General features: G+C 40.6%; 3 protein-coding genes across 6 annotated transcripts; 2 read left to right on the top strand and 1 right to left on the bottom strand.

Moving 5' to 3' along the window:
• The first annotated feature begins 30692 nt into the window (after positions 1 to 30692).
• On the top strand, positions 30693 to 39783 carry LOC126282809 (phosphatidylinositol-glycan biosynthesis class X protein-like). Its single transcript, XM_049982223.1, has 4 exons — positions 30693 to 30951; positions 32805 to 32943; positions 33643 to 33975; positions 39324 to 39783. The coding sequence occupies exons 1-4, from the start codon at positions 30830 to 30832 to the stop codon at positions 39474 to 39476; spliced, it is 747 nt and encodes a 248-aa protein (XP_049838180.1). The 5' UTR covers positions 30693 to 30829; the 3' UTR covers positions 39477 to 39783.
• A 20514-nt stretch (positions 39784 to 60297) lies between these two features.
• On the bottom strand, positions 60298 to 223189 carry LOC126282715 (sorting nexin-29). Of its 4 annotated transcripts, none has more exons than XM_049982216.1 (15): positions 222954 to 223189; positions 183225 to 183474; positions 182837 to 182901; positions 169186 to 169431; positions 160884 to 161018; positions 155311 to 155492; positions 155030 to 155145; positions 132890 to 133040; positions 124102 to 124234; positions 117087 to 117279; positions 105850 to 106027; positions 87442 to 87717; positions 84327 to 84467; positions 74263 to 74402; positions 60298 to 61781 (listed from the first exon to the last, which is right to left on the bottom strand). In XM_049982216.1, exons 2-15 carry the CDS (start codon positions 183455 to 183457, stop codon positions 61640 to 61642), a joined length of 2331 nt encoding a protein of 776 aa, XP_049838173.1. In that variant the 5' UTR covers positions 183458 to 183474; positions 222954 to 223189; the 3' UTR covers positions 60298 to 61639. The 4 variants fall into 4 exon arrangements, with proteins under 4 accessions (XP_049838173.1, XP_049838175.1, XP_049838176.1 ...); XM_049982218.1 differs by having other exon boundaries at positions 223100 to 223180; XM_049982219.1 differs by having other exon boundaries at positions 183225 to 183467; positions 222954 to 223174.
• A 365-nt stretch (positions 223190 to 223554) lies between these two features.
• On the top strand, positions 223555 to 224673 carry LOC126282782 (exosome complex component RRP40-like). Its single transcript, XM_049982222.1, has one exon. The coding sequence runs from the start codon at positions 223822 to 223824 to the stop codon at positions 224530 to 224532; it is 711 nt and encodes a 236-aa protein (XP_049838179.1). The 5' UTR covers positions 223555 to 223821; the 3' UTR covers positions 224533 to 224673.
• The last annotated feature ends 19498 nt before the right edge of the window (positions 224674 to 244171 follow it).

Raw genomic sequence — 244171 nt, 5'->3', positions numbered from 1 at the left:
TCGAGCTGTGCCACAAATATTTCTTCTCCCCAATTCTATTCAGTACCTATTCATTAGATATGCGATCCATCCATCTAATCTTCAGCATTCTTCTGTAGCACCACATTTCGAGAGCTTCTATTCTGTTCTTGTCTAAACTATTTATCGTCCATGTTTCACTTCCATACATGGCTATACTCCATACAAATACTTTCAGAAACGACTCCTCGACAGTTAAGTTTATACTCGATGTTACCAAATTTCTCTTCTTCAGAAACGCTTTCCTTGCCATTGCCAGTCTACATTTTATATCCTCTCTACATCGACCATCATCAGTTATTTTGCTCCCCAAATGGCAAGACTCATCTACCACTTTAAGTGTCTCATTTCCTAATCTAATTCCTTCACCATCACCCGACTTAATTTGGCTACAATCCATTATCCTCGTCTTGCTTTTGTTGATGTTCATCTTATATCCATCTTTCAAGAAACTGTCCATTCCGTTCAACTGTTCTTCCAAGTCCTTTTCTGTCTCTGACAGAATTACAATGTTATTTTTTCTCCATGGATTTTAATTCCTAATCCAAATTTTTCTTTCGTTCCCTTTACTGCTTGCTCTATATGCACTTTGAATAACATCGGGGTGAGCTACAACCCTGTCTCACTCCCTGCCCAATCAGTGTTCCCTTTCATGCCCCCCAACTCTTATAACTGCCATCTGGTTTCTATACAAATTGTAAACAGCATTTCTCCCCCTGTATTTTACCCCTGCCACCTTCAGAATTTGAAAGAGAGTTTTCCAGTTAACATTGTCAGAAGCTTTCTCTAAGTCGACAAATGCTAGACGTAGGTTTGCCTTTCCTTAATTTATCTTCTAAGATAAGTCGTAGTGTCAGTATTGTCTCACGTGTTCCAACATTTCTACGAAAACCAAACTGATCTTCCCTGAGGTCGGTTTCTACCAATTTTTCCATTAGTCTGTGAAGAACGCGAGTAGTATTTTGCAGCTGTGACTTATTAAACTGATAGTTCGGTAATTTTCACATCTGTCAACACCTGCTTTAATTGGGATTGGAATTATCATATTCTTCTTGAAGTCTGGGGGTATTTCGCCTGTCTCGTACATCTTGCTCGCCAGATTGTAGAGTTTTGTCAGGACTGGCTTTCCCAAGGCCATCAGTAGTTCTAATGGAATGTTGTCTGCTCCCGGGGCCTTGTCTCGACTCAGGTCTTTCATTGCTCTGTCAAACTCTTCACGCAGTATCGTATCTCCCATTTCATCTTCATCTACATCTTCTTCCATTTCCATAATATTGTCCTCAAGCACATCACCCTTGAATATACCCTCTATATACTCCTTCCACCTTTCTATTTTCCCCTCTTTGCTTAGAACTGGGTTTCCATCTGAGTTCTTGATATTCGTACAAGTGGTTCTTTTTTCTCCAAAGGTCTCTTTAATTTTCCTGTAGGCTGTATCTATCTTACCCCTAGCGATATATGCTTCTACATCCTTACATTTCGCCTCTAGCCATCCGTGCTTAGCCATTTTGCACTTCCTGTCTATCTCATTTTTGAGACATTTATATTCCTTTTTGCCCGTTTCATTTACTGCGTTTTTATATTTTTTCCTTTCATCTATTAAATTCAATATTTCTTCTGTTACCCAAGGAATTCTACTCGCCCTCTTCTTTTTACCTACTTGATCCTCCGCTGCCTCCACTATTTCAGGAAGAAATTGCATGTGGTGTCCCACAGGGATCCATCTTAGGGCCAATGCTTTTTGTTGTGTACATTAATGATCTCTCATCAGTTACACTGCCAGAAGCAGAGTTCTAATGATTTCTCATCAGTTACACTGCCAGAAGCAGAGTTCGTTTTGTTTGCAGATGACACAATTATTGCAATAAATAGTATGTCGAGTGTAGTTCTAGAAATATCTGCTAATGATATTTTCATGGAAATTAATAAATGGTTTGAAACCAACTCACTGACATTAAACTTCGAAAGGCTCACTATATACAATTCAGAACCTGTAAAATGTTTCCACCCAGCATATGCATAAATTACGAAGAAGAGCAGGTAGAAGACATTGACAGTCTTAAATTCCTGGGATTACAACTTGATAAATTCCGTTGGGAGGAGCACACCACAGAAGTGCAGAGATGCCTTAACAAATCTGCATTTGCAATTCGAGTGTTAGCAGACGTAGGCGACATAAAAGTGAAAAACCTTGCATACTTTGCTTACTTTCATTCGATAATGTCATATGATATAATAGTTTGGGGTAACTCTTAAAGTCAAACAAAAGTTTTCACAGTCCAAAAGCGTGTAATACGTATTATATGTGGAGTAAACTCACAGACGTCTTGTAGAAACCTCTCAAAGAACTGGGTATACTAACTACTGCCTCTCAGTATATTTACTCCTTAATGAAATTGGTCCAAAATAATATATATCTTTTTCCAACAAACAGCTCATACATACAATACCAGGAACAAAAATGATCTGCACAAGGACTTAAAAGCACTTACTTTAGTTCAAAAAGGGCCTCACTACTCAGGAACACTCATCGTCAATAATTTGCCAGCAAACATAAATAATTTAGTTACAAATAAAGATCATATTAAAAGAAGCCTGAAAGACTTACTTCTGGCCAACTCCATCTACTCCATTAACGAATTTTTTATAGAAACAAATGATATATTGTATATATTCATACTATTAGTATTGTTATTTCAGCTTAAAAAAAAGTGACCCGTTCCACATTCACGAGGATCTCCTCAACACGGATCTATGGAACGAAAAACTAATCTAATCTAATCTCAGAAAGCTACCCACACTTCTTCTACTGTATTTTTATGCCCTGTTCTTGCCAATCGTTCCCTAATTCTCTCCCTGAAAGTCTCTACAGCCTCTGGTTCTTCCAGTTTATCCAGGTTCCATCTCCTTACATTCCCACCTTTTTGCAGTTTCTACAGTTCATAACCAATAGATTGTGGTCAGAGTCCACATCTGCTCATGGAAATGTCTTACAATTTAAAACCTGTTTGCTAAATGTCTGTCGTACCATTATATAATCTATCTGAAACCTTATAGTGTCTCCAGGCCTCTTCCATGTATACAGCCTTTTTTCATGATTCTTGAACTAAGTGTTAGCTATGATTAAGTTATGCTCTGTGCAGAATTCTACCAGGCAACGTCCTCTTTCATTCCTTACCCCCATTCCATATTCACCTACAACGCTTCCTTCTCTTCCTTTTACTACTATCGACTTCCAGTCACCAATGACTATTAAATTTTCATCCCCCTTCACTATCTGAATAATATCATTTATGTCATACGTTTCATCAATCTTTTCGTCATCTGTCAGAGTCCACATCTGTCCCTGGAAATGTCTTAAATTTAAAACCTGGTACTTAAATCTCTATCTTACCATTATATAATCTATCTGATACCTTCTAGTATCTCCAGACTTCTTCCATGTATACAATCTTCTTTCGTGATTCTTGAACCAACTGTTAGCTATGCTTAAGTTACGCTCTGGGCAAAAGTCTACCAGGCAGCTTCCTCTTTCATTTCTTACCCCCAATCCATATTCACTACTATGTTTCCTTCTCTCACTGTTCCTACTATCAAATTCCAGTCTCCCATGACTATTAAATTTTCATCTCCTTTCACTATCTGAATAATTTCTTTTATCTCATCATACATTTCATCAATAACTTCGTCATCTGTAGAGTTAGTTGGCATTTAAACTTGTACCAATGTAGTAGGCGTGGTCTTCATGTCTATCTTGGCCACAACAATGCGTTCACTATGCTGGTTGTAGTAGCTTACCTGCGCTCCTATTTTTTTATTCATTATTAAACCTACTCCTGCATTACCCCTATTTGATTTTGTATTTATAACCCTGTATTCACCTGACCAGAAGTAGTGTTCCTCCTGCCACCGAAGTTCACTAATTCCCACTGTATATAACTGTAGCCTATCCATTTACCTTTTTAAATTTTCTAACTTGCCTGCCCGATTAAGGGATCTCACATTCCACACTCCGATCCATAGAGCGCCAGTTTTCTTTCTCCTTATAACAACGTCCTCCTGAGTAGACCCCACCCTGAAATCCGAACGGGGGACTAGAGTAAAGCTCCATGCCCTTGGGAAACATTATGGCTGTAGTTTCCGCTTGCTTTCAGCTGTTTGCAGTACCATCACAGAAAGGCCGTTTTGGTCAATGTTACAAGGCCAGATAAGTCTAACATCCAGACTATTGTCCCTGCAACTACTGAATAGGCTTCTGCCCCTCTTCAGGAACCACACATTTGTCTGGCCTCTCAACAAATACCCTTCCGTTGTGGTTGCACCTACGGTACGGGTATCTATATCGCTGAGGCACGCAAGCAAGCTTCCCCACCAACGGCAAGGTCCATGGTTCATGCGAGGAGGGGGAGGTGGGGGGCGGTGGGCTTACCTTCACCTCATGGAACATGTGACACTCATAAATGAACAGTGTTTCTTTAATGTCTTCTTAATTTAACCTGTCTTGAAAATGGAAACTTGTTTTAGTTTCTAGTAGTTTCTATTTCAAAGTGTATTTTATTTGTAACTGATTTGTGATAATACTTCTGCTTAATGTGATTGCACCTGCTGATTATTGGTGTATAGTAGGATAATAATGTACTGGACAGGTGCTTAAATACAATACTGAAAAGATTTTCTAGACTACAACACCTTTAAATATCAGTAGAATATTTTTTTCTAGGTACATGACCATTTTCTACTTTGGAACATGTTTCACAGTTGTAAAACCTGAATTTCCTGTAGTAATTTTTGTAATTAAAGAGAAAGAGTGCAGCACATAAAAATTGAATACCAGTGAATGCTATTACTTGCAAATGGAATAAAAAATGTGTCACATTTCTGTTAATCAGCTGGCTAGATGCTTAAGTCTGAAAAGGGCTTAGAGCTAGAATATTCACCCCCACGCCAATGCACCTCCTACAGTTGAAAGTAGTCAACAACGTTGTGAGCAATTTCAGGTTAGGTGCAGGTTGTTTATGTAAGGGTAAATCGACAGATTACACCTGTTTGTGCATGTTCAAGATGCAGATAGCATTCAAAAGTGTTTTGTACATAGTCTACGAAAGTCTATGACATCATGCCAATATAGAGTTTGCCATTTCTCTTGTGTCTGTCTGAAGTTTATGCGGTGATGTTTGTTCCACCCCACTCAGGGTTCAGCTACCACAAGCCCTTCATGTTGGTGATAGATAACAATGTGTACAGCTGGACGAATTCATTCTGGGTGTAGGGATGGAAGACGACAATTTCCACTCACGTTCAGTTTTTAGTGATGATGCTCTGTTCCACTGAAGTGGAAAGGTGTCGCCACAAATTACGAATATGTGGAACAAAGCAGCCACATGCCACAAACCAACACGAGAGAGACTCTCCAAAGGTTCATGTGTTCTGCATCGTATCCCAATCAAAGACTTACGTTCCATCACGTTTTGTGGATAAGACGACATCTACAAAAACACAGGAAATTTTATTCTTCAACATCTTGGATTACCACTAGCACCAGCATATAAGAGAGTTTCTGAACAATGATCTGCCTCAGCGATACATCGAACACTAAGGCCACAGGGACCTCCCACTGCATCATTGGCCTCCAAGGTCCTTTGAATTCATGGAACATAATTTTTCGTGGAGTTTTGTGAAAGGCCCCACCTGCGAGACTCCCTATTCAAAAACTCTGGATCAACTGCACCACCATGTAGCAACAGCAGTGAATGCAGAAACTCCAGAAGTGTTCCCAAAAGTGTGGAACTGGTCTGACTGTCCTCTGGAAGTTTGTCGTGTGACTAGAAAAGAGCTCATTGAACTTTGTGAAAGGTAACTGAGGAGTAACAGAATAAAGAATCCCCAAGTTCTATTTGTTTACATATAAAAAATTAACCCTTGCAAAATCTGATGGTTTGTTTGAAAATAAAAACTTTGTAGCCATATGCGTAAGTTAAAATTTACCCCAAGTTTCTGTCTTGATTCAAATGATAACTACAGTCTTGTGAGATGGGATTAATGTTTTTATAATACCCTGTAAAACTATCTAATGAAACGATCAGTCTGTCAGGTTCAACTTAGGTTACGTATATCAGTCTAGATTCGTTAACATCACGAACATTGCATTAATAAATACAGCTGATGATCTGGAATATGCCACATACATTTATCAGGCTACAATATAGCCATTACTAGTCACCAGTAAAGCACCTGATACTGTCATCTTTGATACGTTGCTTACAAAGTTACGACAGCTAACATTTCCAGATAGTGCCATGAAATAATTTTGTATCTACTTGACAAAAAACAGCAGTGTCACGTCTGTAAGTAAGTAAGTAAGTAAGTAATGTGTTCTATTGATCAATAGCACAGAAAAACTGTTATGATGTGGAACGTGTCAAATGCACAAGAAATACGCAAAGGAAACAAGTTTTTTTACATTGTAGTGTTATACCTAAATATTTCCATTATCTATCCCATTCCCTTAAATGGCACAAATTCAAGAATTCATCTATGGTATAGAAGGAGTTGTCAAGGAATGAGCTGTTTGAGACGCAGCACAATGGCCAGTTTTGGGTCCGCTGTTGCCTTCTGTCTCACATGGTGGCAGTATAGAGTATCTGCAATGAAAAACACACAAATCCTTTAACTTTCAGTTGGATGGAAATAAGAATATTTGCATAAAACATGAATGACATCAGTTTGCCTTGGTTATATATCCATTAGACACCAACAGATGGTAGTGTATGTTAATACTGCAAGTTCATAAATTCCGTATAGATTGGTTGTCAGTTTCATTGAACAAGTTAAGGCAAAGCTTAAACAAGATTTCAGGTCTGAATGAAGCATATAGGTGTCAATGTTATTGTAGTGTTCGTAGGCTTTAATTTAAAAAAAAAGTCAGAGAAACGGTGTACAGTTAAATATCTCTAGAAATACTTGTAAAGCTTAACACTTAAATATTTTCGAAGTTTCTATGTTCTACAATGGACAGTCGTTGATATAGTACCCTATGAGTTATCATAACAAGCAGTTTTTATTCACTATGTGAACGAGAACATTGCATAAGATGAAGTGTACAAGAACGTGCCTAATAGTTTGTTCACTTCTCTTTCCTTGTCTTTTGAATTATACTGTCAATACCTTTCAAGAATTGAAATTGCTCTGCGTCAGAATTCAGTTTTTTCCTTAAAAGAAAAAGCAGATTCCTCTCTAACTACGTAACATTTTCGAATTTTTGTTTTCTTTGGTATCTTTTACACTGTAAATAGTCGATCACATTTCTACATCAGTACTGTAGATATATTTTTTGCGCTGCATACCCAAGGAGCCCACTTTTCTTCATTAGAGCTTAAATTCTATATTCCAGACTTTGTTGGCCAATTTTCATCTAAAGGAAACATCTGTCTCATGAGTTAGTGTTACAGGTAACGATTTGAAGCTTTTATACTTAGGTCTAACATTTTATGGTGATTTGGATGGCGACTACAGGTACCAGATTAATTTCGGATACGATATTTAATCATGTTCAAGTGCATTAGTTGCTGCTGGTAAGAACATTTAGCTCAATGAAAGGGCTGAAATTGTGAAACGGAAAAATTTTGTAACATCCTTATTTACTAAACAAAATAACCAACGTGTTCCGCAGCGATTCTTAAAGCAAAGTAATGTAGAATTAGAATACCTTTGCAACTCTCCTCATTAATACTTCTCCCCAAAATAAACATCATATCAGGGTTCTTTCTGGTTCAAAATATCGACGATTGATTCCAATGAGTAAACGGTCTGTTTATTAGGCGACATGCCATATAGCTTCAGGAAGCCGCTACAAATATTAATCTTAGATGCTGTTTACATAGTTTTTGATACGGCATGACTAAACTAGGAACTCCAAATAGTATTTCTATATTACCGTAATTGATACAGAATCACCTGTTATGTTGGAATACTGTCTTTAGTTAAAACCAGATGCAACGTTTGTGGCTCCAGGAAATATAATTTCTAATAAAACCAGATGTAACTTGTCATGCTGTATTAAGTTGAAATTGATCCACTTTCTCTTTCAATCAGTCTGTCAGACTGATTGATCATATACACACAGTACAGATTCTTTTACGTCTATGAAATTTCAGGTTTAAAAAAAATGTTTTAGTAGTCAACACTGGTAGTAATTTTCAGTACCTTGATTCCAGCTTAAAATACGAAGAATGACAAGTGAAACGAGAATGCTCACCTTGCAGACGAACTGTTTATCTTGTTGTATTAATTCGTGCCTGTTTTTCAACCCTGAACTGTGACCTTACGTTTAGACAACTTTATCCGCTTCAGCAGATCCAGCTCGAATCCCGCAGTCGTCAGGACTAGCTGACGTCTAATATATCAGTGATCTCACGCAGTTTGTGACTTAGACCTTTGAGGCTTGAGTAGCTCAGCCACACATTCGGCTGAGACTGCGTCTCTCGAATGCACAACGCAGAAGGAATAATGCTACCATCTTAGCTGAGAGTATTAATACCCCTTCAGTTGTGTGTGTTATGACAAGCGAGTGTCAGATCCAGGACTTTGGTTTGGAAAGAATTTGACCAAGCTGAGACTAGGCTTTTATCAAGATAAACACTAAAAAAGCATACGAAATTGTATTTTGCACTGAAAGAATACTATCTGTTCCTTCATTTTAAGAATACTGAATGCTTCCTCTTTGACAGCCATGCTCCTGATATTACTCGTCGTTATGTGCCGTGGTTGACAACTCCACATTAATTATTTTATTGAGTAGGCTGATAATCTGTTTAATGTATGGATCAATTTAACCCTCTATAAAACTATCATAGAAATTAATTAAGAACACAACAAATGACGCTAGAATGGCTAGTGACCAAGGTAAAATACGCACAGTATGGGAGCCAGAAACATTTCTTTTTACACTTGTCATAGACTGCATTTCCTCTGATGCTAACTTTAATTACTTAATTTAATGGCAAGAATGGTAATTATTGGGTGAAATTATTTTCTCTAGATTAGCTGAGGGGCAGCAGGAATGGAAAAAGTTTTACTTCAGATTTATATTAAACCCCATCAAGAAAACACTAAATTAACAATTTGTCTCAACATTTGAGTGCACAGAAGGTGGCAGTGCAAGCAACAATATTTACATTTACATTTGGTTGCTTTCTTTCTTCACAAATGGTTTACTGGTGTGGGAGGAGGTGGAATATGAACATTACATTCATGAATACAACAAGCATGCCACTTCACATTCACACACAGGCAGTAAATGCAATATAGGTTGTGTACCACATACAGTACTGAGCAATTTAAGCATAGTTTCGAACTCAGCTTTGTTTTTTCAAGTGGAGGGATATCACCGTTTTCACTGAATGTCGTGTATGTAACACCATTTACACTGTGCAATATCTCCTGTAATAGCTGATACTTGGGTTGAAACAGTGTTTTTCAGAATACACAAACATGCTCAAATCGGACTCCATCTACATGCGTTAGCAGCGGCATGAAGACATTAGTCTTCCCACAATTGGATGAACCTACAACAATTGCTTGTATATTATCAGGAAGGAGAATTCCATTATTCTTCAGGTCTTTTTTTGCATCTTCACAGGACGAGTCACGGAAAACAAAGTCCTTGTGCTGGGGATGTTTCACCCACCCTGCCATGATACTAACTACACCAGATACTGATATGTAGTTGACATATATAAAAAGAAACACTTGAAGGGACAGTAATAGTATGTGTAACCACTATAGCTCCATCACTTAACTGAGTGAGCTCTATTGGCTACACAGAGAAAACAGCTATATGCATATATTTCACCCATGAAGAGTAGCTTGATCATTCATGATGTCAATAACTGATATAGCATTTAAAACGAAAATATTATTAATTCTAATATTTTGACTATAATGTGAGAGGTATAAAATAAAACACAACACGGGTTGAGATTATATACACATACATTAGTTATTTATTTAAATATCATACATAGGATGTAGTATTTTGGAAAAATCATTACACTCTTCTTCTTCGCACCTGTACAGACTTCCCAAACAAAGCTTTTTGGTATGCAATAAATTCTGCACTTATCTGACTCAGGCAAATGGATGCCTCACAGCACTCAGGTTTTTCACACGCATTTTTAATCTGTTTCTCTTTGCGTTCAGCATTCATCTGCAAACAATGGTGCTGCTTTCAAATCATCAACATGTACACAATGCACACGTAGGGAATTTGCATCATTGTATGCAGAGTCTATGCTTGACAGCCAACGGTTCAGTGTGTCATATGCAAGATGTAGGGCAGTATCCAGATCGTATAACTTCATAATTGAGGCATGCCTTAGATAAACACAGTTGTCACCCAATTTCACACATAATGCACAGTCATCATACACTGTTGTAATAGAAAGTGTCACACCAGTAAGGGAAATATCTGGGTGAGGACAAGGTGGATAATCTCCGTAGTCATCTGTTGATTGATGTAGCACTCTGCATGACATATTTCATCCCAGTCGAACCCAGAAATTGGCGCTTTAACACCCTTAGATACATTTTAAATTTCAATTCTCGCATGCAAGCCCCAGACATGATGTGCTTCTATACCAACGTTTACACGTTTCGAACATGGGGAGTTAAATTGTATGAGGAAGTGAAAAGCATGGATACACTTGATACCTTCTTATCCACAGCATCTGCACTCTGTGGTTGCACTATCACGGGGGTGTTCTGCTGGGATGGGTCATATGTTGGTGAGCAGTACTGCCCTCCACCTTGATGTTGTTTAGGACCAACAGCAGTGTTCAATGTGTTGGGGGTAGATCGCATGTCCTTATCACATAAATCGATGAGAGGGACAGACAACAGCATCTCCTAGTCCTGCTCCAGCAAGTGGGCTATGTGCACTAGAAGATCCCATGTGGTCGCTACTAGTTCAGATGTGCTAGAGTTTGTTGCTGCAATAGGTCTAGTGGCAGCTGCAGACCTCGATAAGATGGCAGCTGTGGTTGCTACAGTTCTGGACATTGGAGAGATTGGCACGTTGGCGCTCGACCCTGCTGGTTTGAATGCATCGAGGGTTACTGCTGAACAAGGACGAGGAAGCATTACACATGGAGTAATATGTGGAAACAATGAATAATAATAATAATAATGCTAACCACAGAGACAGATGTGATATGGGATACTTACTCTTTGGTTTCCTCCTGTTCTGCAGGGCCATGTTGGAGTGTGACTGCTGTCGATGCTTCATGGTTCTCCTTCTTCTGCTGCTACTGGTGCTGCTTCTGCTGACTGACTGACTGAGGTTCCAGAGCTGCTGAGCCTCCCCTATAGCCCCTCCAATGGCGTTACCAGAAACTGCCATCCAACTGGCTGGAATCTAACACTGGACTGGATTAAGGGCTCCTATTGGTTCCCGTCATTTCCCCCGACCCCAGACCGCCATCTTGGATTATGTCATGGAATAGACAACAGTGCCCTCTGGTAGCAGTACTGTGTACTAGGTCAAGACCTCATGGTGAACACACTGTTTCCCGTCAAAATCCACCATCCTGGATAACAGTACGGACATCTTCAGCTGACATTATGAACGCCATCTTGGATAAACGTAATGGAAGGTATGACAGCGCACTCTTGTGGTGGTAATGTGTACTAGGTCAGTTGGACTCTGGAGCTCATGGCAAAATACACTGGATGGCAGTAGTGCCTCAAATTGCTTAAATAAAGTCTGGTGCATGATTTCGGGAGTTGACGATTAGCAAGCAAATTTGCACAGTCTTTTAGATGGCTTATTGTCTGCAGAGCATTATACACGGGTTATTTGGGTAATCTACGAGTTGTTTGCAGGTCTGTATTCTGTGTACTGAAATTATTTCGATAATTTAAGAATTGTTTGTTATTTCGGTAATTTACGAGCAGTTTATAGGTCTGTAGGCTGTGTGGTGTGACAGCAGGCATGTCAGAGCGTGTGTTTTGTATCAGTGTAATAAATATACTATCCCTCAAATCCATCCCTAAATAAAGTGTTCCAAAATAAATAAAGTACACCCCTTCCTCTCTCCAGATGCCCAGTGTAGACTGAGTCATTTTCCCGCCAATCCCTAGGAAGAAGCGGCGATCGGATAACTTAGGTTAGTGGAGGTAGCCCTAGTGACCCATTTTCTCACCATTTTCTGATGTTAGTAGAGGTGTGTTGCATTGTCCTAATGGAATTTGAACTTTCCACCATTTTCTTGCAGAGGGGGTTAGGACAGTGGAGGTAGCCCAGTTGACCTATCTTCCCGTCAAAATTCAAACTTCCCACCAAAATCCGCCATCTGGGATGACAACATCAGATGATGTCACAGCCGCCATCTTGGATGATGTACCGCCGCCATCTTCGGTAACGGTACTTGAGGTGATGAATGCTTTGCCCCCCCCCCTACCACTGGCGTAGCAGCAACCCTTAAAACATAGAGGGTGACAATTATTAAAGTATATGAAATGAAGTCATCATAACTCCTGAACATTTCGCCTTAGGATGTGCCACTGCATGGTTGGCTGTGGGGCATGATGGGAATTAGTAAGGTTTGGTTTAGTGATGAAACCCACTTTCATTTGGATGGGTTTGTCAATAAGCAAAATAAGTGCATTTGGGGGACTGAGAATCCGCATTTCGTGATCGAGAAGTCTCTTCACCCTCAATGAATGACTGTGTGGTGTGAAATGACCAGTCACCGAATAATCAGTACGACATTCCTTGATGACACTGTGAGTACCAAACGGTATGTGAGGGTTCTGGAAGATGATTTCATCCCATTAACCAAAGTGGTCATGATTTCGACAAGATGTGGTTGAGGCAAGAAGGACTTCGACCCCATCGAAGCAGGAGGGTGTCTAATGTTCTGGAGGAACACTTTGGGGACCGCATTCTGACTGTGGGGTACCCAGAGGCTACTGGCATATGCCTCGATTGGCCACCATATTCTCCGGATCTGAACACATCCAATTCCTTTTTGTGGGGCTATGTTAAAGATAAGGTTTACAGCAATAACTCCAAAACCATTGCTGGGATGAAAACAGCCACTTAGGAGGTTATCAATATTATGAATGTTCTGACAATTCAGCAGGTTATACAGAATTTTGCTATTTGTCTGCGCCACATCATCGCCAATGATCGCAGGCATACAAAACATGTCATATTCTAAATAGAATATCTGTGTTGTCATTTCCATGTTGAATAAAGTGTGTGCATGCCATAGTTTGTAACTAATTTGCGTTTTTTCATTTAGTTCAATAATTGTCACCTTATGTCTCTGCATCGACCTCGGATTTGAAAGGCTTAGAAAATACAGGATGGTTCATAGACGAGACAGAGGGTAGTACAGTGGAAGAATATAGGGGATTTACTGCATGCATACCTATAAAAATGCTTATGGGACACTTTGTGGACATGTGTCGAATTGTTATTAGTGCTAAACAGGAACTTATTCTGGTATGGAGTATGATAAAAATGCATTCAAGGAGCCCACGAGGAAAATGAGATCATCACCAATAATATAATATGGAAAATGCCCATATGACTGGTGTATGAGGAGTGTCTGAAGCTTTTGAAAGTTCTGGATGCTGGTGATATCTATCTTTAACTTTCTGATCATGAGAGCTTTTTGAAAAGCCAGTGCTACCGATGGCAACCACACAACTGTGGGCTGTTAAAACCTTTGTTCAATTGGAGGCACTCAGATTCATTATATTTGCGTTTCAGGCCGATAGAAGAGGGAGTATGGCGTATGATTCCACTGAATTTGACAAATGCAAGTTAACTAATGTCATAATCTACTAAAATTCAAAATTCTATCCATATGACAATTTACTGCTACAGTGGGAAGAGAATATATATAGTCTAACATGTGACATATATGCAAGGTTCTGAACTTCTTACTATGAAGGTGCTGCAGGGGAAGTATGTCTACTCAGCCCATGGAAATTCAACGAGCTAGCACCAATCATTGTAACAGACTGCTCAAAACAGAATGAGAAAATTAAATTGGGACCAGTAGATGTACGAAATGAATTTGAATCTTCAACAAATTTCCCAGAATGCACTCCTACATATGGTCTAGTTACACATGCCCACATGATTAACTATCGTGCAGTGAGCTGTATAAATGAACAGGTGTTGTCTCATAACCAGTGCAGCTCACAATGGCATATCAAAGTGTGAACATCATTGTAGATGTTCAAGGTTTCTATGATAATGAATGCAGACAGTTCATACTCAAAAATGTTGCATTCATAGAATTCACAGAAGATGTTGGTGCAGTAGAGACACTCTCAGTAGGCATTGTATCACTGAAGCCTTTCAATGATGTGATGTGTACTAAAACACATAGGAGTGCAATGTGGTTAAAGATGTTTCTCCCATGGAATTCATTGGAAAATCTCTGGTGTACCCTATAAAAATATGGTTGAATCTCTTCAATTATTTGACTAAATGGAGACCATCATCTACACCAAAGGCAAGGAGAAGATCACATGGACGTGTGGAATCTACATGTATTCAGCTATTCAACATCTAGAATTCTATGAGTATCCTGCCCTCCATCGGCAAAAGATGTATGGATATGAACAAAATAATGTAGGATTCATCTTTACCCAGACACTGTATCTGTGGTTTTCTTCAAGTGCAGGTGATATAATGTTAGAGATGTTTGGTATATGTCTATGGAAGCAAACATGCTCATGTGCCACCTGTCATAGCTGAAGACTACTTGCAATGCCTCTACAGCAGTGTTCACGGTTCTACAGCCATAGCATATGGTGCAGCAAACGAGTATTCAGTGGTTAGGGCATGAGGTGGGCACTGTGCTGCATCTCATGCCAATAGAACAGTTAATCGTCATAACTGCACCATTTTGGGGGCAGAGAATCCACATGAAGCTATTCAGTATCAACGTGACTCTCCCAGAGCTAACGTCTGGTACGGTTTGATGGAAGATCGTGTGATTGGCCCTCCCATTTTTGTAGAAAAAACAATAAACGGGACAGTTTGCTGTGACATGTTGACAGAGTACGTATTTACCCAAATGGACGATATTGAGGCGAAAATGGGGCTTGTGTTTCTCCAATAAGATGGCGCCCCACATCTTTACAGTACCGATGTGTGTGTGACTCTTGACACTCGTTTTCCAGGAAGGTGGATAGGCAGGGCTGGCACAATACCTTGGCCGCCATGAAGCCCAGACTTAATAAGCCCACTGGACTTTTTTCTTTTGGGCCACATAAAAAAATGTTCTGTACAGTGAAAAGATCAGAGACATCAATCATTTACAGGAAAGAATGGTCATGGCAGTTGGGACAGCTACACCTGAAATGTTGGTGAATATGTGGCGGGAAGTGGAATATCGTCTCGACGTGTGCAGGGTAACAAATTAATCCCACGTAGAAGTCTACTAACAGTAAACAAAACTTGAAGGAATGCTCTTTCATGATATGTACTTACTGATGTAATTTTTCATTAATTTCCCCATTAAATTTATACTTAAAACTAGAAAGTTCTTTTTCAAACACCATGTACCATACAAAACTTGTACTGCAAATGTTGACCAGCCCCAGTGCGAGCGACCATTGTGTTTGCTGCGCTTGTTGTATTTCTTCTCTCCAATCTGCTGCCATGGGGGAAGTTTCCCTCTTCTTTTCATGAGCCATTTTATCCTCCAACGGCTATACTACGCGTGCTTTACTCACTAGGAAAACCGTTTGTTGCTTTCCATTACACAGTATTTGCATCACATATTAATCACGCCTTAAGGCTCTGTATGGTCTGGCACCCCTGGTCTAGATGTAGCGTCTCTGACTGGTCTGCTGGTTTGAACCTCATCATTGCTTAAATATTTAACCAAATTCATCAGAAATGCCAGCCAAAGACTTCTAGCAAGAGACTTCACTCTCGTTCTGCCAACGATCTTGTCCAAGAGGGCAGAGGAGCGATAGACATTGAGGGCGATCTCTTGCCCTTCGGGTGGGAAACTGCCTCTAAAGCGCTAAAAGATGGAGGAATCAGCAATGATCAATGGAGTGAGGATGAAAACGGTAAGGCAAACGACTGAATTAAATACACATAATGTGTATCTACATGATATGTCCATGTAATTGAAAGTAAAGTTTGTGTAATTGAAGACATATCATAATCATATCTCCATTCGTGCAGCACCAAGACACTCCTGTTTATCGCAAATGGACTCTAAAGATCACACTTAAGAATAATCGCACCTTATGTGGGAGATGGCCCTTCCATCCGTATTTGCTGCAACAGCGAGTGGCTGTATGTAGCCACAGTGTTATGCAGGGCGTGTGCATTCACTGAGCACAAAACAAACCTTTCTCTCTCTGCAGTAGCCACCTGAGACCTGCGTGGCACCTGTTGACTGTCCCACCAGCCCACTGAGAGCCATAAAAAGCTAATGGGGACTCACACTGACTATCTGCAGAGGTGCGCAGTGTATTGTTTGCTTTTAACACCCCAACTTCCTGTTGTGGGCTGCATAAACCACAGGAGATGCGTGCTGGTGGCAATTTGCTTTGTATCCATTGGTGATCTCCAGAACTGGTGGGGAACACCATTGTTCCTCCTGTCAAATCGTTAAGCGTTCTGTGTGTGTGATCCTAAAGATGTGAACAATAGCAAAATACCTGCCTGTAGACCTGCCCATCCCAAACTTGTCTAAGATTATAGACCTAGGTTTTCTCCAGGTCTGACTTTGTCAGGCACTCCTAATTGTAGACTATGTCTGGCCAATGACTTCTCTGGGCTCCAGACACACAAACACGGATCTGTTCAACAAAATCTTCAGAAGTTCTCGGTCTACCTGGTGATTTTGCTTTTAAAACACTACCAGTTTCCTTGACAGACTGTAGCCAATGACAGACAGATTTTGCTGTAGGTGGTTCACCACCGTACTGACATCTAAAATTACATGGCACTGTTATAACTCACTCAGTTTTCACAAACCAGATAACACACTGCGCTTATTGTCGCAGAGTACACATTGTAACTGAATTGCTCTGCACTGCAGTGCACACATGCCTCGACTGAACTGAGGGAACAGAGGAGAAAAACAGCACTGGTGCCGTCTCAAGGTCAAGCAGACCTGCCAATTGCAGGGGACCCAAACTTGGAGTGTTTATGAATCGAACGCCACAAACTAGAATAGTGTACGTAACTTTGTACAGATTCTAGGACACATTAAAACGAGGGAGTTCTTTTTCAAACACACTGTATAGTATCTTATTGATCCAAGAAATCACTGTATTGTATAATTTGTACTAGTCAAGTACACATTTTTACAAATAATTTTTACAATTTATTTGTTAGAATTTTAATTTCTTAGGTGAAAGTCGGTACTGGGAGATGAAGAAGCTTGCACACGATAGAGTAGCATGGAGAGCAGCATCAAACCAGTCTTAGGACTGAAGACCACAACAACAAACAGATGAAAGTCAGTGCAGTATTACAAGAAGGTAACAGGTTACTTGTTAGGTGAGATGTAACTTCTTTTTACGATATAATCAAATGCCATGGAACATGTTGAGGCCAAAACAGGAAGAAATACAGATCAGTACAGTACATACTTTAAGGAAACATACCCAATACGTAATTATCAGGCACAAGAGATCTTTTATTAAGAAATTAGTTAATGCTTACAACCTTTTCAGAAAATCATTTGCTGTGTAAAAGTTTTCCTCCAAAAGCTCTTGGCATTTCTGTTCTTTTAGTTTCATCTGGTAAATTATTATGCATCCATATTCCAACATGTATGACTCTTTTCTGGTAACCAGTTGTTCTGGATTGAATCATATGTAGGTCAGACAGCTATCTCGTTTCATAGTTACGAATATGTTCATTTAATGTTAGTTCTTTTTACAGATGACATTAGTATTGCAATCAATCCAAACATACATAAAGAATCAGAAGAAATCTTAAACAAAGTTCTTAAAAGTATCACTGACTGGTTTTTTGCAAAAAGACCCTCCCTGAGTTTTATAAAGTCACAACATATTCAGATCTGCATGTCTATGGTTACAACACCATTGATAAGCGTAACACATAGTGGGAAAATAATAAATAGTGTGGGAACGTCAAAATTCTTAGGTGTACATATTGATGAGAGTTTAAATTGAAAAAAGCGCATTTTTTAACTCCTAAAACAGTTTACTTCAGCCATATTTGCACTTAGAATAATTGCAAATCTTGGGGAAAGACAAATGATTAAGTTGAGATATTTTGCATATTCTATTCAGTAATGTCACGTGGAGGAATGCTCTTAGGTAATTCTTCTTTAAAAAAGAATGTCTTCATTGTGACAAAGCTTGCTATAATAACATGTGGTGCTCATCCATCATCATCTTGTAGACATCTCTTTAAGGAGTGGGATATCCTTACTGCTGCTTCACTACATATTTATTGCCTTGTGAAGGTTGTTTTAAATAAGTCACTACAGTTCAAAAGGAACAATGATGTACATAATTACAATATGAGCAAGGAAAATGAGATTAAGTAACCCAAGTATAGATTGTCTTTAGCACACAAAAAGTGCATAATGTTGAAAAAAATGTTCACTTACCTAGTGATATAAAATGTCTGACATATAGTAACTTAAAATTTAAAAAAAATCTGAGATGTATTTGCCAAGACAAATCTTTCTATTGCACAGAAGAATTTCTTTTACTATAACATGTAAAAGGCAATGGGTGTGTTGGAATTACTAACTCACATCCACATATATTTTTTCTTTTCATAAAAAAATTCAAAAACTGCTCTAGGTCAGATTTCCATAAATGCAGACAAATTACACCACTCAATCGAAGTCATCAGCACAGGTTACAGTGACCATGAAGCCCAAATACTAATGGCGAGTTTAAATTACATAGGACAATATCACACAATAAAAAAATGCAAAGGCAATTTAATGATGATAGTATAAGGCTTTTTACTATCTGTTATGGGCTGAAAATTGGCAGAGGTCTATAAAGAAAATAATGTAAACTACATATTTAATTCCTTCCATGAAACATTTCTCCACCACTTCAGTACTGCATTTCCACTGACATCCAGGAAAATAGGAAACAAACACACAAACTCATGGGTAACAAAAGGGATAAGGATTTCCAGCCAAGAAAAGCATGACTTAAAAAATCACATGAAACACCATGAAGTCGATGATTAGTTTAGGTCGTATTGTAAGACCTATTTTGCAATCTACAGAAAATTAATCCAACAAGCAAAAAAATTATACAATGATAAATTTATAAAAGAATCTAACAATAAAATGAAATGCTTGTGGACAGTTGTAAAAAATGAAACATACAGTAAGCAGCATGTTATAAACAAAATAATAACACTAAACCTAAATGATGAAGTCACATCAGATCCGCAAAAAATAGTAAATGGATTTAATGACTATTTTAACAAAATTGCAGAAAACCTGATAAAGAAAAACTGCTACAGACCAAATACTCAACTCCAAACACTAAAACGAAACCATACCAGTACAGGCATCAATGTTTCTTCACAAAGTCTCCAATACTGAAGTACTTACAGATATAAAAGGACTAAAGAATAAGTACTCCAGTGGCAGTGACAACATTCCTGATTTAATTGTAAAGAAATGTGGAGAATCCATTGTAGAACCCCTAACCCACATAATAAATGCATCCTTTACAAATGGAGTTTTTCCTGACCTACTTAAGACTTCTAAAATTGCAGATAATAAACAATTTTTTCAGCCTTCAGTTGCAAGGTAATTTTTACTCGTTTACCTAGGTTTCGATTCCAGTAATGGAATCTTCTTCAGAACCTATAAATTAATTTATAGGTTTAATTTACAGGTAAACAAGTAAAAATTACCTTGCAACAGAAGGTTGAAAAAATTGTTTATTTTCTGTACATTTCACGGTTGCTGTACGTGCTGCATTATGTTAAAGATTTGTAAACTTCTAAAATTACCCCACTTCACAAAAAGGGCCCTAAGAGTGATGCAGCCAATCACAGGCCCATAGCACAATTCAGCTCATTCTCAAAACTATTTGAAAAATAATTTAGAGCAGATTGGAAGACTTTACTAATAAACTATCCTTATTAACAAAACACCAGCATTTGTGAGTATCTCAACAAAAACTTTAAAGCACTGGATAATATGGAAATAACTACTGGTATATTTTTAGATTTATCCAAAGCCTTTGATGTAATTGACCATATCACACTCCTTAAGAAGTTAGCAGATAAAGGTATAAGAGGAATTGTAAACAAATGGTTAGAATCTTACCTGTCAAACAGATTTCAAAAAGTTGAAATTAATTTTGAAAAAAAGAATAGTACCACCCATCAATCTACTGTCCACTCCTCTGACACAATGTGTATTAGACATGGTGTGCCACAAGGCTCAATCCTGGGACTCATACTGTTCCTGCTATACATTGATGACATAAGCACAAAGCTTGCTACAGGACATACCACACTATTTGCCAATGACAAGAGCATACTAATAACAGGTACTGATTCAGAGGACCAGAACCAAAAAATTAAACTGCATATGTCGTCACTCAGCAAATGGTTCAAAGAGAACAAACTGATTATAAATATAGAGAAAACAATGTACATCAACTTCAGACTCTCATCCCAAAAACAAGAAATGCCCAATGTGATTCTAAATAACCAAGAGCTTATGTGTGTGGGCTCTGTCAAGTTTCTTGGCATATGGCTCGAAGAAAATCTTAAGTGGAAGACTCACACAAATTATATCTCAAAAAGGCTATCAACTGTGTGTTACATTTTAACGATTCTCAAAAAAATCTGTCACAAAATCTGTTGTCATACATATATATTATGCTTACTTCGACTATACATTACAGTATGGACTCATAACTTGGGGAACTGACCTGGAGGTAGATATATTTTCAAAATGCAAAAAAAGGCAAAATGCATAATATGTAACCTAAGACACAATGAATCCTGCAGACAACATTTCAAAACAAATGGCATTATGACTCTGCCCTCTGCTTACATTTATAATATCGTCTCATTTGTGAAGTCATACCTGTTAAACAATGACTGTACATTAAAATTCAATGGAGATATTCATAATTATGCAACAAGGCAGCAATCTGACCTACATATGATTGAGTTCAGAACAACCTGATACCAAAAAACTGTTTTAAATGTTGGGTATAATAATTTACCAAATGAAATCAAAGCAATAAAGAACCCAAGAGCCTTCACACATCAGTTTAGAAAAAATATATCTTGGACCATTGCTTTTATGCAGTTGATCACTTTTTGGAAGGGGTTAAAATTGTAAACAATTTTATGATGTTCAATTAGGTCTGAAAATTATATTCTGTGCATGTCTATGAAATATACTGGATTATTTTACTATTACATTTGTATTGGCTGTTTGTATTTTACTATACAACATTTCTATTTACTGTTTTCTTGAATATAGCTAACTTCCTCATTACAAAATAATGTAAAATCAATTTATTAAAAATTACTTGCAAAAATGTTCTCTTGACCTGTCCAATATCATATGTACAACCGTACAATTCTATGATTTGTATTAACTGTTTTGTTTAAGATAGATAATTTCCTTGCTACAAAATAATGTAAAAATCAATTTGTAAAAATGACTCGCAAATAGCTCTCTTGTCCTGTAGAATATCATATGTACAGCTGTACAATACTATGATTGCCTGGATCAATAAAAATACAATACAATACAAACGAAAAAGGAAAGAAAACAAGAAGCTGAGAAATATTCAGAATGTTACCATATGTACATGTAAATTTGCAATTTGAATGTAAAATTATATGTTCCACATCATTATGATCTATTGTGCAGAATGATCCATGGAACATGTAACAAACTAATTAACATTTTCTATAATAAGTAGGTCTTAACAAATGACATACTATAAATGTAAACACTAAGCAGTTTTGTAGTGCCAAGTCTCTTGAAATGTTATCTGCATGACTCGTTGTATTTCGAACTATATATTATTCATATTGCATTGGCTGGCATTTTGAAGATATCTCTAGTGCAGGATGTATTCCCCAAAATATGATTCCAAAATGTAATATGGACTCAAAGTACTTGTGTAAGAAGTAATTTGGTGACAGATTTGCTTAGTATCCTTGGAAAATAACACAGTTGGTAGCTTATTTAAGACATAATTGACATGAGTGATACATGTAAGATCTTCTTCAAGCCATATACCGAGAAACTCAGCAGAGCTCATACTGGATAGCATTTGGTTGTTTTGTATGCTGGGTGTTTCTCGCTTGTGGGATGAGAGGTTGAAACTAATGTGAATTGTTTTTTAAACATTTATAATGATATTGTTCTCACTGAACTATTCACTCAGTAATGGCATGAGTGTTTTAATCTTTTGGTTATGGCCAGCATTATCTGTACCTGTTACCGAAATACTTGTGCATTAGCAAATAATGTAGTATGCCCTTACACTCCCAAAGGTGTGCTCTTTTCACAGGATACGGAGGGGCGGCTGTGAGAGGGATCGCCACTGGCAGTGTACTTTTGTGTTCCTGGGAAGAGAGTCAGTTGGCACTCCATTTACTCTTTTGTGTTATAGATTTCTCTTTGTACTTTTGTCGTTTGACAGTTTTGGTAAGTTCATAAGTTGCATGTTGATAAAATTCATTGTAGCACCCAAAAGTGTCTTTTAGTTTGCTCACTAAGATGGTCAACATGTAGGATAGCTACAAATTATTACAAATACAAACAAAAATAAAACAATGAAATTCCAAGATTGCAATAAAGAAGTCGTGTCAGGAACTCACACAGAGTGGATATATCTCTTCTACAGGGACGCAGTCCGATAAAACCAACTTTTATGACTTGTCATGTCAGATGATTTTTAAGTTTTGACTTGTGCTAAGGCGCAATTAATTCTATTTGATAATGCTAGCTTGATCGAAATTGAAACATTGAGATTTACAAATGAATACCCTTACAGTCCAAACATTTTACATGACTGCGAGTCCCAGCTATGAGTAGTTAATCTTAGTTTTTGACTGAGATTTTTGGTTTATATTACTTCACAAAGTTTTCAGGCACATTACTAGGCTACAAGATCTACCGTAAAGTATAAATAAAATATTCTCATCCAAATAGCGTATTTCCAAATAGAAATACTGATTTTCGCGCCATTTTTCTCGTATTCAGTGTTCATTGGCAGGCTACTAGGAGCGCTGCAGTTGTTCTCTGTGTTTTGTGCTGGCCGGAGTGAGCGTGCAGTTCTAGGCGCTACAGTCTGGAGCCGAGCGACGGCTACAGTCGCAGGTTCGAATCCTGCCTCGGGCATGGATATGTGTGATCTCCTTGGATTGGTTAGGTTTAATTAGTTCTAAGTTCTAGGCGACTGATGACCTCAGAATTTAAGTTGCATAGTGCTCAGAGCCATTTCAACCATTTGTGTTTTGTAGCGCAGTTCTGGCGCTACTTAAGCTGGGTTCACACACACAACAAAAGTGACGCCACAGCTGGTGACATATTGTAGTTGCAATGTAGTTGTGTGTGCGAACTCCCGGTTTTTAGTGGCGCAACTGAAGAGATGCAACATTTGTCATGCCATAAAAAGTTAAACTTGGTTGTATTTTGTTGCACAACTTTCCTTCCACCACTGCTCCCTGGTGGTTTATTTCGAAACACGATTATTCCGTCACAGTTATTGTGGACTAATTGATGCTGTAATCCATTCAACTTTAGTGTGTTTCCATCTTATTACTGAAAAATTGAAAACAGTGGTCGGTAGGTACACTTTCTCAACTTCTGCAACTACAAGGACAGCAATCTACGTTCGATCTTCTGCAGCAGCTTGTCTGTCTGTCTGTCTGTCTCTCTCTCTCTCTCTCTCTCTCTCTCTCTCTCTCTCTGTGCGTGTGTGTGTGTGTGTGTGTGTGTGTGTGTGTGTGTGTGTGTGTGTGAGAGAGAGAGAGAGAGAGAGAGAGAGAGAGAGAGAGAGAGAGAGAGAGATGAGAGAGATGAGAGAGAGAGAGCGCAACGTCGCAAATCAGTGAGATATCCCACAATCTCAGAAGATTTATGAATAAATAAATTAATAAAGTTAATATACCTAACCAAAAAAGTGAGTCATTTTGCGAGACCAAGCATTGTATAAATTGTGGACTGTGTGCTCCCTAGTGTGATGTGGCAGCTGTTAGACTAAAAGTTAGGTATCGAAATGCCCACATCAATGAATACAATAACATTCAAAAATTTTGGAAGAGTGACATGTCTGCAGACGATATCGACATGGTAGTCATTGGTTATTGCCACTGCACAGAACATTCACATCTCTGAGTGTTATTTCTTTTCTAAACATGTTTGTGTCCTCTGATTTATCCCTGTGCAAAATCTCCAGATCCAACATTTGGGTTTTGGGTTCCTTGGATTTAACTCGCGAACAGCTCTAATGACATAATCTGCACTCATACTCGCCCATGTGATATTTCAGTTGACACCAAATTGAAAGCTGTGCAACTACTGTTTGTCCACGACAAGTTGACGATTGTCGAGGTGGCTGTAGGGAACGACCATGTCCACGCATTATGGCTGCCGTGGGGAGAGGAGTGGTGGTGGTTTGGGGGGGGGGGGGAGGCAGCATCGGCTGCTTGCTGCAGTACTGGCACCACTACTTATGTTCTGTGCTTAACACAAAATCGGAGGCGGCACTCGCGGAAACTTTGCCTGCTAAAGTGGCAAATCTGTCGGATCGTAAATCACCTAATTTGCTTGACATATTCATGCTCAACGGTTTGCTCATTCATCGAAAAACATGAAGAATGAAAGTACATAAATGTACAACTCCCGAAAGCCAAAAACTGATCTTTGGAATCTGTTTGAGTATTACATTTATTAGACACATAACAGCAGTAATGTTGTGTAATTAATTGTGCCTGGAAGAACTGTCAAAATGATGTTCATTAAAGATCGCTGTCATTTGTGTCTGATTCGACATCATCGTTATCACCGCTTGAGAGTGTGATAATGATGAGAACTTCACCAATGGAAATTTCTCGTGTCCAATATTATTGCTCCAGCTGCTGCACATTCTTGAAGTATGGTCCGGTGACATAACTGAAAGGAAAGCAATATTAAGAAAATTCTGCAATTTTTCCTTTCACATGTTACCAGTAACACCGGTCTCCCTGACATTGTGTTTTCTTTTGGGCTTTGCCAATTCCATAGGATTTAGATCGCAGTTGTACTACTTTGTGGCCTGTGCTGTCAACCATTTTATCCACCACACACACTTCTACGGTTGGTTTGTTTTCCTATATTATAGTTACAGTTCAGCCTTCCTCGATTGGCTCACAGTCTTGTCAGGAAATTTGCAATCAGAGCACACTCCGGTAAAGAGTGAAAATTGGTTCTAGTTTCTTGCATCTTGGCGACTTTGTCTTTTCGTGGAAGTTCTTCTCAATTTACAGAAGTTGTGTGCTCAGTATTGCTATGAAATATCATTGTCAGAAAGGAGAATGGCACAAAGACAGATGGACCGAAAAAAATGTACCGTTGGAACCCCTAAACACACACATAATTGCTACCACCAATCAAGAAACTACGAAATGAGTTAACCAACGAAATAAGTTTCACCTAAAGGGGAAGCAGAATGGCGGTATAGACATCTTTAAACTGTAGCTGATTTTTTAACGTTACTGTAAACATAAATGCATTACATTTGTGATAAAAGTAGTAAATACTGCTTGCAAAAATCGAATAGTACTTAAAAGGCAGTCTCTTGGTGAGAATGTTTCCTGTTATCGAATGCTTGATTATGCAATAGACAAGAGATGTTCGGAATTTGCATACAACATCCTCAAAGTTTTTAATCTAAGTGAAAGGCTTTAATTTTAGTTAACCGAGTAGTGTTTCTTGGTAACATCAATATGTACCCTCTAACTTTTTTGCGTTTCATGAGGATTTATATTCATTAACAATAATGCAACAACAGTGGCGACTGCTTTTTTTAACTTTACTGAGTTTCGATTCCCCCCAAAGAGGATGGGCAGGCAGCAGCTTAGTATGCCACTCTTCAGCCTAAAGGATTTGTTTTAAACAGATGAAGATAATAAATAATAAAATCAGGCGATAAAATCGGTGACTTAAATGGTAAAATGGCGGAAAATGGTGGAACTTAAAACATAAAACAAAGTGTTGATGATGCTAACAAAATACACAGGAAGCAGAAAGGTAAACTAATAGACAGACAATTAAAAAACACAGCGACAGTCTGGTGTCTGTTCGCTAGAGATATAAAATTTACACCCAGCGACAGCATGATTTCTGTTCGAAACACTTTGGAAAGATGCACAACACTGAACATTCACTTGAACACTGCACTAAAGAGTTGGCACAAATATGACATACCACAGCCGAGGGCAGACAGGGGGAACCTGGACAGATGATGGGAAAGAAAAGGGGGAAGGAGAGGAAAAACAAAGTGGGGGAGGGGGAAGGAGCCAATGGAGGACAAGGACCCATAAGAGGGGGAGCTGGGCAGACGTGACAGGGAATGGGGAATGGCAAAGGAGGGTACTGCAAAAGAACTCGGGGGTGGGGGGGGGGGGAGAAGAGAGAGGTTAGGCAAGGAAAAACAGGATGGAATGGGGGAAGAGGGAGCCTGGAGAAAGGACAGAGGAAAAGAGGGGGAGATGAGTATCAGAGTTGATAGGAGGGATAAATGGCGGGAAAGAGGGCATCATACAGGAGGGGGAGTTGACAAAAGCCACCTTGGGAAAGGAGATGAAGGGTGAAGAGATGGAGGGTAGGGGGAACACAACAATGAAGGTGCGGCAGAGGATGGGGGTTGGGGAGGACAGGAGAAACCAGGGAATGAGGGGGATGAAGGTAGCAGGAGGTGTAGAGTATGCAGATATGTTTGAGGAATAGGAGCACATGGGGGAAAGGAATCTAGTCGTAGAGGATCCGTGTGGGCCACGGGAGGTATATACGGAAGTCATGGCGGAGTGCATGGCGGTCAAGGATCTGTAGGGACTTATAAAATTTGGGTGGGGGGAGGCAGATATCCAGGTGGGACTAGCATAACAGAGGATGGAATGGATTAAGGATTTGTAGGTGTGGAGGATGGTAGAAAGGTTCAACCCCCATGTCCAGCCAGAGAGGAGTCGGAGGCGGTTGTGGGCTTTGGATTGGATGGAGCGGAGATGAGGGATCCAGGTGAGGTGACAGTCAATGGTGAGGCCAAGGTAAGTGAGAATGGGGGAGAGGTGGACAGGACGGGCGCAGATGGTAAGGGGGACCAAGTGGTATGACCTGTGATGAGTGCCTGGGTCTTGGAAGGATTGATTTTCAGGAGCCACTGGTTACACCATGAAGCAAAAAGCTCAATGTGATTCTGGAGAAGACGTTGGCACCGTTGGAGGTTATGAGCGAGGGCAAGGAATTCGGTGTCATCGGCATACTGCAGGAGGTGTACTGGAGGGAGGGTTGGAACATATCTCCCATGTACAAGAGGTAGAGGAGAGGGGAGAGGTCAGAGCCCTGGGGCACACCTGCAGATGGGTAGAAGGTGTGGGAATCGGCGTTATGGATGGTAACATAGAAGGGGCAGTGGGAGAGGAAGGAGACAATCAGATGGATGTAATTGACAGGAAGGGCACAGGTTTGGAGTTCAAACAGGAGACCGGGATTCCAGACATGGTCATAGGGCTTTTCGAGGTCGAGGGAGACAAAAATGGCGGAGTGACGAGAGTTGAGCTGGAGGGAGAGGAGATGAGTGAGGCATAGGAGTGGGTCATCCACAGAGAAGGAAGGTCGAAAGCCACATTGGGTGTTGGGGAGGAGGTGGTTTCGGGGGAGTTGGTGATGGATGCACTGGGTAAGGATGGATTCCAAGAGCTTGCTGAACACTGAGGTGAGACGTATAGGATGATAGGAAGAGGCATCAGATGCAGGCTTGTTGGATTTGAACATCAGAATACGGGAGGTTTTCCACAGGTCGGTGTAGAAGCCCGTGGCAAGGATGATGTAGAGTGTGGCAAAGACTGGGAGCAAGGAGGGAGGGCAGTGTTTGAGGTGCGGCAGGTAATCCAGTCATGGCCGGGAGCAGTGTTGCGTTTAGTGCAGAGTGTGAGGCTGATGTCCTGTGTGGTGATGGGAGTGTCAAGTGTGGTGGTGTGTGGCCCAAGTGCTGGAAGCTAGGAACAAGGGGAGGAGCATACAGTTGATGACGTCAGGGCAGTGGGAGTAATCAAATTAGGGATCGTCTGAGATGGAAAAAACATCGGATAGGTAAGAGGCAAAGTGGTTGGTGTTACTGAGATTGTCAGGAAAGGGATGGTCATCAAGGTGGAGGGGGGTACTAGGGAGTGGGGCGGTTTCCAGTAAGGCGGTGGAAATCAGACCAATACTTGGAAGAGTTTATTGAGAGCGTGGAGTTGAGTTGTGTACATGTCTGGTGCCATGTACGGTGTTTCTTTTTCAGTAAGCAGGATGCAGATGTGTCGTTGTAATTGCTGGTGGCAGGTAAGTGTGTCCCGGTCACGAGTGCAGAGAAAAGAGCAGTAGAGGTGGTGGGATTCTCGAAGGAGAAGGACGGCCTGTGGGGGCAGGGCTGAGTGGTAAGGGTGGATGGTTTTGGTGGGGATATGGGTGGCGACGGCGTCAGACAAGGTCTGGTGCAGGAAGGCGGCAGTGTGGAAGATGTCATCAGGAGATTGGAGGTGAAGATCGTGGCCTTCGACTTGGGTGTGAATGGAGTCCCGGTAGGCACCCAGTTGGAACGGGAGTAATCATAGACAAGTTTAGAAGGGATGTCAGGGCGAGGAGCGGGGCGGGGATGGCGACCATTAGAGATAGTGAGGAGTACGGGAGCATGGTCGCTGCCAATAGATTAGATTAGATTAGATTAGATTAGATTAGATTAGATTAATACTTGTTCCATAGATCATGAATATGACACTTTGTAATGATGTGGAACGTGTCAGGTTAATGAAAGATGTCCGTACGAGATGTTACATTACACAAAATATTGCATGACACTAATGCTTAAGTTAGTTTTTTTCCCTCCCTTAATTTATATCTAAAAATTCAGCCAATGAGTAGAAGGAGTTGTCATCTAGAAATTCTCAAGGACATCTGCAGTGATGCGCTCAAGAAGGTTGGGAGAGGCAAGGATCAGCAGCGAGCAGCGGATGGTAGCTCTGGCGGACAGGCAGATGGACAGACAGGCAGACACACTGAAAGACAGACAGCAACAGCAACAGCAACAATCTTCGAAGACTGAGATTCCACCCTGAGGGTAGCCCAGGCTCTGCAATCTGTCGTTTTCGGAGGAGGAGATCTGGTTTGTAAGGAAAAGTATACTTCTGTAACAAGTACTTGCAGCGAGTTCCTGGAAAAACGTTGCTCCAGTAACTCTAAGAAGTAAACACGAGTAAGTTTTTGTTCTGTTGTAAACATATCACCAAGTTCTACAGAAGATACTTGGTAGTGGACGCAAGCATTTTGTAGTACTTAGCCTCCAGCGGTAGCTTGACGTTGGCAGCGCTCGGATACAAATGAATATCCTTCAAGCAGTGCCGATTTCCTCCACTTCCGGCAGCACTAGCGAAATCGTAGCCAAATAGTCCAAATAATTTGTGGCGTCCTGTGTGAACGGTGCCACCACAGAAAGCTACGAGCTGTGGCGCCAAATTAGTTGCGTGTGTGAACCCCATCAAAGTGTTTGACTCATTTTGCTGTCGGCAGAGGCTTGTACTAGGCAGGACAGGTACTAGAACTGTTGGTATTTTTAAAAATATCGGAATCCGATATATCAATATTTTTAAAAAATATCATTATCGGCCATCGATATATCGAAAAAATTATCGAAATGTCGGCTGCAGATTGCAAATATCCTGCCAGTTATAGAGCTGTATATTTAAGTATTGATTTATTATTAGATATTCTATACATCAACAAGCTGACAGTCTACTCATCCCCCTTAGAGTAAGAACCTGCTGTGGTAACTGCATGTAAGTGCCTCACTAAAAAGTGTCCGGTGAGTCCGTCATTCTGCTTCGTCACATATCAGATTTGACCAGAACACTTCATGTCAGCTTCCCTGTTTTTTCATTTCAGCAAACGCTAGCGACCTATCAGTTGTAGTGGCGAAATTGCATGGTAAAGTAAAAGGTTACAGTTTCTGTTTGTAGCGCCGACTACGTCAGCATTTCCTCTCACGTGTCTCCATCCGATGTTAAGACCAGTCTTGTCATTTAAATTTTTGTTCATCATTTTCAGCAAAAATGCAACTGGTACGCAATTTCTTCACATCGTTAATCTTCTTATTCCATTCACGTCCAGGTGCAACTGGACTTCTATTTGTGCCACCTACACTTGTTTCACGGTGTCAAAAAGAAACACTGGACGTGATAGAAGCTCCAAAAGTAGAATTACTCTTTCACACAGTGAAAATAAAATTATGTTCTATTACTACACAAAAGAACAGTTTCAAATATTTACTGAAAATTGTGATAACAATATAACATAAAATAAAGATATCGGGACTCGATTTTGTCTTTTCGATATCGATATATCGGGGTGTACCCGTAGCCTATATATATCGATATTTCCGGCGAAAACATCGATATTTTATCAACAGCCCTAGCTTACTTATATTTTGGTATTGTATTGTTGACCACACTGATTGTTGTCAAAAGCAAGATTGTAAACAGTGTAATCAAGCGCGATGTGATATAATTCAAAAGTTGAGTGAACAAATGGAAAGTTTCCGATTCGTTGCAGTCATTTTGTTGTTGCAGTTTAAATGCTTATACTGCGTAGAGGACTGTGACGTACATGCGACCATCACAAGACGAATTGAAAACGACGGCTTTCATCGGTTGGTGGAATAATGATTTCCACTAATATATGATTGACAGTTGTATGCATAAGCATCATGTGTCGTATTCTCATGTTCCTAAAGTAAAAAATTGTGTGTATTATGATTGATATTATTTCTAATAGTAGTGTTCGTATTATTCGTAATTAGCGGTAAACGAGTGTGCGCTTTACGGGACGTTTTTGAATAGTTGTCAGGTAGGAAGCCAATGAATCTGTTTTTTCTTCCGTCGAGGGTTACGAAACAGAACCATGACGGTCTTGCAAACGTTTCGGTTGTGCATCCATAAACGAAAGTGTAGTGTAGTCACCTGACTGGATATTTGGCATATCATAGAGTATGAAAATTTATTATTATTATCATCATCTTTAATCCATCTAACGAACACCATTCAGTGGTATAGGAATTGCCAAGTTACTACCATACCAATTAATACCTCAAAATAACTTCTCACATGATATGTGAAGTGATACATGACTAAAGGACAAGTGGTCAGCCATGGCCTTGTTGGAGGAACCAGCTTGGCATTGGCCTTATTGGTTTAGGAAAACCCAAATCAGGATGGCTGGACAGAGCAACTCCACCCTCCCAAATATTCAGCCAGTGTCTTAACAGCAGCAGTACCTCATTCATTTTGGACCATATTGTACCATGTTCCTCGATTTAAACACAATTTATTTCAGATAACTGGTAATATAAAATACTGTTCTGTTCTTTATCGCCAAACACCCTACAGATACCCATTGTAAACTAATGGACCTGACTCCTACTGTATAAAAATATGGCACCTTAAAAAATGTCTATTAGGTGTTATACCAAACAATTTTAGAAAAAATTAACATTTGCAGAAGCACAAAAATCATTGAGGCTGAAACCCTCGCTCTCTTATGCTTTTTATATCTTTGTTTTAATTTTTATAGAGAAGGGGAGTCCTTACTGATAAAAGAAAATAATTGGAAAGTTAGTGTTAGAGATATGTGTGCGCATGTCTTCCAAATTTAACAACCTTTAAAACCATGTGGAAACTTCACTTTTTATTTTCTATAATTATTGTGATCAAGCTGCATTTTGATCTATCATAAAGTTATGACCAACCATAAATGTTTTCATTTCTCAACTTTGTAACCTGGTAGGGATTATTTTAGTAGTGGTATTTGAACTTCTTTTGTTTTTACAAGAAAGAATAACTGAGCATGAAGTATTTTTTAGTTGTTCTCAGTACTGAGTTAGAAGGACAGAGTGGAATTGGGTAACTTTTGCAACCCCAGGAACGTAATAATGATATAAACTATTTTAATGTTGGAAAGTACTGCTTTGCACATTGCTCTTGTTAGAGAAGTAGATCAGAGGGATAAACCTGTGCTTTCTTTATGCACTGCAGCTGCAATACATACTTTGTGATTTGTATTGAATGGCTATGAGGTAAAATTGATACATGGAGGAAACAGCCTTGTTGGGTTAGGAACTGCTGTATCACTCATCCTAGTGCAAACTTGCTGGTCACAGCAGTGTTATATGAAATACAAGTCATCAGTACGTATTGCAGTTGTAATGCTATGCAGTGTGGTTTGGTCACTGAAGTTGGCAGTGATTGGAGAAGAAACACTAGGGACACTTAACCTCCTAACTTTTGATTTCTGAGCTAAGGAGAAGATATATCAAGAAAAACTGTCGCTATATTTGTCAGTAAATGAAGTACAGTAATCTAACCAAAAGTATCAGGTTGTCAAAATAGGAGGTAGTACTGGTAATGACGGGTAAAAGTATTTTATTATGTATTATAAAATGTTGCCTTATTTTCCGGTACCATGAATTACAAATGTGTATTCGTTGTCTTGTTTTTGTTACGTTAGAGACTTGCATTCACTTGTGGAGATAGTTGTGGATCACGCCGACATTTGGATCAATTGCTCAGTGATACTGGAGGAGAAGATCCCACCAGCATTGTATGTGAATCCAGACCAACTACAGGAATTACAGCGGTTCAGACAGGTATGTTATACACTCTGCAGTTACCTACAAAAGTTGCTGTGCGATACTGCTAGCACTTGTCTGATGGGAATGCATCTTCAGCTGGTTCCAAATACGTCACCCCCTCCCCATAATTCCGAACATGTAACAGTTTGTAGAAGATAGAAAGAAAAAGAAATAAAAGTCATAGTATCATTGCTTCACAGTATAATCTTCATGAAAACAAAAATAATTTTGTTAACAATTCATACTAGTGTGTGGGCCATGCATAGTCTCTGATCATAGGCTGTTTTTTAATTACTACTTGAACTAGTCAGTAACAGTGGCATCCCCTCATGATATTAAATTTGCTGGCTTCATCAAGTCACAACCTAACCAAACCTCAACTAATATGCCAATCAATCTCTTATGATAACCTTCATTCCTTGGACTAGTTTTTTTATTATGTTGCCATATTCACTGACTTCTGCAGTTAAAACCAAGTAGCACCTTCCAGTTTAACTCAGACCTGAGGCTACACTACAGATCAGTCAATAAACAGAAGCTTCATATCCAAAAAATAGTAAATAAATATGAAAGCTGGTGTGGTGGCAATTTAAGGCAACCTTTCTTGACTTAATGTATTAACGAGTAATATCTGATGTTTTAGTTTTGGCTCTCAAAATGTTAAAAAATAGAGAAGAGACATTTGGCTTATATTGTCATTTTTTGTGTGTGCAGTTGTCATCTTGTGCAGCAGTAATGGGAGCGGTGAACATCGAGTTGCCAGAAGCCATAGCAACAGAACACACCGTCATTGCTTATAGTCCATTGCAATGTACTCAGAACCTCCTTTCAGCAAAGCTTTCATTACCTGTGCATGCACGGTACCGAGCACCAATTCCAGGTGGTGGCCATGTTGAGGGACACTTGAATTCTCCACGCCTGTTTCTCCACTGCTTAGAGGATACCTGCCTAAGAGCAAATGCGCAGGAAACTGCCAACTTCTCTTGTCAACCTTGTGTGGAGTTTACTGGCAAAAACTGTTCATGGTTTTCTCTACCTTACGAGACAGTAAGTATATAGACATGTGATTTTATTTTAGTACAAGCTCATTAACCATCTTGTTTGTCAAAGCTATAAGATGTGAAAGAAGGTGATGTGGGAAGTTTCTTATTTATGCTTTTTTTTTTTTTTTTGATCGAAGGACAAAACACAGTTTTCTAGCTGTAGAACAGGGCCATAAGAATAATAATTAGAAATAGTAGTTAGGCTCATTGTACAGGACTGTTTAAGAAAGCGGGTATCCTTACTGAACCAAGTGAGAACATCTGTCGATTGGTGTACACATCAGCTAAAACCTAAATGAGTACTTAACTAATACTTCTATCCAGAATCGTGGAACACAAGTCAATTAGCAAGAGAACAAGTAAAAAGTTCAAAACTATATTTTCTATAAGAGATTAAAATTGTGTAATTGTCCAAGGAAGTGAAAAAGTTTAATATTGGGTTGGTGCACAAGTTCATAGCATTTTTACGTATATTTAATAAACCAAACAGATACACATAACAGAGACTTAAGCCATCAGTAATATATTTCCTTTCCTATTTGCAACAGTCTGCCAATGTTGGGATAACTTTTTGACTCCACAAGTGTAGAATCCTGAAAGGAAGTTCCTTGAGGATCATTTGGTAGAGAGCAGAAAAGATGAAAATCCGAAGGTGCAAGATCAAGTGAATAGGGTGAGTGTGGAATGACTTTTCAGCTATCTCCTGGAAGTTTTTTGTCAGCCTGGCAGAATGCAGGTGGGCATTATTGTAGAGTGGCACCACTTCATGCAGTCTTCCTGGTTATTGTTTTTGTATGTGTCTGCAAGATGTCTCAGTTGTTGACAATAAATGTCAGCAGTGATGATTACACGTTGGGGAAGCAATTTGTAGTACACCAGACCATCAATGTTCCACCAGGCACATAACAAACATTCCTTAATTTAACTTATATTAGCATAAAGAAAATTTTTTGTCACCAGCAGTGATATAGGATAGGAATGGTCAGTGTTGTTCAGTGGGCCAGTTGATGATGAGCAAGCAGGGGTGCACATATGGTCACTTGCTGATTTTTGTGGTATTGGCTTAGAGCTTGTGGTATGCATAGACCTGATTTTTGAACCTTCCACATTGCGTGCAAATGTCACACGATGGAATGATCACAGTTCATCACATTTGCCCCTGACGTGGATCATTGCAGATTAATGCGTTAAACAATTTACATCAAACTCCAAAGGTCATCCCAAACATGAGAAGTCGCTAATGTCAAAACAATCATCCTTAAAATAAGAAAACCATTTTCTTTCATGCACTGTCCAATGGTATTATCCCCATACGAGGCTCAAAAGTTTCTGGATGCCTTCACTGCTGTCACACCTCTACTGAACACAAAGAGAAGAATATGTTGGAAATGTTCCTATTTCTCCACTTTGTATTCCATTTTCTAGCATCCACAGCTCCACGTACTATCTCCACATGATAGAATGACAGTATGTAAACCCATATAGCAGCAGTGAACTACATAAAATATAATTGATAAATAAACCCATAGCAACCGGAATACCAACATGTGAAACAAGAACACTACAAATTTATTCACCAACCTCATAAAATATACTTGTTTAAAAAGGCAGATAAAACATTCTTCATTAGTAATGCAAGCAACACAATGAAAGGTTGCTTAGAGGACTCAGCTTACTGGTTCATAAGGACAGGGTTAACTGCAGTATCCTGTCTCATTATAATGCGAAATCTTGAAGATGTGCCTGGGGCATAGTCGATTGTTTTTGGGAATGGAGATAGTGTTCTGAACAGAATGGAGAAAGTGTAAGGCAATAGCAGCATGTTCATGGTCCAAGAGTCACCTGCAGGCATTCTTAGCGTGTGTGGCAATGAAAAGTATTTATTATTATTATTACAAGTTGTCTGGAGCATTTGTGTGTAAATCAAAGAACATTGTGCAATAGGGAGTAACCGAATAAGGTAGTGCAGTTGTTGGGACACTGACTTCATGTTCGGGAGGACCAAGTTTGCTCTGTCTGGCCATGCTGATGTAGATTTTGCATGGTTTTTGTAAATTATTTCAGGCAAATTGGTTCTTTTATCAAGACCACAGTCAACCACATGCCCTATCTTCATAAAATCATGTTATATATTTTGTGTCTTTGTATATTTTGAGCTTTTTATTTTCATTGTATTACCATGACAAATCCTGTATCATTGTGAAATGATCTGTGGATGAATAAACAAAATAGAAGTGTACAGTTGTACCACTAATGCCCACGAAGTTAATACTGTGTAATACCTCTTTTGTTTGCCACGTGTAATGAGTGCAAGGCCGATGTAATAGAATGTCAAAGAGTGGGTTCTTGCCTTTTCAGGTACACATTCTAAAGGAAGTGGCTGATTTGGTTTGTGTAGGCCTATACTATATACAGTGATACAGTTTATATCGCAGTGGTAAAATTTTTACAGCAAAATATCAATGCGTATTCTTGTCAACCATTCCTGAAAGATGATGTGAAACCTGGAACATTTGCATATCAAGACAACACTGAACACTCTTGCCCTTGGAGCTGCCTCATTACAGTTTTGAGATACACCAGCAGTTGACCATGGAGGGCCACGGATAGTTTGTTTGATCAGATGTGTTTGTTGGTATGCGAAAGACAACCCGAGTCTTACTCATTTTTTACTACAGGAAATCGTGCACAAAGGGTTATGTTTCAGTGCTGATGTAAGTAGGCCTATGTGCAAAGGATAGTTGCTACCCACCATATAGTGGAGATTCTGAGTCAGAGATAGGCACAACTAAAAGACTGTCACAAAATGAGTTTTCGGCCACAAGACCTTTGTCAAAAATAGACAAAACACACACACAGACACACACACACACACACACACACACACACACACACACACACACACACACACACACACACACACAAAATTGCAGTCTCTGGCGCTGAAGCCAGACTACGAGCAGCAGCACATGATGGAGCAGTAAAATGTTGCTAGAGAGTGTGTGCAAGAAAGAGGTGGAGAGAGGGTAGGGCAGCTAGGTGCAGTCGGGAAGTAAGATTGGGCGTGGGAGAAGGGGGGGAGGGGGGGTAGTGGAAAAGGAGAGAATTGAAAAGACTGGGTGCATTGGTGGGAAAGAGGGCTGTGTAGTGCTGGAATGTGAACAGGGAAGGGGCTAGGACAGCGACATTGCGGGGAAAGTATGCACCTGCACATTTCATAAAAGCTGGTGTTGGGTGGAAGGATCCATATGGCACAGGCTGTGAAGCAGTCATTGAAATGAAGAACATCATTTTTGGTGGCTGTTTAGCAACAAGGCAGTCCAGTTGTATCTTGGCCACAGTTTTTCAGTGTCTATTCATGTGGACAGACAGCTTTTTGGTTGTCATGTCCACGTAGAATGCAGCACAGTGGTTGCAGCTGAGCTTGCAGGTCACTGGTGTCACAGGTAGCTCTGCCTTTGACCAAAGTTTTCTTTAGAGTCCCCTATACAGAAAGACACATGGAACTTATTAATGAACCCGTTATGATGGTCTGTGAATCGTTTTTAATTTTGCTCTTACGTATACCTACTGATTTGATTCCAACCAGACTGTGAACTACTGTTGCTCTTGTGCCACTATTTATTCCTGAGTTCAATTCCCAGTGCCCACTATGCCCATGTTCAGAGCCCACTTTAGTATTCTGTGAAATGCACATTCTCTTAGGCTTTCCCTGCTATGGTGGATGTGATGCTGAGCAAGCTCTTACTCAACTGTACATCAAACCCCAAGCCTTGTTTAAAATGAATCTTTTGCCTTTGTTTAGTAGGTTTTCTGATGTTTTTATTGCAATATGCTCTATAAATATGCTATCATGGAAACTTGGTAATTTTACTGCAATAATGGTCTCATCGTATTTCATTTCATGATTATATTTTGATGCAGTAATTGGCAACAGATGATTTGCTTGGTTGCTTTAGTCACGTGTATTGCTGACTTGCTGACCTACCTCACATTTCTCTGCTGTTCTGATTTTGTGTGTGTGTGTGTGTGTGTGTGTGTGTGTGTGTGTGTGTGTGTGTGTGTGTGTGTGTGTCGGTCTCATGAAAGGAGGGGGGAAATTAAGTAGCTTCAGTAAAGGACATTCCGTCGTGTTAATGTGTCTGCTGCCTACTCAACATCTCATGTATACAGGGAGTGGTTACCTTTACCCCTGTTTGGAAGGCAATGGTTCAGTTTTGAAATGATGAATATGAATAATAAATCTTGCTAATATAGCCTAAGTCTACACTAGGGTAGAAGATGATAGCATTAATGTTTCTGTCTATTTGACCCAGAAAATGGCTTTTTTTTCCTCTGAAAATAAAATTTGCCTGCTCTTAGGGCTACTGTTTTGAGATACCTGTAATATTAGAAAACAAGTAGAAAATAATCTTATTATTGCATCATTGGCTACTCAAAACCAGCTGCTATTTCACCATCTTAATTTCTGTGATCTTCAGCAGTGGACAATACCAACAAACACATTGAGCACTGTATCTTTGAACAACTTCTTGTTATATTGTACCAGAGATTTTACTCTGCTCCAGTGATCTTGCCATCATTAGGACATTAAGTTATAATCCTCCTTTGTTCCACAAAACATTCAAAATATTTGGTAGCATCACTGACTTGTGACCACACAACATCTGCCCATAATTCATACATTGGCTAGAGTGAAGTCCAAGGTATGCATGCCATCTCCACAATGTTTTTTTATTTTATTTATTTATTTATTTTTGGGTTTGCTCAACAGGATTAAGGCCAATGACTTAAGTAGCAAATAACTCATTTACATCCATACTGTGCAAAACATTGTGAAGCGCATGGCAGAGGATACTTGTAATTGTACCATGAGTTAGGGTTTCTTCTAATTTCATTCATGTATGGAGCATAGGAAGAATGACAACTTAATTGACTTTTGTAAACAGTAATCAGTCTAATTTGTTTACGTAGTCCCTATACTGCGAGATTCCTCACTTAATACGTGTTCTTGAAACTTTGTGAAGTAAGCTTTCACAGAGTATTGGCTTCTGTCATCAAGCATCTGCCAGTTCAGCATTTCTGAGAACTGTCCCGGAGTCAAGCAAACCTATCATCATTCGTGTAGCCCTTCTTTGCAAATGTTCACAACCCCTTTTTATTAAAAGTTTAGGATGTTAATGTTTTGGGACACCAACGCTTAGTAAGTATCATACAATGTATATGACAGTGTGTTACATGTTATATATGATAGTTAAATTACCATACCGTACTTTCCAAATAACTTTCCATATGTTCTTCATTCTTGGCTAAGCAAAACATAGTCTCATTTTTATTTATTTTTTGTTACAGAATTCAGTAACAATGAATATACGCGTACCAGTTGGAAACTCTGATCTGCGAGCCATTGTGGTAATTGTTACGTTAACTGTTACTTGGACAGCCACTGCGTATGTCCTGTCAACGATCTTCCTCAAGCACAGGAAAGGAAAAAGCATTTCATAGGTAAAAGCATGTGAGCTCATCTTTAAAATGTGGCATCTAGAGTACCACTGAATTTGTTGGATATTAAAAGACAGGCTTTAAGAACTGTGTGATTTAACTATTGTATACATTCCCAATTGCATTTTATGATTAAATAGAAGTGTTTGAAAATTTGAATTAATGAAAGTGTGAGTGTGAGCAAGTGTTCATGAGACAGGCAAGCCAAACTTGCTAGAACATTTGGAATGTCTTGTATTTAACCAAAGAATGATTGTAAACTATTTATACATAAATAGGAAAAATAGACAAAACTGTTTTTGTTGTAAAATTCAGTTTAATCCTGTTTCCTAGTCCTTCATCATTTTCCCAGGGTATTCGGTGCAACAAGCATTCTTATGAAACATTTCTTATCATCTCTGCATGGCCGAAGTTTTATTTAAATTTAATGAGATTGTATCAGGTATTGTAATGTAGATTTGTAAAACAAATAGATACTGTTTGTAATGCTGAATTGGTCTTCTGGTGCCATAAAATGGAAGATACTCGTGTGATTCAGACTGAAGCCGACTTTTGAGAAGACCTCGATTCAAATAGTGAATATAGAGTAGACTGCTGTCAGCCAGCAGTCACAGGAGTAGTCAACAAATGATGAACTATAACCACAACTAAACATGATTGAATCTGAAAATTATTGCTGTGAGCTTCAGTGACCTTACTGCAGAAGAGGCCAAAAGCACTGGAGTTCATTGGTTTTCCTCTTGACGTATAAACACCAAGTAAAGCTGTGCACAGGACTTTTGTTCAGAGGAGTCGGATTCTAGCTCTTGTGCACATCCTCTTGGATGCCAGGCATGTACTAGTAAGAACATACGTGAAAGTTTCCATACACAATTCTAATAAAAGCTAATAGTGTTAATGTATTTTTTGTTATCTTCCGTCAGGTGAATAACATGTATAAGTTGTGCCCATGCATTATCTTGTATTCCGCAAATAAGTGCAGATTGAACTGGTGTTACAAAGATGACAGACTCACAGCTATAGGAAGCTGGGGTTCATGTATCCAGAAAATGGGAGAGTGCAAAGTATTAACAGAAGTAAGACTTTTATGTTGATTACACAGGAAAATCACCTGGAACCAGGGTTAAGAAAAATCTGCGGGATGGAGCAGTATAAAATTGAGATTGTCTTCCTTGATTTGTTTTGTTTGATTCTGAACACTTCTTTTCTTTGCCAACCACATAACAAAAGCTACAACAATACAGCATAGTTGCACGAGAGCAAATCATCATCTTCAGTGAACTTGCAATTCTCTTTACCCAGTATTAAACAATGAGAGCATTGCTCTGTATTTTGTTTACATAGGGCCGTGGATGGTTTTCTGTCCCTTCGGAAGTCCTGTTTTATTTCATTCATCTTGCCTGCAAATATCATCAAGGAGAAAAACATTCAGGGAGATGAAACAGTTAACATATGCACTAATTAAGGGGAAGTAGGTGTTACCAGTTAAATCTTTCCTCTGTCTTAGTAACAGACTATCACAAGGGGCTAAAAAGAATTGTCTTATTTCATCATTTTCAATACTATTTTTCACAGTTCTATGACATTTTTGCCAGTTTCATTGTTATTTTCTAACACCATTTGTTTGATTTAGTCTTTATGCTTGTCTTATTTCATTACTTTTTTGGTGTTACATCCAGTAGTTCTCCTTTCTTATTATGATTTGATATAAATCTACAACTGTAACCTGTGAACCACTGTGAAGTATGTGGCAGAGTGTGCATCCCATTGTACCTATTTGGTGACGGTCTCACATGCTTGAGCAATATTACAGAATGGGTTGCATGAGTGATTTGTAAGCAGCCTCTATTGTAGACTGATTGCATTTCTGTAGCATTCTACCGACAAACTGAAGTCTGTTACCTGCTTTACCCATGACTGAGCCTACATGATCATTCCATTTCATGTCCCTACAAAATGTTACACCTAGGCATTTATATAAGTTTACTGATACAAGTGATGACTCATTAATATTATACGCTTAATTTGCTTTGCTTTCTTCATTTTTTGAAGGGCACAGTACTGCACTTCTGAACATTTAAAGGAAGTTGAAAATCTTTTGCACCTGAAATCTTATCAAGGTCTGCCTGATTATTTGTGTAGCTTTGGTCAAGCTGTGGAGATAAATGCATTATCTGCGAAAATTCTGAGATTACTATTAATATCACCTGAAAGATCTTTAATGTACAACACATGTCCCTAGGCTACACCCAAAAATACTTCTACATCTGTTGATGGCTATCCATCCAAGATAACATGCTGCATCCTCCCTACCAAGAAATCTTCAATTAAGTCATAAATTTCACCTGATACCCTGTTGGTTATGACCTGTAGATTAAAACTGAAGAAACTGCAAAAAGGTGGGAATTTAACGAGATGGGACCTGGATAAACTGAAAGAACCAGAGGTTGTACAGAGTTTCAGGGAGAGCATAAGGGAACAATTGACAGGAATGGGGGAAAGAAATACAATAGAAGAAGAATGGATAGCTTTGAGGGATGAAGTAGTGAAGGCAGCAGAGGATCAAGTAGGTAAAAAGAAGAGGGGTAGTAGTAATCCTTGGGTAACAGAAGAAATATTAAATTTAATTGATGAAAGGAGAAAATATAAAAATGCAGTAAATGAAGCAGGCAAAAAGGAATACAAACGTCTCAGAAATGAGATCGACAGGAAGTGCAAAATGGCTAAGCAGGGATGGCTAGAGGACAAATGTAAGGATGTAGAGGCTTATCTCACTAGGAGTAAGAGAGATACTGCCTCCAGGAAAATTAAAGAGACCTTTGGAGAAAAGAGAACCACTTGTATGAATATCAAGAGCTCAGATGTAAACCCAGTTCTAGGCAAAGAAGGGAAACCAGAAAGATGGAAGGAGTATACAGAGGGTCTATACAAGGGCGATGTACTTGAGGACAATATTATGGAAATGGAAGAGGATGTAGATGGAGATGAAATGGGAGATACGATACTGCGTGAAGAGTTTGACAGAGCACTGAAAGACCTGAGTCGAAACAAGGCCCCCAGAGTAGACAACATTCCATTGGAACTACTGACGGCCTTGGGAAGCCAGTCCTGACAAAACTCTACCATCTGGTGAGCGAGATGTATGAAACAGGTGAAATACCCTCAGACTTCAAGAAGAATATAATAATTCCAATCCCAAAGAAAGCAGGTGTTAACAGATGTGAAAATTACTGAACTATCAGTCTATAAGTCACAGCTGCAAAATACTAACGTGAATTCTGTACAGACGAATGGAAAAACTGGTAGAAGCTGACCTCAAGGAAGATCGGTTTGGATTCCATAGAAATACTGGAACACGTGATGCAATACTGACCCTATGACTTGTAGAGAGATTAAGGAAAGGCAAACCTACTTTTCTAGCATTTGTAGACTTAGAGAAAGCTTTTGACAATGTTGACTGGAATACTCTCTTTCAAATTCTGAAGGTGGCAGGGTAAAATACAGGGAGCGAAAGGCTATTTAAAATTTTTACAGAAACGAGATGGAGGTTATAAGAGTCGTGGGACATGGAAGGGAAGCAGTGATTGGGAAGGGAGTGCGACAAGGCTGTAGCCTCTCCCCGATGTTATTCAATCTCTATATTGAGCAAGCAGTAAAAGAAACAAAAGAAAAATTTGGAGTAGGTATTAAAATCCAGGGAGAAGAAATAAAAACCTTGAGGTTCGCTGATGACATTGTAATTCTGTCAGACACAGCAAAGGACTTGGAAGAGCAGTTGAACGGAATGGACAGTGTCTTGAAAGGAGGATATAAGATGAATATCAACAAAAGCAAAACGAGGATAATGGAATGTAGTCGAATAAAGTCGGGTGATGCTGAGGGAATTAGATTAGGAAATGAGACAATTAAAGTAGTAAAGGAGTTTTGCTATTTGAGAGCAAAATAACTGATGATGGTCGAAGTAGGGAGAATATAAAATGTAGACTGGCAATGGCAAGGAAAGCGTTTCTGAAGAAGAGAAATTTGTTAACATCGAGTATAGATTTAAGTGTCAGGAAGTCATTTCTGAAAGTATTTGTATGGAGTGTAGCCATCTATGGAAGTGAAACATGGACAATAAATAGTTTAGACAAGAAGAGAATAGAAGCTTTCGAAATGTGGTGCTACAGAAGAATGCTGAAGATTAGATGGGTAGATCACATAACTAATGAGGAGGTATTGAATAGGATTGGGGAGAATAGAAGTTTGTGGCACAACTTGACTAGAAGAAGGGATAGGTTGGTAGGACATGTTCTGAGGCATCAAGGGATCACCAATTGAGTACTGGAGGGCAGCGCGGAGGGTAAAAATCGTAGAGGGAGACAAAGAGATGAATACACTAAGCAGATTCAGAAGGATGCAGTATGTACTGGGAGATGAAGTGGCTTGCACAGGAAAGAGTAGCATAGAGAGCTGCATCAAACCAATCTAAGGACTGAAGACCACAACAACAACAACCACCCTGTGTAGTCTTACTTTTGATAATAAGCATCAAATACTTTTTGGAAACTGAGAACTACAGTATCTTCCTGACTAACTTGATCCATGGTTTTCAGGATGCCCTGTGAGAGTGTTATGAGTTGAGTTTCACATGATCTGTTTTCGAAATCTGTATTGATTGGCATGGAAGAGGTCATTTTGTCAGAAGTACTTAAGTATGTTTGAGCTCAGAATGTCTTCTAAGATTCTACAACAGATGGATGTCAAGGATATTGGATGGTAGTTTTGGGGGTCAATTCTGTCAGTTCCCCAATATTTTTAAGGAGAATGTAATTATAGTATTAGAAATAATTGTTTAATCATTGATTCAGTTATCTCTGAAAATTGATCATGGAAGACTAATTTTCTCTGCAACCAACTACTGTTACCTAGCTGGCATGAAACACAAGTGACAAGAAGCAATAATAAGGAATGAAATAACATCTAACAACAATAAAAAAAGTGGTGACGTTAAGCTCCATTAAATTACGTCCTAACAACAATATATACAGGATGATTCTAAAGTCACTATACATTTTGTACGTAAACAAATTTTCTTAACCAATATATAATAGCACTGCAATTTATGTGACAATAGGACATAATTTCAGTACATTTCTATGTGACCACCTTGCATGTCTAGGCACACCCCCCAGTGCTCCACTGTAGACCGAAAAACCTGCCCAAGCATACCTGGTGTAATCTCAGCAGCTGCAGCTCAGATCCGCTGTGTTGTGTGTTCAGTGCTGTGGATCTTCATCTGGTATACCTTAGACTTGATAAACCCCCATAAAAAAAGTCTAATGGTGTCAAATCAGGAGAGCGGGGTGCCCACATCTGTGGAGAGGCACAACCAACCCATCTGCCAGGAAATGCTTGATTCAGATAGTCCCAAACAACGAGGGCAAAATGGGGTGGTGCACCACCCTGTTGAAAAACAACAGTATCCATAATCCCATCAGGTATCAACTGGGGTTCGAAAAACTGTTCCAACATATCTAGGTATGTGGTTCCAGTAATGGTTTGTTCTGTAAAGCAGAAGGGCCTGTACACTGTTGACCTCGTTATTCCTAATCACACATTCACTTTGGTTTTGTCCTGTTGCCACTCTTGCAGCACAATTTTCCACAGCTTGTAGCTGGTCATGACACATAGCTTTTCTGACTGCATAGTCCTCCGCTTCAAGCTTATGTATGATCTGGATATAGTATGCACTTTTGTGCAGCTTGTAACGAAGAACTCTCCATACAGTGGTTTGAGGAATACCAAGCTCCCTACTAAGTCTCCTGGTAGATGCGGAAGGGCTACGTGTGATCGCATCCTGCGCACTTTGCACGGTGTCTGTCGTTATGGCCAGCCTCCCTGGACCTTTTTCATCTGCAACACTACCAGTATGCTGGAATTTATTGACTAGGGTCTTCATAGCAAGCCTGGTAGGGCCTGTTTTCCAGAATCGATGGGCGAAGTCTGTCCGCACCCCTGTTCATACATAATTCCATGAAGACAAGCAGAAACAACAGTGAGATTCGTTCTTCTTTGGTTAGCATTCTGTTATAATACCTGCAAGAAAAGAATATTCCATTACTATAGTACTGAAATGTACAGTGACTTACTATATCACTGAAATGTATAGTGACTTTAGAATCATCCTATATAACGAAACATATGTAATTATTGTGACAAAGTAAATATAGAGTGAGCAGAAAGGCAAGTACTGGTATCAATGCCCACATTATGTCAAAAATGAGTTCGGATGCCACTATCAAAACTACGGTTTGACACTGAGGGTTTGTCCGATTCGCATATGTCGAGTGTAAATTTATCTTAATCTGTCATACTGATCAAACAACTGCAAGCAGAATGCAGTAAAATTCCATCATTGGTCAAATGGGTGTATTTTGTAAATGAAATCTTTTGGCCCAGAACTGACAATGCCAAACTATTTTCCATTTGCACACTCAGTGTGGTTAGGTTTAATGTTTCTTATGGTGCATGCTCTGTACAGTCTACAATAAATTATGAGAGACAATGATTGTTATATTACTTGAAGCATAAAGCCAATATTAGGCAACATAACCACAATGAATTTATTTACAAAATATACAAAAAAATTACTTTTTTACATTGTATTTTAATTAAATTTTGATGCCCCTGCCATATACAATTCATGCTTAACCTGAAGCTTGGTGTACTTACACAAATGAATTTTTTCCAGTCTTTCCTCTTTATCTTGACAGACAATAAAACCCATACATATAGAAACTGCAACAAAGATACCATAAAATTACCAAGAGAACTTTCATTTTTATGTAACTATCACTTGGGATGTAACAGAAAGTTTGTTCTGAATGGAAACATTCACAGTGAGAACAGAAAACATAATGAAACTTTAAAGTGTGAAGTTGTGTGAGTCATAAGTAAGTAACTATCTGTTGTGTGTATATTCTGAATTGCTAGAGTTGATGACATGAGTGTTTGTTATGATTTTAGCAACGGTGTCTACTTACCTATTATTGGGCCAGAGACAGTGAAGAAAAGATTAATACAAAAAATCATGGATCAGTGTCATCTGAAAAGAGCAATTTATTCCCCAGTAGAAAAAATAATGCAGAATTTAGGAAAAGATGTACACAGAGTGGGGTGAGGTAATTAGACTGCCTCCACTGTCCAATTTTCATTATTTTTTCTTGATGACACATTAAGTCCCAGGGTTGTTTCCTGGTAATAATACTTTTTTGTGGTGAAAAAGTCCTAGTATGGTAGTCAGTACGTCTGGCCTAATAAACCCAACTGCAGAACTGTTTTATTGAAGATGTGTTGATATCATGTGTCTATAAGCTATATAGGGTGATTCTGTGATGGTGTTACAATATTGTATGGGTAATGGAGAAGGGTAAATTTATCAATTTGAGGTAAGGAAGTCTGGCCCGGAAATGAGCAAGTCGAAGATTATAAGGGAAAATCCTTCTGATACCTCCAACGTAGACTTGTTCTACTGTGAACTCTTTGTTTCCCATATTTTGAGAGATGTTATTAAGGATCAAAAAAAAAAAAAAAAAAAAGAAAGGGGCACACCTCAAGAGCTAAGAGCATTTGTTCATCTTTGATGCTGTGAAACAAAATCCTTCTACTGAACAAGTTTTCATAGCTCGTAAGATACGCATTTTGGAGTCCATGTTTACCAGGCAACTTTTTCTTTTTTTTTTGTCTATACTACTTCCTCTTAAAACATGGAAAGCAAAGAGCTTTCAACTCAGCTGTTTCTGGACCAGGGTCCCTTGATATTTTTATCTTCTCCATCAGCCCTGAAATTTTATAAAGTCGCCTCGAAATCACCATCGACATGTATATATACACTATGTGTCACACATCATAACATACAGAATGTACATTTGCTAATGGTTATTTCCAGTGAAAAGAGGAGCTGATGGAAATGTTTACAGTTATTTTCTTCAAAATGAGCCTGGACTCAAACTAGACCACATGTTTTTAAATGACATCATATTTACCATCAACTGCACTATGTATTACAATTTATGTAATTGCATTTTCGGCAGTAGGTCTTTTCAAGTGTTTACAGATGCTGAAAACACAACAGTTGTTAACATTAATAAAACAAGTAACTACTTTTGTGTTTTTAACACATGCAACCACTTGAAAATAACCTAAACTCAAAGCTTTAATTGTGGAAATTGTAATAAACAATACAGTGGACAGTGAATATGAAGTCATTTAAAGAGCACACACACACTTAAACATCAAAGAACCCTCAAGTGCACAGAGAGATTGTGCCGTAGAACATTGCTAGTAGTGCAAAGTGTACTGCTGTGGTTTACTTTGACACAATATTTGGCCTTCTTTAAACACAAGCACAGGCATTTTTAACACCCACTACACAATCACTGCATGTATTATTTTTTTAATGTCCTAACAGTTTTCAAACTTTGCAAATGACAGTAGCATATGTTAAATTCTGCCGCATGGAGTTACCACGCAGTCTGAGGTGCCATGTCACAGATTGCATGGCCCCTCCCGCTGGCATGGATGTGTTGTTCTTAGCATAACTTACTTTAAGTTCGTTTAAGTAGTGTGTAAATATAGGGACCAATGACCTCAACAGTTTGGTCCCCTAAGAATTCACACATTTGAACATATTGTTACATTCTGCTCTTGTGGACTAATTGTCACCATTTTGAATATGGAAAGTGCACTGCTGACTAAACACTGTTACAATTACCTTATGAGCTGGACCATGCTGACCCCTTGTTCACCCATAAGCAAATGGTGCCCTTATTCTTGAAGCTCAAGAATTTTTCCAACTAGTGAGCCTTAGAAACAATTTGGAAGATCTAAGAGCGTGAATGTACCTTGTAAAGACAAAAGAGGTAGAAAAGTCAAAATCATAATTTAAGGCTGTTTCGGTACCTCACAATCCTCCTTGTAGGAGACAGTAATCAAGAAAATGTATTTAACTAAGTGCATACAACTTCCGGAGGCAAAAAAGTTGTATACAAGTAAAACATTTTTTGCAACAGCACTCACGAAGAAGTGGAGTGGAAAATGAAGCATATTCAGACACTATCATGGGATTTAAACACAAACAAATGCTCCTGCAAATGGATCTTTAAAAACAGAGTTGCAAATGAGGCAGCTCCACCAATCAGAATCATTCTATCAGCAGAGGTTGAACATTTGAAGTAGAAAAACTGTGAAAAAGAAAACACAAAAAAATCTCATACAACCTAAGTCAGTGCCTTAAAATGAAAAAAGATAACTGCATAAAAGCGAATACAAAATCTTACAATTTTAAATGTGGCTGTGAGATAGCAACCATACAATAATACGTGGTGTATAATATAGCCAACCAGTTTCAACTAGATTTTACTTTAACCTTGTTTCGACACCAATTGTAGGTGTCATCATCAGAAAATTTAAACAATAACCCACAAAGATTGTAAATCAATTAACAATGATAAAAACCAAGAATAGATGGTTACTATATCAAACAGATTCATGAGGAGACTGTACCCACATGTAGTAACAGATTTAAGAGCAAAATGCTCTCGTCATATAAAACCATATTTGAACGATATAAAATTACAGACTTTGGAACTGATATGAAGTTGTTAACTGTAACTAAGTGATGTAGTACACTGTACACCACTAAGGGCTGTAAGAGGAAAGAGTCATTGGAGGTGGCATCAGACTAAGAGGCTACCAGACCGAAGTTGCCACAATTTGGGCACAAAACAAGTCCTGCCATCTATTAGAAACCGAAATAATCAGCTGCTTAAACAATGAAAGTATTTCAAACAGCCTGTAAGTATTCATCTCACTAACCAATAGTCAGTGTTATGCAAACTGAAATTTTTACAGGACAGCGCAATAGCAATTATTCTGTACATTTTGTATGAAATGATTATAATGTAATAAATAAAAAGGAGGCAGGGAAATGGTTTATTAGTGTCTACTCTGAGGAAAAATATGAATGCTATCTGCCAACAAGGCCTTTGTCAAAATATACAAATGACACACACACACACACACACACACACACACACACACACACACACACAAATGCAACTCACAGTCTCTGGCAGCTGAAGCCACACTAGGAGCAGAAGCACAGCAGTGCAGGATGTGGGAGGCAACTGGTTGGGGGTTAGGTGGAAACTGGGCCGGGTGAGGGAGGGATAGCAAGCTAGGAGTGGCAGATGCTGAAGTGCTGCTGGGCAGTGTGCAGGGATGAGATGGAGAGAGGAGATAGGGCAGCTAGTTGCAGTCATGACATTAGCGGGAGAGGGGCCGGAGGGTAGCGGAAAAGGAGAGTGGGTGCGTTGGTGGAATGGAGGGCTGCGTAGCACTGGAACAGGAACAGAGAAGGTGCTATATGGGTGAGGACAATGACTAATAAAGGATGAGGCCAGGAGAATTACAGGAATGTGCAATTCAGAGAAGTTGGTGTTGGTGGGAAGGATCCATATGGCACAGGCTGTGAAGCAATCATTGAAATGAAGAATGTCAGCAACAGGGTGGTCAAGTTGTTTTTTGGCTGCAGTTTGTCAGTGGCCTTTCATGTGGACAGACAGCTTGTTGGTTGTCATGCCTACATAGAATGCAGCACAGTGGTTGCAGCCTAGCTTGTAGATCACATGACTGGCTTTCACATGTAGACCTGCCTTTGCTGGGATAGGTGATGTTTGTGACCGGACTGGAGTAGATGGTGGTGAGACGATGTATTGGACAGGTCTTGCATCTAGGTCTACTACAGGGATATGAGCCAAGAGGTAAGGGGTTGGGAGCAGGGGTTGTGTAGGGATGGACAAGTATATTGTGTAGGTTTAGTGGATTGCGGAATATCACTGTGGGAGAGCTGCGAAGGGTGATGGACAGGACATTTCTCATTTCAGGGCATAATGAGAGGTGGTCAAAAGTGCAGCGGAGAATGTAATTCAGTTGCTCCAGTCCTGGAAGGAACTGAGTTGTGAGGGACTGCTCGTCTGTGGCAGGATGGTAAGATTTAGGGAGGTGGTGGGTGACAGGAAAGATAAGGCACGGGAGATTTGTTTTTGTACAAGGTCGGTACAATATTTATGGTCTGTAAAGACCTCACGGACACCTTCAGTGTATTTAGAGAGGGATTACTTGTCACTGTAGATGCGACAACCATGCGCTGGCTACGGTACATGGAAGGGATTTCTTGGTATGGAATGGGTGGCAGCTCTGAAAGTGGAAGTTTGCTAGTGGTTAGTAAGTTTCATGTGGACAAATGTACGGATGTAGTCATCTTTGAGGTGGAGGTCAACATCTATGAAGGTGGCTTGTTGGTTTGAGTAGCACCGAATGGGGGAGAAGCTGTTAAAGTTTCGGAGGAATGTGGATAGGTTGTCCTCACCGTCGATTCAGATCCCAAAGGTGCCATCAATGAATCTGAACCAGGTGAAGGGTTTAGGATTCTGAGTGTTTAGGAAGGATTCCTCTAGATGGCCCATGAACAGGTTGGCATAGGATGGTGCCATGCAGGTGCCCATAGCCATACCCCAGTTTTGTTTGTATGTATCACCTTCAAAGGAGAAGTAATCACGGGTGAGGATATAGTTAGTCATGGCAACTAGGAAGGTGCTTGTTGGTTTGGAATCTGTCAGATGTCAGGAAAGGTAGTGCTCAGTAGCAGTAAGGCCATGGACATTAGGGATGTTACTGTAAAGGGAGGTGGTATCAATAGTGACGAACAGGGCACTGTGGAGAGTCAGTGGAGGAAATGGTTGGTATCTTTCATGTAGGATGGTAGGTTCAGGGTAATAGGCTGAAAGTGTTGGTCTATGAGAGCAGAGATTCTCTCAGTGGGGGCACAGTAACCGGGCACAATGGGGCATCCTGGGTGGTTGGGTTTATGGACTAGGAGGCATGGAGAAGGTAGGAGTACAGGGAGTCGTAGGGGTGAGGAGAGAGATGGAGAGGTTCTGGCATGGGCCTAAGGATTTGAGGATAGACTGGAGATCCTGCTGGATTACTGGAATGGGTTCACTGTGGCAAGGTTTGTAGGTGGATGTATCTGACAGCTGGCGGAGTCCTGCCAGGTAATCTTGGTGGTTAAAAACAACAGTGGTGGAGCCTTTGTCCACAAACGTGGTTATACGAGGGTGAGTCGAATGAAAACCTTCAATTTGTAAAAACAAATCGAAATTTTGCGCCGTTATCCAGTAAGTTCATAAGCATGCTACAAACAGCATGCAGAATGGCCTGTAGGTGGCAGAATAGTGCAGATGCACACATACCGTCGCAGTATCAGTATAAGGATGGCCGCCCCACTTGCGGCTTGCACCAGGCAAGGACAGCGTTCTGTTATTCAGTTTTTGCATAGTGAAGGTGTGAAACCTATTGAAATTCATCAACGAATGAAGGTTCAGTATGGTGATGCATGTTTGTCACAGCAGTAACTGTACGAATGGAGTAGGAGGTTCGGAAATGGTGTGACTCAGTGGAAGATGCTCCTCGTCCAGGTCAGGCACAACAAGTTGTGATTCCACAGAACAGTGCAGCAGTTGAAGCCATGGTGAAGAAAAACTGCCAAGTGACACTGAATGACATTGCCGCATGTTTACAGATTAGTCATGGGTCAGCACACCACATTGTGCATGCTGTGCTCCAGTTTCACAAAGTTCCTGCAAGATGGGCGCCACAGCAGCTGACCCCTGAAATGAGAGAAAACATGTTGATGCAGGTGAATAACTTGTTCGGCACTTTGAACGAGAAGGTGATGGCTTCCTTGCAAGAATCGTTACTGGGGACGAAACCTGGGTTCACTTCCACCAACCGGAAATGAGGAGAGCGAGCAAGGAATGGCGCCATTCCTCATCACCAAAACCAAAGAAGTTTCTAACAGAACCATCAGCAAGGAAGGTTATGCTGACACTCTTTTGGGATGAAAAGGCGTCATTTTGGAGCATTACATGCCTAGAGGGACCACTGTCACCAGTGCATCATACACAGATCTCCTAAAAAATCATCTGCGACCTGCAATCAAATCAAAGCGATGTGGATTGCTGTCAGCAAGTGTCCTTTTGCAACATGACAATGCAAGGCCCCACACTGCCTGTACAACAGTTGCAACAATCACAGACCTGCATTTTGAGTGTCTTCCTCATCCACCATACTCACCAGACCTTGCCCCAAGTGATTTCCTTATGATTGGACCACTCAAAGATGCAATGGAAGGAAAGAAGTTTCATTCTGATGATGAGGTACGCCACGCGGTGCATGAGTGGTTGCGCAGACCACCAAAAGAATTTTTTTCTAAAGGAATTCATGCACTTTGTAAGCACTGGAGGACTTGCATTGAGTGTGGGGGAGATGATATTGAAAAGTGATACAGCTTTGTACCACTTCTGCACAATAAATAATATTTAAAAAAATATTTAAGGTTTTCATTTGACTCACCCTCATAAGTTTGGGATCAGTTTTTAGTTGATGGACTGCTGTTCTTTCAGCACGTGTAAGGTTAGTTTGCATGTTGAGGGATTTGGGAAATGATGGGGAGGCATGGTTTGAGGTTAAGAAATTGTGAAAGGATAACAAGGGGTGATTTGGGGACAATGGGGGTGGATCATGGTTGAATGGAGGGGTGAACCGATTCTGGCAGGATTCAACATTTGTCTTTAGGTGAGTCTGATTGACAGGGTTGGTGACGAAAAAGTTTTTCACTGTAGGGACTGGGAGAAGGAGAGAAGGTCTTTAACAAGTCCTGCATTATTAAATTTGGAAGTGGGGTAAATGGTGAGTCCTCTGGAAAGGACTGATATTTCTGTAGGGCTTAGGCTGTGGAGGAGAGGTTCGTGAATGTGTTTCAAGTCTGTTAAGTTAGGTTCTGGATTCTGTGTTTTGGTGGGAGTGCAGTTTGGAGGGTGGGATAAATGTAGTAGGTCTGTGAGACAGGAATTGTTGGTTGTATGGGGATGTGGGGGAATACCACTTGGAATGCTCCTTTCCACCACCTCTGCAACAACCTTCAAACCTCTCTGACGGATACATCAGTACCCCTGTCCATACCAAATCTAATAAGCACCAGCAATACCTCCATTTTGACAGCTGCCAGCCATTCTGTACCAAGAAATCCCATCTATATAACCCAGCCACTCGTGCTGGTCACATCAGCAGTGGTGAGCAGTCCCTCTCTAAATATGCCGAGGGTCTCACTGAGGCCTTTGCAGACCATAATTACCCTAACAACCTTGCACAAAAACAAATCTCCCATGCCTTATCTTTCCTGTCACCCACCACCTCCCAAAATCTCACCGTCAGGCTACAGAGGAGCATTCCCCTCATGATTCAGTACCACCCAGGACTGGAGCAACTGAATTACATTCTCTGCCGTGGTTTCAACTACTTCTCGTCATGCCCTGAAATGAGAAATGTCCTACCCACCATTCTTCCCAGCCATCCCACAGTGGTATTCCACCGTCCACCAAACCTGCACATATTGTCCGTCCCTGCACAACCCCTGCTCCCAACTCCCTACCTCTTGGCTCGTATCCCTGTAATAGACCTAGATGTAAGACCTGTCCCATACATCATCTACCAATCATCTTCTCCAGTCAGGTCGCAAACACCACCTATCTCAACAAAGGCATGGCCACCTATGAAACCAGTCTTCCAATCTACAAGCTAAGCTGCAACCACTGTGCTGCACTATATGTGGACATGACAATTAACAATCTGTCTGTCCGCATGAATTGCCACCGACAAACTGCAGCCAAGAAACAACTGAACCGCCCTGTCGCTGAGCACGTTGTCTAACACGGGATTCTTCATTTCAACGGCTGGTTCACAGCCTGTTCCATATGGATGCTTCCCACCATCACCAACTTTTCTGAATTGCACAGATGGCAATTCTCCCTGCAATATATCCTTCGTTCCTGTAATCCTCCTGTCCTCAAACTTCGTTAGTCGTTGTCCTCACCCATCTAATGCCATTCCCTGTTCCCATTCCAGCACTACACAGCCATCAACATAGTGGAGAGATAGGCAAGTTGCTCTAAATGTTCAGAAATGTAGAATTTTGCTCTTCACAAAACAAAAAAACGTAGTGCAAGCCCCTTCACTTCATCTCCTAGTAACTACTGCAATCTACATCCTTCTGAATTTGCTTACTGTGTTCACCTCTTGGTGTTCCACTATGATTTTTACCCCCGCACCCTCCCCCTCCCCTCCCCTCTCCCCCATGCTTCCCTCCAGTATTAAATTGGTGACCCTATGATGCTTCAGAATGTGCCCTGTTGTTGTTGTTGTTGTTGTTGTTGTTGTTGTTGTTGTTGTCCTCAGTCCTGAGACTGGTTTGATGCAGCTCTCCATGCTACTCTATCCTGTGCAAGCTTCTTCATCTCCCAGGACCTACTGCAACCTACATCCTTCTGAATCTGCTTAGTATATTCATCTCTCGATCTCCCTCTACAAATTTTACTCTACACGCTGCCCACCAATAGTAAATTGGTGATCCCTTGATGCCTCAGAACATGTCCTACCAACCGATCCCTTCTTCTAGTCTAGTTGTGCCACAAATTCCTCTTCTCCCCCATTCTGTTCAATACCTCCTCATTAGTTATGTGATCTACCCATCTAATCTTTGGCTTTCTTCTGTAGCATCACATTTCAAAAGCTTCTATTCTTTTCTTTTCTAAACTGATTATTGTCAATGTTCACTTCCGTCCATGGCTACGTTCCATACAAATACTTTCAGAAAGGACATCCTGACACTTAAATCTATACTCGATGTTAACAAATTTATCTTCTTCAGAAACGCTTTCCTTGCCATTGCCAGTCTACATTTTATATTCTCCCTGCTTCGACCATCATCAGTTATTTTGCTCTCAAATAGCAAAACTCCTTTACTACTTTAGGTGTCTCATTTCCTAATCTAATTACCTCAGCATCACCCGACTTAATTTGACTACATTCAGTTATCCTCGTTTTGCTTTTGTTGCTGTTCATCTTATATCCTCCTTTCAAGACACTGTCCATTCCGTTCAACTGCTCTTCCAAGTCCTTTGCTGTCTCTGACAGAATTACAATGTCATCAGCGAACCTCAAGGTTTTTATTTCTTCTCCCTGGATTTTAATACCTACTCCAAATTTTTCTTTTGTTTCTTTTACTGCTTGCTCAATATAGAGATTGAATAACATCGGGGAGAGGCTACAGCCTTGTCGCACTCCCTTACCAATCACTGCTTCCCTTCCATGTCCCACTACTCTTATAACCTCCATCTCGTTTCTGTAAAAATTTTAAATAGCCTTTCGCTCCCTGTATTTTACCCTGCCACCTTCAGAATTTGAAAGAGAGTATTCCAGTCAACATTGTCAAAAGCTTTCTCTAAGTCTACAAATGCTAGAAACGTAGGTTTGCCTTTCCTTAATCTCTCTACAAGTCATAGAGTCAGTATTGCATCACGTGTTCCAGTATTTCTATGGAATCCAAATCGATCTTCCTTGAGGTTTGCTTCTACCAGTTTTTCCATTTGTCTGTACAGAATTCACGTTAGTATTTTGCAGCTGTGACTTATAGACTGGTAGTTCAGTAATTTTCACATCTGTTAACACCTGCTTTCTTTAGGATTGGAATTATTATATTCTTCTTGAAGTCTGAGGGTATTTCACCTGTTTCATACATCTCGCTCACCAGATGGTAGAGTTTTGTCAGGACTGGCTCTCCCAAGGCCATCAGTAGTTCCAATGGAATGTTGTCTACTCTGGGGGCCTTGTTTCGACTCAGGTCTTTCAGTGCTCTGTCAAACTCTTCACGCAGTATCGTATCTCCCATTTCATCTTCATCTACATCCTCTTCCATTTCCATAATACTGTCCTCAAGTGCATCACCCTTGTATAGACCCTCTGTATACTCCTTCCATCTTTCTGGTTTCCCTTCTTTGCTTAGAACTGGGTTTACATCTGAGCTCTTGATATTCATACAAGTGGTTCTCTTTTCTCCAAAGGTCTCTTTTATTTTCCTGGAGACAGTATCTATCTTACTCCTAGTGAGGTAAGCCTCTACATCCTTACATTTGTCCTCTAGCCATCCCTGCTTAGCCATTTTGCACTTCCTGTCGATCTCATTTCTGAGACGTTTGTATTCCTTTTTGCCTGCTTCATTTACTGCATTTTTATATTTTCTCCTTTCATCAATTAAATTTAATATTTCTTCTGTTACCCAAGGATTACTACTAGCCTCCTCCTTTTTACCTACTTGATCCTCCGCTGCCTTCACTACTTCATCCCTCAAAGCTACCCATTCTTCTTATACTGTATTTCTTTCCCCCATTCCTGTCAATTGTTCCCTTATGCTCTTCCTGAAACTCTGTACAACCTCTGGTTTAGTCAGTTTATCCAGGTCCCATCTCCTTAAATTCCCACCTTTTTGCAGTTTCTTCAATTTTAATCTACAGTTCATAACCAATAGATTGTGGTCAGAGTCCACATCTGCCCCTGGAAATGTCATACAATTTAAAACCTGGTTCTTAAATCTCTCTCTTACCATTATATAACCTATCTGATACCTTCTAGTATATCCAGATTTCTTCCATGTATACAATTTTCTTTCATGATTCTTTAACCAACTGTTAGCTATGCTTAAGTTATGCTCTGAGCAAAATTCTACCAGGCAGTTTCCTCTTTCATTTCTTACCCCCAGTCCATATTCACCTACTACATTTCCTTCTCTCCCTTTTCCTACTTCCGAATTCCAGTCACCCATGACTATCTGAATAATTTCTTTTATCTCATCATACATTTCATCAATTTCTTCATCATCTGCAGAGCTAGTTGGCATATAAACTTGTACTACTGTAGTAGGCGTGGGCTTCGTGTCTATCTTGGCCACAATAATGCGTTCACTATGCTATTTGTAGTAACTTACTTGCACTCCTATTTTTTTATTCATTATTAAACCTACTCCTGCTCTACCCCTGTTTGATTGTGTATTTATAACCCTGTATTCACCTGACCAAAAGGCTTGTTCCTCCTGCCACTGAACTCCACTAATTCCCACTATATCTAACTTTAAGCTATCCTTTTCTCTTTCTAAATTTTCTAACCTACCTGCCCAATTAAGGGATCTAACATTACATGCTCGAATCCGTAGAACACCAGTTCTCCTGATAACGACGTCCTCCTCTCCTTTATCTCTAGAGTGACAATTGCTAATTAATTGATACCTAGAATAGACCTCACAGTATCATACTGAAATATAAAATAAAACTGAATGCCAGTACTACCTTATTTACCCGTGCATAAGGCGGCTCAAAATGTTGACTTGGGTTTAGAATCAAATAATGGTTTCTAAAGGACAAGATTTTTGTCTCTGAATGTGACTTTTACTTAAAAAAGTAGCATAAATGTTTGTGTATGGTATCCATACATGTATGAGACCTTTTATTGCAGACCTATTCAAATACAACAAACATTTCTAAGTTATTAGAATTTAATGCTATTTCCTCTTGTATTTCAAAAACTTGTCACTTTGTAAACAGAGCATTAGATTGTTGTGGTGGCTAGTTGATAGTCTCGCACATCCTCTTCACTGGTGCCGGGAGTCAAGGTCGACACTGTATCGAGTGCTTCGGCCTGTAGGGAAATCTCAAGCCTATTTGAATGCAAGTATTCTCCTACCCTTCGGGATTATTTAAAATAAATTTTTATGAAACCTCAACCGCCAAAGCTTCATCTATAAATGTTAGACGTGCCATTTATTAATCTATTAAATAATGTAAAAACATTTATCTCAGCCGCAGTAGTTTAATCTGCGAATATGAGATGACTCCATATTTTTCAAATGACAGATTCGCGAAAAACCTTGTCTTGTAAGTGACTTGGCCACTTCTCACGTGATACAGAAAAGCATTTTATTATTGTTGTTGTTGGTGACCATAGCTGTATATTTCTTTTCAGAAAGGAGAAATAGTAATGTGTGCTCCTCTTCTTGTGTAAAATTTATATTCTGAGGTGGCAGGTGAAATGTCTTACATTGATGTTGTCTAATAAATATTTTATTTTCATTGAATCCATGAGTTCCTTGTGAAACATTGTAAATTAACTAAACAAACACGGTTCTTTGGCCTTGTTTCACAATATTATTATAAATGTTACTGCACAACCTAGGTTTCATGTTTTAAGCCCACTATGTACTTGTACTTGAAAATGGGCTTATAACCAGAAACCTAGGTTGTGCAGTAAAACAGAAAAAAGTGAGTGTATGGGACACCATTTGCAGCCATGGAATCATTTGGGCCAATCTTTTCCAACAGCACAGTTAACAATGCCCACTACATGGATTTGTTTCAGAACAATTTTCTTCTGCAACTTTAGGCAATACTGTTACCAACTGACCCACAATGGTTCATTCAAAATGGAGCTCATCCTCAGAAAGCAAACATTCTGGATTTCCTGCATGAACATTTTGGGCACTGTGTCATGACCCATTGATATCCATAATGTTTTCAGAGTGGTTCAATGTGGTTGCCACAGAGCCAAGATCTTAATCTCTGATTATTTCTTATGGGGACATGTAAAGGCAGGCACAAAAACCATTAAATCTAATCCAACTGTGAGTGGTTATCAACAGTTTTTCAGTAAGTCACAGTAGACTTGGGTCTAGGCTGGTTGGAAACAACATAGTTTGTCTCTAAGAGATGGTACGTCAACAATGTGGACATATTGAACAAGTACTGCATGCTCACTGAGCATCAACATTCTGATGAATAATGTAAAAACAAAAAATGAGATGTTCTGTTTATTAAAAGTTATATAAACTATTTTCAATGTGACATTTTGAGCGACACCCTGTATATTCCATGTGAAATAATATGCAATAATCTGTTATTTTTTATAATCGAAAAGTATGTATTTTTTTAACTTTGCCAGTGCCAATCGAAAGCCCAGATCAAAAAGCATGGGAAACGTTTTTTATTTTGTTGCATCTAGTCTCGTGTCACAAATCCGCTTGCAGAGCCTTCTCATGCAGATGATTCTACACTGTGTAAGGCCACATTGTGCTCCCATCACTGACGTTAAAGGGTCAAATCTTATTTTGCATTCATATGAATGAGGCATGTTCTTCTGGCAACTGTAAGTAGACAAAACTTTCACCTTCCATTAATAAAGATTTACTAAAGCAATATGTGCTTTTAGTTGAAGCCTTGTCCTGGCATATTAATTTGCATGTTACTTAAATTAAGCAAGGAGTTGGAAAGCACACAAATGTTTGTAAATCAAAATTTTCTGTACTATCACATCCAAAAATTGGTAGTACATTTTCTGTGAAATAGCCAGCATAAATTGCTAGATTAATGAAACTACCAATGCCAGCTATCAGTGATTGGCAGCAGCACCACCATAAGTTTGTGCATTGCTCCTTGTTTATCGTTAAGCACAATCTAGTCTTGCACTTAATTTCTCCATTTTTCCTTGAAAGAAATAAGTTCAAATATAGGTAACTAGTAGTTGTGGCTGTTGTGAGATTGTGATGAAGGAGTAGGATGCCATTTCCTAACAGCTGGAAGCTGCATTGGCCACTGTCAACCAGATTCATGTGGTTGCTGAGAACTGTGCCAGTGATGGGGTGGCAGGGTGGCCTCCTTTTCAAAAAATACCGTGGTTTTTGCTTAAGTGGTCTGCAAAGGACCTTGGTCGATATGTGGCTTAATCCTCCAGTTGCACTGTTGGCATGCACTAACAAAGTTAAATTTGCCCTGGATACAGCAAATGGAAGTGCTTAAAGGAATGAAACTTCACAAGCTGTCATTTTTATGATACACCACCATAATTTCCAGTTTGTTTTTAATTTGAGAAAATCTTTTTCTGTCTTTTCTCCTGATCTTGTTTATTACATGTCATTTGGAGCATTGAAATACTGACAAAAAACACTGATAGCCAGGTAAATTTTATAGTTACAGCAAGAATTAATAATTATAAAAATAATACTGTAACAACTGTAATGCACTTCCACAAATTTGGTATAATATATTGTCCTATATTTGTCTTAAGTTCTATCAGAATATGACAGTGATCCATTCCTCAATAAAGGAACATATAGAGTGTTTATGAAAAAAGTTATTTTTTCATCAAGGAAAATATTTTCCAATCATAATTCAGATCTAATTAAACAACTTAACAATATATACACACAAAAGTGCACAGTATTAGGTATAGCTAATCAATAAGCTACATATTTAGAGAAATATAAATAAATGTGCTTCATGATTAGTTATAACTGCTCTGCTTATTACTCCTTAAGCCCTTCCAAAGAAGAACTGATAAAATTTTAAATAAAATACATCAACAAAGGAAAAAAGAAATCTATAGTGTTTACTATCACAGGTTGCTTAAAGCCATTCTAGACATTTCACTGCCTCTCAATTACACCACCAGACAACATTAGACATTTTTATCATTCAAGGAACACAGTACAATTGTTGCCTGCTAGTACAAACATAATTAAGAGTTTACCCATGAAATTGCCACAAAATAATCAAGAACAAAGATTCCTGTTTTACTACACATTTTTGTGTGGTGAAGGAGAAAGACTAGGTAATAAAACTTTATATTAACAGTGATACTCATGGAATGTGTTACTGTTTCTTATCAGAAACACGAAGTAAAATCAACATACTACTTCAATTATTCCTTAGACTAAAGGAATATGCCACTATGTTGTACATCTATAATTTGCACTTTTAAGATCATAAATATTTATGAACTGCACAGGTCTTTAAACATTCATGGCATAGTATATGCTGCTCTGGGCTACATTTTTAAAAATATAAAAAGATAAACCCATTATGAACCAAGCAGATATTGATACAAAACACTATTTCCATTGCATGTAAAAAAAATATTTTATATTGAATCATATCAAATAACGAACACACATCAGCTGCCTCATGAATAGTGTTGCCTGGTATAATTTTGTTATACAATATTTACACACACACAAATCACTTAAGATAAAGGATTCTTTTTCCCTGAGGAATATGCAATATGAAAACCATAACATTTCTTGGAAATAAGTCACAGCTGTACAGTGTCTGTTAATACCTGAGTGAACAATTTTTGGCACCAAACATTGCACCTCACAAATATACTTTGGCTCACGAAGTCCACAGTTAAAGACCAGTGTACTGGGGAGTGTTCTCAGCTGCACGATTTTCTGCACTTCGCCCCAAGCGTGAAAACAAGCTGCGAGAGCACGAACTTGTGCCCTTCTTGTGAGAGTTGCTTCTGTCGTCTGGAGCCGCAAATGAATCTCTGAAAAATTACACTGATTGTGAAGACTATTTACCAGTTGTAAGACTCAAGATAGGGACAATTGAAAATGTATTTGTAATCCATGTACATTATAATCAACTGATATAATTTAATAAAAATAAATAAATAAATAAAAATAATAATAGTAGTAATAATAATAATAATAATAATAATAATAATAATTCATAAAAATACTTGAGCTTCCTGACTCAACTGCATAGTCAGATTACAAATTAAAAGATTTGGGAGTTCAACCCCTAGACAATTCTCAAATGTCTTTCAGTCACTTATCACTTCTTCCAACTCGGACAATGACATGTTAATACAAAAATGCTGAGCTGCACAGTGGTTTGGAGTGCATGTGTAATTGTCGGTTCTGCTTTATGCTGCTATGTAAGTGAGCTGAAAGGTCTGAAGACTGCAAAGACACACTATCCTAATATGTTCATGCCTCGTAAAGCACTGTGGTGTTCAAACCAACCACTGGGTTGACATTTCATTTCATAATTTGTTCAGCTGAACTGCTGTTATTAGGTTGCAACCGCCCCAGTGTAAAACCTGTCCTATGCACCCTCCCACCACCACCTACTCCAGTCCTGTAACCCATTCACATGAATGGACACAGGCAGACAGTGTTTGTTGGTAATGAGGATCACCCTGTGGCTAAACATGCCTTGGTGCACGGCCAGCACATCTTGGCACAGTGTTACACCATCCGAGTTATCTGGATACTTCCCACCAACACCAACCTATCCGAACTCTGGAGATGGGAACTTGCCCTTCAATATATCCTCTCTTCTCGTTATCCACCAGGCCTCCATCTCCGCTAATTTCAAGTTGCCGCCACGCATACCTCACCTGTCATTCAACATCATCTTTGCCTCCACACTTCCACCTCGACTTACATCTCTGCCCATACTCTTTGCCTTTAAATATGTCTGCTTGTGTGTGTGTGTGTGTGTGTGTGTGTGTGGGCGCGTGCGCGCCCCGAGTATATACCTATCCTTTTTTCCCCCTAAGGTAAGTCTTTCCGCTCCTGGGATTGGAATGACTCCTTACCCTCTCCGTTAAAACACACATCCTTTCATCTTTCCTGACAAAGCAGCCGCCGGTTGCGAAAGCTCGAAATTCTGTGTGTGTGTTTGTGCGTTTTATTTATTGTGCCTATCTACCGGCGCTTTCCTGCTTGGTAAGTCTTGGAATCTTTGTTTTTAATATATTTTTTCCCATGTTGAAGTTTCTTTCTATTTTATTTACATCTTATCTGAAGATTCATATCTTCCTGTGTATTTCTGGTAATGAGGTATGATCACAAGCTGTGACATGGTCGTAAATTGAGTAGTGACTCAAAAATAGAATAAATTTCCTTTACTTCATGTCTATGGTCACAAATAAAAAATCCTTGGACTATAGATATCGGTCAGCAACAATCTGCAGCTCTGCAGCAAAATACTGGAAAAACACAAATACAACTAGCAGATTGTCTACAGCTTAAAACAATAAAACAGACCATGATGAAATGTGTTACTGACACATATGTGCATTTGTGCACATTAAATATGATGAGGCATATCTGTTTTATAAAAACACGTCCTAACGTACTGGAGCCATAGCGGCATCGTCAAATGCTAAACACAAAATCAGCGACAGCATTGTCAAAAATATATAAATAATAGTATGCGCAAATGTCATCTTATCAGTAGCACTACTGTTCAAAACAAACTGCCGTACAGTAGCTACAAAATGTGCGTGTTGCATGTTCACCAGATGTTGCTACTGTAGATATACACACATTATTCAGTGATAATTGTATGACGTAAAATAAAAAAGGAGATACAATCAGTAAAATCTGTAGTGGGCTTATAAGTTGTAAAATGCATTAAAGGAATGAAATAAAACAAGACATAAGTGGTGATATTTTAGATAATGACTTAACTAATAAACAGCTTTCCGAGTACACAGAATAATATAAAAATCACAAAACAAATAGCTAAAGAAGTCTAATAAATGTAAACAGACTGCCGCACATAATCAGTGCCCTCTGTTGGTGCCAACGCAAGAACGTTGCATAAGCGAGAAGGGGTTAGCGGAACTTGACCACCCGAGGACCCCTTGTACCCTGTGGAACATCGTTCTAAGAAAAGCACGATTCTAGTTAATGAGAGGAGGAACAAGAAAACTCTATAGTTATGCACACAATGTAAGAAAATGAAGTAAATATGTAAAGCATTCTAAACTAGGTGACAATATCAGCAAGATATATAAAAGAGAGGTATTCAATGATTAAAACACTGTCCAACAAAGCAAAGTAGGCATTGGCACAATATCACTCTGGAAATTAAGCATTTATGTTGGCTCTTGTTTTTCCACTTTATAAATTTCAAGCTCTTCTAACAAGTTAGGCGCACGGTCTCTTTCTACCCTGTAGAGAATACGCATACTATTCTCTGTGTTCTCCATAGAATGGCCACTTTTGGATACATGCTGTCCCAAAGCTGTTTTGTTCCATAACTGTGAATGTTCTTTAATCCTACATTGAAAGCGGCATGTTTGATTGATATAATATTTGTCACAGTTACTACAATCAATCCAGACCCATCGAATTTGTTACATGTCCTTTCCAGTTTGTGCTTTACTTGCAGTTTTAGAGTGTTGTTTACCTTAAAGTCGCATCTTACATCCGATGTGTGTGCCTGCTGTTTGTTATACATTTATTTAGCCTACTGTAAGGACGCATTATGTCATTTACAGAAACGCCGTTAGCTACTACAGTCTGCTTTAAAATGCTGAGTGCATCACATTATTTGCTTTTGGCCAAATGTAGATGAAGGAGGTGGTGAATCATGGAGGTGAAGAAGGCCTTTTTGTATGGGGGAGGGTGACATGCACTGGCCCTGAAGATACTATTTGTACTAGTCAGTTTTCTTAAAATCAAAAACTTATGTTTGTTGTCAACTTTTTTAATGTTAAGGTCAAAGTAGTTAATGGAGCTCTCTTTTTCAACTCCAGCAGTAAAAGTTGTTTTTGACTGCATTGCCACTTATTGCTTGGGCAAATGCGTTGACCTAACTGGTGTTACCTTCCATCAGTAATAAACATATCGTTTATAATAAATTGTTATGTTGAATAATATCAATAGTTTCTTTTACTGGGACATTACTGTAGGGGTTTTTATATATCTGAGGATGCTGATGTTGCATTATTTGGTACAAGTGTAACCTTGATTGCATTTGCTAGCCTAGAACTATTTATGACCCCAATTTAATTATTGACATTTTTTCTGTTGTCCATCTTTCCTTTAGTTTCTCTAAATTCCTGGAGGTATGCACTGTCTATGCAACTAAATGAAGGCAGTTTATTGCCATATGCATTTCGCTTCTTTTATCAAATGTGTGAACTGATTTAAGTTTATTGATGTGTCCAAAATGACTCTTTTAAAGTGGTGAATCATGAGAACCATATTTTAAAGGGTCTCAATACCAAGTCAAAGAAGGAATCAAATCCAAGTCTCCTGCTTACTAGGCAGGCGTGTCACCAACTGAGCCACCTTGGCACAGCAGTTCACACACACCTCCCTCCTTGATCCAAATTTTCACTGCCACCCCACTCTACTTTAAATTCCCACTTACACACATACAGAATTGCGAGGTCCTTCATGTTCTGGAACAGAACCGCAGCATTGAATGTAAAATAGGGGATCCAACCTGAAACCCAAATGCAGATACTTATACAAATGACTTATACAGAGACTTATCTGGTCTCATACAGGTATGATTTTGTGTATACAGACAGTATGAGAAGATTAAAGTCTCAAAGTGAGTCATTTCATTTGTAAATATATAACTTATAATAGGAGATGAAGGCCATCTATTTGCTATAACTCAGAGCGCAGCACTTGCGTGCAAGATAGCACCTTTGTTTCAAGTTTACTACATTAAATTTAGCTGGTGCAAGTATGAATAGCAGTATGCTATAGTGATAGTTTATTGTTAATACATTGTACAGTTAAGACATGTAAATTACAGAAACTTAATTATGGCTTGATTCATTCCATATCCCTGAAGGTTCTCTTCAGCAGAAAACCAACCTTAGGATTGAGAACAGATTTTTTTAAAAATGACATCAAGGTTCCCCTTCTGCACTATTATCTGGTATCTGCAAACACTCCTGCTTCAATATCATGGACAGGAAGTTACATTTCCTACACTTTTACATAGTTTTCACACAATACAAGAATTTATGCATATGGCCATATGCAGCTAGTTAGTTAGATGTTGCATAGATCATTTTAGCTATTCTTTTATCAGAATGACCTGGAATGAGTCAGTTCAAAGGATAAGTATACGTTATTAGTGTTGACTATAATAACTATTTTTAGTCCTACTCATGCAACCACACTTCAAAACTAGTTTGGTTGGTTTTTTTATATATAATTAAAAAAAACAGGATACCAATTTTTAAATAGAAATTCATCCACAGAAGAGTTGACCAAGAGAAATAATTTTAAGTTAGATTTAAAATTTGCTTTGCTGTCAGACTTGTCTACTATTGGGTAAATGATCAAAAATTTTGCTGCTGCAAATTAAATTTCTGAGTCACTGTCAGCTTTAATCATGGGTAATGAAGGTTATGTCTTCCTCTAGTGTTGTTTATGAACATCACTGATCTTCACAAATTGTGACAATTTATTTATGACGAATTTCATTAGTGAATGTATATACTGTGATGGTACAGTTAAAATGTCTAACTCCTTGAAAAGGTACCTACATGATGACCACAGGTGAACACTACATATTATTTGGCTTGTTTTTGGCCAATCAATACTTCCTTTCTAGGCGATGTATTGCCCCAGAAAATTATTCCACAAGACATTATTGTGTGAAAATATGTCAGAAGGTATATTTAGTTTGTTTCTGAAACTAGAAATTATATGAACAGCAAAAGTTGCTGAACTTAACTGACTGAGCTCAGTAATATGCTGCATCCAGTTCAAGTTTTCATCAGTAGCTACACCCAAAAATTTTGGAGCATTCTACCCTATTTACTGACTCCTGTTCATGTGATACATCACTTTTTAGTAAGAACATTTGTTGTGCAGAATTTAATATAACATGTTTTCTTAAAATTTTGGTGAAGTCCAGTTTTAAAGACCCACATAATGAATTTTGAAAAAATTGCTAATAGTCTCTTCTGTTGCTTTCTCTCTAATAGGATTTATTGCAACACTAGTGATGTCTTAAATGTAATACTATTCTTGTGTACATTAGGCCTACTTTTTCAAATATTTTGGAAAAAGATGCCACTAAGGAAATTGGACACCTATTTAAGTCATTCTTGTCATCTATCTTACAAAGAGATTTAACAGTTCCATATTGGTCCATGCACCCAGTGCACAGTATCAGTATGTTCCAAAACATAACTTGACCTTAGCAACAAACAATACTGAGCATATAAGGAGTATCACATCGGATACAGACACTAGTGACCACAAAGTAGAAGTTGTAAGACTAAATACCATGACATCCAAATCCACCACAACTAAATGAAAAATATATCTTTTAAAAAACAGAATTCAACTGACTTCTTTTTTAAGACTGCCTCCAGCCTTCCGATCTGGCCATTTAAGCAGTGACCAGATGTGGTTTGAAGTCATAACAACAACAGCAATTGAGAGATACATAACAAATAACTTAATAAGAGATGAAACTGATCCCCCATGGCACACAAATAAGGTCAGAACACTGTTGCAGAATCAACAAAAAATTCATGCCAAATTTAAGAGAAAGCTAAGTCTCCAAAATTGGAATGTTTTACTGAAGCTCAAAATTTAGTGGACTTCAATGAAAGCAACAAAACTCTGTCTCTAAATCTGGCAGAAAATCCACATAGATTCTAGTTGTTTGTAAAGTACACCAGTGGCAAGATGCAGTCAATATCTTCACTGCCTGATAGCATTGGTAATGTTACTGATAATAGTGCCACTAAAGCAGAATTACTAAATGCAGTTTTCTGAAATTTCTCCACCAAAGGCAAGAAAGTAAATATTCCAGAATTCAAATCACCAACTGCCAACAGAAGAAACTAAGATGTAGAAATCCTTGGTGTAGTGAGCAACTTAAATCACTTACCAAAGACAAGGCCTCCAGTCCAGATTGTATACCAGTTACGTTCCTTGCAGAGAATGCCAATACAGTAGTTTCACTTTCAGCAATCATACGCAACTGCTTGCTCTAAGAAAAGTCCATACCCAAAGACTGGAAAGTTGACAAGTCACACCAATACTCAAGAAGAAAAAAAAAAGGAGTAATTCATTATTACAGATTCATATCACTACTGTCAATTTGCAATAGACTTTTGGAGTATATACTGTGTTGTAAAATTATGAATTTCCTCAAAGAGAACATTTATTGACAAATAGCCAACATAACTTCAAAGAATATTTTTCGTGTGAAACACAGCTAGCTCTTTATTCTCATGAAGTAATGAGGGCTATTGACACTGAATCTCAAACCGCTTCCATATTTTTAGAGTTCCAGGAGCCTTTTAACACCATTGCTGGCAAGAAACTTCTAATTGAATTGCATGCCTGTGGCATATTGTCACAGTTGTGTGACTGGATTTATTATTTCCTTTCAGACAGATCACAGTTTGCAGTAATTGATGGAAAGCCACCCAATAAAATAGAAGTAATATTTGGTGTTCCCTAAGGAAGTGTTATAGGTGCTCTGCTATTCAAGACCTACATATACAATTTTGAAGATAATCTGGGCAGCCCTCTTAAATTTTTTGCAAATGATGGTTTGGGGGTGGGTGGAGGGGGGGGGGGGAGAGAGAGAGAGAGAGAGAGAGAGAGAGAGAGAGAGAGAGAGAGAGAGAGAGAGAGAGAGAGTGATTGATTCTGAGTATGAAGGCTCGACTATGGAGAGAGACTGGGAAAAATGATTTAGAATGCTATATGTTAAAAAGAGAGCAATTCTGTTCGCATGCCAAGTTTTTAGCGAAGACAGAATCAGGATTGAGGTGTTAGTTTGTCTTGGTATACTGTACACGGACTGACTGTCCTGTTTGCAGTTTTACAATATCCCCTGTAGGGATGTGCACACTTCTGGGCATTTTAATAACATTTCTTAAAAGATTAAAGTTTTTTGTAGTATGCAAGTAATGTTGAATCTTTATTTTGGCCTTTATATAAATTTCCCTCACATGCTTCTAAGTTGAGATCTGCACAAAAGCGGTGTTCCACTATATTTGACTGTGTCCAACTTTTACAAATGATGCCGTTCCTTCTTTTTCCTTTTTAACTCTCCATAAAAATGATGCTACCCTATAATCCCTGTTGTTTAACTTCTCCATCCCCGTGCTTACACAGTGTTCAGAAAGCTGTCACAAAACATCAATAGCTTAAGAATTTTCCACGTTTTCCAGAAATACAAGAAACTCTTCTATCTCATTTTTAAGCCTCCTAATGTGCTGATCAAACAAATTAATTTTACTTTTCTGGAAAAAATCACATATATTACAGTACTGTTCTATAACAACTACTTTCAAAATTGTCTGCCTATAGACTGAGCTAATCAGTCCCCTCCCCCTCTTATTCAGTTGCAAGCCATGATTTGTGTATCAGTACAGATATGAGACTGTTTCTACAGCTGCAAGACTACTCTTCAATTCACGCTTAAATATCTCACAGAGGGTTGCATCAAACCACTTTCACTCCATTTTTCTAATATTCTACTCTAACAGCAAATGAGAAAAACATTTAAATCTTTCAGCATGATCTCAGATTTCTCTTATTTTATTAAAATGGTCATTTCTGCCTATGTAGGTTGGCATCAACAAAATATTTCCACATTTGTAGGAGAAAGTCTGACATCGACATTTCTTGAAAAGGTGTCACTGTAAACAAGTCTATTTTAATGAATGCCACCTAAACTCGCATATCACTATTCATGACACAATGTCCCCTACTTCATGATAATACAAAATGAGCTGCTTTTCTTTGAACTTTTTCAATGGTCTTCATCAGTCCTATCTGGTAAAGATCCCATACCACAGAGCAACAGTCTAGCAGAGGATGTAATGTAAGCAGTCTCATAAGTAAACCTGTTGAATCTTCTAAGTGATTTATGAACAAAGTGCAGCTTTTAATTCGCCTTCCCCACCCAGTATTTGTGAGTGTGTTCCAATTTAAGTTCTTTGTAATTGTTATTCCTAGGTACTTCGTCAAATTGACAGCCTTTAGATTTTTGTGATTTATCAGGTAACTGGAATTTAACAGATTCCTTTTCTTACTCATGTGGATGACTTCACACTTTTCATTACAGAATATACATAAAGTCCGGGGACACTTTCAGTTATTTATTGCACAAGAACTGAACACTGAACAGATATCAACGTATGACATTTTGAACAAAAACCCTGAAAGTTTTGATCTTCTGATAACTTTAGTACATGGGAAATGACAGTATTATCTTCAAAAAATCTAAGAGGGCTACTCAGGTTATCTCCTAAATCATTTATATAGAGTAGAAACAAGGCCCTATAGCACTCCATTGGGGAATACCAGACATCACTTCTGTTTTGCTCAGTGATTTTCCATCAGTTGCTACAAACTCTGACCTTTTTCAAAGGAAATCATGAATACAGTTGCACAACTGAGATGATACTCCGTAGGCATGCAATTCGATTAGAAGTGATTTGTGAGGAATGACATCAAGAGCCTTCTAGAAATCTGAAAGAAGCAATTTGAGGTGTCCTGCAAATAGCACTCATTACTTCATAAGAATAAAAAGCTAGTTGTGTTTCATAAGAAAAGTATTTTTGGAACCTGTGCTGACAGTGCCAAGAGATTTTTTTTCTTTGAGGTAACTCTTAAGGTTCGACACAGTATATGTTCCGCAATCCTACTGGAAATTGAAATCGATGATATGGGTCTGTAATTTGGTGGATTACTCCTATTTCCTTTTTGAGTATTGATGTGACCTATGCAACTTTTCAGACTTTAGGTACGGATTAGAGATGGGTCGTTCGCAAACAAACGGGTCCAAAGGAACGGTTCATGAAGATGAACGGAACGGGCAATGAACGCATTCTAAGGAATGCGTCTTTCATAGTTCACTTCAGTCACGGTTTTCTTGGGAACGGGAAATGGTCAGTCTTGTTCCTGCAATGGCAGGTCGGCCAGTCTCGTTCCAACCTCAGCCTCATTCCCATCTGTCTGTCTCGCTCGGCTGTACTCACAGTTCCACTTCCGACTGCTCATAGTTAGTTCAGTATAGACTTGTTTGTTTTGTTAGCTATGCGCGCCCATTGTAGATCCATTCTATACCTTTTTTGAACTCTGAACTTCTGATTCTTTTTGTTATGCTATCCAGCATCCATGACAGGTAATCAAAATGTATTTTATAATTATGTAAACTACATAAAAATACATGGTATGTAATACATACACATCTTTTCACGTAAAATAATGGCACATCAGCTTACTTCACTATTTCAATAAACAGTAGAAGAAATACTTGTAAAAAGGCAAGATTTCTTTTTTATTACACACGCAAAGCAAGTCAGCACGGCACACACGAGTGGCCATTTTCCATCTTTTTTTTGATCCAAGGTAAAAAAAGCATGTTCATTGTTATGGAAGGCAGACCAACTTGCAACCGAATGAAGTCCGCGTTCCATAATTGAGTGTCTGGTGTTAAATTTTGTAAAGAGAATATGACAAATTCTACATTATTATTTCAGTGATGCACGAAAAATTGGCCCCGATTACTAGACTGTTCATTGCACTGACTAATTGTCATCTACTGTTTCAAAGTAGTTGTTTACATTAGCTTTTTTGTTATTTCTTCATTACCTAATTATTACATGTTTACCTATTCTGTTCGTAGCGCTCAACAAATTCTGTGTAACTGGTGAGCAGTCTGTACTCAGGGCCAGTTTTTTGTGCACCACCTTATATTATTTCACTGCAATCAGCCACATAATGTCAGCCACATTACACTATAGTTGGCTAAACAAGAGGTTTTGCAGAGTCACGAAAATCACAAGTGTGTGAGGATTCTGTTACGAATAAAAACTCTGTACTCCTGGGCGGAGGCTAGTGACCCCTCTTAGCGCCTTGCATCTTCAGTCACCTATGATATAAATTTTCAATTTTTCATAAGAACCGTATATGAAGCACAAATGAACGGTGAACGAGTAAAAATGAAAGGTTCCCAGAAAGGAGCGATCACCAGTGAACTAGTTCCCAAGGAAGAACGAGTTTGCCCATGTCTAGTACATATCTTTCATCGAGTGAGCGCTTCTAAATGATGGTTAAGTACGGAGCTATTATATCTGCATACTCAAAGCAATTTAATTGGTATACTATCTGGACCAGCAGACTAGTCTTTATTGAGTGATTTAAGCCGGTTTGCTACACCAAGTGTATCTACTTTTAACTTACTCATGTTGGCAGCAGTTCTGGAATCAATTTTTTTTTAAATATATACATTGTCTTCTTTGGTGAAGGAATTTTTGAAAACCATATTTAATAACTGCACTTTAACAGCTCTGTCATTGGTAAAATGAGCATTGCTATCATGCTGTCAAAAGCAAATCACTCAGTTCTTTGTGTACATGGCAGACAGCTGTGTTAACACAGGGCTCATCATGGTGCTGTAAAACCTCTACAAACCCCATGAGTGTGTGTGATGTTTCTGCACCTGTCTCTTCCATGTGACATTTAATATTGTACTCCTAAGTTGCTGGCCAGGCTGTTACTCGGTCCTCCTACTTTAACAGGGTGTATATGCCCCGGGACAACTGGGAAATCAAGGGAAAATGTAGGAATTTCTTCATCTGGGAAAAATATGAGAAAATTTGAGTGTTTTTTCATATTTTGGAAGGTTCTTAGTTACATTTTTATAATTCTGACTGGGAAGAACTGATACTCTAACAACAAAACAAAAAAGAGAACAACACCAAAATAAGACTTTAGTTCAAAAGAAAATGTGCCATTCAGAACAACAAAACACAGTATATTATTTTAGAGGTCTGTCTTGCTCATACTATTTTTTCACTTCGCTATTGCTGGTATTGGCTACTGACATCTTCAAATCATAAAATATTCTGTTGTTGTATCAACGTCAAAATATTTTATGATCTGAAGATGGCAGTAGCCAAAACCAGTAATTGTGAAGTGTTTTAAAAAAAAATATTAGTATGATCAAGATGGACCTGTAAAATCATGTACCAAAATATGAGTGTCAAAGGCCTTCAGACGAAGACAATGCAATACTTCATAACAAACTGCTTCTTATGAGCTTGGCATGACAACTGTTCACATTCCTAACACATCACTGGAAAATACTGCAAATTGTGGTTTGAGAAACATTACTTTCAAAGTAAATTTTCTTTTTCAAGGTGAATCATGTTACATGTGAGAATGTGACATGAATTTCTTAAATTATCGATTCATTCTAAACCAGAATGTGACATGAATTTTTTAAATTATCGATTCATTCTAAACCTAACACTTTGAGGATCAGCCATTTAGAAATACTTCAGGCCCAGAAGGACAGTCATTTATGCCATTATTCAAAATTTTACCAGCCAACTGTGTTGGATATATCTTAAAGAATAACCCACTTCGAGAAAGACGCTGTACTGTACTTATATAATTTAAACCATTAACTTTTCCTATTTATGTGTTTGCACCTACTTAACAGTGATGCTGCTATGGGTGACATCATCATCATCATCATTATCATCATCATCATGTGTCCTATGCTTTGAATATCCGGTGTCATTGGCTGGTGAGATCACATGACGTGATGTATGTCCGGCTGACAAAAACACATTGCGGTTTCGATTTCAGTCCTTTGGAAACTACTGTGTTTTATTTGGTGGAATGCATATTTATACTTTTGTAATTTGAAATTGTGCAATGCACATGTTACCGTGCATCACTGACCTTTCCAAAACATGCCATTTCATGTTGGGTAGTTCTACGCTGGTGCATAAAAGCTTTCCCATTTACAAGGAGGAAATGTATTTTTTACGAGGAACTCCAGGAACCTCTCTTCCTTTGCTGCGTATACAGCCTTTATAAGAACTTAATCCTCTTCCTCAAAATCTCTGCACAAAGTCCATACATTCTGTCACCTAGGTAAGCTAGGCACTAGGTTTGCAATACTTGTGACCTGGTATTCTACACTTATCTTTTCCTGTACTATTTGGCCTACACTGCTATATAGCAGCAGAGCTCTTTTCTTTGTACTTGACTTTCTACCTTAAAGTCGTCGTAGTAAATCTGCTGCACTTTACTTTGCAGTAGAATCCTTTTTCTGTCTACTGATTGTGTGTATCAAAACACAAACACACACACACACACACACACACACACACACACACACACACACACACACTCTAAATGAACCACATCTAAAAGATTATCATCTTTTTTTACAGTAACAAACAGGTAACTGAAATGTCTTACCCAAAGAAGGGGACAAGGGACACAAGAAGATCCTTGTCTGGAGATGTAGCCATTTCATTGTTGGTCTGCACAAGGTGATTAACCACACAACGCAGATAGTGCTGCAAACGTCTTCGTCTCTCTTCAACAAATCTGGAATCCTGCAGCAAAGCAGTGATGCAACATTCTGAATGTGAATGATCAATGACTCATAGTCTAACAAATATGTCTACTGTTTCCTTCCTGCAACTGAATTTCTTTTGTCAGTTCACAAACTTATATACTTTGAAAGTTGTAGCAGGTCTAAAAATGAATTTGTTCACAAAACCATGCCCTTTAGACATTGCTCTCACATTACCAATTATTAGAAACTGGAAAAATTTTCATTTTCCGATAAGTGTGTAATAGATGCAAATTCTGCTCAAAATAACAAAATGCAATTACTTAATAGATACTATTTCACAGCTAATTATCCAGATGAACTGTTTTATCATAGATAGTTTGCAACAGCTTTGTTTTCTGCATATAAATATCGAAAATGTAACCAATTATCAATTATTGGTGTTTTACTTCATCTGCAAAGCCAAATTTGGAAAGATAATTTGTGTAAGAACCTGTTTGCAAAATAAAAAGTATACAAAAGCAACGACATACACTATGTGACCAAAAGTATCCAGACACCCCCAAAAACCTACTTTTTTTCATATTAGGTTCATTTTGCTGCCACCTACTGCTAGGTTCTTCATATCAGCAACCTCAGTAGTCATTGGACATTGTGGGAGAGCAGAATGAGGCACTCTGCAGAACTCACGGACTTCGAGCATGGTCACACGATTGGGTGTCACTTGTGTCATATGTCTGTGCACGAGATTACCACACTCCTCAACATCTCTAGTTCCGCTGTTTCTGATGCGACAGTCAAGTGGAAACGTGAAGGGACATGTGCAGCACAAAAGCATACAGGTTGACCTCGTCTGTTGACTCACAGAGACCACCCACAGTTGAAAATGGTCATAATGTGTAATAGGCAGACATCTATCCAGACTATCACACAGGAATTCCAAACTGAATCAGGATCCACTGCAATTACTATGACAGTTAGGTGGGATGAGAAAACTTGAGTTTCATGGCCAAGCTGCTGCTCACACATCACGCCGGTAAATGCCAAAAAACGCCTCGCTAGATGTAAGGACGTAAAAACTGGACGACTTAACAGTGGAAGAACAGTGTGGAGTGACAAATCACTACACAATGTGGTCATGTTTTTCATGGAGGGGGCTTACATCCCTTGTTGTTTTGTGTTGCACTACAACAGCACAAGCCTACATTGATGTTACAAGCATGTTCTTGCTTCCCACTGTTGAAGAGCAATTCGGGGATGGCGACTGCACCTTTTAACACGATTGAGCACCTATTCATAATACATGGCCTGTGGCAAAGAGGTTACGCAACAATAACATCCCTGTAATGGGATCCACAGAGCCCTGACCTGAATCCTACAGAACACCTTTGGAATGCCAACTTTGTGCAAGACCTCACTGACACATCGATACTTCTCAGTTGGGTTGGTTGGTTGGTTGGTTTTGGGGTTTGATGGGGGCTAAACATCGGGCTCATCAGTCCCCTGTTCCAGACAGACATACTTGCAAAAGGCCTACACAGTACAAGCGTAACCTTTGCACCCAGAGGGAGGAAACACCAAGGGGTACAGAGCTAAAATGAACACCGCAATAACACAAAATAGAGGACACTTAAAAGGAGCAGAGCAAATAGTTGACTAGAGTAAAACAGACTACAGTGGTTGATAGATCAGGTAAAAGGTCAACCACTCAACTACAAACGAAGAACCTCCAGCTGGAAAGCGTAGATAGAGGTACCAACACAACTTGTTACCGTAGAAGACATTATTTTGGTATCCACATCACAATTCAAAGACACTGGAGTGGGTTTAGCCTGAGAACTCATGTGAGAGCACCCACACTAGAGTGAGTGATAAAACGCAGCTGCATGGATAAAACGCAAAACTGAGTCAGCTATAGAGGCATCGTCACCTAGAATTAAAGGAAGTGCAGTTGGTAAATTAAAGGACTGCCGCAAGGGGGCTAAAAGGGGACAGTCCATCAGAAGATGGACCACTGTCAGCCCTGCATGACAGTATCACTTGGGCAGGTTCTCATGGCGAAGGAGATAGCTGTGGGTCAACTGCATATGTCCAACTCAGAGACAGATGAGAACAACTGAGTCGCTATGCATGCTCCTCAAGGATGAGTTCCATACTGCTGTGGACGACTTTACCATGCAGAGCTAATTTGGCATGTTCAAGACAGACCACTCAGAGCTCCAGACATTGCAGACCTTGCAATGTAGGGCTGACCGGAGGTCTCTTTCCATGAGACAAAGCTCCAGGGGTGGCGAAATGGTGGCCTGCTTGGCCAACCAATCGACACGTTCGTTTCCTGGAATGCCAATGTGGCTTGGGGTCCACACAAACATCTCTGAACAACCACACTCGGCGAGAGCAAAACCAGCACCTTGAATACCGCGCACCAAAGGGTCCCGAGAAAAACACTGGTCGTGTGCTTGCAATCCACTCAGGGAGTCACTGCATATGACAAATGACTCCCCAGGGCAGGAGGAAAGGTGAGCGAGTGAACGATAAAGAGCAACCAGCTCCACAGTGAAAACACTGCTTCCACAAGGCAGGGAATGCTGCTCAACATAGTCGCCATGGATGAAAGCAAACCTAGTGCGTTCATCGACCTCCGAACCATCGGTGTAGACTGCATCTGCATCGCAAAATGAGGCAAGAAGTGCCAGGAATTGTTGACGAAGACTGGCAAGTGGAACGGAGGACTTGGGAGTCACAGGACAAATCCAAGCAAAGCCGCAAGCGAGGGAGGGACAAAGGAGGGGTAGAAGAAGAGGGCCGGAAGGATGGAGGAACGGGAAAAGACTCGAGTGACGAGAGAAGGGAATGAACGTGGACCGAGATTGGGAGACCCGACCCAGGCCGCCGTCATGGGGAGGGGAGTGCAGAAGATGGAAAAAGGAGTCTACAGTTTGGGTGGTCGAGCGAGGCATGGTCGCGGGCGATGTACGACGCAATCAACTGTTGTCAGCAGAATTGCAGGTGAGGGATTCCAGCTTCTACAAGAAGGCTAGTCACCGGACTAGTGCGGAAGGCACCTGTCGCCACAATGGAGAATTGGGTCGAGGATCTGCAACGTTGAAGGTGCTGCTGAGTTGTATACCATGCTCCCGTAGACGAGACGGGACTGGACTAAGGCCTTATAGAGCTTTAGGAGGGTTGTTCGTGCAGCCCCCCACATGGTGTGGCTGAGGCAGCGAAGGATGTTGAGGTGTCGCCAGCACCGTTGTTTAAACTCATGAAGATGACGTGTCCAAGTGAGCTGAGCAATCAAACAGCATGCCAGGAAAGTGATGTGTCTCCTCAATACGGAGGAGTTCATTGGCAAGGTAGAGCTCTGGATGCAGGTGGGCCGTTCGACAATGACAGAAATGCATCACTTGAGTCTTAGAGGCTGAGAACTGAAAACCATGGTTAGGTGCCCAAAAATGTGCCTTACGGATAGCTACCTGCAGCTGCCGTTCAGCGATACCGACACTTGGAGAACTGTAATACAGACAAAAATCATCGGCATATAGAGAGGAACAGACTGATGAGTCCACCGCAGCCGCAAGACCATTAATCGCCACCAAAAAGAGGGGAACACTGAGAACCGAGTCCTGCGGGACACCGTTCTCCTGAATATGAGCAGAGCTAAAATACATGACAACTCTAACCCAAAAGGAGCGATTGAAGAGAAAATTCTGTAGAAAAATTGGAAGTGGGCCCCGTAAGCCCCATTCGTGCAGCGTAGCAAGGGTATGATGGCACCAGGTGGTATCATACGCCTTCCGAAGATGAAAGAAAACAGCAACTAGATGTTCTCAGCGAGTAAAAGCTGTACAAATAGCCGACTCTAGCGAGACTAAATTGTCGATTGCTGTGCGGCCCTGACGGAAGCCCTCCTGTTGCTGGGCCAGGAGGCCCCGAGCTTCAAGGATCCATATTAGTCACCGACTCACCATCCGTTCCAGGAGTTTGCACATAACGTTGGTAAGGCTGATAGGGTGATAGCTATCAACCACCAGCGGATCTGCACCAGGCTTTAGCACTGGGATGGTAACGCTATCCTGCCAACGAGTTAGGAAAATTCCCTCCGTCCAGATGCGGTTAAACAGGGCGAGTAATTCACTCTGACAGTGCGCCGAGAGATGGCGAAGTAACTGGAGAGGTATTGGGGCAAGCTGTAAGGGCACTTTGGAACTCCCATTCACCAAACTGAGAGTTGTATCGTTCCCAATGGTGCATGCGAAACGTCAACTGTGTACGCTCAGCCTGCTCTTTAATCTGCACCGTAGCCTGCTGCCACGGAATTATGAGCGAAGTACTCTGCCAGATGTTCGGCAATGGCGACGGTCAGGACAATGTGTACCCCAAAGAGAAAGGCAAGGGACAGAAGCATGAGGGCGAAAGCCGAAAATGTGCCGAACCCGTGACCACACCTGAGACGGGGAGGTGCGAGAACCTATGGTGGCAACATATCGTTCCCAGCAGGCCTCTTTGCTCTGCCAGATTAACCACCGAGCCTGGGCCTGCAGCCATTTAAAGGCAACCAGGATCTCTAGTGAGTGCTCGCTGGCAGTTCCGGATAGCTTCTGCAATCTCTGGTGTCCACCAAGGGACAGACTTACTCCTTTGGGTACTTTAAGAGCAGGGGACAGTTGCCTCGGCAGCAGAAACAATGGCCATAGTGACCTTGTCCACTGCCAAATCAATGTCACCAGGAAGCGGAGCAATGGCCGTAGTAGCTGAGGTATAGGCTGCCCAATCAGCTCCACAGAGAGACCATCATGGCATCTGGTCAGGGGGTTGGGATTGAAGAAGATAAACCAGGATAGGAAAGTGATCGCTACCACAGAGGTCGTCGTGGACCTTCCAACTGAGGTATGGAAGAAGACCTGGGCTACTAAGAGAGAGTCACTGGCTGAGTATGTGCTATGAGTCAAGCTAAAATATGTGGGAGCACCAGTGTTAAGGAGGCAAACAACCTGCTGTCCCAAGAGAGCCTCAACGTTCCTACCATGGCCCGAGACCTGGACCCCACCCCATAAAGGGTGGTGGGCATTGAAGTCCCCCAAAAGAAGGAACGGCAGGGAAAGCTGGGCGAACAAGGCAGCTAGGTCAGCAAGAAGGACAACCTCATCTGGGGGAAGGTAGAGGGAACAGATGGTAAGCTCCATTCCTGCCCGGATTCTAACAGCCACAGCCTCGAGAGCCGTGTGAAGTGGCACTAGGAACATTGGCAAGAACATAAAAACAGCCACCCTGTTGTGTTCTACGCGGTTCTTATAGTAATCCTGGTAGCCACAGAGGGAGGGGGTCCGCTGAACAGGAAACCAGGTTTCCTGTAGGGCCACACAAGTGGCACGGAAGCGGCACAAAAGCTGTTTCAACTCAGCAAGGTGGTGGAAAAAACCACAGCAATTCCATTGAAGGATAATGACATCAGACTGAGCACATGAAAGAACTCGGGGTGGGGGGATAGGTCACGCCTTAGAAGCGCTCGCCGCCACCGATTGCAAAGTAGCCTGATCAACTTCCATAGGAGCCACAGGTTGAGCAACATTTAGGTCCTGAGTGGACGCTAGATGCTCCACATCATCTTCAGGTGCAATGGTGAACTCCTTTTCTGGCTCTATGTCCTTCTCCTTTTGCTTTTTCTTCTTTTCGGTAGGGTACTGTTTGTCCCTTGGTTTATCAGGCTGGGTGGGCTTTTCCGACCCAGTCTCATGGACTGAGGAAAACCTGGAAGCCATATGGCCCTCAGGCGGTGGCTTTTTCAGCCACTGGCTGACATCTGCAGGGGCAGTAACCGTGGAAGGGAGGGCACCAAGCGATCCCTTCCACGCGAGGGGAACTGGAGGAGGCAGGCACTTCTCCGGCGCAGAGGTGGGGACTGAAGTCCCCAAAGAAGAAGGGGTTGTTACTCCCAATGTTGAAAACAGGGGAGCAACGAAAGAGGGTGTTCCCCAACTACAGGGGGGGCGGGAATAGACTGTCGGGCTGGAGGGCCCACAAAGAGCGGATGAGCTTGGGGGCTCATCGCCAGGGATGGCGACATCAAAGCTGCTGCAGCGTATGGCGATGAAATGCGCACAGGGTGAAGTCGATCATACTTGCGTTTAGCCTCTGTGTAAGTGAGCCTGTCCAAGGTCGTATACTCCATAACCTTCCATTCTTTTTGATAAACCGTGCAGTCTGACGAGCAAGGTGGAGGAGGATCTTAGTGTTTAACGTCCCATCGACAAAGAGGTCATTAGAGATGGAGCGCAAGCTCGGGTGAGGGAAGGATGGGAATGGAAATCGGCCGTACCCAAACAAAGGAACCATCCCGGCATTTGCCTGAAGCGATTTAGGGAAATCACAGAAAACCTAAATCAGGATGGCCGGAGACGGGATTGAACAGTCGTCCTCCCAAATGCGAGTCCAGTGTGCTAACCACTGCGCCACCTCACTTGGTGACGAGCAAGGTGATTGTTTCTGTCTGCAGCTGACACTAACAGGGGGTGGCGAACATGGGACATTGGGGTGGGAGGTACATCCACAATCCCGACAGGTAGGGTTGGCATCACATCTTGATGACATAGGCCCAAACCTCCAGCACTTAAAGCAGCGCATGGTAGGAGGGATGTAAGGCTTAACATCACATCAATATATCACCACCTTTATCTTCTCGGGCAGGGTGTCACCCTCGAAAGCTAAGGTGAAGGTGCCGGTGGCGACCCTACTATCTTTAGGTCCCCTGAAGACATGTCGTACAAAGTGGACACCGCGGTATTTCAGATTTGCACGGAGCTCGTCGTCAGACTACAACAACAGGTCACGATGAAAAATAAGTCCCTGTACCATATTGAGGCTCTTATGAGGCGTAATGGAGACTGCAACATCACTGAGCTGGTCACAAGCAAGCAATGCCCGTGACTATGCCGGGAATGCTGTCTCTATGAGGACTGCTCCAGACCTCATTTTAGATATGGCCTCAACTTCTCCAAACTTGTCCTCCAAATTTTCCACAAAAAACTGAGGCTTTGTGGTCAGAAATGAGTGCCCATCTGTGCAGCTGCAAACCAGAAATCGGGGAGAATACGTGTCACCAGGTAATTTAGACTGCCGTTCCTCCCCTGGTGTGGGCAGGGAAGGGAACGATTGGGGGTCATACTTTAAAGCATTGAACTTTCCTTTCTTAGGGACTCGTGCTTGCGCACTATTCGTATTTCTTTTCATGGTGGTCCCACGAGCAGCTACGGAAAGCAATGTCTACCCAGACAGAGCTTGCCTGGGTATGCCTAATACAACCAGGGGGCAGCAGGTTCCCCAGAGGTCACCCACTAGCAACTGTTCTACCTCAACAGCCATGTGTCTCCTCGGCGCACAGCACACCTTGAGATTGAGGTTTTTATATATATATATATATATATATATATATATATATATATATATATATATATATATATATATATATATATATAAAGGTTTATACCATCCTCGCGACCCAGGCACTTAAGCCAAGATCCCCAGGTTCTGTACCGTACAACGTTCCACTGTCACACCTTACAGTGGTCGCTGAAGCAAGCTCAGAGCTTACGGTATTAAGGACTGGTGGCCCTTCCCAGTCCCCAGCTCAGGGGCCCCAGAGTCGCCAAGCCCGCACCCAGCAACTAAATGCTAAGCCCCCTGAGGGTCCTCTCCTCAGTGCAGGAATGTGCTGCCATTCCCTCAAAAAACCTTCCAGCACCTGATTGAACATATGCCTGTGAGAGTGGACATTGTTTTCAAGGCTAAGGGTGAGCGAACACCATATTGAATTACAGCATTACTGATAGAGAGCACCACAAACATTTATGTCACTTTCAGCCAGGTGTCCAGATACTTTTGATCCATAGTGTATCAATGTGCCCAACAATCTGGTGCCATGCCAATTGTGGCCAGTTGAATGGTCTATTTAAGATATATGTAGTACTCAGCCATGGTACATAGCATTTTATGACAAAGACACATGTGCAAGCTCAAAATAAAGTATAAGGCAGACACTTTTAATGTAGCAAATTAGGTGGCATATGTTTTGAACTGAGGTTGCATCTTACACAGCTTAGGGGTCTGGTCTGAACTATTTCGTTAACAATACTCTGCCATTCTCAACAAGCAATTGCAGCAGCCACCCCTGGATGCTTTGTGTTGTGCATTGGCTGCTGTTTTGATTTATTTTCTTATTTTGAAATAAGTGAAGTGACCAATCCTGGTTCATCACAAATTTCGATTGTGACCCTTAAAACACCAGATGAGATCTGTGATCCCCATGACGATGTGTCAGTTCTGCTGTAGACTGTTGCCATGTGAAATGGAAACTGTAGGAAAGGGGGGAAGTGGGGGGGGGGGGGGGTGGGGGGGAGTTTGTTTCTCAGAACAGCTTCTCTCCCCTCTGGCAGTCAAAATTCTAGTTAGTTTATGATCGCGGCCATCTGCCACTATATCTTACAGTGTCCACACTCTGTGCTATAGAGACTGGAAAACAAAATCTGCAACGTTTTTCGCCTGCACCGAAATTCATCCCCTAACATTTAGACAGTTACTTTATGTTCAGTTCTAATTCTATGCTAAGTGCCTTGTCAGTTCTACCTGTAGGCCTAGCTTTGTCAAACATAGACCACATGACTGAATTCCCATGAAAGGCTGAAATTTATCGTTTGCAGAATTTGTAATCATTGAACTTGGGAGACAGAAGACATATGTGCAGAAACATCTTAAACCAAAGACGCATTCAGTTCACTGGTGGGAAAACACTGGCTGCTTTTCAACAGAATAATCATCTTTGAAAGCTTCAGTACAGCCAAACAGAGAAAACATAGGTCATTTCAGAAGAAAACTGTGCTGAAGTACCGAGCGAGGTGGCGCAGTGGTTAGACACTGGACTCGCATTCGGGAGGACGACGGATCAATCCCGCGCCCGGCGATCCTGATTTAGGTTTTCCATGATTTCCCTAAATCACTCCAGGCAAATGCCGGGATGGTTCCTCTGAAAAGGTACGGCCGACTACCTTCCCCATCCTTCCCTAATCCGATTAGACCGCTGACCTCTCTGTCTGGTCTCCTTCCCCAAAAAACAACAACAATGTGCTGAAGTTTCTGCAAAAAGCAAACATTCCAGTGAAAAAGTTCCCAGTTAGCACTTCTTTTTAACAGTCAATTTCAAAGAACTGAGGCTTGCTTTGTCTTCAATCATGTAGCATTACAACCTTTTAAATTTGTATGTCTACTCATTTATAATTACGAACAAAAAAAAATTGCAAACTTTTGACAGAAACAGACAAGAATTTTGCCAAAAACAGGTGGAAATTTTGCCAGAAGTAGATGCTACAATTTTCAGTTCCTTAAAGTGACCTATGTTAAACGTAATGCATTTTTTACAAACACATGAGCACTAAATAATTTTGGTTGCTTAAAACTTAATCTAACAATTAACATTCAACCCTGAATGTATATGAATTCACAGATTTATCAAAGTATTAACAGTCTTACGGCACAAATACATTTCTGTGTGTTCCTCTTTCTTTGACACCCACAGAAGAGGGAAGTTACATGACAGACAAAACACATTTATAAATCCATAAGTCACTAAACAAACCTTATTTCTTTATGGAACTCTCAGTTACTGCTACCGCAAGAATGCCATTATAAGAAGACAGAATTATCATGATCTGAACTGTAAATTTTTAACTGCATGTAACACAGTTAAGGTAGCAATTGCAAGTCACTTTGAAACAGCCATATTCATAATATGGAAAAGCAAATAACTAGCCAATGAATTGTTACTTTTACTCTTAAATTATTTCCAGAATCTTATCCCCGCACCCCCCTCCCCCATGCCACCCCGTCCTCTCTTCATAAAGAAAGATATACCAATATGGAGATATCAACCTCAACAAGGTAAATGAGGTACTGGAAGGGAGAAAAAACTTACTTTGTTTCCAAGAGTCTTCTTGGGAGGAAAATCAAAAGTAGTGAAGACAGCATCTTGTTTCTTCAACTGCTTATGGAGACTGTAAAATTGGGCATATCGCCTGTAAATATTCCACTCATCGTCTCTGATACGAACAAATACCTGTAATAACGTACACAGTTTGAAATAGTTTTACATTGCACTACAATAAACAGCTTCTAGTAATAAGAGACTAGAAATGTAATGCAGTTTATAGCACAGGAAAGCACTTTCATGATAACACAAAACATGAAATAAAACGGCAGTGTGACAATTTTTATTGTAGACCATAGATCTATTCACAGATAATGTGGTATCTCCTATAGGCACTCTACTACTATTTTTCTAACTTCATTTTATTACATATATTATGATAGAGTTTACCACTAAGTAATTTCCAAAATGTGACAGAACAAAATCTTAAACAGTTGTTACAAGAGTGAAGTTGGTTAGTCAGATCTGACTACAAAGTGCTTTGTGAGGACTTCAAAGCACTACAAATAAATTTCAGGTAACGGAATCCTTTAAAGCATTGAGCACACCACTTCAAATATGTAGTCTTGCCTGGTATATGACGATACAAAGAAGAAAGTACTTTGAGATAACTGCTACCATTCAGAGGTTTTGAGAATAAACGTATGGGTCAAACCCACTTCCCTGCAACATCTGTAACTGGAGACAGTCTTGCGTCAACAATAACATCCAATACCAACTGCTCTATTAAGTGATGTAGAATCTCCAATTACAAATACAACACTAACATTTGTACATGCCTGTTGAAGTTCAAGTTCATAGATTTTTTTAATTGTTATCCAAACTGTTACCTTGACAGGCAATACGTATAAGATTAAATGCCTCTACCTCCTGGGTATAATGCTGAATGTAAGTGCCATCTACCATATACTGAACCACTGTCCCAGAGTATGAGGTCCATCAAATTGCAACACAAATAGCAACTCATTATAAATTTGACTCTTCCTGCCTACATCTGTAAGGAAAACAGCGAACTACAGCACAGGAGTTGGGGACTTACCCAGTGAATGTAACTCCGAATGAGAAGACAACTGCATGAAATGTGTGTGAACATTTGTGTACTACAACTGCTAGAACAACTATTTTGATTCATGTTTAATAAGAGTGTGTGTGTGTGTGTGTGTGTGTGTGTGTGTGTGTGTGTGTGTGTGTAAAAATGTATTTATATGGAAAGAAATAATCATAGTCATATGGCAAATTTTATTTCAAGAAATATTAGGCAAATGGATTAATAAGTCATAGCTTTAAAATACCAACACAAATTACTTACAGAAGAATGGAAAAGCAGGCAGTGGCCGACTTTAGTGAAGATCAGTTTAGATTCTGGACAAATGAAGAAACTCGTGCGGCAATACTGATCCTACAGCTACAAAATAGTTTGGAGAATGCATTGTAGGTTTAGAGAACATTTTTGACAATGTCGACTGTAAAACACTTTTTGGAATTCTGAAAGCAGCAGGGATAAAATACATAAAGCAAATGATTATTTACAACTTGTACAGAAGCCAGACTGCAAGGACTTGAAAAGGTAATTTGTTGTTCAATCAGTACAATGAGCAAGCAGTAGAAGAAACTGAAGATAAATTTGGGAGAGAGATCAAAGCTCAAAGAAGATAAATGAAAACTAATGTTTATGGGAGACATTTGAATTCTGTCAGAGATAGCAAAAGGACTTTAAAGAACAATTTAACAGTACAGATAGTGTCTTGAAAATATTTTACAAGATAAATATCAATAAAAATAAAACAATGATTATGAAGTATAGGCGACTTAGTATTTGGGCAGCAAAATAACTTGCTATGGCTGAAGTAGAGACGATGTAAAATGAACTCTTGGGGAAGTTTTTGAAAAAAGAGAAACAGAGTAACACTTAATATGAATGTGGGTGTAAGGAACAGTTTTTTTGAAAGTATTTAACTTGAGTGTAGCCTTGTATGGAGGTGAAATGTAAACAATAAGTAGTACATACAAAAATAGAATTGAAGCTTTTGGAATGTGGTGCAACAGAAGAATGTTGAATATTAGATTGGATAAGAAATCAAAACTTACTGAGTTAAACTGGGAGGAAAATAAATGTATGGCACAGCTTTACCAAAAGAAGAGATCGTCAATTGATATGGCAGATTCAGAAGCAAGTGAGTGAGAGTAATGGCGTAGAGGGAGACCAAGGCAGGTTCAAATCAATGTTAATTGCAGTAGTTACACAGAGAGGTTAAACAATGGAAAATCCAGGATGGAATGTAGCCCATAAGGCCTTCATCAAAAATAGATCACACACACACACACACACACACACACACACACACACACACACACACACACACACATATACACACACACACCTGCAGTCTTAGGCAAATCTAACCACACCATCTGTCATCTGATGACATAGTCCTTATGGGCAAAGCTTTATTTGTAACAGTCTTTTTGTGTTGTGCCTATCTGTGACTCAGCATCTCCACTATGCGGTGAGTAGCAACTTTCCTTTTCATAATAATGTTATACAGATATTATTGCACAAAATAGACTAGCACACAGCGCTGCATCGAACCACGAACCATTATTTGGGCTGACAACAACATTTTAAAGGCTTCTGCATCGATCAGCCAGTAGATACTTTGGCACAAAGTATTTGTGATAAATAAGAATATCAACAGAAGTCAATGAATGGCAGACAGGCACAATGGAAAGACTGTTATAAATTTGAACTTTCTGGCAAAAGGCCTCCTTCTAAAGTAGAAAAAACACATACATTCACACAAGCACAACAATTGTTATTTCTAAACATATTCAACAATATGAAAAAAAGGTCCTTCCTTATCTACACAAATGGTTTATAGAGTAATCTGCAAATTCACTTGTTAGACAGACACATCGCTATAACCAATTACAAACAAAAGCTTTCAGACTACACTTCTTTTAAAACAAAAAAATTACAACCATCTTTGTAACACAAAGTGTGTTATTTTTATTGATGACAGTTTTACGTATCAAATGCCAATTCCTAATCTGTTGAAATTTACGCACTATTCAAAATTGAGGTTGTATGAAGTATGCCACTGACCTGATAAACATGGTGGACATCTGAAGAACCTCCAGTGAGGAATGCGGAAGGAATCCATATATTTACAAGTGCACGTGCTGCAGCACCCAATGAGCTAACATCATAGTCTGAGGTGACAGATGCTGCATCTTCATCCGATGTATGTGCATCATCTGGCAGCGGTCCTCGCAAATCCACTAACTCCTCTCTCAGACGTCGCAATGCTGCCTCCTTTGACTGCAGCTGACGATGCAGGCGATCGTTGAATTCCATCAGCTCACCATGCATCTCTGCAACCTGCAAATGTTTAGTAAAATGCATGTTTATCCAGTTTCTCTAACCAGTAAGTTTTTTTTTTGTATTATCACAATCGAGAATGTAAGCAATTTTCATTAAAACTAGAGTCGTAGGGTTCTAGCGCCTGCATATGTGACTTGTTGAAAATACACGTTTTCTGTTCTTAGGTTAGTAGTTAAGAAGTTATGTTAATTTCTTTAAGAACTTTCAAAGTGAAATGGGACATTCTGCTCACCTGAACTACAATGTTGTTTCACTACACCTACTCCCCCCCTCCCCCCCCCCCCCCCCCTCTCTCTCTCTCTCTCTCTCTCTCTCTCTCTCTCTCTCTCTCTCTCTCTCTCTCTCTCTCTCTGTGTGTGTGTGTGTGTGTGTGTGTGTGTGTGTGTGTGTACCCACCATGGTGTTTTTTTTCCTCCTCCCCCCCCCAAAATCACTGATTATCTCTGGCACAACAAGAGCCCAAAAGTACACCTTCAACAGCGTTGGGAAGGCAGGAAGAACCAGGCAGCAAGTCATAGCAGATATGGGGGCATTAGGGGAGTGGGTGAGCCAGCCATTAGCTCCCTTTATGTCAAGACTTGGGGTAACTGATCAAGACAGAGCTACGACATCGAGCTCATCACATCGTCATCCTGTTCGCAACCACGGATTGGTCTGGCTTTGATATTCCATGCTGTGTGGTACTGGGAGCTGGCATCCACACTGTGTATTTCCAGGATTATCAAATATCTGCCACATCGTGTGTTCATATTCGGTATTCCTTATACTATGACACATCCACCTCTACTGCCTGCACTAGGCAGCTTGCTAAAATATTTGTTCAATTGTAATTATTTAGGGCAAGGAGCTGTTTCAGATTGTTCATACTTCTGATCAGTCAAATTTGGCTGTATATATAATTGTACCTGTCTTTTCAGTGTTTTTGTGTGCTACCATCACACTTTAGCAAAAGATCTGGCTGAGAGCCTGAGAAATTTTGGTCTCTCTATGCAAGTCTAAGGTCTCCATTCAATCTCTTGCTGATCAGTCTGGTGTCGCATTTAAAGATAGCAAAACGAAAACCGAGTTTTAAATTTCACATCAACGAACTTTTTCACACAGGAGAATCATACAAATATATCATCATTTGACCATGTGACAGATTACCATATGGATGATATACAGGGTGGTCCAAAAGTCCCGAAACATGCTTATAAAATCCAAATGGAGAAGCAAACAAGGGAACACAGACCCTACACATGAGGCAGGGGAAGGGGGAAACTTTATAGGCTATGCCACCAACATGGCAGCCATCTTGAAAGCTACCATCTTGGATTCAACTCCAGAATTTCAAATTGGAATGTGGTCATGTGACACATCAAACAGATAGAGAATTTCACCAAAAAAAAACAATGCCGTTGTTATTTTAAACATAGCTTTATTCATTCTTGGGTTATAGGCAATTACTTGCGGCAGCAGTGGGACGCTCGGCAGCATGAGTATTACATACTGAGAAGTCATAAAATGGAGTCTGAACGGTGCAAAGTGACTATCCCATGCCTTATACGTTACATATGTTTAACTGTTAGGTATCGTTTACTCCCTACCCGCATGAACCATGGACCTTGCCGTTGGTCGGGAGGCTTGCGTGCCTCAGCAATATAGATGGCCATACTGTAGGTGCAACCGCAACAGACGGGTATCTGTTGAGAGGCCAGACAAATGTGTGGTTCCTGAAGAGGGGCAGCAGCCTTTTCAGTAGTTGCATGGGCAAGTCTGGATGACTGACTGATCTGGCCTCGGAACACTAACCAAAACGGGCTTGCTGTGCTGATACTGTGAACGGCTGAAAGCAAGGTGAAACTACATCCGTAATGTTTCCCGAGTGCATGCAGCTTTACTGTATAGTTAAATGATGATGGTGTCCTCTTGCGTAAAATATTCTGGAGGTAAAATAATCCCCCATTCGGATCTCCGGGCGAGGACCACTCAAGAGGACGTCCTTATCAGGAGAGAGAAAACTGGCGCTCTACGGATCGTAGCGTGGAATGTCAGATCCCTTAATTGGGCAGGTAGGTTAGAAAATTTAAAAAGGGAAATGGATAGGTTGAAGTTAGATATAGTGGGAATTACTGAAGTTCGGTGGCAGGAGGAACAAGACTTTTGGTCAGGTGAATACAGGGTTATAAATACAAAATCAAATAGGGGTAATGCAGAAGTAGGTTTAATAATGAATAAAAAAAATAGGAGTGCAGGTAAGCTACCACCAACAGCATAGTGAATGCATTATTGTGGCCAAGAAAGTCACGAGGCCCATGCCTACTACAGTAGTACAAGTTTATATGCCAACTACCTCTGCAGATGAAGAAATTGATGAAATGTATGATGAGATAAAAGAAATTATTCAGGTAGCGAAGGGAGACGAAAATTTAATAGTCATGGGAGACTGGAATTCGAGAGTAGGAAAAGGGAGAGAACGAAACAGTGGGTGAATATGGATTGGAAGAGCGAAATGAAAGAGGAAGCCGTCTGGTAGAATTTTGCACAGAGCACCATTTAATCATAGCTAACACTTGGTTCAAGAATCATGAAAGAAGTTTGTATACATGGAAGAATCCTGGAGATACTAGAAGGTATCAGATAGATTACATAATGGTAAGACAGATTTAGGAATCAGGTTTTAAATTGTATGACATTTCCATGGGCAGATGTGGACTGATCACAATCTATTGGTTATGAACTGTAGATTAAAACTGAAGAAACTGCAAAAAGGTGGGAATTTCAGGAGATGGGATCTCGATAAACTGACTAAACCAGAGGTTGTACAGAGTTTCAGGGAGAGCGTAAGGGAACAATTGACTGGGATGGGGGAAGGAAATACAGTACAAGAAGAATGGATAGGTCTGAGGGATGAAGTAGTGAAGGCAGCAGAGGACCAAGTAGGTAAAAAGACGAGGGCTGGTAGAAACCCTTGGGTAACAGAAGAAATATTGAATTTAATTGATGGAAGGAGAAAATATAAAAATGCAGTAAATGAAGCAGGCAAAAAGGAATACAAACGTCTCAAAAATGATATCGACAGGAAGTGCAAAATGGCTAAGCAGGGATGGCTAGAGGACAAATGTAAGGATGTAGAGGCTTTTCTCACTAGGGGTAAGTTAGATACTGCCTACAGCAAAATTAGAGAGACCTTTGGAGAAAAGACAGCCACTTGTATGATTATCAGGAGCTCAGACGGAAACCCAAATCTAAGCAAAGAAGGGAAAGCAGAAAGATGGAAGGTGTATATAGAGAGTCTATACAAGGGCGATGTACTTGAGGACAATATTATGGAAATGGAAGAGGGTGTAGATGAAGATGAAATGGGATATACGATACTGCCTGTAGGGTTTGACAGAGCACTGAAAGACCTGAGTCGAAACAAGGCCCCGGGAGTAGACAACATTCCATTGGAACTACTGACGGCCTTGGGAGAGCCAGTCCTGACAAAATTCTACCATCTGGTGAGCAAGATGTATGAGACAGGTGAAATACCATCAGACTTCAAGAAGAATATAATAATTCCAATCCCAAAGAAAGCAGGTGTTGACAGATATGAAAATTATCTAACTATCAGTTTATTAAGTCACTGCTGCAAAATACTAATGCGAATTCTTTACAGGCAAATGGAAAAACGTAGAAGCCAACCTCGGCAAAGATCAGTTTGGATTCTGCAGAAATGTTGGAACACTTGAGGCAATACTGACCCTACGACTCATCTTCGAAAATAGATTAAGAAAGGCAAACCTACATTTCTAACATTTGTGAACTTAGAGAAAGCTTTTGACAATGTTGACTGGAATACTCTCTTTCAAATTCTAAAGGTGGCAGGGGTAAAATACTGGGAGTGAAAGGCTATTTACAATTTGTACAAGAACCAGATGGCAGTTATTAGAGTCGAGGGACGCAAAAGGGAAGCAGTGGTTGGGAAGGGAGTGAGACAGGCTTGTAGCCTCTCCCCGATGTTATTCAATCTGTATATTGAGCAAGCAGTAAAGGAAACAAAAGAAAAATTCAGAGTAGGTATTAAAGTCCATGGAGAAGAAATAAAAACGTTGAGGTTCGGCGATGACATTGTAATTCTGTCAGAGACAGCAAAGGACTTTTAAGAGCCGGTGAACGGAATGGACAGTGTCTTGAAAGAAGGCTATAAGAATAACAACAAAAGCAAATCGAGGATAACTGAATGTAGTCAAATTAAGTCGGGTGATGCTGAGGAAATTAAATTAGGAAATGAGACACCTAAAGTAGTAAAGGAGTTTTGCTATTTGGAGAGCAAAATAACTGATGATGGTCGAAGTAGAGAGGATATAAAATGTAAGACTGGCAATGGCAAGGAAAGCGTTTCCGAAGAAGAGGAATTTGTTAACATTGAGTACAGATTACAGTATCAGGAAGTCATTTCTGAAAGTATTTGTATGGAGTGTAGCCATCTATGGAAGTGAAACATGGCCAATAAACAGCTTGAAAACGAAGAGAATCGAAGCTTTCGAAATGTGGTGCTACAGAAGAATACTGAAGATAAGGTGGATAGATCACTTAACTAATGACGAGGTATTGAATAGAACTGGGGAACAGAGGAGTTTGTGGCACAACTTGACAAGAAGTGAATGACTCTTGCCGTCTGGGTTCAGAGGTCATCCTCAGTTCGTACAGGCGGTTGGCGGAGTTGGTGAAGGTGGAAAGCCTCGCTCGCGGGGTGGAATCAGAGCTAACTATTTGTAGTATCGTTCCGAGAACCGATCGTGGTCCTCTGGTTTGGAGCCGAGTGGAAGGCTTAAACCAGAGGCTCAGACGATTCTGCGGAGAGCTGGGGTGCAAATTTCTCGACCTCCGCTATCGGGTGGAGAAATGTAGGGTCCCCCTGAATAGGTCAGGCGTGCACTACACGCCGGAAGCGGCTACGAGGGTAGCGGAGTACGTGTGGAGTGCACATGGGGTTTTTTTAGGTTAGAGTATTCCCTCCCTAGGCCCGACAAGACGCCTCCTGAGACGCGGCAAGGCAGGAGTAGGCAAAATGCAACAAGGAATAACAATATTAATGTGCTAATAGTAAACTGCAGAAGTGTCTATAGAAAGGTCCCAGAACTGCTGTCATTAATAAACGGTCACAACGCCCATATAGTACTAGGAACAGAAAGTTGGCTGAAACCAGACGTAAACAGTAATGAAATCCTAAACTCTGATTGGAATGTATACCGCAGAGATAGGCTGGACAGTGAAGGGGGAGGCGTGTTTATAGCGATAAGAAGTGCAATAGTATCGAAGGAAATTGACGGAGATTCGAATTGTGAAATGATTTGGGTGAAGGTCAGGTTAAAGCAGGCTCGGACATGGTAATTGGATGTCTCTATAGGCCCCCGGGCTCAGCAGCTGTTGTGGCTCAGCACCTGAAGAATAATTTGGAAAATATTTCGAGTAGATTTCCCCACCATGTTATAGTTCTGGGTGGAGATTTTAATTTGCCGGATATAGACTGGGAGACTCAAACGTTCATAACGGGTGGCAGGGACAAAGAATCCAGTGAAATATTTTTAAGTGCTTTATCTGAAAACTACCTTGAGCAGTTAAACAGAAAACCGACTCGTGGCGATAATATATTAGACCTTCTGGTGACAAACAGACCCGAACTATTTGAATCAGTTAATGCAGAACAGGGAATCAGCGATCATAAAGCGGTTACTGCGTCGATGATTTCAGCCTTAAATAGAAATATTAAAAAAGGTAGGAAGATTTTTCTGTTTAGCAAAAGTGACAAAAAGCAGATTACAGAGTACCTGACGGCTCAACACAAAAGTTTTGTCTCAAGTGCAGATAGTGTTGAGGATCAGTGGACAAAGTTCAAAACCATGGTACAATATGCGTTAGATGAGTATGTGCCAAGCAAGATCGTAAGAGATGGAAAAGAGCCACCGTGGTACAACAACCGAGTTAGAAAACTGCTGCGGAAGCAAAGGGAACTTCACAGGAAACATAAACATAGCCAAAGCCTTGCAGACAAACAAAAATTACGCGAAGCGAAATGTAGTGTGAGGAGGGCTATGCGAGAGGCTTTCAATGAATTCGAAAGTAACGTTCTATGTACTGACTTGGCAGAAAATCCTAAGAAATTTTGGTCCTATGTCAAAGCGGTAGGTGGATCAAAACAAAATGTCCAGACACTCTGTGACCAAAATGGTACTGAAACAGAGGATGACAGACTAAAGGCCGAATTACTAAATGTCTTCTTCCAAAGCTGTTTCACAGAGGAAGACTGCACTGTGCTTCCTTCTCTAGATTGTCGCACAGTTGACAAAATGGTAGATATCGAAGTAGACGACAGAGGGATAGAGAAACAATTAAAATCGCTCAAAAGAGGAAAGGCCGCTGGTCCTGATGGGATACCAGTTCGATTTTACACAGAGTACGCGAAGGAACTTGCCCCCCTTCTTGCAGCGGTGTACCGTAGGTCTCTAGAAGAGCGAAGCGTTCCAAAGGATTGGAAAAGGGCACAGGTCATCCCCGTTCTCAAGAAGGGACGTCGAACAGATGTGCAGAACTATAGACCTATATCTCTAACGTCGATCAGTTGTAGAATTTTGGAACACGTATTATGTTCGAGTATAATGTCTTTTCTGGAGACTAGAAATCTACTCTGTAGGAATCAGCATGGGTTTCGAAAAAGACGATCGTGTGAAACCCAGCTCGCGCTATTCGTCCACGAGACTCAGAGGGCCTTAGACACGGGTTCACAGGTAGATGCCGTGTTTCTTGACTTCCGCAAGGCGTTTGACACAGTTCCCCATAGTCGTTTAATGAACAAAGTAAGAGCATACGGACTATCAGATCAATTGTGTGATTGGATTGAGGAGTTCCTAGATATCAGAACGCAGCACGTCATTCTCAATGGAGAGAAGTCTTCCGAAGTAAGAGTGATTTCAGGTGTGCCGCAGGGGAGTGTCATAGGACCGTTGCTATTCACAATATACATAAATGACCTGGTGGATGACATCGGAAGTTCACTGAGGCTTTTTGCAGATGATGCTGTGGTGTATCGAGAGGTTGCAACAATGGAAAATTGTACTGAAATGCAGGAGGATCTGCAGCGAATTGACGCATGGTGCACGGAATGGCAATTGAATCTCAATGTAGCGAAGTGTAATGTGATGCGAATACATAGAAAGATAGGTCCCTTATCATTTAGCTACAAAATAGCAGGTCAGCAACTGGAAGCAGTTAATTCCATAAATTATCTGGGAGTACGCATTAGGAGTGATTTAAAATGGAATGATCATATAAAGTTGATCGTCGGTAAAGCAGATGCCAGACTGAGATTCATTGGAAGAATCCTAAGGAAATGCAATCCGACAACAAAGGAAGTAGGTTACAGTACGCTTGTTCGCCCAATGCTTGAATACTGCTCAGCAGTGTGGGATCCGCACCAGGTAGGGTTGATACAAGAGATAGAGAAGATCCAACGGAGAGCAGCGCGCTTCGTTACAGGATCATTTAGTAATTGCGAAAGCGTTACGGAGATGATAGATAAACTCCAGTGGAAGACTCTGCAGGAGAGACGCTCAGTAGCTCGGTACGGGCTTTTGTTGAAGTTTCGAGAACATACCTTCACCGAAGAGTCAAGCAGTATATTGCTCCCTCCTACGTATATCTCGCGAAGAGACCATGAGGATAAAATCAGAGAGATTAGAGCCCACACAGAAGCATACCGACAGTCCTTCTTTCCACGTACAATACGAGACTGGAATAGAAGGGAGAACCGATAGAGGTACTCAGGGTACCCTCCGCCACACACCGTCAGGTGGCTTGCGGAGTACGGATGTAGATGTAGATGTAGATGTAGAAGAAGAAGTGATCAATTGGTAGGACATGGTCCGAGGCATCAAGGGATCACAAATTTAGCATTGGAGGGCAGTGTGGAGGGTAAAAATTGTAGAGGGAGACCAAGAGATGAATATACTACGCAGATTCAGAAGGATGTAGGTTGCAGTAAGTACTGGGAGACGAAGAAGCTTGCACAGGATAGAGTAGCATGGAGAGCTGCATCAAACCAGTCTCAGGACTGAAGACAACAACAACAACGTTTTAATCATTGCTTCCTGATTTACATGTTACAACATGTCCTGAACACATGAAGAACATATTGAAATCCTCTTGATATCAGGAGAAAGAAGCACACGGGTCATTGCCGAGGATTTCAGTCGTCGCCCAAACAAACAGCCAATTACTCACAGTGCAGTTGCCAAGCATTTGGTCAAATTCCGAGCAACAGGTTCTGTTGCAGATAAACCTAAGGCTGGAAGACCAAAATCCGCCACCGATGAAGCAACAACAGTGAGCACGTTGGCATCATTTATCAAGAGTCCGCAATGGAGTACTCGTTGCCTGTCACAAGAATGTGGGGTTAGTCATACCTCCATAATCCGAATTTTATCACAGAGCGAATGTCACCCGTACAAAATTCAGCTGCTCCAACACCTGAACGAGCATGACCCAGACCATCGGGAACAGTTCACAGAATGGGTGATGCAGCAGCTGCAGGAAAACCCACGTTTTCCCTATCAGGTGCTGTTCAGTGATGAAGCCAATTTCTTTATCAATGGTGAAGTGAACAAGCAGAATCACAAGATACTGGTCCGACACAAATTCGCATTGGACTCATGCTTCAAAAATGATCAACTCACAAAAAGTGATGGTCTGATGTGGTGTGTGGGGTACCAAAGTCGTTGGACCTTTTTTTTTAATGATGGTACGTTAACAGCCAACGGTTATCTGAGGTTATTGGATGAAACTGTGTTTCCCTCATTGTTAACAGAGGACGGGACATTTCCGGAATTCTTCCAGCATGATGGAGCCCCACCACATTATGGGCACAATGTACGAGCATACCTGGATGTGCAGTTCCCTCAAAAGTGGACTGGTCGTAGGGGTGCTGTGGAGTGGCCACCAAGTTCACCAGATTTGACTCCTTTGGATTTTTATCCTTGGGGGTCATGTGAAAGCACTGGTTTATTCTAGGAAAATATGGGATTTGCACCAGCGCATTGTTGATGCGTCTGGTCAAATTCAGCCAGCTATGTTGGTCGAAGTTCATCAGGACTGGGTTCAGAGGATAGCATTAGCAATCCAACATAATGGACAACATATCGAGCCATTCCTATGACTGTTGATGGTCTCTCGGGACTGTGTAACATCAGCCTAATGTCTCTTCGACACATAACACACATGCTGCCGAGTGTCCCACCGCTGCCACATGTAACTGGCTATAACCCAAAAGTGAATAAAGTTATGTTTAAAATAACAATGGCATTGTTTTCTGGTGAAATTATCTATCTGTTTGATATGTCACATGACCACATTCCCATTTGAAATTTTGGAGTTGAATCGAAGATGGCAGCTTTCAAGATGGCCGCCATGTTGGTGGAATAGCCTATAAAGTTTCCCCCTTCCCCTTCCTCGTGGGTAGGGACTCTGTTTCCTTGTATGTTACTCCATTTGAATTTTATGAGGGTGTTTCCGGACTTTTGGACCAGCCTGTATAATAAGCATATCTGGCATGGAGAAACAACTGAAAGACTTGAAACAAATAAATCACCAGGTTCGGCTGGAATCACAGTTCCATTTTACAAAGAGTACTCAGTGGCACTGACCCCTTACCTTGCATTTATCGTGAATCTCTTGACTGGCACAAATTCCCAAGCGACTGGAAAAATGGGCAGGTGACTCTAGCATATAAGAAGGGTAAAAGAACGACCCACAAAATTACAGACCAATATTTCTAACTTCTGTTTGCTGCAAAATTCGTGAACATATTTTCAGACTGAATATAATAAAATACCCTGAGACTGAGAAGCTTATGTCAACAAATCAGCATAGATTTAGACTGAGAAGCCTATGTCAACAAATCAGCATAGATTTAGACTGAGAAGCTTATGTCAACAAATCAGCATAGATTTAGAAACCATGACTTGTGCAAAACTTTGTTCACCCTTTTCTCACAGGATATACTGCAAACAATAGATGGTGGGCAACAGTCGATTCCATATTTTTAGTTTTTCGGAAAGAATTTGACACAATACCCAATGCAGGTTGTTAACAACAGTACGAGTATATGGAATACGTCACAGATATGCGAGTGGCTCAAAGATTTCTTAAGACAGGGTGGGCAGCAATCTTCGGTTGTTTGTTGACAATGCTGTGGGTATACTAAGGTGTCTAAGTTGACTGATTATAGGAAGATACAAGAATGATTTAGACAAAATTTCCAGTAGGTTCGATGAATGACAGATAGCCCTAAATGTGGAAAAATTACAGTTAAAGTGGATGAGTAGGAAGACCAAACATGTAATGTTCAGATGCAGTATTACTAGTATCTTGCTTGAAACAGTCAAGTCATTTAAATATCTAGGCATAACATTGTAAGGAGATATGAGGTGGAACGAATGTGTTAGAACTGTGATAGGGAAGAGAAACGGTCATCTTCCGTTTACTGGGAGAATTTTAGGAAAGAATGGTTCACATGTAAAGGACACTGCATAAAGGGCAATGATGCAACCTATTCTTGAGTACTGCTCGAGTGTTTGGGACTCACACCTGGTCGTATTGAAGGAATTTGTTACTAGGAGGTACGAACAACACGTAAGTGTTATAAAGCTGCTTTGAGAACTCTAATGTGAATCCCTGGAGGCATTGAGAAAATTCAGAGAACCGAGCACTGAAGCCGACTTGTGAACAATTCTTTTGCTGCCAACATAACCTGCACATAAGGACCACGAAGATAAAATACACGACATTAGGGCTCATATGGAGGTATATAGACAGTCATTTTTCCATTGCTCTATTTGAGAGTCAAACAGGAAAGGAAATGACTAGTAGTGGTACAGGATACCCTTTATACCTACATCTACATGGTTACTCTGCAATTCACACTTAAGTGCCTGGCAGAGGGTTCATCAAACCATATTCGTTCTACTTCTCTACCATTCCACTCTCGAATGGCACATGGGAAAAGGAACACCTAAATCTTTCCATTCAAGCTCTGCATCCTCTTATTTTATTATGGTGATCATTTCTCCCTGCATAGGTGGGTGTCAACAAAATATTTACGCATTCAGAAGTTGAAGTTGTTGACTGCCACCCCAACTTGCATATCATATCAGTGAAACTCTCACCCCTATTACAAGATAACACAAAATGAGCTACCCTCCTTTGCACTTTATCGATGTCTTCCGTCAATCCTATCTGGTAAGGATCCCGTACTGTGCAGCAATATCCCAGCAGAGGATAGACAAGTTTAATGTAAGCTGTCTCTTTAGTGGGTCTGTCGCATCTTATAAATGTTCTGCCAACAAAGCGCAGTCTGTTTCGCCTTCCCAACAATATTATCTATGTGGTCTTTCCAATTTAAGTTGCTCGTAGTCTTAATTCCAAGGTATTTAGTCGAATTGACAGACCTTAGATTTGTGTGATTTATTGTATACCCAAAATTTATCAGATTTCTTTTAGTACCCATGTGGATGACCTTGCACTTTTCTTTGTTTAGTGCTAATTGCCACTTTTCTCACCATACAGTAATTCTCTATAGATCATTTTGTAAATGGAATTGATGATCCGATGATTTTACTAGACAGTAAATCTGCTAACAATCTAAGGGTGCTGCTCAGATTATCACCTAGATCATTTATATAAATCAGGAACAGCAGAGGGTCTATGACACTACCTTGCAGAATACCAGATATCACTTCAGTTCTACTCGATGATTTACCATCTATCACTACGAACTGTGACCTCTCTGAGAGGAAAACATTAATCCAGTCACACAACTGAGATGATACTCCATATGCACACAATTTGATTAACAGATGCTCATGAGGAACGGTATAAAAAGCCACAGCACTCATTTCTTCATGGGAATCAAGAGCTAGCTGTGTTGCACAAGAACGATATTTTCTGAATCTGTGTTGGTTATGTATCAAGAAGTCATTTTTTTCAAGGTGATTCATAATGTTCGAGTACAGTATACGCTCCAAAATCCTACTGCAAATTGAGGTCTGTGATAAGGGTCTGTAATTCAATGGATTACTCCTATTTCCCTTCTTGAATACTGGTGTGACCTGTGCTACTTTCCAGTCTTTAGGAACAGACCTTTCGTCAAGTGAGCGGTTGCATATGAGTGCTAAGAAAGGAGCTATAGTGTCTGCATACTCAGAGGAACCTGACTGGTATACCATCTAGGCCAGAAGACTTGCCTTTCTTAAGAGATTTGAGTTGCTTCACAACACCTAAGATATCTACTTTTATGTCACTCATGCTAACAGCTGTTCTGATTTCGAATTCAGGAATATTTACTTCATCTTCTTAAGTGAAGGAATTACAGGAAACTGTATTTAGTAACTCCGCTTTAGTGGCACCATCATCAGTGTTCTGACATGTTTTGTGTACCATGGTGGATCAATCCTGTCTCTCATTAACTTATGCGGTATGAATCTATTGCTGTCCATACTGTATCTTTAAATTTCAGCCATATCTGGTCTACACTTAGATAATTAGCTTGGAAGGAATGGGGACTCACTCTTAGCATGGCATCAGGTGAATTTTTATCTGCTGTTTTAAATAGATATATTCTGCATTTATTTTTAGTGGTTTTGATTGATATGGTTTTGAATCTCGCTACAATGACCTTGTGTTCACTACTACTTGTATCCGTCATGATGCTCTCTATTAGATCAGGATTATTTGTGGCTAAGAGGTCAAGTGTGTTTTCACAACCATTTACAATTTGTGTGGGCTCATTAACTCTCAGAGAAAGCATTTAGTGGAATTTCGGAAGATGTTTTCTGTCTGCCACCAGCTTTGGACATGTATTTTCGCCAACAAATCGAGGGCAGACTGAAGTCTCCACCAATTATATCTGTTTGAGTGAGGTACTTATTTGTAATGAGATTCAAGTTTTCTTTGAAGCATTCAGCTATTATATCATCTGAGCCGGGGGTCAGTAGCAGGAGCATCCAATTATTATTTTGGTACGGCTGTTGTGTATAACCTCTACCCATAGTAATTTGCAGGAACTATCTATTTCAGTTTCACTACAAGATAAACTACTACTAATAGACACAAACACACCACCACCTACTTTATTTAATCTATCATTTCTAAACACGGTTTGTGCCCTGAGTAAAAATTTCGGCAGAATTTATCTCTGGCTTTAGCCAGCTTTCTGTTCCTATAACAATTTCAGCTTCAGTGATTTCTATCAGTGCTTGAAGCTCTGGTACTTTTCCAACACAGCTAAAACAATTTACAACTACAATACCGGCTATTGCTTGGTCGACTCTCGTCATTTCTTTGCCTTGTCTAACCTAAAAAACTGCCCAGTCCATGCCACACAGCCCCTGCTACCCGTGTAGCTGCCTCCTGTGTGTAGTGGACACCTGACCTATGTAGTGGAACCCAAAGCCCCACCACCCTATGGCGCAAGTCGAGTACGATGCTGCAGATGGTAAACTCTGCCTTCATCTCCATATGGTGGCTAGCGGAATATCTATGTAGATGCAGACATTTTTCATTTAATCTTTTATTATATATTTGTTTGCTTTAACAGAAATTTTTCTGTATTTGATGTATGTATTAAAATTGTGTTTTAGATACACATGTCTAAATACCACGAAAGAAGACACTGCTTGTAAGATCTAGAAGTACCACCTCACAGGGGTAAGCATGTCATTTTCCTTACGGAACTGTTTGCTTTGCGTAAAGTTCCATGCTGTGTGGTTTGCCTAAATTGCTAAATTGCTGTCAGATCTCATTCCGATCATTTATCAGGCTTTCCTGCATCAAATTTTATTCTGATAAATGCTTTGAGAGACAGTACCTTTGCAACTACTATGGTTTTTGATAGTATGAAAATTTAGTCAAGGGGAAATTTTGAAATTTTGTCTACATTCCATCCTGGAGATAGCAGTGTTTGAATTTGAAATTTTGTGGTGGATTAAGATCCCTTATGCTGATTGTTTCTCAAGATGGTGGCCAATAATAGTTGTCCAACTTGTTTGTTTTGCCTATGTTTCCCTTAAGTTGTGTTTGTTAACAACCCTACATAGTACTCTTAGCCACGTGGCAGGGTTTTCAGCAGTTTGCGGCCACATTATCAGCTGCCTTTGAGGTATGTCCATGATCTGCTTATCCTTAGTTCACATTCCTTGCTAAAAGATTTTAAGTTAAGTAGTGACTATAAAACATTCCAGAGGTAAAATAGTCCCCCATTCGGACCTCCACGCGGGGACTACTCAAGAGGACGTCGTTATCAGGAGAAAGAAAAGTGGTGTTCTACGGATTGGAGCATGGAACGTCCGATCCCTTAATCGGGCAGGTAGGATAGAAAATTTATAAAGGGAAATTGATAGGTTTAAGTTAGATATAGTGGGAATTAGTGAAGTTCGGTGGCAGGAGGAACAAGACTTTTGGTCAAGTGAATACAGGGTTATAAATACAAAATCAAATAGGGGTAATGCAGAAGAAGGTTTAATTATGAATTAAAAACTAGGAGTGCGGGTAAGCTACTACAAACAGCATAGTGAACGCATTATTGTGGCCAAGATAGACACTAAGCCCATGCCTACTACAGTAGTACAAATTTATATGCCAACTAGCTCTGCAGGTGATGATGATGATGATGATGATGATGATGATGATGATGATGATGATGAGTGATTAAATGTATGATGAGCTAAAACAAATTGTTCAGATAGTGAAGGGAGACGAAAATTTAATAGTCATGAGTGACTGGAATTCGATAGTAGGAAAAGGAAGAGAAGGAAACGTAGTAGGTGAATATGGATTGGGGGTAAGAAATGAAAGAGGAAGCCGCCTGGTAGAATTTTGCACAGAGCATAACTTAATCATAGCTAACACTTGGTTCAATAATCATAAAAGAAGGTAGTATACATGGAAGAATCCTGGAGATACTAAAAGGTATCAGATAGATTATATAATGATAAGCCAGAGATTTAGGAACCCAGTTTTAAATTGTATGACATTTCCAGGGGCAGATGTGGACTCTGACCACAATCTATTGGTTATGAACTGTAGATTAAAATTGAAGAAACTGCAAAAAGGTGGGAATTTAGGGAGATGGGACCTGGATAAACTGAAAGAAACAGAGGTTGTACAGAGTTTCAGGGAGAGCATAAGGGAACAATTGACAGGAATGGGGGAAAGAAACACAGTGGAAGAAGAATGGGTAGCTTTGAGGGATGAAGTAGTGAAGGCAGCGGAGGATCAAGTAGGTAAAAAGAAGAGGGCTAGTAGAAATCCTTGGGTAACAGAAGAAATATTGAATTTAATTGATGAAAGGAGACAATATAAAAATGCACTAAATGAAGCAGGCAAAAAGGAATACAAACGTCTCAAGAATGAGATTGACAGGAAGTGCAAAATGGCTAAGCAGGGATGGCTGGAGGACAAATGTAAGGACGTAGAGGCTTTTCTCACTAGGGGTAAGTTAGATACTGCCTACAGCAAAATTAAAGAGACCTTAAGGGGTATATAGAGGGTCTATACAAGGGCGATGTTCTTGAGGACAATATTATGGAAATGGAAGATGATGAAGATGAAATGGGAGATATGATACTGTGTGTTGAGTTTGACAGAGCACTGAAAGATCGAAGTCGAAACAAGGACCTGGGAGTAGACAACATTCCATTGGAACTACTCATGGCCTTGGGAGAGCCAGTCCTGACAAAACTCTACCATCTGGTGAGAAATGTTTGAGATAGGCGAAATACCCTCAGACCTCAAGAAGAATATAATAATTCCAATCCCAAAGAAAGTAGGTGTTGACAGATGTGAAAATTATGGAATTATCAGTTTAATAAATCGCACCTGCAAAATACTAATGCAAATTCTTTACAGACGAATGGAAAAACTGGTGGAAGCTGACCTCGGGGAACATCAGTTTGGATTCCGTAGAAATATTGGAACACGTGAGGCAATACTGACCCTACAACTTATAGAGAGATAAAGAAAAGGCAAACCTACGTTTCTAGCATTTGTAAACTTAGAGAAAGCTTTTGACAATGTTGACTGGAATACTCTCTTTCAAATTCTAAAGGTGGCAGGGTAAAATACTGGGAATGAAAGGCTATTTACAATTTGTACAGAAACCGGATGGCAGTTACAAGAGTCGAGGGACATGAAAGGGAAGCAGTGGTTGGGAAGGCAGTGAGACAGGGTTGTAGCCTGTCCCCGATGTTAGACAATCTGTATATTCAGCAAGCAGTAAAGGAAACAAAAGAAAAATTCGGATTAGGAATTACAATCCATGTCATCGGACATTGTAATTCTGTCAGAGACAGCAAAGGACTTTGAAGAGCAGGTGAACGGAATGGACAGTGTCTTGAAAGGAGCATGTAAGATGAACATCAACAAAAGCAAAATGAGGATAATGGAATGTAGTCGAATTAAGTCGGGAGAGGCTGAGGGAATTAGATTAGGAAATGACACACTTAAAGTAGTAAAGGAGTTTTGCTATTTGGGGAGCAAAATAACTGACGATGGTCGAAGTAGAGAGGATATAAAATGTAGACTGGCAATGGCAAGGAAAGCATTTCTGAAGAAGAGATATTTGTTAACATCGAGTATAGATTTAAGTGTCAGGAAGTCATTTCTGAAAGTATTTGTATGGAGTGTAGCCATGTATGGAAGTGAAACGTGGACGATAAATAGTTTGGACAAGAAGGAAACAGAAGCTTTTGAAATGTAGTGCTACAGAAGAACGTTGAATATTAGATGTGTAGATCACATAACTCATGAGAAGGTATTGAATAGAATTAGGGAGAAGAGGAGTTTGTGGCACAACTTGACAAGAGGAAGGAATCGGTTGGGAGGACATGTTCTGAGGCATCAAGGGATCACCAATTTAGTATTGGAGGGCTGCGTGGAGGGTAAAAATCTTAGAGGGAGACCAAGAGATGAATACACTAAGCAGATTCAGAAGGATGCAGTATGTACTGGGAGATGAAGCAGCTTGCACAGGAAAGAGTAGCATAGAGAGCTGCATCAAACCAATCTAAGGACTGAATGTACAAAACAAGCATATTCCGAAGGAAATTTAGAACCGTTGTGGTCTTGTGTGACTTACGGGTAGCTAAGTTTTTCTTAAATAAAGCACTGCCTCCATCACCATTACCAAGTTGTGCTAATGTTTCCAAATCATTTAATCATAATTAATATTTGAGCCCAACTTAAGATCAATTTGTCTCTTGGGTGGATAACCTTAATCCATTTGTGTTGTTTTGGTACTTTATAAAATTTTCAGTAGACTGTATGCTGATTTATAGCAGAGTATTTGCACCCCTGTACGTTAAGGGCCCTTTTTTTTCTTAATCAAAAGAAGAAGAAGAAGAAGAAGAAGAAGGAAAAATGTCAGTTTCCCGAAAATCCTTTGAAGGCTTCATCACCGTTTCTTAAATTATCTTATGTTTTGTATTTTGCCGTTACACTTTGAGCACTGTCTGTTTTATAAGGAAAGAGATTTAAAAAAATATTTTTTCAGTTTAATATTTATTCTGGAACTGAGTTTTGTGGCTTGTTAAAGCATATTACTGGTGTAAGCAACTAATTAACTTTACTGTGTCACCCATCATTATTTATGGTTATTTTATCAATTTATTCATGCTGTGGTGTGGTGCTTTAATAAATCTAAGCAATCAAATAACGTATGACACTGCTATTCTGGGGTTGCCCTTCTGTGCTTTTCTTGTTCTATGCCATGTTGTGCTTAGAGATTTCACAGTCAGTGGTTTTCCTCAAGTTTGGAATTCACATAATTCATTACCAGAGAATTCTACTCTTAAATATATGTCTTTAAAGCTGTCAAATTTTAACAAACCGAGTTACACCTGACAAAACATAATATGCAAGACATAAGTGTGACTTTTTTGTGAAAGAGATTACCATCACTGCTGATCTTGATTGGCACCTTTTCTTGTTCACCAAGTTATCGCTGTAACATTTATTTTAACCTACTGCCACTAGATTTGTCACCTTCTAAATTTGCTGCAAATTCTAATTACATTTTATTGCGAGATATACAGTATAACACTTGCAATAATAATGCACCTGTATAAGTTTCTTCTCATACTCCTGAGCTTCGTGATGGTAGTCAGCTGGGTCAACAGGTCGAGACTGCTGCCCTTCAAGACTCGCAAGTGCTTCATATGCTTGCATGCCATCCCGTTTCAGCATTTGCACTGCACCAACGTATTTGCGGAGCTGGTGTTTTAGGAGTTCATTCTCCCTGGGGAAAAAAAAAAAAAATAGGAATTGCTCTCTCTGTACAAAAAATTTGAATACATAACATATTGTGTTGGAACAGAATTTTTATGCTGTGAAATTAAAATGTAAAAAACATTACTGCAATCGCTATTTTGTCGAAAACTTGTCATTTTGCAACTGTGGCTTTATTCAAATTGTAAAGTCAATCCTTTCATAGAAGAAAACAGAACCAAGTCCTATTGAGACTGCTATTTATTTACACAAATAGTGCCACAACCAGTTTCAAACCACGCAAGTTCATCTTCAGACAACTGTTCATGTCAAGATGCACATTTGGTGAAGTTTATATAAGGTTTTAGCTCCTTATTCCCCTTGTGGTGAAAGGTTCATCGCATTCTTCAATAGTAAAGTATTAGTTCACCATGAGGATGTTCTTCCAGGTCAAACAGTGAACCAGACTCTTCACCTTGAAGTCTTGAAACATCTGCGACAAGTAATTCGATGTTGGTGCCCTGATTTGTGACATTTTCAGGACTTGTTCTTACTTAATAATTCAAGACCCCATAGTGCGCTCTATCTGTTACTGAGTATCTGGCTGGACACTGTGCTATTGCCATCCAACACCTGTTATATTCGCCCCACCTCCTGCCTTGCGATTTTTTTCTTGTTTCTATGAGTGAAAAGGAGACAAAGTAAGCTTCAGCAATCATTGCAGATGTCCAACAGGTTGTTACAAATGAGCTTACAAGCATCACAGTTGAAAATCTCCCTGCTTGCTTCCAAGATCTCCAGAAATGTTGGCAACTGTGTATAGATAGCCAAGAGGACTATTTCAAAAGGAGCTAGAATCATTAAGTGGTCTATTTTTTAAAAAAAAAAACCTGTCTTAGAACTTTTCTGACAGAGGGAGTATTTACAGATACCACCTATTTTCTAAAGTGAGCTTTAAGTATTGGTTCACTCTTTGTCATGCAAACATTTTCAAGACACTTCCGGAGAAACAGAATCACATTGAATAATTAATATTCGTAAGGGGGATATCAACAACTCATTGGCAGAGGGCGTGATTCATAACTGCCTTTGGCCTTTGTTCTGCCAACTCAACATTGACATTCATGAAAGGCTCAATCATGCTGTTTCTGTTCCAGCATATCGACAAGTGCAGGCATGAAGATGAAGACCACAAGAGCAACGCAGGTGGTGACAAGACATCAGCCAATAGCCCGCTGACAAAGACTGCACCACAACAGGAGCACCCTCTAGCTGAAGAGAATGTAAGAGCGCTCCTGCCAGCCTAGGCTGGACAGTACCAGACTGGGACTCTCAGACCAGCCCAGTACTAGACCCAGCCTAATGGAGAGCACTAAAATAGCAGTGACCTGTGAGCCATATCATGTGCTTACAAGGACCTTGTGTACAACAAAGGAATTATTATTTGCATGTCACCCACTGGTTGCAACACCATTGTAGATTCAAAGTTAAGCATCATCAATCTTATTTGTAGTAAAAACTATTAATGTGATTTGCTTGAATTGTTGTTCTATAGCATTCCATGAGATGCATACTAAAAGGTATTTGCTTATTGGACTGAATGCTGAAAGGCCCTGTCAGTCACATTATATTTACAATTTTTGAAAACAAAGATTTCATTTAAGGAGACAGTGACTGCCCTATGTCTGCTTGTGAGCTTAAAATACATGTGGATCATACCTGAAAGTACCATGTTCATGCGTTGTCACACTGCACATAAAACAAAAAATTGTGGAGTTATACACATGAAACTAAGTGTATGTTTCTTTCTCTGCTCTGTGTCAGATGCATGCATCCACTATAAGACAATATTTACTTTTGAAAACCATAACATACAATAGGACTAACAGTAATACAGTAGAACCCCTCTAATCCGTCACCTTCGGGACCAGGACCATGGTAGGAAAAAAAAAAAAAAATAAAGAGGGTGGGATTATCCGAACAATCTAATATTTATTGCAAAAAATATAAAGAGACATTTAGTACAAAAAATTAAACGATTTAGAAACTAAGAGACGTCTACAGTAATATACAAAGATTTTTTTTACACAGTGCTAAACAATATATTAACTAAAAAATGTCTACACACACTATAATATATATTGGTAAAAAAAAAAAAAAAAAAAAAAAAAAAAAAAAAAAAAAAAAAAAAAAAAAAGGGTTACAGTATTGTACTGTACGGTACTTAATAACCTATAAATGATATATACTGTAAACTAAAAAATGTTTATAGCACTGTATATAAAAAGGAAATTTTTTACAAAGAAACACTACTGTAAGTATAAACTAAGAAATGATTATACTGTATGCATTGTTTTTACAGTAAAAACGAAAACAAATTACTTGGAAAAAAGTCAGTGATAAATTTTTGTTTAGCAGAAGTTACTCTAGATTTAGCTGCAGTGTCCCTCCATTTTTTTATCGACACAACGTTCATTGGATTCTGCTCGATTTATTGAAGGGTGATGTCAAAAGCGTTTTTTGCATCGTTATGTGAAATCCGGGTGAATCTACAGTAATAAGTACTGTAGATAACACAGAATAAAGCAAACTACAACGTTTTCTAATCCCAACAAAAGGATAAAACTGCACAATAACGTACAGTATAACAATATGCACAGTGATAGACACTGCAACAATGGAACAATGTGCGTCCAGTCAGTGACAAGTCGGCACAGGCTCGCAAGCCTGAGTATGATCGAACTAACCGGAGTGGCGGACCATCCAAGGTCGGATTAGAGGGGTTCTTACTGTATTTCAATTGGTTATTTGTAAAATTTAAAATTTGAGTAAAAGTTGTTAAATCAATAAAACCATATTTAACAACAGAGTAAGGTTTTTACTATGAGAGAGAGAGAGAGAGAGAGAGAGAGAGAGAGAGAGAGAGAGAGAGAGAGAGAGGAGCAATCCTTATAGTGCACACTTTCAACAGCTGTTGTCATTGCACTCCTGGCTTCTAGATGTTTACAACGGAATGGATGACAAGGGTTGCATTCTACTGTAGCTTGCTGGTGCTCTTTTTCCAACTGAGAGGTGTTTTTACATTTTCTTGGCAGATGCTAGCAAGTGCTGGGATATCCTGGACAGTAAGCGGAGCACTCAGTCGCAGGGCAGCCTCAGCATCAGCTGAAGCATATATATAAGATGCAATGACTCCCAAAACTGCACTATAAATATTAAAATATGCATCTGTTGCAAACTCATTCTGCCCATTGAGGAATTTGTCTGGTTTCTTCTGTTTTGTAATGTAAATCTTCAGTGCTTCTAAAACATCTAACCATTTTTTTTTCCAACTCTATGTAAAATTTGTAGTTGCTCATCAATGTGTCACCTTTATCATTTCCCATACCAACTCCATCAACTTGTGTGTAACATTTACTGTTAAACAGAAAATTGTCATTCGGCATAACAAACTTTAATATTTCTATCAGTTCTACAACTGCTGCTTGGCCTGGGTATTTACTAAATAGCAGATTTATTTTTATAATATCTAAGGCTTTGTCAATAGGAACATTTGTATAAGATTTGTCAATATACGATGATGTGAAAGAATCACAATATGGTATCTCAGTATCTTATTTCCTGGACTAAGGCCACACAGATTTTAATATCACAGTATTGTTGATGAACAAATTTCACTTTCAATATTTTGTTGGGCTCCCTATTAATTTTATAAGTAAGGCAGTCTTTGGTATTAACAACTGGCGTGAATAATCTCTCTTTTTGCACAGTGTAATTTCCCTCAGGGCAGATGTACAGGCATTCATAATCTTCACATAACTTATCTGAAAACAGGAAAATCAAATTATCTATCTTCTGCTTTAACTTTTTCTGGAATCTCTTGGTCACGGCGTCCTTTTTTCTTCTATAATGTTATTCTTCTTAATGAATTTTTAATCATTATTGTGAACTAACACAACTATGTTCCCCTTGCCTGCCCTAATAACAAGAACTTAAAGATTATATTTAGTTTTGGAATAACTTTATCCTCAGTGACTTCTTTTTGTGAAAGATTTAGCGGCCTTTCTAGGAACTTTTTGCTTTTGGCCACTACTGTGAACTGTTCACATCTACTCAAATTTACCACCTAACCTGCCATTTTAACCTCAGCTACCATATTTTAACTGTAAATCTGTCTTGCATTTTCCTTATATTATACTGTAAATCTTCAGTAAACATAGGCTTCAGTGGCCGTTGTCACAGTCATTGAAATTCTTAACATTTGGGTGACTATTGCAAGCTGCCTCCCTCAGGTGTATTGCTAACTAACTATTAGTAATACACCCTGAGAAAGGCGTCTTGCGACAGTCGCCGATACGTCGGAATTTTATAGCTGACAATGCGATGTCAAACCCAGAAGAATTTGATTGGCTTGTAAACCTTTGTTTAAAAATGCGTCCTATGCCACTGTAACATTGTTGCAGATAAATTTTCAAAATTTTTAAAATCTTTGTTGACTTCATGCTCTTTACTTTTTGCTGCCTGTTCCTGTCAGAATTTAATTTTTTAAATGTATTTTGATGTCCCCTTTTAACTAAAACTAGTCCCAGATGGATGTGATCCTAAATCATCATCCACACTGTCAGAAAACTGTGCTGGTAAAAAATTATACAACTTTGGGATAGGTGCCCCCTCATTTTTTCCACTTGTGTACAATCCACACGTATTTTAATAGCACTTTACTTAGGTCACAAGCAAAGCTTGAAAAAATATTGTTACTTGCTTAAAGGTTTTAATATATACTTATATTCTTTGTAGAATTTGAAGATGGTCACTGTGGCCAAAACCAGCTATGACTATCACATAAAACATGATTATGCCACAAAATATTTAAAAAAAGCTTTATTATCTGTTTGGTTATCAGTGGAATGGGCTGCTAGCCCTATATCGGGGCCGTAATGTTTTAACAAGTGCCACTGAAGGCAGGGAGGTATATCAGAAACTTCATTCAAAGGTTGCAGATGAAGATGAAAAAAAAAATAGTGATGTGGTTATGTTGTTTGCACGATTAAAGAAGAACTGTCTAGAAACATGAATTCAGTAATGGCGAATAAGAAGTAGAGATGGACCAAAAAAGAGGATGGAGTTTTTCTGGGTGGTGGCAGGTGGTGATGACTGAAGTGAGGGGGGAGCAGTAGAGAGAACGGGCCAGGATGTATGGATGGGTGGAGGAGTGTAGTGCCTAGTAAGAAATCAGATCTAATGTTTATAGGGAAAAATGCACCTTTAAGAGTCGAATAATATGACTACTACTCTCATTTGTGTGTTAGTATTGACTAAAGACGAGGGATAGTAGATATCCTTGGCTAACAGAACAGCTATTGAATTTAATTGATGAAAGGAGAAAATATAAAAATGCAGTAAGTGAAGCAGGCAAAAAGGAATACAAATGTCTCAAAAATGAGATTGACAGGAAGTGCAAAATGGCTAAGCAGGGATGGCTAGAGGACAAATGTAAGAATGTAGAGGCATATATCACTAGGAGTAACATAGATACTGCCTACAGGACAATTAAAGATACCTTTGGAGAAAATAGAACCACTTCCATGAATATCAAGCGCTCAGATGGAGAACTAGTTCTAAGCACAGAGGGGAAAGCAGAAATGTGGAAGGGGTATATAAAGGGTCTATACAAGTGTGATATACTTGAGGGTTAATATTATGGAAATGGAAGAGGATGCAGATGAAGATGAAATGGAAGATATGATACTGCGTGGGGGGGGAGGGGGGGGGGGGGTTGTTAGGGCGCACAACTACAACAGTATAAGCAAATGTCCTTAGACAGGTTTGTCAAGAGGATAAAACGAAGAACACGAGCAGCTGCCCCTGGGTCATCCACTAAAATGGCATCCAGAGTACATGGCAGGCCAAGATCAACACGCAGTGTATTAAAATGCGGACAGGATGTTAAAATGTGGCATAGCATCAGCAATTGCCCACATGGGCAGAACGGTGCTGGCGCAACCGTCAGCAGATGGTGATGGTTGAACCGGCAGTGTCCAATTCTTAACCGGGCCAAAACGACCTCCTCACGCCAAGAAGGGCGTGAAGAGGTCGTCCAAGCCATGGGGAGAGGTTTCACGGTGTGAAGCTTGTTGTCCGTAAGCCCAATCGGCATGCCACAACGATAAAATGGGCTGAGAAATGACTGTGCTAAAATCAGATGAAGGCACACAACAAGAAGCTGTGCGAGGCTGGAGGACTGCAGCCTTGGCCACGGCATCTGCAGTTTTGTTCCGAGGGATACCAACATGGCCAGGGACCCACATTAACGTAACCAGAGAACTGTCATCCGCCAGCTGCTGAAGAGAGCATTGGATCTGGTGCACGAACGGGTGAACCGGATACGGATCACTGAGGCTCTGGATGGCGCTCACGGAATCAGCAGATGCCATAAGCAGAATGCCGGTGGCGGTGAATGTAAAGAACAGCCTGGTAGAAGACAAACAGCTCAGCTGTGAAGACCGAACAATGGCCATGGACCTGGTATTTGAAACTGTGTGCCCCAACAATAAAAGAACACCTGACACCGTCATTGGTCTTAGAGCCATCTGTATAAATGAAGATCATATTAATGAACTTCGAACAAAGTTCAACAAACCGGGATCGGTATATCGAAGCTGGGGTAACCTCCTTTGGGAGCAAGCTGAGGTCAAAGCGAACGCAAACCTGAGCCTTGAGCCAAGGTAGCATTTGGCTCTCTCCCACTCCAAAGGTTGCAGGGAGTGAAAACTCAAGGTGCTGAAGGAGGCAAGGAAAGCGAACTCCAGGAGGTAGCAGCGCAGATACATACAACCCGTACTGACGGGTGAGACACGTTGTCAAAAAAGGAATGATAAGATGGGTGGTTGGGCATTGACAATAGCCGGCAGGCATACCCACAAAGCAGTATATCGCGCTGGTAGGTTAGTGACAATTCACCGGCTTCAGCATGAAGTCTCTCGACGGGACTAGTATAGAACGCTTCGATCGCAAGACGTAACCCCCAATGTTGTATAGAGTTGAGGCGGCGTAAGACGGACGGCCGTGCAGAGGAGTATACAAAGCTCCCATAATCCAGCTTTGAGCGGATGATCCACCGATATAGGTGAAGTAGGAAGATTCGATCCGCACGCAATGGGGTACCGTTGAGAACACGGAGGACAGTTAGAGAACGGGTACAACGGGCAGCCAAATATGACACATGTGGAGACCAGCTAAATTTCCTGTCAAATGTAAGACCTAAAAATTTAGTTGTCTCCACAAATGGGAGAGCAACAGGACTGAGATGTAAGGACGGTGGGAGAAACTCTTTGTAGCGCCAGAAGTTAATACAGACCGTCTTCCCGGCAGAAAAACTGAAGCCATTGGCGACAGTCCAGGAGTAAATAAGGTCAAGATAACGCTGAAGACAGCGCTCCAGGAAACATGTACGGTGCGCGCTGCAATAGATGGTAAAATCGTCCATGAAAAGGGAGGCAATCCATTGTTGGATTGATCGCTATGGCGAAGAGAGCGACGCTCAAAACTGATCCCTGTGGCAACCCATTCTCCTGGCGAAAGGTGCCAGACAGGACAGAACCCACACGTAGCCTGAACTGTCGACCCATTAAAAAGGCACAAAGAGGAACACTATCAAAGGCCAAGAAAAGTGTCCAGGTCGGTACAAGGTCATTGTTGACCTTTTTCATGACCTTTGGCAGCCATCACGCCCTGCTCAGCGAGGAAAGACTTAATCTCGTCGTCAGTCAATCCGTCGAGGGATCTAGTATATACCAAACCACGAGACGAATTCAAAGTGTGGTGAGCCTCCTCCCGAACAGGGAACATGTACAGGAGTGTGGCCCGACGCAGTTTTTGTGCCTGAAAGGCACTCTCAGTTTGTAACAACAAGGTACCGTTACGCATCCTGGTACAAGACTTGACAGATCCGGCTATGGCATCTACGCCCTTTTGGATAACGAAAGGATTGACAGAGGAAAAATCCTTTCCGTCCTCAGATCTAGAAACTTTCGAGGAACTTTGGGGCAGGCAGTAGTACTTTTGTCAGTGGTGGCTGGTCAAGTTTCTGTTTTTGGGCAGAAGTCGAGAGAGAATAAGAAGAGAAAGCCATTGCGGAAGAATCCCCCACGATTGCCAGCGTCTCCGATGGTGCGCTCCTCCCTTGTGGGGACCCTCTCAGAGGGCGCTCCCGCCTTATGTGAATGTTTACACCTCAGGTCACACCTCCCGAGAAACGGATGGAGGGACAAATTGGCATGGTCGGAAGGTGTCAGCTCAGGCAATCACCCCTCCCTGAGCATGGCCTTTACCAGGGGGTACGTGCATGCCTTACGTGTCTAACGAGGGGGGATTACAGAGTACCCCGTCACCGGCTAAGCGTGCAAACACGTGGATCGGTACTCAGGCACGCACAGGGAGGAAAGAAGAAGAGAAAAAAAAAAGTGAGAGAGGGAGAGGAATGACAGACTGTCTCAAACGCCGAGGCAGAGACCAGAGGGTGGAGCAGGAGGACAGGGGGCCGCAAGGGGGGGGGGGGGGGGGGAGGAGGCAAGGAGGAGGAGGAGGAGGAGGAGAAGGAGCAAAGTAAAAAGGAAGGAAGACTGTGAGAGGGAGAAGGACAAAGAAAGGAACCAAACAAAGGAAGGAAGAAACCAGAATAAGCGAAAAACCGAAATGACCACAAATGTAAGTCATGGAACCGTCCATTTCCGGATGCAGAAGCAAACTGCCTCCTTGAGGGGGAGGGACTCCGTTTAGTCGCTTCTTAGGACAGGCAGGAATACCTCGGGCCTATTCTAACCCCCGGACCCACAGGGGTGGTGATAAGTTTGACTGATTACTGAAAGACCAGAGTCAAAACAAGGCCCCGGGAGTAAACAACATTCCATTAGAATTACTGCTAGCTTGGGAGAGCCAGCTCTGACAAAACTCTACTATATGGTGAACAACATGTATGAAACAGGTTAAATACCCTCAGTCTCCAAGAGGAGTATAATAATTCCAATCTCAAAGAAATCAAGAGTTGACAGATGAGACAATTACCGAACTATCAGTTTCATAAGTCATGGCTGCAAAATACTAACACAAATTCTTTACAGCTGAATGGAAAAACTAGTAGAAGCTGACCTCGGGGAAGATCAGTTTGGATTCCATAGAAATGTTGGAACACATGAGGCAATACTGACCCTACAACTTACCTTAGAAGATAGATAAGGAAAGGGAAATCTCCATTTCTAGCATTTATAGACTTTGAGAAAGCATTTTACAATGTTGACTGGAATACTCTCTTTCAAATTCTGTATGTGGCAGGGGTAAAATACAGGGAGCGAAAGGCTATTTACAATTCGGACAGAAACCAGACTGCAGTTGTAAGAGTCAAGGGACACGAAAGGGAAGGTTGGGAAGGGATTGGGACTGAGTTGTTAACTATCCCCGGTGTTCTACAATCTGTATATTGAGCAAGCAGTAAAGGAAACAAAAGAAAAATTTGGAATAGGAATTAAAAGCCATGGAGAAGAAATAAAAATTGAGGTTTCTCAACAAGATTGTAATTCTGTCACGCAGCAAAGGAACTGGAAAGGCAGCTGAACAGAATGGACAGTGTCTTGCAAGGAGGATATAAGATGAACATCAACAAATGCAAAACAAGGGTAATGAAATTAATCAAATTAAATCAGATGATGCTGCAGGAATTAGATTGGGAAACAAGTTTTGCTATTTGAGAAGAAATAACTGATGGTCGAAGTAGATAGGATATAAAATGTAGACTGGCAATGGCAATGAAAGCATCTCTGAAGAAGAGAAATTCGTTAACATTGAGTATAGACTTAAGTGTCAGGAACTTTTTTTTTCTGAAAGTATTGGTATGGAGCATAGCCATGTATGGACAATACATAGCTTAGACAAGATAGAAACTTTCGAAATGTGGTGCTACAGAAGAATGCTGAAGATTAGATGGGTTGATCACGTAACTAATGAGGTGGTACTTAACAGAATTAGGGAGAAGAGGAATTTGAGGAACAACTTCACTAGAAGAAGGAACTGGTTGGTAGGACATGTTCTGAGGCGTCAAGGAATCACCAATTTAGTAATGGAGGGCAGTGTGGAAGGTAAAAATTGTAGAGGGAGACAAAGCGATGAATCAACTAAGCACATTCAGAAGGATGTAGGTTGCAGTAATTACTTGGAGATGAAGAATCCTGCACAAGATAGGGTACATGGGGAGTTGCATAAAATCAGTCTCTATACTGAAGACCACAACAACAACATTAACTAATTGCATGTGTTCTGTATAAGACCTGATGCAATTGCTGCATTATGATCAACAAGCTAGAGATATATCATATCAAACAGCCTAAAAATTATAATGAAACCTGGAATTTAATCTGCATCTCTGCTATTCTGACTCTAAACTGCATATGCTCTACTAACTAGACACCACTGTTACATTCAATTGAATTAAAGAATTTGTCATACATGTGACTACAATTTTACCAAATTGGTGTTTTTGGTGTCCATTATCTACCAAAAATATTCCTCTTCTTTCTAGTATGTTTGGCAATAATACAGGTTTAACTACTGACATAAGCCATTGTTTTCAGGACAAACATATACCAAAATTTTTTATTAGAGATTGTCTTTCTATCTGTATAAAAGGAATGAACTATGAAATACTATTAGATAACTATGATAATGTTCATTTTCAGTGACTCAATTTCATAACCACCAGTTCCTTTATATTTGGATAGTTCATCAATAATGACTGACTTATGAGGACTTTCTGTAGAGCACAGCTTTATTGACAATGTAAGGCTAACATGAAAGCTGTGTGGGTACAACGAAGGGGAGGAAATAAGGGGAATTTTGTAGGAAAGACATTTTACCAGCAATTATTACTGTTATCTTTTCTTTCTGTGAACTATTACAAGTCAAATTTTCTTCCTTTCAACAGTTATCTTCTTTAAATGTTATGACTTCTGTGATTAAATCATAAATATTATCTGTATTTTCTCCAGGCTAGAGTATAATTTGCACAAATTAATTTGATGTATCACTCACAGATTACACACCTAGCAAGAGCTTGTATGCGAGCCTCCAGTCTCTCCGTCTTTTCAGTGTGCTGCCTTTGTTTCTCCGACATTTCAGCTTGCAGATGTGTATTTGTTTCTTGCATCTGCTCCACCAGCTTCTTCAGTGATCTCGACTCTGCCTGCAACTCTTCTTTCAAGGCTAGCACAGTGAACAGTGCTTCACGAACTTCACCTGTCACATACAAAATACAGTACAATAAAAAACGACTCAAATCAAGCTTTAAAAAATGAAGAGGGACTTCTATCCACCAGGCAACTGTACACATCCCAAAAAAGACAATTTCAGAACTAAGTACAAAAGGAACTGAGGTCTCAAGTCAAGATATATCCAATATGAAATAACATCAGCATATTAATAATTTACATATTAATACTTTGATGGCTTTTAGATGCATTTTTTTTTTATTTAGCCAGAGGACACACACACACACACACACACACACACACACACACACACACACACACACACCTGGTACAACGTTGCTGTACCAGTGTGTGAGTGCACTGTTCTGGGACTGCAGTTGTGGATATTGACTAGGGCAAGAGGTTGTGTAGGGTGCAGTGGGTAAGGAGAGAAAGGAGGTGGGGAGTTGAAGGGAGGGTTGAGGAAGAATGGCAGATAATTTGAGGGAGGCAGGCAGGTGCACGAGACATGAATGTGCCAGGAACTCTAGCACTGGTGAGCTGTGGATGGTACATCTGCAATGATGAGAATTCCCTTGCCCAGTATGTTGCAGTTCTCAGTAAGGCCATCACCAACTACCATTATATCTCCCCCCCCCCCTCCCCCCCCCCCACCAATTAGGCATTAGCCAACTGGTGCTATTATCCCTCCAAAAGTTAGTCTATAGGCATTTTTTGTACACTATTTCCTCACATCCCCGTAAGTTGTCCTCAACAGGCAGTTGCAACTACAAATCATCCAGTACCATCCTGAACTGGAACAACTAAGCCAATTCCTTTGGCTTCAACTGTCTGTTGTTAAGAGGAATTAGGACCATCCTACCCACAATCTCCCCCCCCCCCCCCCCCCCCTGCAAGTTGTAACTTGCTGCCATTCAGTCCAAGCAACATATTGACCAATCCTTAAGCTAAATCCATTCCCAACTCCTTGCCATATGAGTCATATCTCCTTGGAAGACTCAGGTGCAAGATCTGCTAAGATATGTTCACCCAGCACATCCTATTTCATTCCTGTTACAGACTTATCCTATCCCATCAGGGGCAGAACCACTTGTGAAAGAAGTCATGTCTTGAAAGTAGCTGTGCTGCAATTTCTGCACAGCTTTTTTATGAGGGTATGACCACCAACCAGCTGTGGATCTGAATGAAAGGCCACTACCAAACTTTGGCCAAGTGCAGATCTGACAACCCTGCACTCTCTCCGTCCTCTGTTCGGACACCACCACCACCACCACCACCACTTCCATTTGATGTACAAACTCACCATTGCCAGTATACATGCCATATTCCTATCCCACACTTGCTGCCTTCCTCCGACTGTCAGTTGCCCTGCCTCTTACTCCCCTCCTCTATTCTCCCCTCATTCACCCGATCTGACAACCACTCATAAGAATCAACTTGCAGAACTGCAGCCTGGCACAATTTATTCAGCCAGTGCTTGTCTACGATGCAACACCTCTACTATTTAGTGAGTCATCACCTTTGTTCTTAAATTATTTACATTCTACAAACACTTTCCGTTACCATATTTATGAGGGTCATTTAATAATTAAAGAGACAAATTGGTCTGGGGAAAAACTGTTAGTAGGGCGTAGTTGGGTACTTTTATGGCCTTAAATTGGCAACACTGGGATGAGTCCTGATCAGCTGATATATCAATATTATTTTGTTTATAACCCCGAAAATACATTTTTAAGACAGCGAGTCTGCTTGAAATATCCAAATTACTTTAACAACTTTCTGTTATTCAGTTTTTTTTGTTTACTTGCTGAAGGTGAGAAACCAATGAATACATACTGGAGAATGTCTGAAGTTTATGGTGAAGGTTGTGTGAATCGTGCAAATTTTTACAAGTGGGTAGATCAATTCAAAAATGGTTGAGGCTCAGTGACTGACGAACACCATTTTGGCCGACCAGTTGCAGTTTCAACTATCTCACTTGTAAGTTGAACTGATGACATTATTCATGCTGACCACTGTGTGACTGTGGAAGTGATAGTTGATAAGGTTCATATTAGTACTGGTACAGTTCATAACATTATGTGTAACAAGCTGAAGTACTGCGAAACACGTGTAAGATGGGTCCCAAAGGAGTTCACATGGGTTCACAAGGAAGCGAGGTTGAGAGTGTGCACAGAGCTAAAGGAACATTACAAAAGAGAAGATAAGCACTTCAACAAAATTTTAACTTTTGATGAAACTTGGGTTCATTATTATGAACTAGAATCAAAAAGACAAAGCAGGGAGTGGAAGCCCACCAACCCACTTGTCTAGAAAAAATTTAAAAACCCAAGCATCAGCACAAAAAGTCATGTTAATGGTGTTTTGGGATGCTGAAGGTCCAGTTTTATACAATGTACATCCAATAATACTTCAATTTGCTTTTAAACAAGGTGAAGCCAACCATGAGAAAGAAACTTTGACGTTCGCCTGCTTTTATTTCTTTGTTGATAGTCTTCGGTGTCTATGTAATGTATTGCTATACTGGCTGAAAAATGGAGGGTGGAAGTTCCACACTGACTACTGTAAAAATGACGTAGCCGACAACTGCATAGTTATATTTCACAGTTCTTTACTTCCACTGTTCACAACTCCCTCCCCCCATATTACACAGTTAATATGGCCAGTTCACTATTGGTTAGCTTTTGATAAGCCTCATTAATAGTTTACACAAAAACATCAGCATACTGCTACAACAGTTTACCATTGAACACCTATGAGCAATAAAGCCTAACCAAACAGTTCTTGCAGAATAATACAGTACATGTGACGCTACTGAACAGACACTGTCATTTTAACACACGGCCTATGTGTGTTATATTTATTTCACGGTTCTGTTGATGCATTGTTGTTGATCCAAAAAATACAGGTTTCTTGTCTGGAAATTGGCCATGGGCTGTCTCGGGACCAAAAGTCGGGCCTTTATATATCCTCACAATAACAGATACTTCTTTTTAACAGTTCCTTCTACCATAAAGGTTAGGCTGAATTATTTGATTAAATAACGAAATTAAAAGACTTATTACGCAAACAATGCTTTTGACAAACCTGGTAATTATTTTGGAATGGGCTGGCTTTGCAAATATGTTTTCGAATAGAGCCAAATAAATACTTAAAGAATCCTAGTGGTGGTTATTCCAAATGTTTATAATTAGTACAGAATTTATATTGGTTTATAAGTCAACAATAGAATTTAAGTTATGAAACAATTACAGATTTCACCCTATAACAAAAGATATTAACTAGGAATAGTCAAAATAAATTAGGAAACTGATTACATATACAAACTAAGCACAAAATTAAATCTGGTGCATTAGTCATTAAGATTGAGGGCCAAACGTTCTCTTTTTTGAAATTACAGATTATACTCTTCTATGTTAATGGTAATGAGTAAAAAATGAAAAGATGAATTTAAGGAGGCATATAGCAAAACAAGAGAGGAAGTAAAGAGATCCCAGCTCGCTTCATCACAAGACGGTGTGGATCTCAGAGGAGAGGTGTGATTCCCCAGCAAGACAACGCACGTCCTCATATTGCTCAACTAACCCATGAAACCATCGACAAAATAGGCTGGAAAGTACTGCCTCATTCCCCTTACAGTCCTGATTTAGCACCTACTGATTTCCATTTGTTTGGTGCACTGAAGGAGGCATTATGTGGGATAAGGTTCTAGGACAACGAGGATGCGAAAAGTTTGTGGAAAATTGATTCAAACATAAAGCTAAAGAGTTCTTTGCAGTTGGAATAAAAAAGCTTGCAGCCCATTGAAACAAGTGCATAAATGTTAAAGGGGATTATGCTGAAAAGTAAGTATTGTTTTGTAAAAATAAATGCTTTTTTTCCTCCAGACCAATTTGTCTCTCTAATTACTGAATGAGCCTTGTACATCAAATCTGCCAAATAAACTTCACAGGGTCCTGTTCAAAATCCCATGCCACTTGCCTCGATGTTGATCTCATCCTCACTGAAGGTCAGCAACACACTTCTGTTCACGTTAAATCCACTAACAAACAGCACTAATGTTTTCACAGTTGCCGTCCTTTCCATGACAAAACTTCCCATACAGCCTTGGTATTTGTTCGGATGCAGACTTTATAGCAGGGATGGCCAAGTACTAAGCTTATGAGACATGACATGGCACAAGTGTCATAGCAGTCTGCCTCTCCACACATTTCCCTCACTGTCACAGCAAGGTATCTTAGCACTATGAGGAGAAGAGAGGTAACTGCAAATGTGCCACCTTTAAGTAGCCAGGCAAATTATTTTTGCCATACTGAAGGCATAATTCTTATCTGGTATGTAGTGTTGGTGTATGGAAAGATGCAAACAATTTCTCAGATTTTTGCACTTGGGTCGCCACGAAACTGTGGCTTATTTAGTTCCATAATAAAAATGTCTTTCTTATAAAAAAAAATCAATCAAAATTTGTAGCAATTCTGCAACCTCATTATGGGGACATGAAAACTGTACTTGAGGAAAGCAATGCAGAAGTCCTGGAAAGTTTTGACATAAAAGGATTTGTCATTAAAATGAGAATTACCTCAAGTTCAATCAGTTATATCTGCATTTGCACAAGGGCTCTTTCAACTGAAAAGGCAAACAATCTTTAAAACAGATTTAAGATTGACATGGTCCTCAAAATATTTCGGAAATTATCCTTTTAATTCTTTCAAGGCCACAATGATTTCTTCAAACCTATTTTCTTTAAATAGCTAAGAGAACTGTACTGTGTTCGTCAGAGTTTGTCCTTTCAATAATGTAATTTTCTTTTTAAATGAAACCCTCTCAAATCAGAAAGAAGTTGTTTCTCACCTTACAGTGTCTTACAGTGGCCAGGGTGCAGTCATGTCCACTTAAAATGCTAGGTCTGCAGTCCATTCTGGATGTCCTGATTTTCAATCCTGCACTCCTTTTTGCTTCATAAACTTAACAATAATGAGTTTTAAATCAAAAAATTGTTCCATGTATGCCCCTTGGCTTAATAACATACTTTATCTTTATATAAATTCTCCACACTCTTTGTTCCACCAAAAACTGTTATAACTGACAGTGGAATAACAACAATATAAGGAAAAGATATATTCCTACTCACCACGAAGATGACAAGCTAAGTTGCAGACAGGCAAAACAGATAGACTATTACATATCTAGCTTTCAGCCAAAGCCTTTTTCACAAAAGGAAATACAAACATTCATTCACACAAGCTAGCTCACTTCACACACAAATGACCGCCACCTCCGGTAGCTTTGAGTTCGAATCTGTCTAACTGAAGAGAGTTGTCCCAACTGAAAAATACTACACTGCAGTAGTAAATGAAATGTTGTGCTGTACCTACTACTCCTGGGAACGAATGTGAAAAGCTGATACAGGTTAGTCTTGCCCACATGTGGCCCCCCACACTCAAGGCGTGTTAAATTTGGCATACCATGGCTGGCCCTGCTTTACAGCAACACACCAACTTTCTCATCTCAGCCCTCATTGTATGTAACTAACCCACCAGCATAGGAGAAAAGCAGATTTCCTGAGTCATCACATACAATGCTATTACTGCTGGTCCCTCCACAAAACAGCTTAGCAGTACACCTCTTGTCACTCAGTACTATAGTGTTCTTCAATGCAATATCCTGGTTATACTCTATCTTCCTCCTGCACCCATTTCCCTACCCTATTGCTCCTATGCCTGTGACTGTCCCTACTGTAAGACTTGCCCTATGCACTCTCCTACCACTACCTATACCAATCCTGTAACTAAGACCTAGGTGCTTGTTTCACCATGCACACCATCTGGATTATTCTCACAGACACTAGCCTCTGAGAACTCTGCAGGTGAGAACTGGCTTTACAGCATGTCTCAATTCTCACCATCCACCTGGCCTTAATGTCTGTTAATTTTTCTTGGCCTCTGAGTTTCTTCTCAGAAACTATATCTTTCATCACTAACTTTTAGTTTTCTAGATCTTTTCTAAAAAAATTAATTTTCTGAACCAAAGGAAGCTAATTTTACTCTCATCCTTTTATGATCTCCACTCCTTGGCCTTCTGCCACTGCCAATTTTCAAATTAGTTCTTAAATGGTCTAGTTTCTTCCAATCTGTCCTCTCTTGATGAATGAGAATGTGAGGCCATGAGTCATCTCCGAGCTAGTGGATACTGTACAGGAAGCCTCCTGATTCTGAAAACTAGCCTTCTTGTCACTTGTGTTGCTATATCTGCCACTACTTGATAAGTGAAATGCCAATGTCTTTAAGAAATTTCTGTTTCTCATTACTTCTCTTTCAGCCACTCCCATTTTGTTATGCACATCTTAGGTTCAACTATGAATTGTCATATATATTAGCTCAATAAAAAAGTTAATGGATGATACAATTCAAAATTCACACTGTGCATTTATTATTGTTACTGACAATGAACATTGTAATGCGAGGATAAATCAAGGTTAGAATATGATAGTGTTCTGTGAACATAGGGATCTTAAAATAAGAAATGAGTTTAGTTGAACACAGAGTGACACGAAATTTACTGTGGTGTATTTAAAGGAATCGTTTTGGTATTTGCATGATGTGAGCAAGGTAACTGCTGCAAAATATAAATCCATAGGGCTGGATCAAGATTTAAACACCACTCTTCCCAGTGTCTTTAACAACTTGCATAACACAATAAGCAGGATTTAAGATACAATGAGTCAAACAATACCTTATCAGATGGACTCGCAATCACAAACTGTCAACTAGTAAGCTGAATTGTATCCAACACTACAAGTACGGTATTAACAGTAACTTCAAAACTTACCTGTAGGAGATAATGTACTCACCATTAACTTGGTAGTGACCATGGCTGTCTTGGGTACTTCTAGAGGATGTCAGCTCATGTGGGGACATGTCCACCAGATTTGACTGCAATAGCTTCTGTGTGGCCAGAAGAGCTGCAGCAGCTCGGTCAGTGTCCTGCAAAAGATATTCTATCACTAACAGTATTATGCACTACTTGGAAGCTTTTGGATGATAATTTCAGAAAATCATGTAAAATATCAGCTAAAATACAACTTTCCACCCAACGAGTCCTTTACTTCAAAATTCACAATCAGTGGCACCAACTCTGTCACTGATTTATTTCTCTGCAAGAACACCATGATATCTTTCTTTTATTTGACTTCTCCACAATTCACTCAAATAGAATTCTTTACTATTTTTATTGTGTTCCCTAATTCACTTCATCTGTTTGTTTTCGAGCTTTGATCATGACAGAAAGAAAGAAAGAAAGAAGAAAGAAAGAAAGAAGAAAGAAAAAAAAAAAATCCATTTCTCCTCCAATCTGAAAAGTAACAAGTTTGATGCTTTCTGTAAGTATGCCTTCATGATACAACAATTCTCTGAAGTTTGTGTGTTTGAAATTTTTAAGGTAACACTGCTAGCATTAAAAACCAGTACTGTGGAACCTCGCCCTATTAACACCTCCCACACTCGCGTAACTAGCGATGTTTTGCGTAATGGGTGACGACGATTTAGTGTGAGGTCACCAGCTGTTCACACACTGCAGGGGAAATTTTCAACAATATGAGCATCCTCCATGAACCATGGACCTTGCCGTTGGTGGGAAGGCTTGCGTATCTCAGTGACACAGATAGCCGCATGGTAGGTGCAACGACAACAGAGGGATTATCTGTCGAGACCAGAGAAACATGTGGTTCCTGAAGAGGAGAAGCAGGCTTTTTAGTAGTTGCAGGGCCAACAGTCTGGATGACTGACTGATCTGGCCTTCTAACACTAACCAAAACGGCCTTGCTGTGCTGGTACTGTGAACGGCTGAAAGCAAGAGGAAACTACAGCCGTAATGTTTCCCGAGAGCATGCAGCTTTACTGTATTGTTAAATGATTATGGCGTCCTCTTGGGTAAAATATTCTGGAGGTAAAATAGTCCCCCATTTGGAACTCCAGGCGGGTACTACTCAGGACGACGTTGTTATCAGGAGAAACAAATCTAGCATTCTAAGGATCGGAGTGTGGAATGTCAGATCCCTTATTCGGGCAGGTAGGTTAGAAAATTTAAAAAGTAAATGGATGGGTTAAAGTTAGATATAGTGAGAATTAGTGAAGTTCAGTGGAAGGAGGAACAAGACTATTGGACAGGTGAATACAGGGTTATAAATACAAAATCAAATAGGGGTATTACAGGAGTAAGTTTAATAATGAACAAAAAAATAGAAGTGCTCGTAAGCTACTACCAACAGCATAGTGAACACCTTATTGTGGCCAAGATAGACACTAAGCCCATGCCTACTACAGTAATACAAGTTCACATGCCAACTACCTCTGCAGATGAAGAGAGTGATGAAATGTATGATGAGATAAAAGAAATTATTCTGGTAGTGAAGAGAGATGAAAATTTAATAGTCATGGGTGACTGGAATTCGAAAGTAGGAAAAGAAAGAGAAAGTAGGTGAATATGGAATGGGGCTAAGCAATGAAAGAGAAAGCCGCCCAGTAGAATTATGCACAGAGCATAACTTAATCATAGCTAACACTTGGTTCAATAATCATAAAAGAAGGTAGTATACATGGAAGAATCCTGGAGATACTAAAAGGTATCAGATGTTGTTGTTGTTGTTGTTGTCTTCAGTCCTGAGACTGGTTTGATGCAGCTCTCCATGCTACTCTATCCTGTGCAAGCTGCTTCATCTCCCAGTACCTACTGCAACCTACATCCTTCTGAATCTGCTTAGTGTATTCATCTCTTGGTCTCCCTCTACGATTTTTACCCTCCACGCTGCCCTCTAATGCTAAATTTGTGATCCCTTGATGCCTCAAAACATGTCCTACCAACCGATCCCTTCTTCTGGTCAAGTTGTGCCACATACTTCTCTTCTCCCCAATCCTATTCAATACCTCCTCATTAGTTACGTGATCTACCCATCTAATCTTCAGCATTCTTCTGTAGCACCACATTTCAAAAGCTTCTATTCTCTTCTTGTCCAAACTAGTTATCGTCCATGTTTCACTTCCATACATGGCTACACTCCAAACAAATACTTTCATAAACGACTTCCTGACACTTAAATCTATATTCGATGTTAACAAATTTCTCTTCTTGAGAAACGCTTTCCTTGCCATTGCCAGTCTACATTTTATATCCTCTCTACTTCGACCATCATCAGTTATTTTACTTCCTAAATAGCAAAACTCCTTTACTACTTTAAGTGTCTCATTTCCTAATCTAATTCCCTCAGCATCAGCCGATTTAATTTGACTACATTCCATTATCCTCGTTTTGCTTTTGTTGATGTTCATCTTATATCCTCTTTTCAAGACACTGTCCATTCCGTTCAACTGCTCTTCCAAGTCCTTTGCTGTCTCTGACAGAATTACAATGTCATCGGCAAACCTCAACATATTTATTTCTTCTCCATGGATTTTAATACCTACTCCGAATTTTTCTTTTGTTTCCTTCACTGCTTGCTCAATATACAGATTGAATACCATCAGGGATAGGCTACAACCCTGTCTCACTCCCTTCCCATCCACTGCCTCCCTTTCGTGCCCCTCAACTCTTATAACTGCCATCTGGTTTCTGTACAAATTGTAAATAGCCTTTCGCTCCCTGTATTTTACCCCTGCCACCTTCAGAATTTGAAAAAGAGTATTCCAGTCAACATTGTCAAAAGCTTTCTCTAAGTCTACAAATGCTAGAAACATAGGTTTGCCTTTTCTTAATCTTTCTTCTAAGATAAGTCGTAAGGTCAGTATCGCCTCACGTGTTCCAACATTTTGACGGAATCCAAACTGATCCTCCCCGAGGTCCGCATCTACCAGTTTTTCCATTCGTCTGTAAAGAATTCGCGTTAGTATTTTGCAGCCGTGGCTTATTAAACTGATAGTTCGGTAATTTTCACATCTGTCAGCACCTGCTTTCTTTGGGATTGGAATTATTATATTCTTCTTGAAGTCTGAGGGTATTTGGCCTGTCTCATACATCTTGCTCACCAGCTGGTAGAGTTTTGTCATGACTGGCTCTCCCAAGGCCGTCAGTAGTTCTAATGGAATGTTGTCTACTCCGGGGGCCTTGTTTCGACTCAGGTCTTTCAGTGCTCTGTCAAACTCTTCACGCAGTATCTTACCTCCCATTTCGTTTTCATCTACATCCTCTTCCATTTCCATAATATTGTCCTCAAGTACATCGCCCTTGTATAAACCTTCTATATACTCCTTCCACCTTTCTGCCTTCTCTTCTTTGCTTAGAACTGGGTTGCCATCTGAGCTCTTGATATTCATACACGTGGTTCTCTTCTCTCCAAAGGTCTCTTTAATTTTCCTGTAGGCAGTATCTATCATACCCCTAGTGAGATAAGCTTCTACATCCTTACATTTGTCCTCTAGCCATCCCTGCTTAGCCATTTTGCACTCCCTGTCGATCTCATTTTTGAGACGTTTGTATTCCTTTTTCCCTGCTTCATTTACTGCATTTTTATATTTTCTCCTTTCATCAATTAAATTCAATATTTCTTCTGTTACCCAAGGATTTCTAGCAGCCCTCGTCTTTTTACCTACTTTATCCTCTGCTGCCTTCACTACTTCATCCCTCAGAGCTACCCATTCTTCTTCAACTGCCAATTGTTCCCTTATGCTCTCCTTGTAACTCTGTACAACCTCTGGTTCTTTCAGCTTATCCAAATCCCATGTCCTTAAATTCCCACCTTCTTGCAGTTTCTTCAGTTTTAACCTACAGGTCATAACCAATAGATTGTGGTCAGAGTCCACATCTGCCCCTGGAAATGTCCTACAATTTAAAACCTGATTCCTAAATCTCTGTCTTACCATTATATAATCTATCTGATACCTTTTAGTATCTCCAGGATTCTTCCATGTATACAACCTTCTTTTATGATTCTTGAACCAAGTGTTAGCTATGATTAAGTTATGCTCTGTGCAAAATTCTACCAAACGGCTTCCTCTTTCATTTCTTAGCCCCAATCCATAATCACCTACTATGTTTCCTTCTCTCCCTTGTCCTACTGACGAATTCCAGTCACCCATTACTATTAAATTTTCGTCTCCCTTCACTATCTGAATAATTTCTTTTATTTCATCGTACATTTCTTCAATTTCTTCATCATCTGCAGAGCTAGTTGGCATATAAACTTGTACTACTGTAGTAGGCATGGGCTTTGTGTCTATCTTGGCCACAATAATGCGTTCACTATGCTGTTTGTAGTAGCTTACCCGCAAACCTATTTTCCTATTCATTATTAAACCTACTCCTGCATTACCCCTATTTGATTTTGTATTTATAACCCTGTATTCACCTGACCAAAAGTCTTGTTCCTCCTGCCACTGAACTTCACTAATTCCCACTATATCTAACTTTAACCTATCCATTTCCCTTTTTAAATTTTCTAACCTACCTGCCCGATTAAGGGATCTGACATTCCACGCTCCGATCCGTAGAATGCCAGTTTTCTTTCTCCTGATAACGACGTCCTCCTGAGTAGTCCCCGCCCGGAGATCCGAATGGGGGACTATTTTTACCTCCGGAATATTTTACCCAAGAGGAAGTCATCATCATTTAATCATACAGTAAAGCTGCATGTCCTCGGGATAAATTATGGCTGTAGTTTCCCCTTGCTTTCAACCGTTCGCAGTACCAGCACATCAAGGCCGTTTTGGTTAATGTTGCAAGGCCAGATCAGTCAATCATCCAGACTGTTGCCCCTGCAACTACTGAAAAGGCTGCTGCCCCTCTTCAGGAACCACATGTTTGTCTGGCCTCTCAACAGATACCCCTCCGTTGTGGTTGCACCTACGGTACGGCCATCTGTATCGCTGAGGCACGCAAGCCTCCCCACCAACGGCAAGATCCATGGTTCATGGCGGGAGGTTTCAGATAGATTATAGAATGGTAAGACAGAGATTTAAGAACCAGGTTTTAAATTGTAAGACATTTCCAGGAGCAGATGTGGACTCTGACCACAATCTATTGGTTATGAACTGTAGATTAAAACTGGAGAAACTGCAAAAAGGTGGGAATTTATGAAGATGGGACCTGGGTAAACTGAAAGAACCAGAGGTTGTACAGAGTTTCAGGTACAGCATTAGGGACTAATTGACAGGAATGGGGAAAAGAAATACAGTAGAAGAAGAATGGGTAGGTTTGGAGGATAAAACTGTGAAAGCAACACAGGATCAGGTAGGTAAAAAGACTAGGACTAGTAGAAATCCTTGGATAACAGAAGAGATATTGAATTTAATTGATGAAAGGAGAAAATATAAAAATGCAGTAAATGAAGCAGGCAAAAAGGAATACAAACATCTCAAAAATGAGATCGACAGGGAGTGCAAAATGGCTAAGCAGGGATGGCTAGAGGACAAATGTAAGGATGTAGAGGTTCATCTCACAACGGGTAAGATTGATACTGTCTACAGCAAAATTAAAGAGACCTTTGGAGAAAAGAGAACCACTTCTATGAATATCAAGAGCTCAGGTGGAAACCCAGTTCTAAGCAAAGCATGGAGAACATAAAGATGAAAGGAGAATATAGAGGGTCTATACAAGGGTGTTGTACTTGAGGGCAATATTATTGAAATGGAAGAGGATGTAGATGAAGATGAAATGGGAGATATGATACTGTGTGTAGAGTTTGACAGCACTGAAAGATCAAAGTCGAAACAAGGCCCCAGGGGAGTAGACAACATTCCATTAACAGCAAAGCAGCAATCTTCTGGCGCAATAAGAGGAATGCTGAAACCATAGAATAGGTTGCATCGTACATTGAAAATCATCACCCCAATAAAGCAGTGGCTACACATACAAATTTGACGATAATGGTGTGACTCATTTTTGCCACGTGTTGAAGCTTCAGCAGAAACAAATGACTATAGATAGCATCCTGATAAAAAGGAATTAGTTACATATCATAAATAATAAAGTACGTAATACTGTATGTATAATTTTCTTTGAATAAATGGCTTGAATAAGATAAAACTTTTAGTACTATTTCTGCATGGAATGTATTATCATATTTTACAGAAATTTATGTGGGATAAAGTGTTTCACTTAGCGACTGTTTTGCGCTATGAGTAACATTCTGGAATGAATTATGCTCGGCTACTGTTAGTTCAATACTGTATTGCAGTGACCTTCCCACTTGCTTCTGCAATCTATGGACCCAAGAGGCTTGACATCTTTTGACTGTCACCAGAAGATTGCAGCAGCAGTCACTATTCAACACAATGTCATCGTCACCATGAAGCCTGCAAGCTGTCAATGTGAAAGCCACTGATGCTGCTGATAGGCTGTTGCAGGCTGCTTATACAAGTAATAGAGTCATACAGGCTGTGCCCACTTCCAGCTGTCAACCAGCTCAAAGAAAAAAAGAGGACACCGATACCCATTTGCTGGAGTGGCATCAGTCCAGCAGATTAAAAGTGTGCCGGTCCGGCACACAGTTTTCATCTGCCAGGAATCATCCAATCAGTGCACACTCCATCCATTTGTTGGGTAGCATAAAGCAAGAGCTGCCACAAACTATGGCTATATATGTAGTCATGGTGTTTCAAATTTTAGAAAGTGCATTACAATAGCCTTTAACTAGAGAAGTGTTTGCATCCTGTTTTTTCTACACACAACATATAATTAAATAACTTTTTAATTCAGTAATATGATTAATGTAGTAATGGGCAAACTATGCACAATAGCACTGTTTTGCATACAACAGTCTCCAATGGATGAAAAATCATAAAATTGTTATTTTGTACATCCATTTGATATTAAAAAGTTTGTCTTGCAACATTGTATGTTTCATTTAGTGAACTAAATCTCTGGTCATACCAGTCACAGAGAAAAGATACAAAGATCACAGAATGTTACACATTTTGAGGCCTACATAAACAATAACAGTGTATTTTAAATTAAAAATCATTAGACTGTACATTCTCCTAACACTTCACTAGTAAAGCTATTTAATAGACAGGTTGTCAGAATTTAGTTTTCAGAATGCCCAAGAGTGAAAAATGACCTTTGGATGTAATGTAACTGGGTGGAAGTGTCCTCATATTCAGAAGCTAATTTCGAGTTTTGATTTTAGCTAACTAACATCGGTGAGCCAACAGTCCAGTTGTTTCAGTCCATTGCCTCATTAAATGCATACTACAAAATTAACTCTAAACTGTTCCTCAAACCAACACAGATCAAATCCATGCTTAAGAAATTCAGGCAATTAAAATGGTCTGTGTGGTAATATAGGAGAGAATGCAAACTAACACAGAGTTTCAACAGATGACAATGCCAGTGTTCTGAATGTATCAGGTTTCCATTCAGTAGTGTTGAGACTTTATCGTGGCCGCACATGATGTGTACCTGGGACGGCGACATCCAAAGGCTTTTCTGTGGTTATTTTTGGTGCAGTTCTCCTCTTGCTACCCTTCAATGGTCACTCACTGCAGCACGCGAATCCAGGACCCTTTCACTTGGCTGACATGGAAGTTCTGGCGGGAGAGAAGAGCTATCACACCCGCTTGTTCAAAGAGGCTATAGAAACATACAAACATGAGAACAGCTTCAAGAAGAAACAAGAAAGCCTCAAATTGAATGGGTCCTGAATTACCATGCTCCAGCGGATGATCGTTACATGTACCAAGAGTGGAACTGCACCAGAATTGACCATGGGAAAGGCCTTTGATGTTGGCACGACTGGTATGTATAATCAGTGGCTGTCAGCTTGACTCCAGTCCACTACATGTGATGGAGGGTGAAGCTTTGACAACGCCAGCCACTTGTGCTGGTGAAACATCCAAAAAATTACACAACAAGTGTCAGCCAATGAACCAGAGACAGAAGTCTTATAAAACTGAAAGATCTTCCTAGTAACATTAGATCCATGCTCTACTCTTTTGTTCTTACAACAAATCAATCAACACGGAAAAAGATGGAACACTAAGTCACTCTGCTCATCCTTACTGTCTGTATGAGAAGTTTGTCACAATCATCACGTTTCTCCTGTAGTTTTTTATGTTCCTCATGACACATTTCGAAATTGACTGGAATGGTTAAAAGGTCTTTAACACGAGTTTTTCTGCAGTATCATGTTCCTGAACAGTGAAAAGCACTACAATTAACCTTGTTGTTCTCTCCGTTTCAAATGACAACAATAACATGTTATAGTAATCCTATAACAAAGCAAATGATTTAGGGTGCAACAGCAATCTAGATAGCAGCAGAAGAAATATCTTAGTATGCATGAAAATCTTTTATTTATTTATTTATTTATTTATTTATTTTAATTTTGCAAACAAGAATTGCACGCACGTGCACACAAGTAAATTCATATGGCATGATTGATTGTGAATCCCTGAAGAACGATGTTCTGCCACCTATTTGAAAGCTTTCTTCACAGAGTATGAAATACACTAGGCAAACCTCAAACACTATTGAATATTACAACTCCAGCAGCCTGAGAAAAAGCTGCTGCATAAGTTCAATGTGTAAGTGTCCCTTACAATCAGCAAGGGCCCCTTATTTGGACCATAACATTCTGTAAAACTTAACTTGTACAAAGCTTCTGTTCAGCCAGCAGTAATACAAAATCACGTTAAAAACACACATATACTAACCTCAGAATAACTGGGCACAGACAGCGAGTCGTCCTCAGAATGTGGTTCTTCACTAGCAACACCTTGGGACACTGGGATGAGTTCTCCGACATTCACATTGTTCACAGGAGTCAAAGTCTGAGGGCCATGTCTCCTGGGTGGGCTACCACTCCTATGGTTGCACATAACATTTAAATAGTGTTAATATTACTGAGATGAGGTGGTGTGGTTAGAGAGATTAAATTACTACAAAATACACAAATTGTATTAATTTTTGGTCCTTAAATACAGAGACTGTTCCATCTTTATTTGACTTTTTCACTAGTTAAGTGCTAAAATCTACAGAAAAAACCTCCACAGTTTGTATATCACTCAAAACTACTATGGGAACAGGACTTTAAACATTTGCCATACTCCACTGGTCAATATCTGAGGAACAATTATGTTCCCAAATTATACCTTCTTCATACATTAAGTACACACAAAAAAAATAATAATTACAGCCTCATTCATTTACATAATAAGAGCTGAAAAGTCCAACAAGTGTCACAAACAAAGCAGAAACAATCATTCACCCTGTCATTCTTGGTGCTTTTCACTGAACTTTGGTATCTCCAACAACATTTGTTTGTAGAATGAAATTTTCACTCTACAGCGGAGTGTGCGCTGATATGAAACTTCCTGGCAGATTAAAACTGTGCTGGACCGAGACTCGAACTTCGGACCTTTGCCTTTCGCAGGCAAGCGCTCTACCAACTGAGCTACCCAAGCACGCGAAAGGCAAAGGCTCGAGTTCGAGTCTCGGTCCAGCACACAATTTTAATCTGTCAGAAAGTTTCAATATTTGCTTGTTTTGTTTTAAGGTGCAAAAACAAATAGGGTCATACGCACCCATGTCAAAACTGTGAAACATGAAGACAAAGAGAAGAGTTAAAAACAACTATTTGTCAACCCAAAGAAAAGCTAAAAACAGGGACGCAGAGAATGTTCTATGAAATACACCATAGAGAAACGGAGGTCCAGAACCAAAAATTAAATGGGCTTTGTCATATTGCTATGACGGATAAAAAGTAAAACACGGTCGACAGCCCGCGCTTGGTGGACAGTTAAAAGTTGGGCACAAAGTGGTGGGGGGAGTGTCACTTCATAAACTGTGATGGCTAAAAAGGCAGTGCCCAATACGTAACTTACACTCAAGCTCATAAATTAAGGATAATTGCAGAATGTGGTGCCACACAATGTGGCACTACACAAAACTGGCACTAATAGCATAGGCACATAGGGAACACACATGACACAGATCTGTAAGTCCACGGTATTGGGGATAGTTGAGAAAACTGTCCCGAAACACACGTGCTACAAAACGCCACTGTTTCCTGTGCATATACCACACCATCAGTATGGGATATGATCACCATGCAAACATACACAGGACGCACAACGGGTTGGCATACTCTGGATCAGGTGGTCGAGCAGCTGCTGGGGTATAGCCTCCCAGTCTTGCACCAGTGCCTGAAGTGTTGTAGGGGTTTGAAGACATGCAGCGATACGTCGACCGAGAGCATCCCAGACATGCTGGATGGGGTTTAGGTCTGGAGAACAGGCAGGCTACTCCATTCGCCTGATATCTTCTGTTTCAAGGTACTCCTCCATGACGACAGCTCGGTGGGGCCATGCGCTCTCACCCATCAGGAAGGAAGGTAGGACCCACTGCACCCACGAAAAGGCAGACATACTGATGCCCGGCAGGAGACAGGCCATTATAGGGATAATGGCGATAGCAAAAACCATCTTCCTGGATAAAGGTGTCCGACAAGGCAGAACCCACACAGACCCTGAAAATTTGAACTTTTTAAAAGTCCTCAAGGAAATGGTGCAGGTGGCCATGGAAGCCCAAAGTGTAGAGTGTACAGGGGATACCAGTCCTCCAGCAGGTGTCATAGGCTTTCTCCAAATCGAAAACGCAGCCACGGTCAGGTATTTTCGCAGAAAACATTCATGACATGGGTGGATAAAGTGATTAGATGGTCAACTGCAGAACAGCGTGGCCGAAATCAACTCTGTGCAGTGGTTGGTAAATTGTGAGACTCAAGCCACCATACCAGCCAGGCATGAACCATACTTTCCATCATTCTGCAAACACAGCTGGTGAGAGATGGGGCAGTACTTAGAAGGAAGATGTTTGTTCTTACTAGGCTTAGGTATGGGTATGGGTATGGGTATGTGTATGACAGTGGCTTCACACCAGCATCTGGGAAACATGCCCTCTGCCAATATGATGATGTACATACTAAGCAGAAAGTGCTTGCCTGCAAGAGAAAGGTGTTGCAACATCCAATTGTGAATAGCATCTGGCCCTGGAACAGAGGATTGAGAGGAAGTGAGAGCATGATCTAGTTCCTTCACAGTAAAGACAGCATTGTATACACACACATTTCTGAGAAGAGAAGGGTATTGCTCCAGCCTCCTCAAGCCATTTCCAGTGGAGGAAGGCTGGGTGATGGTGGAAAGAGCTCAAAATTTCTGCAAAACGGTGGCCTAAGGTGTTGGAGATAGCAATAGGGTCCACGATGACATCTGCTACTGTCAGGCCAGAAATTGGGGAGTAGAGCTATGTCCCAGAGAGCCTTCGGAGGCTGGCCCACATGACCGAGGAGGGAGTGGAACTGTTAAAAGAACTAGGGAATGAAATCCAGCTAGCTTTTATGCTATCCCAAAGAATGTGACGATGCAGTGCATGCATCTGTTTATAATGAATGCAGTTTGCCATCTTAAGATGACTGTTAAAAATATGGAGAGCATGTCTCCTCGTGCAAATTGTGTTGCGGCATGGCTCAGTCCACCAAGGGACCAGAACACAGTGTGATAAAGATGAAGTGCGAGAAATGGAGCGTTCTGCAGTGGTAAGGATAACTTTCTTAAGATATTCCAGCTGGTGATCACAACTGGTGAAATCTTGTTCACTGAAGGTCACCCTTAGTAAGCCGCCATTAGGGCATGAACTCAGGTGGGATAGAAGTTTGTAAATGGTTGCTCAAGTAGGTGTCAGAAAGAATGGACCACTCAAGGCGATGGGCAAGCTGGGCATTGCAGAAGGATAGGTCCAAATGGGAATAGCTATGTGAGGATTCAGAAAGGAATGTGGGTGCTCCTGCATTAAGGCAGAAGAGTTTAAGTTGATTACGAAGATCAACCAAGAGGGCACCTCTGACAGGTTCTGGGAGAACCCCAAACAGGATGGTGCGCATTAAAGTCAGTCACCAAGCAGCAGAAATTGGTGAGGTAGCTGCCCAATAAGCTGGAGAAAGTCTGCCCTGGTGACATTGAATGATGGAGGGATGTAAATGCAACAAAGGGAAAAGGTCAAGTGAGGAATGAAAAGGCGAACTGCAACAGCTTGATGACAGGTATTCGGGGAGATGGGTTGACTATGAACGTTATCCCTTGTGAGCAGCATGACTCCCCATGAGTTGGAATGCCAGGCTTAGGGGTGAAGGCCAGAACGGATCGGGAAGAAATGCGAAAGCGCAAAGCAGTCATGAGGACAATTTTGTTTTCTGAAAGCAGAATACAAGTGGACACTGTGATTCTAAAAGCTGCCATAAATCCTCTTTGTTGGATCAAAGGCTGCGAACGTTCCATTGGAGGAGAGTCATGATGAGGAAACAATGAAGGAATGTCACCTCTGCTGCTGCTGCTGCTGCTGAGTGCCAGCCTGCGAAGTCTAGCTGCTACGGGGCACAGAAGCAGGAGGCTCCTGCTCCATGAGGTCTACAGAAGCATCAGCTTTCTTGTGCTGTTGGCCTATGGAGTACAACACAGCAAAACAGTTGGTGGTGTGCACAGACAACACAGAGGCTGGCCGGGCGAAGGCACCTTCGAAGAGGTTCTTACAGTCAGCGAAGGAGAAGACCGTTTGCCTTTGATGGACTTCTTTGAGCCTTTCCAGTAACCAGAGGAAGACTCAGGTGTTGGTTAGCTGGAAGGACGTAGGATGTCTTCACACGAGTATTCCTTCTCTCCTTTCCAGCCTGCCATTTGTGTAGCTGGTGACTTCGCCCCTTGAGGCGAGAGATTGATGGTTTGTTACACACCTAGACAAAGGGACAGCCACGCTACCATGACACAGGGCGATTTCACAATGTCAGAGCTGAATTTGAGGTCATGTGTCTGCATGGCCATGTCCTTCATGAAGCGAGATGTAGAAAGAACAGTATTGTAAGTGCCAGACAGTGGAACACAGAGTTTGCGACTAGCCAATAACTTGCGAGTGACCAGGTAAGGAATTTTTTCCTTTACCCAGATCTCCTGGACAGCTCATTCATCAAGATACACGGGACAATCTCTAGACACAGCAGCATGGTCACCATTGCAGTTGATACAGGAGGGAGGAGGCAGCAGACAATTGCCCTCATGCCTATCCCTACCAAAAGTTACACATTTGGCCAGATGTTGACAAGACACTTGAGTGTGGTTGAAACAATGACATGGGTAGCAGCGCAACAGGTTCTGAATGTATGGTTGGACTGTGATATCTTCATAGCCTGCTTTGGTCTTCGATGGAAGAACCACTCTATCAAACGTGAGAAAAAGAGTGTGTTTGGGCATTAAGGAGGCATCTACCTTTTTTGTCACCCGATGGATGGCAATGACACCCTGATCAGAGGGGTATGTTCGGATTTCGGCTTCTGTCAGACTGTCGAGCAGCCTAGTATAAATAACACCATGAGAAGAATTCAGAATCTACTGGCCTCGACACGAATAGGATAACCGTAGAGAAGCAAAGTGGCAAGCAGTAGTTGTGCTTGAGAATTAGAAGTAGTCTCCAAAAGCAATGTGCCATTCCATAAACATGAGTAGGATTTCACAGGGCTTGCATTAACATCTTTCTGTATAATACACAAACGGATTTACTGTTGTGAACGACTGACCATCTTCAGTACGTGAAACCATGAGTAACCATGGTGCAGCTGGAAGGGTCTTTGAACTGTTAGCCTCATTCTGTTTATGTTTTGTAGATTCTGATTGTGATGATGACTGGCTCATTGCGAGGAAATTCCCCCCATGATTGGTAGCATCTTCAATGGCGTGCTCCTTCCAACTGGGGGCTGCTTTCAGAAGGTGGTACATCTGCCTCAGGTGACTGTTCACACCTCCTGAACACCTGACAGAGGAACCAATCAGCAATTTGGTAAGGCAGCAGTTCAGGCAATCACCCTTTCCAAGGCCTGGCCTGTGTGAGCCCTATCTGTTGACCCAGGGCTGGGAATTGTGTGTTACCCAGCCATCTGTTGCACATCAGACATGTGGGGAGGAAGAAGAAAAAGAGGAGCCTCAAACATCGAAGTTGAGGAAGGATAGAAGGTGAATGAAGAAAGGAAAAGGGAATGAAAAACAGTGGTGAAACTGTTCTTATGTGAGCTATAGACAATAAAAAACATTCCCAGACATGTTCCCCAAGGCAGGGGAAGAAGAACAGCAAGATGGTAGACATGCAGCACAGAAGGGAAAAGATGCTGCAAAGGCTGGGGCCTCGTGGTAGCCAAGCGCGAACCTGTATAAGAGGGGCAAGCCCCCCTGGGTGGGGGGGGCTCCAACAATGTGTATGCCCTCCACGAGGGTTTGTTATTGCCTAACACCTGGGTGGCATGCTCTGTATAAGTCTACGAGGTCACACCATAGTATCTGTTTTCAGTCTTCTATGAGAGCCCTTTAGAGTTCTTGGAGAGCCTGTGGTGAAACAAAACAACAATGAACATGTCTGTTAAGAATGTCACACAATGCTGGTCATTCCATATCCACATCCCTGGCCACAACTTGTACACATTAATCAGTAATGGACTCATTTCAAGTGATTGTGAATGCTATTTCTGCCAATCATAAACCTATTGCATAGGTAATGGTTTTTCACACCTCTTGTACAATTTGTATTTTGAGGGTTACAACTTTTTTGCCAGCAGGTATTCAGTTATGTCATTCAAGGGAGAAAAAGTAAGTTTCCAATGTTTTTAATGTGTACTCATCACCTGAGAGTAACAATTCTAACAGAAAATACTGGCACTTCAGGGTCACTGAGGCTCAGCGTTGGGCTCACAATCCAACCTGTAAAAATACATTGCTTTAACATCAAATTAATAAACAGATGGACTAACCTACTTACGATTAGCTAATGAGATGCCTAAAGGACTTGAGACTGGAACCATGGAAAGCTCTGTCAAGCTGGAGTTTTAAAGAAATTACTTGATAGCTAGATAAGTACCAACTGAATTACGATTATTCAAGAGGTGATTCGGTCAAGTGAAGGAGTGAGGGAAGAATAAACAACTGATTTTTTTTACATCTGCCAAAAGAAAGATCATACGGATGGTATTGGCTTTACTGGAAATGAGAGGAGGGGGTAGTTACCTTATGGACTTATGGTGAAATCTCAGACTTTTCAGACTCTGAATCAGAGGAGGACTCTTCAGCTATGGTCTCACATGTGCTCATGTCTAAACTTGAAGAACTTGAAGAGAAGGATGGTTTCTATTATGAGTTATATGAAGTATACTGTCAATGCTAGAACAGGAAAAGATGATGAATATTAGTCTTATGCAAGACAATAATGTCAACATGACAACTTCAATGATAATAGGATCAACACTTTGCTTTCTTAATGAATATGGTAGTGGGCAGTACAACTTATAACCATAAAGATGTATGTGAAATGGTGTGTAAATTTCCAAATTAAATAGTTTTAACCAAACTGACCACCTAACAGACGCAAGACATGTATCCGACATAATGGCTGTTAGAAGCTATAGGGGCAATCACCTTGCAATAGCAATAATTAGAAAGAAAAATATCTAATGCAAGGAAGGTATGTGTATCATGGGCAAAAAAATTCCACACTGGTAAGCTCAAGGAACCTCCAAATGCTTAAAGATTTTCCATCCTACTCATGGAAAGCCTCGCACTCTGTTCAACAGTGAAAGAATTGAGGAAAGATGGAACCCTAGAAGGCATCCCTCCGAAAGCTGCTGATGAAGGTCTAAAGAGAGTAGATCAAGTTGTACACAATGGCTCGTTTGATTATGAATATACACAAGTAGAATCAGTTAAAAATAAGTCCTACACAATAATGCAACACGTAAACCATATCTGAAGATCTATGCAGGATTACATAATAACATGGAGAGAAGTAAAGAGGCTGCATAAAATGGAAAAGAGAAAGAGCACGAAAATACAGAACTGGAAGAAATGGAAAAGAGAAAGAGCATGAAAATACAGAACTGGAAGAAATGGAAGAAATGGAACAGCTGAAAGGAATGAATGAAGGAGGACTTTTTTTTTCTATAGTTGAATGAAAACCAAAAGGATTTCCAGTCTTTAACTAATCCATGTAGAAATGCAGGTGACTTAGTTTTGAGGAGTTATGCAATAGATGACAGATGGGCTGTTGAATGAGGTTTATCTGAAGACCAAGGAATCTTACCCTCTGTAACAACAAAGAACTCAGATACAAGGGAACCAGCACCAGGTGCTGAGGAACTGGAGGCAATCATGAAGAAGATACATAGTAATGTCCTGGAATGGGTCTAATATAAACAGAACTGTTAAAAATACAGGATCAGTATGGGAAAAACATTTCCACAAGCTTGTAGTTAGGGTCTGGATAAATGAAAATATTCAGATGAGTGAAATGTCGGTATCATCTGCCCAATACACAAAAAAGTCAATATCATAGTTTGCCTATCTATAGGGGAAATTGCCTATTGCTGCCTACATATAAAATATTCTCCAACATTGTCTTTAGTAGGTTTGCACTTGATATTAAAAACACTGCTGATATATGAAAGTGGATTTTATCAAGGAAGATTGACTGTGGATCAGAACTACAAGCAGCAGCAGCAGCAGCAGCAGCAGCAGCAGCAAAGACTAGAAAAATGGAAATGACTTCAATTTGATACACATCACTTTTTTGCAGACTTCGGATCAGTCTACAAAAGTATTTATGGAAGGGAGTTGTATATAGCAATGGAGAAGCTAGAGATTCCTAATAAACTGACCCTCACCATCTTCGAATGAAAGCAGCTAAGAAAAACAGCAAATCAAATTACTGTGCAGTGACCACAAGTCAGAGAGATTCATTATCCTGCCTTCTAATCTGTTCAGGTGTTGGCATTTGCATATGACACTGATATATTGTAAGAACACCAAGATCAATTAAATGAGAAAAAGCCTTTACAAGTCTTAAAAGTGCTGCTACAAAGCTGATTTTACAAAAAAATGAAGGAAAAACTATGTATATGCTAATATTTAACAATGCGAACATAGCAAGTGCCATAACTCTATTTCCCAGAAACTTCACTCAGTGGAAGAAGAAGCAAAATAAGTGAACACGTGTCCCGAGTTAACTATAGATACTCCACTGCTTCTGAGAAAGCAAAAGTCAAAGTTTGCCATAATTTAATACATTTTTACTGCATGACAGTCTCAGCCACAATGGGGACTCAGTGGCTGGTGTAGGGGCCTATCACTTCTGAGAGCCTTGTTTGAAACCTGATTAATGTTTTGTTATTTTTTTCCTTTACTTGCCCATGTACGTAGAAGGTTACCCCAACAAAAATGTTTATTATCTAGTTAGAGGATATAAGGGTGTTAGATTAACTTTAAAAATACAAATTAGTTTCGTAATAACTGTCATATTTATTACATACTATATGTATATGGTATTTTCAGGGTTACAATCTTTAAATCCTCATGTTCTTGTATTAATTCTTAGATTAATTTTTATATTTTAGTCTTATATTTATTTTTCAGGAAAGTTTAGATGAGACCAATAATAGAAACATTTGGAACAGAGAGATTCTAAACACCTTGAGCATCATGTGAAGACAAGTTTACTACATTAACACTTCTTCATATGAATCGCACTTGGGAAACTTCATTAACTTAGCTGAAGATTTCATGCTTTGCGAATAATTTTGTGGAAAATCTTGCATAACAGGTAGCTTTTCCGAAAACTGGCACCTGCAGTTAATTGTGAATGAAGATACACTACAGGAATTTTACTGAAAAAAATTTCAAATAATTTTCTTGTTCATATATTTAATTCATTCAAAAGACATACAATTAGTACATAAACACAGATAACATTATTTCAGTATACACTGGAAAATATTCTTGGAGTAATCTCCTTTGGACATGTGTAGAAAGATGAAAAACATAAATGAAATTGATAATTCAGTTTCTGAACATGGGGCACAAAAGTGAGAAGCCATGACACTAGCCATTGTGCCCCCATTGCTTCTGTTCAACTGTTCAACTGTTTACTTACTACAAAGGCACATAAAGAAGCTCAGAAACTTTGACCACAGTTATCTCAGAAACAGTCGTGTATCTACGTATAAGTGAAGACAGGTGTTCATTTGTTTTGACCCCACAAATGACATTTCTGGAGAATTGGGTTATGGTACTTGCAGTGTTCTCCTCATAAAAAAGATTATCCTAATAAACCGCCATTCATAGAAACTGGTTCACACAAATTTGATGTATTAATTCCATTACTTTGGATCAGAAGTCAACTGTAAGAACAATGTCAGCTCTGGAATACAAAAACAAATATTGTCCACTAACAAATGCTAGTATGATCTCAGAAAACATCTTAACTCTGAGGTACTGTTCAGGAAAACTAAAGTTACGATGTGTATAGTTTTATTGAGGCAGACACTAATGTATGGTGCTGAAACTGGGACATAATTCAATGAAAAGTAACTTGGGATATTTGAAAGAAAAGTCTTCAGACAAATTCTTAGGCCACTCTAAGAAAATGGAAAAGGTGATTATATGATGTATATAATGAACCATACACTTTCAACTGCAATTGATGCTGCTAAGGGGAGCCTAATACTTCCATATTGCTGGCAACAGGTTATACACAACACTCTTAACTAACTTCGAAGGACAGATAATGACATCGAGCATCAGCCAAATGCTTGTAAAATGTTCATCTAGTCTATTTTATTTCTAACTTTTAGACCAATAGTTTCACAAGACAGTTGCCTGATTTTCTGAATATCTCTCTCTCTCTCTCTCTCTCTCTCTCTCTCTCTCTCTCTCTCTCTCTCTCTCTCTCTCTCTCTCTCTCTCTCTCTCTCTCTCCCCCCCCCCCTCTCTCACGCCCCACCCCCCGTCTCTGTCTCTCTCCCCTAAACTAATCCTCACACTGATCAATTGCATATGTCTAGGGAGTCTTGTTTTTACACTGCTCAAACACATCATCAGTAAGAAGGAAGAAAATCCTATATCAACTATCTCACGATCAAGGGCCCTTGGTTCACTGACTGTTTATGTAACACAGCAATTAATACTTCTATTTCAGAGGCACCTTGACACTGACAGTCACTGTTATACTGCAACTTTAAATCTTTAAGTTTTGACAATGATATGGAAAATACCTTCCCCCATGAACCATGGACCTTGCCGTTGGTGGGGAGGCTTGCGTGCCTCAACGATACAGATGGCCGTACCATAGGTGCAACCACAACGGAGGGGTATCTGTTGAGAGGCCAGACAAACGTGTGGTTCCTGAAGAGGGGCAGCAGCCTTTTCAGTAGTTGCAGGGGCAACAGTCTGGATGATTGACTGATCTGGCCTTGCAACATTAACCAAAACGGCCTTGATGTGCTGGTACTGTGAACGGCTGAAAGCAAGAGGAAACTACAGCCGTAATTTTTCTCGAGGACATGCAGCTTTACTGTATGATTAAATGATGATGGCATCCTCTTGGGTAAAATATTCCGGAGGTAAAATAGTCCCCCATTCGGATCTCCAGGCGGGGACTACTCAGGAGGACGTCGTTAAGGGTTAGATATAGTGGGAATTAGTGAAGTTCGGTGGCAGCAGGAACAAGCCCTCTGGTCAGGTGACTACAGGGTTATAAACACAAAATCAAATAGGGGTAATGCAGGAGTAGGTTTAATAATGAATAGGAAAATAGGAATGCGGGTAAGCTACTACAAACAGCATAGTGAACGCATTATTGTGGCCAAGATAGATACGAAGCCCACACCTACTACAGTAGTACAAGTTTATATGCCAACTAGCTCTGCAGATGATGATGAAATTGAAGAAATGTACGATGAAATAAAAGAAATTATTCAGATAGTGAAGGGAGACGAAAATTTAATAGTAATGGGTGACTGGAATTCGAGTGTAGGAAAAGGGAGAGAAGGAAACATAGTAGGTGAATATGGATTGGGGCTAAGAAATCAAAGAGGAAGCCGCCTAGTAGAATTTTGCACAGAGCACAACTTAATCATAGCTAACACTTGGTTTAAGAATCATGAAAGAAGGTTGTATACGTGGAAGAACCCTGGAGATACTAAAAGGTATCAAATAGATTATATAATGGCAAGACAGAGATTTAGGAACCAGGTTTTAAGTTGTAAGACATTTCCAGCGGCAGATGTGGACTCGGACCACAATCTATTGGTTATGACCTGTAGATTAAAACTGAAGAAACTGCAAAAAGGTGGGAAATTAAGGAGATGGGACCTGGATAAACTGAAAGAACCAGAGGTTGTACAGAGTTTCAGGGAGAGCATAAGGGAACAATTGACAGGAATAGGGGAAAGAAATACAGTAGAAGAAGAATGGGTAGATCTGAGGGATGAAGTAGTGAAGGCAGCAGAGGATAAAGTAGGTAAAAAGACGAGGGCTGCTAGAAATCCTTGGGTAACAGAAGAAATATTGAATTTAATTGATGAAAGGAGAAAATATAAAAATGCATTAAATGAAGCAGGCAAAAAGGAATAGAAACGTCTCAAAAATAAAATCGACAGGAAGTGCAAAATGGCTAAGCAGGGATGGCTAGAGGACAAATGTTAGGATGTAGAAGTTTATCTCACTAGGGGTAAGATAGATACTGCCTACAGGAAAATTAAAGAGACCTTTGGAGAGAAGAGAACCACGTGTAAGAATATCAAGAGCTCAGATGGCAACCTAGTTCTAAGCAAAGAAGGGAAGGCAGAAAGGTGGAAAGAGTATACAGAACGTTTATACAAGGGCGATGTACTTGAGGACAATACTATGAAAATGGAAGAGGAGGTAGATGAAGATGAAATGGGAGATACGATACTGCGTGAAGAGTTTGACAGAGCACTGAAAGACCTGAGTCGAAACAAGGCCCCCGGAGTAGACAACATTCCATTAGAACTACTGACGGCCTTGGGAGAGCCAGTCCTGACTACACTCTTCCATCTGGTGAGCAAGATGTATGAGACAGGCGAAATACCCTCAGACTTGAAGAAGAATATAATAATTCCAATCCCAAAGAAAGCAGACGTTGACAGATGTGAAAATTACCGAACTATCAGTTTAATAAGTCACAGCTGCAAAATACTAACATGAATTCTTTACAGACGAATGGAAAAACTGGTAGATGCAGACCTCGGGGAGGATCAGTTTGGATTCCATCGAAATGTTGGAACACGTGAGGCGATACTGACCTTACGACTTATCTTAGAAGAAAGATTAAGAAAAGGCAAACCTACGTTTCTAGCATTTGCAGACTTAGAGAAAGCTTTTGACAATGTTGAATGGAATACTCTTTTTCAAATTCTAAAGGTGGCAAGGGTAAAATACAGGGAGCAAAAACTATTTACAATTTGTACAGAAACCAGATGGCAGTCATAAGAGTCGAGGGGCATGAAAGGGAAGCATTGGTTGGGAAAGTAGTGAGACAGGGTTGTAGCCTCTCCCCGATGTTATTCAATCTGTATATTGAGCAAGCAGTAAAGGAAACAAAAGAAAAATTTGGAGTAGGTATTAAAATTCATGGAGAAGAAATAAAAACCTTGAGGTTTGCTGATGACATTGTAATTCTGTCAGAGACAGCAAAGGACTTGGAAGAGCAGTTGAACGGAATGGACAGTGTCTTGAAAGGAGGATATAAGATGAACATCAACAAAAGCAAAACGAGGATAATGGAATGTAGTCGAATTTAGTCGGGTGATGCTGAGGGAATTAGATTAGGAAATGAGACACTTAAAGTAGTAAAGGAGTTTTGCTATTTGGGGAGCAGAATAACTGATTATGGTCGAAGTAGAGAGGATATAAAATGTAGACTGGCAATGGCAAGGAATGCGATTCTGAAGAAAAGAAATATGTTAACATTGAGTATAGATTTAAAGGTCAGGAAGCCGTTTCTGAAAGTATTTGTATTGAGTGTAACCATGTATGGAAGTGAAACGTGGACGATAAATAGTTTAGATAAGAAGAGAATATAAGCTTTCGAAATGTGGTGCTACAGAAGAATACTGAAGATAAGGTGGATAGATCACGTAACTAATGAGGAGGTATTGAATAGGATTGGGGAGAAGAGAAGTTTGTGGCACAACTTGACTAGAAGAAGGGATCGGTTGGTAGGACATGTTTTGAGGCATCAAGGGATCACAAATTTAGCGTTGGAGGGCAGCGTGGAGGGTAAAAATCGTAGAGGGAGACCGAGAGATGAGTACACTAAGCAGATTCAGAAGGATGTAGGTTGCAGTAGGTACTGGGAGATTAAGCAGCTTGCACAGGATAGAGTAACACGGAGAGCTGCATCAAACCAGTCTCAGGACTGAAGACGACAACAACAACAACAACATGGAAAATACAAGACAACACTATGAAAGCAAGGAACATGAGGTATAAAGTTTATTTATTGCTACAAGATAGTATAATTATATTACAAGAAGAGAGTATCCACAAACAGTTCTCAATAGCAAAAGTGTTAAACTCTAAAGGAATAATATTAAAAATCTTTTGATAAAAACACATAATGAAGTTATTGGCAAGAAGGCATTACATAAATGCAAAAGAGAACTGAAAACTAGAAACAATGATATAAAATACTTAATAAAATGCAATCAGAAAGCTTGTCACATATTTCTAAGCAAGGGCAAATTAAGCTTGTCAAATGTACAGGGTAGTCCATTGATCATGACCGGGCCAAATATGTCGTGACATAGGCGTCAAACGAAAAACTACAAAGAACAAAACTTGTCTAGCTTGAAGAGGGAAACCAGATGGTGCTAAAGTTGGCCCCCTAGATGGTGCTGCCGTAGGTCAAATGGATATCAACAGCTTTTTTTTTAATAGGATGCCCCATTTTTTATTACATATTCGTGTAGTACGTAAAGAAACATGAATGTTTTAGTTGGACCACTTTTTTCGCTTTGTGACAGATGGCGCTGTAATAGTCACAAACATATGGCTCACAATTTTAGACGAACAATTGGTAACAGGTAGGTTTTTTAAAATTAAAATACAGAACGTAGGTATGTTTGAACATTTTATTTCAATTGTTCCAATGTGATACACGTACCTTTGTGAACTTATCCTTTCTGAGAAAACATGCTGTTACAGCATGATTACCTGTAAATACCACATCAATGCAATGAATGCTCAAAATGATGTCCATCAACTTCAACGCATGCGCCGACACATGTTGGGCATTGTCAGTGGATCACGATAGCTAATATCCTTCAACTTTCCCCACAGAATAAATCCAGAGACGGCAGATCCGGTGAACGTGCGGGCAATGGTATGGTGCTTCGACGACCATTCCACCTGTCATGAAATATGTTATTCTATACCGCTTCAACTGCACGCGAGCTATGTGCCGGACATCCATCATGTTGGAAGGACACCGCCTTTCTGTCATCCAGTGAAACATCTTGTAGTAACATTGGTAGAGCATTACATAGGAAATCAGCATACATTGCACCATTTAGATTGCCATCGATAAAATGGGGGCCAATTATCCTTCCTTCCATAATGCCCCACCATACATTAACCCACCAAGGTTGCTGATGTTCCACTTGTCGCGGCCATCGTGGATTTTCCGTTGCCCAATAGTGCATATTATGCCAGTTTACGTTATCGCTGTTGGTGAATGATGCTTCATCACTAAATAGAACGCGTGCAAAAAATCTGTCATTGTCCCATAATTTCTCTCGTGCCCAGTGGCAGAAAAGTACGCGACGTTCAAAGTCCTCACCGTGGAATTCCCGGTGCATAGAAATATGCTACGGGTGTCATCGATGTTGATGTACCATTCCCAACACAGACATTTTTGAGATTCCTGATTCTTGCGCAACGTTTCTGCTACTGATTTGTGTTTTAGCCGCGACAGTAGCTAAAACACCTACTTGGGCATCATCATTTGTTGCAGGTCGTGGTTGATGTTTGACATGTAGCTGAATACTTCCTGTTTCCTTAAATAACGTAACTATCTAGCGAATGGTCCAGACACTTGGATGATGCGGTCCAGGATACCAAGCAGCATATACTGCACACGCCCGTTGGGCATTTTGATCACAACAGCCATACATCAACACGATATTGACCTTTTCTGCAATTGGTAAATGGTCCATTTAACACGGGTAATGTATCGCGAAGCAAATACCGTCCGCACTGGCGGAATGTTACGTGATACCACGTACTTATACGTTTGTGACTAGTACAGCACCATCTACCACAAAGCGAAATAAGTGGTCCAACTAAAACATTCATATTTATTTACGTCCTACACGAATATGTAATAAAAAATGGGGGTTCCTATTTTTAAAAACACAGTTGATATCCGTTTGACCTATGGCAGCGCTATCTAGCTGGCCAACCATAGTGCCATCTGGTTTCCCCCTTCAAGCTATATGAGTTTCGCTCTTTGTAGTTTTTTCGTTTGATGCTTATTTCGTGAGACATTTGGCCCAGTCACTATCAATGGACCACTCTGTATAAGCAAAAGCAGACTTTTGCCTTGATTATTATCCAAGATGTGCACAAGGAGCATGAGAAATCTTACAAAATCTACAAACTTATTAGTGTACTACAATAATGGAAATTCCAGGTTGGATACAATAAAAGTGAATAATGGCAGGCACCCACTTGCAGCCGATCACAGTACCTAAACTGGAAACAGAGCAGTAGCTTGAAAGCTAGAGAAGTCTCCCTACTGTTCTGCTTGCCCTTGGACTACACATTAATCAGCTACAAGTGAATCACTGCCTTTTTTCACTTTTGTTTATCTAACTTTAACTAAACTTGGTGTTAAAAATGTATATAAAGAGATCCACTTCAGCAGAACTTTGAGGACTATATGAGCCTCTTGAGCACTGTTGCTGGCCAAAAAAGGAGAGAGACTTACTGATGCCGTAAAACAATTCTCATTTGGTTAGAAAAAAGCTTTTGGATATTTTTACCATTTTGGGGGGAATGTGTGCAAATTAATTACATAGTGATTTCCCAGATTTTGATTTTGGGTGAAGCAGGACTCATAAACCATATACAAATTTGTCATAAAAAATGTTGCGAAACATTAACAAAGGTGGTTTTTACCTTCTTTTCATAACTATGCTCTACCAAGCGCCAAGGGAAAAATTCAATAACTGTCATAAATACTTTTATTATAGTGTGTTCTGTGATGACATGTACACACATCAAAAAGAGTTTTGCATCACCTCGGTTCCGAGAGTTCCAGAACCTGTACAGAAAACTCGAAGAGAGATCAACATAATCATCATTTCTGTCTTTTTTATTGCTCATGAAAATTACCTTGCATGTTGTACCAAAATACAGCAAGACCTTCAACAGTGGTGGTCCAGACTGCAGTACACACTGGTACCTCTAATACCCAGTAGCACATCCTCTTGCGTTGATGCATGTCTGGATTCATTGCAGCATATTATCACCAAGTTCATCAAGGCACTGTTGGCCCACATTATCACACTCCTTAACGGCGATCCAGTGTAGATCGCTCAGAGCAGTTGGTGGATCACATTATCCATAAATAGCCCTTTTCAATCTATCCCAGACATGTTTGATAGGGTTCATGTCTGGTGAACATGCTGGCCACTCCAGTCAAGCGATGTCATTGTCCTGAAGGAAGTCATTCATAAGACGTACACAATAGTGGGCGCGAATTGTCATCCATGAAGACGAATGCCCCGCCAATATGCTTCTGATATGGTTGCACCATTGGTCGGAGGATGGCATTCACATATCTTACAGCCGTTACGGCACCTTCTATGACCACCAGTGGCATATGTCGGCCCCACAAAGCCACCTCCACCTTGCTGCACTCGCTGGACAGAGTGTCTAAGGCCTTCAGACAGACTGGGTTGCCTCCAAACACGTGTCTGACGATTGTTGAAGAGAATGTGATGCCAATCCTGTGTGGTCCATTTGGCACATTGTTGGGCCCATCTTTACCGCGCTGAATGGTGTCGTGGTTGCGAAGATGGACCTCACAATGGACGTCGGGAGTGAAGTTTCACATCATGCAGCCTATTGCGCACAGTTTGAGCCATAACACGACATCCTGTGGCTGCACGAAAAGCATTATTCAACATGGTGGCGTTGCTGTCAGGTCGTCTCCGAGCCATAATCTGTAGGTAGCGGTCATCCACTTCAGTAGTAGCTCCCCCCCACCCCTTTTCTTTTTTTAGGGTGGACAACTACAATGGTCATTAGCGCCCAGACTAAGTTAGGAATGCAACGCGAGGCACAAGGTTAAAACAGCAACTAAAAGGGACAACACTATAAAAGACGTAGTAACAGGCATAGGATTAAAAAAACAGCATAATCAAATGTCAGACAGATTTGTCAAGTTGATAAAACGAAGAACACGAGCAGCTGCTCCTAGGTCATCCACTAAAATGGCATCCAGAGTATATGGCAGGCCAAGATCAAGACGCAATGTAGTAAAATCCGGACAGGACGTTAAAATGTGGCGGACCGTCAGCAATTGCCCACAAGGGCAGAACGGCGCCGGTGCAGCCATCAGCAGACGGCAATGGCTGAACCAGCAATTTCCAATTCGTAACCGGGCCAAAACGACCTCCTCCCGCCGAGAAGGGCATGAGGAGGACGTCCAAGCCACGGGAAGAGGTTTCAAGGCCCGAAGCTTGTTGTCCGTAAGTGCAGCCCAATCGGCATGCCACAGCGATAAAATGCACCAACAAATGATCCTGCTACAATCTGATGAAGGGACACACAAAGAAGCCATCCGAGGCTGGAGAACCGCAGCCTTGGCCGCGGCATCTGCAGCTTTGTTCCCAGGAATTCCGACATGGCCAGGAACCCACATAAAAGTAACCGGAAAACTGTCGTCCGCCAGCTGCTGAAGAGAGCGTTGGATCCAGTGCACGAAAGGGTGAACCGGATACGGATCACTGAGGCTCTGGATGGCGCTCAGGGAATCGGAGCAGATGACATAAGCAAAATGCCGGTGGCAGCAGATGTAAAGAACAGCCTGGTAGAGGGCAAAGAGCACAGCTGTGAAGACCGAACAATGGCCATGGAGCCAGTATTTGAAACTTTGTGCCCCGACAATAAAAGAACACCCAACCCCGTCATTGGTCTTAGAGCCATCTGTATAAATGAAGATCATATTAATGAACTTCGAATGAAGTTCAACAAAATGGGAGTGGCATACCGAACCGGGGGTAACCTCCTTTGGGAGCAAGCTGAGGTCAAGATGAACGCTAACTTGAGCCTGGAGCCAAGGTGGCGTGTGGCTCTTGCCCACTCTAAAGGTTGCAGGGAGTGAAAAATCAAGGTGTTGAAGGAGGCGACGAAAGCAAACTCCAGGGGGTAGCAGGGCAGAGACATACAACCCGTATTGACGGCGGAGAGAGTTGTCAAAAAAAGGAATAAGATGGGTGGTCGGGCATTGACAGTAGCCGACAGGCATACCAACAAAGCAGTATATCGCGCCGGTAGGTGAGTGGCATTTCACCGGATTCAGCATGAAGTCTCTCGACGGGACTAGTATAGAACGCTCCGATCGCAAGACGTAACCCCCAATGTTGTATAGAGTTGAGGCGGCCTAAGATGGACGGCCGTGCAGAAGAGTATACAAAGCTCCCATAATCCAGCTTGGAGCGGACGATCGACCGGTATAGGCGAAGTAGGACGGTTCGATCCGCTCCCCACGACATACCACTGAGAACACTGAGGACATTTAGAGAACGGGTACAACGGGCAGCCAAATATGACACATGTGGAGACCAGCTAAGTTTCCTGTCAAATGTAAGACCTAAAAATTTAGTTGTCTCCACAAATGGGAGAGCAACAGGACTGAGATGTAAGGACGGTGGGAGAAACTCTTTGTAGCGCCAGAAGTTAATACAGACCGTCTTCCCGGCAGAAAAACTGAAGCCATTGGCGACAGTCCAGGAGTAAATAAGGTCAAGATAACGCTGAAGACAGCGCTCCAGGAAACATGTACGGTGCACGCTGCAATAGATGGTAAAATCGTCCACGAATAGGGGGACTGATACATCAGCTAGGAGGTAATCCATTATTGGATTGATCGCTATGGCGAAGAGAGAGACGCTCAAAACTGAACCCTATCAGTAGGAGCACAGTCATCGTCCATTGGTTCTACAGGTTCATCGGCCATCTTGTTAATATGGCTGGGAGGGGAGCTTCCTCCACAGGTGAACGGCCAGATGTTTGGCTACCAGCAGTGCGGCCAGGTGAAACGGATAACGGCCTGGGACGGCAACCACTGGGTGGCGCAGGAGAAGAAATGCGCCGTGGCGGAGAAGGAGAACTGTGCTTCCTATGAGCCTTCTTGGAAAGTCGTTTAGTGGAAGAACTGGTCGATGGCTAGGAGTTCAAGGTATGTAGGAAGTCTGCATGGGACGGTTCCTTCTTGAAGGCCTGTGCATCTGACTTCTGGGTCTGTCTTGGCAGAAGCTGATGAAGGTGCTTCTGTCTGAGGGGTGACGGGAGGAAGGGGAGACATCGACCGGGTGATCTTAGCACTGGCCGAACGGACGACCGTAGTGCTGAAGGTCAGATCGCATGTCTGGGTCGCCACCTCCTTGGTAGTCCGAGGAGAGTCGAGGACAGTACTGTATTTCCCCCTGGGAGCAGCATGGGCTTCCTACTAGCAAACAGCTTGCGAGCAGCCGAGGTGGACACTTTCTCTTTGGCCCTGAAATTCTTAGATACAGCGTTCTTCCTTGTAGATGGGACAGTCGCGGGAGGACGCTGCATGGTCACCCTCACAGTTCACACAACAAGGAGACGGAGGATGACAGTCACCCTCATGGGCATCCCTGCCACAAGTGACATTTAGCCGCATTGTAACAAGACTGGCGAGTGTTATTAAAACACTGACACTGGTAGCAGCGTGTAGGTGTCGGGACATAGGGGCGAACAGAAATAACCTCATAGCCCACTGCTTTGATGCACGATGGTAGCTGAACACTATCAAAGGCCAAGAAAAGTGTCCAGGTCGGTACAAGGTCATTGTTGACCATTTTCATGACCTTTGGCAGCCATCACACCTCGCTCATCAAGGAAAGACTGAATCTCCTCGTCACTCAATCTGTCGAGTGATCTAGTATACAACACACCACGAGATGAATTCAAAGTGCGGTGAGCCTCCACCCGGACAGGGAACGTGTACAGAAGTGTGGCCCGAAGGAGTTTTTGTGCCTGAAAGGCGCTCTCAGTTTGTATTAACAAGGTACCGTTACGCAACCTGGTACATGACTTAACAGATCCGGCTATGGCATCTACGCCCTTCTGGATAACGAAAGGGTTGACAGAGGAAAAATCCTTTCTGACCTCAGATCGAGAAACAACGAGGAACTGTGGGGGCAGGCAGTAGTACTTTTGTCACTGGTGGCTGGTCAAGTTTCCGTTTGTGGGCAGAAGTCGAGAGAGAAGAAGAAGGGAAATCCATTGCGGAGGAATCCCCCATGATCGCCAGCATCTCCGATGGCGCGCTCCTTCCTGAGAGGGCGCTCCCGCCTTATGTAAATGTTTACACCTCAGCTCACACCTCCCGAGAAATGGATGGAGGGACCAATCGGCATGGTCAGAAGGTATCAGCTCAGGCAGTCACCCCTCCCTGGGCCTGGCCTTTACCAGGGGTACGTGCGTGCTTTACTTGTCTACCCAGGGCGGGGAATTACGTATTACCCCGTCACCGGCTACACGTGCAAACGTGTGGGTCGGCCTTCAGGCGCGCACAGGGAGGAAGGAAGAAGAGGTAAAAGAAGAGAGAGAAAGAGGACAGACTGTCTCAAACGACGAGGCAGAGACCAGAGAAGGCAAGGAGAAGAAGGCAAGGGAAAGAGTAAGTAAGACAGTGATATGGAGAAGAACAAAGAAAGGAACCAACAAAAGGAAGAAAGAAAGGAACCAACAAAAGGAAGGAAGAAACGAGAAGAAGTGAAAAACCAAAATGACCGCAAATATAAGTCGTGGAACCGTCCGTCTCGGGACGCAGGTGCTAACTACCCCCTTGAGGGGGAGGGACTCCTTTTAGTCACCTCTTACAACATGCAGGAATACCTCGGGCCTATTCTAACCTCTGGACCCACAGGGGGGTATTAGTCCCTGGGCGGCCTGAGCAAGGCATCTCATTGACAGTTCCTATCTCTCTGCATCTCCTCCATGTCCGAACAACATCGCTTTGGCTCAGTCCAAGATGCCTGGACAGTTCCCTTGTTAGGCCCCTTCCTGGCACAAAGTAACAATGCGGACGCGATCAAACTGTGGTATTGACTGTCTAGGCATGGTTGAACTACAGACAACACAAGCCATGTACCTCCTTCCTGGTGGAATGACTGGAACTGATTGGCTGTTAGACGCCCTCTGTCTAATAGGTGCTATTCAAGCATAAATGTTTACATCTTTGAGTGGGTTTAATGACATCTCCGAACATTCAAAGGGACTGTGTCTGCGAAATAATATCCACAGTCAACGTCTATCTTCAGGAGTTATGGGAACCGAGGTGGTGCAAAACTTTTTTTGGTGTGTGTGTCTATATATATATATATATATATATATCATCCATTGGCAATGGCAAGAACGGTCACTGTGTTTCACGTACTACCCTGCCCAATCACCCAAGACTGGAATTAGCAATCTATCAGCAAGATCAGGATTTACTTGGGATAACTCAGTACCTGAATATGCTGCTGAGACAGCACATGGAACAGGTAGCAATGAGATAGATTACCACAAGGGCAGTGGTGTTGCTTCAGAGAACTCCAGAGGGATATACTGTCTTCAAAGGGATTGCAGCTGCAGGATTATCTCACAGCTATCTACAGTAAATCCTCTGTTCACACACAATTGTGGACAGTTTGCCCATATGAGTGGTACCTTCTCCCAGCAGAGGAGGGCAGTGTGAGATCATATGGTCTGCTACACGCCGTCAGGCTCGCTGCAGCAGCATCCACGCCAACTTCCTCAGCCGCCTGCTCAGCTCTAGAGAAATTCTGAAAATAGACAAATTTATCAATCAATATTACGCTTTTCTAAGACACAAAAAGTTTTATCACCAGCCTCAAAACCACTTGGGTTTAACAGCCATTTCAGGTATCAGCATAAGGAAAAATATTCATTATGTTTACTACTACATATGTAAAAAGTGTTATGCTTACTTGCTGTCTTTCTTCAGTTTCAGCACATTCAATGGATACCTTCGGTGCAGTAGAACATTCAGAGTCTGCTGGAGATCCAGCAGTTTCACTTTCTGACGGTTCATCATCAAAGTTTACAATCTGTGCTGGAACCCTTTTTCGTCTTCGTTGATCTTTTTTCTTTTTACTTTCAGCATCTGTAACTGTTTTTACCCAACAATGGAAAAAATGAAACTTTTGTTGGACATAAACTACATTATAAAGATCTAATGTATTTAAGTCCTTCCCATCCCCAAAAATGCAATTAGTGTTCAGCAATTTTTATGTTCAAAATGAAATTAATAATGGTTTTCAAGATGGAGGAGGGTATAATTATATCTCAGATCAAAGTTACATTCATCAGAAAATATTACACACCATATATTTACAGTAAATATGTATTAACACAATAAAAAAATCACTCACATTTTAATATAAATAAAACATTACACGAACAGTCTAAATGTTGTGTTCCACTTGGACGTCTGGTAGGTGAATGTGTTCCTACTTGTGTTAGATACAGTGAAAGCCGAACTATTATCCCTTTTGATAGTGAGAAATAGCTGTACAACTGTGTATTATTTTGTCATAAAGAGATACTGATGAGTCACAAGACAAGAACTACTGTAAAAAGAATAAAGGTGTCAGACAAGACCAAACCCATATGTACCTTGAAAACTATCTTTTAAAAATTCCTGAAGTAAATGGGAGAGGCAGCCTCGGTAGCCACAAATGTACAGAGTGTGGGGGATACCAGTACTCCAGCAGGTGTCATATGCTTTCTCTAAATCAAAACAGAGCTGCAGTCTATTATTTTTGCAGAAAACTGTTCATGACATTGATTGACAAAGAGATGAGATGATGAACTGCAGAACGGCACACACAGAATCCACACTGCGCAGTGTTCAGTTAATTCCAAGACTCAAGCCACCATACCCGCCAGCCATGAATCGCACATTCCATCATCTTCCAAACACAACTGATGAGAGAAATGGGGTGGTAGCTAGAAGTATGGTGCTTGTCCTTACTGGGCTTCGGTATGGGTACGAAAATGGCTTAACACCACCACCTGGGAAATGTGCCATCTGTCCAAATGAGATTGTATGTATGAAGGAGTGAGTGCTTACCTGCAAGAGAAAAGTGCTGAACATTTTAATGTGAACAATGTAACATCTGAATGTGAACAATGTCTGGCAATGGGGTGGAAATGCGGGATTAGTTGAGAGCACAGTCAGGCTCCCTCATAGTGAAGGCAGCATTGTAGCTTCTGAGAGGAGAAGTGTATCACTTAGCCTCCCTCACTCATTTCCAAGGGAGGAACGTGGGATAATAGTGGGTGGTACTCCAAATCTCAGCAAAATAGTGGCCCAAGTTATTTGAGATCATCTGCTGCAGTCATACCAGAGATCAGAAAATGAACCTTAGTCCCAGAGAGCTGACAGAGGTTGTCCCTCATGACAGAAGATGGAGTGAAATTGTTAAAAGAACTTGTAAAGGAAATATCCAACTAGCAGCAAGGTCATCGATCTCATCGGATTAGGGAAGGAAGTTGGCCATGGCCTTTCAAAGGAACTATCCTAGCATTTGCCTGGAGCGATTTAGGGAAATCACGGAAAACCTATATCAGGATGGCTGGACGGGGGATTGAACCATCGTCCTCCCGAGTGCACAGGAAATGGTCATTCTTAGTACGTGTCAGAGAGAATGAACCACACGAATAATGGGCAATGCAGAACGAGAGGCCAAATGGGAGAAGGTGTGCATGGAGTCTGAAAGCAATGTGAGTGTTCCAGTGTTAAGACAAGTGAGATTGAGTTGACTGCGAAGGTCAGCCAAGAGTGAGCCTCTCTGATAGGATTTTTTAAGAGCCCCAGAAGGGATGGTGGGCATAAAGTCATCAAACAGCAGAAAGGGGTGAGGCAGCTGACCAATAAGTTGGAGGAAGTCTGCCCCGGTGACAGTAAATGAGAGAGTGATGTAAATGTTACACAGAGAAAAGGTGAAACGAGGAAGGAAAATGTGGACTGTATGAGCTTGCAGGTGGATGTTAAATGAGATGGCTTGGCTATGGGCACATCCTGAATGAGCAGTGCGGCTCCCCATGAAATGGAATGCCATCCTTAGGGAGGGCGTCCAAAGTGGACCAGAAGGAAATGCAAGAGGTCAACGTGCTTGCAAGGGTGCAATTTCGATTCTTGCAGGCAGAAAACAACCAGACACTGTGATTCCAAGAGCAGCCATAATTCCTTCTTGTTTGATCTAATGCCATGAAAGTTCCATTAGAGAAAAGTCATAACAGGTAATGGGGAGGTGGGAACAAATGAAGGACAGTCACCTTGGTGGCTGCCAAATGCCAGCCTTTGAAGACTCACTGCTACAGGGCCCAGAGAATGGGGGATCTAGTTCCATGAAATCTACAGACACATCAGCATTCTCCCTGGGTTGGCTTGCAGGCTCTAGTTCAGAAAAATGGTAGACAGTGCGCACCGACGAAATGGCGGTCAGCCGAGTATCATGTAGCGACACTGTTGAAGAGGATTTCCGAGCCGGGGAAGGAGAAGACCATTTGCCTTTATTCGATTTCTTAGAGCCTTTATGGTTGAAAGATGAAGAATTGGAGATTTGTTGGATAGAGGGACATAAGAAGTCCTTGCACGAGTGTTCCTTTGTCCTTTCCAGCCTGCCAGTTGTGTAGCAGGTGATTACACTGCCACAAGCGAAGATTTGGTGGCTTGCTGTGCAGCTGTAGGAGAAGGTGACTAGGATGCTACCATGATATTGGGCAATTTCGTAACTGCAGTGCTGAACTGGAGGTCGCACATCTGAGCGCCCATGTTCTTCATGGGGCGAGGCATAGCAAGAACAGTACTATAACTGCCACATGATAAAATGCAGGGCTTTCAACTAGCCAACAACTTGCAAGCAACAGGGTAGGGTACTTTTTCCTTCACCCGGATCTCTTGGACAGTCTACTCATCGAGGTACGTGGGACACTCATGGGATGAGGTTGCATGGTTGCCATTACAATTGATACAGCAGGGAGGAGGCAGGTAATCGCCCTAATGAGCATCTCTACCTCAAGTAACACATTTGGTCATGTTTTGACAGGACATGCAAGAGTGGTCACAACATTGACACTGGTAACAATGCATTGAGTTTGTAATGTATGGTCAGACCATAGGGACTACACAGTCTGTCTTAATCTTCGCTGGAAGCAATAGTTGATCACATGTGAGAAAAACTGGAAGCAATAGTTGATCACATGTGAGAGAAAGAGTGTTTGTAGGCACTAAGTTTGTAACAACTTCTTTCATTTCTCAATGAACCGCAGTGATGCCCTGATCAGAAAGTAAATGCTTGATTTCCCCTTGCTCAGACCATCCAGCAGGTGAGTGTAAACAACACTACACGAAGGAGTCATCCTACGATGGGCCCTGACATGAAGTGGATAGCCATGTAGGAGCAGACATGTAAGCAGTTGTTGGACTTTAAAGTCACAATTGGTCTCCAGAAGCAAAGACCCATTACGTAAGCCTGCAATTGCATCAAAACCTTCCTGAATAATAAACAGATTAACTGTAGCAAAAGATTGACCTCCTTTGGTATGTGACACCACGAGGAACTGAGGTGCACCTGGGAGAGTTGTTGAATCTTTAGTCTCATTTCGTTTATGTTTAGCAGGTGTAGACTGAGATGATGAAAGTTGGATCATTGCAAAAAATCCACCATAACTGGAAGCATCTCTGCAGCAGTCCTTCTGACTCCCCCCTCCCCCCCTCCCTCCCTCACAGGGGTGCTCACTCACCTTAGGTGATTGTTGACACTTCTCAGACTCCAGACTGAAGGACAAATTGGCAATTGGGAAGGTAACAATTCAAGCAAACGCCCTCCCCCCCCCTTCCCCAGGGCCTCGCCTGTACCGAGGGGGGGGGGGGGGGTAAGTGTGAACAATACCTGTCAACCCAGAGTTGGGAATTACGAGTTACCCGGTCACATGTTATGTGTCTTCAGGAGCACACATGGAGAAAGACGCAACTAAGAGGGATCTCTAACACTGATGTCAGGGAAGGGGAAAAGGTGGAGGGAGGGAGGGGGGGGGGGGGAGGGAGTAGACAAGGCACTATTCTAATGCCGGGGTACCGAAACTTCAGAATGCATTCCCATCAGAAACCCAAAAAAATATTCCCTAAGAGAGGATAAAAAGAACAGCAGGAGGATAGGCATGCAGCACAGAAAGGGAAGATGTGCTCCAAAGGCTGGTAGCCAATGACAAACTCACCAAAGAATGGTATGGGTGATTGGGGAGGGGGGAGGGTGACACACTGGGTGAGAATGAAATATACACTGAAGCCCAAAGAAACTGGTATAGGCATGCATATTCAAACACAGAAATATGTAATCCGGCAGACTATAGCACTGTGGTCGGCAATGCCTATTTTCCCATCAACCATTCCAAGAGTGTATTGTGAATATCAGGAATCCGGTAAAACATCAAATCTTCAACAAACATCGCAGCAACCGGAAAAAAATCCTGCATGAAAAGGACCAACCATGACGTGACAGAGATGCAACCCTTCCACAACTGGAAAATTGTTACCTGGTCACGTGTCTTGTTTCTAATTGCATTGAGTGGATGGATGTGTATGGGTATGGAGATAACCTCATGATTCCATGTACCCTGCATGTCAGCAGGGGACTGTCCAAGCTGGTGGAGGCTCTGTAAGGGGTGGGGCGTGTGCAGCTGGAGTGATACGAGACCCATGATACATTTAGATATGACTGACAGTTGACACGTACGTAAGCATCCTGTCTGACCAACTGCATCCATTTGTGTCCATGGTGCATTCCGACAGACTTGGGCAATTCCAGCAGGACAATGCAACACCCCACACATCCAGAATTGTTACAGAGTGGCTCCACGAACACTTTTCTGAGTTTGAGCACTTCTGCTGGCCATCGAACTCCCCAGACATGAAAATTATTGTGCATATCTGTGATGCCTTGCAATGTGCTGTTCAGAAGACATCTCCACCCCCTCGTACTCTTGAGAATTTATGGACAGCCCTAAGGGATTCATGGTGTCAATTACCTCCAGCAGTACTTCAGACATTAGTTGAGTCCACGCAACATCATGTTGCAACACCTCTGTGTGCTCATGGGGACCCTGCATGATATGAGGCAGGTGTACTAGTTTCTTTGGTTGTTCAGTTTATTATAAATGTGGAATGTTGAAAATTCTATGAAGTTTCCAGATTTAATTAAATGAATGATTCACTTCCTAGTTCACTTTCATGACGATAAAATCACACATAATAATAAATGGATTAAAAATAAGAATGAGTGGCGTAAAGGTAAGATATTTGTCAAGATACCATCTGATAAATGGAACTAAAATAAATTTATCACTTTGTTCATACATGTCAGAAACCAAGGAATTGGTGAATGCTGAATTAGCAGTGAGAGACGTGCAATTTGATGGAAATGAATATTTCAAATAAAAGTCGTAACATTAAAACAAACAGAAAATGTATCAGTATTTGACAACTTTAACTTACCACAGATAGTTACAGGTGGGATAACTGGTTCACTACGACTCAAAGGTGTTCCTACTGACTCCGTCTCCATTGTAGCAGTACCACCATTCAGATCACTATTATCTATACTGATTGCAAATAGTATTGACCCAAGACCTGCAAAGAAAGTAAAACAAAATAGTGGAACTGTTGTTACTATGATGTGGCCAACACAAATAGAAAACTGACCCATGACTCATGTTTGCGAATTCTAGAGAATACACAAGAAGTACCAATTATTTCTGGTTTCTCCTCCTTGAGCTTACAGCAATTAAAGCATATTTTTTCTCCGAAGACATTTTGCTTCTATTTATAAAGTATCTTCTGTGGTAATTCTTGACATATGGAAAATATAATGCCTCTGCATTTAAATAACACAAATCTAAAAGGCAATAAAATGCAACTAAAACTACTATTGGAATATAGGAAAATAGGTTACATTTCAACACTTATTTCAGACATAGAATAATGAGAACAATATCGCTTTCCATCTTTCACAGTGTTATGTTAACCATATCAAATTGTTCATGAGGAACATCATATCTTGTCAACATTATCAATAGCAAGATAAATGCGAACTGCTACCATGGGACAAATTGAAAGCTAAGTGGATTAAACCGCGAGGCAATTCTGGATACATGTTACACTCTGCATTTGTTTGTTTACAACTAAATTTTCATCATTAGATTGTATAAAACAATTTCATCAGTATATAAAAATGAAAACAATCAATTATTGACAAAATAATTTAACTGGATAGATTAAAAAATCTACTCACCAAGCGGTGGCAGAATACACACACAAAAGAGGGTTGCAATTGGTAAGCTTGCGCAGCCACAGGCTCATGGTGAGCAGATTTTTTTATAAATCCAGTTAAATTATATCAGTTGGCCTCATGTACCCTAACACCAATCAGTGTGCTCTTCCAATGCCTTATCTTCGACCACTCAAAAGATCTGTTACATATTGCTTGTAAAGAAATACCTTTTTCTAAAACTTTGTAATGTGATTTCCTTGAACTGTTTACTGTTGAAATTGTTTTATATGATGTAACACTGAAAATGTAGTTTTACACAAACAAATACAGTGTCTACCACCGACTAGCAGTTTTATCCATGTGGCTTCCAATTTGTACCTTGGTAGCAATTTGCACTTATATTGTATCATGTCAGAACTTGCAATAACAAGACATCTAATGAACAATTTTATATTAAACAACAGAAAATCCAGGATAGATTAATAACAATATTATGAAAAGAACAGATTGCTACTCATCATACAGCACAGGAGCTACAAAGTAAGGTGTGTGTGTGTGTGTGTGTGTGTGTGTGTGTGTGTGTGTGTGTGTGTGTGTGTGTCCATTATGCCTGTCTGCGACTGAACAATTATATACACTCCTGGAAATTGAAATAAGAACACCATGAATTCACTGTCCCAGGAAAGGGAAACTTTATTGACATATTCCTGGGGTCAGATACATCACATGATCACACTGACAGAACCACAGGCACATAGACACAGGCAACAGAGCATGCACAATGTCGGCACTAGTACAGTGTATATCCACCTTTCGCAGCAATGCAGGCTGCTATTCTCCCATGGAGACGATTGTAGAGATGCTGGATGTAGTCCTGTGAAACGGCTTGCCATGCCATTTCCACCTGGCGCCTCAGTTGGACCAGTGTTCGTGCTGAACGTGCAGACCGCGTGAGACGACGCTTCATCCAGTCCCAAACATGCTCAATAGGGGACAGATCCGGAGATCTTGCTGGCCAGGGTAGTCGACTTACACCTTCTAGAGCACGTTGGGTGGCACGGGATACATGCAGACGTGCATTGTCCTGTTGGAACAGCAAGTTCCTTTGCCGGTCTAGGAATGGTAGAACGATGGGTTCGATGACGGTTTGGATGTACCGTGCACTATTCAGTGTCCCCTCGACGATCACCAGAGGTGTACGGCCAGTGTAGGAGATCGCTCCCCACACCATGATGTCGGATGTTGGCCCTGTGTGCCTCGATCGTATGCAGTCCTGATTGTGGCGCTCACCTGCACGGCGCCAAACACGGATACGACCATCATTGGCACCAAGGCACAAGCGACTCTCATCGCTGAAGACGACACGTCTCCATTCGTCCCTCCATTCATGCCTGTCGCGACACCACTGGAGGCGGGCTGCACGATGTTGGGGCGTGAGCGGAAGACGGCCTAACGGTGTGCGGGACCGTAGCCCAGCTTCATGGAGACAGATGCGAATGGTCCTCGCCGATACTCCAGGAGCAACAGTATCCCTAATTTGCTGGGAAGTGGCGGTGCGGTCCCCTACGGCACTGCGTAGGATCCTACGGTCTTGGCGTGCATCTGTGCGACGCTGCGGTCCGGTCCCAGGTCGACGGGCACGTGCACCTTCCGCCGACCACTGGCGACAACATCGATGTACTGTGGAGACCTCACGGCCCACGTGTTGAGCAATTCGGCGGTACGTCCACCTGGCCTCCCGCATGCCCACTATACGCCCTCGCTCAAAGTCCGTCAACTGCACATACGGTTCACGTCCACGCTGTCGCGGCATGCTACCAGTGTTAAAGACTGCGATGGAGCTCCGTATGTCACGGCAAACTGGTTGACACTGACGGCGGCGGTGCACAAATGCTGCGCAACTAGCACTATTCGACGGCCAACACCGCGGTTCCTGGTGTGTCCGCTGTGCCGTGAGTGTGATCATTGCTTGTACAGCCCTCTCGCAGTGTCCAGAGCAAGTATGGTGGGTCTGACACACCGGTGTCAATGTGTTCTTTTTTCCATTTCCAGGAGTGTATGATTAACGTAACACTGGTAAGTTAGAAAGCCATGTGCTACTCATTATACTATGTCTCTAATCAATGGTGAAATGGAAATATTTTCATATCTTTTTCTGATACCAGTTTTGTGTTGTATTTTATATGCTTGAAAATGACAATGTCGAAACACATAAGATGATTTTGCAAATAATAAAAAGTGTGGTTAAGACATCAGAAAAGTTATTAAAATAATAGATATGTAATAGTTGCCGAAAAAGATGTACATTCAACCATATGCTGACCCGGGCCAAAACACTTACTTGTGAACAGATCATAGGAAGTGCTCTCAGAAACATCAAAGCAGAATGGGGTGTTAGCAAAACGAAAATTACGAAACCAACACACTACATGTACCTATGGATCCAGAATAACCAGAGTAAGTGAACTGAAAAAAGAAATCAAACCAAAGAGTACATCTCTATTAGACCTGGGTTGGTGCCAAGCCACTTGCGAGGAATGCTTTCCATTGGAATTTTGGTACTTACAAATATGTTAATGCTGTGTCAAATGTTCCCTGACTCCAGAATTATAGACTGCTATTTATTCTGAAATTAAAGAAACTATACAGCTTATTGGTCATCCAAGTACTATCATTTTCAATAAATATTTAGAAACTGGAGTTTTCCCTAGTGGACTCCAAGTCTGTAAAATTGTAGCGATCTTCAACAAGGATATCCTATTAGCAAAACTAGAATTTTATGAAACACACAGCCCATTTTTTGCTATGATCAAGCCCTACTATGGAACACAGGGCAGTTTGGATCAGTTATAAACAGATGTTCTTCACTGAAGTTTGCACTTTTGTGCTCCAGGGCTCAGTCCTCAGTCTATTTATTTCACAACTACATAAATGATTTAGTCTCTTATGTAGGAACTAATTTAGAAATATATTATACACAGAGGGCACACCACTGTGTAACACACACCACATTATAGAACTGTATCAGGAACTTTGAGAAATATATAATTAGCAATGAAATGATTTTCTTTTAATGAAGTACTTTGTGACTTAACACACAGGAACACATTCTGGGATTAACTAAAAATGCACAAAATACATCAGTAAAACTGTTAGGCTTTCATACTGAGTCAAAAACTGAGACAAAAACTGATCATGTCTGGGAGAGAATAATTTTTAGTGTGCTTCAAGTGGAAACTGGCAGGTGCACTTACTAATGAGTATCTGGAGATGCTATATTTTTGTCTTTACCTATCACACAACTCTTACAGCTTACTGATATGGGAACATTCCTGTTTTCTAAAATAAGTTCTAAAATTTAAAAAAGTTATCAGAATAATGAGCAATGTGAATCTTAAGGAATACTGTGACCCCCTTTATCAAACTGAAGATATTGACAGTCGTCAGTTGCTGTATCATTACTTTGTATTACATGCAACTTAAATGAGTAACACCAGAGACAACTAACACTATCGCAACACCAGAAGCAAACTCGAGTTTTCTGTCCTGAGATACACTGGCAAGGACAAGAAACTTCCTTGAAGTAATATGTTTAAATTTTCTTAAACTCCACTAAATTCTTGCCCTACAATATTTCTAAATGACTGGCTACTGAAACATCTGTCGACAAGATAACTGATCTATTTGAAATGAATGTTTTGGTATTAGTTTTTGTTTACATTATCAATAATGTAGCACTAAATTTTAAGAATTGTTTCTGTAAAAATACCTTGGCTATCAATTATATACCAATGATTAAAACTATCAAGACGTAAGTGGCCAACGGTTAATAAAGAATGAATACGAAAGCTCGATGCAAAGCACAATCTTTTCAATATGGTTTACATGCCTGTCGACTGCTTAACCCTCAAGTACATTATTACCTTTACTCTGACCACTTCTATTATTCCATCTAGGACTGCACAGTTGAAAAAACTTATCCCTCAGAAAAGTGGGAAAAGTATTACTAAATCATATTTTGGGAAGATGTAAATGAGATTCTCCTGAAGATTCCAAGGAGACACACTATTATACTTACAGGATATTTCAAGGCATATTTGGGTAAAGGGAATATACTGTAATGTAGTTACCAGCTATCCAACACACATGCAAAAAACTGCAATGCAAATTTTAGCTTAGTCATCAAGTCCACAGCTTCTAAGCACCTTCGGAAGAAACTGAAGCTGCATCCACCATACAATCTGAACTGGGAGTATTACAAATACATCATGTGGTCATTCTAGAAAATTCTAAAAAGGAAAATGGAATATGAAAGTTGAGAAGTGCTCATTTGAATTCTGGTCAGTAGTTCTCCAAAACTAAATTTAGATTGTACCCAGACAAACAACACACAATGCCCTTAACGTAATTGAGTTTGACACAGGACAACTTAAGAATAAAGTCAGAACTTCAACTGTGGACAACTTATGAAATGACACCAAGGTGAATGAGGCTCTATTTTATACAGCCACTTGACTATTATCTCTCACCAACAAAAACAACACATACTGCACATTGAAGACTCACCACACAACAGTCCAAATGCAGTCAGATGGCAAACGCAGAGTTTCTATAAACTGAGGAAAATTTGTTAAAATACTTATAAGCTTACAATGAAAATATCGTAGTGAGTTTAATGATATCTCTCGTGTAAACAACAATAATCAAAGAAAGTTTTTTGAGAAACAAGTCTACAGACCTTTACAAAGACTTCAAACAGATTCTGAGATTCAAAACACACACACATTAACAACGATAGCTGTAATATTTCAGCTGAATATTTTAAAAAATCCTCAATCCTTCATCCAAGAGTCTGATTACCAAAGAGAAATGTTAAGCCTAGAATCACTAGGGCCTCCAGTGGGAAAAGCCCTTCCAAATTGCCATAGTATTTAAGAAAGAGGCAACTGCGAAGACAGTTGCTGAACTCTAGAGATGTTCTGGTAACAGCACAGTAAATGACCTTACTAAAATCGTACAGAATATCTGCAAAACAGAATTTGCTATCTGACTGGATCCCCACTTTAATCCATTAAATTCAAAGAAATGATGTAATTTATGGGAATAACTATTGAACGATTTGTCTTCTCACAGTTATGCAAAAGATTCTATCCAAGGGTTACTGAACATGGACAGATAATTATATATTCAACTTTACCATTAACATGGATCTTTCAGGAAGATCTGAAGCAGTGCTGAACAAATCTTTAATCTCTAAACAGTACAAGACTAGTATTGAAATCACAAACTGCACTGTAATAATCACTCTTGTTGAGCTCAGGAAGGTGCAGACTCAGTTTTTGGGAAGAATATTTCAGGAATTACGGTTATAGAATAAAACACTCTAACTTATTCTACAGAGTGTGGATAACACCATTCTCCAAAGTAAAATTTTAGAGAGCTCCGACGGTTCTGAGATTGAATCAGATGTCAGGTCATATGATGTGTTTCTGTTTTGATCACTCATCTTCAATTGCATCCTTGAGAGAGGTGTATTGCAAAAGGTTGCAATGCACGTCTACTTCCTGATAAGGCTATCAGTCAAACATAGATTTCACATTTGAGATAATGTGCCAACTTCAAGCAAGGTAATAAAAAATAAAATAAACACCAGAACACAGCAAAGTCAATATAATACAAAAATTTAGAGCTCTCTATGAGTGGACTGAACTGAACTTCAGAGAATGCAGCCCTGCCTGCAATAATAATAAAATGGGACTAGCCCACCAATTGATTCAAGAAACGTAACAACAAAAGATTATATCATCATCATGTGAAGCTGAAACATTACACAACAGCCACCTACTCTGAAGCCTTGTATGCCATATTGCGCCCAATATTGGAAGTTCAGGAATACTGGGAATATAGAAACTCTGTGCTGGGAAAGGTGGATAGCTCTTGATCATGTGCAAAGATTACCTCTTAATTCCCTCAAAAACCATATGTTCACCTACTGCCAAAGCACGACAGTCCAAACCATCTGCCTGATGGAGATAAAAAATGATATAAAGAAACTGGGTCTGAGACACTAAGACAGACACACACTGCAGTGTGTCCACAATTTTCAGGAACATTTGTATCTAAACTTGGCAAACCATTGTGGAGTGCATGGCAGTGGGCATGCCAATTCAAAACATTTATTAAAGCTCCTTCCCACTCCATTCCCATACAGTTTATGGGACGACTGTTTAAAGGAGCCTGATGACAAAAGAAAAATGAATCATGTTGTTGTATAGACACTATGCTATGGTATCTTGTGTTAACTACAAACTTAAGGTTTTAATCAACCACTGAAGCTTCATGTATGAACATTTTGTCTGAAAAGCTTTGTTAATATCTGTTTTTGTGAGCTGAGAACTTTATTTTGTAGTGAGAGGTGTGAATGTAGGAGCTCGCTTATAGCCCCCACCCATCTGCAACTGGAAAAGAAGTCACTGCACAGCAGACTACACCATCAAGAGAAAACAAGACGACGACAAGGAAATTAAGAAAACAAGGTAATTGTTATTATATGGAATGAGTGAAGACTTGGCACCTTGCTATGTATTGATCACTTAAAAATCAACCCATTACAAGAAAAACGCCTCACTACCTGAATAATTTCTTTTTTCATCTCATCATACTTTTATTCACTCAATTCTTCATCTTCGGAGCTAGTTGGTGGGTGTTTGCTTTGTGTATCTTGGTTATGATGAGGCATTCACTATCTGTTCATAATAGCTTAACCAAATTCCTATTTTCTTATTCATTATTAAACCAACAAGTGCATACCCCTATTTGATTTTGTATTTATAACCCTGTATGTACCTGAACAGAAGTCTTTTTAAACTAGCCGCCTAACTTCACTAATTCCCACTGTATCTAACTTCCACCTATCCATTTCCCCTATTATATTTTCCAACCTACCTGCTCAACTAAGGGATCTAACATTCCATGTTCCGATGTGTAGTAGAACGTCAAGTTTTGTTTCTCTGCCGATGATACCCACCTGAGTAGCCCCCCCCTCTTCCCTTGGAGATACGAATGGCGGACTATTTTACCTCTCAAATATTTTACCCAAGAGGACGCCATCATCATTTAATCATGCAGTACAGCTTGGGGAAAAATTACAGCTGTAGTTTCCCCTTGCTTTCAGTCATTTACAGTACCAGCACAGTAAGGCCATTTTGGTTGATGTTGAAAGGCCAGATCAGTCAATCCTCCAGACTGTTGCCCCTCTTCAGGAACCATACATTTGTCTGGCCTCCCAAAAGGTACCCCCCCCCCCCCCCTCCCCCTGTTGTGGTTGCAACAGTGGTATAGCTACCCATATCATTGAGGCATGCAAGCTACCCCACCAATGGCAAGGTCCATGATTCATTATTCATTGCAGCAGATAGGGACGGGGGGAAGAGCTGACAGGAGATACAAAAATTATAACATGTGCCAATAAAAGTTTTAGGGCTTTTTCAGTTGACAACTAATATATAAGATCCTTGACTTCATTACCTGCTGCCATAGTGGGCAGAGTGCTGCTCATTTCTTGATCCAACAGTAATGCCCAATCCTCGTAGAATGCTTGCAGCAGCTGGGGACTAGATAGCAGAATGTGTAGGTAGCGCTCCAGGGAGCGTTCATTTAAGGCTGCCCGCAGCCAAGCTCGACCTCGCCCCACATCGGTAGTCACATTGTGTAGTGCTGTGTACCTCTCGTACTCGTGGCGAGTCAAGTGTTCACGTATGTAATGCCACAAAACTGAAACAATTGAGAGACCTGTGGTTCTTCTGTATTGAGCCTTAATTGTATTCTATTATACTCTTTATTAAATGGCACAATTTGCGTAAAAATCTTGTGCAATCATCTACAAATAAGTTTTGTTTTATTTTAATTATGATAGTCAAACACAAAAGCTTTGAAAAGGGACACAGCCAGATTGTCCATATGTACTTACCATTCTAAGGATTCAAAGGAACCATCTTAGGATAGCAAACAAATATTGTGATACCAGACGTACAGAGCTATATTGAAGGTGACAAAATAGCTGACCCCTTGACCCCTCACCCCTTCCAACACCCCGCCCCGAAGGAGCAGGCACAGAGTGGGGCAAAAAGTAACAAAACTTAAAGAATACTGTAACAAACTAACCAGGAGAGGTACACAAGCTCTCCCCTCTAGTAATCTTCTTTTCTGCTTATGAAAATAATGTTTTCACATCACACGCGACTACACACAAGCTACTCTCATCTCTACAATGTCTGCAGTGTTACCTCTTTTAAGTAGCATCATAAAGAAATAAGTACTATCAATCAGATGTCTATTGATAACATAGTTTATGTGGCAATAGTGGTTTTGTCTACACAGCTCACTCATGTTCAATGAGGGAGTTCTTGTTCGTATTTCATATGGTCAAGAACGCTAGGTGTGTGTGTGTGTGTGTGTGTGTGTGTGTGTGTGTGTGTGTGTGTGTGTGTGTGTGTGTGTGGAGGGGAGGGGAGGGGAGGGGGGAGAAACAAAACCACCAGGGGTGATATGCTATTTACTAGCCCCTCCAGCCAGTATTTTTGCAGCTCCCAGGTTTCTGCTGACACACTCAGCCCTACAAATAACAAAGAAATCAAAAATCTGCTCTACAAGTAACAAAGAAATCAAAAATAAGCCTTCTGTGACTGGTTAATAACATTAGGGGGTTTCTTAGTCATCACACCTATAGACAGATATACTCTGTGTTCTATGCTGAACCCACACGTGAATGAAAGTATGCTGTACTAACAGGCATCGACTACATTGCTGAAGCATCTGGTATTTTGTAGTTATTCTAGTCTCAATGAAGCTTCATCAAATCCTAACGCAACAAAAGTAATAGGTTCCTGTGTTAATTATGTGATAAACGTTTAACCACTGAAGTTCTTGTGTCAGATCTCACTGGACAGCCTATTTCCCTGTGACTGTCAGCTATGCCCTAGTAATTCTACTAATGATTTAAATAATGGAAAACTGCACCACTAAGTTATTTTCAAGTTGATTTTGTTACATAAATACTTTTTGTGATATCTGCATGGGTGATTTTCTGCCTCTCTTGTACTGTCATTTAATGGATTTACTCGAGAGCAGGAAATTTTTTAAGTCGCAAAAAGCAAGGAGAAAAAAAAAACCCAATGACAAACAAGATACACAATCAGTTCATTATTCAAATTTTTCTCCCGCTTATGATAACTGTTGCAATTTCCATAAACATGTACATATCTTTATAGACTATTCATCATCTATACCAAAATAGAAACAATCAATAATTCAACCTTCAATAAATGTAAAATAAATTTTATAACTGAAAACTTTAGGCATATACTGCAATCCCCAAGAAATGTAACAACTCTCACTATACAAACTATTTGTGAAACCAAACTGTCGAAATACTTTTGTAGCATGCTTTAATTATAAACACAAACACTGATATATATATATATAAACAAAGATTCCAAGACTTACCAAGCGGGAAAGCGCCGGCAGACAGGCACATGAACAAAACACACACACACACACACACACACACACACACACACACACACACACACACACACACACACACAGAATTACGAGCTTTCGCAACTGGCAGTTGCTTCGTCAGGAAAGAGGGAAGGACGAAGCAACTGCCAGTTGTGAAAGCTCATAATTCTGTGTGATATATTAAAAACAAAGATTCCAAGACTTACCAAGCGGGAAAGTGCCGGCAGACAGGCACATGAACAAAACACACAAACACACACACAGAATTATTCTGTGTGTGTGTTTGTGTGTTTTGTTCATGTGCCTGTCTGCCGGCGCTTTCCCGCTTGGTAAGTCTTGGAATCTTTGTTTTTAATATATTTTTCCCATGTGGAAGTTTCTTTCTGTTTTATATATATATATATATATATATATATATATATATATATATATTTCAGTGTGTGTGTGTGTGTGTGTGTGTGTGTGTGTGTGAGAGAGAGAGAGAGAGAGAGAGAGAGAGAGAGAGAGAGAGAGAGAGAGAGAGAGAGTAACAAACACTGTCTCTAAGATTAGTATATAAAAATCATTTCAAGATTTATTTTGTCTGCTTTTCCAGCTGCAGTATAACCTCAAAAAGACTACTAGAGTGTAGGGGAGGAAGAAAATCATGCATGCAAACTTCACAGAAAATATTTACATAAATAAATGCGCTTACAACTGAAATTCTTGAAAAACATTGTGCCATGTATGAAAAAAAGGTAACAGATAGTTTTTGATTGTTTAAAAACTGAGTGACACAGTTGCAGGCTTTCCAAAGTGTCAATTATTATGAATGAAATTCTACTAATGTTGACTTTCAAAAGGGCATAGTTCATTTATGCAATATTTTTCAATAATTCTACACCTTTGTAGCACCTACATAAAAATTTAGAAAGGGTAAAGCATTGATGAAAAACATTACTTAAATTAACTATACTGATGAAACCAACATACAAAATCCCCAGGAAGCATGTATTTTGCTATGGTAGGAAGGCTCGTATACCTCGATGATACAGATAACCCAGAATGGAATGTTAAATATTATGAAAAGCATAGTTGCTACTCGCCATACAGTGGAGATGGTGAGTCACAGATGGGCACAACAAAAAGACTGTCATACAACAAGCTTTCAGCCAACAATGCCTTTGTCAAACACACACACAACCCCCCCCCCCCCCCACACACACACACAAAACCACACACACACACACACACACACACACACACAAAACCACACACACACACACACACACACACACACACAAAACCACACACACACACACACACACACACACACAAAACCACACACACAAAACCACACACACACACACACACACACAACCACAAACACACACACACTGTGGCAGCCGAAGCCAAACTACAAACCCAACCAGCATCTCCGCTCTATGATGAGTAGCAACCATCCTTTGCATAATATTGTCAATGATATATGTAATTGTACAGTAGGTGCAACCACAATTGAGGGGTTGTCTGTGGAGAGTAGTTTTGTGTTACCTGGTTCATTAATAAATTAATCTTAAGGATGTGGAACTCTCTTCTTACATTCACGTCACACATCCACCTGTAAATATGGCTACTACTCATCATTTACAATTTTTACTCTCCAGGGAGAACAGTATGGATAACTGACTCCTCTGGCCTCTTAACGTCAGCCAACACGGCCTTCGTGTTACTGGTACAGCAAACGGCTGCAAGTACAGCGATAAGGCAGCCATTATTTTTCCCCGAGGACATGCAGCTTTTCTGTATGGTTAAATGATTGTGGCATCCTCTTGGGTAAGATATTTCATAGATAAAATAGTCCCCAAATCTGATCTCTGGGCATGAATTACTCCAGAGGATCTCATTTACAGGAAAAAAAGAAACTGGTATTCCATTGGTGTGAGTGTGAAATCTTAGAACCCTTGATCAGATAGGTAGGCTAGAGAATACAAAAAGGGAAAGAGACATCTTTAAGATAATAATAGTGGGAACCAGTGATATACTGCGGCAGGAAGACCAGAACTTTCAGTCAGGTGAGTGCAGGGTTATAATTAGAGACCTTAAAATATGCATGAAACATGCTTTTAAAAAAAGGCATAAAAAGTTTCATAATATCAAAGATCAAATAATGAAAGAACTTGGTAGTTACTGCGTGCTTTATATCTAAAAGTTGAACATGTGAATATCAATTACAAGGACGAGCACTGCCCACATGAAAACGTTTAGAACACTGATATCATTTTCCGAAAACTTTCTGGTAGAGGTTAGTAAAGGGGGGGAGGGGGGGGAACTTGCTTTATTTTCCAAAAATCTGCAAAATGGGGACACATACCATGTTTCAAGAATTGTTCCTTCTTTGCTATTGTTGTCGGTAACAATCAAATGCAATGCAAGTGAGTCGCAGCGAAACAATCGATATGAACAGGACCAACTTAGAGATATAACGCACGCTGAGGGGCATGCTCAAACACTCCATAATATTTTATTTAAAAAACAACATACAATCATGATTTTTTTTAAACAGCATTAGCTTTTAATTAATACTATTGGACTAAAGCATCATTTACAGCTTATTTTACATTTTTCTACTATTGTAAACATAAACAAACAAGTACTGTTCCAAATGTTCAGTAGTAACATTGTGTCTTCTATAACTCAAAAAAAATTTATAAGCAGAGGAGGACTGTTCTACATCAACTGAAGTAACTGGGCAGTATCTGAATTTGGGTGGTATCTGAATTTGGGTGGTATGTTGGCACTTCTTGTTTCTAGTAAATGTTCACCCATCTCATTAATAAAACTATCAATTTGGCACAAGGGTTCAAGGCCTGGATTATTGTTTAAAATGTTTTCAAACTTTTCTGTAAGTTTTCTTGGAAATACCTCTAGCAATGAGGAGTTCGCTAGAATAATTTTATTCATTAACTGAATAGATTCATTCACCACCAAACCTTGAGTTCCAAGTTTTTTAATAGTTGCAGGTATGTGGAAAAAGAGTGCTAATCAGAGCAATGTTTCTTTTTTTATTATTATTATTACTGGAACCATGAAAAGGTTCCTTGCACTGGCAAACTGCCAAAGCCTTTGCACTATTGAAGTCACATACTACCTTCTAATGGACTCAAAATGTTCATTGTAAAACAACACATCTTTGACCCACGTACACCAATAATCATCAATGGTTTGGGAGGCAGAGGCACATTTGGTAGTTTTTCTTTGTAGGTCTTGATGCGAGCAGAGGCCGTTAGAAATACTTTCTTTCTAGAGGAAATCAGTTTATTTATGTTCACTAACATTGAACATACTTCTTCAGCAAGGCGATGTACTCCATGAGCAAAGCAATAAAATGCTCCGAGGGCTTTTCCTCCTTCGATCGTATAGGGAGCAGCATCTGAAGTAAAAACAAAAACCCTTATGGGTCGCTTAGAGGAAGCCTTCTTGGTTACCCAAGCCTGCCAACCCAAAGTTTGGTACAGATTTACTGATGACATCTTCATGATCTGGACTCACAGTGAAGAACAACTCCAGAATTTCCTCTCTAACCTCAACTCCTTTGGTTCCATCAGATTCACCTGGTCCTACTCCAAATCCCATGCCACTTTCCTTGACATGGACCTCCATCTGTCTAATGGCCAGCTTCACACATCCGTCCACATCAAACCCACCAACAAGCAACAGTACCTCCATTATGACAGCTGCCACCCACTCCATATCAAACGGTCCCTTCCCTAGAGCCTAGGCCTTCGTGGCAAACGAATCTGCTCCAGTCCTGAATCCCTGGACCATTACACCAACAACCTGAAAACAGCTTTCGCATCCCGCAACTTCCCTCCTGACCTGCTACAGAAGCAGATAACCAGAGCCACTTCCTCATCCCCTCAAACCCAGAACCTCTCACAGAAGAACCTCAAAAGTGCCCCACTTGTGACAGGATACTTCCCGAGACTGGATCAGACTCTGAATGTGGCTCTCCAACAGGGATATGACTTCCTAAAATCCTGCCCCGAAATGAGATCCATCCTTCATGAAATCCTCCCCACTACACCAAGAGTGTCTTTCCACCGTCCACCTAACCTTCATAACCTCTTGGTTCATCCCTATGAAATCCCCAAACCACCTTCCCTACCCTCTGGCTCCTACCCTTGTAACTGCCCCCGGTGTAAAACCTGTCCTATGCACCCTCCCACCACCACCTACTCCAGCCCTGTAACCCGGAAGGTGTACACGATCAAAGGCAGAGCCACGTGTGAAAGCATCCACGTGATTTACCAACTGACCTGGCTACACTGTGACGCTTTCTATGTGGGAATGACCAGCAACAAACTGACCATTCGCATGAATGGACACAGGCAGACAGTGTTTGTTGGTAATGAGGATCACCCTGTGGCTAAACATGCCTTGGTGCACGGCCAGCACATCTTGGCACAGTGTTACACCGTCCGGGTTATCTGGATACTTCCCACCAACACCAACCTATCCGAACTCCGGAGATGGGAACTTGCCCTTCAATATATCCTCTCTTCTCGTTATCCACCAGGCCTCAATCTCTGGTAATTTCAAGTTGCCGCCACTCATACCTCACCTGTCATTCAACATCATCTTTGCCACCACACTTCCGCCTCGACTGACATCTCTGCCCAAACTCTTTGCCTTTAAATATGCCTGTGTGTGTGTGTGTGTGTGTGTGTGTGTGTGTGTGTGTGTGTGTGTGTGCGCGCGCTCGAGTATATACCTATCCTTTTTTCCCCCTAAGGTAAGTCTTTCCGCTCCCGGGATTGGAATGACTCCTTACCCTCTCCCTTAAAACCCACATCCTTTCAACTTCCCTTTTCCTTCCCTCTTTCCTGATGAAGCAGCCGCCGGTTGCGAAAGCTCGAAATTTTGTGTGTTATTTTATTTTGCCTGTCTACCGGCGCTTTCCCGCTTGGTAAGTCTTGGAATCCTTGTTTTTAATATATATGGGAGCGTGCACAACAATTAAAATACCATATTTACCTGACAGACAGGTAGACTAAGAAAGACCAAGAGGGGAGAGGATGTTGTGTGGGGTATGGCTAAGTTACTGCCTTGCTTAAAGTATTTAAACAAAGTCTCCATAAAACATGACTTACCCCCACTTTCCTTCTCAAAGTCATGTTTTCAATCAAATAAGTTTCTGTCTGACTTTTTTGTTTATTACAGAACCCTTTTACAAGTGTTAACATTATCACTGATACAGCAAACAGCTGTGCAAACTTCCCACCAGTCTGTGCACAATGCATGATGTTTGGCTGAAGAGAGTTAAGTTCACTGGTTGTAATTGGCATCAACATAGTGTTACCTACACAAGGTCTAACTATACTTACGGTTTGTATAGAAATTTAACAAAAGTATAACAGAACAATGTTAGTTTTGTATTACAATGTTTCCACAAAAAACTATATTTTATCAAGTGATTTAAGGATGCTATATATTTTTCAGAAATGCATAACAATGGAAATTCTGGATGGAGCAATACATGAAAAACAAGGGCAAGGCAACCATTCATCTATACCAAGTTGGAAGCACAGAAACACAATAAAAACAGAATTCACACTATTGTAGTTTTTGAGCACTAGCTATTTTTCTAGCAAAAGTGACACACACACACACACACACACACACACACACCTCAGCACACATGACTCCAGCATCTCAGGCCAGTTAGCAACATCATGTGGGATGCAAGCACCATTCTGGAGGGGGTGGGGAGGGGGAAGGAATAGTGGTGTATGGGTGGGATGAATGCTGTCTGGTAGTCTGTGCAGGGACTAAACTGCCAACAGGCACAGCATCAGGAGGTTTGCTGGTCAGGGTAGTGGGGGGAAAAAAGGAACAAAAAAAAAAAAAAAAAGAGAGAGGAGTAGGGAAATTAGAGGTAAGTAAACAGGTTGGAGACGAGGATGTGGAGGAGATGATAGGATAGAGTGGGTGGGAACTGTTGAGTGGAGAGTTTGGTGACAGTATGTTACCATAGGTTGAAGTCGGGATGATTATGGGAGCAGAGAATATGTTTTAAGAATAACTCCCATCTGTGCTGCTCAGAAAGACTGACGGTGAAGGGATGGATCCAGATGGCTCGGGCAGTGAAGCAGCCATTGATATCCAGTGTGTTATGTTCAGCTGATGTTGCACAACAGGGTGATCTACTTTGCTCTTGACCACAGTTTGGCAGTGGCCATTATCCTGTTGGATAGCTGGTTGGTAGTCATATCAGTACAAAAAGCTTTGCACTGATTGCAGCACAGCTAGTAAATGACATGACTGCTTTCACAGGTGGCTCAGCCCCTGCTAGGGTAAGATAAACCTGGACAAGGTTGGAACAGGAATTGCTGGTTGAGTGTATTGGGTAGGTTTTGCACCTGGGTCTTCCACAGGGATATGATCCTTGTGGCAAGGGGTTGGGTTGGAAGTGGCATAGGAATGGACTAGGATGTTGTGGAGGTTGGGTGGGCAACACAACACTGCTTTAGGAGGGATGGGAAGAATCTTGGGTAGGACATCCCTTATTTCAGGGAATGATGATAGGCAAAGACCTGGAGAAGAATGTGGTTCAGATGTTCTAGGCCAGGGCGGTACTGGGTGATGAAGGGGGCAATCCTTTGTGGCTGGTTTTTGGAGATGGTGGGAGGGTTAAGGTTGTGAGGGGGAAATTTCAGGGGAGGTCTGTTTGCTAACTAGGTCTGGGGGATAGTACCTGTCTGTGAAGGCTTTGGTAAGACACTCAGCATACTGAGTAAGGAGCTTTTCGTCACAGCACATATGCTGTCCCTAGGTAGCCAGGCTATATGGAAGGGATTTTTGGTTTGAAAGGGATGACAACTGTCAAAATGCAGGTACTGTTGCTGTTGGTGAATTTAATGTGGACAGAGGTGGGAATGGAGCCAACAGAGGCAAAGGTCAACATGTAGGAAAGTGGCATGATGGGTTGAGGAGGACCATGTGAAGCAGATGAGAGAGAAGATACTGAGGTTGTGAATGAACAAAGAAAGTTCCAGATCATGAAGATATCATCAGTTCACCTGAACCTCACTAAGGGTTTGGTATTTTGGGAGGCTAGAAAGGTCTCCTCTAGATGGCATATAAAAAAGTTGGCATAGGAGGGTCCCATGCGGATGCCCATGGCTGTGCCATGGATTTGTTTATATACCTTCCCTTCAAATGGGAAGTAGTTGTGGGTTAGAATAAAGTTAGTAAGGTGTATGAGGAGTGAGGCAGTGGGTTTGGTGACTGAAGGACATTGGTAAAGGTAGTGTACAATAGTGTTAAGACCATGGACATGAGGTGTACAGGGAGGTGGCATCAACAGTGAAGAGTAACAATCCACGAAGTAAAGAGGTTAGTGTGGTGGAGAGTCTATGAAGGAAATGGTTGGTGTATTTGATGTGGGAGGCTAGATTACAGGCAAGGGCCAAGACATCCTATCTTCATTCCTTTAGAACCTCAACACCTTCTCTCCCATCTGCTTCATATGGTCCTCCTCAACTCAGTGTGCCACCTTCCTAGATGTTGACCACCTCCTCTCTGATGGGTCCATCTGCTCTTCTGTGCACATTAAACCCACCAGCCACCAACCGTACCTGCATTTTGACAGTTGTCATCCCTTTCACACCAAAAATCTCTCCCACATAGCCTGGATATCCAGGGGCAGCGTATCTGTAGTGACAAAAACTCCCTTGCTCAGTATGCTGAGGGTCTCACCAAGGCCTTCACAGACAGGTACTATCCCCTACACTTAGTCAATAAACAGATCTCCTCTGCCATTTCCCCTCACACCTATTCTCCCACTGCCCCCAAGAACCAGCCACAATGGAGTGTCCACTTCATCACCCAGTGCCACCCTGGACTGGAATGACTGGATCATGTCCTTTGCTAGGGCTTTGATTACCTAGCATCATGCCCCAAAATGAGGGACATCCTACCCGAGATACTACCGACCCCCTCCTAAAGTAGTGTACCATTGCCCACCAAACGTCTACAACATACTAGTCCATCCCTATGCCACTCCCAACCCAATCCCTTGCCACAAGGATTATATCTCTGTGGAAGACCCAAGCGCAAAACCTGCCCAATCCACCCACCCAGCAATTCCTTTTCCAGTCCTTTTGCAGGTATAGCCTACACCATCAGGGGCGGAGCTGCCTGTGAAAGCAGTCATGTCATTTATTGGCTCTGCTGCAATCATTGCACAACTTTTTATATTTGTGTAACTGCCAACCAGGTGTCCACCAAGATGAACGGCCACTGCCAAACTGCGCCCAAGAGCAAAAGAGCAATGTAGATCACCCTGTGGTGCAACATGAGCTGAACGTAACGCACTGGATTTCAATGGCTGCTTCACTACCTGAGCCATCTGGATCCTTCCCTCCATCATCAGCTTTTCTGATCAGTGCAGATGGGAGTTATCCTTATAACACATTCTTCACTCCCATAATTATCCCAGCTTCAACCTATGGTAACATATTGTCACCACATCCCCCACCCAACAGTTTCTACCCACTCTGTCCTAACATCTCCTCCCCATCCTCATCTCCACCCTGTTTATTTGCAGCCCTTTGCCAACTCCTTTTTCGTTCCTTTCTTCCCCACCTCCCTGCTCCACAACCTCATGACACTGCAACTGTTGGCAGTCTAGTCCCTGCACATTCCACCAGACAGCATTCATATGTCTCCCCACCTGTACCTACTATCCCTTCCCCTTCCCCAGCCCCTCCAGATTGTTGCTTCCATCCCAAGTGGTGATGTATTCTGGCCCCAGATGCTGGATTTGGTGGTCATGTGTGCATGAGGTGTAGTCGTGCATGTGCATGTGTGCGTGTGCGTGTGCATTGCGGGTGGCAGAATACTACTTTGCAGAAAGTGGGTAGGGTTTTGAATCAGGGTAGGACGAGAGAGAATCCAAGCCCTGTTGAAGCATGTGGTTGATCTTTTCAAGGTCAGGGTGGTACTGAGAAATCAGAAGAGTGCTGGTTAACAGGTTTACCAGAGTCAGAGGAGCAGATGGCAAGGGAGATTTGCTTATAGATGAAATGGACGGGATACTCCAGTCAGTAAAGGCTCTGGTAAGATTACCAGTATATTTTGATTACTCCTGATTTCCACTGCACATGTAGCATCCTTGGGTGAATGTAAGGAAAAAGACTGATATGGAATTGGTGACAGCTGTCAAAGTGGAGGTACCAGTGGAGGTTGGTGCATTTGATATGGACATATTTATGAAGCCATCTGAAAGGTGGAGACTGACTGCTAGGAAGGTGGCACGACAAGTTGGGAATGACCAGGTGAAGTGGATTTGGGAATAGATGTTGAGGTTATGTAGGAAAAATCGAAGAGTGTCCTTGCCTTGAATCCAGACCATGAAAGTGTTATCAATTAATCAAACAGAAAAGGTGTTTTACGTGTTGACTGGATATGAAGGATTCCTCCAGATGGCTCATAAATACAGTACATGATCAAAAGAATCAGAAGACCTGGCTAAAAATGACTTACAAGTTCTTGCCCCCCCCCCCCTCCCAATCAGTAATGGTTGAATTCAGTATGGTGTTGCCCCACCCTTAGCCTTGATGACAGCTTCCACTCTCGCAGGCATACATTCAGTCAGGTGCTGGAAGGTTCCTTGGGGAATGGAAGCCCATTCTATATGGAGTCCTGCACTAAGGAGAGGTATCAATGTCAGTTGGTGAGGCCTGGCAAGAAGTTGGTGTTCCAAAACATCCCAAAGGTGTTCTATAGGATTCAGGCTAGGACTCTGTGCAGGCCTGTCCATTACAGGGATGTTATTGTTGTGTAACTACTCTGCCACAGGCAGTGCCTTATGAACAGGTGCTTAATCATGTTGAAAGGTGCAATCCCTATCCCCGAATTGCTTTTCAACTGTGGGGAGCAAGAAAGTGATTAAAACATCAATGTAGGCCTGTGCCGTGACCGTGCTACACAAAACAACAAAGGCTGCAAGCCCCCTCCATGAAAAACATGACCACACCGTAACACCACCACCTCCAAATTATATTGTTGACACTAAACACACTGGCAGATGGCGTTCAATGGGCATTTGCCAAACTCTCAGCCATCCATCGGATCGCCACATTATGTACCATGATTCATCACTCCGCATGTTGTTTTTTCACTGTTCAGTCGTGCAATCTTAATACTCCTTACACCAAGCGAGGCGTCATTTGGCATTTACTGGCACGATGTATGGCTTATGAGCAGCCACTATACCATGAAATCCAAGTTTTCTCACCTCCCTAACTGTCATAGTTTTAGTGTATCCTGATGCAGTATGGAATTACTGTGTGATGGTCTGGATAGATGTCTGCCTATTACACATTACGACCATCTTCAACTGTCGGCGGTCTCTGTCAGTCAACAGACAAGGTTGGCCTGTACGCTTTTGTGCTGTACATGTCCCTTCATGTTTCCACTTCACTGTCCCATCAGAAACAGCGAACCAAAGGGTGTTTAGGAGTGTGGCAATCTCGTGTACAGACATGTGATACAAGTGACACTGAATCACCTGACCATGCTTGAAGTCCCCGAGTTGCACGGAGCACCCCATTCTGCTCTCTCACAATGTCTGATGACTACTGAGGTCGCTGATATGGAGTACCTGGCAGTAGGTGGCAGCATAATGCACCTAATATGAAAAGTGCGGATACTTTTAATCACATAGTGTAAGTTTACATATGATGGTAACATGTTAGTCCTATGACAATACAACAGATCTGTTTGTAGATTTCAGAAGTGAAATAATTGTGTGTTAGGAAATGGTTGGCTAGGAAGATTGGGGAAGCGGTGGTGGGTTTTGTACCAAGGGAATGTTGGCATGGGGGATGTGAGTGTTGGCAATGGGTTAGGAACTGCAGAGAGGCAGTGAAGGAAGTGAGCACTGCTTTTAACATAGGATGAGACGTTAAGGACAGTAGTTTGGAGATGTTGGTCAACAAAGGCCGAGGTTCGTTTGTTGGAAGCACTGTAGCCAGCCACAATGGGATGACCAATGCGGAGACCTGTGGGATTGGGTTTGTGGATTTTGGAGAGTAGCTAAAAGGTGGACTGCGAGGGGTTGCTGGTGTAAGAGGGAGACGGACCGATGTGTGAAATTTTGGAATGGGCCTTGAGGAGTGGCTTCAGGTCATGACAGATTTCTGGTGTGGGATCATGGTTGTAAGGTTTGTATGCGAAGTGCTGGAAAGTTTGCAGAGGCCCTCAGCAACACAGTTACTACGATTCATGAACACTGCCATGGAGCCTTTGCCTGAGGGAATGATAAGGTGTAGGTTGTTTTTCAGGTTACAGATAGCAGTGTGCTTGATGTCGTCCAACCATCCATCCACGGATACATTGTTTTCCAAAGATTATATCTTGGAAAGCCTTCACATAAGAGGAATGGGTCAAGGAAACACAAATCATTACAACAGGGAAGTTAAGATTGATTTTGCTAGCCCTGATTTTCCACAAACAATGTGGTGATACAGATATATGGCTGCTTTCTTACTCTTTCTGTAAGTTAATTCATATCATTACAATGTTCTACAGTTTTTTTTGTTAATATTTTGAGGTCCTGTAAAGGTTACAAATATATGTTTGAAGCAAAGGTGAAACTGCATTCACTTACCCAATTGGTCTTGTGCACCTCCTCTGCCTATGTGAAGGCTAGTTGATACAATCTCAGTCATGTGCCTGAAAAAATGTCATCGAAACAACTGGTAGAAAGTTTAGGATAACAGTTTTATTTGAAACCATATTCTAAAAATGTGACATTGATAAATATAACATAACTTCATCCCTCAAACTTTTAATTTTGAAATAACTGCATTATTTGCTTACAACTGTTGTGACCAAGAGTTGCCATTTTATTATTTCAGAATAAAAATAACAATGGTATATTGCTCAAAAATTGTAAGTAGATATGAACAGTCACAAGGAACAAAATCTAAGAACATATAGTTGTTTATCACATGCACTTAAAATAGAAAAACAGTCTGATGACCGACACAACATACCTAAAAGCAGAGCTTGTTTTAGAAATGGCACGAGACCGTAACCCATGAGAAAGAGCTGCCTCCATCCTGTGGCAGAGAAGAGCTACACAAGGATCAGATTCAGTGGCCAGCTCAGCTCGTCCACCAAATCTCACCTGGCATCTCTTTACAGCTTCCAGCAGTTCAGACATGAGTGCATGGCGCTCTGCTGCTTGGTGGTGCTCCAAACCACCTGCTGTTGCAGCCGCAATCATTGTGCTTGCACTATAACCTGTCAGACATCAAAATCTCCACATTACATATTTTACACCAGCACCACATTACATATTTTACACCACCACACCACCACCACCACCACCACCTAGTGATCAAGAAATAAAACAGTACTCTTATTAGCATATTTTATGATGGCAATAGATACACAAGCGAAACAAATGTTAGAAGTAAAACATATAATCAACAACAAAGTAAACACTATTCTACTACAGTGACCATGCTACTAATGATTAAATATATTCTGTGGAATAGGAGTTGACCAGAAGAAATGATTTCAGACTACATTTTAAATTTGATTTGATACCTGTCAGACATTCTGTCATCCTCTATCAAAATGTAATCCACTTTAGAATTCACTAGTGCAAACTATCAAATTACAAGGAGAGACTGGCAAGCCTGTACTTAGCTTTAGGAAGCCCAATTCTGAATACTGCTAACTGCATATAAAGAACTACAAAAAATCTAAGGGCTATTTGAACAACAATATGAAAAGGACAGACTGCTACTCACCACATAGAGGTGGCTCTGAATCGCAAACAGGCAACATGAAAAAGAACAACAGGAATACTTTCAGCATACGGATAAAGTTCTTCTTCAAAAGTGGAACTTTTACTTTTCAAGCAACAACTCCCCCCCCCCCCCCCCCCCCCCCCACACACACACACACACACAGTTACTGTCTCCAGGTGCCAAGGCCTGCCGGAGACGGTAGCCATGAGTGTTAAAATGGTTCAAATGGCTCTGAACACTATGGGACTTAACATCTAAGGTCATCAGTCCCCTAGAATTTAGAACTACTTAAACCTAACTAACCTAAGGGCAGCACACAATACCCAGACGTCACGAGGCAGAGAAAATCCCTGATCCCGCCTTGAATCGATCCCGGGAACCCGGCCGGGGGAAGCGAGAACACTACCGCACGACCACGAGCTGCAGACAGGCCGTGAGTGTGTGAGCTGTTCTGTGAACATGTGAGAATTCTGTTCTTGAAGAAGGTTTTTGTTTAAAAGCTGAAAATATTTCTAGTGTTCACTTTTCATTGCGTCTGTCGGTGGCTCAACACCACCTCTATGTGGTGAGTAGCAGTCTATTCTTTCCACGTTTTTATTCCATCCTGCACTTTCCATTGCTTAAAAGCTATCTTAGCTTTACGAACTATCTCTACTTCTTTCAGGAAGAAAGCAGTTGGTTGAAGTTAGAAATGAGCAGACCTCAGGCTGATTGGTTGGTTGATTGTGGCGAGGGACCAAACAGCGGGAACATCATTCCATTGGATTAGGGAAGGAGCCCTTTCACAGTGATCATCCCGGCATAATCTGAAGCAATTTAGGGAAATCACAGAAAACCTAAATTAGGATGGCCAGTCCTGGGTTTCAACCATTGTCCTCCCAAATGCGAGTCCAATGTGCTAAAAACACACACACACACACACACACACACACACACACACACACACACACACACACACACACACACAGAGAGAGAGAGAGAGAGAGAGAGAGAATTTCGAGCTTTTGCAACCGGCGGCTGCTTCGTCAGGAAAGAGGGAAGGAAAAGGAAAGATGACAGGATGTGGGTTTTAAGGGAGAGGGTAAGGAGTCATTCCAATCCCGGGAGCGGAAAGACTTACCTTAGGGGGAAAAAAGGATAGGTATATATTCCCGCACACACACACACACGCATATCCATCCATACATACACAGACACCGATGGTTGCTTCTTCAGGAAAGAGGGAAGGAGAGGGAAAGACGAAAGGATGTGGGTTTTAAGGGAGAGGGTAAGGAGTCATTCCAATCCCGGGAGCGGAAAGACTTCCCTTAGGGGGAAAAAAGGACAGGTGTATGGATGGATATGCGTGTGTGAGTGTGTGCACGAGTATATACCTATCCTTTTTCCCCCTAAGGTAAGTCTTTCCGCTCCCGGGATTGGAATGACTCCTTACCCTCTCCCTTAAAACCCACATCCTTTCATCTTTCCTTTTCCTTCCCTCTTTCCTGACGAAGCAGCTGCCGGTTGCGAAAGCTCTAAATTCTGTGTGTGTGTTTGTGTGTTTTATTCATTGTGCCTATCTACCGGCGCTTTCCCGCTTGGTAAGTCTTGGAATCTTTGTTTTTAATATATTTTTGCCATGTGGAAGTTTCTTGTGTGGTGGTGATGATGATGGGTAGGGTGGGGGGGGGGGGGGGTGTTTGTAGGTAATAAAGTAAATAACTGACTACCAAGTACAACAAACAAAGAATAAACTTTAAGTAAAATAAAAACTACGAGAAAAGGAAAAAGGATTGTATGTTAACAGAAGCTAAGTTTAGGAGAAAGTGGGACATGGGAATGCACTGGAAAGCAAGTTCCATTTTCAGAGGTCATGGAAGCTAGTATAGAGTGGGAGAATCCAAATATATTGTGTGTAGTAACAGCCACTAAGGTCTTTGATTCTTGCTGTTGAGCAGACTCAGCAACTGGGTATTGGGGTCCAAGACAGACAGTAGTTCTATGTCCATTCACGTGGCCAGACTGTTTAGTAGTGGTGATCTCTTCATAAGTGCTGGGCAGTGACAACCCACAAATATGTAAACAAAACACATGGTTCTGCATGTTGCTCTGCCTTCAATGTTTTAGGACACACCATTGGTAAGTGATAGTGGAAGGCTGCATGGGGCTTATTTTACAGTAGTAACCTTAGAGTAGGGATAATGGCCTGAGAGAGTCATTGTTTGAAGGATGGTATAGAAGTTTTTGGTGACAGAAGGGGACAGTGGGTGCTACTGGGAGGATATCAAGGATATGTGATCTCATTTCTGGGACTGACTTCAGGTGGTATTGGCATAATAATGTATTGTGGATAACAAATGGGAGATCCTGAGTTGTTTTTAAGTGGTACACATATTTATCACAGAGCATGGGGAGGATCTGTCGAGTACATGTGGGAGAGGAATAGTGGTTGGTGTAATTGTTAAGGGATCTGATGACAACGCAGATACATTGGGCATGGATGCGTAGGTTGTAAGGAAGGGAGCATTTGATGGAAGGGACGGCACCTGTAGAAGTGGAGTACTGTAGCTTATTGGTCAGTTTCATATGGATTAAGGTTTGGATGTCAGCTGCAAGGTTGGGTGGTTGTCTGGGGGTAAGGGATTAAACAGTGAGGTCATCTGGAGGTAATGACATGTGACATTTGCCAGTAATTTATTCTGATGAGGAAAGTTTGTAGGATTGGTAAAAGTGTGACACTGGAGGCAATGCTGACGCCAGAGCTGAAACAATTGGCGATTAATTTCTATGGAGGATATGCAGAGGTCCTGGCAAAGGATTGTGAGGCTGGCAGTCTGAAAGGCCAATTGGAATCCATGATGATGTACTAAATCTAACAATTTAAAAGCCAAAAGCATTACTGAAGGGGAGGAGGAGGAGGGGGGGGGGGGGGACGCCTGGCAACCATGGACCAGAGCCTGGTAAATATGAAGGAAAGTAGCATAATCTGAGCACCAAGAGATGGACTAGGAAGCTGACAGTGTTAAACTTTCACAAGCAGCTAATCTTTAGTTGTGGGGTAACAAATAATGTCCAATCACTGAGTACCCTAGCAGAGTGTGGATCAGGATGGATTACTGCATGATGAAAAAAATGCATGACCCATACTCTTGCAGGAGAGAAATGTAAACCACTGGAAAGTGTCCAAGATGAGGCTCATTAAATGGTACAATGGAGCCGACATTCAGCTAAGGCTACAGAGTAGGACTGTACCAATTATGCAGATGTTGTCAACATACAATGTGGGGGTGACTGGTGGCCCAACAGAGGTCACTAGTCCATTGACAATGAGGGAGAGAGTGACACTTAGCACGAAGCTCTGTGGGACTTTGCTGTCTTGGATTTGAGGAGAGGTGAGGCGAGTGAGGTATCAACACAAACACTGAACAGCTGGTGAGATAAAAACTGATTGGGAGCCTCAAGAGCCCGGGTCAAGGGAGGTATGTAAAATGTGATGGTGCCAAGTGGTGTCATATCTCGTGTCCAGGTCAAAAAAATACCGGGTCATCAAAAAGTTGGTATAAATTTGAAAACTTAATAAACCACAGAATATTGTGGATAGAGAGGTAAAAATTGACACACGTGATTAGAATGACATGGGGTTTTACTGGGGGGGGAACAAACAAAGTTCACAAAATGTCCGACAGATGGCGCTGGACAGCAAAACATCAGTGACTGCGCATGACAATCATATATAAAAGGAGCTGTAATGAGAGAGAGTGAGAGAGTGAGAGAGAGAGAGAGAGAGAGAGAGAGAGAGAGAGAGAGAGAGAGAGAGAGAGAGAGAGAGAGAGAGAGAGAGAGAATCAGATGCACCAGCAGTTGCAGCATGTTGACATTACCTGAAAACGCGCTTTTAGTGAAGCTGTATTATCAGAATGGGGAATGGGCTAGTTCAGCGTTACGATCCTATCACCATAGGAAGGGGATTCAAACGGGTAAAGGTCCGTTGACAAATGCAGTTGTGGCAAGAATGATTTCGAAGTTTGAAGCCACGGGTTGTTTAGATGATAGACCCCGTAGTGGCCGACCGATCACAAGGTGTAATTTTGCTGAGACAGTTCGGGAAGAAATGGAGACTGTAGCGGGTTCGTCTATGCATGAGGAAGTCATCGCTCATGCAGTCGCACATCACACCAGCATTCCATACACTACTGTTTGATTGGAACTTGGGTGTAACCTCCGATGCTATCCGTACAAAATCATGAACTATTACCTGGAGATTTAGTCAAGTGGAGGGCATTTGTAGTGTGGGCGTTTCAAAAGATGGTGGAAGATAATGATTGGTTGAGTAACTTGTTGTGGACCGATGAAGCTCATTTTACACTCCAACAACTGCAGAATTTGGGCTACCGAAAATCCTAGAACTGCCGTGGAAACTCCATTGCACGACGAGAAAGTCATGGTATGGGTTGGATTTACCAAATCTACCATTATCACGCCTTTTTTCTTTGAGGAAATTCGTGATTCTGGTTTGGTAACTGCTACCGTGACGGGTGAGAGGTACGCCAATATGTTACAGAATCGCATCATCCCCAGCCTGGCTGATAAACACGTGCTGGAACGTATGTGGTTAATGCAGGATGGTACTCCATCCCATATTGCTAGATGTGTGAAAGATCTCTTGTGCGTATCGTTTGGTGATGATCGTGTGCTCAGCCGCCACTTTCGTCATGCTTGGCCTCCCAGGTCCCCAGACCTCAGTCCGTGCGATTATTGGCTTTAGGGTTACCTGAAGTTGCAAGTGTATCATGATCGACCGACACCTCTAGGGATGCTGAAAGACAACATCCGACGCCACTGCATTACTGTAACTCCGGACATGCTTTACAGTGCTGTTCACAACATTATTCCTCGACTACAGCTGTTGTCGAGGAATGATGGTGAACATACTGAGCATTTCCTGTAAATATCATCATCTTTGCTTTGTCTTACTTTGTTATGCTAATTATTGCTATTTTGATCAGATGAAGTGCCATCTGTCAGACATTTTTTGAACTTTTGTATTTTTTTGGTTCTAATAAAATCCCATGTCATTCCAAGCATGTGTGTCAATTTGTACCTCTCTATCTACATTATTCCATGATTTATTCAGTTTTGAAATTTATACTGACTTTTTGATCACCCGGTACTACAACAAGGTGTTGATGTTTAGAAAAACCCTGTCTGATTGCTGCTTCCAACCTAACCACATTGTTAGTTACAGATCATCAATCCCAGAAACCACACCAACAGGGAGACAAAAGGCCCCAAGATTCGAGAATCCAGCGTAATCAGCAGGCCATCGTCCTTTCAAGCAGTTCAATAAAATAAATTCTACTTCTTCTTCTAACATTTTGGCTGTATACTGCCCAGCCATCTTCAGAGTGAGCCAAGGTGACCGACACTCCAGCAATTGCTCTGTCCTTTTAAACCCATGGACTGCACCACTGTGCATGCAGCTACAGATATACAAGGTGTTAGATCTATGGTTGCGCAGTCTATCTACAAGGTGATATCGATGTATCACTGCGAGCGGCACCATCCCAATGCCTTTGTGTGTTCATTACAGAAAGTGCCAGAGTCCATGATTTGACCAAGCTGAAGCTGCTCTCTCTATTAATTAAATTGTAGACAATAGAATTTCAATTGCTTCTTTCAATACTGGGTCCCAGAAATATGAAGTCAAGGCTAAAATTTTGACGTCATCATATACCGCAGAGTGTCCAGCATCAATACAGTGCTCTGCCACACAGATTTATTGGGTTGCTAAGTGCCAGGTGTATCTGCAGTGCTCTGTGCATCTCTCCTGGACTGTATGTGTTATCTGTCCAATGAATGAACAGCCACTCTCACAGGCTTCCAAAGCACTAAATCATCTTTAATGGAATTGAAATTCAGTTGGTGATGAATTTAAGTAATACAGATATCTGCTTCAACTTGGACATATCATGGAATCTGGCACTTTCTATAATAAATTCACAAAGACATCATGATGGTGCAGCTCGCATTGATACATCGATACCACCGTGCGGACTGACTGCGCAGTCTTACATTCAATTCCATGCATATGTCATACCTCTTTGCTGCCAATCAATGTCTCTGGCACCTTGTATAACTGTTGCCGCACGTGCAATGGTGCGGTCCACAGGTTAAAAGGATGAAGCAAGTGCTGTAGCACCAGTCACCTCTGCTCACTCTAAAGATGGCTGGACAGTATACAGATGAAATGGTAGAACAAGAAGAAGAAGAAAAATTTATGAGGCTGCACACCCAAAATTTTATGGAACAGTCTTTGCGCCGCAAAAATCTGAAGCTGTACATCCTTTCAAACAGTTTGCACAATATGTTGATGAGGCTAATCATCCGGCAACTGTTAATGGATATTGGGTTTTTGTCCAGCTTAAGGATTGGAGTGATGACACTACCTTGCCAACACTTTGAAAGAAATACTCCGTTGAGCCAAATATGATTGAAGGAGATGGAGATGCTTGAGAAGATGGGGCTGTTGAGTAAGTCAGATGTTGGATCATATGACTGAATAAAATGAAGGCCCAGAGCAGTACTGTGAAATGAGGCTAGAGCCTGAAGCAATTGCCAGTCAGTGAAAGGTTGATTATTTAACTCAGCATGCCAAGGAATGAACAAATGGGAGACATCTACAATTTGTTGCTTACAAGTCCAGGAGGCAGCCGCCCAAGACGAGGACACTGGTGCCATCACAAAGTGGGCAGCAAGGTGTTCATCAAGAAGTGCCACGTCAGTACAGAGACATACTGAAGGAAGAGACCAGGTACAGTTTTGGATCTTGGGTAGCCTAGCTGGTTATGAAACTTGGCCCACACCTGGAATGAGTCACACACTCCCAGGGAGGAGACATAACATTACCAGCATTCCTTCTTACCAAGTTTAATTAGAGAACCTCAGCACAAAGTCACTTAAAAGTGATAAGGTTGATATGCCAAGGATGTCAACTCAATTTTTTGCAAGCAGGGCTCTTTAATGATCCTGAAGAGCTATTGCAATGTCTTTGGTCCACCATGTCATGGGCCAGCATTGGAACGGGCACATCTGACAAGGATGCAAAGGTAAAGGACACGGAATACAATGGCTAGTTGGCTTTTTGAAGCAACTACCATGGCAACTGGTCTGTTTGGTAGTATCAAGGAAGTGTTAGGATCACTGGAAAGTGGCAACTGTCATGATCATTATCATGTAATGACCAAGGTCATTGTGTACGAAGGGGAATCTACTTCCCGATGACATCTGTGCAAACCATTGTACAGATCCCTTCAGATGTCCTATCGGGGGCCAGAATGGTTTTAGCCTATAACCGCAGAGCAATGGGTAACAGTAATCAGTGAACTGTTTTTCCTGGACAGCAACAAAAATTGCACAAGATGAAGAAATAAGGTATTGTAGTTCCACCAGGTGAGACAAATATCTGAAATAAGGTATTGTAGTTCCACCAGGTGAAACAAATATCTGTTCCAGTTCCACTGAATGACTCGGGGCCAGGAGGACTGGTCATACCCCACAATCACAATGTTACCAATAAGAACGGTACCACACCAATAAGCATTGGGTCAGAATCTGATGGCATGGGGGAATCTGTCACCACAGGGGCCACTGGAGCAGCCTCATCACAATTCTTCACCTTCTCCTTCTCCGAAGCCTTTGGTGGACAAGAGTCTTGTGAGAACCTACCTGTAATGAGTATGGGGATAGAAGAAGAGCATACAGTCCTGGAGCTCACAGGCCAGGATTCCTTCAGCCATCGACTGGCATCAGGTCTCTGATATGTGTGCAAGTTTCCGGGGAGAGGAGTCCCAAGAGGAAGCCCTGTCAGCAGTAGACACCAGAGAAGGAGCTGCACCTCTGGCTGGGTGGGACAAGGTGGTTCCACGGAAGTCATAAGAAGGAAAGTGGTGGAAGAACTGGTTTGGAAAAAACTGATGTAATAGAGACAGTGGCTGTGACTTTTACACAATTGGTCACTGTAGCAACAGGATGAGGCATTCATATTTTTTTCCCAATATGATTTTTATTCTTATATTTTTCTTTTTTTCTTTCTTCCTTGAAGACTGACCAAACTGGTAACTGTGGAGGATGGTGTTATATGCAATTGACACCCCAAAGTGATCGTTCACAAGGACTACCTTCATGGAGTGATCGACCGTAGTTATTGCATTTTGGGTCCCCCTTGCAGTAGGAGATGTATGACCAAAGCATAAACATCAGAAGCACCTCACAGGTAGTGGGAAGTGATGTTTCACATCACCACTGTAAATCATGACTAACTTTTTCTGGAGGACATTCCCTTCAAAGTCCAAGATAAAGGCACCTGTATATGTGTTGGATGTGTATGACAAAATGTAGTACACCTTGCTGTCTGAGATCAGCTCTTAGCTCATCTGTGTGGAGTGTAAGGTCTATGCAGAAGATGATTCCACACACCATATGATTTCTTTGACCATACTCAGTTTTGTTTGGGCAGTGGTCAGTAGTATGACACCCTGACATTCATATTCCTGAAGAGCTGTAGACTGTGCAGCATATGAGGCTTTAGTCAATAGTGACCTATTGCACATTTTCCCCAATGATTCAACTTCTCCAAATTCATATTCAAAATGTTTAACTAAAACCAAAGGCTTTGTCAAATTAAAAGTATCCTCATTTATTTGGGTACATACTAAGTCTTGCATAAATTGTTTCTCTCATATACCTCCGGCTTGTCTGCTTTCCCACTGGGTAGCCACATGGGGGAAAGCAGCATGGTTATAACTGTCTGCACTGAAATTTCTGTATGTGTGAAGATACGGCTGGATCAGAATGACCACTGTTTTGGTATAATTTAATATGTTTTATCTGCAAAATGTTCACCCTGTTGTTGCAAACTCTAATCAAGGGCTCTCCTCACAAATACCACTCAGCTGAAGCATCTGTCATGATGGCCATTTCTGGGAGTCCTGGTACCCCAGAAAGATGGGCATCTACTTCTTGCTATGCAAGAAGGGTTGGGGGGGTGGGAAAGCTAACAACTCAGGCATCAGCTATGTGACTCCTGTATTGTCAGGGGGCTCAACCAAAAGGGTATGTAATGACCCCACCATGATAGATTGGTTACCGCATTGACTTTGAAGTGCATGTAAAATCCTACACAGGTACTGCACTTCCTCAGTCAGTATATACTACAGAAAAAAATTGTAAACTGATGGTCAAACAGAAGGGGACCAAAAATTACGTCATGCAAACGGTGGAAGTGTCATCAGAAATGAAAGACTGCAGCACAGGAACTGAAGTAGGTGCTCTAAAAGCTTGAAAGAGTCATGAGCCTCCTGAATGAAGGCAGGAGAGGGGAGGGGAGAGGGAGGGGGGGGTGAAGCCTCAAGGAAAAGGTGTTACATGCAATTGACACCCAAAGGTGATCATTCACAAGGACTACCTTCATGGAGTGATTGACCGCAGTTACTGCATTTTGGGTTCGCCTTGCAGTGGGAAACATATGACCAAATTGTAAGTATCGGAAGTCAACATATAGGGAGGCAGTTTGGATTTGATAAAGAACCAGGTGAATACAAGTTGAGAAAAGGAATTAAACTGTTGAAAGAAACAGTAGTAGTAGTAGTAGTAGTAGTAGTAGTAGTAGTAGTAGTAATAATAATAATAATAATAATAATAATAATAATAATAATACAAAAAGAACACGAGCCCAAGCCATAAAGATAGATGAAACTGATAATCTGTACCAAGCCATAGGGCAGCTTCTGGGTCTTTAAGAACGCCTCTTTCATGTGGACTGTGAAAAGTTTGCCATCCTTGTTCCCACAGCAAACCTCCTAATTTGTTTGTAGGTCTGTCCATTTATGTGAGGTAGTTTCAGCTGCGGGTGAAGTTGGCCAGGGTGACATTTTATTTTGTCTTTGAGAGATTTTCAGATGGCCATTTGTGGAGGTACTGTTCTAGGGCTTAGAGGCAATGTTTATGGTAAATGCTTGCAAGGAGTGAGGTCACACTGATAGTGACAGAGTTCCAGGTTTTTCTTTCACACTGTTACTTCCATCAGTAAGTCTTTACATCTTTTTTTCACGCATCTTATTATTAACCTTAATTCAACACCTGAGTAAATATGCTTCCCAAGTGCAGTGGCACCATAGCCAAAACAAAAGTTTTCTAATTTTCCTCCAGCCCTGCTTAACCTTTGGTCTGATTCTCAAAACCTCACATTCAAGTTCCCATCTCTGGCTGCAATCCATCTTTCTACCAACCCCTCTTTACATTCCAGACTGATCAATCAGAACAGCTGGTGTTTTATTGAAAAACCTCCACCTTTCAGCCCTTGGATCTGCAGACACACACAGCGTACACACCCCAAACAAATACACCCCAAACAAATACACCCCAAACAAATTACACACTATTTTCATCAAATAGCTTTACAGTGGTACCCATATCTCTGCCTCCGCAACAACAGTACACAACAACCCAACCAACTCCTCCCACCCCCCCTCCTTCTAGCCAACAAGCTCAGCCTGCTCTACTTAACCAATCAATAGCAGCACATTTCTCGCCTTAGCCCAGATATACCCATTAACACACCACAATCCTTACCCCATTCAGACCTAACCTAGCAACCAGATCCCTTTCTGATACTGAGATATTCTTTACATGCATTTAACATTCAGTCACACACCCAAATTCAATCACACTGAATTAATCAGAACCCTACTCTCACTCACCTGTAATCTTAATTGAAAACACACCTCAGCATTAAACTCTTTCTAAAATCAAAAGAATGAGCATCAAAGCTTACCTACAATAGTTTCAACCCAAACCCCAAAGGATTTCTCTCTTCTCCAAAATTACCTTATCCTGGCATTCCACAAACTCCTCACTTTCTGTGTCACCTTCCAAATGTTCTGGAAAAATATCTCCAAAACTGCAAACATTACTCAAATCTTACTCAAACTGAGCCCCAAGAAATCTGTTATCTGAGGATAGACCACTCTAGCATCCTTCCTGCGGATAAAGGCTCCATTATAGTAGTACTTTACCGTGGGGAGTATATGGCAAAGGGCTTTGTCAGATACCAGGACAGAGAGAACTGTTCCTGATGATCCCACTCCATATGAGCCAAACTAGAGAAAATACCGGGTGATCAAAAAGTCAGTATAAATTTCAAAACTGAATAAATCATGGAATAATGTAGATAGAGAGGTACAAATTGACACACATGCTTGGAATGACATGGGATTTTATTAGAACCAATAAAAATACAAAAGTTCAAAAAATGACCAACAGATGGTGCTTCATCTGATCACAATAGCAATAATTAACATAACAGAATTAGACAAAGCAAAGATTATGTTCTTTACAGGAAACACTCAATAAGTCTACCATCATTCCTCAACAATAGCTGTAGTCGAGGAATAATGTTGTGAACAACACTATAAAGCATGTCCGGAGTTATGGTGAGGCATTGGCGCCGGATGTTGTCTTTCAACATCCCTACAGATGTCGGTCGATCACTATACACTTGCGACTTCAGGTAACCCCGAAGCCAATAATTGCACGGACTGAGGTCTGGGGACCTGGGCAGGCCAAGCATGACAAAAGTGACAGCTGAGCTCACGGTCATCACCAAACGATGCGCGCAAGAGATCTTTCACACGTCTGGCAACATGGGGTGAAGCGCCATCCTGCATAAACATTGTATGTTCCAGCAGGTGTTTCTGGTTCTCTCTCTCATTACAGCTCCTTTTATACACTATTGTCATGCGCAGTCACTGACATTTTGCTGTCCCCCCCCCCCCCCCCCCCCAATAAAACCCCATGTCATTCCAAGCATGTGTGTCAATTTTTACACCTCTATCTACATTATTCTGTGGTTTATTAAGTTTTCAAGTTTATACTGTTTTTTGATCACCCGGTACTTACCTCTATGTAAACATCTCAAAAGAATGTTACATATACACTGAGGAGCCACAACATTATGACTAAATGCTTTAATAGCTTGTTTCTCCGTCTTTGGAATGAAATAGCTCACTAATTCTGAGTATCAGGAATCTGATAGTTTGTTGGTAGCTTTGCTAAGGTACGTGGCATTAGACGTCTACACATAGGTCATGTAATTAGTCTAAATAACTTGCCGCTGATGTGTGTATGCAGTGATGGCGTCTGATAGTGGCTAAGATGGGTTCCTTAGGATTTCCAACAGGCAAATTTGGTCATCGGGACATCAATGTGAGTTCACTACAATGCCCCTCAAACTAATGCAGCATTGTTCTGGCTCCAAGACATGGACAATTATACTGTTGATAGATGACATCACCGATGGGGAAGACTTCAAGAATGAAGGGATACAGATGGTTCACAGCTGTCAAGATGTCTTCAATTATTACCACAGGTCCCATGTAAGTGCATGAGAAGGTCTCCCACAGTATAATACTGCTCCCACCAACCTGCATTTATGGCACACTGCATGTTTCCCGCTACCATTCACTTCAATGGTGGCATTTGTGGAGACGAACATCAATTTAGTGTAGTAAAATCGTGATTCATCCAAAGAACCAACACATTTCCATTGATCAACGGTCGAATCCCAATGGTCCTGCATCTACTGCAATTGTAATTTACCATGTCATTGGGTCAACATGTCAACCCACGTGGGTGGTCTACTGCAGAGCTTCATGTTCAACAATGTAAAATGAAATGGTGTGCTCCAAAACTTGTACATGCGTCACCATTGTGCTCTTTCGGAGAGATGCCACATATCACCATCTATCCTACTTCACAGAGCAGAAAAGAAGCCAAAACTCATGTTCTGTGAAGAGTCATGCATGTACAATCATTTAGTGCCTAGTGGTAGTTTCACTGTTCTACCTCTTTCCATAGATGCACATGACAGTAACATGTGAACATTCAATTCAACCAGCTTCATCATTTTTGAAATACTCATTTACAGGCTATTTGTAACAATCTGCCCTTTTTCAAAGTCACTTATCTCAATGGATTTCCCCATTTGCAGTCCATATATTCACTAAGACGATCCCTCGCGGCCAAGTCTGCCCCGCTTATGTACTTTTGTTACAACATTACATGACCAACACCACCAGGCAGCATCCAATATCACAGTTTGCAGTGGTCATAATGATTTGGCTTATCAGTGTCCATCTACATCCATAGGCTGCTAACCACCACAAAGTGCATGGCATAGGGTACATCCCATTCTACCAGAGGTTAGGATTTCTTCCTGTTGCATTCAAGTATGTAGTGTGGGAAGAATGACTGAATGAGTGCCTCTGTGCATGCTATAATTATTATAATCTTGCCCTCATGATCCCTATGTGAGGGATAAATGGGGGGTGGTTTACTGTTCCAACAGTTGTCATTTGACGCTGGTTCTTGAAACATTTTTGTAATATGTTCTTGGGATTCTTTATGCTTACCTTCAAGAGTGACTGTTCAGCATCTCTGTGACACTTTCCAATAGATCAAACACACCAATGACCATTCATGCTGCCCTTCACAGTGTATGTTCAATATCTTGTGAGTCCTATTTCGTACAGGTCCCATATTCTTGAGCAATATCCTGAACTGGGTCACATTAATGATAAGTAAGGAATCTCCTTTGTAGACCGATTGCACTTCTCCAGTATTCTACCAACAAACCCAAGTCTACCACCTGCTCTAGCCATGACAAAGGATTAACAACTGCTGCCATAAAACACACTATCTCTCCCAATTCACACCCACCACCCTCTTCCTAATTCCCAAAATACACCAAGGCACTTCCATTACAGCTGGCTTCACCACCACTGAACACATCACAGCCCTAATTCATTAGCACTTTTGATCCAACACACAGAGCTTCTCATCACATGTAGAAAGCACCAGACACTTCCAAGAACATCTAAAATCTGTTCCAATCTCTTTCATCCTAACAAATTCATTATTTGAACACCAGATCTACAAAGAAATGGTTGGGAAAGGGTGGTGGCGAGGGGGGGGGGGCGCTCCAAATTGGCTCCATCTTATGGCAACCTTTTCTTGTATGGGGTACATAGAAGATAAAAAGCTCAAGATCTAGAAGTTGGGACACTTCACTTGGTACAAATTTACTGATGACCTTTTTGTACCCCGGATTTGGTGAAGAACAACTCCACTTCCTGCAACATCTTAACTTCTGTTCTAATTCATATTCAATAGTTTTAACCCTACTGCAAAGCCATCTATTTTTTTGACGAGCTCCATTTCACTGAAGCTCACATCCAAAACACGACCTAATGAAAACTAGTCAATAAACCTCCCCCCCCCCCCCCCTCTCTCTCTCTCTCTCTCTCTCTCTCTCTCTCTCTCTCTCTCTCTGTGTGTGTGTGTGGTGTGTGTGTGTGTGTGTGTGTGTGTGTGTGTGTGTTTTTACACAAGTAGCACTCAGACTCAGAATTCCTTCTTTGGCTGTAGATTTTATGTTATTGGACAAAGGATCAATGGTTTTTGTTACTGAATTTATGACCTCTTTACTGAGTCACTATCAGCTTTAACGAAAAGTAAGATTTTTTTCTTTTCTTTTTCCATAGTGCAGTAGCTATGGAAGATGCGCCTGCAAGCCAACTATGGGAGACCACCACAGATTAAAATCAGTTAAAAAAAAAAATGATAGTGTATCAAATTTTATTTTTACTTTTTAATATCTGACACACACACACACACACACACACACACACACACACACACACACACACACACACACACACACACAGAGTCGGATCTGCAAATAGATATATACATACTGAATCACACACTATTTTAAACTTAATATTACAGTTTTGGGGCAAAATATACTGTTAAATGTAACACAGAATTAAAATAAATCAGCTGGAGATAAGCAAGCAGCAGGATGCATCCCTCCCACAAGTGATCAACTTTTGATATAATATAGTGAAAATGTTACAAATGGGAATAGAATCCTGCATAAAAGTATAAAAATTTGTTCAGCTGTTCTTATGTCACTGGCCAGTATCAAAAATTAGGAATTCTTGACGTCTCGTTTATTTGAGATCTACTTGAAGTGGCATTTCTCAAAAGGTAAAATAGAGTTTAGCAGGAAAGGGACTAACAATATCTAAAAGTAATTAAAAACAGAATAAAAGATGGATGACCAGAGAACTTGGTGCAGAAGATAAGAGCAAAGGGCTCCCTGGGCCAAGGTTATGGTGGGAAGTAACCCAGCCCCAACCACCCTGCCTCATTCTGAAAGCAGAATCAAACGATGGATATGAGAATAGAAACAATTTTCCTGGAGGAAATAAAGAACCAGTTCAGGCATCCATACATCCTCAGCCAATGCTAGGGACAAAGGATCCAGAAGATGCCACTTAGTGTTGAGAGCCAGAATCAGGAAGCATTCCACCAGGATGTGAGCTACATCTGTAAAACTTCACAACCACTATGTGGGTGTGACTCATTAAATAAGAAAACTACAGGTTGACATGGTATGACCTATGCGGAGATGACATATGACAGCAGGTTCCTTCCAGGAGGAATGCCATGCAGCTGTAGTCTCCTTGAAGGTGAAGAGAATATTAGAGTAGGCAGCAGCCCACCAGATGGTGATACACATCACCTGCAAATCCATGCCCAGAATCATCATAGCAAAAACTGTCAATTAGTTACCTGGGATACTCCCATGACTTGGGACCCAGAGAAAGAGAACTGAGCAGATAGTATGATTAAGTTAAGATAGTAAACTGTAAATAGTATAGCGTAACAAATGTAACTTCAGTCAGCAGCCTGGGAGATTGCCTATCGAGTCACTACAAATTAAAATGCAGTAGAGTGAGGTCTGTCCAATAAACTGTAAGACAGTCTTAATGGTTATCAGTCTATCTATATCCACATCCCGCTCCAGCTACTGCCGGGTCTGGGTGCTGACGAGTACTCTCCATTTGGCTTGGTCCTCCCAAGACTACTTTTCTTCCTCCACTTGCTGCCAGGTCAAACCTCTCCTTTCTACAGATATTCTCACTCCCCTTTCCCACCGTGTTCTTGGGTGCCCTCTAGGTCTTTTCCCATCTATCTTTAGTTCTTCCATAATTTTGGGAGTCTCTGTCCATGCATCCTCTTAACATGCCCATACCATTTTAATCTCTTTTTTTTTCAATTTCTTCTCTCATACTTTACTCTTTCCATTCTTGTTTTTCCCTTCACTGCTCTGAGAAATTTCATTTCCCCTGCTTGCAGTCTGCTCCAGTCCCTTTCTGTCATTGTCCATGTTTCTCCACCATAGGTGACAATAGCGAAGTAATAATTCTTATACATAAGGAGTTTTGCTTTTTCTGAAGCTTCTTTATTCAAAATCAGATGTTTTATTTGTTTGGCAGAAATTGCCTCCCTTTTGTAACATCCTATTAATTTCGTTAATTTCTACCACTTTGAGGGGTTCTCCATTCGTGGTAATATTTCCATTGATCCCTTTCTCTCTTCCAAATACCATTACTTAACTCTTATCTTTATTTACTTTTAATCCATACCTTTTCATTATTTCCTTCCACACATCAAGCTGAAACTGTAAATCTACCTCTTTATCACCCCATATTACCATATCATCTGCAAAAATCATCTTTTTGTCTTTTTCTTTTACTACATCTTTAACTGCGCTATTCATTCCCTCCATCACAACATTAAAAAGTGCAGGACATAGAATACTTCCTTGAGTCAGTCCTTGTCTTATTTCAAAGTATTCAGAGTTCCCAAATATGTTCTAATTCTACAATTGTGTTCTCTGTACAGTGTCTTTATAACATTAATGTATCCATCTTCTATATCTATATTCTTCATTTCTTCCCAGTCTTTCCCTGTCAACTGAGTCATATGCCTTTTCTATGTCTATAAAACCATTCTACACCTATCTACATCTACATCCATACTCCGCAAGCCACCTGACGGTGTGTGGCGGAGGGTACCCTGAGTACCTCTTTCGGTTCTCCCTTCTATTCCAGTCTCGTATTGTTCGTGGAAAGAAGGATTGTCGGTATGCTTCTGCGTGGGCTCTAATCTCTCTGATTTTATCCTCATGGTCTCTTCACGAGATATGCGTAGAAGGGAGCAATATACTGCTTGACTCTTCGGGTATGTTCTCGAAACTTTAACAAAAGCCCGTACCGAGCTACTGAGCGTCTCTCCTACAGAGTCTTCCACTGGAGTTTATCTATCATCTCCGTAACGCTTTCGCGATTACTAAATGATCCTGTAATGAAGCACGCTGCTCTCCGTTGGATCTTCTCTATCTCTTCTATCAACCCTATCTGGCACGGATCCCACACTGCTGAGCAGTATTCAAGCAGTGGGCAAACAAGCATACTGTAACCTACTTCCATTGTTTTCAGATTGCATTTCCTTAGGATTCTTCCAATGAATCTCAGTCTGGCATCTGCTTTACCGACGATCAACTTTATATGATCATTCCATTTTAAATCACTCCTAATGCGTACTCCCAGATAATTTATGGAATTAACTGCTTCCAGTTGCTGACCTGCTATTTTGTAGATAAATGATAAGGGATCTATCTTTCTATGTATTCGCAGCACATTACACTTGTCTACATTGAGATTCAATTGTCATTCCCTGCACCACGCGTCAATTCGCTGCAGATCCTTCTGCATTTCAGCACAATTTTCCATTGTTGCAACCTCTCGATACACCACAGCATCATCTGCAAAAAGCCTCAGTGAACTTCCGATGTCATCCACCAGGTCATTTATGTATATTGTGAATATATCACCCTTTTGTTCTACTCCCAACTTTTTTCCATCAGTTGACAGATAGAAAATATCAGGTTGATCGTGCTTCTTCCTTTCCTAAACCCATGCTGTTCTTCACTCAGCTCCTTTTCTATCTTTTCACTTATTCGATTTAGTAAACTTCTTTCAAAAATCTTGGCTGCATGACTCATAAGGGTTATTCCTCCGTAGTTTTTACAAAGTCTTTTATTGCTTTCTTGAAGATGGGAACGATGTCTCCTGTTCCCCAATCATCAGGTATTGTACTATTTCTCCACACGCTTGATAGTACTCTATACAGCCACTGCATTCCAACTGGACCTGCTGCTCTTATGTCTACTGATACTTCACCGGGTGCTGGGGCTTTCCCCCCATTCATCTTCTTCACAGCTTTTTCCATTTCTTCTTGTGTAATTTGTCCTAATTCTGCTTCCCAACTTCTCTCAATTTCTCCATTATTTGTTGTTTTCTCATGTACCCACTCCTCAGTGTTTAACAGCTTCTTAAAATGTTCTTTCCAGAGATATTTTATATTCCCTGGATCTTCAATCATGGTACCGTCCTCTGTTTCCATCTTTACTGGTACTTCAGAAGACTTCCTTTTATTTTTCATCATTTTACAGAACATTTTCATATTGCTCTTCACATATTCAAGGGTTTTTTTTTTAATATATAGACTCTTCCCATGCCTTTTCCTTTGCTGTTTCCACTATTTCTTTGCACTACTACTTTTCCTCTATATATCTTTTATGGTCTTGCGTCATTTTTAGTTTTCCACTACTTTCTCCATGCTCCATTTCTTCTTCTAACTGCTTGGATTGTGGTATCATCCCATCAACTTGTCTGTCTTATTTTTTTATTTCCAGATGTTCTGCCACATACTTTTTGTGCTGCTCCAACTAAAGAGTCTTTGAATAAACTCCATTCTTTTTCTACATCGCAGAAAACTTCTTTTGGAAATTTTTGTGTGATTAATTCTCTGTACTTCTCAGCACATTCTCTCTACTTCAGTTTCCAATCCTGTATCCTCATCATTTTCTTCTGTTTTCTATTTTTCACACGCGGATTCATTTTCCAATGTCCCATCAGTAATCTATAGTCTCCATCTGCACTCACACTTGGAATTACCTTGTCATTTGTTACTTTCTCTCCCCATTCCCTATTTCCTAGAATATAATCAATTACACTCTTGGTTCTTCCATCCCAACTGTGTCTGGTGATAACATAACTTTCTCTCTTCATAAACCAGATGTTTGCTATTTTCATTCGATTCCTCTGGCACAAATCCAGGAGTCTTTCCCCTTCTTCATTTCTGGCTCCATATCCAAAACATCCCAAAACTTGCTCAAATCCCTTTCTGTCTTTGCCTACCTCTGCATTAAAATCTCCCATCACTATATTAGCACTCTCTATACGGTTTTCTAACAAATTTTCAAAGTCCATCTTCTCTTCTTCACTACATACTTGAAGTGCATAAATCTGTATTATTTTAGTGTTTCTTTTTGGAATCTCAGGTTTAAATTTATGATCCTGTCTGATATATATCTTATATTTTCAATATAGCTTTGTACATTCTTATTCACCATCACTGCCACACCATTTCTTCCAGACCTGTTATTCCCACTCCAGTACAGTTTTCCTCCTCCTCTCAAATTCTTCTCACCTTTTCCCTTCCACTTGGTTTCGCTTAATCCCAATATATCTAACTTCCTCTCTTTTAGTACATCTGTCATTTCTTCCATTTTCCATTTAGGGCCAATATATTAAGGGTGCCAATATTTAGGCTATTTTTTTAGTCCTGTTGGTTTCATCATCTTGTACTGATAAATATCATCAAGGTCTCCCATCATTTGCACAAGTACTTGAAGCAGTGGGGTCAAATCCTGAGTGGTTCGTTCCGAGGCTCATCTGTGTTTTGAAAGCAATATATGAAGACTTTCCTACTGGCTTGCTATGCCTAATGCAAGAAAGGATTTTCTGTTGGGGTTGTCTCCCTTAGCCTTTGGAGTTTCTCCTCCACCACAAGACAGCCGTTCCCTTCTTATTTAATCCCCAGAAAGGAGGGTTGCCTCAGCTGCCGGCTACGCCATTCCGAAGTCTTCCTTTTCCGCTGTCGCTGCCATTAAGGTCTTCACCCATAACCCTGGGCATAGGTTCCGTGTTATACCCCACGAGATTGGATCCCTGCCTGAACTCAGCCATCCTAGCACTCCGGCCTATTTAAGTGTAGGATGCCCACCCCCACGAGGTGAACACGCCAGACAGGAATTACCCCAAGCAGGTACCCTTTGATGACTTCTTGAAGTTTGCATTCAAACAAGCCTACAGATACTGTCAGATCAAAACCATCCCAACAACCCTTTTGTACTGCAGAACTGGCCACTAAGCATCACAAGAGGCACACCCACTGGTATAAAAGGAGGTGGAGTGTATTGTGTTGTCCATAGAGAAGCAGTAACAGCAAAGTGGGTTCATCAGGAGAGCGCAGCAACTTCAAATGTTGACTAGTCATTGGATGTTACCTGAGTAATAAATTCATTATGTACATTTCAACCCTTCTGAAGCTGCTCAAGCCTGCTGTTGGTGATGTGATTGTGAAGCAGAAATGTGAATGGAAAACCACAGCTAAACCAAGAGCAAGCAGACCTCATGTGCTGGTGGAATATGTCTGTAGAAAACTGCACAAAACCAGGGGAGGGAATCATCCAAGTTCCAAAATGCTACTGGCAGTTCAGCTAGTACAACGACTGTGTGCAGAGAGTTAAAAAGAATGCAGTACAATGTCTGAGCAGTTCCTCATGTCCCACACATTTCTGCAGTCAATGAAAAGCTATCCTTGAGATGGTGTAAAAATCAATGCTACTGGACAGTGGATGAAGTACGAAGGTGGTGATGGTGTTATGGCACGGAGGCGTTTTTGTAGTTAGGTTGCGATCCAATTGCTGCACTTAAAAAAGGTGCTACATGTGGAAGAATATGAACATGTTTTACAGCATTGCATACCGTGTACAGTAGAGGAACCATTTAGTAATGACGAGTGTTTGTTTCATTATGACAATGCACTCTGCCATCAAGCAAAGTCTGTGAGGTAATTGTTTCTGGACAATAGCTTTCCTGAAATGGATTGACCTGCTGCCCAATGGAGCACCTTAGGGGTGAGTCAGAACATCGATTTCACTCAATAACCCAGCGTCCAACATCATTACCTTCTCTGGTTTCAGTTCTTGAGGAAGTATGGGCTGCTATTCCCTCACAGATATATCAGTGAAAAGTGTTCTCAGCAGAGTTCAAGCTGTCAAAGATTATGGGTGGACTTACTCCGTATTAATCTCTACTAATGGTGTCTGGATACTTTGATTAGCTAGTGTATTGGGAGCTACGGAAAATACAAAAGTCATCAACACAACAGCACAGAGATAAGCACCATTCCAATGCAGGTCACTAGCCCACTGATGGTGATAAGGAAGGGAGTAACCTTAGCACAGACTGAGGGACACTGTCCTCTTGACCCCATAGGCAACTGTGTGACACAATGACTAACTCAAACAATCAGAGAGAGAAAAACTGATAAAAAATGGTAGGGAGCTTCGAAAGCCTCATTATAGAGGTGAATAAAATGTGATGTCAATGAGTGGTGTCGTATGCTTTATACAAGTTAAAAAGACTGCAACAAGATGTTGGCATTTAGAGAAAACTTGTCTGATTTCTGTTTTCAAGCTAAGCAGATGTTGGTTGTGGATTATCCCTCCCAAAAACCAAACTGATGGAGAGAAAAGGGCCTATGATCTGAGAACCAAGCATTATCGTTGGGCTATCATCCTTTGAAGTAGCTTGCAGAGCCCGTTTGCTACATTTATCGGTCAATACCTGTTGAAGAACATTGCTTTTTGTCTAACATGATGTTCTCTCTCCACTGCACACAGAAAAAACTGTCTAGCCAAGTACTGCTGACCCCCGTGAGTACATGGAGCTTGTGAGTTGGATCACCTGATTACGTTATCAATCTTATCGGGGCCTGGGGTCATATCTTGAGATGAGGGAAGAGCTTGATGTAGTTACCAGTCAATGAAACATTACACAATTTAATGTTGCACAGAGTAACATACAGGGGCATGCCTTCAAGCTGTCTTACATGTTCAGAAGATAGTTGGGTAAGAAAAGTATGCCAACACTATTGCAAAGTGGGTAGTGAAGTTTTCAGCAAAAACATCTGCTTTTTTTCCATCAATCTTATGAATAGTTTGAAGAGGCCCACCATTCACGACTACCTATTCACCACAAGTAGCACTTGCACCCTATGTCCTCAATTATTTGTTGAATTTAATCCGATCTCTGTCTTCCTATACAGTTTTTTGCCACCTACAGTTCTCTTTAGTACCACTTAAGTTAACACATGTCCTATCATCCTGTACCTTCTTCTTGTCAGTGGCTTCCATAAATGCTTTTCCACAGTCCACAATTCACTACCATACAAAGCTGCGCTCCAAACATACATTCACAAAAACTTCTTCCTCAAATTTAGGTCTATGTTTGATACTAGCAGACTTCTTTTGGACAGGAATGTCCTCTTCATTTGTGCTAGTCTGCTATTCATGCCCTCCTTGCTTCATCTGTCATGGGTTCTTTTGCTTCCTAGATAGCAGAATTCATTAACTTCGACTACTTTGTGATTAGCAACTTTGATGTTATGTTTCTCAATATTCTTTTTCTGCTATTTACCATTCTTTCATCTATCTTTTGATTTACTTTCAATCCATATTCTATATTCATTAGGTTGTTCATTCCCTTCAACAGATCCTGTAATTTTTCTTCACATCCACCGAGGATAGCAATGCCATCAGCAAATCTTACCATTGATATCATTTCACCCGAATTTTAATCCCACTCTTGGACCTACCTTTTATTTCATCATTCTTTTTTTATGTACAGATTTAACAGTTAATCCAAGCTGTTCATTCTCGGTCTTAAAATCTTGTTGTTCCTTCTTGGTTCTAGTACATACTGGATAATACCCATCTTTCCACATAGCTTACTCTTATTTTGCCTCAGAATTTCTAACATGTTGCACCATTTTACACTGTCTAACACTTTTTCCAGGTTGACAAATCCTATGAATGTGTGTATTTATCTTCAGTCTGGCTTCAGTTATAAAGTGCAATGTAACACTGCATCTCTGTTGCCTTTACTGTTCGTAAAGCCAAACTGATCATCTAACAGATCCTGAATTTTCTGTTCCATCCTTCTGTGTATTATTCTTGTCAGCAACTTGGATGCATGGGCTGCTATGCTGATTGTATGATGGGTCTTGTACTTAACTGCACTTGCTATCTTCAGGATTTCATGAACAATATTTTCTGAAAGTCTGATGGTACATTGCCAGTCACAGATTTCTACACACCAACTTGAATTGTCACTTGAATGCCACTTTCCCCAAATATCTTAGAAATTCCAATGAAATGTTCTGAACACCTTCTGCCTTGTTTCATCTGAAGTGTTCCACAGCTCTCTCAAATTCTGGTTTTACAACGGATCTAGTCCCTCTCCCACATTAACTTCAACTTTCTTCTTTTCATTTAACACTGGAATTCCCAATGTACTATTAATGTTGCCACCCTTGCTTTCAGTTTCACCAAAGGATGATCTGGCTTTTTTTTTATACGCTGGGCTAGTCCTTTCAACGCCGATTTCTTTTTTGATTTCTTCACATTCCCTCCCCCCCACCCCCCACCCCCAAAACCATGGACCTTGCTGTTGGTGGGGAGGCTTGCGTGTCTGTGATACAGATAGCCGTACCGTAGGTGCAACCCCAATGGAGGGGTATCTGTTGAGAGGCCAGACAAACGTGTGGTTCCTGAAGAGGGGCAGCAGCCTTTTCAGTAGTTGCAAGGGCAACAGTCTGGATGATTAACTGATCTGGCCTTGTAACAATAACCAAAACGGCCTTGCTGTGCTGGTACTGCGAACGGCTGAAAGCAAGGGGAAACTACGGCCGTAATTTTTCCCGAGGGCATGCAGCTTTACTGTATGATTCAATACCCTCAGACTTCAAGAAGAATATAATAATTCCAATCCCAAAGAAAGCAGGTGTTGACAGGTGTGAAAATTACCGAACTATCAGTTTAATAAGCCACAGCTGCAAAATACTAACAAGAATTTACAGACAAATGGAAAAACTAGTAGAAGCTGACCTTGGGGAAGATCAGTTTGGATTCCATAGAAATACTGGAACACGTGAGGCAATACTGACCTTTCGACTTATCTTAGAAGAAAGATTAAGGAAAGGCAAACCTACGTTTCTAGCATTTGTAGACTTAGAGAAAGCTTTTGACAATGTTGATTGGAAAGTTCTCTTTCAAATTGTGAAGGTGACAAGGGTAAAATACAGGGAGTGAAAGGCTATTTACAATTTGTACAGAAACCAGTTAGCAGTTATAAGAGTCGAGGGGCATGAAAGGGAAGCAGTGGTTGGAAAGGGAGTGAGGCAGGGTTGTAGCCTCTCCCCGACGTTATTCAATCTGTATATTGAGCAAGCAGTGAAGGAAACAAAAGAAAAATTCGGAGTGGGTATTAAAATTCATGGAGAAGAAATAAAAACTTTGAGGTTCGCCGATGACATTGTAATTCTGTCAGAGACAGCAAAGGACTTGGAAGAGCAGTTTAACGGAATGGACAGTGTCTTGAAAGGAGGATATAAGATGAACAACAAAAGCAAAACGAGGATAATGGAATGTAGTCGAATTAAGTCGGGTGATGCTGAGGGGAATTAAGATTAGGAAATGAGACAAAGTAGTAAAGGAATTTTGCTATTTGGGGAGCAAAATAACTGCTGATGGTCGAAGTAGAGAGGATATAAAATGAAGACTGGCAATGGCAAGGAAAGCGTTTCTGAAGAAAAGAAATTTGTTAACATCGAGTATAGATTTAAGTGTCAGGAAGTCTTTTCTGAAAGTATTTGTATGGAGTGTAGTCATGTATGGAAGTGAAACATGGCCAATAAATAGCTTGAAAACGAAGAGAATCGAAGCTTTCAAAATGTGGTGCTACAGAAGAATTCTGAAGATTAGATGGGTAGATCATGTAACTAATGAGGAGTTTGTGGCCCAACTTGACTAGAAGAAAGGATTGGTTGGTAGGACATGTTCTGAGGCAGGATCACCAATTTAGTACTGGAGGGCAGTGTGGAGGGCAAAAATCATAGAGGGAGACCAAGAGATGAATACACCAAGCAGATTCAGATGGATGTAGGTTGCAGTAGGTACTGGGAAGCTGAAGAAGCTTGCACAGGATAGAGTAGCATGGAGAGCTGCATCAAACCAGTCTCAGGACGGAAGACCACAACACAAACACATTTTTTCTACAGTCATTTCACAATGGCTTCCCTGCACTTTCCATTTATTTAATTTCTAAGTCATCTATATTGTTGTATCCCTTTCTTTCTCTAAACATTTTTACACTTTACTCAATCAGATGAAGTATTTCTTCTGTTACCAAAAGTTTCTTTGCAATTACCTTCTAAGTATCTATGTTTGTCTATACAACATCCGAGATTGCACTTCATAATGTTTTGAGTATGTAAGTGAGTTATTCATACACCTAGGGTTGGCACTGAAGGGCGATAAATTTGCTTCTGCAGCTGAGGACTAGACATGCAGCCCTGGGACCAAGAGCGTGTCGCATCCGGAGGTTCAACAATAACTCACAGTGAAATATTAATGCAAATCTGAATACATATGCAAACTCAGAAAAATGAGGTGCATCCAGTGACACAACTATTTTCAATATAATATAAACTACAGAAATAAATATTTCTGTGTGTATAAACATTTTCACAATGAAAACTCTGAATTAACGACTTTTAAATGTTACATGTGATTTCAACATACAACCTCTCAGATGATAGACTTGCGCAACAGCTACCATCTCTGAAAGCTATGTATATGTATATTTTATTTATTGATTTACAACATCTTGTACATCTTTTTGATTATGCAAATGCTTGTAGGAACATCATATATTCCACAATTACACAACAAATGAATGCAGCATGAATACCTCATATTTTGTCATACTTTTGTATTTATTTAATTAACAGTTTACAATTTTGCCAGTAACTTATTCAAATGTCAACTGCAATTGCTATTAACAACTCTGTTAATCGAAAAGTGGTCAATCACATGTTAGCTGGCACCACAGTTGAAAAGAAATAAAAGATACTTCCATCAAGAAGGCATATATAATTCTTTGAAAAATTTTAATGACAATTTGTTTGCACTTAACATGATTGCACAAGAATACTATCTTATTTATTTATGAACAAACCTCTATTTGTAATTATTGTGAATGATCTGAATGTGACCAAATATTTACATTTCTTTATTTATAAAGGGCGATTCAAAAAAATGTTTATCAACTGCTTTCATATGTCAGACATATGAGAACAAGGACTAGTAGCCACGCTAGTCCCGGGGGTTGGCTCAAAGATCATTTAGGGCTACTAAATGGCGTTGCATTTATTTAGTCACTTGCTACAAATTGCTGTCTGCTACAGGAGATGCTTACAGATGCATGGAGACACACCTGACAACACCACATTGAATCCTGCCCACTAGGTCCTCCATCAATGTAATAGATGTTTCATACACAAGGCCCTTCTGAAGCCCCCACAGTTAATCGTTTGGAGATGGATCGTGTGATCATGGTGGTGATGCTACTGGCCCACCACAACCAATCCAGCAGCTGGTACAGATTGCCTGCAGATGTTCCCTCACATGTCTGCTGAAATGCACAGGGGTTCCATCATGATGAAATCGAATGCAACAACAAATAGGCATGGTAACATTCTGCAGGTCTAGCAAACACTCCTACAGAAATAAGAGATACACACAACCATAAAGTCTGTCTGGGAAAACATAAAGCCCAATTAAACAGTCTCCAACGATGCCAGCCCGTAAGATAAGGGTAAATTTGCATTGTGAGGCATGCATACGTATAGGCATGTGGGTACTCATTCATCCACGTATGCAGGTTGTGAATGTTTATCACATCCTTCAGTGAGAATGCAGCCTTACCAGTGAAGAGGAGACACACTGATGCTTCAGTCTGCAGCAGATTCCTTCCAAAACAATCACGCAAATCCCATGTGCTTGTTGTTATCCCTCAGTTGCAATGCCTGACACATTGGAAATGAAATGGATACAATCCTTCATTGTGTACAACATGCTAGATGGAGGGTTGAGGGATAGCAGTGGCAAGGATACACCACCTGTGCTTGTTGCAGTGTATGCTGCATCCTTTTGAGCAAACTTTCTTACGCTGCAACTGCCCACATTGTTCTTTGGCAACCAGCACCCAACTTATGCACATGGAATGAGCATTGCAGGGTGGCAAATAATGTGTGACATGGCACCTTTCTATCATGATATTTTGTATGACACAATCACGCAGGTTCTTGTCCATTACAGTTGGGCAGCGATAAATCAAATGCTTCTCAGCCATTTTGCAGTACGTGTAGTCAGCCATGTTAGCCCAATTGCTTCCACAGTGTGAATGGCAATGGTGTCTGTGAACTCCACTCGTGTTCTTTAGCAATGCCCTCTTGTGACCATAGTGCCCTTTCATAGTGTTCGTGGCCCCCCGTTCTTATGCAATTACTGATCCTTGCTATATGCCCGATGTGGCCTGGCAATTTGTAAGTTTTTTTAATCACCCTATGTGTCGTCATAACTTGTTTGTTTAGTCCATGTCTGTATAGCTTAAGAATGATGTATTTTTTGAGAGCACAGCCTTCAGCCAACGGAAAAGCAGACAGTAGCAGTAGGCGACAGGAGTAAAGTAAAGACTGGGGCTTTTCAAGACTTGCCTATGGTAAAGCATGTAGGTGACTGGTTCTGGGCGGTGAACAGCAGGTATAAGATTAACTTTTCACAGTACTCTAACTCACGAGAGATCTGAATTTGCTGAGAGCAGGTCTAACTTTTTCCATTTCTATTATTGAACTGAGGACAGAGTATGAGTTACTACTCTTTGTACCATGTGTGGTAGGCCTAATTTGTGAATAATCATGTTGAACTCTGAACTGCTGTGAGCTTGTGAAAATTTCATGTACTGTAAGCACAAAATGGGTTTAGTTTTCAGTACCCTTGATTATTTAGTTTGGAAATTTTTCTACCATTCTTGTAACATTCTCAACATAACTTTACTGCATTTGATAATTCCCCCCCCCCCCCCTCCCCCCTTGTCTGTTTTCTAACTGAATATCATAGGAGATAGAGGGGCTGGCCAGTACTTACCTCAACTCAGTACAGCCGATAGAAACACAAAAAACAACTGAAAATTTAAGTTCCTAGCTTTCGGAATAAATGTTCCTTCATCAGGGAGGAGAGAGGGGAAAGGAAGGAAAGAAGGGAAAGTGGATTTAGTTACTCACAACCCAGGTTATGAAGCAACAGGGAAAGGAAAACAGGGAAGGTAGCAAGGATGGAGGCATGGTTGTCAGAGGGAAGCCAAAGATATTCTACTGTAGGTACTGTGCCAGCTTCAAACCAAAGACAATGCATACAGAAGCTAAGCTAGGAACTTAAATTTTCAGTTGTTTTTTGTGTTTCTATCGGCTGTACTGAGCTGAGGTAAGTACTGGACAGCCCCTCTATCTCTTTGTTAGTAATTGTTTCACATCTTTATATGAGATTTTCCATTAATTAGTTTGAATATCATAGGACCACTTCCTGTTTATGTGAGATGTCCTTTCTTGAATAAACATTATTCAACACAATTCTCTATTGTCTACATCAATTACAGACATTAGAACTAATCTTGGTTATTAAATTATTCAGATAACTTATTTCTATTTAAGTGTATTTTGTTTACTTGAAATTCTAGCCAATGCATAGACTATCTGACTGCAGGATCACAGCTACAGGTTATTATTTGCAGCAAATTACCCACAAGGCATGAAAGCAGATGTGTGTGGCTCAACCCTGTGATTACATTGAGCTATTTTTAAACAGAGTCATACACAACTAGTACCTAAAGCTTGAGTAACCACAGGTAAAGACACAACTGGGTTGTTTGTATAGGATGCTGTTTAGAAGACCAACTTAACAGCATTAATGTTAGGTAATGTTGCAACTTTTTAGGGAAGACCTCTCCTCTCTAACTGAACTGCCGGTTGAGGTATTCCGTATCTCAGTAGCCACATCTTTAGTGAACTTCAATCAAATATTCCTCAGTACTTCAGTCTTTACACTGGTTCTTCCATATGATTCTCTTAAACTTCAGTCTACTGTTCTTAATTATTAAATTGTGATCTGATTCTATATTTTTTCCCTCGAGTCTATCTGCTCTGTATGACTTAAAATCCAATATTTGCTTTTGAAATCTGCCTGACTATAGTGTATTCTAGCAGGAATATTCCCGTGTCTCCTGGTCTATTCCACATGTAGCAGCTCCTCTTGTGGTTCTTTAGCAGAATATTTGCTATTACCATCTCAAATTTATTGCAGAATTCAATCAGTCTTTAGCCTTTCTTATTCCAGCTACCAAGCTCATATTCTCCTGTAGCCTTTTGTCCTACTCCTATCCCCACAAGCACATTCCAGTGTCTATGATTACTGGATTTTCCATCTCCCCTTACATACTGAATTAACTGTTTAAAATCTTCATATACAGGGTGCAGCAACAAATCTGATGATTTTAAATGTTATCAGGCGCGACTGACTAGCATTATTTAATATATAAGAACAAACAGTAAACATAAAATCATTTATTTTTCAAACTGAAAAAACTAAAAAAGCCTATTTTCTAAAAACGACATCTTTTAGATGCACACCATCCCCCCATATGTACTCAGCAAGTCTTCTGCTGTTGCAACATTTCCACAGGAATTTATGGGATTTCTACTGAATTCCACATTTCAACACCTGAATTGTGTGTGGTGCTTCTGAACTAAACACTTGTGATTTCAAGTAGCCCCAGAGAGAGAGAGAGAGAGAGAGAGAGAGAGAGAGAGAGAGAGAGAGAGAGAGAGAGAGAGAGAGAGAGAGAGAGAGCACAAACCTAAAGGTCAGGGGATCTGCTAGCCATCCAATATCCCCTTGTATGGAGATAACATGACAGGGAAACAGATTTCTTGGATGGAATTTCATGTGGTGTTATTCACAGTCAGATGAGCAACTGCACTTGCTAAGAAGTCCTTCAAAATGTGAACACAGTGTTCCCATGTCAAAGTTACAGTCCTTTCCCACTCATCTTCAGAGTAGTACAGGCCAATAATTGCAAAAGATAATGTCGCACACCACACAGTAACTTTCAAGCTGTGGAGGTATGAGTTAGACCAGTAATGGAAATTTTACTTGTTAACATATCCTGACAAATGGAAATGGGCTGCTTCACTTATCAGGATGTTGTTAACAAGGTTCTAGGTTCCATTTCTCCACTGCAGAAGTGTCTGGCAAAACTGATGTCTTCTTCCATAATCCTGCTCCTGTTGTGCATGAACAATTTGAATCCTGTAGACATGAAAATGAAGATCTTTCTGTAACATCCATTGAATGCTGGACTTTGAAAGCCTGAGTGCCAGAAAATGACGACACACAGAGCAGCAACGACTCTGTTCAATGGCCTCTCTCACTGTCACTATATTCTTAGACACACACATTGTTTTTCCACTGCCACTTCTCCCACCTCTCTCATTTACTGTTCAACCGGGTCTTGATGACCTGGACTGATGGAACAGCACTATTACAAGGAACCTTGAACTCTCTTCAAAATTCACATTGAACAATCAGGTAACTGTTGCTGTTTTTATAAAATATCTTTACAGCATAAACACATTGTGTTCTGGTCCACTGCTCCATTCTAACTAACAACGTTTTAAGGTTTTCTACCTGGTGGTGATAGCATTGTTTTCCTCACTCCCGCAAAACCAACATAAGCAATGTTGCCAAACTGCCCAATTCACTGTCGGAGTCTGCACTTTCTTAATCTCTCCTCCTTCTGCTCGTAAAATTGGCGTATATACCTGAACTACTGCTATTGCTGGCGTTGGTTTGCTGTTGATTCTGATGGCAACAACCTTATCACTGAAGTGCTCCCAATAACTTCCTCTTTGCCCTACCTTCCTATTCATTATGAATCCTACTCCTGTTATACCATCGTCTGCTGCTTTTGATATCATCATATGTTATGTGACCAGGAATCCTTATCTTCTTTCCACTTCACTTTACTTTACTGACCCCTTTGTATCTAGATTCAGCCCTAGCATTTCCCTTTTTATGGTTTTCATAGCACATTCGAACTTCTGACATTTGATGCACCAACTCTTAGAATGTTAACCTTTCATTGGTTATTTATTTCTCATGGTCACCTTATGTTTGACACTCCCCTTCTGGAGTTCTGAATGGGTGGTTTTTATCTCTCCTCTGGCAAAAGATTCTGGGTATCATGACAATTTTTTCAATTACAGGCCACATGTCCTATGGATACACCTTGTGTGTCCTTAATGGAGTGGTTTCCATTGCTTTCTACATCCACATACTGTTAATCATTGCTGATTCTTCTGCCTTTCCCATCCCAGGGAAAGAGAGTGCCTTGAACCACTGTCCAGTCCTCCACCCTTTTTGAAAAGGCCATTGGTAGAATGAGCGTGTCTTCTTGTGCCTGAGGTTTTTGGCCACCATTTCTGATCATTAAGCAGTGGCTAAGTCCAAACCTAAGACTAAAGATTTTTTGATTACTATTCAAAGACACTACAACTAGGCCAACAGCATAAAGCACTGGTAGAAATACAATAAATGAGGGGGCTAAGAAGAATTTATCTTAGTGGCCCAGTAAACTGTGGAGCTCACTCCACAGCAGAAACGGAGAGGTATACATTCAGAAGGAGGAGAGGTATCCCTATCAGCATTCCTTCCTACTCTGTTTAATTTCATGTGTGTATTTGCACAGAGCCACATAAAAATGTTGGTGTGGTCTGCGAAAGCACTACTGGAGATGTTACAGGGCCCTTCAATAGTCTCAAATAGCTGTTGCATTGTCTTTGTTCCACTATTGTACCAACTGTAGAAGAGGAGATAGAATGTCCAGCATTGCACGTGATCATAGCAGAAATGTGTTCCACAACCTCATCCACACAACCTGACAGAGGGGATGCAGATGAGGTTAGCGATTTGGGGAGCCCAATGTGGAAATCGGTCCCTCAGGTGGTCATAAGGAGTGACAGATAACAAAAAAGCGGCCATATCGCAATTATCATTGCATAGCAACAACCACTGTGGGGAAACTGTGAGATTGGTTGAAGAGATAATAAGATACAAAGGTGAAGGTGCCATGGGTGGCACTAAAGTGTGTACTGTCTTTGAGAAGACACAGATGAGTATCAGAAAAAGTTATCAACCACACAGCCCTACAAGATGACATGGTACTTCCCCATGAGGAGGAGGGTAGGGCAGGGGGGATTGGGGGGGGGGGGGGGGGGGCTGTTGTATGTTTAAATCCCCAAGTAGCAAACAGAGGGAGAAAAAGCAGTTGTCAGATTGAGATACTTAATTTCCCTGTCTGCAGGTAAATAGATGCTGCAAATGGTGACTGATGGAGTCATTCATACTCTCACTGCTACTGCTTCCAATGTTGTATGGAGGGGAATCCACTCAGTGACGACCTCTGTGTGAACTAATATAATGACTACTCCTGATGCTACTTCAGTTCCAACACATGGCGCAGTAACCTGAAGAGTTGGAAATGGGTCATCAGTGAAATTTGTTTCTTGGAGAGCAAACACAGACTGCAGAACAGGAGGACATTTGTTGCTGCAGTTTTCGCATGTAACCCTTACATTCATTGCAGTTTCATTGAGTTATTAGGTAAAGTTCATCCCAGTTATATGTATAGGGGCCAAGAGCACAGGTTACCCTCTGCAACCAGAGGGCATAGAACAGCTTCAGTAAACTAAGCTTGTGGGGGCATCTGGCACCTCTGGTGTCACCAGCATAGCCTTCTACTGGGATTTCTTCTTTTTCTTCTTAACTTCTTTAGAGTGCTGGTAATTTTGCAAGTACTTATCCTTAATGAGGTTAGGAACAGAAAAGGAGAAGACAGTCTTGCAACTCACAGTTCATAGCTCCTACAGCCATCTGTCGATGTCTGATCAATAGCCTGTAGATTTCCAGAGATGCTGACACATCGTATGTAGTTTTATTTGAAACGTGAAACTAATGTGTTTTTATTATGGTGTATGCTGGCACAGTGACAAAAACTGCCAAATGACTGCGTTTTTCTCAATTTGCATACACAGTTCACATTTGTGATAGCTGTGCTCATTACCAACATGATAACAAGACACCTTTATTAAGGACACTGCTAAATGGAGCTTCATCCACATAAATATGTGGACGATAAGATGCAATGTGCCTGGAGTTTTTCACTGTGACACAAACTTCGGAGGTAGCATGAAAAGACTATTTTTATGGATGACCTCGTTTAACATATGAACCCCCACAAATTTGTTCTACTTGTTGATGATACTAGTTAGTTTCATGTTCCATGGATCATTTTAACAATAAATCATAATGACATGGAATGAATCATTTTATATTTGCATCACAAATGCCTACATGCTGACCATTTAAAAGAAGTTCCTCCTTTCTTTTTTTTAAAAAAAAAGAAGAGAGAGAGAGAGAGAGAGAGAGAGAGAGAGAGAGAGAACATAATGATACACATAAGTGAGTTTCTAATTCCTACCCACCACCTTTTACACATTATTATAATACGAATTCTTTTATAGAACAGAAGGAGTTGTCAAGGAGAACCTTTTTCAGTGTATTATCAAATTTCACTTTGCTGTCTGTGAGACATTTCATATCACTGAATTAGTGATCAAAAGATTTGGTTGCAATATTGAGGGATTTAACAACAGGATACTTCAGTCTCCCTGAGGAAAAAAAAAGGGATGAGTTAGTCATGCATTACATGTTTCAGATAAGACCTGGATGTTTTATATGAGGGAAAATCTTTATTACTCTATTGGCAACACAATCAAATCCAGATAAGTTTTTATTTTTGAAACAGTATATATTTTTTTTAATTTTAGAGGCAGAAATTGGTGATACATTCATTTGATCGGATTTTAAGAGAGCTGCTTTTCCGACATACACTCTTGATTTTTCTCTGTAATTGTTTGTCTATATATTTTCTAGCCCATTTAAGAAACTATTATCAAACATATCTGCTACCTGTGACTCATCATTTATAGCACTTTCTTAATAGTGATGTTATCCTGTTCTGAGTCTGGTCATCCTGTCTTATTTCACTATATTGAATATAGCCATAAATTTGTTGTCAGAATCACAGATTTCTGACATTACCTGCATGTCCTTGATCTTTTATTACCTTTCCTTACCAATTTTTAGCAGTTTTTGTACAGTGAAACTACTGTAGAACAATTTTTTCATTCCAGATCATCTCTTGAGTCCTTCCATGTCAAATCAACACCTATTTTACCTCACCCTCTTGGATTTTGCTGGAAGTTGGTATACTTATAGTGGGCACAGAGACTAAGAAAAATACCAAATTTCAACTTTTTATCTCAAGCATTCCTGAAATATGGCTATGTAAACTTTTCAAAAAACAGCCAAAAATGTGTGAACAGACTTTTTTTAAATTGTCCTAGGCGCTGCCCTAATTGAGCTAGAGAACTGGGAAAGGTGTCATTTTACAGCATTTTTCATGCTCTTTCCAGTGATAGACAAAAACATAGCTTCTAATTAATAACCTTTTTCAAAATGGTAATTAATATTTTGATTTAATTTTTTTACAAAAAGTATATAATTGAAAATTTTCAAAATATTTCCATAACTACTACATACTATTGTAAATCACACGGCAAAATATAAATCTGGGATGATGATGATGCATTCATTGTTAAAAAATATTATTCCGGACTCTTGTTTTTCACTAAGGGCCCAAGTTTGACCAAACTGACCTTTAACAAACAGGAATGTCTTTAAAATATACTGAAAGGTAAGTAAAAAAAAGTATTAGAAATATCAAAACATCGCCTTATTAAACCAAAACTAATCAGCATATTTTATAGTTAAGTTGATTGCTTATTTTAATTTCATACAACTTCACTAACAGTATGTTAACCGATACAACAAAAACAAGAAATTGAGCAATTAACTACAAACTGAAATGAAGTATGAATAAGTACTAGTATTTACATAACAGTTCTGGTGCATGATGTTTGAAATGGAACTATTAAGCAAATTAAATACGTAATGCTTGTTTTTAGTAACAAGTATCTGTACATAGCTAAATTTAACACAAAAGGTACTAACAATAATTTTGAAACAACTTTCTATAAAATATACATTAACACTAACCTGAGACAACAATTAAGTTTTGAGTTGAAAGCAGTTTCCCTATAAATTGTCTTGGATCTTCACATATTAAATTTTAATAAAGCTGACTGGGTTTGGTTTACATCACTTTCATTAAGAATGTATGTTCGCCCTGTCGGAGTAAATGGATTCGCGTTTGTGAGAACATCCACAACTAACACCCACAGGACATCTGCATGTGCACGATAAGAGAATGACTTAGCTGGTCCACATGGATGAAGAAAAGTTATTTTCACTTCATCAAGTTCTTCGTTTTTTTCTAAAATGTACCCAAGCCACCAGTTTCTGCGATATACAGTGGTGACATAGCCTGATACATCTTGTAACTTCAGTTTGTCTGGTTATGTAGTTACTTCCCCCTCCCAACTCCGCATATCACCTGAGAAGTATTTGACTACTAATTTTGATGTAGTGTTGCGAATGAAAGCGTGAAATTGCTGTATACCTTTGATTGTCAATGCCTCTGCAAGTCAGCTTTTTAAGAATATTTCAGCAGCAGCGCAGTCTCCTTGAGTGGAATATGCAAAAATCAATATTTGTGATATTATCTACTGCCCACTCAAATAGATCTCGTGCGGTTTGGATCTGATTTTGGTATGGTCTTTGCAAACTTGCACGAGCTGCCAGTCTCTTTACTGAACCCCCTACTCCATCACAAGGCCCTTTCCCATGTTCAAATGGCTCTGAGAACTATGGGACTCAACATCTTAGGTCATAAGTCCCCTAGAACTTAGAACTACTTAAACCTAACTAACCTAAGGACATCACACACACCCATGCCCGAGGCAGGATTCAAACCTGCAACCGTAGCAGCCCCGCGATTCTGGACTGCAGCACCAGAACCGCACGGCCACCGCGGCCGGCCCCTTTCCCATGTGCTGTGGTTGAAAAGTGCCACTCAGCTTTTATGTTGAAATCTTCCTCGTGAAGGCAAAGGTTCAGGAAGTTTTTCTTATTTTTATACCGAGCGGCAGAGCCGTCAGAATAATAGTATATCTTTTTTGGAATCTTTTGAAATTTATTTGTTAGATATGAAATTAGCTTGTTTTGAAAGATGTAAACCGCACTTGAATTGTGCTCCAGGCAATCAGAAACAATGAAAAAGCTCATATGCTCAATTTTGTCTTCCTGTTTGTAATATATAACAAAAGGATGAATGGTAATCCATTGTCTTGTCCAGTGGAAACTCTGAGCTTCATCCGTAGAACTATACTACAATTTTCTGAAAAATCGCATATGACAACAAATTCAGATTCCATAAGGTTTTCTCTTGAGGAGTTAAGGAATGTTCGTTGTTGCTTGGCAATGAAGTCATGCCGAATCAAAGTCGACATCTTACTACAAAATAAATCTATGAATTCTTCATAAGTTTTCTGAACAATTTCCAGATTACATCGGTCAACTGACATCCACTGTCAGAACTGAACTTGTTCAATTAAGTTTTCATGAAAAGAGTCTTAAAATTTTACGTATGATAGTTCCTCCTGGGCAGTATTCACAATTTCCCATGTTGCAATCAACTGATGATGGGTTGCAAAGCACTGACGTACCACCATAAAGGTCAGTTTGGTCAAACTAGGGCTGTTAGTTAAAAACAAGTCTGGAATATTTTTTTAACAATGAACCCAGCATCATCCCACATTTAGATTTTGCCATGTGATTTACAACAGTATGAAGTAGTTATGGAAATATTCTGAAAATTTTCAATTAGAAACTATGTTTTTTGTCTATCACTGGAAAGAGCATGAAAAATGCTGCAAAATGACACCTTTCCCAGTTCTCTAGCTCAATTAGGGCAGCTCCTTCAGGAATGGTTTGAGGTAAAAAATTGAAATTTGGTATTTTTCTTAGTTTCAGCACCCACTATAAGTATACCAACTTTCAGAAAAATCTAAGAGGGTGAGGTAAAATTTTTATTTAAAGTGTGTTGATTTGACATGGAATGACTCTTGTAAAGTGTTCTTAAGAAGGAGAATCAGTGCAGTAAGGCACTATCTTGTTTGTTCTAACTGTCATACCAGACAGAGCACTCGTTACTATATATACAGTTATTTTCTTGCTTTGAGATTCGTTTAAAAAAAAAAAAAAAATATTATCAATTAGATTCCTATTGTCTTCAGCCACCAGTCTTGCAATGTTAATTATGAGATCAAATTATGGTATCTAAATAAGGTTAACAGATCATTTTTTTTTCTTATAAGAATCCTTTAGAAAATCTGCAATGAAACCACCACAGACTTAACTGCTTGCTGCTGTCAGAATAAGGAATCTGAAAGTCTTGAACAGTTCACGATTTCCCAGTGAGTATTTATATACAGTTCCAACTACATGGTAACTGCAGTATTAGTTCACAAACACATATCTCTATGTGCTGATCACTACAAAATCCACGCAAATTGCAAATGTGGAGTGGAAAGTGGGAGGGGGAAATTAGAGATTTTTCCTTTGTCCACAACACAGTGTCTAGATTATCACCCTACCAGAAAAGTATCTACTGCAGTATCACATTAAATAGCACAGCAGAAGAAATAAATATTGCTCCAGTCAGTTTTTAAGGAAAAAAGGCATTCCTCAGAAAGCACTGCTTTCATTCTGTACAAAAATTTCTAAACATGCAAAAAAGTAATTTTTGTTCAAAGATAGATCAAACAACTGAACTTGGAATTTAAGAATGTTTAAATATATTTCTTTTTATTACATCTGATGTTATTCTGATCTGTTCAATATGACTTTAACAACCACAACAATACAAAAAGACTTATAGGAAAATATATGAACAGGTAATTGCAAGGACTACGCTGATCAGAAATGGTAACATAATAAGAAGCTGGACAACAAATCAAAATTTCTGTGGGATATTGTAAAAAATTAAGCAAGCTGATGAGATCAATATTGGCAAAAAATACCTACCAAACTACGTAAATGATTACTTTATAAATGCTTCCTAAAAACTTTGCTTAAATCTCATCAATCAAGATAAACTTACATTTTGTGCACTAGCATATAGCATTAGGATAGCTCCTAGAAATGAACATTAAGTAGTAAAGGTGATTAAAAGCCTCAAATGCAAAATATGAGCTGGTGTAGATGATGTTCCAGTGTCACGTATAATCCGTTCAGCTTCACAAATTGCAGAGCCCTTAGCTCACATTGTTCATTTATCATTCAGTGAGGGTGTGTTCCCCAAAAGATTAAAAATATCAAAAGTGATACCTTTATTCAAGTGCGTAAATAGCCATAAAGGTGAAAATTACTAGTCCACTTCACTTTTCTTGGGATTCTCTAAAGTAATTGAGAGATTAATGAAACAATGGCTCGCCAACTACTTACACGACTACAGCTTACTGAATAACAACCAGCATGACTTTTGAACACATGGTTTTGGATAAGAACGATAGTGTTGTCAGAGGTAATTATCATATTTCTAAAGCTTGTGCACATTCAGAGCTCGCATAGAGAGAAGATTGTTCCAACAAATATCGCAAATAGGTTGTCATATGTCAAATGGGACACTGAAGTGAAATTTAGCAGCGATTTCATACCGCTCTTATATTTCGTTCCATTTATGTGTGAATTATAATGTACAACATACTAATTACTGTTGTATACGCCATTTCACTAATCTATTACGAGATTTGGTCTTCCCCGCTAGGTTATATCTACGGTTAACATGACACTAGTGACCACACTGTTTTGAGATAGTACACGTACATCAGACTGATAATTAAAAACTTTTTGTACATAGTTATGATGTAATGATACAATACACAAGAAGAACGCAAACGCACACTCACCAAACCTTTATTCAAGGGTATTTGTCAAAATATTTACGTCTCAGCATCTGCGCACTGACATATTATTTTACACAGTGGGTTTAAAGTTTCACTATACAACGCGTGACAGATAAATAAATCAAGGCTATCACATTCGTGAAATTTACCCTCCTCCCAAGTGTCATGTTCTACGACCTGGAGCCAGGCACCACAACCCTACCAGTCAAATTCGAGTCCCACTCTGTCATAACAAAGGCAATTCAAGGATATTATGTATTTTTTAAAATATTTGGGTTTTGAATGTTTACAGTGTAACCAGGGATGTTTTGTATAGTAAGTTGAAAACTAAGTTTCTGCTCTTTATTGTTTCTTGCACTTTAACGAGAACGAAATTATTCTTTGAGTGTCTTTCTCAGTAAATTAATGGATCAAGTAAAAATGTATCATCGTAGACTACGGAAAATAATAGACGCGGAGAGTGATTTTCAGGGACTTCTAGAAAATCTTTAGATTCTCGCTAATGATATATCAGATATTTTAACACATAACTGTTTTGTTTTCCTCCTGGATTAAAAGTCAACCACAATTACTAGCACAATGTGAGAGTGGAGGTTGGTAGCACACTGTGTGCGACAGTCTTTTGTTTTGATTACAAGTTTTGTTTACGACCTTTGGAGCTAGCGTTTTTGAGTGCGATGGTTGATGAAAGCAGTTAATGTTTAGAAGTACGTAGACAGGCAACAATTATTTTATCTGTGCAACATATACTATCTCATGAAACCTTCATATTAAATAGTTTTAACGCTGGCAGCAAGTTAAAGCACATTTCAATTCCCTGTTGTGTATATGACAGCGTGGTTTAGTCGACAGTTTATAGCTCACATGGACCATGGATGTTTCAGTGGGTGACATTGTTATTCCAGGCGACAATTTTGCAGGTCTTCCATCTCCGCCGGGTAAAACTCAATCTGTAATAGGACCAGGGCTTAGGATAGAAACTGATAAAGTGATTGTGTCACGGTGTGGAATAATCAGGCAAAAAGGTGCCAGCACATATTTTGTCGATGGTTATCATCAGAAACGCTACATACCAGCCAAGGGAGAAACAGTTGTTGGAACAATAACTAATAAGTCTGGTGACATATTCAAAGTTGACATCGGTGCCAGTGAACAAGCTTCTCTGTCCTATCTTGCCTTCGAGGGGGCGACGAAGAAGAACCGACCAAATGTTCAAGTTGGAGACATCGTATTTGCCAAATTGATATTGCCAAGTAAGGATATGGAACCAGAACTGGTTTGTGTTGATTCCCATGGAAAGAAGGGCAAGCTTGGCCCTGTACCAGAAGGTGGATTCGTATTCAGCTGTAGTTTAAATCTTATACGGAAAATACTCCGCAAAAACTGTCCATTGCTGCGTATCCTAGGAACTAGTATACCACACGAGATAGCTGTTGGAATGAATGGAAGAATATGGGTCAAAGCATCCACTGTGAAGGAAACTGTTGCCGTTGGTAACGCTATTTTAGCAGCAGAATATACGGACAACGACGAAATTGGAGATCTGTGTCAAAGTATTTTTGGAAAGCTGTCTAGGGAGTAGTAAATAATCTCTTGTGACTATGTCAAGTGGTGTTCAACTTTTCGTATCTTTACCTTGTAATTTGTTTTAAATGTGTCATTTCCTTCTGTTTGTATTGTCTGTTAAAATGAGTAAAGTGATGATAGTATTTTGAAACAAGAACTCTGTTTTGCAACTTATTTTTAAGGAGTTTTCAGGAAGCCACATTCTGAAACTTGAGCCAGAAGCCTCAGTTCACTTACCAGTGACGTGATGATTTTTGCTACTGTAAATTCTCATACTTGACCATTGTTTTGGAATTATAGTGAAAAAGATTTCTCTGGCTCCTGGTATTTCGAGCTGTCTGTATGGAAGGAGGTTTTACATGACTTGTTTATATATTCTTTGCCAAATTCTGAAAAAAAGTCTTCCCATTTAAGGACTGTCCTCTTGACTGAGTACAAAATATATTCCATAATTATGGAACACATTGATTTGTTACATACATTGATAGTTAAAATGCACTACACACTGACATTTCCTATTAACTGCAACAGCCTCTCTGTGAGAAACTGGTGTTAAAAAGTTTCCTGTTTGTATCCATAGTAAATGTAGCATATAACTGCTATTTGGTCCAGTGATGGGTAGAGTTAAATAGTATCTCCCACCTTCCACCAAAATCATGTTTGTGGTGACAGACTGATTTGTAGCAGAGCCTGAGGTCTAGGTTACATTGGGATGTCAGTATGGTTGTGTTGGGGAAGCCAATGACTGTGAGTGTGAAATAAAGATTGTGGTAACAGTATGATGTGCAGTACAACCTGTTGTCTATGTTAGAAGTCACATTTAACACGCTTTGGCATATTTTAAGGTAAAGTCACTAAAACCGTATTAAATAATGGTCAGGTCTATGCATTTTTATGTGTATTTAATACATACATTGTCCATAAACTATGAAAAATATGCAAAGGTTCACTGCAGAACTTTTACTGGTAACAGCTAGTTGTTTTTCAGCACAAGATATCATTCAGGCTGCTTTAATGTAGGACGAGAAGTTCTTTGCACCAATGTTAGGCTGGTTTTGATAAGATCTCAAAATGGCATTAAGATACGCAACATCTACATAGATGCTCTGCAGATCACATTTAAGTCCACTAAAGAGACAGCTTACACTACACTCGTTCGTCCTCTGTTAGAATATTGCTGCGCGGTGTGGGATCCTTACCAGGTGGGATTGACGGAGGACATCGAAAGGGTGCAAAAAAGGGCAGCTCGTTTTGTATTATCACGTTATAGGGGAGAGAGTGTGGCAGATATGATACACGAGTTGGGATGGAAGTCATTACAGCTTAGACGTTTTTCGTCGCGGCGAGACCTTTTTACGAAATTTCAGTCACCAACTTTCTCTTCCGAATGCAAAAATATTTTGTTGAGCCCAACCTACATAGGTAGGAATGATCATCAAAATAAAATAAGAGAAATCAGAGCTCGAACAGAAAGGTTTAGGTGTTCGTTTTTCCCGCTCGCTGTTCGGGAGTGGAATAGTAGAGAGATAGTATGATTGTGGTTCGATGAACCCTCTGCCAAGCACTTAAATGTGAATTGCAGAGTAGTCATGTAGATGTAGATGTAAGTGCTTGGCTGAGGGTTCATCAAACCGCCTTTACAATTCTCTATTATTCCAATCTCGTATAGTGAGTGGAAAGAATGAACACCTGTATCTTTCCGTACGAGCTCTGATTTCCCTCATTTTATCGTGGTGATCGTTCCGCCGTATGTAGGTCGGTGTCAACAAAATATTTTCGCATTCGGAGGAGATTGTAATTTCGTGAGAAGTTTCCGTCGCAAAGAAAAACGCCTTTCTTTAAATGATTTCCAGCCCAAATCCTGTATCATTTCTGTGACTCTCCCCCATATTTCGTGATAATACAAAACATACTGCCTTCCTTTAAACTTTTTTGATGTACTCCATCAGTCCTACCTGGTAAGGATCCTGCACCGTGCAGCAGTAACGTTTTGCAGTTTGTTTCGATCTTCTGATGACTTTATTAGTCGATAAATGACAGTGTCATGTGCAAACAACAGGAGATGGCTGCTCAGGTTGTTTATATAGGTGATGTTGTTGTTGTTGTTGTTGTGGTCTTCAGTCCTGAAACTGGTTTGATGCAGCTCTTCATGCTAATCTATCCTGTGCACGCTCCTTCATCTCCCAGTACTTACTGCAGCCTACATCCTTCTGAATCTGCTGAGTGTATTCATCTCTTGGTCTCCCTCTACGATTTTTACCCTCCACACTGCCCTCCAATGCTAAATTTGTGATCCCTTGATGCCTCAGGACATGTCCTACCAACCGATCCCTTCTTCTAGTCAAGTAGTGCCACAAACTTCTCTTATCCCCAATCCTATTCAATACCTCGTCATTAGTTATGTGATCTACCCAGCTAATCTTCAACATTCTTCTGTAGCACCACATTTCAAAAGATTCTGTTCTCTTCTTGTCCAATCTATTTATTGTCCACATTTCACTCCCATACGTGGCTACACTCCATACAAATACTTTCAGAAACGGCTTCCTGACACTTAAATTTATACTGGATGTTAAAAAAATTCTCTTCAAGGAACAGCAAAGGGCCTATAACACTACCTTGGGGAACACCTGAAATCACTTCTGTTTTACTCGATGACTTTCCATCAATTACTATGAACTGTGACCTCTCTGACAGGAAATCGTAAATCCAGTCACATAACTGAGACGATATTCCATAAGCACGCAATTTTACTACAAGCCGCTTGTGTGGTACAGTGTCAATAGCCTTCCGGAAATCCAGGAAAACGGAATCTATCTGAAATCCCTTGTCAATAGCACTCAGCACTTCATGTGAATAAAGAGCTAGTTGTGTTTCACAGGAACAATGTTTTCTAAACCCATGTTGACTATGTGTCAATAGACCGTTTCCTTTGAGGTAATTCAACTTGAATTAAATGTACAGAAATTTGAAACTGAACATTTCACAAATCATATGACTTCAATTTATCAGTGAGTGTCAGTCCCTATTATACCACACAAAATCCCCAAACACAACAATCCTGGACATCCCACTATGACTGGTTATTGTGCCCCCACTGAAAGAATTTAGGCTGTCACTGACCAACACCTCTAACCAATTACCCTAATCTATACTCCCCACATTGGAGATACCAACCACTTTCTTCACTGACTCTCCACCATCTACACCCCTTTACCTCCTGGATCCCTACTCATCACTGTTGATGCCACCTCCCTATAAGCCAACATCCCTCATGCCCATGGTCTTATCACTATTGAACACCACCTTTTCCAATGTCTTTCAAACTCCAAACTCATTCCTCATACACCTTACTAACTTTATACTAACCCAAAACTAGTTCTACTTTGAGGAAAAGGTATACGAAAATACCTCCACACAGTTGTGGGCAACAGCGTGGTACCCTCATATACCTACCTGTTAAAAGGCCATCTAGGGACCTTCCCACCCTTCCAAGATGCCAAACCTCTAGTGTGGTTAAGATTCATTGATGATATCTTTATGACCTGGACTCAGGGCCAAGACACTCTTATCTTCATTCCTTCACAACCTCAACATCTCTCCCATCCACTGCCTCCGTTAGCTGAGTGGTCAACGTGATAGAATGTAAATCCTAAGGGCCCGGGTTCGATTCCTGGGGTGGTCGGAGATGTTTTCTGCTCAGGGACTGGGTGTTGTATTGTCCTAATCATCATCATTTCATCCTCATCAAGGTGCAAGTTGTGAAAGTGGTGTCAAATCGAAAGACTTGCACCTGGTGAATGGTCTACCTGAGGGGGGGGGGGGGGGGGGGGGGAGCCCTAATCACACGACATTTACCTGCCTGGGCGGTGACCTCTTGCTCTGTGATGGCTCCATCCACAGTTCTGTCCACTTTAAACCCACATGCCACTAACAGCACCTGCAGTTTGACAGCTGTCATCTCTTTCACACCAAAAAAAATCCCTCCCGTACAGCCTGACCAACCAGGGACAGCAAATCTGCAATGAGAACAACTCCCTTGCTCAGTATGCTGAGGGTCACACCAAGGCCTTCATAGATGGACACTATCCACGAGACCTATTCTGCAGACAGATCTCCTGTGCCATTTCCCCTTATACCCCCAATCTCACACCACTACCCCAAGAACCAACCACAAAGGAATGCAGCCTTTGTCACCCAGTACCACCCTGGAGTGGAACAACTGAACCATATCCTTCACTAGGGCTTTGATTACCTATCATGATGTCCTGAAAGGAGACACATTCTTCCCACCCCCTCCTGAAGTGGTGTTCTGTCACACACCCAACCTCCACATCATCCTAGTCCACCCCTATGCCACTCTCAATCCCATCTCCTTGCCACAAGGATCATATCCATGTGGAAAACCCAGGTGCAAAGCTTGCCCAGTCCAACCACACAGCACTTCCTATTCCAGTCCTGTCACAAGTTTATCCTACATCATCAGGAACATGGCCACCTGTGAAAGCAGTCACATTATTTACCAGCTCTGCTGCAGTCATTGCGCAGCTTCTTATATCGGTATGACTACCAATCAGCTGTCCACAAGGGTGGATGGCCACCGCCAAACTGTGGCCAATAGCAATGTAGACTGTCTGTTGCATAACATGCAGCTGAACATAAAACATAATTGATTTCAATGACCTTCACTACATGAGCCATCTGGATCCTCCTTTCCACCACCAGCTTTTGTGAACTGTGCAAGTGGGAGTCATCCTTACAACACATTCTACTCTCCCATAATTATCCTGGTCTGAACCTACAGTAACAGATTGTCTCCCACACCCTCCACCCAACAGTTTCCATCCACTCTGTCCTATCATCTCCACTCTCTGCCAGCACACCCGCCTGTCATTCCCTGCTCCTGTCCTTTTTCCTCCCCCCCCCTCCCCCCTACCCCACAACCTCCTGGCATTGCACCTGTTGGCAATGCACCTGTTGGCATTCTAGTCCTTGCACATCAACCAGAGAGCATTCATCTCCTCCCCACCTGTACTCTAATATCCCTTCCTTTTCCCCGCCCCCCCCCCCCACCAGAATGCTGTTTGCATCTCAAGTGATAGTGTCCCCCCCCCCCCCCCCCCCCCCGATTAAGGCTGTGACCGAAAGCTTTTGTAAGTGTCTGCAACTTAACATCTTCTTTACAGGAAGTAGCAATCTGTCTTTTCCTACATTGTTGATATTTCTACTTGGTGTTCCCACTGTTTGATATTTCCTTATACAATACTTACTGAAATAGTTTTCATCCTGTTTGCTTCAGTCTGTGTAATGAGACTGATTCATTCATAATAGTCACCTTTTGTTTCATAGTAGTCATCTTTTGTGGCCTGTTGTGATCTTGATGCCCAAGCAATATGACCCTTTTCCAAGCTCTATCAATTAAATTGCTCTTTGAGTTTGTTTCTGAAGCTTTTCTTCTGTTCCTTTGTTTTGACAATGTGATTGCCATGTGTTTTAGTAATCGTTTATCTTGGTTTTTGTTTAAACTATTTAAGTAATGATGAAAAGTCATGATACCATCAAAACTGATATCAGCTGCTTTGCATTCTTTTTGTCCTAAGGCTTTTGGGTTCATTGGTATGTGTAGCAGCCCTTGTTCACAGACAATAGCTGGCATTTTCTTCTTCTTGATTGATTTCTTGGATGCCTTCGCCAGCAGAGCACCTGGTTACACTACCGCCATTTTTTGAATTGCTTGTAGTAACCTCCATTCTATAGTTTAACAATCTCCTTTTTTTTACTGCAAACTTCTCCCTGATAAAGCAAACAGCAGTTAATGTTGTTGAGTGAGCCACTAATGTCTATTGTTAGGCCTGGCAGCAAGTGTTTGCCTACAGTTTTTGTCTCTTCCACATTCTTTACTTGCCCTTGGATCATTTCTTATAACGATATTGGACACTTCATGTTTACATAAATCTCGCATATACATAGCAGAAAGTACAGTGATATAGTCCTATATCTATTTGTGTAGGATTGCATTTATAGTCTATCTGTTACATATAATTGCTAGTCACAAAAAGATAGAACATATACATATATTTTATAGAATTTTCACAGAAAATATCATTAAAAGTACTTTATAAAAAATGTGTACTGACACACCATTAATTTTTTATTTCCTGATATTCTTAACAGTGACATCCTACAATGTTATTCTCCTTTCAGGTCTCTCAGGAGCAAAGCAGAGTTTGAGTTTATCCACTTCTGCTGTAATTGGTTCAAAGCAATTACTGAGTTTTGCAAAACTCGTAGTTTTCAACACTTTGTAACAACAGTAAATATCGGATTTTGACCAAATCATTTCAGTAGGTATTCATGGCGACAAGTCTATTTTGAAACCACAAAAATCTTAGTTTTGAAACATTGAGCCCTTATCAACTTTTGAAGAAACACTCCTCATTTGTTCTATATGATGAGATTTATTCATTCATAACAGTCCCGTTTTATGATCTCTTGTTATTCTGATGTCCAAGCAATTTGACACTTCTCCTCTTTTTTTCCCATGTACATCTTATAAAGTTCAATTTTAAGAGTGTCATTTAGCTTTATGTACCAGTTGCAACTACCTTGTTTTAAACCATAACCTTCTCTTTTAAGCCTCATGATATGTTTGTTCTTGACAATTCTAGTGTTCAAATCAATATCTCCTCTTGAATAACCTCTATGTCGGGGTATACTTAGCAACTAAACCAAACAAATACCTTAATGAATTACAGCAGAAAGGGCCATACATTCTTCCCTTTGAGCACATGCTTTAACTAAAAGCCATGCTTTGTATCTAAGAATGTATCCTTGGCTACATTATAATTGTGAAAATTTGTTTGGTGTCTGTTGGCTTTATATCTGAGAGTAAAATTTCTTTTCCTGTTATTTCCAGCAGGTGATTGTAATTCTTCTTTGATTTCCTGAAGCCAGTTGTGAGGTTTCTTATAATGAAGATTAGTCTGAATTCTCTGTTTTCATTGAGTAATAGGTAACATAATCCTTCAGTTTTGTTGGTTTTGGCGTCCTTGATGGTCTTCTCAGCATTTGACTATGCTTTGATAATGCAGAATTTTTATTTTTGTGTGATAATTCATCTTTGGGTGGTGTTATTCTGATCAGAAATAGCCTCAGATTCCATTATTTTCTTGTTCACATTGCTTAATATTGGGAATTATTTCTGATTCCTGAGACTTTTTAGGCACTGTGATATTATCATTCTTCTATACAGTATTTTCTTTAAATATCCCATCTCTCATTTTTATTAATTTTCATTGGTTCGGTGCAAGTAGCCAAAATACAAGGGTAAGTCAATTATTATCCGCAAAATAGTTATAAAATTTTATTGTAACCAAATAGGAAACTTACAAGACCATCATTTTTCGACATAGTCTCCTTGCGTTTCATTGCACTTGGTCCATCATTGTACAAGCTTCCTGATGCCCTCATAAAAGAAGGTTCTCAGTTGCGCTGCAAGCCAGGAATGCACCACTTCTTTCACTACTTCATCTGAGACAAATCAACGGCCTGTTAATGCCTCTTTGAGAGGACCAAACAAGTGATAGTCAGAAGGGGCAAGATCAGGGCTATATGGAGGATGATCCAGTACTTCAAACTTGAGTTTCTGGAGTGTTTCAGCAGTGTGGGCAGCAGTATGCAGACATTCATTGTCATGCAACAACACATCATCTTTTGACAGCACAGCAATCCTCGGCGTTTGCTTTGAATTGCAGGCTTCAGCATCTCATTGTAATGTACACTGTTTATTGTTGTGCCTTTTTCCCCATAATGTTCCACTACTGGACCTTGTGTGTCCCTAAAAACCGTAAGCATCAGTTGTCCTGCAAACGGTTGGGTCTTGTCCTTTTTTTGAATGTTTCCATTCCATACTCTGCTGTTTACTCTCCGGCTTGTAATGATGGATCCACGTTTCATCACCAGTAATGATTCTGTCTAAGAAGTTGTCCCCTTTGTTACTATAGCAATCCAAATGTCTTTCTGTAGATGTTCAAGTGCATTTGTTTATGCAACTGTGTGAGTTGTTTTGGGACCCATCTTGCACAAACTTTATGAAACAGAAGTCTGTTGTGGATCATTTCGTGGGCAGAACCATGACTTATTTGCAGACAATGTGCCACTTCGTCAATAGTTAATCATCTGTCTAAGAGAATAATTTCATGTGAATGCTCAATGGTTTCTACATTTGTGGTGGTAAACAGTCGTCTGACTCCTTCATTGTGCGTAACACTTGTGCGACCATTTCGGAATTTTTCAAACCTTTCATAGACACTCCGTTGTGGCAAAACACTGTTCCTGTTCTGTACTGAAAGTCTTCAATGAATTTCGGCCCCTGATACACCTTCTGACCACAAAAAATGGATCACTGAATGTTGCTCTTCTTTGGTGCAAATAGACAGTGTAGCAGCCATAATTAAAGGCACAGCAGTGATAACGCAACAAACCTAGCAGCTTAAAACTTGCAAAGAGATAACAACAAATAAACAAAGCATGCATCATCAACGTAAAACAACAGTACTACCAAAATAAACAAAAATATAACTAAATTGTGGACAATAATTGACTTACCCTTGTACCTTGCTCTGTGTGCAATATTCTACCAAAATGTATTCATTGTTCTTTTTATCCCATTTAAGCTTGCTTGCTTTAGGTAGCTGAACAAAGGCCTTGCTGTCAAACATTCTTCTGTTAAATGCTAAATGCTTCTTCTGGTGTCAAGCCTTTTTAAAGATTTTGTAGGCAAGCACTTGTAAAGACTGCTCTCCCCTCCCCCCATATACTTTTCGTAAACCTGCATTAAATAATAAGCAACTACCTTTTTATACTGATGTTCTATGAGTATTGTGCCTTTCTGCCACTCCATTTGTTCTGAGTGTGTGGAGTACTCTTGTTTTAATGAAGCATTCCTTCATCCTTTAAGAACTTTGCCAGTTCTCAGTTCACAAATTATTTCCCATTGTCTGTGCACAAGATGTGAATTTTACTACCAGTGTGTTTTTCCACTAGCTTCTTGGAATTTTAATAGTTTCCATACTTCATTTTTGTCACTTAGTGGATATAAAAATATCTTCCTTGACTAATCATCTATTACAGTCACGAAATATCTGGAACCTCCAATTAATTGTTTCCATCAGTCCACACAAGTCGGAATGTGTTAATTCAAGGACACCTTTTGTTCTTGACTCAAAATGTTGGTAAGGTAATCTTGTCTATATACCTTTTAAGCAACATGAAAAATTGATAGTTACTATATAATTAATGCTCTATTGGCCATACCTGTCTGTAGAGCTTCCATTCTGCCAGGGTTTAAATGTTCTAATTTCTCATACCACAAGTTCACGTCATTTAAATGTGATATGTGTTTGGCTTTAAACAGTTATCTAGTTTGAAATTTTCTGGCAGATGAAAACTGTGTGCCGGACCGAGACTCGAACTCGGGATCTTTGCCTTTCGCAGGCAAGTGCTCTACCAACTGAGCTACCCAAGCACGACTCTCGCCCCATCCTCACAGCTCTAATTCCGCCAGTCGGTAGAGCACTTGCCTGCAAAAGGCAAAGGTCCTGAGTTCGAGTCTCGGTCCAGCACACAGTTTTCATCTGCCAGAAAGTTTCATATCAGCACACACTCCGCTGTAAAGTGAAAATTTCATTCTAGTTATCTAGTTTGTTCAGTTTGTACATGCCATTGTCAAGCATTGCAAATAGATTCTTTTCCTTATTATAAATGTGACATCCACATTTATCAAAGGTGATGAAATGTCCCATCCTCACTATCTTATTTACAGAAAGTAAATTTGTACTTAACTGTGGCACTTAAAGAATATCTATTACTTTAACTTTTGTCTTTTTTCTGTCAGCTTCAATGTGTGTGCTGTCATTTCCTTCAGTGGATATGCCACTACCTCTTGTGAGGTTAACATTGATCTACATGATTTCATGTCACATGGGAGTCAGTATATGAGTCTTAATGATGACTATATCTCCTGTAGTGAAGACTATTTTGTAATTTGAGTCTTCCCTGATGACTTGGTACTTACTTTGGTTTTGATGAAACAGCTTCTTGCAATATGAACAGTCTTATTACAATTATAGCAACTCAGTCCCTTGGAGGAATTTTGTGCAAAGCTTCCGTTATGTTTAATGTTTACTTGAAGAGTTGCATTGTTGTTTATAGAGTGGCAATGCTTCACATCTTTCACTTCCTCCAATAACTTAGCTTTAATAGAGTCTTCTGTTATTGGAATACTGGAATTCTATAGGCTTGTAATCATTGGTTTGTAGTCATCTTGTAACCTTACCAATAACATGCACTCTACTCATTCATCTTTCACTTCAAAATTTGAAGCATTTAACTTAGTAGAAGTGAGAATTATTTGGATACAAAGTCTTATGTTGATATATATTTCTCCAGTCAAGTTGGTAGGAGTGTAGTCAGCTACCCAATTCTTATATAAAATCCTGATACCTGCTTTAATTTCTCCCAGACTTCTTTTGTGGTTGTTGTTTACTGTAGAGGTACATAAATTGCTGGATTAACTGACAATATTTTTTTTTCTCTAGCATCATACGCTTTTGAAGAATCACACTATTTCGATTTGTCCTTTATTTCAACCGAGATGCATTCCCATAGCCTCTCATGTTAAAGATATGTTTTCTTTGCAGACTGCCATGTATTATAGTTCTCTCTTTCTTGCAATTTTTCTGTAAGCAGAAATGAATTTAATGTCACAGTCCCAGCTTCAAGTAGATTGCTGAAATTAGTTATTAGTTATTTTTTGTTTGATAATTTTTAGCGCAGTACATGGAGGACTTAGGTAGCCTGAGCACATATCATGCTTTTCTTTAATATTCAGTAAAATGATCACGGTTTGAAGTAACACACAAGAAACTTTCTATTATAGTAATGCACACACATAATATTCAGAACACACACACGTGAACAAGAATTAAGAACATGCCCAAAAAATTAATGCAAATGACATATAGACTGAGGTGACAAAAGTCCTGGGATAGTCATATGCACATATACAGACAATTCTAGTATCATCTACAGAAGATATAAAAGGGCATTGCATTAGTGGAGTTGTCATTTGTACTCAGGTGATTCATGGTTTCTAATGTGATTATGGCTGCACAACAGGAATTAACATGCTATGAATGCAGATTGTTCATTGGAGCTAGATGTATGGGACATTCCATTTTGGAAATCATTAAGGAATTCAATATTCTGATATCCACAGTGTCAAGAGTGTGCTGAGAATGTCAAATTTCAGGCCGTAGGCGATGGCCTTCACTTAACAACCAAGAGCAGCGGCATTTGTGCAGAGCTTTCAGTGCTACGAGACAAGCAACACTACGTGAAATAACTGCAGAAGTCATTGTGGGACATATTAGAAATGTATCTGTTTTGAGTTCTGATAATGTTGCGAAATTTGGCATTTATGGGATATGGCAGCAGACAACCAATGTCAGTGCCTTTGATAACAGCACATCACCTGAAGCACACCCACTGGGCGTGTGAACATATAGGTTGGACCTGAACAATTGGAAAACCGTGGCTGGTCGTATGAGTCCTGATTTCAGTTGGTAAGTGCTGATGATAGGTTTTGGGTGTGGCGCAGACCCCGTGAAGACCTGGACCCAACTTGTAAACAACGTACTGTGCAAGCTGGTGGTGACTTCATAACGGTGTGGGTAACAACATACTGTGCAAGCTGGTGGTGACTTCATAACGGTGTGAGTTGTGCTTACATGGAACTGACTGGGTACCCCAGTCCAATTGAACTGATCATTGACCATTTGCAGTCATTCATGGACTTCACATTCCTAAACAGTGATGGAATTTTTGAGGCTGCCAATGCAGCATGTCACTGGTCCACAGTTGTTAGCGGTTGGCTTGAAGAACATTCTGGATAATTCGACTGAATTATTTGGCCACCCAGATCGCCCAACATGACTCCCATCAAACATTTACAGGACATAATTGAGAGGTCAGTTCATGCATAAAATCCTGCACCAGCAACAGTTTTGCAACTATGGATGGCTATAGAGGCAGTGTGGCTCAGTATTTCTGCAGAGGACTTCCAACGACCTGTTGAGTCCATGCCACATGGAGTTGCTAATCTACCCCAGGCAAAAGGAGGTCTGACCTGACATTAGAAGGTATTCCACAACCTTTTGTCAGCTCAGTGTGTATCAGCAGAGGCACAGGTTCTCATTTGTAACAGATCCAAAAGCAAGAAGTATTGTATGTATTTGAGGCACACAGAAGCCAATGGAGATAAGTGCAGTTGCTGGGTTTATGGTGTAGAGCAGGGGTGGCCAAGATTTCAGCTCATGGGCCCGCGTGCCAAAGCACTCAGCCTCGCTTCACATTTCCTCCCATCACCATGCTGTGCTGTCTGAGTACAAGGAGAGGAAGAGGGAAAACAGTGAATGCACAGTATTTAAAAGGCAGTACAGTCATACTGCAGAAGACTTGGTTTTGTATTTCACATTTCTCAATAATGTAGATCACAAAAAAAAAACAAGTTTTCAGTATTAATTGATTATTTTTGGTGCGCTGAACACTCAATAGAATTTTTTTCTGGTACAAACTGTCAGTATACAGCCAGAAACAGACAATCTCATGAAGTTTTGCACCCAAGTTGCCACATAATCATGACTAATTTAGTTTCATAATTGAAAAAAGATTTTTCACACAAATACATCAATCAAAATATTGTAGCAATTTTGCAACCTCATTATATACCTGAGATGAATACATCCTGGACAGTTTTGACATAAAAAGATTTGTAATTAAAACTGTAATTACCATGCAGGTTAGACAGTAACACCTGCACATGCACAGGGGTGCTTTCAACTGAAACTGCAAATGGTCTTGAAAGCAGCTCAAAATAGATGTAAGATTGACAGTATCCTCAAAACCTTTATAAAACTATCATCGTAATTCTTGTAAGGCCACAATGAACTCTTCAGACCTTTCACTTTTCTATAATGACAGTGACCTTAGGGACCTGGATTGTCTGACAGACTGTCTTTCATCTACAAGACATTTGACTTTTTAAATTACCTTGCAATGACTTCCTGTTGTCAGTATGCAGTCAAGTCCACTTAAAATGTGAATTCTGTAATCCATTCTGGATGTTCTAATTTTCGCTCCTGCAGTCCTTGTTCCTTCATAAATTCAACAATAGCGAGATTTAAATCAAAAAATTGTTCCTGGCATGCCCTTCGATTTAACCAACATACTTTGCAGTAACATATGAAGTATCGTTACTCATGGAAAACTGTTGCAACTGAAAATGGAATAATTTCTGTGACTTCAGAAATTTTACTATTCATACTACCAGTTTCTTCAAGAGATCCAGGCCTGGAAATTTAGCACAGTGCTTCTTGATGTACAGAACAATGAATCCCATATGTCAATCATTGTAAGTTTTTGCTCTTTCAGTATCATCTTAAAGTCTAAATTCTTTGTGCGTGGTAATATAATGCCTTTTCATAGCCAATAAGCAATACCCGTCTCTTATGCAAATTGGGAATTCTCATCCCTCTCTTTTGTCATTCCCATGCTTTTTAAAGCACTGTGATGACAGATTGCTAGACTGCCTCTTTGTGTGTCAACAGCCACTGCACTTGTGAACATCCTTCAAACTACAAACAAACAGCGAAAGGTAAACATTGCTGACACCAAGATTTTGCCGAACTCCTAGAGTTGTGCCAACCACAAAGTGCCGTACCGCAATGCTGAATGATACGTCGCACTGTTTGACACCTCAGAGAAGGACCGAGCAAAGCCAAGTGACAGGCTGGAGCTTGGCCCACCTGCAGTTTGCACACATGAAGTTTAGCACATTGTGGCTGACCCTGGTGTAGAGCAGGGCTTAACAGCTGGCCAGTTTTGAGCGCGAGTACTCTCGTCTGCTGAGGCACGTGCTCACGAGCAGGTGGAAGGTGGCGGAGTAGGGAGTGAGGGGAAATGCGCGCGCACATTTGAATAGGGCCGCAACGTGCTTGTTGGATTCGCACCGACTGTGTAACGTTTAAAGTACTACGACCAGCTCTAACAGTCACTTCGCTGGTTAAGAATCATGTCAAGTCGCCGTTGTGTAACCCCAACCATGCTTTCGCAGTTCAACCCCCATTGGGAGGAATTGTATCTGTTTACAGAAAAGGATGGTGTTGCAAAATGTTGAAGGAGAAAATGCAAATATTGACCGTGCCGAATGAAATAAGGGGCGTTCACTGTGTGATCTACCAGGAAAACTTATGTGCAAAGAGTAACACTCTAAAAAATATGATGAGTGTTGTTGTTCGTACAACCAATTATATAAGGAAGCGTGGGCCACAACACAGGCAATTTAAAAGCTTTCTTGAGGATGTAGAAAGCCAGTGTGGTAGCCTGCCTTATTACAGCGAGGTCCATTGGCTTAGTCGTGGCGAATTATTAAATTGATTTTTTTTGCCTATTAGATGAGATAAATATGTTCATGGAAATAAATAACATGTGTGTTCCTGAATTGAAAGAGCCTTCATGGAAATGTGATCTCGTGTTCTTAGCAGATTTAACGAGCCATCTGAATGCTTTGAACATTTCACTACAGGGTAAAGATCTGCTAATTACTCATTTCATAGACCGAATACGAGCTTTTAAAATGAAATTGGCACTTTGCGTGAGTCAGCTGGAAACAGGAAATCTAGCTCATTTTCCTAAACTATCATCCATGCAAGATGTTCACGAAGACTGTGAACATTATTCACATAGTTTAGTTGCCCTTAAGGAAGTATTTGATCAACGCTTTCAAGACCTGACAGCACTAGACAGTGATTTTGATCTGTTCTCCTCTCCATATTCAGCGAATATTGAAGAGACTCGTCCTGAGCTGCAACTATAAATTATTGACCTGATGTGCGACAGAGAATACAAATTTCAGAACAAGAAAAACATTTTGGAATTCTACAGACACTTCCCTCAGTATAGATTTCCTCCTTTGCACAAACTGGCGGCTACAATAATAGCAATGTTCGGTTCCACGTATGTTTGTGAACAACTGTTCTCTGCAATGAAATGTAACAAGAAGCGCCTGAGAAACGCATTGTGTGATCGAAATTTAAACTGCTCGCTGTGCCTACAATGCACAAGAACAATTACTCCGAACATAGACGCAATTGTAAAGGGCAAAAAGTACAAGATAACCGAGAATCCCACACTTCAGTGACACCTTTTATTGTGTAACAGTTCAAAAATTAATACGAATGTAGAGGCATACATGAAGCTAATAAAATTATGTGGCACATGTACATTCTCCTTTATTTGTTTCGTTTGTCGCAGTAATAATTCGTGAGTGATATCCCAGCAGGTGGCCGCGGATTTACATTTGACTGGCGGCAGCTGTTGTGTGCCCCACGTGACTCGCCCCACTCTCGGCTCTGGTCCGGTAGTGGGGGGTAGCGTGCTCGCGCTGCTCCGTGCTCGCGCCTTACAAGGTCCGTAAAAAAAAAAAGGTTGAGCAGTAGGCGTTCTGTCCTGCCATTGGCTGAGGCTGTGACGTCACGAAGGAACCGCTGCTGCCTCTGAACAGCGCTACAAGACGCAGCCCGCGCATTTCAGCGATGTATTTGTGAAATGTTTCTACAGAAATCGTAAAAGGTAAATTGTTATTCTGCTATTTCTAGAAAGTTACTGCTATATTCTGTAACTTGGCCAGCTTTTAAACAGACACTGCTGAGTGCTGACTTCAATAAAATCAAGCCTCTATAGATCAAACTATACAAAAATAAGTGCAAAGTACAGTTTGTTTTGCAGTTCTCTACGAAGTAAACGTTCGAAATGAGCATTTAATCTTCTAACTTTGACTCTGGAAAAAGCGTTAACTTGTAGACAAGTTCCTTGTAACGCTCATTTATATTCTGTTTACATCACGTCTACAAAAACTGTCATTTTCACTCAAGAAATTATGCAATTGCCTGATTTGTAGGAAGCATTTGAATTACCTACCTGAACTGCCACACACACACACATTCTTAGTTTTCTCACACCTCAAACCTTTGACTTATATTTTTATCAAGGTGGCTGTATAATGTTTGCCCTCGTTGTTAAAATTCACTTATGTAAAAGGGCATTGAATCAAAAAAAGTGCTGCAAAATACGATTTACAGGAAATAGTCGTAAATTAACTTATCGAGTCCGCCGTTCAGCTAAGTTGGTATGTAGTGTGGGAAACAATAAGCCAATCCTTGACACTGTCAGTGTAGAGTCTTGCTAGTTGTGAAACACACAGTCAGAGGACCTTCACTTCTATCACTAAGTTTATATATTATTTAACTTTCACAAATATTTTTATTTAGATTCTAAAGCGATGACAATTACCACTTTCTTGCTTTCCGTTGCTGAGCGGCAACTGCTTTCTTCGACTTGTCCTTTGCAGACAGCCAACGCAGTCGATAAATGTTCTCGTCCTAGCGTAAATCTTAACGATTTCTGGGTGAATAGTGGGGAATCGCTCGGTAAGTATAGTGCACAGGTTCTTGATGACACCAGTTCCCCTGGACAAACTGTCGTGTCCATGGATCTGGGCAAAAATTAATTCAAATCTGCTAATTGTTTCGGGCCACGTTTCTGAAGGCACAAGCAAACCCCCACGAGAAACCATGTCCAGCCATCCTCTCGATGTCTCCTCAGGCAGTGTCAGTAACTCTCCAGTGGGTATGGCCAGTGATCTGCCATACTGTCTGCATCGATAAGCTACATATCCAGCAAGATATTTAAATCCTTCAGTGCTACAATCAGAAGCCAGTGACATTGGAGGCACATCGGATTCTCCTCCTCCAAAATCTAAATCTTCTATCTCCTTCAACCATTGCCAACGCCTAAGGCATATCAGGCAGGATATTGCCAAAAACAGTTGCAGTCACGAATCTTCCTTCTTCGTCTGGCTCAACAGACGATGCATTTGAAAGTGGAATATCATGAGCGTTTGCTTCCAACAACAACAGTCTTATCCGGCTCTTTACCTCGACTGGCAATGGATGATCATAAAAACGTCCAAGGCCTCTTATAAGAGAAAAAAAGTCCTCCAAGCAGTCTTGATTTAATCTTGCTGTGAGAATATATTCAATATTATAAACAGCTAAGTCACTGAACAGACCCAAAAGTGACCGAACAGTTTTCAAAAATCCTTTCTGGAAGGGTAGGAGATGCTTTGAGTTGCCAACACACATCTTCTCACAACACTTCGAAAATTTACGTAGTCACTGTTCTTGGGCTTGAAAATTGACACTAAATCCACAGGCTAGTGATTTATTACTTTCTTTTGTCCTTGAATTAAGTACATCGAAAGTCTCTTCCACCATCTGTATGAAATCACTGGCGTGTCCTTCTTCAGGCATCAAATACCGAATCGCCTGTGCAGTTGTATTTGATAGCAGCTGAGCTGCTAAGCGTACTCGCTGTCGCTCTCTGCCCTTCACAGTAATGTGTTGCTGAGATATCTTGGGACATATTTTCATCTCGCCACTGTCCAGAACTAACAGTTTCTCGAACACAGTTTTTGTCACAGCCTTGTTTTCCAACATTATTCCTTGATCCAGCAAGTGGTGCCTTAAGAGTTTGAGCAAATGGGGAACGTCAGCAAACACCCACACACGTCTCAGAGAATCACACGGGTGTGGAAAACAACTATTTTCATGAGTAATGCCAAGCTCCTTCCAGACAGAACTATTCTTTGCACCCATGTCTGTTACTGCAGCCACAACATTGTAGCAAATGCTGGCCAGGGAAACAATTATTTCGTTCAAGAGTGCTGCTGTCATCTGAACGTCAAAATTGAAATAGATAGGCTGCTTCCACGTTGCAAACAAGCCTCGGACCATGACAACAAGGACATTGCTGTGAGGTCCAAGTATCCTGCCATCTTGCTGGTCATAACAAATACTACTGTCAATGTTCATTTCATCAAATGACAAAACACAAATACGTTCCCTGTCAGTCAGTGTTGCAGCCTGCATTTTCATCATCACTAAAACATCCTTCAAAATTCCTGGTTGGCAACTGAAACTGCAATTAATCCAAGAACGCAAGGTTGACACTGCATGTAGAGGATATGCGAGCTTTTCTCTAAAGTGACTTTATGTGGATAACTACAAAGAACTTCATCTGTAAATGATTACTTGTCAACATTCCTCTTCAATGGTGAGAGCTTCTTTAAAGTCTCTAGACTTCTACGAATTTCACGTTTGTTAAAACGTTCTTTCCTTTCTTCTGTTGCAATCGGTGTGTTATCACTGGCGCTACTACCACAAGGCAAATTGCAAGATGGATATGCATCACTCTTAAAGATTAGTTTTCGCGGTAAATTTAACAGTTCTGAACGTTTAAGTCCCGGATATAATCCGTTTCCTTGCAATGAGAGCATATTCTAGTGTTCCCTACGTTCACAGGATCTTTCCTAAAGCATTTTGAAAGCCAAACCTTTTGCAGACTTTCATCACGTGGGAAACAATGCAACACTATTTCAGTCCCTTTTGCATTGCGATTGTGAGAGTTACAGCCAACAACAGCACAACCTGGCATTGCTTCCACACACTCAAATACTTCGGACAAACACTCACTGCACAAAGATAACCAAATGGAAACGACAACACGCACGAAACACAACACGGACGAACCCCCCGACAACACAAAGCTCAGACGTATACTTCGCGCGCGCCCAGAGCTGTTCCTCAGTGACGTCATGCGCAGAACATCAGAACTTATTAAACTGATAGTTCGTTAATTTTCACATCTGACAACACGTGCTTTCTTTGGGATTGGAATAATTATATTCTTCTTGAAGTCTGAGGGTATTTCGCCTGTCTCATACATTTTGCTCACCAGATGGTAGAGATTTGTCAGGACTGGCTCTCCCAAGGCCGTCAGTAGTTCTAATGGAATGTTGTCTACTCCCGGGGCCTTGTTTTGACTCAGGTCTTTCAGTGCTCTGTCAAACTCTTCACGCAGTATTGTATCTCCCATTTCGTCTTCATCTACATTCTCTTCCATTTCCAGAATATTGTCCTCAAGTATGTCGCCCTTGTATAGACCCTTTATATACTCCTTCCACCTTTCTGCTTTCCCTTCTTTGCTTAGAATTGGGTTTCCATTTGAGCTCCTGATATTCATACAAGTGTTCCTCTTTTCTCCAAAGGTCTCTTTAATTTTCCTGTAGGCAGTATCTATCTTACCCCTAAAGTAGGCATTTTAGATAAACTTGCTTATCACATAGTAACACTTATACTTGGGAGGTACATGATATCAACTAACAAATTAAAGTGCCTGAAGATGAAATCTTAAGCTTGGAAATCAGTTGCAAATAAAAAATAAAGCAATAAACACATCAGACTGTAGAGAATAAATAGTTTTTATTCCCCACAATAAGCAGCTGACGTCTCCAATTATAACTGCTATGGATGCAACAAGAGACTAGTCAGAGGAATTTAGATGGATCACCAATATTTCGAAGATTTTACAACAACAACGTTTCACACTTATTTTATATTCAGTCAAGTAACTTTGTGTTATACAAGAATGCTAATGTTCTGTGAAGCAACAAATTTATAATAAATATCTATCTGGTG

The sequence above is a fragment of the Schistocerca gregaria genome, chromosome 1 (assembly GCF_023897955.1).
Source record: "Schistocerca gregaria isolate iqSchGreg1 chromosome 1, iqSchGreg1.2, whole genome shotgun sequence".
Lineage (NCBI taxonomy): Eukaryota > Metazoa > Arthropoda > Insecta > Orthoptera > Acrididae > Schistocerca > Schistocerca gregaria.
This window is presented reverse-complemented; position numbering and strand designations above follow the sequence as displayed.

Excerpts from the sequence above, each read along its gene's own strand:
- LOC126282809 (XM_049982223.1), top strand. The coding sequence starts at position 30,830 with ATGGAAAGTTTCCGATTCGTTGCAGTCATTTTGTTGTTGCAGTTTAAA. Across the intron at positions 30,952-32,804 it reads GAAAACGACGGCTTTCATCG|AGACTTGCATTCACTTGTGG; the intron begins GTTGGTGGAATA and ends TTGTTACGTTAG. Across the intron at positions 32,944-33,642 it reads AATTACAGCGGTTCAGACAG|TTGTCATCTTGTGCAGCAGT; the intron begins GTATGTTATACA and ends TTGTGTGTGCAG.
- LOC126282715 (XM_049982216.1), bottom strand. The coding sequence starts at position 183,457 with ATGATTGCGGCTGCAACAGCAGGTGGTTTGGAGCACCACCAAGCAGCA. Across the intron at positions 182,902-183,224 it reads AAAACAAGCTCTGCTTTTAG|GCACATGACTGAGATTGTAT; the intron begins GTATGTTGTGTC and ends ACATTTTTTCAG. Across the intron at positions 161,019-169,185 it reads TCTGCCCACTATGGCAGCAG|GTCTTGGGTCAATACTATTT; the intron begins GTAATGAAGTCA and ends CTTTCTTTGCAG.
- LOC126282782 (XM_049982222.1), top strand. The coding sequence starts at position 223,822 with ATGGATGTTTCAGTGGGTGACATTGTTATTCCAGGCGACAATTTTGCA.